This window comes from Leptinotarsa decemlineata, unplaced genomic scaffold (assembly GCF_025532065.1).
Source record: "Leptinotarsa decemlineata unplaced genomic scaffold, Ldec_3_MD MMD2_P_RNA_scaffold_7, whole genome shotgun sequence".
Lineage (NCBI taxonomy): Eukaryota > Metazoa > Arthropoda > Insecta > Coleoptera > Chrysomelidae > Leptinotarsa > Leptinotarsa decemlineata.
The window spans coordinates 5660590-5862827 of NW_027412534.1; the positions used below are offsets into that span (position 1 = coordinate 5660590).

Genomic DNA, 202238 nt, shown 5'->3' on the forward strand with positions numbered 1-202238 from the left:
TTTTATGAACTTTTATTGCAGGATCGTATGAAGTATATGTATCAAAAGGGCTCCACAAAGTTTGAAATTTATAGGTCAATTATTTATACCTTCACCCCATTATTTAGGCCAATGGAGATTGGGAAAAAATTTGTTAGTTAACAATTGAATAACTTTTTGAAAAATGATGATAAAACTTTTTTTTTCTACGGAACTCGATTCATTCAAGTGGTAAGAATATACCAGATTTTTTTCAAATTCTTAAAATGACATTTTATGTTATAAAAAAATTATTTCTTTTAATAAACTGTCTTTAGCGGCAGCGCGCGCATGCCATAACAGCCGCGCGGAACCCTATTTTCAACGTCAAATTAAAATTATAAATAATGGAGATAGAGTTTCGGGAGTCGGAACTTTTTTATCGAAAATTTCCTCCTCTTTAACGAGCTCTTTTCAAAATTGCTTAAATATTAATATTTTTTGAGTTATTGAAGAAAAACTAAATACCATTATTTCTTAATCTTACTTTGTTAATAACAATTGCAATTTTTTATCAGCACCAAAATCCTTCAAAAACATTTTTCTAGAAGTGATTTCGAATCGAATTAGCTATCGCTCATATTTTCAGGACCTTCATCTCTATTTTTAATGTTTTCGATTAGACTATGTATGAATATGGAGAAGTAGAATGCCAGAAACTTTCTATCCCAAAAAAATATAAATCAACTACTAGTAATTCTCACATGTTTCCTCCAGTAGCAAGAGTCTTAAGGTGCGTATTCACCAAAAAAGCGAGCACGAGCGAGCATGAGCGAGTATTTGTGTATGTTTGCTCGTGTTCGCTCATGTTCGCTCGTGTTTGCTCGACATATTGATGTCTCGTCCACATCAGAGCGAATATCTTCAAGTTCGTAGTCGTAGTTGATCCATTTACTTTGTGCGAGCACCTTTTGATGTACCGCCTTCTTCTCGATCTTTTCTGAACGCAAACAAGCATACTTTGGCTCGCTCGCTAGTCCGTACTCACCAGACGATTATTGATACAGAATGCTCGTTCACTCTTGTTCGCTCGTGCTCGCTATTTTGGTGAATACGCACCTTTATCTTTCAACGTGCGATCCTTAGTCATGTTACGTAAGCGAAATCAGAATAAATAAATAGTTAGTGAGATAATTCAATCTCTAATAATATGTTTACTAAAATTAAATAAAACACTTTTAAGAAAGAGTAAAAAAATAACGGTTACCTACCGTTTTTCACATCATCCCCAGTATCTATATATATATATAAATAATTAGCTGAAACTTACCATTACCATGAACTTCTGATTGGAAATTGTAATAAAAGGGACTACTTACTCACTTATAAATGAAATCAAATGAGAAACAGAAATGGCTGGAGTTATCATTTCAAAAAATACGAGCATATACGTATCACGAGTATACCTGTAAATATTTCTGAGGCTATTTTCATTTTGGTAATAGAATGTATTTTCATTTTCAGTGACAAAACTACTATTTCATTACTGAAAATCAACCATAATGTTGAGTGTGATTCTAGAAATAGTAATAATTGCCAATAGAGGCTATTTTTGATTTATATTCAGTAATATGTACAACTCTCAATAAATGACATATATCATTTGTGATACAGTGTTTTGTTTACCTGATACCTTCTAGAGACCTAATAAAAAAACTCATTTCGTGAAAAACATTTATTCAAACATATAAAAATTGCATATATATTATTTGGTATGAGTCTTTGGGAATATATATTTCACATTACATTGTTTTCATGCATTAAATGGTTAATTGGCAGGGTCTATCAAGAATAACAAAGAGCGAAAATATAAAAGTGTTAATAGAAAAATATTATGCTAGCAATAACTTGAGTCGTATTCATCAATTGATATTCATTTTGAATGAATTTCATGAAACATATATTTCTGATCATAAAATTAGGAAATTTCAAATTTAGAAAGTTTGGTGGCAATATTTCTGGTGATAAAAAGTGAAACCGTAACCTTTGACGTATAATGAATCCAAAACAAGCACTTTTAATCGGAATCACATAAATGCCACATACTTTGATTGTTTCTTGAAAATTACGACTTTATAACTCGAAATTTCGACTTCAATTTCGAAATACGACTACAATCTCGGAATTTCGACTTCAATTTCGATATTTCAACTTCAATCTCAAAATTTCGACTTTAAACTCGAAATTTCCACATTCATCAGAAATTTCGACTTCAAAGTGGAAATTTTGACTTTAAACTTGAAATTACGACTCTGAGACTTCAGTTTTGAGGAGTCGTGATTTTCAAGAAACAAACAATGAAAATATGTGGCACTTCTGTAATTCCGTATTTTTTTCCAATCACCAGAAATGCAAAACTCTTCTCGACGAGCGTTTTACCAACGCAGTTGGCGTCGTTAGGAGATAAAGAAAACTGAAAAGTACCTATTGCATTTCTAGTGATTGAAAAAAGTGCTTGTTTTCGAAATTTCTGGTAATCGACAAAAAATTTCCATTACGTGTTGGGAGTTCTGAATTGACAATGCAATTATCAGAGTCAATAATGTTCATATCCTCTTCAAAATCCTGGCTAGAACTCCAAACTGCTTCAGGCCTATCATACAAATATCAAAATACCCTTTTCTGACTGGAAGAACAATACAAATCAAGCACTTTCCTCAATCACCAGAAATGTAACGGAGATGAAAAAAATTCCTGCATCGACAAGTGCTGGTTTTGGATTTACTCTACGCCAGAGGTTTCAGTTTCCTTTTTTGATAGAGTTATCTGTTATATATGTGCCACGTCAGCTTCCACAGTATAATCAGATTTTTGTAGATAGAGTATAAGACAATAATTTATCGAATCCGTTTCGAATGTAGATATATCTTTTTCGAAACAACTGTCATGAGAATTACCTTATGTATATTCCCAATTGGTCTAAAATTGGACAGTATGGTCCAAAACATTCAGATCTCATCTAATATGATCAAAACCTGATCATATTGAACCTTAACTTGGTCGTGCAACAAAAGTTACATTGATGAAACGTCAAGACAATTGTATAAAGAATATTCTTACTAAATACATCAATAACAAAAAAGTAACAGAATCACAATTTTAGTTCAACTTACGATCTTAAAATTAACTATACTCAAACGAAATGAATTATCAAAAATAATATACGTAAAAAATGAGATATTAGAAATCATTACACATATTCTTTCATCAAGAGACAAGTCAACTAACTCGGTGTAAATGAATAAAACCTTGTTGCAATCAATGAAACGAGAAGTTTAAAAGTGAATGGAATGCTCAGGCAACATTCTTCATTGCAATATATTGGACTATCAAATTTATTATTACATTCACTACTCAACTAGAAAGTACCAACAATGAATCTGAAATATGTTCAATTGTATCAAAAATTGTCAACGTTACCAAAAAATATAGTAATTCTGAATATTATGTATCGAACTTGACATTTCCCTAAGAACAAAACGTATATTATGTTTATTTTAGTGTTCAAACAGTGTGATCATACACTGTGATTACTTTTATCGTGTTTTAGAGGGTTGTATTTCTGGATATTGAGCTATGCACAACTTTTCACCAGATTCCAGACAATCTGGAAAGAAGAAACAAATGAATGAAATGAATGTTTTCAAATGAACGAGAGTAATAATTTCATTGGAATGATAAACCACTGCAATGAAAGAAGAAATAGTAATATAATGTATGTTTAAATGTGGTCGACAATGTTTCTTAGTGACTGTTACATGTTTGGACGACCCATTGTCTGAAAAAGTATCAACAGATTTGAAAGCAATGGAATGATAACCAAAATTAAAATGAATGAAATATCAAAATTAATAAAAATACTAAAAATATCCAGACTGATATATTTGCATGAGTTAGTAAAAACAGAAATAATGTCAAACCCAGGAAAAAATCCTGAAAGTAAAAATAGAAAAGGAGAAAGTCAAGTACACTCACTTGTGAATGAAACAAATTATTGTGACCTAAAATGAAAATGGATCAATGAATGCTTCGAACAATAAGTGAAATGACAGTTATAGGAACACAATAAAACAAAAAGAAATGAAAAATCAAAATAAAATAATGATAGTAAATGGTGAAGAAAACGAACAAAAATATGGAAATATGAGATAAATATTTCAAACCAAACCACTTCACAACGTTTCGATTGCTTCTAGAATATTTCCGGTGATCTTTTTGATGACCAAACGCGTACCGTTGTATAATTGAGAAAAACATGCTATTATAACACATTGGAATGAGTGCAAAATAATTTTTAAAAGAGGTTAGATAAAAATAATGAAAAAAAAATTGTACAATTATTGAAAAAGTTTGGGGAGCTTTGTACCATTTTCTTATAGATATAATAGTTAACTTTCACGTCTAAGTAGCACGTGGCCGGCTATGCTAACAGCAAAAATTTAAAAAGCAAAAAAAATTAATTTCACGGTATCTCGTTTACTACAAAATGAATTTAACTTATACTTTAGCCTCAACAACACGTGGTGGTTTTGCTATTGAATTGTAGCTTGTATGATACGTTTGTAGGTTTAACATAGCAGCGACATCTAGTGAATACTTACTTAATCCAGTCAACATATATCGCTATCTGTTAAAATCGTTTGGAATTAACATATAATTATGAATGTCAAATGATAAACGAATAATTCGCAATAAAATGATAATGCGACTATAAATCAAGATGTGAGCTATCATATCTTTCAAGTTGGTATATATATATATATATATATATATATATATATATATATATATATATATATATATATTAGATATAATATAGTTCTGTACTTCCACCTCCAAATTCAACCACATGAGATGTAGCTGATTAGATAGCAATGATATACGCCTGTCGAGTATTTTGCAGCTTGAAGAAAACGCCTCTTCAAACCCTAAAAATGATGCAAAATGAAGTACTCCTATCATTACGGATTGCGATCGATACACTCGAATAAATAATCTCCTGGAGCGAGTCGGAAATGAGAGAGTGGTGTATCACATCCGAACATTCTCTTACAAATTCTATAAATTCTTCTCACGAAGGAGCCCTCTTACGGCAGATATCACCAATATCGGGGCAGACCATAACACCATAATCAGCCCCGCAAACACGGGTGGCTATTATATGAAGCCCTGTACATCTTTGACGAACGCAACGATTAGAAAATACAACATCAACAACGATCAGCCGCGATCGGTTAAGTAACAACAAGCCCTTAATCTAAACTTCGATCTTTTTTCTATGTTTCCGAAGAATCTACCTGTGATAATACTAAAGAACAAGGAAAGTAGTAAATGAGACCATCCATTAATCGAAGTCGATCACGAGACCACCACTCACGTATAAGCCTATCGGAAGGAGGCGTTGCATAGACGAATCAATGAATAAAAAATTGAGTCTGGGAGCCAAATAGAGCAACCGCAAAACATCAGCAAAGTTGCTCATCTTCGAACCTATCGAGAGTGGCAATTAGACATATAAAAATCGAACCGCTCCCGCGCCAATGCTGTGATACTAGCATTGAGGATGAAATACCCAAAAATGTAACCCAATAGAAAATGAACGTTTTATGAATTTGAACGTGAATGGTTCTTCCTGAATCCGAAATTTTTGAGCTTTTGTGGATCACGTTGGAAACATTCGAATAAAAATAATAAAAAAATGCAATTGCTGGATTCAAAGCATGTGGAATTTATCCGTTGGATGAACAACAAATCCTGAAAATGTTTCAAAACAGAAAAATCAAAAATAGTTGCTGAACTTAATAGATATTGGAGTGCAGTTATCGTCGATCACTAGAGATTTTATAAATACAGGGTTTAACTAAATAAGTGTAAAACATTTAAATATATGATTCCTCATCGAAAAAAAGATAGGATCTTTCATATAAAGAAATTTCATTGGAGCATCCCTTGTTAAGATACAGCCTCTTAAAGGGAGTAAATAAAATTTGTATAATAATTTTTTTCACAAGCACTAAAAAAGTTACAATATTAAAATTAACCTGACGTTTTGTACTACCAAAAAGAAACTTAACCAGAAATGTATTTGGTTTACCCCATGTTGTGAGGTTAAAACATGTGATATACTATATGGAACCTTTGGTGTAGTAATGAATATTACTGGAGTTTTTTTTTTGAGGTGTACAAATAACGATTTGGTGTTGGGAAAAACTCCAGTAATATTCAGATTAAAACATGGTTAAAAATTTATTTCCGATAGCCTGTTTCATTCTAAACAGAAAATGTCTCTTGGGTTTTTTGCCCAAAATAAACCAGTTCGCAGCAAAAAATTATTTTACGAACAACTACAGAGATACATCGTCATAAATGCGAAAATACGAAACTAATCTATCTAGTAGGTCGCTATTAGCGATAGTGACAATTAAATTGGTATGACGCTGTCAGTTTGTGAATTTTCGAAATTGAATTAATACTAATTGTGTGTTGTTCTGTTCTTAATTTGTTACTTCAATAATTTACTTGTTATTAAAATGGCATACACAAATGAGGAAATGCCTGATATGCATTACGTTTACGGTCTGTCGCAGAGGAATGGGTTAGAAGCTCCTAGAAGATATGGTGAAATGTATCCTCAACGGCAGCATCCTTCACATAGAATATTTGCTCGCTTCATCAACGATTACGAGAATATCGTTCATTCGACAAAAGAACGCAGGATTGTGATCGCCATCGAGAAGTACGAACACCACAGCTTGAAGAACAACCTACTACCAGTCTTGAATTTCGCAAGATTATTAATTTTCATAATTACCACATATGGGCTGATGAAAACCCTCACGCTATTGTCGAAACTAACCATCAAGAACAGTTTTCTCTCAACATGTGGCTCGAAGTTATTGGGGATTATTTAATTAGGCCTCATTTTCTACCTTCTCGATTAAATGGTGAGGCATACGTTCAATTTTTAAGAGGAGTGCATCCTGTACTGCTGGAGGAAGTTCCTTTGGGCGTCAGAAGGGATATGTTTTTCATGCATGATGTGGCTCCCGCCCATTTTAGTCAAGCATTTAACTGAAACATATGCAAATGGGTGGATAGGTCAATGAGGACCACAGAACTGGCCCGCTCGATCCCCGGATCTCAATCCACTCGATTTCTCTATTTGGGGCCATTTACAGCATTTGAAGAAGAAACCGCATCATCGATGCATGCAGGATAATCAGAGAGACTCCAGGAATATTTGAGCGGATACGTGGCTCAATGCGCCGACGTCTAGACGTATGCGTAATGTCTGAAGGTAGACATATTGAACATTTACTATGATTTCTACATGTTGTGTGTTTTGTTATTAATGAATTAGTTTTGTTTATTACCCTTCAATCGTTTAACGCAGGTACTAACTATAAAATAACAATAAATCCAGTTCGCACTTATTACGATGTATCTCTGTAGTTGTTCGTAAAATAATTTTTTTCTGCGAACTGGTTTATTTTGGGCAAAACACCCAAGAGATATTTTTTGTTTAGAATGAAACAGGCTATCGGAAATGAATTTTTGAATGGTAAACAAATAATAAGACAAAAAGTTACATTGGAAATAAATTTTAGGGGTTGCGTTTTCCACCCCTTACAACCATGGGGTAAACCAAATAAATTACTGGCTAAGTTTCTTTTTGGTAGTACAAAACGTCAGGTTAATTTCAATATTGTAATTTTTTTAGTGCTTGTGAAAAAAATTGTTATACAAATTTTATGTACCCCCTTTAAGGGACTGTATCTTAAGAAGGGATGCTCAAATGAAATTTCTTTATATGAAAGATCATATCTTTTTTTCGATAAGGAATCACCTCCTCAAATGTTTTACACTTATTCAGTTACACCCAGTATAACTCAATCTCGTCCTAGAAGAGATAAACGTCTAGCCAAACCTGCTGGTAGAAGACGCCATGTGAAGACCATATAACATCAAATAATGCAGAAAGGGTGGACGATGAAGAAGCGGATGTGTATAGCGAAGCTCCTGCTGAGTTTAAAAAAAATTATGAAGAACAAGAGACTCCGAACTCAGCAATTCTAATTTTGTAATTGTCATAAAAAAGAAATCGTGTTTATACTGAGCAAAGTTAGTGACGACATATTTGTTAATAACTTTTTGAAAGAAAACGCAAAGGGTTGAAAGTATCTCATTTTAAATAATTTTATTTTAATTTGGAAAACGAAGACTCTATTCTACAGGAAGATGTAGTTGAAAACTGTAGTCTCCTAACCTTGTACGTGATAAATATATGTTTGCTCTTGAAATGTTATAAATGGGACAAAATATCGAATAAACCACTGACTTTGATCGAAAATGTCCCGTTTTACGGTATCTAAAATATTCAATATCAAAATATGGATGGATTTTTTCCAGTCTATGAGATCCCAAACATACGTATCTAATCATAATTACATCATTATAAACAATGGTTAAAAATGTATAAAAAGTATCAAACACTGAATTCCACTAATCAGAACAATAGTCTAAAATTTCAACAGAAATATACATATCTAACATGAATTACATTAACGGGAGTACATTTCTTGATTTGAACACATAATATCACAAAAGAGATGAAGAGAATGGCGAAAAATATAAGCCCAATCCAAAAAAGAGATTTGTTGATAATGCTAAACTTCGCCATTCTCTCGGTTTTATCGTGGCATCGATAAATGACGAATCCCATGAGCAGCCCGGTTGCTCCCCCAACGAAATGTGCCTCCCATGATATGACAGGTTCTTTCTTGGCACAAACGTGTACTATGTTGTATATAACGTCAAAAATAACCAAAACGGCGATGGAAGTTCCTCTATAGACTTTATATTTGACACTCGTGAAGTTCTATAAACAAAACAAAAATGAAAATTTTCTGATTAGACTTTACACTAAAATAAATGATCTATTATAGTCACAAATCGATAATGTCATATGAGAAAACCAATATTTCGAAATAAAATCTCAAAATATTCATTTCTTTCAACTACCCACACCGTAGGTTCTAGTAAATACCACGCTGGGTATTGAATTATATCCGACAGAAGTTTATGCAAGATACCTCACAGAAGTTATTCTCGCTGATGTTTCATGTTCATCCAGCAGCAGGACCATGCATAAATCATTCGAGTAGATCACCTACACTTACATCTACAGATCAGTGCAGGAAAGATCCGACCCAAACAGCAAAATGCTGTTAACTACAGTGCATTTCTTTAATGTTCCCCCCTTTATTTTTTGAACGGGTCGACCCAAAACATTGAAATTTGAGATAATGAAATTAAGGCATGAATACTTTATTTTGATAGTCCAGTCATTATAGTAAGTTCACCTCGGAATTCGAGATACCCAGCTGTAAGTCTGTAAATACTTGTATATTAACACCCTAAAATTTGTCTCAAAACCTACATATGGTAGGGTGTAAGCAACTATTAAATTTCAAGGTCAAAGGTCACAAAAATCGGTTTTTTGCGCTTTTTTTGGAAATATCTCATTTCCTATGGGTTTTTTGCTATTTGTATTTATTATCAATATTGTAGAATACAAAATTCTCTACAAATTTTGTTTGAAAAAAATTTTTATACGGTGAACCGTTTTCGAGATAGAGGGCGGAGAGCACGCGGTCACAGCATCACTTCAGGTCAACCGGTGCCTCCGGTCGAAAACGCGCCATATATAGTTGATGAACTATCGATAAATCAATGATTATAAATATTTGTCAATTTTTATTAACTATTATATTATATTTTATCATTTTTTTCCTAACTTATCCACTTTTTATTCAGTATTGATTTATTTAACAACACTTACCTGCCCATGTAATTGCAGAATTGTTAATGAAAATATAGGAATTATATTTGAATTTTAACCTAATTGATATTTATAACTTCTTACATGATGAAAAAAAAACAAATAAATTATGAATTAATCTTTTTATTAAAAAATATCACTGAATACATTTATTTTTATTGAGAGTAAAGAAATGGAATAAAGGGTACAAAAACTACAATTTATAATTTTAATCATCTTCTTCCTCTTCATCGTCGTCTTCTGGCTGCTGGTAAATTTCAAACTGGTCTTCATTATCGTCTTCAACGACATTTGTCTCAAGTTCTTCCATGATTTCGGGGTCAAAGGTTCCATCTTCGTTAATGTCGCTCTGATATGGTAGAGCATTGAGACAAGCTTGCCCATTACATTGACCACAAGCTAAAGAGCATTGCAAGCCCGCTTTCCTGCATCCGCATCGCGAACCACAACCACTCTTGCAGTTGCAGAAAATTATATTTAGCAAATCTTCTGGAGCAGGTGGTAAAATTGTCATGATAGGCTCCAGAAAATCGTTTCGCATTGCCCAACCCCATACCTGGGGTTCCAAATCATGTCCTAACCAAGTTTGAACTTGATAATATACACGGTTGAAATGTTGATGAGCAGCTGCACTTGTTGGTGGAATATTTGAAAGCTGCACAGGTTTATTAAGTTTTGTAGACTTGACGTAATGCATATAACGAAGATGATCGAGACTTTTCACAGATTTCGGAGCATTATAGACTGCCAATAAGGTTTGAGTTCCACTCTCTAATAATCTCTGGGCCAAACAATTTTCTACCTCAAATGCTGCAGCTAGTTCATCCAAATTTGGCAGTTTCTCAAAAACTTTTAAAAATGATTTTTTCCTTTTTTAAAAAGCGCAGAAGTTGTGTCACAGCCACTTAATGCGTGCAGAAATAAAATATGTTTTTTAGAATGAGGATAATTATCAAAACTTTTAGTCGAGTATATCTCCGTTTTTACATTACCTTTCCCAACTTTTTTAAAGAAAATTTCTTGTTCGTAAGACAGTGTACGCCCAATTAAAATGACAAGTAAATCAATATCTTGTCCTATTATAACTGCAGTTTTTTTAGACTTTGATTCTTCAATTGCAGTTTCAACAATAAGAACATCCGCATCATCTCTGGCTTGTTTAGTAGTAATATTTGTAGCTTGTAATTTTTCAATTAACATATTAATGAACTCATCTTTGTTATTTCGATTTGATAAGAATTTTTCTTGAGTAACTGGTACAACCATTGTTTCATCGAAACAAACTTTATACGTTTTTGAAAGTGCAGCAGGTCTTCTCTGCTACTCCATAGCTTTTACGTTCTTACTGTAGTCTGTAGTCTAAATTATTTTCTATTTAAAATGTCATTAGTGTAAATGGGAATGTAATTATATTATGATTTAAGTTTTTCTCTTAATTATTTTTTAATTTTAGTAAACGGTTATCAGTATTATTGAATAAATATAGATTTAATGCATGAAGAAAATGATAAAATATAATATAATAGTTAATAAAAATTGACAAATATTTATAGTCATTGATTTATCGATAGTTCATCAACTATATATGGCGCGTTTTCGACCGGAGGCACCGGTTGACCTGAAGTGATGCTGTGACCGCGTGCTCTCCGCCCTCTATCTCGAAAACGGTTCACCGTATAAAAAAAATTTTCTAAACAAAATTTATAGAGAATTTTGTATTCTACAATATTGATAATAAATACAAATAGCAAAAAACCCATAGGAAATGAGATATTCCCAAAAAAAGCGCAAAAAAACCGATTTTTGTGACCTTTGACCTTGAAATTTAATAGTTGCTCACACCCTACCATATGTAGGTTTTGAGACAACTTTTAGGGTGTCAATATACAAGTATTTACAGACTTACAGCTGGGTATCTCGAATTCCGAGATTCTTACCTAATTTAAGCTTAAATGACTGGATTATGAAGTGAAATTGACAGATGAAACTTTCAAGATGGCGACTGTGCGCCATTTGAGAAAAAAATTTAATAGAAAAGGGGGTCTTGCGACACATCATTTTGAAGCTCCTGACGAATACTTCACAGCCCTAGAATGTGAAGTCAATATCTTCACCTACTACAAAATAGCGGAACATTTAATAATTTCTTGAAGACAAACACATTAATATCGATATTTCTAGAAATATTTCTTTTTATCTGCCATATGGCAATCCTAACAACCCGATAAGGTTTGTCAAGTTTTTTTTTTGTTTATAGAAAAGACAAAAAATGTCAGTACGATAATGAACGTCATCGTTCAGTTAGAACATTCTCATTTAGTTTTCGGTATTACTAGTAGAAAGGTACAACGTCAACAATCTCTAAAATGGTCAATTCTCGTCCACTGAAGGAAAAAATTGAAGCGATTTTTATTTACGGTGCAACGCTTAACTTTCACGTGACCGAAAGGATTTTCAATGAACGTTTTCTGAATCGTCCTATTTGTAGAAAATATTTGAGGGAACTTGTATCAAATTCACAACTACCAGTAGTGTACATAACAAAAAGCCCCCAGGTCATCCGTCCATTCCGGAAGAACAGCAAGTGCAAATAATTGGTGAGATGGTAGTAAATCCTGAACAGTCTACTTATTCCGTCGCGAATGTTTGTAAGGTCTACTGTGTGGAGACTTTTGAAGAGGAATTTGTATCATCCATACAACATTAAAATGGTACGCCAATTAACTGAAGATTACCCTGATCGAAGAACAGAATTCTGCGAAATCATGACGGAAACCATTGCAAGGCATCATACCTATCTCCACAATATTTGTTTTAGTGACAAATGTAAAATTTTGTAAACGGCAATGATCACAGACAAAACTGCCATTATTGGAGTGACGCCAACCCTCACATTTTCCGGGAAACACATACCCAATATCCAGAAAAAAATAACGTTTGGCCAGGAATTTCGGGAAACCATATTGTAGGACCTCATTCATCAAAATTTAACAGGGGGAACTGCACCTATTTGAATATGCTGGAAACTACTGTTGATCCTCTCATCACTAAAATCGTCGAAGCGAATCCTAATGAATTCGATATGGATATTGTATTCCAACAACATGGAGAACCACCACATTACTCCAGACAAGCAGGAAACTATTTGGATACTACTTTTCCCGGTCGTTGGATTGGCCGTCGAGGTCCTACAGAATGGCCAGCCCGCTCGCCAGATTTTACACCTTTGGACTTTTTTATGGAGCTATTTGAAACAAAAGATTTACGAAACTGAGCCTGCTTCAATATTGGATATATGGCAGAGAATAATAAGTATTTGTAGAGATATTGACGTTACTGTGTTCGAAAATGTTCGGCGTGAAATATCGGATAGGCTGTTCATATGCCAAGAAGTTTGAGGCAACCATTTTGAGCATCTGTAATGACCTCATGCTTATTACCTCATTTTATGTAATTGAATGTCAATGTATTGAGGCAATTATTAAAAGTTCCGCCATTTTGTAGTAGTTGAAGATATTGACATTATATTCCAGGGTTGTGAAGCATTTGTCAGGAGCTTCAAAAAATTATGTCCCAAGACCCCCTTTTTATTTGATATTTTTTCCCAGATGGCGCCCAGTCGCGATCTTGAAAGTTTCAAAAAATAAAAGGGGGAGGAGGCATTAAAGAAATGCACTCTGTATAACTGGTCCATCTCGTGAACAAGCGGGGAAAAACATCCCAAGTAAATACTGTGAAATAGTAACAGTTCTAAATCATGAACAAAGCTTCGAAGTACCTTATATCAAAACTAACAGATATCAAAATAATTTTGATGACTGTTTAAAGTTGAGATACCTGAGTATTTTGAAATTAAATACTTCAAAATGGAAATCAAAATATTCGACAATGTTCATACATAGAATCTGATGAATGTCCATCGGAAAACAATGAATAATAAAACGATGCACATCGAATAATATCAAAAAACATTCGTACAAGTTTTTTTGAGATGCTAAAATTGACTAAATAATACTCTGTAGGAACGTTAGGAAAAGTGAATATTAACAATTTGATTTCAAAATATAAATTTTTGTAATACGTATGTATAATTTCTCGGTCTTTTGATTTTTTGATATCTTCTGATTTCTGTTAACTTGGATAATTTCTGTCTGTCGAACTTAACCGTTTATTCTTCTACATCTAGATCTTTGAGGTTAATTATTCATTGGATATCACTGTTATTAGTTCTTATCATAAAGTGCTGATGACCTTGATGAAAACAGAAATATTCGATGACTGATCATTGATCATATATAATAATGACATCAACATGTTTGAAAATCTAAATAAATGAACTTTAAATGTTCCAGCCCGTCTCGGATATACCTACACAGTAGGTTGCATGGACTGACGCCTATCAGAAAACAACTACTCCGCTGGCTAATACCACGAACGGCGTTGGGTTATATCCGACAGGCGTCAGTGCAGGAATCTGAAAATCTCCTGCATATGCCCACTGACTAATAAAAAGTTTTTCTTCCTCATTCAGAGGAATCGGGTAACTTTCGGATATGCAGTTGGTTAGTACCTCGTCCACTAGATGGAGTGACATTTTGTTTTTCGCTCCAGCTTAGGAAGAGGAATAAAATACTCTGAAAGAATTTCGATTTTCAATTATGGAATATCATTGACTTTAGGTCGATGATGGTCACTATCTTGTACTGACGAGTGGCTAAGGAGCGCGAAACCGGTCTGCAAGTGTGACCGTTCCAAAATTGAAGGTCGACTCTTTCAGTTGTGTTGCCAATTGCATATGCATAGCCCACTGACTAATAAGAAAAAATTAACGTGTATGACAATATGAATTGCGACGAAGTATTGAACATGAGATGATTATTTTCTTGCTGATCTGATACTCACCAGTACAATGTCCGCAATATTTGATATCAAAAGAGCGTAAACTCCAGCGGAAGCACCAATCACGAGGTCCGGATGAATACAAGATGCCCCCAAAACACCAGTTATTCCGCCTAATATATAAAGAATGACAACTCTTAGATGTCCTTGTCTTTTTTCCAGTAGGATAGCAAATATGCACTGAATGACAACATTCAGCATTAAATGGTACCAATCATCATGGACTAGCATGTATGTAACGAACCGCCAAATTTCGATGCGTTTTTTGGGTTCGAATCTGAGACATTTTTGGACATGGCTGGAGGCGAATATATGAAATAATATCTGAAACAAATAAAAAATTGTAATATAATAGAATAAATATTTTTTGGAGAAAAAATAGGATTTCCGTTATCCTTTCAAATAGAAATTTACGCCATTCGTGACAACTTTTTCTGTCGAATGTGAGAGCTGAAATATTATGTTGATTATGACTAAAAGATAAATTCAAGTGATATTTCTGGATTCTAGTGCTAATAGATCGCCAGTATAGAATCTAAAATCAGGTTTTCTGCTGTCTGTGTCAATTTGGTAGCCATGACAGAAGATGATTAGGTTGGTCCATCTAATTAATCATAATATACTCCATCATAACATCAAAAGAGAGAAAATGCAATGCATCATAACGCTACAAGATCATAATCGTAATATACAGAATACGAAGAAGAAGAAGAATATATTTATTGAAATAGGTAATCCTGATACACAATATTATATAAAACATATTACTAACATAGAAATTGAAAATAAATATTTTTAGTTTGAAAAATAACGACATATGCTATTAAAAATACATTGCAATAAAGGTGCAGCTCCAATACAATGATAGATTTCAATAATTGTTTTTTAAAAATACTTAATGATGGACTAGATTTAATCTCATTTGGCAATTTATTGTATGAAACAAACCCTTTGAAAAATAAAGAATTCAAACTGAATTGAACCAAATCATATTTTAGAATTCAACTCAACTAAATTACCCACTAATATACATGCCGCTTTCTACAGCTTAAGAGTTCCTCTGTATTTCCCAGCACCAATGAGATGCTTCAACCGCCAACGATTTGGACACATATCCTCACGGTGCGAAACAGAGAAAACCTGCATTTGTATAAAAAAAGATCACGGAGGAGAATGTGAAGAACCTATTATGTGCGTGAACTGCAAAGGAAATCATTTATCAAATTCGAAGAACTGCCCTGAACTAACACGGGAAAAATAAATTCAAAAAATTAAGACAATAGAGCGAATCCCTTATTTTGAAGCAAAAAAAACAAGACTCCAAGAACACCAAAAAATAATGTATCTTATGCTTAGGCAATACAAACCGTTGACGTGAATATTAGTCAAGTAATTGATAAATTAACTACTCATCTCAACCACATCATAAGAGATGTTATGAGGACACATATGAGACCAAATGAAATATTTCCCTCCAACCCCCCTTCCTCATCATCCTCATCCCAACCATCCAAAATAACTCCATTCATACCACCCACCCCTGTACCACCGCCTTCTGAATCCAAAAGAAAGCGGTCGGATGTTTTGTTCCCTCCGAGCTCGGAAGAAGAATCTGAAGCTAGTGGAACATCGACTTCCACTCAATCAAGGAATGGAACGAACATAAAGAGAGGTCGACCAACAGGGCGCCGCAGAACTTGAAATATTTTTTATTACATAACCGCTCAGGGCATAAGTCATGCTATTCAATCAATAAAGCAATATCACTCATGGCCTTTTGTGAAAACCTAATTTCCTGGAACTATAATGGATGTAATCTTCATTATCCTGGGCTGAAGAAAATAATTGTAGAGAGAAATCCATATTGTATATGCTTGCAGGAAACCCACCTCAAATCTCAAGAGGATTTTCAAATGACAGGATACGTTAGCTATAGAAAAGATGGTATACCAAATCTCAAGCAAGAGGAGGAGTAGCTATATTAATCCGAAACAATATTCCCGGTAACACAATCCAAGTACAGTCAGATCTTGAGGTAGTTGCCGCTCACATAGACTTTCCATTTAGCTTGACAATCTGTAGTATCTACCTACCCAACAACAACTGGAACTTAAATGATCTTAAAACAATAGCCAACCAACTCCCAGAACCCTACTTGATTGTGGGGGACTTTAATGCCCATAACCCACTCTGGGGATCTGAAAAACTTGACATTCGTGGAAGGAAAGTTGAAGAGTTTATTGATGATCTGAACCTCACACTTCTGAATAGTGGCGAAGGAACTTTTCTGAATCTGAGATCTCGCTCCTTATCAGCCATGGACCTTGCCCTATGCTTATCAACTCTTGCTCCTTTGTTCAGATGGTACTGCCTTGGTGATAATATGACGGATCATTTTCCTATAAGTATAGAGTGTCCCAATAAAACCATCTCATCAGCTACCTCAAAACTGAACAAACTGAATGGCAAACTGAATGGGAGGAAAGAGAATCAAAATTGAAAGAGGTGAAGCCAAAAATCACACCCTGGAGGCAACAATTCTATTCCAAATACACGAAGAGAACAAACTGTGATTACACGCTTGAGAATAGGTCATACCAACTTAACCAACATATTCATGCTCTCAGGCATGAACAATATGCCAACAATGTAGACAGAGGCTAACAGTGAAACATATCTTGCTAAATTGTGTCCAATATGATGAAGCTAGACAACGATTTGAAATACCAAATTCTATGAAGGAATGTTTGAAAGATCATAATGAAAGTCTGGAGAGAATTATCAAATTTATGAAAGCTATTGGGCTATACTCAAAAATTTGAAGAAGAAATTAAATGTTGAACAAACTAATAGTAGAAGGCCAATGACCTCGTAGTCGACGCCTTTAAACAAACAAAAGAAAAAAATTAAAATAAAGAATTCATGGCACTTCTCCTATTTGTTCTGCATAAATGCAAATTAGTATGATTTCTTGTGGCATATTTGGGCACTTCTGAATTCAAACTAACAAATTCAGAAAAATATGAAGGTGATAAGTTATTCAGAATTTTATATATAAATGTCATAGTTAAGTAATACAACCGTAAAGAAACTGGTAGCCACCGCAAAGTTTGTAACATAATTACGATTTCAGTGAATCTATTCACTTTTAAAACAATTCGCATACCACGATTTGTAAGTTTTTGTAATTGAGATGTTTGATTTAGATTGAACAAGAAAATAATAGAAGCACAGTAATCAAAATGTGGTTGAATGATCGCATTGTACACAGTAATTTTAGACTGAGTGGATAAATTGCCAGAAATTCTTGCAAGGAAATATAGTTTTTCAGATATTTTTTCACATATATAATCGAGATGATTGCCAAAAAGTAATAAATTTTCTAACTGGAATCCAAGATATTTGATACATGATACAATTTCAATATTTTCATTATCGATTTGTAGATTTATTTTATTTAAATCAAGGCTGTTCCATTTATATTTTGTTGTAATAATCATTTCTTTAGTTTTCATTTTATTCAGTTTTAATTTATTTGCCAGTAGGTACTCATTTACATCCTTTATTGCGGCATTCATTTTATCAATAGCTTCATCTAAGCTTGTATCATAGCATGCCAATAGCGTATCATCTGCAAATAAATTTATAAAATCAACATTTATAAACAAGTTTATGTCATTTAAGTGTAAGATGAAAAGCAGAGGTCCTGAAACGCTATCCTGAGGCACACCTATATGTATATTCAATTCCTGTGAGATATTATCTTGAACTCTGACTTTTTGCTTTCTATGGGATAAATAGTCAGATAACCATTGGTAAACATCACCATCAATGACATAACCTCCTAATTTCATTAGAAGAATATTACGTTCAATTGTTTCAAAAGCCCTCTTCAGATCAAGGAAAACAGCTACTACAAATTTATTGTTATCAACTCCTTTCATGAATTTAGATAAAGGTAGTTGTAATGCAGATTCAAATGAATATTTTTTACGAAATCCAGGATGATAATTTATTAAAATTTCATTTTTTTCAACATGATCAAGTACCTGCTTATAAACAACTAGTTCAAAATATTATTCTATTAGTGGTAATGTATTTATAGGTCTATATTCACTGGCCTTGATTGTATTGTTTACCTTTTGAATGGGAACTATAGTACTAACTTTCAAAAAATTTGGAATTTCAGAAAATTGAAGAGACGTATTTACAAGGTTTAAAATTGTATGTCCACATGTTTCAAAAATGACTTTGAGCATTTTGGAATTTAAGATCTCATGAACATCGTTTTTGTTGTCTAAGGAGTTAACAATTAGACGTAATTCATTCATTCTTAATATATGAAACTTGGAAAAATTAGGATATAGATTATAATTATTGAATTTCCAATCTTGAACGTTATCTATACTATCAACAATTTGCTGAATAGTAGTAATGAAGTAGTAGTTAAATCCGTTTACTATTTCAGTTGTATTATTAACAATATACATCTGGTTTGTTAAGATAAATTCTATACTGCTCGGAAAGTTTTGGCAATTCATGTTTATAAGTTTTTTTAATGTTTTCAACATCAGTTGAGAGTTATTTTTATACATATCTACTCCATCCAAGAAGTATTGTTCTTTTTTAATAAATTTACTACTTCATTTCTCTGTTTCTTAAATTATTTCTATTTGACATTTCTATTCACCCCAATAGTTTTAATAAAATCCTCATATATCTGATCACGTTGTTTTATTTTATAATAAATTTCGTTGTCAAACCATGGAATGTTACTTTTATAGTGACAGACTTTTTGGTGCAACTTTATCGATAACTGATTGACAGTTATTAAGTAAATTGAAATATATGACACTATCATCTGTTGAATTCAAATCCCAATCACATTAAATTGAATCTAGTTTCATTTTATCCAAATTTCGCTCACCAAGGTTTCTATAATTTTTGATAGAAGTGCTTTTATTTCGTTTGTTATTTTTGAGACAAATAGATATCAATGAATGGTCACTTATTTTAGTAGTAGGATGGACAAAACAGTTTGCACAATTATTATTAGTTAGTACATAATCAATTAGAGTCTCACTGTTATTAGTAATTCTGGTAGGATCCAGTACTAGTTGATCATTTCCATATTGCATAAACATAGATTTGATTTTTTTCGCATAAAAACTTTTATTTAAGAAATTTAAATTAAAATCTCCTACAAGAATGCAACGCTTATCATTGACAAAGATATTATCAAAAATATTTTTCGGGTTTTCTAAGAATGCAGAATCCGAGTTAGATGGAGAATGATAAAGACAACCCACTAACCATTGACACACATTAAAATTTACTCTTATGACCTTACACCAGTTATTTCTTTTAAAATGTAAGTCTTCTTTGTTGAACACTGTATACCATCCTTCACATAAATCACAACACCCCTGGTTTGCCGATTTGTAGAATCACATCAAATGTGACTATAACCATTCAGTTTGATCTCTGAATCTTCAATTTCACTAGTTATTCTAGCCTCACTAACTAAAATTATTTTTGGAGAGTAATATAAAATTCTTATTTGTATTTGGTCAATTTTATGCAGCAAACTTTGGGCGTTCATGTATATGATATAAGTAAAGAGGTGGATATAAGGGTCCTTCATCGGTTTTTTTGTTGTGAAGTAATATTTTTGTTTACTGTGGTCGGTTTATTGTTGATAAATTTTATTATTTTTAAATCATCACCATTTCTTATGAACTCTTCAAATTTGGCTTTAATACGTTTAAAACATTCTTGTTGAGCTTTGGTTTGGTCTCCGGATATTTTTATTCCGTATTCAATGTTTATATGAAAGTAGATGTTTCGAGAGGGCTTTTCCTTCCAGTTTGTGTCTGAAAGTTATTTCTTAGCATGAAACCCATATGTTTGTATGAAATTATGAAATTCTTAAGATCTGGAATGTTTCATCATGACCTTAATTCGAAAATAGATGAACGAAAGATAGTTTATTATGTTATAGGATATACACAATTTATAACCGACGTTTCTATGTTCACTACAGATTTATTTTTATAATGTAATAGGTGAGTTAATCATGTTCAAACTAATGTTGAACCAGTTGCAATCGAATGCAGATATCCTGAATATTAGCTCATACGAGTATAAACAAAATTTACTACCGATTAAGCAAAAAAGATTATAATTAGCAAATGGATTTTGAGATGCTTTCATAGTTACGGCCGATAATTGTTGTTGACAATAAACCAGTTGCAGTCGAAAGCAGATATCCTGAATATTAGCTCATATAAACACAAACACAATTCAGAGCCAAATAAGTAAAGAAGATTATAATTAGCATACCTATGGATTTCGAGATGCATTTATAGTTCCATAATTTTCATAGTATTACTTTCTCTTCTTGTAACTACTCTTTTTAAATTTAAAAAAATCCTTTTATTACTCTCTTGTTGTAAGAAACATTTTTGGAGATAGGAATGTATTGAACAATTACGTCTAATTCAATTCATGTACATGTTGAACACATTAATGAATACATTGAAACAAGGAGAGGTGCAAACTAAGGTCTCGGAATGTATAGAAGATACAATTCTTATAAATTCAAATGAAAAAAAATTCGAAAAAGAACTTCGATGAACTATTAGTGTACATTGAACCAGTGAAAGAAAAAATTGATATTATAATTATCTCTGAAACATGGCACGTGGATAAGATGAGTGACTTTAAAATACCAGATTTTTAAATTCATTACAATAATTCAAAACTCAATCAAAATGATAGTGTCTTAGTCTATTCAAAAAGTTGTCTGGCATCTGAGATGACTATTATTCCCATAACTGAAATCAACTTTCTCAGTCTCTCTATAAATAGTGATAAATATACTATGAATATTACAGCTTCATATCGATAAACGGCCGAACTGTGACACGAGCCTAACTAAATACGACAAACACAGTACCAATAGCCAGATCATCAAAAACGAACTCAACCAAATTATTTGTAACCACCCTAATCACATGGAAATCTACACGGATGCCTCAAAAACCAACGAAGGAGTAGGAGCTGCCATAGTTACAAAATCTGAATCGTTCTCATATAAATTTCCCTCAACTACCAGCATATTCAGTGCAGAACTATATGCCATTTACCGTGCGCTGGTCTATGTCAATGCGACAGCTGGAGATAATTATATCATTTTAACGGATTCACTTAGCTCCATATACGAACTTAAGCGCTTATATCCTAAAAATCCAATTGCACAAAAAATAAACAGAGAACTACATCTGATCCAGCAACTTGGAAAAAATATCAGTTTCATTTGGATCCCATCACATATTGGAATTCAGGGCAATGAAAAAGCCGACGAATGTGCTCGTGGCGCAATTACCTCTACCGAATCGGAAGTAGTGTCCAAAGTAGTATCTACAGACATTAAAACAATGGTGAAAACAGCGATAATCCAGAAATGGCAAAATGAGTGGCAAGTGTCCGGGGCAAAACTACGTACAATCAAATATGATGTGAAACCGTGGCCTGATGAAACAAACAACCGAAAACATCAAGTGCTCATCAATCGGCTACGCTTGGGTCATACCAAACTCACGCACAGTTATCTGTCAAATCACACCGAAGAGCCAATGTGTGACATATGTGAAACAAAACTGAGTGTTGAGCACATTTTCACCGATTGTCCAAAATACTGGGTGCAGCGAAACAACTTTAACTTTCCCCTAGATATCTACAACAGTATTGGCAGAAACTGTAATATTCCAAATATTATCAAATTTCTTAAATGTATCGATATTATTACAAAATTATAAACATGTACTACTCGCTAATAACCACTAGGTTGATGCGAATTTGCTTAAATAAAAAAAAAAAAGCTTCATATCGACCTCCATCAACGAATATAATCAGCTACATAAATGATATTGAACATTATTTGGGAATCTGAACAAAAATTATATAGACGATTTTGTGAGTGACATAAATATCAATTTACAAAATGATGAATCTGTTGCTGTGAATAATTACATAAATGTTCTTAACTACATGTCTATCAATACAACAACAAGAAAGACCTGAAACTGTAAATCAACTATTGATCATATATTCGTCAGAAAATATAAGAAAACAACTAATATCAACGCATATGTTATTGAAACGAATATATCTGATCACTACTCGACATTTTTATTTGTTGCATAAAATGAAAAACAAAAAAGGGAACAAAATAAATGTTTGGATCACACCAGGCTAAACCATCTCTTAAGAATGTCAAGATGATGTCTTCAACACCTTAATCTACTGCAGTCGCTTGTAGATATAGAGGTTCCTGACACAAGGTGAAGGGTCTGTCGCGAGGCGCCTGAGACCCTAATGCACTTGCTGTTAACACATATGTCTAACACATATGCTCTCAGCCTACATCCTTCGACTCAACGCGACCCTGATTATACTTTATAACCATCTATAGCACTTTTACGGTATTGACGAGACACTGGTATTGCCCTTCGCTCCAGGGAGTATTGAACTATTCATTTTTCTCCCCCAGGCTCACATAATCTAATAATCCTGATGTAGTTCTTCTCCACCCTCAGAGAAAGAAGATGTTAGACCGGGAGTTCTCAGCTCCCGGTCTAACATCCCAGAGAAGAAAAAACGGACGAATTATCGATATTTTCTCTTCGAATTCCGCAGACTCAATCCAGACCAGTACTCTGTTAAGATGGCTGTTCTGATTACGAGTCCTTGGTGGGGAAATGCCTTTTCTACCCTCGAATTTCAAGATGGCGACGACTAGCAATCAGTCAGATGAATTTCACTAGTTCGGACTTACATTGTCTACTATATAAAATGATTTGAAATCCCTGATACAACTAAAAAAGAAGAATTGAAAATGAATAGCTGAAAAATAACAATTATATTAACCAAAATAAACCTGAAATGAAATAATGGTGAAATAAAATACAAGTAAAAATAGAACAATTGAATAAATAAAAATGAAGAAATGGAAAAAGAAAATATAAATAAAAAGTGGAGAGATTCCAAGTCACGTTTCGATTGTTAGTATCTACAATCGTCTTCGGGTGATGACTGGACTGATTCCTCCGAGAGATGACTATTTATAGGTCGTTCGAGTACTTTCACTTATCCCCGCTTTCCATTTTCCGCTTCACTGGTTCCGTGAGAGATGAATGACCGTTTTGGCGGGAGTTACCCATTTTTCGCTTGATGATGGGTTTCCATATGTTGCGTATTTCTACGCTGGCTTGGCTGAATACGTTGTTGGACAAAATATATGCGGCTTCCTTGAATTTTCTCCTAAACCAATGTTCCTCTCTGTGCAAGATCTCAGCTTGGGACCACTCGATGTTGTGTTGATGGGTCCAAACATGGTCTGCTATTCTTGATTTGCTGGTTTTCCCTCGCTGTGTGTGTTTCTTGTGCTCGGCAACGCGAACATTCAATGGCCTCTTAGTTTCACCAATATAGGATTTTCCGCACTCACAGGGTATCCGGTAAATGCGGACTGCGATTCCAAGAATTGCATTTACCGGAACATTGGTTTAGGAGAAAATTCAACGAAGCCGCATACATGTTGTCCAACAACGTATTCAGCCAAGCCAGCGTAGAAATACGCAACATATGGAAAAATGGCCAACTCCCGCCAAAACGGTCATCTCTCACGGAACCAGTGAAGCGGAAAATGGAAAGCGGGGATAAGTGAAAGTACTCGAACGACCTATAAATAGTCATCCCTCGGAGGAATCAGTCCAGTCATCACCCGAAAACGATTGTAGATACTAACAATCGAAACGTCGTGAACTAACGTGACATGGAATCTCTCCACTTTTTATTTTCATTTTTCATTTCTTTATTTTTATTCATTCAATTGTTCTATTGTCACTTGTATTTTATTTCACTATCATTGTTATTTTTCAGCTATTCATTTTCAATTCTTCTTTTTTAGTTGTTTCTGGGATCACCTTCAAACAATCAGTCAGATATATCGCTCTCTTCAAAAGTATGCAAAAAATGTAAAGTTCAGGCACAAAGTGGTATGAAATATTTAAAATGTGAAACCGTAATACACTGCGGCTGTATTGAGTACCTAAAAACGATTGTGCTCATTGATAGTGAAAAAATAGTGTGTTGTGGTGTTCCAGGTGTCAATAATCCAGCAAATGAATGCGACATACCATTTTTTGACGCAGTCACCGATTTAGTCGGCCAGGATAAAAAGCTAGACTTAAATATTTTTAACTACATATTGAAGCAGAAAGATATAATCATCCAAGAACTCAAAGAGAAAGTAAACATTTTATATGATCATATTGAACTAATGAACCGGGGTATACAACAGAAATTGCCAGAACTTAAACTGTCGGAACAAAACCGTATGAACAAAAACTGCCGGAGATTAAAGAAAACAAAAATTCAACAACACAGAACATACATTCCAATATAACGGAGATTCCTAGAAAAAATAATCCTACTCATCCAAACAATAGTAAACAGAAAAAATTCTTACCGGAAAAGGGTTATCTACCTGTGAAAGAAGATGAATTATCTAACATTGTTTTACAGGAACAAACAAAAATTAAACTGAATGAGATTATACACTTGAATGATGATGCTTAACCTAAAGCAACAAGCTCACAGGCATTAGATCAAAATAATTGGGTTGAAGTCAACAGCAGAAAAAAGAATCGCCAACAACGATTGGTTATTGTTGGTAACAACTCAAATGTTGATATCAAGGGAGACCCGAAATATGTAACACTACACGTGTACAGATTGGACACGAGCACAAGTCTAGCTCTCTCTCAACATTGCTTAAGAAACACTTTCCGGAAGTAACTTGTGAAAGCCTGACACCCAAGTATCCGGACTTGTACTCCTCATAATTTCAAACAACCCTACTAAGGCAGCATGGAGTGTAGTGAATGAATTACCTAATAAATCGCCCAAGCAATCAATCTCCTTCATAAAATATGAAAATGAAATATCTGAGTCTCCTGAGGAAATCTCTGAGATATTCAGCAATTTTTTCAAAGCAGCTCACGCTTTAGCCGGAAGTATTCAATTTCTTCCTTACAATTTCAATTGTAGATATATCATTGCTTTTGTAACAGTCGTATATTTTTTTTTTCAATGATTTTATTAGATGACAATTTGAAGGTTTTGGTAATCTTGTATCACATTGCGTCTTGCGTTCATAAGGTTTGTTTTTGACTATTTTACGTACAGTTGAGAAAGGATTTTCGATCAAATCTGATGTAGCTTGCTTGTGATAGTTTGTTTCCCTCAGAACCAAACTTAAGATGTAGATTCTTATATACATTGAAATATATTCTCTGTGTTTCAATATTCAAATGCATCTGAATCTTATTCACTGGTATATATTTGTCGCATTGTTCACCATCGCTATTGAAATCACTACACTGGAAAAAGTGTGCGTTGTTATCACACTCGTTATTACTGTGAGTACTTGTCCAAGGACATCACATTTTAAACAGATAGCAAAAATTTTGAGTAATTATAATTGCACCAATATCGAATTTCAACAATCAAATCGCGATACGTTCCCAACTAAACATTGATGACATGACGGCGATAACCATCTCCGCATTCCCCGATTTCTATTCATAACCGTGAAATGACTCCAAATTTAATTTTCTGACTCTTCAGCCAATCTCGGTTAGTAAAAATTATTTAATACGAACCGCCAATTCTACAGTCCACGTGGACTACTTCGCAACCGGTTCATTTTTTTTCGTTGAAAGTGTCGCCAACTTTAAGTGTGCACAATATCGGTTACTTCGACTATATCTAATGGTGTGTTGCATCACATATTCCATCGTTCGATATAATACCCTATCGCTACCCTTTATCGTGTCATTTTCAACCTTAAAACTACAGTCTACGTCTCTGGAGAATTAAAGATCGCTCAGAAACAGATAACCCACAAAGAAAGGGAACGAAGAAGAAATATCCATTGTCTACTATATAAAATGATTTGAAATCCCTGAAACAACTAAAAAAGAAGAATTACAAATGAAGACGTAACCAAGTAGGTTACTTTGATTTTATTGGGTTATCATATCGATATTTTTACTAAACCAATCCATTTGCTGTTCTGAAATAAGAGTTGCCAGTGTAATATCCAGGAAAATAACGATTTCAGCCAATTGAAAGCTATAATTGTTGGAAAAATTCGAAACTGACTTCATCTTTTTCTCCACTCGATTGTTGAGGAAATCTTGACACGTTCCCCACGTATTAGTCAAACTCATCTAAAATATTATTGGGTGGTGGGTTTTATTATTAGTTTTCAAAGGAGATTTCCCAATATTGGTGAATCTAACTCACTAAAGAAAGTAAATAATAATTTGATATGAGATGAGAACCACTCTTCCCAACATTAAAGGTGCGAACCGGTGATCTCACCAAGTGTTGAAATTTGCTTCATTTTCACTCCGGTAATACTCTACAAATATATAAATCACTCACCTGAGTCACACTAATACACAGTACGGCAAAGGGTATATTTTCCAGGCGACATAGCTTCTTTTTCACCTTAGGTCTCAGCTGATATGACACAAGACACTTCTCTTCATCTACAGATGCATTAGGTGTATTGAGTGGACTAATATGTTTAGAGTTTCTACCTTCTTGATCGACCATTTGCTTCTGAACTGATTCAATTTTGTGAGAGGGAATCTGAAATGAATTCAAATAATTGAAATGAATAAGTCAGCTATTGAGTAAGTTGAACCTAAATGTACTCATAATTAAAACAATATGGCAGCTTTATAAAGAGTATAGCTCGGCACAGCGTGGCATAGCTCGGCGGAAGAACTTCCACTGCTTACTAGAAAACTCGGTAAAAAAGGCTAAATGTATTTCTTCTTCTGCAGAACATCAGTACTAATTTTTTCTAAGCTTAATATATTGTTAGACTACTTGATCACAAAATACTGTTAAGTAAACTCGTATTAGTAGGTTTTTTAACCCCAGGACCCGGAAGGAGGCGGAAACATAATAAACTCAAATAATTCTCTGAGTGATTGTGTCAGCATAGAGGTAGGTATCTTTCACTTGAACATACAATGTTTATCTAATAAAATCGATTCTGTTTCTCACTTTGTATATGAAAACGAATTCAATATTCTTTGTTTGAGCGAACATTGGCTCACTAAATACGATCTTTCAGCGATACGGTTCACCAATTTCTCCCTTGCAGCTGATTACTGCAGAGAGCAAAATAAACATGATGGTGTGGCAATTTTTGTGAAACATTAAGCAACTGAATCTCAAAAATTACTGTATTGCATATCATGCCGAATTTTGTGCTATTGAATTAACACAAAATAAAACTGTCTTAGCCACTGTGTATAGATCGTGCCTCCATGGAGATAATGACATACTTATGGAAAAGCTTGAGGAACTTCTAATATTTCTATCAGATAATTTTACCCAAATGATTGTTTTGGGTGATTTCAATATCAATTTTGAGTTATATAACAGTATATGTAGAGAGTTTGGGAGTATTATAACATCTTTTGGGCTTGAAATAGTTATAAATGATCTAACTAGAATTGACCCTAGAACTGGGACTAAATCGTGCATCGATAATATATTGACCAATCTGGACAAGGGAGAATATGAAGCCGGAATTTTAGAAACAGGTTTGTCAGATCATCGAGGTCAGTTCATCAAACTAGGTTCGTCCTTTAACCATAGAACCGGCAAGACTTGTATTCGAAAAATAACGAAGTATAAGGTGGCGAAATTTAAAAAACAGATTGAAGAATTGGACTGGAGTGTTTTCCATCATTCAGTTGATATTGAAAATCTTGCATTTTTTATTACAAACTCAATAAAAAAACTTGTTGAAATTAATTTTCCATTGGGAATCGTCTCAAATAATCAAAGAAAACAACCAGTAAATTTTTTTAATGATGAAATCAAAGAAATTAGAAATACCTTATTAACATTAAAAACAATCAGTGATGTCTCAAATTTGAACAAAGATAACAAAAACTTTAAAATATTCAAACGTTTCTATAATTTCAAACTTGAAGAAGACAAAAAATCCTCATATAATACCATCTTATAAATTCGGAAAATAAGTCCAAGGATACTTGGAGGCTGATTAATCTCGAGAGAGGTAGGATTAATAATGTCTCAATACCCTGCAATTTATCAGCAGATGATTTTGTTTCATATTTTTCAACTATCGCCGGTATACTGATAGAGCAACTATCCGCAACCACAGCTTCAGCAACTGACTTTTTAAAATCACGGCCATCATATTCTAATTCATTTTTTCTCTTCCCCACTACACCTAATGAAGTTCTTGAGGCCATATCCGACATGAAAAGATCTCATAGTTATGACGTATATGGAATGAACAGTACCTTATTGGAGGAAATCAAATTTAGTATTGCAGAACCTATTTCAACACTCTGCAATCTATGTTTCATTATCGGAATTTTTCCTGACATCTTTAAAAAATCCAAAATTATCCCAATTCACAAGAACGGGAATGTGAACTCACCTGGGAACTATCGTCCTATATCAATTATTCCTATAATTGGAAAAATTATAGAGATTATCGTCAAGAAGAGACTGGCGAAATATTTTGAGAAAAATAAATTTCTGAATGAAAATCAGAATGGTTTTAGGCAGAACCGATCTACCACCCATGCCGTAACGAAACTGGTGAGCAATGTGGTCGATGCTTTTGAGAGAGGTGAACACACTATATGCACTCTATGTGACCTAAGTAAAGCTTTTGACTGCATCTCGCATCAGGTATTATTACAGAAATTGGAATATTATGGTGCCAGAGGAATTGCTTACAAATTTTTCGAATCATATTCAACTCAACGAGTTCACGTGGTTTTTCATGATTCAACATTATCCTCTAGTCAGGAAATTACTCATGGTGTACCTCAAGGTTCAGTTCTGGGGTCACTTCTTTTCATTATTCACATTGATGATATATTTGAACATCTTCATTACAATAATAATATTTCATTCGCAGACGATGCTACATTTTATCATTCTGATTCAAATTTAATAAATTTGAAAGAAAAAAACTTGTCAATTTTGCCAAATATAAATAAGTGACTGATACCAAATAAACTAACACAAAAACTCAGGACATTACCTTCACTATGAGCAGTAAATTGAATCACCATGACTCCGTAAAACTTTTGGGTATAACCTTAGACCAGTCCCTCAAGTGGACAGAACATATTGACTGCCTAACAAAAAAACTATCTAGTCAACTATTTTTGCTAAGTGAACGAATATTTTCAGATACCGACTATATGTTGACACAATAATTCTTTATTATACTTTTTTATTTTTATCTTATTTGTGTAATTATTTATGGCTGCAGAAAAATAACGCTTCGGTAGATTTTGTCATATCTCAATAATAGCACTTTAATGAAATAAATGAAAACACTTTTGTCTAATTACCACTAGTTGATTTTATTCATACGACCGGTTTCGGGTTTGACCCCATTATCAAGTATGAAACTGAGATGTGAAGTTTGTAAACTCATCAGAAGTAAGGACAGGTATTTGATAGACAGGTAGTTGCGCGAAGCAGGATGCCAAATTTAAAATTCACCACTGAAAATTCTAGGGGTTGTTGAACTTATAAATTCAAGAGAGAAAGCCTGAATAAATCGAGTTGCTGGTTTTCAATTGATTTGTTAATTTCCATGGCTTCCAACAAATTCATTTTCTTTCCTTTATTACATATGTGTACAGAATAAAGTGTGGAAAATGCCTAATATTTATGCCTTTATTTATCTTGTGTTTTGATTCTTGAAGATGTTCATACAGTGTAGATTTTTTGTCTAAACAGACGTGTTCACGCAGCCTTGTGTCAAAAAATTTCTACCGGTTTGGTCTGTATATATTACAGAGCATTCACCACACTCGATTCTATATATCTGATTTTTTCATTCTATACCGTTTGGGTTTTGCATTAAACAGGGTTCTATCTAAATTATTATTACTTATGAAAGCTGTTGATATTTTGTATTTAGAGAAATAATTTTGAATCTTCACTGAAAGTTTACCTGCGTAGTTGATGCTACTATACTTGACTATATTGTGTTCTCGGCAGTTTGGGTATAATTTATGTATAAGTATTTTGTGACTTTTTCCTGATATTATCTTTTCTATTAGAGAAATTGTTCACTGCAATTTGCTCAATTATTTTTATTTCGTCTTGGAAATTCTTTCAGGTAAAGGGATTGCGAAAGCTCTGTGTACCATCGACTTAAACGCGGATAACGTATGTGAGAGTGGACTGAAAGAATCGAAAGAAATTATAGTCTGTGAACGTGTTTTTCCGGTAAATATTAAATTGAAAACCATTATTGATTCTTGAAATATTTAAATCTTAGAAGTTAAGCTCCTTGTTATGTTCGATTTCCACTGTGAACTTAATTTTATTATGCAGACTATTGATAATGTTCAAAACCAACCAGTACGTCATCAACATATCTGAACCAAAACACAATATGTTTCAGGGAAAGAGGGTTATTAAGGATGCGGGTATTTTCTAGTGAGTCCATGAAAATGTCTGTCAGAATAGAACGTAGTGGTGAGCCCATAGGGAGACCTGAATTTTGCAGATAAAAATTAATATTATGTTTGAGGAAATTTTGTTTCAGACATGTATCAAGAATTTTGCAAAATTCGATAGTTATATATATGAATTTGTATTTATCTAATATGTATTTCACGAGTAGGATTCATACAAATCCATATATAACTACCGAATTTTGCAAACTCCTTGATACATGTCTGAAATAAAATTTATTTAAATATAATGAAAATTTTCATCTGCAAAACTCAGGTATCCGTATGGGCTCACCACTAAGTGTCATTCTGGCAGACATTTCAATGCTCTCTCTTGAAAATACCCGCATCTTCAATAACCCCCTTTTCCAGAAACATAATGTGTTTTGGTTCAGATATGTTGATGACGTACTGGACGTATTGGTTTTGATGGATCAAACATACAAATTAATCAATTTTTGAACTTACTCAATGGTCTGCATAATAAAATTAAGCAACTAGTGGTAATTAGACAAAAATGTTTTCATTCATTTCATTGAAATGAATATGAATCACCACAAAATAAACAAGTCATCAATCACACATATCAATAATAGCAGCTGGGTTGTAAAAACAACAGAAATCTCCAAAAGTATCAAAACAAATTCTAAGTGCCAGAAACATACGATTTTGGTTCATTTCTATACTTTTTGTATATTATTGACTTATGGATATATTGAATAAAGACAATAGCATGTGATGTATAAAAATTAAGTATTGATTTGATGCAAATCTACTTTCTTCATATTTCCAAAATGAAGGTTATCTCTTTCAAACATACATTCGATAATTTTTGTATAGGCAAAGATATTATAGCAAACATAAATTGTACTAAATTTCTAGTTTTATATATAGAGAGAGTAGACTGAAATTTGATACCCGCTGGAAGTTGAAAACCAAATGCCCACCGTTTGTTAAGCAGTATGCTGCGAAAACACTATACAGAATCTTAATTATATGTGAACGGTCTTTACTTTACGCAAAATCACACTTCCGAACAGAAAACACTGAAGTTGATAAATCAGAAAATCCATAACAACATCATATTCACAAAAGCAGATAGAGGTAACACAGCAATGACCAATCCCAATGACATTTACATAAATGAAACACTTGCCTTCACACTAACCAGTTTTTCTGTAATTCCACCAAAAAAGCCAACCAACAAATTCCAAACTATACTGAAAACTTCTATCCAACAAGTTACATCCCTTTTCAGACCTGAACACAGATGCATAATGTTGAATCCACAAACTCCACAACTGTACTCATTTATCTAACTTTATGAATAACATAATTCCACCGTATGAAATTTACAAATTCTTAATAATTATCATCAAAAAGTAAACCAAATTTTCATCTTCGTTCCATATTAAAAGCATCTTCAATATTCTTATTTCACTCCATTCCAAATTCGTTTCATTCGATGTCACAAATTTATTCCAGAACTCTCCTCCAGAAGATTCTCACAAACTCATAGATGAACCATACAAAAGCATCAATCAATTCTGATATCATTTCGCTATTGTCAATATGTCTAGACTAAAATTATTTTGAATCCAATAACATAATATATATCAACAAAGCAGGCATCAAAATGGTGAATCCTCTAAGCCCCTCTTCGCTGACTTTCTCATGGAAAACTTGGAAAAAACTCAACATCCAATTTTCCAAAAATTCATTTATCGGTATAGGTTACAGTCATTTTTTCAACAATACCGCTTTCTGCTTCGATAAGTTTTTTGGGGGTTGAACTAGACACCAATATGTCTTGGCACAATCATGTCACTGGAATGGGGAATATTCGTCCTGACGAAAATGAAGTAGTTTCCATAAAAGAGCTTTAAAATAACGCATTTTAAACTTATTATTTCAACCTATTTCTTTAAAAATTATTTAAATACTGAATGAAATATTGCATTCAACATTTAAAGGGATTCGTTTATATTTCACCATTTGGCAACATCGGTTATAGCTGATAGAGGACAATGAACCTGTTACCTGTATGAGACAAACAAAGATGACATATTTCAGAGGCGTGCTGTTCTGTTTACTCATGTTCCGAGTTCCGAGACATTCTGTGACATATGACATTTTGTGCACCAAACCTATCTTCCTCTATATAAATAAATAACAAAACAACTGTTGTTCATGTGGCTTGTGGAGGTGGTATTGAACTATAATTTATATTTTGCCTTAATTGTTAATTTATAAAGATAATTTACCTTTTTTAAAGTAGAATATCTAGGTACGTATAAATTATTTCAACTTGGTATAGGCGCTGTTGCCAATGTGTGAATTAGAAACGAATCCCTTTAAAAATTTAAACCCAATATTTGAAACATCAATTTGAATACTTTTCGAAGTGAATTTGAAAAACTCATGAATTGAGTTCAACTTTATTTTGTTCAAACTTGCATTTGCTGTAATAACCCAAATTGAGGAACATTCCCCATTTTAAATGCTGTTTCTCAAAAGCTTGAAACACTGTTCCGAACCAGAAAACTGTACATACGAGTACCTCAGCAACTTTTGAGGCTTTATAAAGCTCAGATCAGACCTTCTTTGGGGTATTGTTCTCATGGAGCTCCGCCCCCAAACATACCCTGAAGCTGCTGGATTCCATCCAGAAAAGAGCCATCTGTCTGATTGGAGACGGGAACATCACTTGCATCTTCAAGTGACTTGGCACATTTGCATTTCATTGTCTAATATGATATAAATTGATTTGAAATACCTGAAAGAATCTGTAGAAGAAATAAAACAGAGATTAGCTGAAAAAATAACAATTTTATTAAGCAAAAAAAAACGAAATAACTATGAAATGAAATGCAAGCAACAACCAAAAAAAAAAACAAAAAGAAAATAAAATTGTTAATACGAGATTGTGGATAGTAACAATCGAAACGTCGTGAATTAACTTTGTTTGGAATATTTTTGATTTTTAATTTTCATTCCTTGATAATAATTTTTCTGTGTGCATACTTACAATCGAAACGTCGTGAATTAACTTGGTTTGAAATCTTTATAATTTTCATTTCTTGTTATTTTCATCACGTGTTAACAGTTTAATTTCCTTTTTTTTCGGTCGTCGCTTGTATTTTATTTCATTGTAATTTCAGTTATTTTTGCTTAATATAATTGTTATTTTTTTCAGGTTATCTCTTTTTTAATTTTTTTACCGATTCTTTCAGGTATTTCAAATCAGTTTATATCATATCAGATAAGAGAAGTCCGAACTGATGAAATGCACCAAGAAACATTGTCAACCACCTTTGGTACATTTGATTCCGCCAAGAACGTTACAAATCAGAAACACGCGACGGACTGTGGCTACTCATCGTTTTGAAGTTCAACTCAATACACCTCGAACATCACTGTTTAAGAACTCTTTCATTTGGAGAACTGCGTTTATGTGGAATTAACTTAATGAAAACGTTTTTCCAAATGGATTTGATCTTCAGTGATTCAAATTCAATGTGAGCCCCTACTTTCGCACAGACACCGCTCTTAGAGCGCTTTGAGGGTTTTCTTGAAGTGCTTGTGTTTCGTCGTTGAAAAAAAACACATATCAAATTTACAATAGAACTAGAAACCAATTATTCGGTGAACTTTCTAGACTTCAAAATTACAAAAATCAACAACGAACATGATTTTGAAATTCACCACAAACCAACCCATTCGAGCACAACTATCAATAACCATTATAATTACCCTCATCAACATAAATTAGCAGCCTACCATAGCATGATCCACAGACTCATCAGTATCTCGATGTCCACAAAGGTGATTTATTAATAGTCTTATCAGGAATGAGCAAATTATCACCCATAGACGATTGCGGATACCAACAATCGGAACATTCTAAAAAAATATGTTCCAACGTTTCCTCTTGCCCGCATTCACAGTCCATACTGTGAATGTGGGCAAGAAGAAACGTTGGAACATATTTTTTTCGAATGTCCAATCAACATTATACCAAATGTCGATATGTATCAGACGTTTATTGAAAACGGAGTGGTTCCTAACAATTTTGAGAAATATAACACCAAAAATAGTTAAATTGATTAATAATTCTTCAGCATATAATAAAATAGAACTATAGTGGAAAAAAAAGAAAAGAAAAAAATATAGATACAAAAAGGAAAGAAAATAGGTTGTAAAAAAACAGTATACGAAGAATAATGAAAATTAAAAAAATATATATATTTATATATATATATATATATATATATATATATATATATATATATATATATATAGAGAGAGAGAGAGAGAGAGAGAGAGGTAGTCTTTGCCGACTAGTTACGAACAAATCCTTGGAGTTATGTGGGATAGCAGCGAAGCGCAAGTGAATACTTACAATGTTAGTGAGATTGGTCGCAATTGAGTTGAGTTAAAATTACAATATGAATGTTGTAATCATGATAAAAACAAGTAACAACTGTACAAATACAAGACATATGAAATAAATGAAAGCTACAATATATATATATATATATATATATATATATATATATATATATATATATATATATATATATATATATATATATATATATATATATGAAATCTGAAGTTTTCACGGATAGGAATATGCTGAACTGGTTTTTCCGGGTATTTGATCCGTGTATGTGATATTATCTCTAATTTCACCGTGTATGTGATATATTCTCTAATATCACATACACGGATCAAATACCCGGAACAACCAGTTCAGCATATACATATATACATATATATATATATATATATATATATATATATATATATATATATATATATATATATATATATAAAATATATATAAAATTTTCAAGAAGAAGTAGGCTTGGCATTTGCCGCTGGTGCAATTAATCAAAGAGTTACAGTTGCTTTCAGAAGAAAGAGTTTTGTTATATAATTTTTGTTGATGAGTTGATAAATGAATTCAAGTAATGTCAAATGAGTTGTCTTTGAAGGAATTCCAATTTTTGTCAATAAATATATTTCACTTAAATGTTGTAAGTCAGATTTTTATTTATACAATTTCGTGATTGCGAAATGTAAGTCATTTCAAGGAATAATCTTTTAGGAACATTCCTCTCTTTAGTCAAGATTTTTACTGAGTTAAAATCCATTACATGTCCATTATTATAAACATGTTCACTAAGGGCACACCTTTCTGGATGAAGTGTACAATCACTTTTGTGTGCAGATATTCTGTCTTTTGATAATCTGGCAGTCTGACCAATGTATTCAGCACTGCAACTTATACAAGGGATACTATAAACAACTTGAGATTGAATTTTTTTGGGATTGTATCTTTTAAGTTTGAAAAAAGGGAATCAATTGTTAAAATAGTTTTGTGTGCAATTTTTATATTATCAATATTCTATACTATACTATACTATTAATAACGGTCTAGAACACAGAAGAAAACAAACATAAGGAGATGGAAAAATAGAGACAATACATACACAAGGAAAAAACATAGAGTACAATATTGTGCAATACAAGACTTTTGTACTCCCCGGACAAAGTTTATATTACAGTCAACACTGTAATAAAAAGAGTACTGGTCATAATAGCGCCAAACCTGGAGGCTGGGACCAAAATTAAAAGAAGAAGAAGAAAAGTCGTGAAGTAACATTTTCATTTTTCCATTTTTCTTTTTTTTTTGTATTCACCTTGATTGTTCAATTTTTTCCAGTTTCGTTGTTTATATATATTAGACATTTGACTTATTGTTAACCCATTTATTGATACATTTTCATTTCAGGTCACAATAATTTGTGTTTTAAATTTTCAATTTCTATTCTTATTGCTGAGGCGGGTTGGCTGTCCTTGTTCATCTTCCACTGCCTGAACTACTGTGCATGCTGTTTTCGGTGACTTGACTTGGAATGTGGGGGTTGAGCAAACCGGTCATCGGATGCCTGCTTCCACGTAGGATACGGATACGGGAATGACATAATCACTTGTGGTTTGGTCATACCCTAACTGAATGGCATCCCAACGATGGCTTAATCCTAAGGTGTGTATCAGTGCCGAGAGGATTAATGACACTGAGCCAATCAGCTGTCTCTACGGAACCTTCGAGATACCGGGCGCCCTCTCGTCTTGAAAGCGGGGCTCCGCCGTGATTGCTAGCTACTCGTGTGACTTTTATGTACGAAGTGAACTTTAAAATTCTTTCTAACGCTGACTCTATAAAGGTTTACGACTCCAACTGACCTCCCTGTAAATTTAGTTCAGGAGCGAGTCTACAAAGTAGATGGATGTCGAGTTCACGACTCTAACTGACATCCCTGTATATTTAATTCAGGAGCGAGTCTACAGAGGAGATGAATGTCGAGTTTACGACTCCAACTGACCTCCCTGTGAATTTAGTCCAGGATCGAGTCTACAGAGGAGATGGATCTCGAATTTACGACTCCAACGGACTTCCCTGTAAATTTATTTCGGGAGCGAGTCTACAGAGGAGATGGATGTCGAGTTAACGACTCCAACTGATCTCCCTGTAAATTTAGTTCAAGAGCGAGTCTACAGAGGAGATGGATGTCGAGTTAACGACTCCAACAGACTTTCCTGTAAATTTAGTTCAGGAGCGAGTCTACAGAGGAGATGGATGTCGAGCTTACGACTCCAACTGACCTTCCTGTAAATTTAGTACAGAAGCGAGAGCTTCTCAACTCCCCAACTCCTGATCCAACAACTGAACCTTAAAAAAAGGTTTGGTGGTGCAGCCAGGAAACGACTGAGCCATCTTTTCGAAAGTGGGGTACCTTATAAAACCGCCTTGCACCAAATTCTTGAGCGGCGTACGCAGAATCTATCCCAGGTGGGTTAACAAACCCCCCAGAAGCAGGTTAGCAAACGTTTGCGCTCAAGTGATGATTCACCAAAACCAGAGGCGACAAAGCCCTGCACGGCTGAATCTAAGGCATTGTCAAGTGTAGCTGACGTGCAAAAACGTCAAAGGTTTTCGTGGGTATCAAGGTGAGAATCTTGCAACTTGACTAACGTTAACCTCATTAACAGGGCATATACTTTGTGCCTGCCTCGCTGGGGACCATATCAGGTCTTTAGAGTTCGGCAGAGCCGCACTCTCACCATCTGACCTGAAAGACCACTTACCATACAAACTAATCGGCTTCGTTAAGAAGCTGAGTTTATTTGGCCGATTGTGAATAGGTGTGAGCCACAATAAACCCTTGGGGGTGCGGTGGAGGGTCAAATAGACCCACTCACTTTGAACCTAACCTAACCTAACCTCATTCCCTGTTTATTTATACTCATTTTTTTCTGTTTTAATAAACTCGTCCGAATATTTCGGTCTATTAGATAGATATAGACCCATTATTATCCCTTTGGAGTCTGATTTATTTTTCTTATACTTGTGATATATCTGAGGTCAAATTTTATGTAAATGTTGATACTATATCAAGAAATGTTAGTTTTATGAATGCAGGTTACGCCCTTTTTTCGCTAAGGGCCGGGACATATGTGTCCCATTAGACATTTTAGGTGAGACATATTAAACCCAGTAGTCTCGAAAAAATATTTATTTCCATTCAAATTATATTGGACAACATATAGAACATTATTGCAGATGGTAAGGAGTGAAGCAATTTTTGCAACAGAGGTTTATTGCACATTTGACACAATGTTTTTGTTCTTACTTCTTTTTGCATCTGTGCGCATCTGCAACAGCGACGTCTTGTGGGGCCCTCAATAGGTAAATGATCGCCCACATTTTGATGTTTTCGTTTTTTCGAACTAGTCGAACTAGGTCGCCCTAAAGATGTTGCTGATTTTCTCTTCACACTTGCCCCACTTCGTCCCAACGCAATCAAATCTTCTGCTATTGTAATTAGGAATGGCAGGAATGAAGTTTTTGTGCGTCTTACATCATCGTAGAGAATATGAGCATTTCTTGCAGCTATCATAAGGAGTTTGAAAAAAACTTTTCCACCACTTATTTGATCTTCAGTCAAAGTCGTATAAGCCCGCATATTGATCGGTTAGATCTATTCAGCAATCTGTATGAGTAGGCTTCTAGGAAAAATCTTCAAGAAAATTTCAACGTCCTTCATTTGCCTCGGCAGGCAAGAAGTAGTTGCTGCTTCGTCAGGTATACAGAATTTGGGAGAATTGTTGAATGCTGCTACTCCAAAATACTACTCCATCTGGTGCCACTACGTTTTCACTTCCAATTGTCTCATTACCTTCTCGACTAATTTCATCATCATTATTTATATCATCAGCGATAATTTCATCTTCGTTATTGTCGCTTTCTGAGGAACAATAATTTTCATCATCTTCGCTATTATCGCTCTCTGAGGGTCAATAATTTTCATCTGATGAGTCTTCACAATGAAATGGGTCATAATCGTCATCACTCAAGCCATCTTCTATAATTCTATTAGCTTCTTCTTCAAGTTCTCTTTGTGTTAATATTCTTTTACTCATTGTTGTACAGAACCACCGGGACAAATGTGTCCCGTTCAAAATGCCTGGTGGGACCCAGGTGTCCCACAGTCTACCTCAGTTACTTTAGCAATATTTCGTATTTTCTATTCTCTTTCCCGAAACAGTGAAAAATGTATTTTGAAGGCATCATGAATATTTGAAATGACGGAAACTATAGAAAATAGTGAAAACTGAACGAAAAATCCGAGTAGGGGGCGGTATACTTCTGTCAACATTTTAATCAGACACCCTGCCACCTTCATATTTTGTTATAGTGTTAACAAAAGGAAACGAAGAAATATAGCAGTGACGAAATCAAAAAACCGGCCGTCGGAGGCGGTACAAATTTACCAATATTTTTAATAGAGTCTCTGCCACTTTCATATTTCGTTATAGTGGTGACAACTGGGAATAAAAAAATATGTCAGCAGTGAAATCAAAAAACCGACTGTCGGGGGCGGTACAGATCCAGCAATATCTTTATTAGAGATTCTGCCTCCTTCATATTTTGGTATAGTGTTAAGAAATGGAAATGAAGAAATATGTCAGGTGTGAAATCAAAAAACCGGCCGTCAGGGGCGGTACAGATCCAGCAATATTTTTTTAGAGACTCTGCCTTCTTCATATTTTGGTATAGTGTTAAGAAATGGAAATAAAGAAATATGTCAGAGGTGAAATCAAAAAACCGGCCGTCGGGGGCGGTACAGATCCAGCAATATTTTTATCAGAGACTCTGCCACCTTCATATTTTGGTATAGTGTTAAGAAATAGAAATGAAGAAATATGTCCGGTGTGAAATCAAAAAACCGGCCGTCAGGGGCGGTACAGAATCAGCAATATTTTTTTAGAGACTCTGCCTTCTTCATATTTTGGTATAGTGTTAAGAAATGGAAATGAAGAAATATGTCAGGTGTGAAATCAAGAAACCGGCCGTCAGGGGCGGTACAGATCCAGTAATATTTTTATTAGAGACCCTGCCACCTTCATATTTTGGTATAGTGTTAAGGAATGGAAATGAAGAAATATGTCAGGTGTGAAATCAAAAAACCGGCCGTCAGGGGCGGTACAGATCCAGCAATATTTTTTTAGAGACTCTGCCTTCTTCATATTTTGGTATAGTGTTAAGAAATGGAAATAAAGAAATATGTCAGAGGTGAAATCAAAAAACCGGCCGTCGGGGGCGGTACAGATCCAGCAATATTTTTATCAGAGACTCTGCCACCTTCATATTTTGGTATAGTGTTAAGAAATAGAAATGAAGAAATATGTCCGGTGTGAAATCAAAAAACCGGCCGTCAGGGGCGGTACAGAATCAGCAATATTTTTTTAGAGACTCTGCCTTCTTCATATTTTGGTATAGTGTTAAGAAATGGAAATGAAGAAATATCTCAGGTGTGAAATCAAGAAACCGGCCGTCAGGGGCGGTACAGATCCAGCAATATTTTTATTAGAGACCCTGCCACCTTCATATTTTGGTATAGTGTTAAGGAATGGAAATGAAGAAATATGTCAGGTGTGAAATTAAGAAACCGGCCATCGGGGGCGGTACAGATCCAGCAATATTTTTATCAGAGACTCTGCCACCTTCATATTTTGGTATAGTGCTAAGGAATGGAAATGAAGAAATATGTCAGGTGTGAAATTAAGAAACCGGCCGTCAGGGGCGGTACAGATCCAGCAATATTTTTATTAGAGACCCTGCCACCTTCATATTTTGGTATAGTGTTAAGAAATGGAAATGAAGAAATATGTCAGGTGTGAAATCAAGAAACCGGCCGTCAGGGGCGGTACAGATCCAGCAATATTTTTATTAGAGACCCTGCCACCTTCATATTTTGGTATAGTGTTAAGGAATGGAAATGAAGAAATATGTCAGATGTGAAATCAATAAACCGGCCGTCGGGGGCGGTACAGACTCAGCAATATTTTTATTAGAGACTCTGCCACCTTCATATTTTGGTATAGTGCTAAGAAATGGAAATGAAGAAATATGTCAGATGTGAAATCAAAAAACCGGCTGTCGGGAGCGGTACAGATCCAGCAATATTTTTATTAGAGACTCTGCCACCTTCATATTTTGTTATAGTGGTAAGAAATGGAAATGAAGAAATATGTCAGGTGTGAAATCAAAAAACCGGCCGTCAGGGGCGGTACAGATCCAGCAATATTTTTATTAGAGACTCTGCCACATTCATATTTTGGTATAGTGTTGAGAAATGGAAATGAAGAAATATGTCAGGTGTGAAATCAAAAAACCGGCCGTCAGGGGCGGTACAGATCCAGCAATATTTTTATTAGAGACTGTGCCTTCTTCATATTTTGGTATAGTGCTAAGAAATGGAAATGAAGAAATATGTCAGATGTGAAATCAAAAAACCGGCCGTCGGGGGCGGTACAGACCCAGCAATATTTTTATTAGAGACTCTGCCACATTCATATTTTGGTATAGTGTTACGGAATGGAAATGAAGAAATATGTCAGGTGTGAAATTGAAAAACCGGCCATCGGGGGCGGTACAGATCCAGCAATATTTTTATTAGAGACTCTGCCACCTTCATATTTTGGTATAGTGCTAAGAAATGGAAATGAAGAAATATGTCAGGTGTGAAATCAAAAAACCGGCCGTCGGGGGCGGTACAGATCCAGCAATATTTTTATTAGAGACTCTGCCACCTTCATATTTTGGTATAGTGCTAAGAAATGGAAATAAAGAAATATGTCAGAGGTGAAATCAAAAAACCGGCCGTCGGGGGCGGTACAGATCCAGCAATATTTTTATCAGAGACTCTGCCACCTTCATATTTTGGTATAGTGTTAAGAAATGGAAATGAAGAGATATGTCAGGTTTGAAATCAAAAAACCGGCCGTCGGGGGCGGTACAGATCCAGCAATATTTTTATTAGAGACTCTGCCACCTTCATATTTTGGTATAGTGCTAAGAAATGGAAATGAAGAAATATGTCAGATGTGAAATCAAAAAACCGGCCGTCGGGACCGGTACAGGTCCAGCAATATTTTTATTAGAGACTCTGCCACCTTCATATTTAGGTATAGTGCTAAGAAATGGAAATGAAGAAATATGTCAGATGTGAAATAAAAAAACCGGCCGTCGGGACCGGTACAGATCCAGCAATATTTTTATCAGAGACTCTGCCACCTTCATATTTTGGTATAGTGTTAAGAAATGGAAATGAAGAGATATGTCAGGTTTGAAATCAAAAAACCGGCCGTCGGGGGCGGTACAGATCCAGCAATATTTTTATTAGAGACTCTGCCACCTTCATATTTTGGTATAGTGCTAAGAAATGGAAATGAAGAAATATGTCAGGTGTGAAATCAAAAAACCTGCCGTCGGGGGCGGTACAGATCCAGCAATATTTTTATTAGAGACTCTGCCACCTTCATATTTTGGTATAGTGCTAAGAAATGGAAATAAAGAAATATGTCAGAGGTGAAATCAAAAAACCGGCCGTCGGGGGCGGTACAGATCCAGCAATATTTTTATCAGAGACTCTGCCACCTTCATATTTTGGTATAGTGTTAAGAAATGGAAATGAAGAGATATGTCAGGTTTGAAATCAAAAAACCGGCCGTCGGGGGCGGTACAGATCCAGCAATATTTTTATTAGAGACTCTGCCACCTTCATATTTTGGTATAGTGCTAAGAAATGGAAATGAAGAAATATGTCAGATGTGAAATCAAAAAACCGGCCGTCGGGACCGGTACAGGTCCAGCAATATTTTTATTAGAGACTCTGCCACCTTCATATTTAGGTATAGTGCTAAGAAATGGAAATGAAGAAATATGTCAGGTGTGAAATCAAAAAACCGGCCATCGGTGGCGGCACAGATAAAGCATTTTTTTCATTAGACACTCTGCTATCTCCATATTTCGTTATAGTGGTCACAACTGGAAATATAGAAATTCGTCAGAGGTGAAATAAAAAACCGGTCTTCGGGGGCGGTACAGATCGATCCAGATATATTTTTTTCAGACACACGGCTATTACCTTAGAGAATATTTTGGTTTCTAATGACGACCTGTCACTTATTTCATTTGGAGAATATTGATCCTATGCTGCCATTTCGAATATATAAAGATGTCCACACGTGTTAATTGTTGAAAAATGAATTTTATATTCAATCAAATGGATCTGTACCGCCCCCGACGGCTGGTTTTTTTATTTCACCTTGGCCATATATCTTTATTTCCATTTTTTACAACAATCCAAAATATGAAGGTGGAAGGCTCTCTAATAAAAATATTGCTGGATCTGTACCGCCCCCGACGGCCGATTTTTTGATTTCACCTCTGACATATTTCTTCATTTCCATTTCTTAATACTATACCAAAATAAGAAGGTGGCAGAGTCTCTAATAAAAATATTGCTGGATCTGTACCGCCCCCGACGGCCGGTTTTTTGATTTCAAACCTGACATATTCCTTCATTTCCATTTCTTAACTCTATACCAAAATATGACGGTGGCAGAGTCTCTAATAAAAATATTGCAGGGTCTGTACCGCCCTCGACGGCCGGTTTTTTGATTTCACATCTGACATATTTCTTCATTTCCATTTCTTAGCACTATACCAAAATATGAAGGTGGCAGGGTCTCTAATAAAAATATTGCTGGATATGTACCGCCCCCGACGGCCGGTTTTTTGATTTCACACCTGGCATATTTCTTCATTTCCATTTCTCAACTCTATACCAAAATATGAAGGTGGCAGAGTCTCTAATAAAATTATTGCTGGGTCTGTACCGCCCCCGACAACCGGTTTTTTTATTTCACCTCGGCCATATATCTTTATTTCCATTTCTTAATACCATTCCAAAATATGAAAGTGGAAGGCTCTCTAATAAAAATATTGCTGGATCTGTACCGCCCCCGACGGCCGATTTTTTGATTTCACCTCTGACATATTTCTTCATTTCCATTTCTTAATACTATACCAAAATATGAAGGTGGCAGAGTCTCTAATAAAAATATTGCTGGATCTGTACCGCCCCCGACGGCCGGTTTTTTTATTTCACACCTGACATATTTCTTCATTTCCATTTCTCAACTCTATACCAAAATATGAAGGTGGCAGAGCCTCTAATAAAAATATTGCTGGGTCAGTACCGCCCCCGACGGCCGGTTTTTTTATTTCACCTCGGCCATATATCTTTATTTCCATTTCTTAACACCATACCAAAATATGAAGGTGGCAGGTTCTCTAATAAAAATATTGCTGGATCTGTACCGCCCCCGACGGCCGGTTTTTTATTTCATCTCGGCCATATATCTTTATTTCCATTTCTTAACACCATTCCAAAATATGAAGGTGGCAGGTTCTCTAATAAAAATATTGCTGGATCTGTACCGCCCCCGACGACCGGTTTTTTGATTTCACACCTGACATATTTCTTCATTTCCATTTCTTAACTCTATACCAAAATATGAAGGTGGCAGAGTCTCTAATAAAAATATTGCTGGATCTGTACCGTCCCCGACGGCCGGTTTTTTTATTTCACACCTGACATATTTCTTCATTTCCATTTCTTAACTCTATACCAAAATATGAAGGTGGCAGAACCTCTAATAAAAATATTGCTGGGTCTGTACCGCCCCCGACGGCAGGTTTTTTTATTTCACCTCGGCCATATATCTTTATTTCCATTTCTTAACACCATACCAAAATATGAAGGTGGCAGGTTCTCTAATAAAAATATTGCTGGATCTGTACCGCCCCCGACGGCCAGTTTTTTGATTTCACACCTGACATATTTCTTCATTTGCATTTCTTAACACTATACCAAAATATGAAGGTGACAGAGTCTCTAATAAAAATATTGCTGGATCTGTACCGCCCCCGACGGCCGGTTTTTTCATTTCACACCTGACATATTTCTTCATTTCCATTTCTTAACTCTATACCAAAATATGAAGGTGGCAGAGCCTCTAATAAAAATATTGCTGGGTCTGTACCGCCCCCGACGGCCGGTTTTTTTATTTCACTTCGGCCATATATCTTTATTTCCATTTCTTAACACCATTCCAAAATATGAAAGTGGAAGGCTCTCTAATAAAAATATTACTGGATCTGTACCGCTCCCGACGGCCGGTTTTTTGATTTCACCTCTAACATAGACCTTTATTTCTATTTCTTAACACTATACCAAAATATGAAGGTGGCAGAGTCTCTAATAAAAATATTGCTGGATCTGTACCGACCCCGACGGCCGGTTTTTTTATTTCATTTCTGACATATTTTTTTATTTCCAGTTGTCACCACTATAACAAAATATGAAGGTGGCAGATTGTCTGAATAAAATCAGACAGACAGACAGACAGACAGTATACCGCCCCCTGCTCGGATTTTTCGTTTAGTTTTCACTATTTTCTATAGTTTCCGTCATTTCAAATATTCATGATGCCTTCAAAATACATTTTTCACTGTTTCGGGAAAGAGAATAGAAAATACGAAATATTGCTGAACTTTATTGCCAAAGTAACCGAGGTCCACAGTCTAAAGTAATGAAATACAACAGGTTTTATTAGTACACGATCATTATTACTAACCTTGGAGAGCAGACACAATACAGTTAGGGCAATAATACACTGCAAATTTTTCAGAATATAGTAGAACGCAAAGCACGTGTTGGCTGGACGGACTTCACCGGCAAACTGTGAGGTTATGTGACCAATTGTAAACAAATTCTTGTATAGTGTGTGTTTAGAGACTGATATATTTATGTATAATGGAAAAACGGGATCTATTTGTACCACTAGTCGCACGAAAGACATGGATGGGACACGTATGTCCCGATAGACTCCAAAGAGTTATATTTATCATATGTTATTATATTTTTAAGACAATAAAAGTCCAAATCTGTACCATTCATTATTGACACCTGATTACACGCTATTTCACCTATATTTATTGCAGTTACTGGTCAGGAAAAATGAGGAGAATACCTCATGTGGCATCGAGTGTTACAATAATTCACCATTATCCTTGGAGTTTTGATTCAGAGGTATTTTGTTACCCGTAGCGACAGATGAATAGTAACTGTATGAATCTGTATGAATAGTACCATCGAAAACTATGGGATATCTGACCCACCTGAATACTTAGTTAGCCTTGCATGCATTCAAGGCTATCTAGCTGTCTTTCAGGTGGAAAACCATATCCTCCATTCTCCCAGGCACTTGATGAACCATAATTATGAACAGAAGAAGGATAACTCTTGGGGCGGGACATAACCTTCGTCCACGCAGTTGAAGCATATTATACCACCGATGAAGTCTGCCGCGGAAGTAGACGAGAGTTTGGTAATACAAATCCCATTGCATTGCCAGCGCGAATTTCATTTTTTTTCAATCTTGGTGGTCTTTACGACGGTTATGGGACAGTTGGTTATTGCTCTCATACAAAAACCCTGGGTTTATACAGGGAAAAGATCATGAAATATGGAGAGACCTGAGAGAAAAACATCGTTGGCCGCAAGAGTACATATGATATTATCCGTTAAATATGGAGTAATTTTCGTAACAGGAGCAGTAGTCACATAAAAATAACTAATGAGGAAAGATCTGGGGCAATGGGGAATGTTCCTCATTTTGGATTATTACGGCAAATGCAAGTTTGAATAAAATAAAGTTGAGTTTAATTCATGAGTTTTTCAAATTGACTTCAAAAAGTATTCAAATTGATGTTTCGAATGATGAGTTTTAATTTTTAAAGGGATTCATTTCTAATTCACATATTGGCAACAGCACCTATACCAAGTTGAAATAATTTATACGTACCTATATATTCTACTTTATAAAAGGAAAATTATGTTTATAAATCAACAATTTAGGCAAAGTATAGTTCAATACTCCACAAGCCACATAAACAACAGTTGTTTTGTTATTTATTCATATAGAGGAAGATGGGTTAGGTGCACAAAATGTCATATGTCACAGAATGTCTCGGAACTTGGAACATAAGTAAACAGAACAGCACGCCTCTGAAATATGTAATCTTTGTTTGTCTCATACAGCTATAACCGATGTTGCCAAATGGTGAAATAGAAACGAATCCCTTTAAATGTTGAATGCATTGTTTCATTCTTCTTTTTTAAGTATTTAAATAATCTTTGAAAGAAAAAGGTTGAAATGATATCCCTTTAAATGTTGAATGCATTGTTTCATTCCTCTTTTTTAAGTATTTAAATAATTTTTGAAAGAAAAAGGTTGAAATGATAAGTTTAAAATGCGTTGTTCTAGAGCTCTTTTATGAAAACTACTTGATTTTCGTCAGGAGGAACATTCCCCATTATTATTGTATAAACTTGGCACCCTCAAAATATTATGGTACCATCACTGAGATATGTGAAAGAGGCTTCTGAAGGCTTTTCGAGCAGATATATCACAGCTCAAATTTGATTTCGATGCCAATGCACACCACAATTCCCTAGGGGAGCACAGACACCAATGAAAGAAGAGAATATTTATAACTGTTCATCATGGCAAACAATTTTGGCAAGAACGTACTCCATAAATCTAACTTCGTAAACACGGAAGTGACTATGTTCAGAAATGGAATGTGTCAGATGAGAAAAGTTGTTCGAACCATCGACATATGAACTGTGAAATCACATGATCTCATACCTCGATTGAATCTTATCAAAAATTCCGGAAAACAAAATGTGAAGCCTGTAAGGCAGATCTGGAAACATGCTTGGATCGAATTTGTATTTTGTATTTGTATTTGTAATAAGGGATTCACCAAACTTTAAATTGACAAGGTCAGGATATGGGCCAATGATTAGCTTTAGCAATAACGTTTAGCATTCAGATACTTGCTCGAATACTAATATGACTAGTGCATAGCAAAGCAAAAAATCATCTCAATATTTTACAAATCTGGGAGCAAGTCAATACCAAATTCACGTGAAACATTAATTCCAATAATTTTATTCGAAAATGAATTCTGCTCAATCATCATAATGTTATCTAAAAATATAAGTTATAAGAACAACGAATCTAGCTTGATTTTTTGTCATTGAATACAGATTAAATGTAAATCAAATGATCACATACCATTTACTGGCATCTCTGAAAACTATTCATAAATTTCACTCATCACAATATCAGAAACCATTGGTGCGATATTCTTATTCATCAATTCAACTAACATTCAATTTTCCGACTTTTCTCACATGTCACACCAACTAAGACTGAACCTGTAGCATTCTCTCTGGAATACTGCATTCGTGAATTCGAAGGTACTATTAATAGTTGTTGAACTCAAGACACAAAATTATAAAAGTAAAACGAGCTAGTGTGAAACGTTCAGCAAAACTGTCTCGTTAGACCAGGCAACAGTTATTCATAATTTTCGATGTGTATGATCAAACTATGATTCAATTGAAAATCGTGTAAGAAGTTGGGGCTGGACTCAAAATGTGGTGAACAACATACGAGTAATAAAACAAAAAAATTATGAAATTCTCAGATTATCGATTTTAGAAAACGTTACTACCGCGATTATCCTCAAAAAAAAATTACAGGTTTGAACTTCCTTGTTATGTTTCCCTTCAATGAAGAGAACAACGATATTAGGGCATAACTGAAAGCAACAGATATTTTACAACAGATATTTTACAAATATTGTAGATACGTCAATTGAGAAACGTAAATTTAGGGAGAATCTTCGTTACGACTCAAAAATTCAGAGTTTATTGTCCTTCCGTATGAACCAAGATACACTACGAAAATTAGATTGTATTTTCGAAACTTCCTGAACACTTCAACAAATTTTCTTATTAGTCAGTGAGCTATGCTTGAAGACTGGCAGTAAAAAAATCTAAAGAAATGAACTTTTAACGTTCCCAGCGAGTCTCGGATATACCTACACAGTAGGTTGAATGAACTGACGCCTATCAGAAAACAACTACTCCCCTGGCTAATACCACGAAGGGCGTTGGATTATATCCGACAGGCGTCAGTGCAGTAATCTTTTCAGTTTCCTGCATATGCAATTGGCAATACAACTGAAAGAGTCGACCTTCAATTTTGCAAGGGGCACACTTGCAGACCGGTTTCGGGCTAATTAGCCACTCGTCAGTGCAAGATAGTGGCCATCATCGACCTAAAGTCATTCATATTCCATAATTGAAAATCGGAATTTTTTCATAGTATTTCATTCCTCTACCTAAGTTGGAGTGAACAAAAAAATGTCACTCCATCTAGTGGACGAGGTACTAACCGACTGCATATCCGTAATTTGCCTGATTCCTCTGAATAAGGAAGAAAAACTTTCTTATTAGTCAGTGACCTATGCTTGAAGACTGGCACTGAATAAATCTAAAGAAATGAACTTTAAACGTTCAAGCCAGTCTCGGATATACACAGTTGGTTGAATGAACTGATGCCTATCAGAAAACAACTACTCCACTGGCTAATACCACGAATGGCGTTGGAGTATATCCGACAGGCGTCAGTGCAGAAATTTTCACAAAAAAATGTCTGCATATGCAATTGGCAATAAAACTGAAAGAGTCGACCTTCAATTTTGGAACGTAAACACTTGCAGACCGGTTTCTGACTCATTAGCCACTCGTCAGATAGTGGCCATCATCGACCTAAAGTCAATGATATTCCATAATTGAAAATCGGAATTCGTTAAGAGTATTTCATTCCTCTTCCTGAGTTGGAGCGAACAAGAAAATGTCACTCCATCTAATTGACGAGGTTCATTTCTTTAGATTCACTTCAACAATTGTTAGTTAAATCTCAGGACAAGATGTTGAAAAGTGAAAAGTCGGAAATATATGACATGAACTGCGAAGACAATATAAAAATATAATTGTGTAAGGAAGAAATACTAATGTGAGAATTGAATAAAATCATTACTTACTAACAGAAAAAAAATTATTTGAAATTAAATTAATTAACTGTGACAAAAACAATAAATTTTTATTTCAATGAAATTTTCCACCCTGATTGAAATAACTATTATTGTTTTTGTCGGGCAGATAAATTTGCATGAGTCGTGCTTGATATGAAAGATAGTTTTGAAAACAAGCTTTTCCTTTTTTTATATGCTCTGAAAAAGTGAAGCCACTTCTGATCGAAGGAATATGAATTGAATATATGAATGAATAAATATTAAAAAGATAGTTTCGAAAACAAGCTTTTCACTTTTTTATATGCTCTGAAAAAATTAAAATAAACTTTAAATCAAACCAAGCCCGTCATTTCATTACATAATTCAAACCATAAAAAACCTTATACACAACATAATATACGAAGGAGTAAATGGAAATTTCCTTTACAAGGAGAACTATCAATATCCAGGTGTACTTCTAGAAGTGTCAACGGTGGCACGGTAGTTGGTATTTAATGAATTAAAAAACTTTTTTCAATTTCACAAACGTTTTGGTTTTCACTGCTTCACTTTCAAATTTAATATATTTATATTTCAAAGCTCACCTTACCAAATTTTATTTTTACCTACTCAGCCGAACCCTTTGTCGTATTTCGTCTTCCGCTTTCATGTAGTAACAACAATAAAAATGGAGATACTCATGAGAAATCATAAATTTAAAAATGAAATGAAAGATTCATAATCGATATACTTCATGATGTTTGTATTCATGTTTTTAGGACAAGTATGTGAGTGAATCATTTTATTTTTATCAGATATTCATTTTTATATTTTTCTCCAATCAGTTTATTGCTTTAACTGCATCCAATTACTCGAATAACGTGAACTCTTTTTTCAAGAAAAAACTAATATGATCTATTATAAGACCCCACTGTTCAAAATTCAAATCTGATTTCACTAAACTGTTTTCAGGAGTCAAACAAAACAAAAATTTTGCCTTTCGAATCTGCTTTCTCTGGTGACTCATACGCCAATATTTTGCTTGGCATTGTTTTAAGGAAAAATGATCCATAAAATGTGTTCACTTCTAGTTTTTCACAACTCTTGACATACACTTCATTACTTGAAATCATTCCTGAATGCTTGTTGTCAGTATAAAAATCTTTCAATATATCTACCCGATAATCACAACAATTATGTTCCAAGTAATACATTTTGCGAGGATCTGAAATACCCAAGTAACTGCTTCTCCTCAAACAAGATTATTTTTTAATTCCTAATAAATTGGGTGTAGGTGGACAATAATTAGCCATCTAGTCACCTCGTCCAATGTTTTTCCACGTCTGCATCAAGAGACGCAAGCTGAAATTAGACCAGTCAACGGGATCACATATGAAACAAAGTGTTGAAGTTTCTCGCTACGACTACTTTAACTTTTTTAGACTTATTTGTATTTCATAGAATTTCAATAACACAATACAAATAGCAGTGTGCAAAAGGTATTTTCTAATGGTGTTCCAGTTCTAATGAAGTAAGTTGTAAGATTGTTTTCTTATTAATTAGTATCAACTAGGGATTCACGACTTGACTCGATTTTCAAACTGCTTTACTTGAAATCATGTCACGCTCAAGTCAATTACTAGTAACCTAACGCCAAGTCGAGTCAAGCAGTTACTTCATCAAATTATTAAAAAATCAAATAGTCTCCATATTACTCGACATAAATTTATTTCAGGTTTTCTTAACGGACTAATATAATCAATCAACAAATCTACAAACTGATCCTGCACTAAAGATCTAATCTACCAGATGTAAAAAAGAAAATAACTTCGCTAAATAAAATCCTTTTTCAGCGTATATATCGAACAATGAATGGAAGTAGGTTAGGTTAGGTCTGAAGTGAGTGGTCTATACGACCCTCCTCCGCAACCCGCAAGGGTTTATCGTGGCTCACACCTATTCACACTCGGCCAAATAAACCCATCGAGGCCAATTAGTTTGTATGGTGAGTGGTCTTTCAGATCAGATAGTGAGAGTACGGCTCTGCACCAGAATCGGAAGGTGTTTTTGATCCATCCGTGAACCAACAACTATCTGCTCTTAATATTTCCTTCTCCCGCAGGATCCAGTCCTCTCTACTCGGGAATAGTACTTTATAAGGCAGTTCGTAGTTGACAGTTGGAGGCATGAAGGCAGATGTCCTTTCCAGAATGCTGTGACTTCCAATGTCAACCAACAGTCTATTGCACTCTGCATTAAATTGATTTGTGCAATTGGCAATGTGCACAAGTCTGTATGCAGTCCATCTAGCTTCTCTCTTCAGAAAGATGTAGAGAGGAGGTAGATCTAGAAGGATCTCTATAGCCACTGACGGTGTGGGGTACTGATGGTACCACTGATAGCCAGACAAGCCTGTCTCTGTAAGCCAGAGAGCTTCGCTTGGCATGGAAGTTAACGATAGAACAATAAATTATATGAAACAAAAGGTACACGTTACAACAAAACGCAACTTTTTTGGCCATCAGCCTCAGCTGAGGTCAGTATGAAAAATTCCTCATTAGCCAACCATGAGTGAAGACACATGAGGGTTCTAATGGATTTATCGTCCAATCTGTTGCGGGGTTTTGTAAGTAATAGTCAGTGCAGTCCTGAAAAATTATGTTTCAGTTGACGCTGATGTTACAAATGTTGACAAAAAATCTGGAAGGACGAAAAACTTGCAGTTTCAAATTGTCCGATGTAGATTTAGATGTGCTTGGATTATAGATGACGTCGCGTCGCAATGATGGTATTCCGCAATCTTTCATTTTTGAAATGACTGTTCTTATCATGCACAATGTGCACTTTTCTTGTTTGTCAGTCGCCTCATTACTCAGGATCTTGCTCAGCGATGAAATAATCAGTACTTTTTTTGCGTTTACTATATTGTGTCGTGTCTTGAATTACTGATGAATATTCGGAAATGGTTCATATTCTATTGTCGATGTATCGCCCATTATCACTCAATTATTTTATCTATTTGAATCAAAATCGTCTTTATTGGATGTTTGCTGGCAACTGAACAAGAAAAACAGCATTTGGCTTTCATGTAGTTGAGGACATTTCTGGCTATATTATCTGGCTCTTCTGAATATGCTAAATGACATTACAAGATATAGAGAAGAAAGGTATTGGCTCTCTTCTTCTCCATTCTCATACAAAAAAATGTGGAGAAACTTGCTTCCAAAGAAAGGAAGATATTGATTGATTTCCAAATACACTCTTTAAGATTTGTAGATCATTGTTTGTAGATGTCAGTACACACTGTAATCGATGGCATGAGTAGATTTGGCGCATTCATGACATAATTTCGTAATATATTGGGTGAATTTAGTGATTCATCTTGTCCTGCTATCCAGATTAGTGCTATCCAACATCGATGTTCGCCATTGAGGATGACAGTTACATATGAATGAAATTTCACCTCTTTTATATACTAACACATGGGCTGAAAAGTCCCGGGCCTGAGAAAGGAAACGCATTTTTTTTGCTCAAAATTGACTTTATCTATGTAATAGATCTCGTTATCCCAGGATCCGGTCAACTTCTTGGCGACAAGAACTGAATGGAATTGAGATCTGTCAAAGTTCTTCTGTCAGTAAGCAGGATGAATTCTCTGCCTAAAAGAAAGATACGCCAGCGTTGTATGGCCCATGAAGCTGCTAATACCTCTTTTTCATTAGAGTGGTATCTTATCTCACTCTGTCCAATAAAAGTCTGTTGCCCCATGCAACGACATGTTTTTCTCCTTTCACTAGCTGGTACAGCTCACCAGCAATACCTTAATCATTCGCATCTGTGGCTAATACCGTGGATGATATCGCAGAGTGGTTTCCTGTAGCTCTCTATTAAGGGACTGAAAAGCATCTTCCTGGCCCCGCGCCTAGCGCTTCCTGAGAAGCAATGTAAGAGGCTCGGAGAGCTCGGCAAATCTAGGAGAGAATGAACGGTCGTAATTGCTTAACTCGAGAAACGCTGTACCTCCTTGGCATTTTTTGGCTGACCATAGTCTGCATTTGCTTGGACACGTTCAGGGTCTGGACGCACACCTATCGAGCTCACTACATAATATAAAAAACTCATTTCAGTTTGGAGAAAAGCACATTTCGAAATTTTAACTGTCAGTGCTGCAACTTGCAACCGGCCTAGTACCCTGACAAGATGGTCTAGGTGCTGAGGAAATGAGTCAGACATAATCAATAGGTCATCGATATAGGTTACCCGAAATTGGCTCAAATCATCTCCAAAAATCTTTTCCATTGCTCTCGTGAATGCACTCACTGCTGTAGGAATTCCAAATGAAATTGACTTGAATTGATAAGTTTTGGTTCCCCCCATAAATCAAGTATGCCTTTTGGCAGAGTTGCTCAGGGGCATTTGCCAATAGTAATGTGACAAATCAATTTCTCACCATTTATCCTTGATATGATATCATCTATACTCAAGGGTAATTCCCTATCGGGAACTATAATGGAGTTGAGGTGCCTGGTATCCAGGCACACCCTCACACTTCCATTTCGTTTAACTTTTGTCATTAAGGGTGAACTGTAGGGCGTATTACCTCTTTCAATAGCTGCCCATTCTTCAGATTGTTCTTCAGATTGTTTTCATAACTGCTTCTCTATGAGCCACCGGAATGGCATAAGGGCGTACAAAAAATTCATTTTCACTTTCACTTTCATTTTCACTCAATATTGTGTTCATATGAATTTGTCCGACCAGGAACATTTGAATGAACTTTTGTATACTCTACTAATCATTTTTTAAAGTCCATTTTTTCTCTCTCCAATAAACTTTCCTCGTTACACTTATCTGTAGTCGTAGGACTAATAGGAGCGTACCCCTTATTGACCAGTGCGGAATTGCTAGGAGGAACGGTACAACTAAACTCATGTAAGTACATTTTTTCAGGAACCACGATTAGTTTTTCTTCAAAATGTAGGGTTGGGCTTTTCTTTTCAAGATTTATGCTACCCTCATATTTATGAAGAAAATCAACCCCTTTAATGACTGGGTATGTAAGATCCGCTTTTTTACCCAAATCAACGTGATCATGACTTGTAACCTCACTTTTTGGTGTTTAATTTTAAAATCACCGACTACACTTACTGCTTTGCATGTAAAGTTCTACATTTTCTCGTGAAATTCTGTCAATTGGGACCAATTGTCGTCTGAAATGACCGAGACGTTGCTACCACTATCAACTAAAATTGGGAACTGAATTCCATAAAAAGTACCTATGACTACCGGGGATCGATCACTTGGTGGATTGTGATAAAAATCAAACTCCTCCAATAAATCGTCCCTAGGGTTATTCAATATAGCTCTGTGTGAAATGGCTCTCATCTCAGAGCCTATTGATGAGGGTCTGTGGAGTTTTCCCGAACACCCTGTATGGTCCAAGTCCATTGCAGAAATGTTCTTTCTTGGAAAATCACCACCTCTAGAATAAAATCTATTATTCTTGTTTTGGTAAGAATGATTTGTATCATTAGCCTCATTTTGAGTTCTACGCTCTGTATAAAAATTAAATTCCGCCTGGCGCAAACGCTCAATTACTGAAAGAAGTGTGTCACTGTCTACTATAACTGCCGAGATGTTTGGTGGAAAATGCCTGGCAATAGTAGCTACCAATAATTGTTGACTATAAGGGGGCCATTGATATATATTTATTAAAGTAGTTGATAAATTGATGGTTGTAGCCGTTACAACATGGTAGGAAATCATAATGAAGAAAAGAGAAATGTAATTTTCTATGTTTTTATTGTCTATCCATTCCCAATTGGAACGGTAATAAAAAAAATAGTACAATCATAAACATTTCTTGCCTGTGGCCCCTATTCGCACAGATAATTAGTAAATGTGCTATCAAATGTAGTTGAGGAGTAAAGGCTCGGCTAGCTGGACTGGCTGGATACTAATTTTTTGTCGTTTCACAATCTTTCTTCATCAATGCCGTGTGTTCGTGGGGTTAGGTGAGGTAGTGAGTGGTTTTGCAAACCGATTTTTGAATACTTTTTCTAGAGATGAATCACCCTAACACCAAACTGATATTTTTGCACTCGACGCGCGTTTCACTAACAAGGTTAGCATCTTCAGGAAAAGCAAATTGATACTGAATCTAAAGACAAGGGTTAGCTGTTTATATACCTAAATATACAAATTAATTTGTCAACAATAGATACGGCTTTCTGGAGACCTTTTGAAACAAATGATAACATTACGTGTGAAAAATCTGTGTCAATCGACAGGGATCTGGATTTTGTAAATAAAGACTTATATGCTCAAGTTTGGCGAGTAATTTTAAATATTCATGAATGCTTGAAGAAGGAAAACTGTCACACTTCACAGAATGCTATTGTGAATAGAATATGCGAGTTAACGAAACTATCTCGTTCGACAGTTCTTCGAGTCATTAAAATAGGGGATGTCATTGACCATGCAATGAAACGAAAACGAAAGAATAAAAAATTCGCAAACGTTAACGGTGCTACAAAAGATGTGATTAGGCGAACAATTTATGGTATATACCAAAAAATGAAGTACCAACCTTGGAAATGATTTGGTATAAACTACTTGACTATTTCGATTACAATTACAAATCTTTAGAAACTCTACGAGGTGTCTTATTGTCTTGTGCTTTCAAATATGAAAAATTGAACAAACGGATGGTCATAATGGAATCGACACACATTGTTCAACTCCGACAAGAATATTTGAGGCTAATGAAAAGCTACCGAGAATCCATCAGACATATAATCTACCTCGACGAAACTTGGTTTGACACCCATGATTTTGTCAAATATGGCTGGGTAGACGAAACCAAGTATTGTGCTTTGAACACACCTTGTTCAAGGGGAAAACGTGTTATAACTTTGCATGCCAGGAATGAAAGTGGTTTCGTACCTAACGCTTTGCTTCTGTTGACCAAAAATATGAAAGATTCGTCTGCTGATTACCACGAAGATATGACTACGGCTTTATTCGAAACCTGGTTCAGTGAGCAGCGTCTCCCAAATATTCCTCCAAACTCGGTTATTGTTATGGATAACGCTTCGTATCATTCTCGGTCTTCGACTACAATACCAAACAATAACACAAAGAAAGCAGATATTGTTGATTTCATGCGAAATCATGACATGGAAATACCCGAAAAGATTCCAACGAAAAAGATATTACTGGCGACCATAAAACAACGTAATTTCAAAAAAGAGTATATTATTGATTCGATGTGTGAAACACGTGGTCATATTCTCTTACGTTTGCCTCCATACTATTGTGTGTTCAATCCAATTGAAATGGTTTGGGCCACAATGAAAGAAAGCTTGCGGAAATGTAATCAGTCACCCACTTTGAATGCTGTAGTGCTTGACAATATAAGGCGAGTGGTGAATGAAGTAGGTATTAGTGATGTGTGGAAGAACTGTGTGGCCCACGTTATAAAAGAAGAGAACAAATATATATTATGTGCAAAGTTCCATAAATCTGATCGTTATTCAACCCGATGATAATTCCACGTCATCCGAATATAGCGAAGAAGAATTTTTATTTTTCTAGCAATTTTGTTGGCTTCTATTATTTTGTAAATATATGTTTGACCAGAATTCTGTGTGATTATTTGTGTTTTCATTGTATTTTAGGGTTTTCGACTCGGAAATCAACTACCTTAAATTTCGAAGTTTTTCATAATCACCCATGGTGGAATTCAGTTGAGATAACTTTTTCATGAAGTGATCAATTGCTATGATTGTAAGAATAAGTAACTGAAAAACTACCATTGAAAAATAATATGCCGACGCCCATGTCGGCATATTATTTTTGCTGTTCCAATTGGTATTGGAAATAATATACCACTTTTATTTGTAACTAACGTTACTGCATTTTCGTCCTATACGGACATTTTCAAACTTATACAATATATTGTATAATATATCTTAATTGTTATCTGTAGTTGTTTGATGGTGCCCCAAAATTGTTCAAGGAAGGCTTTTTTGAATTCGGAATAGGTTGAAAAAGTATTGCTGAATGCTTCAAATCAAAATTTGGCACTATTTTCAAATAAGTGGCTTGCCAATCTTGCCATCAACGAAAATTCCATTATTGGTGTGTTATTAATATATATATATATATATATATATATATATATATATATATATATATATATATATATATATATATATATAATTGATAGTGTAACGACCGTATGTATGTATAGAATAGTAGTTTTTCGGGGATTCGGTCTGATTAGAATAAATATTTACTCTTTTTAGCTGCCCGAGCTTTCGCTAATGTTTATTAGCTTTATCGAGGGCTGTAATATAAAAAGGACATGAAAAATATATATATATATATATATATATATATATATATACATATATATACAAATAGCACAGGTATTCTGTTTTATCCGTTATTATGTTTTATATATATATATATATTTTTCATGTCCTTTTTATATTACAGCCCTCGATAAAGCTAATAAACATTAGCGAAAGCTCGGGCAGCTAAAAAGAGTAAATATTTATTCTAATCAGACCGAATCCCCGAAAAACTACTATTCTATATATATATATATATATATATATATATATATATATATATATATATATATATATATATATATATATATATATATATTTAATATTAAATTTTACAAAAAGGATTTGAAGCTTTATATCTTCTATTAATTATTTGCGAGCGCTTTCGACAGCTGGTCGTACTGTCATCTTCTAGGCATTCCTCAAACCGAACTTGTCATCCTGTCGTCTGTCTCTTTATACGGTCAGAACGTCTCAATTCAGGTATTTCAGGTACTTTAGGTAAATTTGTCTGTATTTGTACTGCAGCAGGTACTCTTCTTTGTGTTAGATCTTCTCTAGGAATGTGTATGGTTTTGTTTAATATATTGAACGTGAGGTCTTGTTGTGTTTTGATTTGTACTTGTTCCCCGATTAGTGATTTATGACTGTTGAGTTTTTTAAAATAGAACGCCCTGTATATCATTACATATTCAGATGCTACGTTAAATTCATGTTTGGTTTTTGAAATTCGGTTAAGGCGTTGTTGAGTTATTGCACTTTTCCTTAAATATAAAGTTTCAAAAAAACTTATTTACTCGTACACGAATCCAGTCTATATGTTTTATTAAATTGAACTAGACTACTACTGAATATAAACCATTATTCTCACCTCTACGATATCGATATCAGTTGAATATAATATTGAAATTCTTGAGAATGTGACTAACTTGAGGGTGAATTGCTTTATATTGCACAATTTCATCAAGTAGCTTATGCTTGTTGATGCCATAGTAACAAATGTTGTTGAATTGTATCTACTTTTCAGTTCGATTCAGTGATTCTTTGCAAAACAGTAACTTTGTGCGAAAACTCCAGTATGCCTTTCGCGTTTAGTCCAAGTGATTGCATTGATATGTTATTAATTTTTGAGGAATGTCAGAAAAACTGCCGTCAAGCACAACGTCTATACCAAGAACGTTTTCCAGACAGACCCATTCCGTCACGAATGACTTTTTCGAGAGTTGTAGAAAAATTGCGAACTGGGTCATTTCCTTCTACTATAAAGCATCGTCATCATACGAGATCTGTTAGAAATGAAGATTTAGAGATCAATGTGTTGGCTTATATTATTATTCATCCACATGTTTCTATCCGTACTCTTGCAGAAGAAGTCGGTGTGAGTAAATCTAATGTACAGAGAATTCTGAAAGAAAATAAATACCACCCGTTCAAAATTCAGTTGGTACAAGGTTTGAAACCCACGGACTTTGAACGACGACTTGAATTCATTGCTTGTATTCAGGTCCTAACATATTCAGTCAAATTTTGTGGAGCGATGAATCGCGATTCCACAATAATGGAGTTGTGAATCGACATAACAGTCACTATTGGTCTCAAGAAAATCCCCACTGGGTCCGCGAAAGTAATTTTTAAACTACTTGGGGTATTGATGTATGGTGTGGATTGTTCAATGGCCGCATCATAGGACCTTACTTTTTCAATGAAAATCTCAATGGATTGCGATATTTACATTTTCTAGAAAATGATTTAATCCAGTTGATGGAAGATATTCCCATAGCAGAACGACAAGGAATTTGGTGGAAACAAGATGGTGCTCCTCCTCACAATTCACAGGTTGTTACTGAATATCTGGATAGAACGTACCCAAATAGATGGATTGGTAATAAGGGTCCAATTCGGTGGCCGGCTCATTCCCCAGATTCATCACCGCTTGATTTTTTCCTATGGGGTTATTTAAAAGATATTGTTTTCACTACTCCCCCTTTGAATGTGGATGATCTGAAAATGAAAATTCGACTAGCGTGCAGTGATATTACACCTGATATTATAAGAGCGACTTGTACGAGAGAAGTGATTCGACGTTTCGAAGCCTGTATAATATCTAATGGGCATCACTTTGGACAATTTTTATGACTTATTTCTAGGTACCTACCATTCTTATGAAATGATTTATCAAGTTATATTATTTGCATTGTAATTAATTAAAGATTTTTCAGTAGTTGTTTACAGCTGATTCTCGGCCTCCCCCCACCACTATGACGTATTAATTGCTTTTTTATTGATTGTTGTTTAGTGAAGTCAAGGCGATGTGACCTTGAAGTGTCTGGTGTATGGATCGTTCAGAATTTTTTTTTTCGGTTCTGGGCCTCCCCCCACCACTATGACGTATTAATTGCTTTTTTGTTGTTGTTTAGTAACATCAAGGCGATGTGACCTTGAAGTGTCTGGTGCAGGGATCGTTCAGAATTTTTTTTTCATATGAAATTTTGTGTGTGTATGTGTGTGTGACATAGTGACGTAATTACATTTGGTTGGTATGTGGGAATGCACGGTACGGGGTTAACATCCTTCATTTATGTTCATGACCTTGAACATGGAATTCAACTTTGAGATTGGGAAACTAGATTGCATACATTGTAAAGTCAGGGTTTGATATTGTCCTTCATGTGTACTCTGTACCTGTTTGTACTGAATAAACATACGTCTGAATACCACGAAGATCCATCGACTGATGAGCGGTCCTTCTTCACCAGTTTGGACGGTATCCATCGTGACAGAGAGCGTACACGTCTGCACTCCGTAAAGTTTCAACGACCACTGTTTGCTTGTATCGCCTTCTGTCAACACATCGAGTTGGAATTGGTTGTGGTGGTGGTGGTGGGGAGGGGGGGGGGCAGCGCCTGTGTTCGACGCATCGAGTTGGCTTCGACCTTGATACGTCACACCCTTAACGTACGTCACAAGGTAATAAGGATAAGGCGACTTTGGGGTAGTGTTTTAGATTTGACTTTGAATGACTTTCATTCACAATTCATATTTTCACAGCTATTTCGAACAATGTTCAAAGTCGCATAACCTTGGGGTTGACCTTGAGATTTTAGTCTGTCTCGGATCACATTAACATTGAAATGACCTCTACATACGTCACATGATCATGTGCTTGTCTATGTACAAACATACGTCTGCATACTTCGAAGATCCTCCATGTAATGAATGTTCCATCGGCGTGAGCTCGCCAAGTTAGTAGTGGTGTGACGTCACGCAGCATCAACCGTTCAACGGTAAGAGAGCGAGATGTTCACTCCACGACGTGCGGCTGAGTAATGCGTATTCATCGGTGTGCCCTTACCTCTGTCGATGCAGTAAAGACTGACGTAACGCATCGCTCTAGCCTCGCTATCGATGGTGACACGCAGACGGCCGAGGACTGTGCTAACGTCTGCCCTCTCCGAGAGCGCAACGATCACAGCCTGTTGGTATCGACATCCAGTTGGGAGGTGGGCTTGGCTGTGACGTCAGGCATCTCTAGTGGGTAGCGAAGTAGGGTGAACTGGAGAGAGTTAAATAACGTGCATTTGTATAGATAATATTGAAGAATCTCGTGAAGTATTAATCTGAAAATTATCAACTTGAGCTGTACCAAGGTATGGTTAGGCGTGACGTCAGGCATCTCTAGTGGGTAGCGAAGTAAGGTGAACTGAAGAGAGTTAAATAACGTGCATTTTTATAGATAATATTGAAGAATCTCGTGAAGTATTAATCTGAAAATTATCAACTTGAGCTGTGCCAAGATATGGTTAGGGCGAATTGGATAAATATAACAATTGACAGAAATTCTCCCTATTATAGCAAAATTTGATCTCACATTTTCGCTTTGAAACCTCATTGAACTATTGAGGCCCGCGTCGAACTGCAAAGTTAAAGGTTATAAAATAATTAGAGATAAGTAATGAGAAGAGTTCATTGCATGTATTCAAATGATTCAACATGAAACAAACCAATAAAGCACAAGTGATAAGAAATGAGAGTTCAGAGAGTGAATTCTTGTTGCTTGTAACTATCCAATGGAATTCAAGATCTGAATCTTGTGCAATGTTATATTCATGATGACGAATAAAAGAACGGTTATTATTTAGGTCTATTTTATGTACGGAAAACACTGAAGAGAGTGAAATTGAATTACAGAATACATATTCGGAAAAGAAATAAATATAGTAGGATTTGGAAAAAATCTTGAGGTTTGGTTAGAATTTAAAAATTGTCGAAAGAGACAACTGCTCTGATGAGCCGATTTTCTATAGTTTGTGCCTGTATTTCTTGGTCCCGTATGACAAAAACTTGTCGATTTTGATATTGCACGTAGCTTTTGCATTCCGTTTCGACCTTCACAGCATATGACATCAGCGTAAATATAACTGTAAAGTAGGATGTGCCATCACTTTGATCGAAAATAAATTCATTCACCTGTCATTGCCAGATTTACCCGGCAAGTTTGGTTTGACTTTGAAATAAATGCAAGGTTATTATCTGCCCCAAAACAGATGCGTAGACTCAACACATAACATTTTACAGGAGAACAGACTGACATTTCTCACGCATATACATGTCTAACATGAACTAGGTACCGCATACTTAATGATGATTCAAAATGCTACACTATATTTTTCCTTGAAATATGATTACATTACAATTTGAACCAAAATAGTGGATGATATTGACGTAACTTCATCTGAAACGTGGGTATCGCCTCACTTTGGTCTCTTTTTTTCCACACATTGGCAAATCTGATGGTGAAGTTTGGTTTAACCTTGAAACTAAATACTAGGATTTTTTCGAGGGTCGAGTTTTCATGTATGCCGATGACACAACATTGTGACGTCCCCAGATCTGAATGAAATTGAAAATGAAACGAAACTAGTAATCAATGAATTCGAATGTTGGTGTAGAAACAATCATTTAATAAATAATGGAAATAAAACAACATTTATCCAGTTCTCAAGTGAGTATCGACGCCCTTTCCAAATAAATCTAGGTTTCGAAACTGAATTGTCTTTCAATAATCACATCGAATACTTGTGCACTTCTCTGAAAAACGTATTTTGCCTTCCTAACAATGAAATTAAATTTTTTGAGACATAATCTCTTGGATATATACTATGGTCTAGTGTATTCTAAGCTTAATATAAATATTACCATTTGGGGACACTCATCAGAAATAAATAGAATCTTTATAAGGCAAAAACGCTTCATTAGACTAATTTTTGATCTCAAATACAGAGAATCTTGTAAGAAAACATTCCAAGACACAAATTTTTTCACATTACCATGCATTTATTTTTACAAAATATTAAGCTACGTTCATGTACATTCCCATTTGCTAACAAGAAATGAGGAAATTTACTGTCATTAAACGAGACGGAGAAACGATTTCCATCAGGAAAAAATGAACCATAATGAAAGAAATTTTCTCATATTCAAGAAAAAAGTCAAAGACTTTTTTGTAACAAGTTGTTTTTACTTCCTGATAGAGAATGAAAATAATATTTTTGTGTAACATGTGCTGTTATTGATATAAGTGCTATAAGATAAAATATCTTTTGTAAAATGTGACGTGTCATATATACATCCATGTATCAAAAATGATGACTAAAATTTGACATTGACTTCTCCGTCAATGTCATGCTAGACGAAGATTTGTAGACATGTAGTGTCAACACTTGACATTTTACAGGAGAACAGACTGATATTTCTCACACATATGCATGCCCTACATGAACTTCCGCATGCTTAAAAATGATGTAATAATTCAAAATGTCACACTACGTTTTTCTTTTCGAAACATTATTGATTACAAATCTGAAGCCATACAGTAGATGATTTTGATATGATTTCCACTGAAAAGCAGGTTTGTTCTCACTTTGGTCTGTTTCTCCCCCACCATGTCAAGATCTGACAGAGCAGTTTGGTTTGAGCTTGAAACTGAACGCCCAGGTTGTGCTAGACGGAGATTTGCGGAGTTTCCAAAAGAGATGCGTAGGGTCATGCCATTTTGCAGTAGAATAGATTGATATTTCTCACACATGCATTTGCTCGCCTAACAAGAACTTTCACGTATTGCAGTACAATCTAATCATTTGAAATTCAACACTATATTGCAGTGTCTGACGGTGGAGTGTGGTTTGACTGTGAAAATGAATACAAAGTTCATTCTTAGCGAAAATCATGCTAAACGGGGTTTGGAAGTTCTCCAAAACAATGTATACAGTCACAACACACCATTTTGCAGCGAAAAAGACATATTTTTCACACCTAAATATATTCTCGACATGAACTTTTACATGTCGCAATACACATGTTTCAATTTGAAATGTATCACTATCTTCTTCTTAAAACCCAATATTATCCAAGATTCAAGCCAATATACCATATGACGTAAGGGTGTATTCAACTGAAAAGGAGATATTTCCACACTTCAACCCGAAAACTGATTCCTCCCTTCCACCATTTCATGATCTGACTTTGAAGTTGAGTTTGATCTTCAACTTGACTACGTGGTCATTTTCTGTCGATGTCCTGCTATACTGGTTTGTTAGTCCCCAAATATTACATAATGCACACATTTTTCGTACATACACACGCATGCTTCACACCATGCATGCTCATGTTTATGTTGTAGTATTTTTCTCGAGAGAATTTTAATGGTTGAAGCTGCGATGATTCTGCAACCGTGTTAGGAATAACACGTTAAAAGGTAAGACCTCGTTAGTCCTTAGCTCGCAACATCTCAACTTCTGAGAGTTGTCGTTCGTAAGGGGGCGACAGCTGATTAACGGAAAAACAGATTTCAAACAGAAACAGAACATTTACTTGCTGCATGATAAAGATACAGTAATGCAACTTGTCACTATCGAATTGGGTACTGTAATAGCGTGATCAACATTTTTGTCAACATTTTTAGTGTTGTTCCTGTGAATATAGTGTTTCAGACTAATATATCATCATAGAAATTCAGTTTTCTGATATACTATGATTCCATAAGACATGTGTCCCAATAGCAGATTTTATTCATATTCATATTTGGTCACATTATTTCTAACGCAAAGTTTTCCCCGCTAGGTAGTGCTGTTTCTAATTTACTGTTCGAGGAATATTTTTCTGGCTCTCCATTTCGGTCAATCAGTTATTGTTGAACCTGCTTCTGCAATTTTGAAAAATGTTTGCTGATTTGATGAAATATATCGCATCTATCTTGAGCCTCATAATAGATGAATACAAGGAGAAAACAGTGAAGGATAGACTTGAACAGTGTTATAAGGCTTCTAAACGAATAAAAAAAGATCTGAAAAATACTACTACTATGGGTGGGAAATAAAATCTACTAGCATTCTTAAACAGATGAAATTTGAGATGAAGAAAGGAGCAGGCCTGATTAGCCGGAAAGAGGCATCCTCTAATCGAGTACATTGGGATGATTCAGAATCGGCTTTTAATTCGCGTATCCGGACTGAAGTGATTACTAATCTCAAGCATAAGAACCTTACCCCATTTTTGATCGACTATAAGACCCTTTTTGTGACACTAATTCAAAATGCTTTGAAAAAAGATGCATTTTTAAAGGTTAATATGACATTCGGTGGAGAATTTGAGGTTGTCAAAGGCGATCGAATCTTTAACGAATATAAGTATTTCTCAATATCTAACGCATCCATCCATAGTAACACTGATATGAATATGTGGTTTGAGGATCGTGTTATGGAGCCAATCATGATAAAGTTGGAAGAGTTTCAGGAACCTGACAGAGGTTAGACGTTGAAAGCAGTAGTGAATTTGGGGGTTACCGTAAACAAATTTGTGCCGCAGAGAGGTTCATCATACACTGAACTGCCTTCTCAGATCAAACGAAAAATCATGATAATGCCTGCTTCGCGTGTGCCATTGTTTCGGCGTTGTATCCAGTTCCCCATGGACAACATTCAGATCACATCCTATCTTATCCTGACTATTCAAAAGTTCTGAAGTTGTGAGGTATTCACTTTCCGATGAAAATTATTCAGATAAATAGTTTCGAAGAGCAGAATGATCTCTCAGTCGATGTTTAACGTTGAAACTTTTTAAATCCAAGTATACTGTAATACCGCTAAGATTAAGCATAGCAAAAAATAAAAGCAAACATCTGAATCTACTCATGATTCAAGACATGTATTACGATGAAAAATGTAAGGATTCAATAAATGTCTATGATGTTACGTCACCAACCAGAAAACACTTTGTTTGAATAAAAGAGCTATCTAGTTTGGTGAGTAATCAACTCGACAACCAGAATAGAAAAAAATATTTTTGCCATAGGTGTTTTCACTGTTTTTCCACGCAAGCAATGTTAGATAAACACCTTGAAGACTGCTCGCAGACAAAAGAATGCCTACCAAAATCACCTATGGAGGGAAAATATATTTTTAGGTTCAAAAATTTCAAAAATAAAATTACATCGCCTTTCGTCATATATGCCGAGTGTATTGGTATCTGCACAAGATGGCAATAAATATCAACGACACATTCCGGCATCTATTGGATATTATGTGAAACGCTCTTATGATGATACACTACTATCATTTTATCGATCATTTCGTGATGAAAATTGTATGAACTGGTTTGCAGACGAGATAGGTCAGTTTGCTGAAGATGTTGCAACTGTGTTCCAGTGTCGATGTAAATATATCAGCCAGCCAGGAACCATTTCTTCAGGCAGCAACTCATTGTCATATATGTGACAAACCATTCAATATATCAGACAAAATAGTATGCGAGCATAATCGTCAAATACCTAAAAATAATTAATCGCCAACCATCACACCCAATGAGTGCATTTAAAACTATCAAGATGATCCAACAATTCCCATCGTGTTTCATAACTTATCAGGGTATGATGCACATTTTGTTATAGAAAATATTGCATTGGATCTCAATGGAAGTGTCGCCGTTAGGCCGATAACAAAGGAAAAGTATATCTCCTTTATTAAAAATATTTCTGGTAGCAAGATCCACTTCAGGTTTTTTAACTCATTCAGATTCATGAGTTTTTCGCTGGATACGTTAGTATCATATCTATCAGATTTTCCAAATCTCATATCACAGTTCTCCAACCGCTCGAATGATGAAGAGTAGATTTTGACAAAAAAGGGTGTAATGCCCTTTGCCAAAAGATTGTTTACCCCCTATCGAAACCTTTTGCAACATATTGAAGGAAAAACCGTGTCCTAGGAGATCTTACTTACGTGCCAAGCTGATATGGGCTACATTTAATATAAACACATCGGGAAAATATACGAATCTGTATTTGAAGACGGATGTTATGCTTCTGGCTATGTCTTCGAGCAGTTCCGCTCAAGTTGTCAAAAAACTTACGGTTTGGATCCTGCCCATTATATCACTCTGCCTGGCAATACATGGGATGCTATGTTATTCAAAACGAAACAGCAACTTGAACTTCTCACCGATGTAGATCAGTTGATGTTTTTCGAAAAGGGAACAAGAGGTGGACTGAGTCAAGTTTGATCCAAGCGAAGAGCCACAGCTAATAACAAATACATGGGTGATATCTTATGATAAAGCCAAAGCTGACTCATACCTAATGTATTTCGATGTTAATAATCAATATGGTTGGGCAATGTCTCAATATCTACCATACGGCTGGTTTGAATGGATGGACACCAACATTGATATCACAACTGTGCCTGATGATGCCTCGGAAGGTTATATACTAGAAGTTGATATGGAGTATCCAAACAACCTTCACGATATGCATAAGGATTTACCGTTTTGCCCCGATCATGTGGATCCTAAGACAAAAAAATCTCGAACCGAAAGTACATCGGATGTGAAACAATTTAAATTGATGGCTACTCTACAGTCGAAGAAATAGTATGTGAATCATTATAGAAATCTCAAGCAGGCCTTAGAAAATGGTCTCATTTTGAACAAGATTCATCGTGTTCTGAAGTTCAAGCAGTCTACATGGTTGAAGCCCTACAAAGGCTTGAACACACGTTTGCGAACTGCTGCCTCGAATGATATTGAAAAGAACCTATTCAAACTAATGCCGTATTTGATATGTACTGCTATCTTCAAAACTCAATTTTTGTCCCATATATATAAATATTTATTTCAGGGAAAACTATGGAAAATCTGAGAAAGCACTCTGATGTTCGCCTTGTAACGAGTTGGGATGGGCGATAAGGTGCCGAAGCCAGAATCTCCAATCCTCGGTTCAAGAGTTTGACTGTCTTCGATGAAAACTTGACTGCCATTGACTTGGGAAAATCCAAAATATTCTTCCACAAACCTATATATATGTTGGAATGGTAGTACTGGATTTGGCAAAGTTGACCACATATAATTTCCATTATGAATACATGGCTCCTAGGTATAGAGAAAATTTTTGCGCAGTTTATACTGACACGGACAGTTTGATTTATGGAATTATAAATTATGATCCATATGAGATGATAAAAAATGATTGTCATCAGTATTTCGATACTAGCGATTATCAATCAGATATCATTTACAATATTCCCCGAGCGAATAAGAAAGTGATTGGATTGATGAAGGATGAGAACAACAGAAAGCTTATGCTCGACCTTATTGGACTCAGATCTAAATTATACTCAACTAAAACTGCAACGTCAGAAGATCAAATCACTGATCTGAAAAAAAGATTGAAGCAGGAGAATTATGAAAATGATGAAATCAAACAAATTGTGGCCAATTTTGGAGTATCCAAGAAAGCGAAGGGCGTTAAAACGACTACGGCCCATTGTTTACTCTCTTACATAATAATTATAAGTAGAAACCAGGTGAATATTAGGTGGTTCCTCAACAGATAGTTTCGGGTCTATAATGAACGTAAAGTCGAGTGGCCAAACTGCCCGAAACCGGTCTGCAAACTCCACCCCCGCCGTGGGCAGAGATGTAAACCCGCTTCTTAACTATAGCTTGTTCTTCAATTACAGTTGATCTTAGCAATGAATTTGTGGTTCAGCGTAACACCACTGATGAGAGCTGAGGCGGGTCGAAACAGGGCTGCCGGTATTGAATCATAAATGTGTTATGTTTGGGCTTTATTTCCAGGTAAGAATGGTCGAAAAAAAAAAACTTGATCTAGTCTCCCTATAAAACTGAAGCCATTCTACTGATACGCAGAAAAATTACACACCAGTAAATCTCAAAATCAAGTAAACTCTCATAACACCAAGTGCGTATTTGAAATATATTGGTACAAATTTGAGAAAATGTTTTCAATGTATAGCCAAAAAGATATCGATGTTATGTATTTAGATCAAAACTACAGACGAATAGCAAAACAATTGATTCGCTACAATTGTAATGTGATTGTTCCATTTCAACAGTATGATCGCAATCTCCATCATACCAATTTTCGATTATGTAGCTCCATATTTGACTTTTGATGAAATTGAAGATATTTGAGTAGAATAGTGGAAGGATAGATGTGGTTGATTGGTAATTATAGAAGATTTTAATCTCAATAAGGACTAATATTGAAAAGGGTATATGCTGATAATAACATGTTTGTTCGACTTGGCATTTTCTAGAATATCGAGATTCATAATTATTGGAGTGCTTTGCTATGAAATATACTGCAATTTGGTCAAAACTGAATTTTTATGCCAATAGCCCTATATAAAACCTCTCTCGAAAGAAAATAGGTGTGTGGTTCAATTCGAAATAAATGACAGTAGGGTTCATTTATCCAATAGTTCTGATTTGACTCACAAAAATACACCTGTATATCAGCAACAAGATAATATATTAACAAAAACTTTCAATGTGATATGTGATTTTCACTCGTACGTAGAACCGTTCATGTGAGACGAGAATAATAATTTGTAGTTGATATTGTTATTAATCGATATTCATAGATTTTGAATTGAGTAATGTTCCCATGGAAGAGTATGGTAGGTTTCAGGAATTAGATAGCGTTTATCATCGTATTCATCGTGTATTCAACAGAACAATCTCCGTTTGTTCTGTTGAATACACCCTATGCTTATAGGAATTTATTAATTTTTTTGTGTGATTGCTTTTTCGGTATAATTTTCCAAACAGGCCACGTAATCTTCGAAAGCGATTTTTGTTTTGACAACATTATGTTTAACGCCCTTCGCTTTCTTGGATACTCCAAAATTGGCCACAATTTGTTTGATTTCATCATTTTCATAATTCTCCTGCTTCAATCTTTTTTTCAGATCAGTGATTTGATCTTCTGACGTTGCAGTTTTAGTTGAGTATAATTTAGATCTGAGTCCAATAAGGTCGAGCATAAGCTTTCTGTTGTTCTCATCCTTCATCAATCCAATCACTTTCTTATTCGCTCGGGGAATATTGTAAATGATATCTGATTGATAATCGCTAGTATCGAAATACTGATGACAATCATTTTTTATCATCTCATATGGATCATAATTTATAATTCCATAAATCAAACTGTCCGTGTCAGTATAAACTGCGCAAAAATTTTCTCTATACCTAGGAGCCATGTATTCATAATGGAAATTATATGTGGTCAACTTTGCCAAATCCAGTACTACCATTCCAACATATATATAGGTTTGTGGAAGAATATTTTGGATTTTCCCAAGTCAATGGCAGTCAAGTTTTCATCGAAGACAGTCAAACTCTTGAACCGAGGATTGGAGATTCTGGCTTCGGCACCTTATCGCCCATCCCAACTCGTTACAAGGCGAACATCAGAGTGCTTTCTCAGATTTTCCATAGTTTTCCCTGAAATAAATATTTATATATATGGGACAAAAATTGAGTTTTGAAGATAGCAGTACATATCAAATACGGCATTAGTTTGAATAGGTTCTTTTCAATATCATTCGAGGCAGCAGTTCGCAAACGTGTGTTCAAGCCTTTGTAGGGCTTCAACCATGTAGACTGCTTGAACTTCAGAACACGATGAATCTTGTTCAAAATGAGACCATTTTCTAAGGCCTGCTTGAGATTTCTATAATGATTCACATACTATTTCTTCGACTGTAGAGTAGCCATCAATTTAAATTGTTTCACATCCGATGTACTTTCGGTTCGAGATTTTTTTGTCTTAGGATCCACATGATCGGGGCAAAACGGTAAATCCTTATGCATATCGTGAAGGTTGTTTGGATACTCCATATCAACTTCTAGTATATAACCTTCCGAGGCATCATCAGGCACAGTTGTGATATCAATGTTGGTGTCCATCCATTCAAACCAGCCGTATGGTAGATATTGAGACATTGCCCAACCATATTGATTATTAACATCGAAATACATTAGGTATGAGTCAGCTTTGGCTTTATCATAAGATATCACCCATGTATTTGTTATTAGCTGTGGCTCTTCGCTTGGATCAAACTTGACTCAGTCCACCTCTTGTTCCCTTTTCGAAAAACATCAACTGATCTACATCGGTGAGAAGTTCAAGTTGCTGTTTCGTTTTGAATAACATAGCATCCCATGTATTGCCAGGCAGAGTGATATAATGGGCAGGATCCAAACCGTAAGTTTTTTGACAACTTGAGCGGAACTGCTCGAAGACATAGCCAGAAGCATAACATCCGTCTTCAAATACAGATTCGTATATTTTCCCGATGTGTTTATATTAAATGTAGCCCATATCAGCTTGGCACGTAAGTAAGATCTCCTAGGACACGGTTTTTCCTTCAATATGTTGCAAAAGGTTTCGATAGGGGGTAAACAATCTTTTGGCAAAGGGCATTACACCCTTTTTTGTCAAAATCTACTCTTCATCATTCGAGCGGTTGGAGAACTGTGATATGAGATTTGGAAAATCTGATAGATATGATACTAACGTATCCAGCGAAAAACTCATGAATCTGAATGAGTTAAAAAACCTGAAGTGGATCTTGCTACCAGAAATATTTTTAATAAAGGAGATATACTTTTCCTTTGTTATCGGCCTAACGGCGACACTTCCATTGAGATCCAATGCAATATTTTCTATAACAAAATGTGCATCATACCCTGATAAGTTATGAAACACGATGGGAATTGTTGGATCATCTTGATAGTTTTAAATGCACTCATTGGGTGTGATGGTTGGCGATTAATTATTTTTAGGTATTTGACGATTATGCTCGCATACTATTTTGTCTGATATATTGAATGGTTTGTCACATATATGACAATGAGTTGCTGCCTGAAGAAATGGTTCCTGGCTGGCTGATATATTTACATCGACACTGGAACACAGTTGCAACATCTTCAGCAAACTGACCTATCTCGTCTGCAAACCAGTTCATACAATTTTCATCACGAAATGATCGATAAAATGATAGTAGTGTATCATCATAAGAGCGTTTCACATAATATCCAATAGATGCCGGAATGTGTCGTTGATATTTATTGCCATCTTGTGCAGATACCAATACACTCGGCATATATGACGAAAGGCGATGTAATTTTATTTTTGAAATTTTTGAACCTAAAAATATATTTTCCCTCCATAGGTGATTTTGGTAGGCATTCTTTTGTCTGCGAGCAGTCTTCAAGGTGTTTATCTAACATTGCTTGCGTGGAAAAACAGTGAAAACACCTATGGCAAAAATATTTTTTTCTATTCTGGTTGTCGAGTTGATTACTCACCAAACTAGATAGCTCTTTTATTCAAACAAAGTGTTTTCTGGTTGGTGACGTAACATCATAGACATTTATTGAATCCTTACATTTTTCATCGTAATACATGTCTTGAATCATGAGTAGATTCAGATGTTTGCTTTTATTTTTTGCTATGCTTAATCTTAGCGGTATTACAGTATACTTGGATTTAAAAAGTTTCAACGTTAAACATCGACTGAGAGATCATTCTGCTCTTCGAAACTATTTATCTGAATAATTTTCATCGGAAAGTGAATACCTCACAACTTCAGAACTTTTGAATAGTCAGGATAAGATAGGATGTGATCTGAATGTTGTCCATGGGGAACTGGATACAACGCCGAAACAATGGCACACGCGAAGCAGGCATTATCATGATTTTTCGTTTGATCTGAGAAGGCAGTTCAGTGTATGATGAACCTCTCTGCGGCACAAATTTGTTTACGGTAACCCCCAAATTCACTACTGCTTTCAACGTCTAACCTCTGTCAGGTTCCTGAAACTCTTCCAACTTTATCATGATTGGCTCCATAACACGATCCTCAAACCACATATTCATATCAGTGTTACTATGGATGGATGCGTTAGATATTGAGAAATACTTATATTCGTTAAAGATTCGATCGCCTTTGACAACCTCAAATTCTCCACCGAATGTCATATTAACCTTTAAAAATGCATCTTTTTTCAAAGCATTTTGAATTAGTGTCACAAAAAGGGTCTTATAGTCGATCAAAAATGGGGTAAGGTTCTTATGCTTGAGATTAGTAATCACTTCAGTCCGGATACGCGAATTAAAAGCCGATTCTGAATCATCCCAATGTACTCGATTAGAGGATGCCTCTTTCCGGCTAATCAGGCCTGCTCCTTTCTTCATCTCAAATTTCATCTGTTTAAGAATGCTAGTAGATTTTATTTCCCACCCATAGTAGTAGTATTTTTCAGATCTTTTTTTATTCGTTTAGAAGCCTTATAACACTGTTCAAGTCTATCCTTCACTGTTTTCTCCTTGTATTCATCTATTATGAGGCTCAAGATAGATGCGATATATTTCATCAAATCAGCAAACATTTTTCAAAATTGCAGAAGCAGGTTCAACAATAACTGATTGACCGAAATGGAGAGCCAGAAAAATATTCCTCGAACAGTAAATTAGAAACAGCACTACCTAGCGGGGAAAACTTTGCGTTAGAAATAATGTGACCAAATATGAATATGAATAAAATCTGCTATTGGGACACATGTCTTATGGAATCATAGTATATCAGAAAACTGAATTTCTATGATGATATATTAGTCTGAAACACTATATTCACAGGAACAACACTAAAAATGTTGACAAAAATGTTGATCACGCTATTACAGTACCCAATTCGATAGTGACAAGTTGCATTACTGTATCTTTATCATGCAGCAAGTAAATGTTCTGTTTCTGTTTGAAATCTGTTTTTCCGTTAATCAGCTGTCGCCCCCTTACGAACGACAACTCTCAGAAGTTGAGATGTTGCGAGCTAAGGACTAACGAGGTCTTACCTTTTAACGTGTTATTCCTAACACGGTTGCAGAATCATCGCAGCTTCAACCATTAAAATTCTCTCGAGAAAAATACTACAACATAAACATGAGCATGCATGGTGTGAAGCATGCGTGTGTATGTACGAAAAATGTGTGCATTATGTAATATTTGGGGACTAACAAACCAGTATAGCAGGACATCGACAGAAAATGACCACGTAGTCAAGTTGAAGATCAAACTCAACTTCAAAGTCAGATCATGAAATGGTGGAAGGGAGGAATCAGTTTTCGGGTTGAAGTGTGGAAATATCTCCTTTTCAGTTGAATACACCCTTACGTCATATGGTATATTGGCTTGAATCTTGGATAATATTGGGTTTTAAGAAGAAGATAGTGATACATTTCAAATTGAAACATGTGTATTGCGACATGTAAAAGTTCATGTCGAGAATATATTTAGGTGTGAAAAATATGTCTTTTTCGCTGCAAAATGGTGTGTTGTGACTGTATACATTGTTTTGGAGAACTTCCAAACCCCGTTTAGCATGATTTTCGCTAAGAATGAACTTTGTATTCATTTTCACAGTCAAACCACACTCCACCGTCAGACACTGCAATATAGTGTTGAATTTCAAATGATTAGATTGTACTGCAATACGTGAAAGTTCTTGTTAGGCGAGCAAATGCATGTGTGAGAAATATCAATCTATTCTACTGCAAAATGGCATGACCCTACGCATCTCTTTTGGAAACTCCGCAAATCTCCGTCTAGCACAACCTGGGCGTTCAGTTTCAAGCTCAAACCAAACTGCTCTGTCAGATCTTGACATGGTGGGGGAGAAACAGACCAAAGTGAGAACAAACCTGCTTTTCAGTGGAAATCATATCAAAATCATCTACTGTATGGCTTCAGATTTGTAATCAATAATGTTTCGAAAAGAAAAACGTAGTGTGACATTTTGAATTATTACATCATTTTTAAGCATGCGGAAGTTCATGTAGGGCATGCATATGTGTGAGAAATATCAGTCTGTTCTCCTGTAAAATGTCAAGTGTTGACACTACATGTCTACAAATCTTCGTCTAGCATGACATTGACGGAGAAGTCAATGTCAAATTTTAGTCATCATTTTTGATACATGGATGTATATATGACACGTCACATTTTACAAAAGATATTTTATCTTATAGCACTTATATCAATAACAGCACATGTTACACAAAAATATTATTTTCATTCTCTATCAGGAAGTAAAAACAACTTGTTACAAAAAAGTCTTTGACTTTTTTCTTGAATATGAGAAAATTTCTTTCATTATGGTTCATTTTTTCCTGATGGAAATCGTTTCTCCGTCTCGTTTAATGACAGTAAATTTCCTCATTTCTTGTTAGCAAATGGGAATGTACATGAACGTAGCTTAATATTTTGTAAAAATAAATGCATGGTAATGTGAAAAAATTTGTGTCTTGGAATGTTTTCTTACAAGATTCTCTGTATTTGAGATCAAAAATTAGTCTAATGAAGCGTTTTTGCCTTATAAAGATTCTATTTATTTCTGATGAGTGTCCCCAAATGGTAATATTTATATTAAGCTTAGAATACACTAGACCATAGTATATATCCAAGAGATTATGTCTCAAAAAATTTAATTTCATTGTTAGGAAGGCAAAATACGTTTTTCAGAGAAGTGCACAAGTATTCGATGTGATTATTGAAAGACAATTCAGTTTCGAAACCTAGATTTATTTGGAAAGGGCGTCGATACTCACTTGAGAACTGGATAAATGTTGTTTTATTTCCATTATTTATTAAATGATTGTTTCTACACCAACATTCGAATTCATTGATTACTAGTTTCGTTTCATTTTCAATTTCATTCAGATCTGGGGACGTCACAATGTTGTGTCATCGGCATACATGAAAACTCGACCCTCGAAAAAATCCTAGTATTTAGTTTCAAGGTTAAACCAAACTTCACCATCAGATTTGCCAATGTGTGGAAAAAAAGAGACCAAAGTGAGGCGATACCCACGTTTCAGATGAAGTTACGTCAATATCATCCACTATTTTGGTTCAAATTGTAATGTAATCATATTTCAAGGAAAAATATAGTGTAGCATTTTGAATCATCATTAAGTATGCGGTACCTAGTTCATGTTAGACATGTATATGCGTGAGAAATGTCAGTCTGTTCTCCTGTAAAATGTTATGTGTTGAGTCTACGCATCTGTTTTGGGGCAGATAATAACCTTGCATTTATTTCAAAGTCAAACCAAACTTGCCGGGTAAATCTGGCAATGACAGGTGAATGAATTTATTTTCGATCAAAGTGATGGCACATCCTACTTTACAGTTATATTTACGCTGATGTCATATGCTGTGAAGGTCGAAACGGAATGCAAAAGCTACGTGCAATATCAAAATCGACAAGTTTTTGTCATACGGGACCAAGAAATACAGGCACAAACTATAGAAAATCGGCTCATCAGAGCAGTTGTCTCTTTCGACAATTTTTAAATTCTAACCAAACCTCAAGATTTTTTCCAAATCCTACTATATTTATTTCTTTTCCGAATATGTATTCTGTAATTCAATTTCACTCTCTTCAGTGTTTTCCGTACATAAAATAGACCTAAATAATAACCGTTCTTTTATTCGTCATCATGAATATAACATTGCACAAGATTCAGATCTTGAATTCCATTGGATAGTTACAAGCAACAAGAATTCACTCTCTGAACTCTCATTTCTTATCACTTGTGCTTTATTGGTTTGTTTCATGTTGAATCATTTGAATACATGCAATGAACTCTTCTCATTACTTATCTCTAATTATTTTATAACCTTTAACTTTGCAGTTCGACGCGGGCCTCAATAGTTCAATGAGGTTTCAAAGCGAAAATGTGAGATCAAATTTTGCTATAATAGGGAGAATTTCTGTCAATTGTTATATTTATCCAATTCGCCCTAACCATATCTTGGCACAGCTCAAGTTGATAATTTTCAGATTAATACTTCACGAGATTCTTCAATATTATCTATAAAAATGCACGTTATTTAACTCTCTTCAGTTCACCTTACTTCGCTACCCACTAGAGATGCCTGACGTCACGCCTAACCATACCTTGGTACAGCTCAAGTTGATAATTTTCAGATTAATACTTCACGAGATTCTTCAATATTATCTATACAAATGCACGTTATTTAACTCTCTCCAGTTCACCCTACTTCGCTACCCACTAGAGATGCCTGACGTCACAGCCAAGCCCACCTCCCAACTGGATGTCGATACCAACAGGCTGTGATCGTTGCGCTCTCGGAGAGGGCAGACGTTAGCACAGTCCTCGGCCGTCTGCGTGTCACCATCGATAGCGAGGCTAGAGCGATGCGTTACGTCAGTCTTTACTGCATCGACAGAGGTAAGGGCACACCGATGAATACGCATTACTCAGCCGCACGTCGTGGAGTGAACATCTCGCTCTCTTACCGTTGAACGGTTGATGCTGCGTGACGTCACACCACTACTAACTTGGCGAGCTCACGCCGATGGAACATTCATTACATGGAGGATCTTCGAAGTATGCAGACGTATGTTTGTACATAGACAAGCACATGATCATGTGACGTATGTAGAGGTCATTTCAATGTTAATGTGATCCGAGACAGACTAAAATCTCAAGGTCAACCCCAAGGTTATGCGACTTTGAACATTGTTCGAAATAGCTGTGAAAATATGAAGTGTGAATGAAAGTCATTCAAAGTCAAATCTAAAACACTACTCCAAAGTCGCCTTATCCTTATTACCTTGTGACGTACGTTAAGGGTGTGACGTAGATCAAGGTCGAAGCCAACTCGATGCGTCGAACACAGGCGCTGCCCCCCCCCCCCTCCCCACCACCACCACCACAACCAATTCCAACTCGATGTGTTGACAGAAGGCGATACAAGCAAACAGTGGTCGTTGAAACTTTACGGAGTGCAGACGTGTACGCTCTCTGTCACGATGGATACCGTCCAAACTGGTGAAGAAGGACCGCTCATCAGTCGATGGATCTTCGTGGTATTCAGACGTATGTTTATTCAGTACAAACAGGTACAGAGTACACATGAAGGACAATATCAAACCCTGACTTCACAATGTATGCAATCTAGTTTCCCAATCTCAAAGTTGAATTCCATGTTCAAGGTCATGAACATAAATGAAGGATGTTAACCCCGTACCGTGCATTCCCACACACCAACCAAATGTAATTACGTCACTATGTCACACACACATACACACACAAAATTTCATATGAAAAAAAAATTCTGAACGATCCCTGCACCAGACACTTCGAAGTCACATCGCCTTGATGTTACTAAACAACAACAAAAAAGCAATTAATACGTCATAGTGGTGGGGGGAGGCCCAGAACCGAAAAAAAAAATTCTGAACGATCCATACACCAGACACTTCAAGGTCACATCGCCTTGACTTCACTAAACAACAACCAATAAAAAAGCAATTAATACGTCGTAGTGGTGGGGGGAGGCCGAGAATCAGCTGTAAACAACTACTGTTTTCGAATACACCTCTTTCAATTTCGCAATTGTTTCATATTCAAAATGATTCCTGACTGAATTCCACAATTCAAAATTGAAACCATTACTTCGAACACCCAAAATTTTGACTAATTTTCATGTGATCTGATGCAGAGAGAATAATTGTATGAGATATTTTTAAAAATAATAGTCGTTCTCAAGACTTTACATTTTAAGCAATAACTCAACAACGCCGTAACCGAATTTCAAAAACCAAACATGAAATGATATCAGAATTTAACGTAGCATCTGAATATGTAATGATATACAGGGCGTTCTATTTTAAAAAATGGAATTTTGGTCTATATATATATATATATATATATATATATATATATATATATATATATATATATATATATATATATATATGCTGACTTGCTGACTAGTTAAAAACAAAATTTGGAAAATATCTTTGGATGATCAGCAGAACGGAAGTGTACTCTTATAACACAAGGTATTCCAATATTTCGATAAAAGTCATTATCATCTTTAAGGAAGAGCTACAAAATTTGTATGACGGTGATACAACATAAAAATTATTATGAAAAGTCTCAAACTTACTGTTAGTGGGGTTGGTCGTGTCGAAAAGAATGTTACGTGCAAACAATTGAAACATGTCATTACAATAAACAAGTCACAACATTAAAAGAGGTTGACGCCTCACTGGATACAAAAAAGATTATTGAATTAAAATTTACTGAAAATCGTTATTTGTTTTGAAACCATGGATTTCCGGTAAAAGCCATGTGGTTGAAGATCAAAGAGAGAGACAAAAAGCAATTGACAATGACAGCAGTCATGTGATTCAGTTTGAAAAAGTGTGTTAGTTTGTCGATGATAAAACTATGGAACAAAAGAGAACTATTATGGTGCAAGTGTGATCAGAGACATCTGCTGTTCTATAAGTAACCCAATGAGAAAATCCAAAAATCAAATATGTTAATTAATTGACAACACCCTCATTTGTCTTGAGGAAAACAGGTGAAGACGTGTTGTTTAATGAAAGTGAAACCCTTCCCTAGGGAGGTTGGAAATTTGTTTAAAAAGAAAATATTTAAATGTTATGAATAATATTACTGAGAAACCAGAATTATTATTGGTTTGGAAATCATGTAAATTTTTGTCAATGTCTAATAAGAAGGCATAGATTTCACTGTGGTGTTCCATTTCTGATCTTCTACTTCTATTAAGGCAATTATTTGATTGTAATATAAATGACATTTCGGAAAACAATCTTTTAGATGTATTTCTTTCAAATGATGAAATTTTGATTGAAATATAGTCCATTTTATGACCTTCCTTGGAGACATGATTGCTGAGTGCATATCTCTCAGTATATAATCTACCATCACTTTTATGTGAACTGATTCTGTCTTTGAGTAATCTCAACGTTTGACCAATATATTCCTCACCACAATTCAAACATGGAATGGAATAGATTAATTGAGATTGAAAGTTAATAGGAGTTTCATTTTTAAGTTTCGATAATAATTTATTAATGGTTACTATAGTTCTGTGAGCTATTTTTACATTTGAATCTTTTAAAAGTTTATTGTATTGACATGTTTCAATTGTTTAAATGTAACATTCTTTTCGACACAGCCTGTATATATTTACAACGAGTTGCCTTGCAGTTGAAGCTGCTGAAGGAATACTTACATCTACATTTTACTTACCTAAATTTCACAAACCCATATTTACACTGATATTTAATTTCCTCTCGATTCACAAAACCTGCGACGGAGCAAATTCCACTACAAAACAAATCCAAGATACCTACTCGTACTACAAGTGTGTTCTACCCTGTAGACACTATGAGTGCGTCGGCTTTCGACAAAATGTGCGTGTACAAAAACTAATAGTATATGACAGATCGTAGACGGTTGTGGAAAGCGAAAAACGATCTCTACAGACTCAAGCTCTTGTGTATGAATTCCCGCGCTTTGTAGCCTACACATCGTCATTTTCTTCTGCCGAAAATATACCACGGTTGCCATGACAATAGCGTCTCGCCTAACACCGAATCCATCTGAAAAGCCAATGAAAGGATGTTACTCTCTGGATATTCGCCTCCGGTTTATGAACTGTGAATATATCATACATATATAAAATAATTCGCAAGTGTTTGAAATTAAAAAAATATTTCTAGAGCTTACAATAATTTCGGAATATAATTTGCTAGTTATATTTTTAGAAGTTATTTTACTGAATTTGATTTTTCGCTCTGACAGTTATTTTATAATTCAATTATGCGAGTTGGTCATTTGAAGGAAACATCATGCATTTCATTGCAAACTTCCTGAAATTCCGCGAATTCCGTGTCAGAGCCAATGGAGCGTTGTCTTTCTTCAAAATTCAGGGATTCCACAGGATTCCTCACTAAGTGTCACTTTATTTCTTATAGCCATCAACAATATTACTGACAAATGTTCAAAAACTCTCAAAGCAAGACTCTATGCAGATGACCTCGTTGTTTTTGGCAAGGGAAAGAATCCGATCTCAATACATAACAATCTACAGAGATTCATGACCAATCTAGAGCAGGGGTCTCCAAACTTTGAAGCCTTCGGGCCATAATGATTTTTTCAGTTTGTTCCAAGGGCCAATTTCTGCCCTTAACCATTCACCGATGGAGATATTATAAAAGAATGCTTGATTGTAGTAGCTGAAAAAATATGCCCCGAAAAGGTCAGTTTGTCAGCCAACACCGTGGCTCGGAGGGTGCAAGACATCGCAGAAAATATATCATCTCAACTGTCTGACAAAAATGGACATCATGAGTGGTTTTCTCTAGCATTGGATGAGTCAACGGATGTGTCAGATACTGCTCAGGTGTTGATTTTTATTCGCGGAGTAGATAAAAGCTATAAGTGTATGAAGAACTTCTTGATATTGATAGTATTCACGGCACGACAACTGGGGCAGATATTTTTAAGGAAGTTGAAAATGCCATTAATAAAAAGAACCTTCGATGGAGAAATTTGAAATCTATAACAACTGATGGAGGCAAAAATATGTATGGTTAAAATAAAGGAGTGGTTGCACTCGTGTCAAAGAGTGTAGAAAATGATGGAGGTTCAAAACCATTAGTCTAACATTGTATCATTCATCAACAGTCCTTATGCGGAAAATGTTTGGATATGTCTGAAGTTCTAAAACCAGTCATATCAGTTGTTAACTTCATCAGATCCACTGTGCTGAATCACCGACAATTCCGCGAGTTTATTCAACAGATTGGAGAAAATGATTTACTATATCACACTGCCGTACGCTGGCTTAGTTGCGGAAAAGTCCTTGAGTGCTTTTTTGAACTTCGAGCAGAGATCGAAATTTTTTTAAATGAGAAGCAGCGCCCTTTTGCCAATTTAGAAAATAGTGAATGGATGTGGAAATTAGCCTTCTATGTCGATTTGACAAATCATATGAAAGAACTGAATTTGAGATTGCAAGGAGAAAATCAGCTTCTCTCTGATTTATACACCAATATCAAATCCTTCAGGCAGAAAATAATACTATTTCAATCGCAATTATGTAAAAAATGTTTCACACATTTTGAAACATGTGAAATATTCAGCCATACTACAGAGACTGAATCTCCCGTCAATTTTGCAATCGAAACTTTGAGTGCTTTGAAGATAAATTTTAATACTCGTTTTTCTGATTTTGATGTCATTGCGAATGAAATTAAGCTTTTTCAATATCCTTTTGATTCTGACATTGAAACCCTGGCTCCGGAAGTCCAAATGGAAATTATTGATTCACGGTGCAGTGATATTCTTAAGAACAAATATCAAAATTCATCTGTGCTGGAATTTTATAAGAGTCTTCCATCGGAACAATTTGATAATTTGCATAAATTTGCTCGTGGGTTGTTTTCTGTTTTTGGTACTACTTACTTGTGTGAGAAAACGTTTTCCAAGATGAAGTACACAAAGAATGTTTACAGATCTCAATTAACCGATGAGCATCTTACATCTCTTTTGATAAAATCGGTACAAGTAAAATTGATTCACAACTACAAAGTATTGTCGGTGGAAAATCACAATTACATGAATCTCATTAGTGTTTTTGTTTTACTGTGATTCATTTCAATTATTTGTTAGTTATTAATATGCTTAAACTTAGATACTTCAGTTAAGTTTTCTTTGTCATCATTTCTGTCGTTAAGTTTTACCTTGCAAGTAAATAAAACCGAGTAATTATCATTCTGTGTTTTCTTCTTCAACTGATCACAGCAATGGTAACAACAATTAGGTAATAATCATTGGCTGTCGCGGGCTAGATTGATGACAGTAAATCATTGGCTGTCGCGGGCTAGATTGATGACAGTAAATCATTGGCTGTCGCGGGCCGGATTGATGACACTGACGGGCCGGATTTGGCCCGCGGGCCGTAGTTTGGAGACCCCTGATCTATAGGAATGGTCGTCATCTTCAGGCCTTCGAATATCACTTGAAAAGACAAAATGTGTACACTTCTCGAAAAGACCTAAAGAACACCCACCTAAACTGATGATGTTTGGAGAATATATTGAGTACGTTGAAAGAATTTAATTTTTGGGACTGATATTCGACCAAAGACTCGACTGGAAATCTCACATCCAACATTAAAAAAAAATTTAAAAAAATCCTGTCAGAACGGTCTGAACCTTATGAAAACAATCGCCTCAAGAAACTGGGGATCGGGCTCCGCTACACTCATGCTCATCTATAAATCTTCAATACGTTCAAAATTGAATTATGGATCTATAGTGTATAACTCTACCAAGAAATTGGTTCTGAAAGATGTCGATGTAATCAGCAACAACGCCATTAGAATTGCACTCGGAGTTTACTGCACAAGTCCAACTACCAGCATCCATTGCGAAGCAAGTGAGCCAACATTATCCTCAAGGAGGCAATTGTTAACTCTAACATACGCCTCTTCTATATTATCATTTCCGCAAAAACCTGTTCACCATAACGTAATTGCGAATAGATTTCGAATTGTCTTTGAAAAGAAGAAGAAGGCCACCTTCCCTTTTATGAGAGACTGAACCGGTATTTATCTAGTTTACACCTCCAGAGACCAAAAACCTTCATCTCCTCAAATATTCCAACCCTTCCACCCTGGAGAATCCCCAAAATCATAATTGACCATACTCTCTTACAATATGATAAAAGTCAGATGAACCACGGAATAATCAATGCAGAATTTCATTCTCTTCTAGATCAACATGCAGACTTCAACTTCCTCTACACAGATGCATCCAAAACTATGGACGGAGTCGGATCAGCTTCCACTATCGCAGATTTTCAAGCTTCGTACAAACTACCAAGAGAGAGCACGGTATTCACTGGAGAAACATACTTACGATATATAGAAAGCCTTCAAGTACATAAATATTAAAAAAAATGGAAAATGCCTCATTATAACAGATTCCATGAACGCTCTTCTGGCAATAAGTCAATCAAACACCCAAAATCCCATTATACTTTTCATAAAACAGGAGCTTCATGTACTCAAACAAAGGCAAGCAGTAATCAGATTCATGTGGGTCCCATCGCATGTGAGCATCCCAGGAAATAAAAGAGCAGATCAACTGGCGAAAGCAGCCATCTCAAATCCATTGACTTATACTGAATTCAAAATAAATCACATTGACCTGAAATCTTTCTACAAACAAGAAATCTTTAACAATTGGCAACATCAGTGGTACAATTCCACCTCCAAGCTAGCAGAAGTAAAAACATCAGTACACCCATGGAAAAATAATCCCAAAAACAGAAGACACCAAGTTATCCTGACTCGTTTGCGACTGGGACATACTCGCTTAACACATGAATACCTCATAACAGGTGGTGACAAACCAAGATGTGAAGTGTATGGAACAGACCTGAGTGTTAAACACATTCTAACAGAATGCGTGCTATATCACTTCGACAGACTTAATCATCGCATCCCACAAACAATGAAAGACATACTTGATGAAAATTGTGACACTGAACAATTGATAGCTTTCCTCAAAGATATACACATTTTTCAAGATATATAATAATAATAATAATAATACATTTATTGTGCATAAAAATACATTTTAGACACAAAGGGGATCGGGTTAGCCGGAGGCTGTCTTCCACCCTTCCCATAACTGGCATGTGTAATACAATATGAGATATTATAAACTAAAATAAAATTCAAATACAACACAGATATCCCTCATATAGAGGGATATAACTATAAATGATCATATATATACCACATCATATACATACACATTTCAAAGTGGAGATTTTTTTTTATTACAATGAAGATTATGATGTAACAGAGTATTAATACATAAACAGACAATATACATATCATATTCAGATGGAGAAGATGTTTCACAATATAATAGGAAATATAATAATATAATATAATAGGAATAATAAATACATAAATAAATAAATATATCAAATCTAAGTATTCATCAATTTTAATTTTAATTCTCTTTTGAAGAGGTTAAACGAATTATTAAGTAATGACAGAATATTGTTCAGGTTATAAGGAGCAAAACATGAGAAACAACCTTCAAATTTTGTAGTTAGGTGCTGAGGAACACAGAAGGAATCGGTTCTTACATTTACTGTATGAATGTCAGACCGTCTGTTTAATGGTCATCGAAAGTCAAAGTGTTATCTACAATGACACCTAAGTTTCTTGCAGAATCCACCCAATTTATTTCAGAGTTATCTAAGGCAAGCGTATGGTTTCTTTGTACATAAGTGATTTGTGCTTGAGATCCTAAGCATAGGGCGACTGTTTTAGTGGGATTAATTTTCAACCCATGATTATTTGAGTAGATTGAAGTATTTTGAAGATTCTCATTTATGAATCTAATGCCATTTTCTATATCGTCGGGTTTAAAAGATAAATATAACTGAAAGTCATCTGCATATAGATGAACATGACAATTAGTTATAAAAGAAGGATAATCGAAAATAAAAATCGAGAACATAAGAGGGCCAAGAATACTCCCCTGAGGAACACCCGAACAGGTTTCCCTAAAAGACGAGCATAACATATTTTGATCAAGTTTCACTCTCTGAGCTCGACCAGTGAGGTAACTAGACATCCAAGTCAGTGTTGAATTGTCAAAGCCGATATACTTGAGTTTGGTAAGTAATAAGTTGTCATTAACCAAATCGAAGGCTTTGCTTTGATCAAGTAAAACCAAGAGATTTATCCCTGGCTTTCCCAATGTCATCAATCACCTTCAAGAGAGCGGTTTGACTTCCATGTTTCCGTCGAAACCCTGATTGTACATCGGGAAGAATTCTATGACTTTCCAAAAAATATTTTATTTGATTGGAGATAATTTTTTCAAATATTTTGGAAAAAGCAGGCAAAATATTTATTGGACGTAATTCATTGAGAGAGGAAGGAGAACTTTTTTTTGGAATGGGTATGACATTTGCCATTTTCCATATGTCGGGAAACACACCCTGATTAAGAGATTCGTTGAAGATATGTTTGATTTCATTGACACAAAAAGGAATAACAAGAGAAATCATCCTAATATTTATGTTATCTATTCCTAAGGCATTGGATTTGACATTTCTAACAGCATTAAGGATATCTTCGCATGTTATTTCAGCAAAAGAGAACTTGAATTCGTGATTCAATTTATTACTGTTATAGAAAGCGAAAGTATCATTGTTTATTGAAGTGTTACCTGAGACATTCAGGAAATAATCGTTGATTTCTTCTGGATTTTGTAGCTCCTCAGGTAAATAAGTATTTTGCTGGCCAGACTTTGTAGTAATACCCCAATTAGAAAATGTTTTCCATATCATTCTACTGTTATTTTTGTTTTTATTTAGAACGTACTGTATGTACGCTTTTTTCTCTCTTTTCAACGCATCATTGATGTAATTACGTAAATCGACATAATATTTCCTATTAGCAGGTGTTCTATTTTTCAAATATTTGGCATGGGCCCTATCTCTAATGCGCATCATTAGTTTGAGGTTGTATGTTATATAAGGAAGATTTCTATATTTTTTATTACTTGAGCAAACGGGGGCATGCTTATCGAATAAAAATAGGATACAGTCTGTTTGAAGGTGATTGACAATGTTTCGTGATGAATTTCACTAGTTCGGACTTCCATTGTCTATTAGATAAAATGATTTGAAATCCCTGAAACAATAGTATTGGTGAAACTAAGAGGCCATTGAATATTCGCATTGCCGAGCACAAGAAGCACACACAGCGAGGAGAAACCAGCAAATCAGGAATAGCAGACCATGTTTGGACCCATCAACACAACATCGAGTGGTCCCAAGCTGAGATCTTGCACAGAGAGGAACATTGGTTCAGGAGAAAATTTAAGGAAGCCGCATACATGTTGTCCAACAACGTATTCAGCCAGGCCAGCGTAGATATACGAAACATATGGAAACCCATCATCAAACGAGAAATGACCAACTCCCGCCAAATCGGTCATCTCTCACGGAATCAGTGAAGCGGAAAATGGAAAGTAGAGAAAGTGAAAGTATTTCAACGACCTATAAAATAGTCATCTCTCGGAGGAATCAGTCCAGTCATCACCCGAAGACGATTGTAGATACCAACAATCGAAACGTCGTGAACTAACGTGACTTGGAATCTCTACACTTTTTTATTTTTATTATTTTCTTTTTGCATTCCTTTAATTTTTATTTATTCAATTATTATATTTTTACTTGTAGGTTATTTTACTATCATTTCATTTCAGGTTTATTGTTGCTTAATATAATTGTTATTTTCAACTATTCTCTTTTTTTTTTAATTATTCTTTTTTACTTGTTTCAGGGATTTCAAAATCATTTTATCTAATAGACAATGGAAGTCCGAACTAGTGAAATTCAGGATACAGTCATTGAGAAAATTCACTTTGACATTCATTTCATCCAAGTTGATGATATGACCCCAAGGTAGGCTATTGGCATCACGTGAAAATTTGTCATAATCTAAGTATTTGAAATTTCTATAAAGAATCAATTTATCACATTTTTCGGCCACATCTAGATCTATGTCACAACATACCAACATATGATCAGACATACCATTCACGTCCAGAGTATTCGAATTCCGCACCACAACATCCGAGCTTACACAGATTATATCGATGAGGGATTCAGAAGTAGAAGTGATTCGAGTTGGATTTTCCACAACTTGACATAAATCGAAATTGGAAATGAGCGAGCAAAATAGTTCAGCATATCTGGAATAGGGGGCTAACAAGTTGATGTTAATGTCACTCACTAACACCACCACTGAAGTTTCTAAATAAACACGTTCCAGAATTTCCCCTAAATCTTGCACGACGTTTTCAACATTTGTTCCTGGCGGACGATAAACAACACCGACGGCAATTTTTTGTTTGTTCATATCCAAAATCAACCAGAGCTGCTCCAGTCCACTAGGAGAAGTAGAGAAGAGTAATATATTTTGTATTTGTAGAGGTGTTTCAAGAAAAAACACACTTCACCTCCTCTTCCGTCTCGGTCCAATCGTACTAGACTATAATTAGGAATTGTAAAGAAGTTGTCAGAGGTACCAGGCGTAATCCAAGTTTCTGTAACCCCAATCAGAAAAATATTATTTTCTATAACACAATCTTTGAATGTGTCGAAACAATTGTTTAAGGAGCGAATGTTTAAGTGACCTATTTTGCATTCTACTTTTTTGACACAGCGATAGTAGGAATGCCATGGACATATTTTATATAAAGATTATCCTCTCCCTTTTGTTTGCGTTCATTCATTTCTGAAATTACTTTTTTCAAGTGTTCACGTTGCATTATTGTTTTATCGGTGCTGATTTGGACATTAATATTCAAAACTTTTAGTTTGTACTTGTTTTTCAGGATGCAGTTGACGTCTTCTCTATTGTTCATAACTTTAAGTGGAGAGATATTACTACCTTCCTTTCGTCCTATTCTGAATATTTTTATTCTATCAGTATTAATCGAAGGTGCAATAGCCTTCATAATATCAATAGTACTTTTCTTATCTGTCTCTGGATCAACTTGCTGCAATTTATAAATGATAATATTACTCTCTTTATGTTGTCTTTCGGAGATTTCATTGATAATAGTTTCAGTGCACATTGAGTTTTTTCCATTTTTCAGACTTTTTATTTCTTCCTGTAATCCTTTGACCAAGGCATTGAGGTCTTTTATTGCTTGAGTCAGTTCCTGACAGTTTGCACACTCTGTACGTACAGATATATTTGGATCTCCACCAATGAATTGTCTACAGTCCTCACATTTGTAAAATGTTCCTTGCGTATCGGTAAACAAAGCGAGTTGTTCTTTGGGCCCAAACATCTGCAACGAAAAACGTTACTGCAAAAACTGCACTGTAGACCTGGCGCCTTATCATTTGTTGTTTTTGTACACTTGGCACATTTTGCTGACATTTCGATTGAGTATTTGATCAAAAATGTATTCACTGAGATTTGTAATTGAATTGAGGAGCGAAATCACACACGTCTGTACATCACGACTACTCGTCTACACGTCTACACGTCTGTACGACACGACTACTATGAATTAATTTTGAATAGGTATCTAATATTTTGAATATCTAAATTTGAATATATAATCTATACTAATTGAATCATTTGTATTATATTTATATTATGCCGTTGCTAATAACTCCAGTTGATGCAACTTTCTTTAAATAAAAAAAATATGCGAGTTACATGATACCGCCCATCAGGAAACGTGCCTTATCTGCAGGTTTCCGAGACTTTTTAGGAAATGCAAACTCATTACATTTCGAATGTCATAATAATTGCCTTGAAAAAAATTAGTTCTTTGTACTGCTTTCGAAGACAATAAACGCTTTCTTGGGTCTTATGTGAAATGGGTCCATCTAATTCATCATCATATACTCCATCATAACATCAAAGGAGAGAAATTGCAATGCATCATTACGCTACAAAATCATAATCGTAATGTAGAGAAACGTAAGCCGTCATAATCGCAATTCATCATAACGTAAAACAGCAGAACGTACTGTGTCATAACGTACAAATTCATAACGTACACATAGAAACGTTAACCGATCATATTCGTAACGCATCGTATATTCAATGTACCATACCGCTAAAGCGTATAAACCGTATCGTACAGAATACGTACTCCATCATATTCGTTATGTGTAAAATACGTAATAGGCCATCATCACATCACAACATGCGTCAAATCCGCTAGTTCTGTTTTTTTGCGGACTTATTTATGATGTTGGCCTAATGAATAATCGAAGTTTGTGACCTCGAGTGCCAAACGCAACTTTGTCAAAAATCGAAAAAACCGCGAAAAAATCGGGTTACTTCAAAGTTTGGCTATTAAAATCCTGAAGAACTAGTTTTTGAAAAGACTTGCTTTGCAAGTTTTTGAAGTAAAGTAAATTTGCTACAATATGATACTAGATGTTCAAATCAAATCAAAAATATACTTTATTGTCCGAAGATTTGCATCTTACTGACAAAGTCCAACAAATACAAAATTAATAGGTATAGAAAAAATACTAAAAAAGTATAGTGATAGTACAAAGAATAAATTGCTAATATATTGCTAATATATTGTTAAAAGGATTCGCTAAAATACTCTTCCAAACTATAATAGGGTCTATCAACAAGTAGGTTCTTCACCGCCTTTTTGAAATGAATGTTGCTTAAATTTGCAGATCGTATGTCTAATGGTAAATGATTGAACAATTTACCACCATTATAGTATATGGAATCCTTGATTAAACTCGAAGTTGGGATGGGATGCTTCTACTCCTTGTGCCAGTAGCTGAACTTCGATATATGTTTATAAATAAAGCAAACCGTCTCTAAGATTAAAAGTAGGATGACATTTCATTGGCAGTGAAAAAATTCCTGCACGAATCTCTGGGTTTGACTTTACAGAGACATCTTAGTGCCCTTTTCTGTAATATCAATACAGAAGAGAGAAGGTTTGAGTTGCATGCTCCCCAAAAGGTATTCCATAACGTAGTCGAGATTCAATAAGTGCATGGTAAACGGTCTTTGCGACATGGAAACCCAACTCATTTGAAACCACTCTAACTGCATAACATCCGGAGGAGATCTAACTCTTCAGTTGTTCAAGGTGTTCATCAAATTTCAGCCTATTATCAATGAATAGGTACTTCGAAATAGTCTGAGTTTTCCCAGTATTGTTTAAAAATCTGTTTGGAATATGTTTTTCCGTTAATCAGCTGTCGCAAACATACGGACGACAACTGTCAGAAGTTGAGAAACTTGTGCGAGCTAAGGACTAACGGGATCTTACCTTTCAACGTGTGATTCCTAACACGGGTGCAGAATCATTCCAGCTTCAACCAGATAAATTCTCTCGAGAAAAATATAGTATTGTTAACAGAACTTTGGTGTAATAGTAATGAGTAATGAGCCTATATATATATATATATATATATATATATATATATATATATATATATATGTATGTATATATATATATATATATATATATATATATATATATATATATGTATATATATATATATATATATAATATATATATATATATATATATATATATATATATATATATATATATATATAATATATATATACCTTGCTACTCTATGGTATGCAGACACTCCAGAGCAGACTCAAACCACGGGGGAACAGTTATTCTGGTAGCTGACACTGCAGTAATTGATTACTCCTTCTCTGAAATCGAAAAGTTCAATGACCTTTTGGATGATAAAACATTTGAATTTACAATCTTCTTTATAATTTATATGTTGTATGTCTTTACCGATCTCCCTTTACGGATGTTAATATATTTTTGAGAAAACTAGAGCTACTTTTGTCTGACCTGCCAATAAATAGTTCTGTAATCGTAACAGGTGAATTCAATATCAATTACAATGACTGTGATTCACTGGTTGATGAATCACTGAAAAACTTACTTTTATCATATGACTTAAGTCTGCACGTTGATTCGAAAACACGCATTTCTCGATTTTCTGTATACTGTATTAATTATGTCTGTAGCAATATTGACAAGCAAAATGTTTCATGCACAGTTATTCCATTCGGATTATCTGATCATGAAGCAGTGATATGTTCTATTCTTTTAAAATCAACAAAAAAACAAACCATACATAAATATGGTAGATTGTTCAGTCGTTCAAAGTACGATAGGTTCTATCAAAACTGCCTCGAAATAGACTGGGCGAGCATATTGTCTGAATATGACCCATTTTTATCATTCCACAGTGCATTGTCCGATGTGTTTGATGAGTCCTTTCCAGAACAAGTAATTAAATAAATGTAAAAAGCCATGGGTGACAAAAGAACTGAAAACAGCCTCTAGAAACTAATGCACTTACTGCATTATGTCAGAAAATTCACAAACGAAACATTTTTCTGGAACTATTTTAATGATTACAAAAAAGTCGATCGATCTACTATCATTCTAGCTAAGAGGATATATTACGTCAACAGAATAGGGGAATCGAAGAACAAAATTAAAGAAACTTGGTCAATTATTAGTGATATAGGTAAGAGGTAAAGAAAAACTCCGAACTCTCACTTTATCATAATATAATAAATGAGTTCTACTGTACTATTACTAAACAGTTGAGTAACATAATTCATGATCCATATGATCCATTGATCAACTTAGGAAATATAAAAAATCATGACAGTCTTATTTCACGGTGTATTCATTGATAAGAGGACTGCTCAAGAGTAAGAGCTCCTCCGGATGTTATGCAGTTAGAGTGGTTTCAAATGAGTTGGGTTTCCATGTAGCAAAGACCATTTACCATGCTTTTATTGAATCTCGACTACGTTATGGAATACCTTTTTAGGGAGCATGCAACTTATCCCTTCTCTCTTCTGTATTGATATTACAGAAGAGGGCACTAAGATGTCTCTGTAAAGTCAAACCCAGAGAATCGTACAGGAACTTGTTCACTGCCAATTAAATTTCAACAGTCATCGCACTTTTTATCTCAGAGGCGGTTTGCCTTATTTATAAACATAAACCGAAGTTCAACTTTGCTTCTACTCCTTATGCTACTCGTAACAGCAATTATACCTTTAGACTTCCCATCCCAACTTCGAATTTATTCAAGGGTTCCATATAATATAATGGTGGTAAGTTGTTCAATCATTCACCACTAGAAATGAGATCTGCAAATCTAAGCAACATTCATTTCAAAAAGGCGGTGGAGAACCTACTTGTTGATAGACCCTATTAAAGTATTTTAGTGAATCCTTTTAACAATATATTAGCAATTTATTCTTTGCACTATCACTTTATACGTGGTGGTATTTTATCTATATCTATACATTTTTAGACCTTTTTATATATTTACACTCATACATTTTTGTAACTTTTTTATATATACATTTATACTTTTTTAGTACTTTTTCTAAATAAACATTGTATTTCTTGGACTTTGTCAATAAGATGCAAATCTTCGGACAATAAAGTATATTTTGATTTGATTTGAATTTCAACTTTCCAATGGTCATTCAGAATATAACGTCAAGACTCTTACCTTGTTGTAGTTTATCGTTGTTTGTACTTATTTTTTGTTTAATAACAGTAATGTTTGAATAACGGTAATAAATGTAACGTTATTACTCGTCAACAACAACGATGTGTTATTCAGATTTACAGAAGTTGTGTTGAATTACTTCTGTACACTAAGCTTCTCGCTACTAGATGGCACTCCAGCGTCGATTGTGAATTCTTAATAAATTTATCGACTCGTGATGTAAGCGAATTATTGGATGACCTTGCAATGTTTGTAAATAACACAGACACGTTGGACTGTTTTTGTGCAAGTGTTGAGCTTAACAATTTCCATAGTTTTTCATTTAATGAAGTAATTGAAAATGGAATTTCAGGAAATGGCCGTGATCGATGAACATACTGTATGCGTAAGTTTTTCATGACAATCTTTTTATTAGGTGTAAATCATAAAATAGTAAGCCTAATCTAGACAGTCTATAGTGAACTTGCGAGGAAATATTGTTTATGTGAATGTTTGAATATTGATATACTAAAAGGTTTGATTGAGGTGGTTATTTGTTATTGCTATTTGTTTTCTTGTAAAGTTTGCAAATAGGGAACAATTATTTTATTTTGTGGGGCACTGTTTTGGGTTATCTTGGAATATATGACGCTTGCGCAAATAGGTGTGAGCTAGGTGGATGGTTCTATGAAAATTCCAACTACCTACCATGGAAAACATAATATTCAATCAACTACTGGGTTTATTAAGTCTCAAAAATAGGTATTCTGATAGTGGGTCATCATAGTAGGTCATTTGAAACTAGGTATTTTCATGTTGGAGATTTGTTCATGACTGCATAAAAATAATGTTCAAGTATTTCGAGATGAACCAATTAATTATGAAATACTCACAGGACATTGGTGAATTTGAAGTGTTATTGTATTAAATTACTTTCCTGATTTAGTTTTTTTTGTTGAGAGAGACAATAGTGTTGCATCACTCGTCACCGAGAGGGCACTACCAACAATTTCTTCAAATGGAAAGAGGGGTCTTGTGGTATTTGGTAGGTATTTCAGTTCTCTATCCAACACTTTTAATTTTTGTAAATTTACTTACTGAGTTCATTCAAATAAATGTTCAAAATGCTTACCATCCACTCCCTAACAATAATGAAATCTGTTCACAAATTAATTTCCTATGTTATGAAATATTCCTGAACTAATTTTGTTGCACACACACAAGTTCGGTTGTGTATCGTACAGTTAATTATAACATATCTCCTCAAAAACATCTAGAGGCGTCAAATCAGGAGATTCAGTGGGCTCTTCTAAGGCACCACATCTGCTTGTCTACCGAATTGTATAATTGAAGAACTTTAGTAAGTCGTCAAGTGACGTTACGTATTAATAAGATAAGACACCTCTGTATTAAGAAGAATCGGTTCGAAAGTGGTGAGATGACAATCATCCAAATCCGTGAATAGGCAAACATTTCCTGAAATGACGCATTGGGATTCGTAAAAGCTGAAGTTAGAATAAAAGATGCTCTTAGAAACATTCTATAATGTAAGAAATGAATTATTGGAGTTGAATGGTGCACATTTTCAACATTCATTCTTAAAATTACGATATTTATCGTTTGTTTGCATTTTCTTAAAACGATTAGAAAACTATTGATTACTCAGGAATAGCTGATCCGATTTCCAAAAAAAAAGGTGTTGATTTGAGAATTGAATTAAAGTATTAAAAACAAGTTGGTAGCTCCCTCTCGGCAACGAGTGATGCATCACAATTAGTCATGGATCATGGAGGTCTGACCACCTCCCCAAAACATACGCGGAAAAATTGACAAAACATCTAAAAATTGATATTTTATCAGATTTCAAAAAAAGTATAACTTCCTAGCTAATTCTTCTAAACACAGTACTTTACATCGGCATTGATTGGTGCAGAAAGATTGATTGATCGTGTCTATTACCGTTACATCAGTTAAATATAAGTAATAGTGTGTTTTTTTGGAAAACACACCATCAGATTCAGACATAGCTCCAAATAATCTAAACGAGAAAATGCTGAAAAAAATTTTTACAAATTTATCAAAGCCTGAGACCTAACTGAAAACTAAATACAATCATTAACAGTCTAACTGTCACATGCGAATGTTTCGCATCAATTAACAAAGAAAAGTCGACTAATATATTCAGATCCATTTCTAGAGAGAATAACGACTAATCTAGAAAAGCGACTCCTGCGTATATAATTAACTTTCCGATCTAAATCGGAAACACATATCTAAATATGTGTTTGCCGAAATATAAATGTTTGAAAGTTTGAATGAAAGCGAACATAGAAGGGATGCTGGCAAGTTTAAGACACAAGACGTTCAGGAGTTATTCAGGATGTAAATAAAATCAAGTCTTGACGAAACATTGACAGAGAAAAAGCACGTTAGTCCTGTTCGATTTATTTGATAATGTATCCACATACTGTGGATACTTATTGGTATAATCTTCGATTCCTTCTGGAATCTCTCTGTCCCCATATCACAATATAATAACAAACAGTATATTAGAATGCTTGAATTATTTTGTAAAAGAAAAACTCTGGTTTGAGAAGAAAAATCGACGTTATCGAAGTGCTCAAATAAAATCTTTTTTTTTTGAGTGTTACCAACATCAACTCCCCTGTGGAAGGTTTAGACGTGAATCACAGGGAAAACCACTTAAAGTGTGTATTATACAGCATACTGTAGACACCAATATAGCGATCAATATATTGCACGAATACAACGTGTCTCACCAATTTCAGCAAAATCTTTACCAAGTGGAGACATTTATGTTGTATTTTATAAAGAGAAGGGTTAACAATGAGCAGGGTACTAATACGCACCATCGAGTATACACAAAATGGGAAATAAAACATTTGGCTTTCTACTCCTACATCTTTAGGTATACCAAAAATGCGAAAAACTCTCAAAGGAATGAAGGGAGCAATCAATTTCAAAATAAACTTCCAACAAAGATGTGTAGATCATACATAGAAGTCACTTTCAGACACAAACTGGAAGAAAAAGCCATCTCGAAACAAGATTTTTTCATACACGAAAGACAAAGTAGGTACTTCAACGAAATGAATATAAAACACTTTTGTCTAATTTCCACTACTTAGATATTTCATTTTTACGACCGGTTTCGGGTTTTATCCCATTATCAAGTATAAACTAACTAATAAATTTGAAATCTAAAAATGTGGTTGTAAAGAGAGTTTTTGGTAAGCTGGAACAGGAGTGGCAACTATAAAAATTCTACACTGGAAATTACAGAAGTTACCGAGGTTGTAAAACTTATAAATTCAAGATTGGAGACCCACATAAAGCGAGTTGCTCATTTGGAATTAAATATTTCATATTTCATGATGATCTTCTACCACCGAGTAACAACTACATTCATCAATTTATGTAAAATTTAACTTATAGCAGAGGAGCCCACGATGCAAAATGGGGATTTACTCGAGTGCATTGAGACATATTAGGTTGCAAAGCTTAGATGATAAGAAGATGAAAATGTTATAAAATATATACCTTTTCATCGGTGGGGGAAGCGGCTATAGATTTTTAAATATGTAAAAATATACTGTTGCATGGACATAAGCGAGCGCGTCACATATTGATAGCATCAATGTCCTACGTATTTTTAATAATGTTGATATGTTAATCTGATCGGTTGCATGATGTGGGTGGTTGTAGGTAAGGGTTAAAAGTGAAAAGAAAAAAAAATTAATCGAGCGCGTCAGATTTTCTAAAGGGCAACAAAAAAAAGCTCTCATTCAGTAATCTGACGATTTCGATCTGACGCAAACTCGCGGCCATTATTATAATGTGCAAAAAAATTCATCATTTTGAAATACTCAAGCGCATCAGATAAAGATATATATGGTTCATATTTATGTTTTAAACGTGATGTCTCATAATCTGACGATTATATAGAAGAATTCGCTCAATCTGACAAAAACATTTTTTCTTAATTTTTTTTGTTCATTGAACTTAATTAATTGAAAAGCTCAGAAAATAAATGAATGTATGTTTTTTAAGTAAAATACTTGTATTTATAAGAAAATAATTTTACAAAAATGCTCAAAAGAATTTGATTTTTTATAATTAATTGAATCTTTAACGAAGAAAAGAGAAATGAAACGTTCTATGTTTTGTACCACTTTTATTTGTAACTAACATTACTGCAGTGTCGTCCTATAAGAACATTTTCATACTTATATATCGTATAAGGACATTTTCAAACTTATATATTGTTGAGTCGACCTTCAATTTTGGAACGGGCACACTTTTCAGTTGTATTGCCAATTGCGTATGCAGGAAATTTTCTGTGAAGATTCCTGTACTGACCCCTGTTGGATATAATCCAACGCTCTTCGTGGTATTAGCCAGGGGAGTAGTTGTTTTCTGATAGACGTCAGTGCATTCAACCTACTGTGTAGGTATATCGAGACTGGCTTGAACGTTTAAAGTTCATTTCTTAAGATTTGTTTACTGCCAGTATTCAAGCATAGCCCACTGACTAATATAAGAAAACAATAATTGTTGAGTTGATCAGTGATCAGAAGCTGATTCATTTCACTAGTTCGAACTTCCATTGTCTACTATATAAAATGATTTGAAATCCCTGAAACAAGTAAAAAAGAATAATTAAAAAAGAATAGTTGAAAATAACAATTATATTAAGCAACAATAAACCTGAAATGAAATGATAGTGAAGTAACCTACAAGTAAAAATATAATAATTGAATAAATAAAAATTAAAGGAATGCAAAAAAGAAAATAATAAAAATTAAAAAAGTGTAGAGATTCCAAGTCACGTTAGTTCACGACGTTTCGATTGTTGGTATCTACAATCGTCTTCGGGTGATGACGATTGTAGATACCAACAATCGAAACGTCGTGAACTAACGTGACTTGGAATCTCTACACTTTTTTAATTTTTATTATTTTCTTTTTTGCATTCCTTTAATTTTTATTTATTCAATTATTATATTTTTACTTGTAGGTTACTTCACTATCATTTCATTTCAGGTTTATTGTTGCTTAATATAATTGTTATTTTCAACTATTCTTTTTTAATTATTCTTTTTACTTGTTTCAGGGATTTCAAATCATTTTATATAGTAGACAATGGAAGTCCGAACTAGTGAAATTCATCACGAAACATTGTCAATCACCTTCAAACAAAAGAAGCTGATTCATTGAAGGTCGCTAATTACTGATTTATAATTTCACAAGCATTATCCACTAGTGGGGAAGGAAAACTGTAATAGATTTGGGTGTCATCTGCATAAACGTGAATCTTACATAACTTCAGAGATATGATCAAATTGAAAGTGTATATAGAAAAAAAAGCAACGGGCCCAGGATAGAGTATCAAATATTCAGATTGGACCATTTCAATTTCTATACACTGCTCTCTCTTGTCATTTCAGAAAAACCTATATATTCCAAAATGTTAAGTAGCATGTCTGTATTTATAGTGTCAAATGCTTTACTGAAGTCTAAAAAAACCAAAATTGTGCATTGACCTTTATCGATAGAAGTAATACAATGTTAAGTAAGGTAGTACTGCAGCTATGACTTTTTCGGAATCCAGATCGAACAGTGGGCAGTAATGAGAATTTAGTCAAATGATCTCTTATCTTATCAGAAAGATTAGTTAAAATGCATATCCCCTTAAAATTTTTGGATTCTGCAGGTTGTTGATTTTTGGGTAGAACCTTTACTACAGACTTCTTCCAAACTAACGGGTCGACACCGTGCATCAGGCAAACATTTATAATATGACTGATATACCTTGCATTTGATTTGATTTTACATATACTGTCATATATGAATGTGTCACCTCTTTCTTTGAACTCAAAAATAGATGGTATAATATTGTTAAGCCTGTAATCATCTAGAAGATGAACAGGAGGAGCAACATTTGGAATAGAATTCATTAGGAAATTATTAATCTCACTAGGATTCTTTAAGTCTGATTTCTTAAGTCTAAATAACATTACAAAATGAATCACTCCATTCATTCCTAACATTACGACTTTATATCACGGATGACCTTAATCTGCTCATGTCACGAAAACAATACAGCTTGTCAAATCTAGGAAGAGACTAGACGCTAATACGGTTCTAGGCAAAGAAAGAGAGAGAGCAGAAATTCCCAAGTCTCTTCCTATATTTGACAAGCTGTACGTAATGACCTTCATTCACTCATTTGATGTAATCCCAGCCATAGGAATCTTGTTTAAATTGACAGGAATATATTTTTAAAGGCTCATTTCGAAATTGATTGTTTCCTTCATTCCTTTGAAAGTTTTCTACATTTTTTGTATGAAGATGGAGAAGTAGGAAGCCGAAAGTTTTCTTAAAAAATATACTTATCTCTCCTAAAAATATACCCCTTTCAATTTCAACAAGATTCCTATGGCTGGGATTAAATTAAATACGCTAACGAATGTCATTAAGTACAGCTTGTCAAGTGTAGGAAGAGCTTCATGAATTCCGTTATGGTCCGGTCTACTAGAAGTGCGTTCGTTAGAAGACTATGAAAGCGAGAGAGAGAGATAATTCTCAAGCCTCTTCCTATATTTTGACAAGCAATATTGTCGTCAATTGAAAAAAAAATTCTTTTATCGACCTTCCACAATCGATAAAAGAACTAATTTTTCCTCCACAAAAAATGACTTTCGTTGAATATGAAAAAAAAATGTATTGACAATTTTTAGATATTTCATTTTGCAATAATGAATATATATATATATATATATATATATATATATATATATATATATATATATATATATATATATATATATGATATCTGAAGTTTTCACGGATAGGAATATGATGAACTGGTTTTCCGTGTTCAGAAGTTTTGTTGACCTTGCTCAACTCACTTCTTACTATACTGGTAAAACGGTATTCGTTACGTGTTTAGATATAGAGGGTCCATAAACTCTCTACTACCTACTACTTAAATGTTGTTGAGTTTTATATGAGTTCTTCTTCTTCTTAGTTGACCTCATCTCCCAACAAAACTTCTGAACACGTATTAGCAGGATATATATATATATATATATATATATATATATATATATATATATATATATATATATATATATATATACAAATATGAAAGTTATTGAGTGTCTTGATATATAAACAGAAGTTAATATCGGACATAGCACTCATGAAAGTGGCAAACCATAGACACGTGTTTCGGGCTTTTGGCCCATCATCAGTATGGTGCAGCCAAGTGTAAGGATGGGCAACACTTGGTTACCAAAAGATAGAAATACAAATGCACGGAGCCACCAACAGGAGCCAACCGCACATTTGTGGTTTCAGTTGATAGATCTCGTGTTCACAAGAAAACTATCAAAATCACCACGGAGGCAGCTATAGCTACCTGCGTGACATCCGGGTCCAGGAAATTATACAAATATGAAAGTTATTGAGTGTCTTGATATATAAACAGAAGTTAATATCGGACATAGCACTCATGAAAGTGGCAAACCATAGACACGTGTTTCGGGCTTTTGGCCCATCATCAGTATGGTGCAGCCAAGTGTAAGGATGGGCAACACTTGGTTACCAAAAGATGGAAATACAAATGCACGGAGCCACCAGCAGGAGCCAACCGCACATTTGTGGTTTCAGTTGATAGATCTCGTGTTTACAAGAAAACTATCAAAATCACCACGGAGGCAGCTATAGCTACCTGCGTGACATCCGGGTCCAGGAAATTATACAAATATGAAAGTTATTGAGTGTCTTGATATATAAACAGAAGTTAATATCGGACATAGCACTCATGAAAGTGGCAAACCATAGACACGTGTTTCGGGCTTTTGGCCCATCATCAGTATGGTGCAGCCAAGTGTAAGGATGGGCAACACTTGGTTACCAAAAGATGGAAATACAAATGCACGGAGCCACCAGCAGGAGCCAACCGCACATTTGTGGTTTCAGTTGATAGATCTCGTGTTTACAAGAAAACTATCAAAATCACCACGGAGGCAGCTATAGCTACCTGCGTGACATCCGGGTCCAGGAAATTATACGAATATGAAAGTTATTGAGTGTCTTGATATAGAAACAGAAGTTAATATCGGACATAGCACTCAAGAAAGTGGCAAACCATAGACACGTGTTTCGGGCTTTTGGCCCATCATCAGTATGGTGCAGCCAAGTGTAAGGATGGGCAACACTTGGTTACCAAAAGATGGAAATACAAATGCACGGAGCCACCAGCAGGAGCCAACCGCACATTTGTGGTTTCAGTTGATAGATCTTGTGTTTACAAGAAAACTATCAAAATCACCACGGAGGCAGCTATAGCTACCTGCGTGACATCCGGGTCCAGGAAATTATACAAATATGAAAGTTATTGAGTGTCTTGATATATAAACAGAAGTTAATATCGGACATAGCACTCAAGAAAGTGGCAAACCATAGACACGTGTTTCGGGCTTTTGGCCCATCATCAGTATGGTGCAGCCAAGTGTAAGGATGGGCAACACTTGGTTACCAAAAGATGGAAATACAAATGCACGGAGCCACCAGCAGGAGCCAACCGCACATTTGTGGTTTCAGTTGATAGATCTTGTGTTTACAAGAAAACTATCAAAATCACCACGGAGGCAGCTATAGCTACCTGCGTGACATCCGGGTCCAGGAAATTATACGAATATGAAAGTTATTGAGTGTCTTGATATAGAAACAGAAGTTAATATCGGACATAGCACTCAAGAAAGTGGCAAACCATAGACACGTGTTTCGGGCTTTTGGCCCATCATCAGTATGGTGCAGCCAAGTGTAAGGATGGGCAACACTTGGTTACCAAAAGATGGAAATACAAATGCACGTGGGGAAAGGCACGATTGAATTTTTGTTGGGATCTCACATTGGACCCATTTTATGCAGTTTTATGCTCCAGAAGTTCCTCGATGTTGCCTACAGAGGGTGTGGCAGTAACATACCCGGTATCAGCTCAATATGCATTTTACGATAAGCCTGAGATCCGGTAAATTTGGCGTTATTGTGGATCTCGTATCACCTTGCATTCCTCAAGACACATGTTAACATTACATCTTAATCTTTTGTGTTCATTATAATTTGTTTCTCAAGTGTGCATTTGCTAAATGGTGAAATATGTCATTAAACGTTGTTGAACGAGAATGCTGAAAAAGACATGACTCTTGATACATGCAATTCTGTAGGTCGTCAGATTTTCAAAATTTTCAGATATAGGTATTATTCTAGTGATCGAGAAAAGCAATTTTAGTTCGTAGAAGTTTTTTGTAACTGGACAGGGCGAGCCACAAAAAGCATTAAATGTCTAATATGTATCAAGAAATTTGTCTACACATGCGTATTTTCTGTTGATTTCTGGATTTTATTTTCTTCAGACAAATCTGATCGAAATTTTTAGAAGAATTATTTCGTTCGTGTGTCTACAGGGTTGGCCAAAAAAGTTGTTGAATGTCGGTCACCTCTTATGGGAAATTCTGTCCATGTTCCCTTGGATTGTTTATTGAATTATCGATATGATTTTCTGTGCAATTGACAGAATTTTTGTTTAGTGTATCGGAATGTATTCCTCGTTGGTAAAATTTGTATGCCCATATACAGGGTGTCCCACAATAAAGGGGACAAACTCTGATGTTAGAATATTCACTTCATTTCAGTGCTAAAAGTTCCAATAAACATATGCCCTAAGATGAATAATAACCGAGTTACTGAGTGTTGAAAGTGACAAAAAATATATGTTTTCCAGATTAATTCCAACGGCTCAACTTCTCTTAATGAAATTTGGTATGTCACATGACAGCATTCAATTCCAAATTTCAATGCAAATCATGTGTTCGTAACTTCAAACATAAGCGTACGGCAGTTGGGTGCCCCTAATCGCTCCTCCCCAAATTTCACGCCACTGGATTAATATCGATTTCGTCTTCTTTTTATTAATCCCGAATATTTCCTACACAAAAAAGGGATGAGTTTCTTTTCACAAATATCAACGCTTTTCAAGATATTTTAAGTTGAATAAGTGCGTGCGTATCAAAATCTCCTGATTTTTGAAAGCAATGTGAAGGTAACTATTTACAACATTATAACCAACAGATTTCGTACCTTGCAATGAGTATGACTTTAAGTATTTAGAACATTGTTGGCATTTCTGAGGGATTTTGTTTACAAAAATGTCCCGATATAGAAAAACTTACATAGAAACTAATGAGTATCCATATGACATACGCATACACTTATTCAACTTCAAATATCTTATATTCTTATATTTTCATTGGTCTTTGATATGTGTGCCAAATTTTAGATTATTCGGAGGATTGGATGTGGCTAAAAATTAAATTTCAAAATTCTCAACATTATTATTATTATTACATTAATAATAATAAATTTTTGTACTATCGTCGGTCCTTGATGTGTAAGCCGAATTTTAGATTATTCGGAAGATTGGAAGCAGGTGGAATTTATAATTAATAAATTCACATCATTATTATTATTTTTTCATAAAAGGATGTCCCAGTCAGGCCCTAGCTCCGGAACCCCTATACTTCAGGAGGCCGCACTGGATCATTCACTCAGATAACCACTCCTCACGTCCGTGGGGTGAGTGATTACTGGGTCCGAGAATCATGTGCCCTGAGTAGCCGTAGTGAACCAAGGATGACGGCCTTCTGCATTCTTCCGGCTAAGATTTCTGCCGCATCACGGCAAACCAGTATGATTTTTAGATTGGAGAGCAGCGTGTCCATCATTCCACCAAGAACTCCTATGATCAGAACCACCATTTTTACAAAATGGTTTGGGTAGAGCCTGCGGAGTTCAAAGAGCAAGTCTCCATATTTTCTCCGTTTTTCCTCCTTTTTTCGGACGATGCGATGTTCGTTTCGCCAGGAGACGAAAACTCTATGACGAACATCGTCTTACCTTGATGGTCGAGGACAACATTATTATTATTATTATTATTATTTTTTTCACCGTAGTGTGCGCTGGTCAGGCCCTATCCCCCGAAGCCCCGATATATTCGGGAGGGCGCGCCAGTATAATCAACCAATGACCACTCCCCACACCGTGGGGTAAGTGATCATTGGGTCCGAGAATCATGTGCCCTGAGCAAACGCAGTGAGCCTTCTGCATCTGTGCGGCTAAGATTTCTGCCTTAGTGCGGCAAGCCGGTATGATTTTGAGATTCGAGAGTAGAGAAGACCTCATTTCACCAAGGACTCCAATAATCATAACAACCATCTTGACAGAGTGATCTGGATAGAGTCTGCGGAGTTCGAAGAGAAAATCTCGATATTTTATCCGTTTTTCCTCATCTTTTCTGACGATATTCGTCTCCACGACAAATATCGTTTTGCTCTGGTGGTCGAGAGGGACTACATCGGGCTTATTAGCTTGTATGAGCCTGAGGGTGGGGAACGAATAGTTCCAATAAATTCGGCACTTCTCTTTCCCCACAACGGATTCAATATCCCCTGGAGCGTAGGGCAACACCGGTGTCTCGTCAATACCGTAAGAGTGCCGTAGATGGTAATAAAGCACTCTTAGGGCCGCGTTATGTCGATGGATATAGGCCGAGACCGCCTATGCTGGACATGCTGATAGCAAGTGCATTAGGGTCTCGGGCGCCTCGCGGCAGGCCCTGCACCTTGTATCAGGAACCTCTATACCCATCACGCGACTGCGGTAGACTAAGGTGTTGAAGACACCATCCTGGCAAGCCATGATGAACCCCTCAGTTTCCGACTTCAGCCCACTCGACCTGAGAAAAGCGAACGTCAGGCGCTTTGATAAGCCAAGGTCTTCAATATTATTGAAGAAGAGCCCATGCATTGGCTTATCCCTGTGTCTCCGCAGAAGTAAGGTGATCTCTGCGGCTTTTATCTGAGCTTTTTGCTGAACGGGTTCCAACTCGGTGACAGAGTTGTAGAGTTCATCAGCTGCTCGAGCAGCTGCCCTAAGGAGAAATGCTCCAATTCCTACTCTCTCATGGTCACGGACCATGCAGAGAAGGGGATCCGAACTCCTGACGACTTTACAGGCTGTATCCAGTACCATTCTGTCATGTAAACACTCCAAACTCAAAAGTCCACGACCTCCCTGTTGTCGGGGAAGTACAACCGTGGAACGGACGATTTGGGATGCAAACTCCTATAGAGATGCATCATTTTTCGGGTCCTTACGTCGAGTTGATACAGCTCCTCCCGAGTCCACTTCACTACACCAAACAAGTAGAGTAAGATTGGAACGGCAAGCATATTTGTTGCAGCAACTTTGTTCTTCCCCGACAGCTCCGATGACCAGATCTGTCGAAGTTTGTGCTGATACTTGCCGGGGAGAGAGTTTTTCACTGCAGTTACCTCTTGTGAGTGGCGTTGTTCCACCCCGAGGTAAGTATACGTCTCTCCGGCATCCAGATGGTGTAGGATGCTTCCATCTACGAGCTGCACATCCTCTCCGTAGTCCCCGCATCATCGTCCTCTTTTGAGATGAACCATTGCACATTTGTCTATCCCGAATTTCATACCGATAGCATGCGTGTACTCTTCCAACACCCTCAAGGACTGATGGAGATCCTTCTCTCCAAAGGCATAAAGATCATCCATATAAAACAGATGGGTGACCTTGTGCCTCCGGTTTCCGGGGGTGCCACAGTTATACTCTCGAGTGTTTCTGAGCGCAACGGATAATGGCAATAGTGAGATGCAGAATAGAAGAGGACTGAGGGAATCACCCTGAAATACACCCCTTCTGAAAGTGACCCACCCTGTTTGGAATCTTGCTTGACCAGATGTTATGGTGAAGCGAGTTCGCCAAAGTGGTATCAGTTGTTCAATGCATCTCACTATGTTGTCGGGTACCGCAAGGCATCTGAGCAAATGCAAGATGAGCTCATGCGAAATTGTATCAAATGCCTTACGGTAATCGATCCAGGCCATAGAGAGGTTACGCTTATATTGTATCGAGTCCTGCGTTACACATCTATCGATGAGCAGGTTCTCTTTACATCCAGCGACTCCTCTCTTCGACCCTCTCGACAAATTTCCGCTTTTGGGGATGAGAACGGTCCGCCCCTCGACAAACCAATCCGGAATCGGCTGCTCTCCATCCAGCCATATTATTATTATTATAATTATTATTATTATTATTTTTTTTTTTTTTTTTTTTTTTTTTTTCCACCGTAGTGTGCGCTGGTCAGGCCCTATCCCCCGAAGCCCCGATACATTCGGGAGGGCGCGCCAGCATAATCAACCAATGACCACTCCCCACACCGTGGGGTAAGTGATCATTGGGTCCGAGAATCATGTGCCCTGAGCAAACGCAGTGAGCCAAGAATGACAGCCTTCTGCATCTGTGCGGCTAAGATTTCTGCCTTAGTGCGGCAAGCCGGTATGATTTTGAGATTCGAGAGTAGAGAAGACATCATTCCACCAAGGACTCCAATAATCAGAACGACCATCTTGACAGAGTGATCTGGATAGAGTCTGCGGAGTTCGAAGAGAAAATCTCGATATTTTATCCGTTTTTTCCTCCTCTTTTCTGACGATATTCGTCTCGCCAGGAGCTGAAAACTCCACGACAAATATCGTTTTGGTCTGGTGGTCGAGAAGGACTACATCAGGCTTATTAGCTTGTATGAGCCTGAGAGTGGGGAACGAATAGTTCCAATAAATTCGGCACTTCTCGTTCCCCACAACGGATTCAATATCCCCCGGAGCGTAGGGCAACACCGGTGTCTCGTCAATACCGTAAGAGTGCCGTAGATGGTAATATAGCACTCTTAGGGCCGCGTTATGTCGATGGATATAGGCCGAGACCGCATATGCTGGACATGCTGATAGCAAGTGCATTAGGGTCTCGGGCGCCTCGCGGCAGGCCCTGCACCTTGTGTCAGGAACCTCTATACCCATCACGCGACTGCGGTAGACTAAGGTGTTGAAGACACCATCCTGGCAAGCCATGATGAACCCCTCAGTTTCCGACTTCAGCCCACTCGACCTGAGAAAAGCGAACGTCAGGCGCTTTGATAAGCCAAGGTCTTCAATGTTATTGAAGAAGACCCCATGCATCGGCTTATCCCTGTGTCTCCGCAGAAGTAAGGTGATCTCTGCGGCTTTTATCTGAGCTTTTTGCTGAACGGGTTCCAACTCGGTGACAGAGTTGTAGTCACCTCGTTCAGAGTCGAAAACTATACCGAGTTCATCAGCTGCTCGAGCAGCTGCCCTAAGGAGAAATGCTCCAATTCCTGCTCTCTCATGGTCACGGACCATGCAGAGAAGGGGATCCGAACTCCTGACGACTTTACTGGCTGTATCCAGTACCATTCTGTCATGTAGACACTCCAAACTCAAAAGTCCACGACCTCCCTGTTGTCGGGGGAAGTACAACCGTGGAACGGACGATTTGGGATGCAAACTCCTATAGAGATGCATCATTTTTCGGGTCTTTACGTCGAGTTGATACAGCTCCTCCCGAGTCCACTTCACTACTCCAAAGGAGTAGAGTAAGATTGGAACGGCAAGCATATTTGTTGCAGCTACTTTGTTCTTCCCCGACAGTTCCGATGACCAGATCTGTCGAAGTTTGTGCTGATACTTGCCGCGGAGAGAGTTTTTCACTGCAGTTACCTCTTGTGAGTGGCGTTGTTCCACCCCGAGGTAAGTATACGTCTCTCCGGCATCCAGATGGTGTAGGATGCTTCCATCTACGAGCTGCACATCCTCTCCGTAGTCCCCGCATCGTCCTCTTTTGAGATGAACCATTGCACATTTGTCTATCCCGAATTTCATACCGATAGCATGCGTGTACTCTTCCACCACCCTCAAGGACTGATAGAGATCCTTCTCTCCAGAGGCATAAAGTTTAAGATCATCCATATAAAACAGATGGGTGACCTTGTGCCTCCGGTTTCCGGGGGTGCCACAGTTATATCCTCGAGTCTTTCTGAGCGCAACGGATAATGGCAATAGTGAGATGCAGAATAGAAGGGGGCTGAGGGAATCACCCTGATTTTTTATTATCATTATAATTATTATTATTATTATTATAATTATTATTATTACATTCTCATCACGAAATTCTTGTATTGTCATTGGTTCTTGACATGTGTGCCAAATTTTATATTCTTCAGACGATTGGAGTGGGTGAAAATTAACTTCCAAGATTTTATTACCTACAATATTTGTTAGTTACAGGTGAACCAAATGTAAGCGTGTTAAAAATGAAATGATTTTTTGCCACCTAGCATGGGTTGATAATGAGTAGCGTATCGTCGACTAGAAGAGTGTTGTTCAACAGGAAAATAATAGCGTAAACTTTTATGAAATCAACAAAATGTGATTATATTACTGCAGTCATAATTAAACTTTTTCTTGAATGTTAGAAATTCTTATTTAGACACGTTTCATATTATTGCTCGCGTTCTCTTGTAAAAGTAGAGTAAAAAGGTTAAGTCTTTTAGTCGATGATGAAATGGTAATAATTCTCTAGACTGTAACGAAGTAATAATATCCTTGGTGATAATGAATAAAACAATTATAGAAACTATCTATTTCCTTATTTGTTTCCACTTGTAATTCCATCAACTTCACTATAAAATGCCAAATTCTCAATGGCTGCGCACTACCGACGGATCTCACGTTAGTGTGAGTTTACAGAACATACGAATCTAATACAACACGTGGACAACTCTTTCTATGGATCTCGTTTCGAAACTTTTTTAACAAAAATTCAAAACTCAAAATTGTTTCCTCTCTCAAGGGGTAGAGGTTCGATGAGTCATTATAATGCTACTAATTATAAATATACTTCAGAATTTACACTCTTTCAGATAGATCTCGGGTTGTCTCAATTTTAATAAGATCTCATCTTGTAAGGAATATATATATATATATATATATATATATATATATATATATATATATATATATATATATATATATATATATATATATATATATATATATATATATATATATTCCTTACGGAACCCTATTTTCAACGTCAAATTAACATTATAAATAATGGAAATAGAGTTTCGGAAGACTTTTTTATCGGAAATTTCCTCCTCTTTAACGAGCTTTTTTCAAAATTGCTTAAATATTAATCAAGTTATTAACGAAAAACTAAATACCATTTTTTTTTATTTTATTTTGTTGATAACAATTGCAATTTTCTACCTGCACCTCAATCCTTCAAAAACATTTTTCTACAGGTAAATCCGACTCAACTTCGCAATCACTCTTGATAACCAGTTAGCAGTGTAAAAAAAATTAGGATTATGACTCAATTATAATTTTAGATTCGCTAAACACGTTGACCATTTGTGCCAAACTGCACTGCTTTAAACTGACGCAACGAGTTTGCCGATGATCCAGAACTCATGCCTGAGGTTTTCTTAATCCGCCAATGCGACCAAATCAGCTCAGAAATGGAGGAATCAGTCTGACTGACATTGGGAAATATGCAACTCTCCCGTATATTCACCATGGCTCATATGTACTATTCAATGAAATACTTAGCCACGTCTTCAATGAAACTGTGGGTTTCTCATACTTATTAAATTCGAGAACAGGTAATATAAAAAAGGCTTGGAGTGCCTAAGCATAAAACACTTTATTTACTCATATTTCATTGTAAAATATCGCGAAAGAATATAACAAATTACATCGGGAATTCAAATCTTATCTGCTCAAAAACTTCAACAGGCGTCCAAGTTCAGTTCAAGGTCGATGCAAATACTGAAAATGAAAATACACATCAATCCGATCAACTAAAATTAATCAAGAAATTGTGTCACTTCATTCAAACAAATTGTATATTTTCGAAAAATGTTTATTTCAAAAATTGAAGCGTTGTTGTTTTTCCATCGCATTATCGAGATTAACACATTCCCTTATGAATACATACATATTCAGTGGGCGTTGACCTCGGTAGTTGTGGAGAAGGAGACGTTAATCCAAAAAACGTATTATTACTTCAAACGTATTACTTTCAAAAGATTTACTTTACATTCATTATCATATCTACATTATCATACAACAATATTTAATGAAATCCGCGATGATAAACAATTTTATTGTAAACAAAATGCAACTGCGGAGAAACTATAAATATATTTATGGTAAGAAATCGGAGGATTATTCACTTACCAGCAATTGACAAAAATAGATAATACTATCGCACTGGCAACGGTACTATATATGAAACGGAATGTCAATAAAATACCCAGATATTATAAGTACCTATTTCTCGTTATTTTCAAGCAAAGAAATAAATTTTGTCAAGTCTATTGTACAGATTTAGTTAACCAATTGCAGCAAAATATGTTCCAAACGAATCAATGAGAGGATTAATCGATGAATCGAAAATATTTATCATTTCTAAATTTATTATGAACCTGAGTTCACAAAACAATTTTCAATTTTTTTCTTTGGTTAAAAAATGTTCTTCAAAATCCATCATTAAAAATATTTTTAACACTATATAACTTTTCAGATAGTCGAGCACTTTTAACACCCTGTATTAGATCTCAAATTTTGCAACACTATATATTCATTATTTTCAATCTGATATGATATTTTTATATTGGCTATAAGAAGGTATAATTTATTAAATTCTTGAATACTCTGCATACACATTTTTTTTAAGTATTCATCACGTTCAAAATCATATATTAGACCATTAATTTTCCAACATTCCGTATTAATTTCCTAAATTAACAAATGCTCTGTATCCACTACTCTGAATAGGAGCCGCCCATTAATGACGTGTGGCTTGAAAGGGGGGGGAGTTATTTACAAAACTCACAAAATATCACAAGAGGGGGGGGTGTAGTGAGATCACCTGTATTAATTTTTTCGTGAAACACGCGATTTCTAAACCGAAAAGGGGCGTGTAATGTTACTTTGACTCGCGGTTGCCAGGCAACGAACGAAATCGCCGCGCACCACGACGACCGTCCTTCTCAGCTTGCCAATTATTATCTCTTATTTCGACTACATGCATACAGCATTACCTCGTATGCTTTTCATTGAAACAATATCTAAACTAGGTGATCTGTATAGAAGACCTATTTTCAGAGTATATGAAAGGAAAAATTTTAAGATTCTTTGTAGGTACTAAAAAGTACACGTGATTTTGGGTGTGGAAGGGGGTTAGTCTTACACCTTACCACGTATCACCAAGGGGGAGGGGGGGTTAATACATGCTAAAAAACATCACGTGATTAATGGACGCTCTAGATTCGGAGCACTGTGAATAAATAAACATCTGGTAACTTTTTTCTTGCTTACAAAAATAAGTTTAACACCTTGTATTAGTTACCAAACTGTCTAACACCCTATATCCATTATTATATAGGTTTTGCATATTCAATATAACTGTGTATATTTCCTGAATTCAGAAATGCTCGGTATGCACAATATTTTTCCTGACCTCAGTATTCATCACTCTGTATAACGATCTGGATTCGGGGCACTATGAGTAAATTCACATCTTTTAATTTTTGCCTGTTTGAAAAACACCTTGTATTAGATACCAAACTGTTCAACATACTATATTCATTTTTCTTGTAACCTGTAACAAACTTTTCAAAATTCACAATTTTATTTATATAGTCAATATTTTCCAAATACTTCCCATAATTTTCTGAATTTCCATGCTTTCTTGAGTTCACGAACGTTTTACAATGTTTTCCGCATTTTCTGTTTTTCCACGAATCTTCATCCATTCTTATATTTTTCAGTATGGTCTCTCGATAATTTTTCTCAATAATTATCTCCAAATTTTTGAAAATCCAATATTACATAAATTTCATCGTATCACATTCCATACATTCAAAATATGAATCATCACATTCAAAATCAGAATTTTAAATTATATGAAAGACCTCTTTAAACTATATGGAATATGTGGTAGAGGTATTAGATTTTTTTACCGTTTATATAACCTTGAAAATATCTGCGCATCCCTTCTATGGTATTGGTAGGGTAGACCGAGGCGAATCGGATCACTTTTTCTTTGAGGTTAAGCAAATCATACTAAAGTGTTATGTAATGTTATTTTTATTGATGAAAACGTAAGAAGTAATAATCAGCTATAAAATAAACATTTAAAAACTTAAATCATCCATATATTCTCTTAATTAGCTATTAAAAACTAAAAAAAGAAAACTATCCGAATCGCCCCAATTTTAGGGGTGAATCGGATCGTGTACAACAAGTAACTAGATATTGAGTTTCTTAACACTTGCTGTGGTAAAAATGAGTAATGAGATCAATTTTAATCATCAGGACATAAATCACATATATCACATAAGTTCGAATTCTCTTAGAAGTAATTGGTGACTTCAAAGGTGATGGAAGGATTTTTTAAATTATTTCTGAACAGGTGAAAGGCTGGGCTTTGTCAAACTGTTACGAACTTGTGGATGCCAATATATCAAGTGGTTTTGTATTTGTGACTTGGACTTGTACCTTTATTTTTGACTGTACTTGTTCTGCACTTGAGGATTGGTCTTGTGGATACACTTGTAGGTAACTTTGGATTGAACTTGGGACACTTCACAGTGTCTCTGTTCTGCTGATGAACTTTATTTTTCATCTTCTTTCCTTCATCTGCACACGTGAAAGACTGGCTTTGTCAGACTATCGTGAAATTGCAGGTGACACTGCATCAGCTACTGGTTGTGTATTTGTGGCTTGCACTTGTGGCAGAATTTGTTGGGAATTTGGGGACTGGACTTGAGACTCCACAATGTCTGACTCTTAATCACCGATGAACTTGAGGTCAGGTATTGCATTGGCGTTTAGTGGCAATATTCCAGTCTTTTTGAAGCCTTTCGTAGCATTGCCAACAGTGGCAGCCTGATTCCAAGCCCGTTGGGAAAGTGCTCCAAAAGCAACTTCTGTGATTCCTTGATTCGGCTGTAAGTGTTGCCATGCTGCAGCTTATTATAGATGATGGGTTTTGAGCGATTTGAAAAACGATAGCGATGAGTATGTTGCAGCCATAACTCAAAAGATTCTTTGGTGACCCAGTCCTTTTCTGACACGACAACTTCAGTAGCAGGTGGCATACCCACCTAGGAGAATATCGGCTTCCGAATAGTTGATTTTTTTATTTCTTCGCATGAAGCGATGAAACCAGTCCTGGTCAGCCATTCCAGAACCTCTGTTAAATTTGTATTTTATGTTTTGCGTTTGCTGCATATTCGAACACATTTTTACGTACCGCTTTGGATGTAATTCCGAAGCGTTCTCATCTAAAGGTGCGTATTCACCAAAAAAGCGAGCACGAGCGAACAAGAACGAAAAAGAGTCAACGAGCATTCTGCATCAATAATCGTTTGGTGAGTACGGGCTAGCGAGCGAACGAACGTATGCTTGTTCGCGTTCAGAAAAGATCGAGAAGGAGGCGGTACTACGAACTTGAAGATATTCGCTCTGGTGTGGACGAGACATCAATATGTCGAGCAAACATACACGAATGCTCGCTCATGCTCGCTTTTTTGGTGACTACGCGCCTTGATGCTGGCTGTTCACCTCAGCGCTTAATAATACCCCTGGATAAAGTGACTCTTCTCTGTAAGCTCGTGAACGGTACTGCAAAAATATCAGCAGCCTGGCATAAGGTCAACTGTTTGTTCTGGACTTTATTTATAGCCTCTCGCATTTTTACTCCAGATCATTCTCCAGCACCAGTCTTTCTTGTATATGTGCGGACCATCTACAATAAAATAAATGTGAACCAATAACCTCAAACATGGGATAAATCAATTCAAAAGTGTGATCCAATTCGCCCCTGACGATATGATCCGATTAGCCTCACAATCAATACTTTTGAAATAAATATTTTAGACGTTAACCTCTAAGATCAGACTTGAAAGCGAATTGGTTCTCAACAATATAAATCAATATAGTTGAGTTTCAACACAAATCCATGATATCACACAAAGAAATCGCAAGTACGTACCTTAGATGAGCGCCAAAATTGCGATACACATAAACGACTAAGTCATTGATAGTCTAGTTCACTACTTTTTTTGTAACATTTTTCAGCCGTCCAAAAATGAAGACCAAGGTGTCATTCGATTCGTATTTTTGCCTAGAAAGTTTAAGGAAAGGTCCGAAAACGCGCCGATAAAAATTACAAAAGTTATAAACAATTAAGTGAAAAAAATATGGGGCTTTAGTTTTTTCTTAATATCTCGAAAATTTTTTAAAATTTTGGAAATTTGAAAAAAGATTTGAAAAGATCAATGAATTTTCGTAAAAAAGGTACCGACTCCCGAAACTGTATCTCGATTATTTATAATTTTTACAGAGTCCTGAAAATAGAGCCAAAAGCGGGTAGTCTGGCTTCCGCGCTCCTTTCGTCACTCTGACATAAAAACAAAAAAAATTATTTAAACATATTAAATGTAAATATTAAGGAATGAAAAAATTCATGTAATGTTGGGATACATCAATAAACAATAATCCGCAGTCAAAAAAATTTTATCCCAATTTAACGTTAATTATAAATTTGTTAATTAATAACTTTTTCTGAATTGAAAGTTAATATAAAAATCCCTATAATTATCAAACTAAAACCCTGGCATTTTTTTCCTTTGATGAAGTTATCCTTAATAGGCAAAAAAATAGATTACCGTTGCCAAAATAAAAAAATTGTTATTTTCTATTTCTTTATTGACAATTGAAAATTATAATTTTATAAAAAATACATTAAAATTTTTTTTTCCAATTTTTTGTTGTTTCAATGTCTCATGGCTAAAAACTAATTAATATATTTTTTTAATTTTTTACAGCTATTGTTAATAAATTTATTATGAACAAATACATTGTTTATAAGCATATCGAATTTTTTTCTGCATTATGTTAATTGAAAAAATCATGATTTTTAGAAAAAAAATGCGTTTGTTAATTAACAATCGTTTTTTGCAACTAAATATTAAAATTAAGGAACCGTTTTCTTTTTCAAATCATAAACTCTGTTGTTCTTTAAGGTTTTGAAAAATTTTTTTTTTATTCTTTTTTTGTTTATTTAAAAAAAATTGTTATAAACATTTTTTTTTCAATACTTTGTTCTATAATAAAAGTAACTATGTTTTTTTTATTCTATTTTTTATGCAACTTTTAATGTTGTTATACCTTGATACTTGTCTTTTTCATTCGCTCCGTCGCTTTTATAACTATAATAACTTTCAAACTATTGCAGTTATGATAAATATGCTTCAAGTCTTTTTTATTCATTATGAATGTATTAACAATTTAAGCCTTTTACTGAAGTTGTAGTCCTATTATTTATATAATTATTTAAGTCTTTTCAACATAAACTTCGTATCATGTAACAATAAATCATAAGGATTTTATTACTTGCACTTTTAGTAGTTGTAGGATCATTAACATTCACTTATTGTCATATTTGTATGGAGTTTAAGAAAATTAAATGAAGCTATCAGTCATTCTGTTAATTTAATTTTAATGAGTTTACTCATTAGCCTTCTATAAATTTCCGATGCTCACAAATTTTTAAATTACTTTAAAATTCCGGTTTATACCTGTATGCCAAATTCTTTTGTTACGTGGAAGAAACATGTGTTTACGGTTTAGTGAACAATTGAAAAAGGAATTGAAAAAAAGTTTTTTCAAAACCTTAAAGAACAATAGAATTTATGATTTGAAAAAAAACAGTTCGTTAATTTTAATATTTAGTTGCAAAAAAACGATTGTTAATTAACAAACGCATTTTTTAGCAACAAAGAAATTTTTTTAAGAAATCATTTTTTTCTAAAAATCATGATTTTTTTCAATTAACATAATGCAAAAAAAATTCGAATTGCTTGTAAACAACGTATTTGTTTATAATGAATTTATTAACAATAGATGTAAAAAATTAAAAAAATATATCAATAATTAGTTTTTAGTCATGAGACATTGAAACAATGAAAAATAAAAAAAAAATTGGTTATGTATTTTTTATAAAATTATAATTTTCAATTGTCAATAAAAAAATAGAAAATAACAATTTTTTTTATTTTGGCAACGATAATCTATTTTTTGCCTATTAAGGATAAATTCACCAAAGGAAAAAAAAGTCTGGGGTTTAGTTTAATAATTATAGGGATTTTTATATTAACTTTCAATTCAGAAAAAGTTATTAATTAACAAATTTATAATCAACGTTAAAACTGGTATAAAAATTTTTTGACTGCGGATTATTGTTTATTGATGTATCCCAACATTACATGAATTTTTTCATTCCTTAATATTTACATTTAATATGTTTAAATAATTTTTTTTTGTTTTTATGTCAGTGACGAAAGGCGCGCGGAAGCCAGACTACCCGCTTTTGGCTCTATTTTCAGGGCTCTGTAAAAATTATAAATAATTGAGATACAGTTTCGGGAGGCGGTACTTTTTTTACGCAAATTCATTGATCTTTTCAAATCTTTTTTCAAATTTCCAAAATTTTGAAAATTTTCCGAGATATTAAGAAAAAACTAAAGCCCCATTTTTTTTCACTTCATTGTTCACAACTTTTGCAATTTTTATCGGCGCGTTTTCGGACCTTTCCAATCAAAAACTATCCAAAATCTACCAATAATACAGGAATTAGAAAGATAATACATGTAATCAGAAATCATAATGTCTTGATAAGGGTAATAATAGAATTGTAAAGTTTAGAAACTTACAATTCGAAATCGCGCGCGCAATGTTACGTACGTTTCAAGCGAAAGGGAAAGTTAGCGTGCGAGGGCGTGTAGAGGGCAAGCTTACGATAACTCCGCCACGATCGCTGGATAAAACAACAGCTGATAAAAGATTTCAACCCCTGTGCCGAGTTTATTCCTTGTTCTAAACATTCCGTAAACCTAGTTTGCCTACAAGCAGCTGCAGTTGAAGTAAATTTCGTCACTTTCTTTGGCACGCTAGAATGCTGTTTCACTTTTTTTTCTACGTCATCGCACCGGTGGGAGGTTCTTCTTGCAGCCACTTGAAAGAGTTTGAAAAGAGTTCAGGACACACGCTGAGGTGATGATGTAAACTCCGTTAGACATAATTACAAAGAAACATTGACAGCATTGGAAAAAATAATTGAACCAGATGAAAGTTTGAAAACACGTACGGGTGTAGGAAGTCTATTAGTCGCTATGCAGTCATTTTTGAGTTACTTGGGATTCTGGTATCCGGTACTGCGTGAGGTTTATGATATTCAAAAGTAAGTATATGCAAACCGAGGGTCTGAATATACACAAGTGTGCTCAGAAACTAAATGTTTTACAGACCTTATTACAAGAAAATTGAGAGGAATCTGTAAACGGAACTCTCCAATATTCTAAAAGTTCATGCGAACAAGTTGGAGTTTATTTCTAACCCCCAAGACCAATCAGGAGAAAGCATATTTTTGGTGACGCAGATGTAGATGCTGGGTTATCGAACGAGAATGAACTGAGAGGAACAATGTTCACTTCAGTAGACAGAGTGATATTGAAATTCGTGATCGATTGGAACGGCTGCAAAATATATCTCAAAAATAACATGCTCTTTTAATGCCTTCAGTAATGCTGGGCTCGGAAGAACTTGACCTAAATTAAAATAGAGACCCAGATTGCAAAAATGAACTCAAGTCTGGCTCCCTGAGCTCATTAAAATATATTATTCAGTGTAAACTAGAGGAAGGTTTACCCAACATAGCCAAAATGGTGAGAATGTTTTTAACATTTGCCATACGCAATGCTAATTATGACAGAAGTTTACTCAAAACTTAAATTATTTAAAAATTACCAAAGATCAACAATAACCACGTTAAGAATAACAAATTAAGCCATTCTCTTAATTTAAAATTCTCTCAATTCAAAATGAAAAGTTAATTTACTAGTCAAGTTTTTTCTGTTATCTGTTTTTTTTATTTTTCACTGAGACTCATCAGCGGATATATTAACTCAGAATGTATAAACCTCTGAGGAAGCTAGCCACTCGCGCCTGCGAAACGTCAGGAAGAAATTCCAAAAATCCACGGCCTTCAAACCCGGAAAATAGTGACACTGAAAACTCGGCCGCGAAAGCCTTAACTATTTTGTCATATTCCGGCCCTGTTTTTATTATCGAGTTTAATGCACTGAAAATAGTGAAACTGAAAACTCGGCCGCGAAAGCCTTAACTATTTTGTCATATTCCGGCCCTGTTTTTATTATCGAGTTTAATGCAAGTTGCACGCCACACCAACAATGTTGCCAGATCGCCACTACTGATTTGAATTTGCATGTGTATGTTATATCGGGAATAGGGAGTTCAGTAACATCTACACTTCGAATGATACACGACGTCGCTTGTTTTACGACTGTCATGTTAGCATAACAGATATTAACTTCGAATTGCGTTTTTACGACGAGAACGCTTTGGTAGTACGAAATAAGAGAATACTATGAAACTGAAGTAAAATTAAAATAATTTTGTATGGGTGTGTAGGTCAGAAATATTTTTAACAGGTCAGAAAGGATCCCTACAATTACCAAAATGGTTAATATCTGTCAAACTCGAAGCAAACTAAAAATTGACGTAATTCATTCGAGAGAAAGTATAAAAAATTTTGCATTATCAACCTTTCTGGAGGGGGAAAGAAAACATCAAACTCATACAACAAGTCAATAAAGGAAACCGTATGGAAATATGGGAAAACCTAAACATCCATAAATTCAAAAGTCATAATTCACTTATCGAGGAACAAATACAAATACAAAAAATATTACTTGATGTAACCCAAATACAGGCAAATCTGAAGAGACATCCAGAAGACAGGAGAGAAAAAATACCTGCACTAAGGCGTTCTAACCGTATGAAAGAACACACAAGAAGATAAAACGTTCAGTTCGAATAGAGCCATGAAGATGATAGTACAGCTTGCTATCGAAAGCGCTCGCATATAATAAGTAACAGTTATTAAAGCTTCAAATCCTTTTTGTAAACAAATGTTAATATAAAATACTGAAAATAAATGCTGTAGTTTCTCACATTTCTGGACAGACTATAGTTCTTACATTTTAACGGACGATTCTTAGCACGGGCCGTTCGCTTAGTTTGCTAATTCTTGGATGATTCAATGAAGGGTTGATCGTGATATGACGAAATTGTATAGTGTATTTTGCGTTCATATACTCGTACCAACATGATGAAACACCGGACAGCGCTGTTTTCATCCGCCATAGGTCTCGTCAAAGGTGCTAGGCTGAAACCACGAATGCATTTCTGGTCTCAACTGTCCTTAAAACAATCCTGAGTAAAGAAATGTGAGGTGATCGCCCCTCACAAAGACGCTATCTGACATCCACTAACAAACGAAAAGTGTACTTTGTCATCCAAGGCAATGGAAACCAGAAAGCAAGAAAAAAACATTCGTGATTCAACACCAGACAGCACTGTTTCGACCCTACATAGGTCTTTTCAGTGGCACTAGCTGAATATTGAATATTTTTTCAACGAAACAACTGTACTTGAAAGGCAAATCCAAGCTGAGCCATCTTCATTGAGCTTTTGAAACTTGTAATGTATAGGGGTCTAGGTCTAGGATATATCGTGATGACAAGCAACAATCTCTTCTAGGAAACGCCAATCAAAAAAAATTCAGACCACTTTGGCACTGGTCTGTTTTGACTTCATATATCATTATTAATTTCAATTACTGATGAAATTATGTTTGAATGTGGTTGATTCGACTGAGGTTTGAAGCTCTATTGTTTGAAAAAATGTTAACGGGTTTTAAATTTAAGAGAACACAAATTAATGAAATACTAAAAATACAATTGTCGAAATATTGGATTCAGTTAGGCAAGAAACTTGAAATATATAACCAGAAATTTTAGAATAAATAAACAATGAGTATGAAATAATTGGTAGAAACATTATTTTGACCTGAAATGAAGGTGCATTAGAAAGTTATCAGCAGAAAAAAAAACGGTAATAATATTCAAACAATTATCATTAACATTAATATATTTTTTATTGATGTATTATCTAGACGCTATCCTACTAATTCTTGTATTTCATGGTAAGATAATTTTCGGTTTTAGAACAGAGGTTACCTGTTTGTTGTGTTTTCAATAACAAAAAAAAGTTTAATAACTTTCGATCAACTTACTTCCAAGTACTCTCCTAGGAGTAGTAGAGAAATGATATTTGAGAGTATGACGCTTCAATACAGTTATAGCCAATACTTTATCGAGTTTTAGTGCTTTTTATTTTATTTTAGACATAACCCTACAGTAAATATTCAAAATATCATACCAACTAGCAACTTAGAACCTTTATTTCAAGTGCGGAGAAGAAACGCTTGCAAAGAGAAAGAATGTAGTAAGTAGTTTGTTTGAAGGTGATTGACAATGTTTCATGATGAATTTCACTAGTTCGGACTTTCATTGTCTGCTATTTAACATGATTTTAAATCCCTGAAACAACTAAAAAAGAAGAATTAAAAAAATGAATAGCTGAAAATAACAATTTTATTGAGCAAAATAAACCTGAAATGAAATATTAGTGAAATAAAATACAAGTAAAATAGAACAATTGAACAATAACAAATAAAAATAAACAAATGAAAAAAGAAAATGAAAAGTTGAGAGATTCCAAGTCACGTTAGTTCACGACGTTTCGGTTGTTAATATCTACAATCGTCTTCGGGTGATGACTGGACTGATTCCTCCGAGAGATGAGTATTGATAGGTCATTCGAGTACTTTCACTTATCCCCGCTTTCCATTTTCCGCTTCACTGGTTCCGTGGGAGATGACCGTTTGGCGGAAGTTGGCCATTTTTCGCTTGATGATAGGTTTCCATATGTTACGTATTTCTACGCTGGCCTGGCCTACGGATAGTGTTACCGGATCTGAATCAGGTGCTGATGTTGTAATTGGAACCAATTCTTCTTATCCTCTCCGATAATCCTCTGATGTAGGGAAGTGTAAGCACTGGTTGTGACGGCTTCTCTTCCTTGCGAGGCTCCTGCTGTCTTTTAGCCAAAGTCTTTTCTACCATCGCTTTGGAGTAGCCATTCCGTTGAAGATCATTTTTGATGATGTCTAGTTCCTTTTCGAGACCTTCCTTTGTATTACAGAGCCCAAAAGCACGGTCTAATAGAGTCTTGATGATTCCTCTTTTAGTCGATTGATGGTGGTTGGATTCGTGGTTCAGATACTGTCCCGTATGAGTGGGTTTTCAGTATACAGATGTTTCTCACTTAGTGTCGGTCCTCTTCACCAAAACGTCTAAGAATGGCAATTTGTTGTGGATTTCTTTCTCCATTGTGAAAGTGATGGAAGGTCTCACGCTGTTGGTGTGATTTAGGAAGGCGTCCAGTTCAGTATTCCCGCATGGTTCCATATTATGAAGGTGTCGTCAACATATCTCAACCAGACTCGAGGTTCCTTGTGGGCTTCTTCAGTGGCCAGAGTTTCAAACCACTCCATATATATGTTAGCTTTGAAACTCTGGCCATTGAAGAAGCCCACAAGAAACCTCGAGTCTAGTTGAGATATGTTGACAACACTTTCATAATATGGAACCATGGAAATACTGAACTAGACGCCTTCCTGAAACACATCAACAGCGTGAGACCTTCCATCACTTTCACAATGGAGAAGGAAATCCACAACAAATTGCCATTCTTATATAATTATAGTTTATATTATATTAGAAAAGCTTGAAAAATTCCAGGTTTCCAACTTCAAAACTGACTAAATTCAATACAATTTTTGGGCCCCTGTTTTTCTCCCCTGGAGGTGGAAATTCACGATTCCCTTTCTTAATGCTTATTTACGCTATACAAATACCCTACCTGCATATTTCAAGATTCTAGGTTCAGTAGCTTCGGATGTTCGTTAATATAAGAGACCGCTACAGCTAGTAATTTATATTTTCACTTAGAAAATACAGTAACTAAAAAAATATGTCAATTTCACTAAGTAATGAATAGCTTCGAGAATCGAATTATGTTACCTATAAATAAATTCGCAAAACTAACAGAACCGTCAACGTCGACTGTCCTCACTCGGCTGCCCGCTTTCGGGTCGCTTTCTCAGCGCTTCTCACACCGCCCCTCTACCCCGGCGTATCGTCTTACGGTAGACGCGACGCGTAATGGCACACTGCGTTGCGTCAAGATAATCTTATCGTGATAACTTTTAAACAATTCGTCCAAATTACTTAGTGTGAAAGACAAAGTTTATTCATATTGAATACTTGAAACGACATGAATTTCACTAGTTCGGACTTCCATTGTCTACTATATAAAATGATTTGAAATCCCTGAAACAACTAAAAAAGAAGAATTAAAAATGAATAGTTGAAAATAACAATTATAATTAAGCAAAATAAACCTGAAATGAAATAATAGTGAAATAAAGTACAAGTAAAATAGAACAATTGAACAAAAACAAATAAAAATAAAGAAATGAAAAAAAAAAATAAAAATAACAAGTTGAGAGATTCCAAGTCACGTTAGTTCACGACGTTTCGATTGTTAGTATCTACAATCGTCTTCGGGTGATGACTTAACTGATTCCTCCGTGAGATGACTATTTGTAGGTCGTTCGAGTACTTTCACTTATCCCCGCTTTTCATTTTCCGCTTCACTGGTTCCGTGGGAGATGACCGTTTGGTGGGAGTTGGCCATTTTTCGCTTGATGATGGGTTTCCATATGTTACGTATTTCTACGCTGGCCTGGCTGAATACGTTGTTGGACAACATGTATGTGGCTTCCTTGAATTTTCTCCTAAACCAATGTTCCTCTCTGTGCAAGATATCAATTTGGGACCACTCGATGTTGTGTTGATGGGTCCAAACATGGTCTGCTATTCCTGATTTGCTGGTTTCCCTTCGCTGTGTGTGTTTCGTGTGCTCGGCAATGCGAACATTCAATGGCCTCTTAGTTTCACCAATATAGGATTTTCCGCACTCACAGGGTATCCGGTAAATGCAATTTTTGGAATCGCAGTTCGCGTTTGGTGGCCTGTTTTTCGTGAGGCTGCTACGGATAGTGTTACCGGATCTGAAGCAGGTTCTGATGTTGTACTTGGAACCAATTCTTCTTATCCTCTCCAGTTGTTCTATTTTACTCATATTTTATTTCACTAATATAAGTCAAAGTATAAAGTAAAAGGATTTGGAAAAGCTGAATACACTTATTTGAATTAATGAATCGAAGAGGTTTTGTATTAAAGTGTATAATATATTAAAATTCTTGCAAAGCGCTTTCGACTTATGTCATCATCAGTGCTCACCTGAAAGTAAGTGATCTGGTTGAAAAGGGAATTTAGTGAAATTGGAGTTGTAAAATTTCTTAACCTTAAATTTTACAACTCCAATTTCACTAAATTCCCTTTTCAACCAGATCACTTACTTTCAGGTGAGCACTGATGATGACATAAGTCGAAAGCGCTTTGCAAGAATTTTAATATATTATACACTTTAATACAAAACCTCTTCGATTCATTAAAGTATAAAGTAACTCTGAAGTGGCAATATTGGCAAAACTTATAGCGGTTATCGTCAATAACTTACCCTCAAATTCTATAAACTTCTGTGAGGAGAAAGCATATCAAAAAGTAGTATTCTTTGCTGTAAGAATGCCTTGATAGTTTTAGGGAACAAGAACAAGATCTGAATTCAGTTATATTGCATATTATTGACTAGGAAAAGGTTTTTCGAAACCTAATTATTCATGTTATGTTATTTCAAGGTGAATATTTAATATGTATAAAACTTCAAGGTCAGATAATTTAAAGGATGTTGAAAAAGCATTATACACGCAATTATTAACTCATTTGCACCCCAATAGAATTTGATTTTTTTACATATTACATACCTTCTGACATACCATGAATATTTTTGGTTTATCTGACAAAATGTCTACAAGGAAATCTGAATAACCCAAAGGAAAATCAATGAGAGTTATTTATTCCTAATAAGAATTTAACGACTTTTTTGAAGAGTTGGCCAGAAAGTAACCTACAAAAAATCCATTAAATATTGAACCACAGGTGTCTTGAAATTTTGTCGATTTATTTCTGGTAGTAAAATTGATAATAAAATGTCAAATAATGGTGAAGGGATGATAAAAAAGCTTACAGGGACACGGCCAATTATTACAGATGTATGTATAAAACGGGTAGAAATAAAGCATATCCTTCTGAAACTGTATTACAAATACGCCCTTTCTTTTCACTTACTCAACAATTTTGAAATGGTTAGCTATTTCATAACAACACACATAACACACGAAAATCAAATCACCGTATTCTGTAACTATCTATATCAAAAGTGGCAAAATCTGAATCATCAAAATCCTGAATAATAAATCATGGACAGATGACAGATAGATTAGATTCCGTTACCTATTATTGGTTTTACATTTGAAAGACTACCCTCTTTGCCCTCTTTCTCCTTGGGCTTTCGAGAGAGAAATCGATAATATCGGTGCTCGGTGTTTATGAGGAATTATAGGTCAGAAAAACTTTTTCTACAGACGCTATACAATGTGCCACTTCTCTCATCGCTTTCATACGTTCAAAACGAAAGATTTCTCACGCAGTGAGAAATATCCGCCATTACATTGAGAAATAATTTCTCACTGTTATCACGATAACCCAAGTGAGTCATGAATTGTTACATGTCAGATTGATATGACACGTTCTCCATGTTAACAGCGCTACGCCGACGATTCGCGTGCAATATCCAAGTAGCCCATTGTCGGCGTTTCCATAACAACAAAACCGAAGCACTGCATAATTATTGCTGTCAACTTATTCAACAAAAATAGTTTCATTGTTGATTGTTATAGTATGAACAGTTCAGATTTATTAAATAATAATAATAATAATAATAAATCGGCTTTATTGATAATACAAAAAAAAACAATACAAAGATATATTTGAAAATGAAAATAGTTTACAGGAGATTCTGGTACTCCTTGGCGAAGTCTAGCTCAAAGCTACTCTAACTCAACCAACAAGCACCACTCCATAATGCACGCATACACACAAAAATAAAAGCAATTAACAGTGATGGTACCATGAAATGAGAACCGTAAATAAAATAATAATTTGTGATTACCTTCTAAAGAGAGTTGATAAATAATTTAATTGAATTGATCTGTTGTCTAAAAAGTAAAAGTTGACATTACTGACTATCATAGATATAATTTTTATATTTGTATGTGAATTTCCTGATATTGAATCTCTTCAATTGCTCAGGCAATGAATTATAGAGTTTTACAGCACCAAAAAAAAATGATCTCTGAAACTGTGCAGTGCGATGTTGTGGCATAGTTTATTTGTTTTTATGTCTGATGTTTCTTGAGTGAATATTTTCACACAGAATTAGTTTTTGTATTAAAAGAGGAGAATGGGGAAGGGTGATCAATTTATGGACAAAACAACCCAAATGATGAATCATACGGTTTTTCATATTGAGCCAGCGGGAGTTTTTAAAGGCTTCAGAAATTGAATCATACTTACGAAGTCCATAAATTAGGCGGCAACAAGAATTTTGCACTTTTTGCATTCTTTTTTTATCTGAATCATATAAGTATGGCCCATATATGAAGTCACGGTAGTTGAAATGGCTTAGCACCAAACTATCACAGAGCATTATTTTTAGAGGTTGGCTCTAAATAAAACGATTACAGTATAACAGTTTCAATGACATATAAGCTTTTTTCATTAAATTTTTAACATGACTAGTAAATCTAAGATCAGTGTCAAGCATGACCCCTAAGTTTTTAGCTGTATTGACAGGAGTCAAGATAGTATAACCTAGTTCTAAACGGAAATTGTTTTCTGCAAATTTACGATTCTTCTGCGATCCAAAGTGCATCATCATTGTTTTATTAGGATTAATTTTCAAATCATGTTCACTTGATAGCCCATTGATCAAATCAAGATCAGTGTTGAAGAGATTTTGTGCCTCAGTACATTCATCGATTTTAAAGTGCATGTATAATTGTATGTCATCAGCATACGCCTGTATTTTACATTCCTTGATGGACGAGATAATGTCAGTAGTATAAATGATGAACAATAAAGGTCCCAAAATGGAACCCTGTGGTACTCCTGATAGAATATCAAGAGGTAAGGAGTGATGACCATCAACAACAACTTTTTGAGATCGACCAAGTAAATAAGACCAGATGAGAAATAAGGCAGCACCATAATATTTGAGTTTCATGCAAATCAGCTCATGATTGATGGTATCGAATGCTTTCGAAAAATCTAGTAGTACCAGAGTGCTAATCATTCCCTTATCAAATCCCTCAACAATGTCTTGTGTAACAGTAGCAAGAGCTGTAGCCGTGCTAAAACCCTGCCTAAAACCACATTGCGATGGTGATAATAGATTATTGTTATTGAAATATTCATTTATTTGTAAATAAATAACTCTTTCAAAAATTTTACTAATGGTTGGAAGTATACTGATAATTCTGAGATCAGAATAACTAGCTGGATCATTATTCTTGGGAATGGGTTTCCCAATGGTAATTTTCCACAAGTCTGGAAAATATGAACGTTCAAAACAACAATTGATGATATGCGTAATATATTTATCTATAAACGGGCTGCAAAGTTTCAACATTCTGATTGAAATATTATCAACCCCTGAAGCTTGACTTTTAATATCATTCAGGATTTCATGAATAGCTTCTTCAGTAGCGAATCGAAATGAGAAGTTATAATAATAATAATAATAATAAATGCTTTTATTGAAAGGTTACTCAGTACAAGGGATACTAATCTAACCTAACAAATGGCAGAATTCAACGTCTGCGCATGACGAATCAAGGCAGAAATTGCTCTTCCATCCAACCATCCATCCATCCATCTTGCCTGATTAAATAATTATTGCTATAAAATTCAATATTTTCATCACAATTATTAAAAACGTTTTGTACGAATTGGGCAAAATAGTTGTTTATTTCATCGGGATTCGAGAGGTGATTGGGTAATGAATATTGTTTTTTTGAACGAACATTGAGGTTAGAAAGAGCATTCCAGGTTTTGCGTGGTATTTTTTCAGAACAGACAGACTTGAGATATGTCCTTCTTTCAGTTCTAACTATTGACAAGGTATAATTTCTCAATTCTTTATACCTCACACGATCATTAACAGATTTAGTTTTTTTGAATTATTGAAAGGCTTTATCACGTTCTTTCATAAGAAGTCTGAGATTTTGAGTGAGCCAAGGAGCGGGTGGTTTGGTAATTCTAACTTTTTTAAGAGGGGCATGTCTGTCAAAAGTAGATCTCAAAAATGAATTGAAATTGTACAATTTATTATCAATATCATTTTCACTTATAATTTCGAACCACGGCAACTGGTATAAATCTGATAAAAAAGTATGCAAAGTGAAATTGTCGAAACAGCGGTATGTTACAAGTTTGGGTTCTATTTTGAATTTCTTTGTTAAATATTCAACGTAAACTAGCCTGTGATCTGAAATGCCTTGGGATGATAAAGTACCAGATCTTACAACATGATTATTATTACTAACGAAAATCGGGTCAATGAGCGTGCTAGAAACGTTGGTGATTCTAGTAGGCTCATTAGGAATTTGTTCCAAATTATAACATTCAAAGCAGTTGAGTAGGGGATTGGGTAGTTTGAAAAGGTCAACGTTGAAGTCTCCCATGCATATCACATCATCAGAAACAGGACAAACAGCGGATAAAATATTATCAAGATCACCAATCATGCTCAAAAAATTAGTATTTGGAGGCCTATAAAATACGCCTAAGGCCAGACTCCTACATCCAAGTTTCACTTCAATAAAGATGAATTCAAGAGATTCTTCAACCACAAAATCAAAAGTTATTTTGTTGTACTTCAAATCATTTCTAAGATAAATTCCGACACCCCACCTCTCCCTTTTCTATCCTCACGTATGAACTTGTAACCATAAATTTGAATCATGTTAGAATCAAACTGATCGGTCAGCCACGTTTCAGAGACCATTACAATGTCAAATTTGTTGTCATGTATAAGTACAACGAGGTTATTAAAGCCTGTAAAAATTGACCTGAGATTCAGATGAGCAATTTTCATAATGGAAACGTTAAATTTCAAATACAGGAAAAGCAGATTGTTTACTCATTAATTATATCCATAATATAAGTATTGAAAATATAGAAATACGGCAAATATTTTTTTTTAATATAACTGTTTGAGAGGAAAAACGGATGAAATACATCGGTAATGTACAAAGATTCTTGAAATGTAAGAGATATTATAATTTATTATTAGTAACAGATCAAACAAAGAATCAATTATCTATCAAAAGTAAATAACAGAAAGAGGAAGAATACCGAAAACACTTTTAAGTTATTTTTCCTTAACCTACAAAAAAAACCAATGCGCTCCGAAAAATAAAGTAGATAAGAATAAATCAATGCCATAGAATGTCAGCAGACTCAAAAAAAAAGTATGAAAAATTTGAATTGCAGAGGGCTAACAAAAAATTAACAAAGTTAACAATAAAAGATTTCATGATTCTATAAGGAGTTTATCAAGATCGGATTCACATTTCAAAAGTTTTTTCTGACCTCTGAAGTTCACATAAACAAGTCCATTAAAAGTCCAGGTTGATTTATTAAAATGAGCACGAACTTTCTTGAACAAATTGAAGTTCTCAACGGTAAGCAGCTCTGTAATCATAATAGATGTTCCTTTAAGATTCTTCTTGTTACTAGTGGCCTTGGTTTCTTGGCTTGAGCAGTTTTTTTCCCTAGTCTATATATCTGACTGATATCGTGTTTAGTGATATCGGTTCCCATTTTAGCAGACAAAAAATTCGAGATAATATCAAATTGATTTGAATCTCCCTCATCAAGGCCATGAAAGACAAGATAATTGAAGTTTCTTTGAATTTCAAATCTATTTACTTTTGAAGTCACTTCTATTACGTCTTTACGTAAAGACTCCAGGTCATTTTTTAAATCCATGAGGGAACTATTCATATTTTTTTCAAAGGAATTTAGCCTTTCAAGAAAAACTTCGATATCAAAATTAGTTGTACTTGCTGTTTGTTTTGTTGGGATATTATTGAATATAATGGATATGGATATATGGATATAATTGAATATAATGGAATACGAAGATTTAGAGTTGGAAAATAAACCTACAGAAATTGTTCAGAAAGCAATAGATGTTTGTAATAATTTGCTACCAAGCACATCTAGAGATAAATATGAAATCGCTAACAGAAACTTTATGGACTGGAAAATGAAAGCCAAGGTAAATTCTTGTTCCGAAAATACCTTGTTAGTTTATTTTGAAGAGTTGTCAAGACGATTGAAATCACCTATATTATGGTCTCAGTACTCGATGCTGAGGAGTACCTTAATTACTAAAAACTGTGTTGAAATATCAAAATACGTAAAACTACGTGCATTTTTAAAACGCAAATCTGAAAAATATGCTCCAAAATAGTCAAAAACAGTAACTTATGAAGAAATTCAACAATTTTTAAAAGGTGCACCTGATGAAAATATTTGCTGATAAAGGTATGAATTGAAAATTTTTAAATTGTTATCAAAAAATGAATGTTTGATTTTGATTTCAGGCTGTGATTTCATCACAACGGCTGCCTTACAGGGGCATGCCGTTGTGATGACCTTCGAAAATTAAAAATTGATGATATGGAAGATCTTAATTCGGCCCTTTTAATAAAATTACCCGAAACTAAAACCAAGGCTCCTAGAAATTTCACAGTCACAGAAGAATTCTACCAAATTTACAAGAAAATATGTGAAGCTTCGACCATGCACAAATGAAACACTTTTTTTTAATTACAAAAAATAGCAAATATACGAAACATCCTGTGAGGATAAATAAATTTGACAACATGGCGAGAGAAATAGCGACATTTTTACAATTACCGAACACTGAATTATATACTGGCCACTGTTTCCGAAGGTCATCTGCGAATATTTTAGTTAGTGCAGAAGAATATCTTTTAACTTTGAAACGCCATGGGGGTTGAAAAGCCAGCAATCTTGCTGAATTTTATATCGACAACTCCATAGCTAACAAAACGAAAATTTCAAAAAGTATAGTAGAATCCATTCAGCCTCCAGCGTCAATAGAACCTGAGCACAACAATGCTGTGAAAGCTCAGTACGTTTCCCCATAAACTTTAACTTTAACCGCAGCTAATATTTCAATTACCAAAAACATGTTGAAATATGTATTTTAATTTTCAATACTTGAAAACAACGCAACCGTAGAAAAAGTACAGTGTACATGACAATGACATATTTCTCACTCGCTTGATTTGCGGCACTCGCCTTCGTCTCGTGCCAACAAACTTTTGCACTCGTGAGAAATATGTCGTTTTCCTCACTTTTTGTAGAATATACTATTCATGGCGATAACATTAAGTTTTGACTTTGAGCCAAGCCCCTGAAACTTTCAGGTTTCAAATTTTGAGATTGCCGACTTATACGTCTACTTTGAAAATAACACCGAATTTGTATGGAATGAATTGAATTAGAAAAAGATTTTATGATATCTTCAATTCGGCGATAGCCTCATGAATGATCATTGAAAAATGAGTGAATGTGAATATGCCATGCGAGACCTCTGAAATAATTTGTACCTCTAACATTTTTATAGTCTATTTCAAAAGAGTGTAGAGTAATAAAATCTCATTAAGTATTCAAAAGCGCTACAGGGTGATCCGTCAATAAATTCTGTCACTTCCCTAGTCCGCATTGCAAAATTATGTCGTTTCATAAAGAGCAGGTAGGTATCACCCTGTTTTAAGGGATTTGTCCATTGTTATCGACGGATAAATACTGAGCCAGAGGCGCGCTAGTGGGATAATTGCCAAAAGAATATGCATTCATAAAAATTATATTAAAGGAAATAAAAATTTAATACAGCAGAACAGTGTTATTAAAAAAATATAAAATGTAACAATAAAATATATACGAACCGAAATCGGGAAATACTCACAAACACACACGAACGAACTTTACGTATTGAAACACTTGTGGGGACTTTAAATCAATTTATTCACAAAAACGACAAGAACTTTACTGGATACGTTATTACAATTTGACACTTGAACAATACTAAAACTGTGAACTTCCCTTAACGTTTAACAATACTCTATTTATACCCTAATTGAATGTTCTAGAGATTACTAGGTACAATTTTCGAGAACCTTCCGAGAAAATAATTATTCAGACTACCCTTAATTCTAAACCCTAACCTAAGCAAAAGTGTCACTGTCACTGATACACTGGTCTCTGTCCAGATTGCTTATCCCGCTACAGTATATTTACAATTCAATTAAATTATTCTACATCAGTATAGTCTTCATCCGAAGAACTGTCATCATCCCCTGGTGTTATAATTATAGGGTCAACCACCTGATCGACCAAGTTGTCCAGTTCCCACATTTTATCTTCCTCTTTTAAAACATGCTGGATTGCTTTTTGCCAGTTTTCTGATGTGATTTCCATAATGGCTTGATCAAACAATACCTTGACATCTTTCATTTTAAATGTGGTATTGTGCCTTGCAACATATCCTTTAACTTGTGCCCATATAAGTTCTATAGGATTTAATTCGCAATGATATGGCGGTAGGCGCAGCACAGTTACTTTATACTTTTCTGCTACATCTTCTACGGCATATTTCATGAAGCGAGATTTATGTTGTTTTACTATGGCTAGTAGTTCCTTCTTTACTGAATTCGTCTCAAACTGAATACCTTTATTTGACAGCCAGTTAATAATTTCTTGCTTTCTCCAAGCTGAAGTTGGTACCTTCTCTAAGCGCCTTGAATGGTAGCTTGCATTATCCATAACCACGACCGAATCAGCTGAAAGAAATTTTAACATTTCCCCGAAGTAGTCTTCGAAGACATCCGAATTCATGTCCTCATGATAATCTCCCGTCCGGCACGACTCAAAGCTTAACAAACCTTCTTTTAAAAATCCGTCTTCGCTTCCAATGTGAGCAATTATAAGCCTCTTCCCTTTTCCCGAAGGCACTTTAATACCCGTCGAAAGGCCTTCTATGAAAGCTTGGCGAGAACTTGTTATATTTTTATCTTGCCACATTTTTTTGACTATATAACCTTCATTTATCCACGTCTCATCAAGATAAAAAATTTTCTTTTGCTCTCTGCGGTACTGCTTTATAGTTGTCAAATATTTTCGTCTCCAGCAAACAATTTCATCACTTTCCAGTAATAGTGCCTTTCGATTGTGCTTTTCCCAGGCAAAATTCATACTTTTTAAAGTTTTCCATAAAAGTTTTCTGGATATCAAAGGAATATCGTTATCTTGGCTTATCTCGATAAATATTTTTTCAAGAGTGAGTATTTCCTTTTTAAAATAAAACGAATGAACTTTTCTTCGAATGTCACATTTGGTGTCTTCATCTAAGATTTTTATTGGTCTTCCTGATTTTCTCTTGCATGGACTTACCTGGCCTGATATCTTTCTTTCTCGCAATAATTTAAAAATCGTGGACTGTCCAATTCCAGTCATTCGGGCACATCGCTCAACACTTTCTTGCACAGACAAACTAGGGTGATCGTGTTTTATGCAATCATATACATTTAAAATTATAACTTTTTCGCAAACAGATAGCGGAGAATTTTTTACACTTCTTTTCTTTGGAGTAAATGTCCCCATTTTATAACTTTTTCACTATTTCTATATCACAATATCACTGTACGTTTAATTGGTGTAGTAACAATTACTATTATAACTCGAATGTTTAAGACACCATTACAATATATTTAAACCCTTTTTCTTAATTACCTGGGTTTAATAGGTATTGCATGATTGGTGGGCAGGGTCAAAAAGGGATTATTATAATGACATGGCACCTCGGAACTAAGTGTTAACCCTTTTTTGAGAAATCATGCTCAAGTATATGAACCCAAATTGCATATTAAATAAGTTTACAAGAACCACTAAAATTAATCTTAATCTTTTTTTAAGAAATTTTACTTACCTAAATACATGTAGGTACTTAGTTTTAGACCAAATTACTTCCCAAAAATGGCCTTTTATTATTATCTATGTCTGTAATTTTTAATTTACTTTAATTATTAAGTTTAATAATCCTAAGATTTGCCTACGCCCATGGACGACAACGAAATTCAGGCAAATTTTATGACACTTCATGATTTATTACTCTACACTCTTTTGAAATAGACTATAAAATCATGTGCAATTTTTTTTTGATTAGATAGTAAAGAATATTACTGGAGTTTTTCCCAACACCAAATCGTTATTTTTAGCTCCTCGACACGAGTTTCGATCACCAAGTGATCATTTTCAAAGAGGAAGATTAAATCTGTAATCAAAACACGTGTTGAGGTGTTAAAAATAACGATTTGGTGTTGGGAAAAAATTCCAGTAATATTCATTACTACACGAAAGGCTCCAAACAGTGCATCATAAGTAATTAGATAGTAGATAATAAAAGCCAACAGTTTTAATGGACGAAGAAACACACAGAAAATTTTGCATGACAGGGATTATTTTGTTGGGCAGAGGGTATATTAGGCAATCCTTTCCATGTCATTATTTTATACCTAATGGCAACTATTATTATCGCCCTATGGTATCACTTTGTTCATGTTGAAGAAATCATAAGAGTCTAACTGAGGATACACTACAAAAACACACTTTTGCCTGAATCTATAATCAAGTTCCCAAAACCTACTTTATATCAAATGCTTTGTTTTGTTACGTCCATGGATATTACAAGTATACGAAATGTAGCTACCAAATTATTTATGATAGGAGAGGCAACTAAGGTATAAATTACTCAGATTTAAATGTAATCAGTTAGTTCTGAAAATGGTGTAATAGCCGAAACTAGTCAACAATAAAGAAATTTCGTGGAAAACAGACAAACGTGTGTTTTTGTAGTGTATCCTCAGTGAACATGAATTTCCACAAAATAATAGCAGGGGGGCCCACGATGCAAAATGGGGATTTACTCGAGCGTCATTGAGACATATTAGGTTGCAAAGCTTAGATGATAAGAAGAAAAAAAATGTTATATAATATATACCTTTTCATCGGTGGGGGAAGCGGCTATAGATTTTTAAATATGTAAAAAAATACTGTTGCATGGACATACTCGAGCGCGTCAGATATTGATAGCATCAATGTCCTACGTATTTTTAATAATGTTGGTATGTTAATCCGATAGTTTGCATGATGTGGGTGGTTGTACGTAAGGGTTAAAAGTGAAAAGAAAAAAATGTAATCGAGCGCGTCAGATTTTCTTAAGGGGTGTTAAGTGCAACAAAAAAAAGGTCTCATTCAATAATCTGACGATTTCGATCTGACGCAAACTCGCGGTGATTATTATAATGTGCAAAAAAAATTCGCCTTTCTAAAATACTCAAGCGCGTCAGATTAAGATATATATGGTTCATCGTTATGTTTTAGACGTGCCGTCTCATAATCAGACGATTATCTAGAATCTAGAGGGATTCGCTTAATCTGACAAGAACATTTTTTTTTAATTCATTGAACTTTATTGATTGAAAAGCTCAGGAAATAGCATGCAAATGAATAAGTGTATGTTTTTTAAGTAGAATACTTGTATTTATAAGAAAATAATTTTTTAAAAAATGCAAAAAAAATTGAATTTTTTATAATCAAGAGAAATGAAACTTTCTATGTTTTTTACCACTTTTATTTGTAACTAACGTTACTGCAGTTTCGTCCTAGAAGAATTTTCAAATGTCCTTATATATTGTATATATAAGGACATAACGAGCTATGTTGCCAGCGGATGTTCCTGCAATTCTGGAACCCTCAGGTACCAGTCGAGATGATGGTAAACGACCAGATGGTATGTCTCTCATACCATGGAAATACGGTAAACCTGTGGTATGGGACTTTACTTGCGTTGACACGGTCGCAGCTTCCCATCTAGCCGAAAGTTCCAAGTCTGCTGGAACTGCAGCATTGTCTGGCGAGAAATTGAAAAGGAAAAAATACCAAAATCTTGGAAACAACTATCTGTTTCATCCAGTAGCGGTTGAAACTTTTGGTGTTTATGGCCCGGAGTCTCTATTATTCGTTCATGAACTCGGAAGGAGAATAGGCCAAGCAACGAATGATCACCGTTCTACCTCTTTTTTGATAGAAAGAATAGTATTGCTATTCAATGTGTCAATGCTGCTTCAGTACTTGGAACTATTCCTCCTTCACATAATTTTGATGAGATCATGCATTGCCCTAATTTCAGTACGGAACTGAAACCTCTTCGAAACAAGCCGAGATATGTGGACATTCATCAGTCTCCTATCAAGGTTAATTCACAAGTGATTGATCCACCTTCTTCTATTTCAGTGCGGTCAGTGGACTCAGGTCATCCTTGCCCCCAAAAAATGAGTTGCAGTCCTCGTAGAACTGGTACCCTTTCATTGAAAGAGCTTCTTGAAGCAAGAGCCGAATAGATCCCTCTACGAAACCCTTCTTCACTTGGAAGGATCGATCGCAGCTTGAGAAATGGTTCTTATGGAGATTCTGTGAAACATGTTCTTCCTTACGAATCAGTAGATAGTTGTCCTGAAAATCTAGAGAAGAAAATTGGATTGGATAATTTAGGAAACACTTGCTACAACTGTTGTTCATGACGAAGAATTTCAAGAACGAAGTTTTAATGATGAACGAGAACGGGAATGTTTCCTACTAATTTATCAAATTTATCAAATTCTTGGAGTTCTTGTTGAATACTCTTGTTGAGCAGAACAATAGCAAAATCAATAGTCCTGACCGCTCTGGATGGAATGATTCCGTATAGTCCATCTCGTCTTGTGTTTGTGAATCTTTTGCTCGAAAAATCCTCACTTGTTTACATTGTACTAAATGTTCAAGAGGTAGCGAAAACTTATGTAAATTTCTGGAACTTCATTTAGCGTTTTCTAATATGACTAATAACCAGTTCGTGCAAATGTTATTGTTAAATCATCTGAAAATGGAATATTTAACAGGAGGTGATCGACTGTATTGCCAAACATGCGCCAAACTAACTGACTGTTATAAGGAAACAAGTATAGCTGAGGCTCCAGTCAATCTAATAATAACACTGATGATTTTCAAACAAGACTCAACCTCTAACGGAAGCAAGAAACTCTTTGGAAACTGCAGTAACGTTAATCACAAATAAAAGTGGTAAAAAACATAGAAAGTTGAATTTCTCTTTTCTTCATTATGATTTCCTACCACGTAGTAACGGCGATATCCATCAATTAATTGATTAATTATTCATCATCTTCATCACGAACGAGTCTCTGTGATCAGCTGTGATGGCGCCATGGCAACATAATTCAGAGTGGGAATGGAGTGAGAGAGTAATAGATAGAGAAAAAGTGAAAGAGGGATAGAAACTCGGAGAGGGAAATATAGGTATCACACAGCTGCACGCATTGAACTTTATCGACGAATTTTTGTTAGCTTGCGGAAATCGTCAGATTATATATTTTTCGTTATCCTTGAATTATTTCCTTCAAAATAAAAAAAATTTGCTACGCTGGAGAATGTCAAAATGACGTTATTTTTTTACAACTTTGCTGCCCTCCCCTTTCTTTACGTCACTCTCAAATTGTCAGATTACTGGTATATACACTTTTTAGCAGGTAATTAACTCACCCTACCTTAATCTGACGCGATCGTTAATTTCTGATGATCAATTTTTTTCTACTAATCTTATCCTTTATCCCTCATAGGCGGCCTTATATATGGGGCTCATATTTGGTGAAGGTACTTAACCGGGTACAAGGTATCCCCCTGTATATTAATCTGCCGCGCTTTAATAAATCCCGAAATCCCCGCTTGGGCTCTCCTATTATGAACAAGTCGTCAATCAGAGAAGTGAAATCATAAGAGATTGAGGTTGGTACATAGTATTCATACCAGGAAACTTGTTTGTTCATCTTTCTTGCGAGTAAATAATTACTTGATTTTTGCTCATTTCAGACCATTAGCCAGATAAAAATCCTTATTTATACCCTAAAACTAGTGGTTGAAATGTTCTGATATTTCAATTTTCGACATCTATTTACTTCGAATTTTCTCACCACATAAATAAGAGATGATAAATAACATGTCTCCTTCCGTAAAGGTAGCCGACCTAATCGAAGGTCAAAGTAACGGCAGGCATTTACCAGAACCCACTGGGTAGGTATGTTGGGGGAGATGAATGTTTGGAAATTCTTTTGGAAATAATTATTTTTTTGTATCTACGTACCTATGTATCTCTCCTCGATACAGTTTTCATTATTTTGATTTGTCAAGAGTATTGGTACAGGGGATGTTTCTTTCTCTTAGATGAAGATTCGATTTCAGCGTGGTTCTGCTGCTGAAATAACAAGAAACGAAGTATCTTGCATAAATGTCTGTCGGATATAATTCAATATACAACTTAGTATTAGCCGGGGAAGTGGTTGTTTTTTGGCAGGCATTTACCAGAACCTACTGTGTTGGTATGTTGGAAGAAATGAATGTTTCGAAATTTCATTTCGAAAAATTTATTTTCTTCTAACTGAAAATGTTATTTGGAATATTTCAACTTCAATGTACCCATTCAAAAGATTTATGAAGGTACATGGTATCTACTTGCTTGACAAAGAAATGATTTTCGTTTCGAATACTTTTGAATGCCACAGTTATTTATGCAGTTGAACAATTGCAGGTGTTATTAGGTGCAAAAAAAAAGAAATTACTGAAACTCAATAAAGCTCATTTTATTTGCATAAAATGCAAATAAAATGATATGCATAACATATCACCTGATAAATTGCTAGCTCTCTGAGTTAATATACAATATTTTAGTTATTAGCAAATCATAGGCACTGATGCCAATTACCGAAAAATTTTTCTACAATTGCAGAAATTGTAGAAATCAGGAATTTTCAGAAATCCTACAGAATATTGGAATTTTATTGAAATTACTGCGGGAAGGATTACACAAAAGAGAAAACTCAACTGCATATAGCCAAGTAAGAAACCAAAATACTATTAATTTCACTTTGATTCAATAAACTGCCCATCTCACTTTTTTTTGGTAATTCATCTTTGGTGGTTCAACATGAGTATTTCCCTTTTAACAGTAATTTGCCTCCTAAATGGAGGAATTTGAGAGCTTTCAAGTGGCATCACTGAAATTGTAAATTGCATCCTTGAAAAAGGCTCCTTAGAAACTGTATGGATGTAACATTTATAACCGTTTTCATATGAACTCTGTATCTCTCTGTTGGATTCAAAATGTATGTTTTTATCATTCCCTCTGTATATAGATTTTTTATTTATTTTATGTGATGTCTGATAATATTTTAGTTAAATCAAGTTTGTTAGTAGAAAGAAGATGTTGATGACAGTTGTCAAATAAATAGAATTTAAATACGTCAGTAAGACTTTATTTGATAATAAAATTATATCCATCCCATATTTAAAACAGTGGCGACCGTGACAGGACTAAATTATTGACGATGGATATTATGCAGAAAGAAAGAGAGCAGCTGCGAAGACATTTTCGCAATACTAGCAGCGACCTAGATGTAGCCTTGAGTACGAAGCAAACTAGTAAGGCACAAATACTATCACTCTTGAGACAATTGGAAGACAAGAGTGATAGAATATTCACTATTGATGAGAACTTCAAGGAGCAGTTATTTTCCGGAAAGTTTAACGATGCCGAAGTTCAACAAGAGTTCGACGAAATGGAGTTTTATAGAGCTGAAGTAATCAAATATAAATCTGAATGCGAAATCCGATTGGCAGATAACCAAATGCGAGCAGATTGTGGAACCAGTTCACAAATTTCTTACGGTGAAAAAATCAATCGAAAATTCAGATTGCCAAAGTTAGAACTGATCAAATTCGACGGAAATGTGAAAAGCTGGATCGGGTTCTGGGGACAGTTTAAAAAGATAGACCAGGATGAAGACATCGATTTAGAAGACAAGTTTCAGTATTTGGTGCAGGCAATGGAACAAGGATCACCAGCACGGGAACTTGTGGAAAGTTTTCCTCCATCCGGCGCAAACTACAAAAAAGCACTTGACCAGTTGAAAGTACGGTTCGCTAGAGACGAATTTCTGATTGAGGTTTATGTGAGAGAGTTGCTGAACCTAGTTCTTCACCAGGTAAACAAAAATAAGTCAGGTATGTCATTATCATCTTTATACGATAGATTGGAGACTCAATTACGAGCGTTGGTGTCATTAGGTGTGACAACTGAAAAGTATGCTGCAATGCTTTTCCCATTGGTTGAATCCGCACTTCCGAGTGAGTTACTCAAGATTTGGGAAAGACATCGTAGTTCGAAGGTGGAAATACATACTAAAAATGAAAAAGATAATTTTGCTTCTGATAACTATCTCACAATGTTGTTAGATTTCTTGAGAACCGAGGTGGAATCAGAAGAAAGAATAAATTTGGCAAAAACAAGTTTTGGAATTGAAAAGGAGCAGCCGAAACATAATAGTAAGGGAAAACGTTTACTGCAAGGTGAGCCTGAACTCTATTCTGCTGCAGCATTGTATACAGTTAATACAAAAGATTCCTTCAAAGGTAAGAAACCTAACTGTATATTTTGTAATAATAGTACCCATGCAAGTCAAGATTGTTTTGCTGCACAAAAACTTTCTTTGGAAGAGAGAAAAGCAAAAGTTGTGGAAAAGAAAGGTTGCTTTTCTTGTTTGAGAACCAATCATATCAGCAAAAATTGCAAAGCGTTTATAAGATGTTTAATGTGCGCACGGAAACATTTTCCAATAATGTGTTGTGATTTAGATTCGAAGAAGGTGCAACCAGATGAAAATTCCAAACAAAAATTGGAAAATGTTTTGACAAGTAATTTTTCAACTGACACACTCTTACAAACTGTCATTGTCAAAGTGACAAATAATCATAAACATAAACTTGTCAGGGCTTTGCTGGATTCCGGTTCTCAAAGATCATATGTTTCATCGAAATGTGCAAAAGATTTGAATTTTAAGCCATCAGGAAAGGAAAATATTATACAAGGTGTTTTTGGTGGTTTTCAGTCATCTCCTAATCGCCATAATATATACGATATCGCAATAAGTAACATTAAAGATGAGTTCTCTTGCAAATTATCAGTATTGGAACAGAAAAAGATATGTAATTATATACCTAGATTGCGAGATTTAGCTGTTATAGGCTATTTGAAGAATAAAAACATTATTTTAAGTGATATTGGTATAAATAATCCTCCACAAGAAATTGAATTGTTGCTAGGGGCAGATATTTTTGGAAATTTAATAACAGGGCATATTGAAACTTTGAATAATGGACTTGTTGCCATAGAAACGTATCTTGGATGGACTATAATGGGACAACAAGTCCATAACACAAGTAACAATCCTATTTTTTCCGGTTTCACTGATTTTTCTATTGCTGACTTGTGGGAATTAGATGTTTTGGGTATAAAAGAGCCCGCAAATACCACACCAAAAGAAATTATTGATTTTGAAACGGAAAAGTATTTTAAAGAAACGGTTTTGCAGACAGATGATGGTAGATATCAAGTAAATCTTCCTTGGAAAGAAGGTCATCCAAAACTTTCTAACAATAAAGAAATAGCTGAAGCAAGATTATTGTCTTCAACAAAAAAGTTAATCAGTTTAGGAAAATTTGAAGACTATAGTAAGGTTTTTGCAGAATGGGAATCATTAGGTATTATAGAAGAAGTTAGGGGAGATTCAATTAATATGCCAAGTCACTATTTACCTCATCGTGCCGTTATTAAAGAAAATAGTATTACTACTAAAATTAGGCCAGTATTCGACGCATCAACAAAGGATAATAACGGAAATTCACTAAATACGTGTTTAGAAAAAGGTCCTAATCTGTTAGAATTGATCCCTTCATTGTTGATAAAATTCAGAATAGGACTAATAGGAGTTACATCTGATATAGAAAAAGCATTTTTGCAAATTGGTGTGAATCCCAATGAAAGGGACAATTTGAGGTTTCTTTGGTGGGTAGATGAATCAAAAACCGAAAAGAAAATCTTAAGGCACTGTCGAGTGGTTTTTGGTTTGCGGCCTAGCCCTTTCTTGTTAGGTGCAACTATCAGTCATCATTTAGATAGGGCACCAATTCATTTGAAAAACACTGCTGATAAATTGAAAACATCGTTTTACGTTGACAACTGTGTCACCAGTGTCAATAATATTGAAGAATTGGACACTTTTATTAGTCAATCAGAAGAGTTATTGTCGATTGGAAAATTCAACCTCACACAATGGGTATATAATTCATCGGATAATTTTGCTGGTGATTTTTCCAATGAAAGAAACGTGTCTGTTTTAGGTATTTCATGGGATTCCAAAAGAGATATTCTACATTGTGATTTATCCAGTCTCATTAATTTGAATATTACACCTAAAACGAAACGAGGTTTATTGTCAATAGCTCAAAAGAACTTTGATCCCATTGGTTTCACATGTCCAGTAACGTTGATTCCGAAACTGTTATTACAGTTAACATGGACACTAAAAATTGGTTGGGATGAAGAATTACCTAGTGACATAATCGATAAATTTGAAGAGTGGATGAAACAATTACATTTCCTTAATGTATGTAAAATCCCTAGATCGCTTAATAATTTAAATCATTTCATTCAGGAAAATGTTTCTATTCATGTATTTTGCGATGCCAGCAAAGCGGCATATGCATCTTGTGTATTTTTAAGAACAGAAACAGATAAGGAAGTCGTTCTACAACTCATTCTGGCTAAATCTAGAATATCACCAAAAAACACCACAATACCAAGACTTGAGTTATTAAGTACAGTCATTGGAGTAAGATTATGTCAATCCATTAAGAGAGTGGAAGAGATGAAACACTTGAAAACATTTTATTGGAGTGATTCCATGGTAGCCCTAACATGGATAAAAACCAAAGGGTCCTGGAATACATTTGTGGGGAATCGCGTGAAAGAAATAAATTCGTGCAGTAGTATTGATGATTGGTATCATGTACCAGGGGACCTAAATCCGGCAGATATTGCATCACGAGGATGCACTGCGAATATACTGATTAAATTAAAGTGGTGGGAAGGTCCTCAGTGGTTAAAACAGAGTCCAGAAAATTGGCCCCATACAGAAATAATTTGTTCAACGGAGGATATAAATATTGAACAGAGAAAAACGACTTCTGTTAACTTCGCACAAAATGAAGATTTTTCCAGACATTTCGGATACTTCTCCAAATATACGAAAATTGTGAGAATGATGGGTTATATTTTGAGATTTTATAATAACTGTTCAAAGAAAAATCAAATAAGAACCGGTGAATTAACTTTCGATGAAAAGGAAATAGCAGAACTTCGTATTTTAAAACTTATACAGAGAGAAAGTTTTGGTTTGGATAAAAAGTCGATTGGCAATCTTCATTTGATGATAGACAAAAACAATATTATACGTGTACAAACTAAACTTATACTGGGTGATGATAGTAATGATTTCAAGTATCCTGTTGTTTTACCATATAAACATGATATTGTTAGAAAATTGATCGAGGAACAACATAAAATACATCTTCACGCAGGGACTCAAACACTTCTTGGAATACTTCGTGAAAGATTTTGGATACTGAAAGGAAGAAAATTTGTTAAAGAAGTGATAGAAAAATGTGTTCAGTGCAAACGATTCAGAAGTAAATGCATAAATACGCCTTTTGCTCCACTACCGAAAGATAGGATAAACAATGTGTCCGCTTTTGAGATAACGGGAGTAGATTTAGCTGGACCATTGTACTTGAAAGGGGGAGACAAGTCCTGGATCGTACTGTTTACCTGTGCAGTATATCGAGCAGTGCATCTGGAACTGGTGAAATCTCTATCAACAGACGCATTTTTATCATCACTGAGGCGATTTATAGCGAGAAGAGGAAGAGTTTCAGTTATATATTCTGACAACGGAACAAATTTTATTGGAGCAAAAAACTACTTGAAGAAGATAGACTGGAATGAAGTTATGGACTACTCTACAGTTAGAAAAATCAAATGGCATCAGAATCCTCCAACAGCCGCTTGGTGGGGCGGTTGGTGGGAACGCATGGTCAGAGTAATTAAGGAATTACTTCGTAGAAACTTAGGGAAAGCAACTTTAACTTATGAAGAATTGATGATGAATTTATGCGATTGTGAAGCCATAATTAATGCAAGGCCTTTAACTTATATTTCGGAAGAAGATAATTTAAAACCACTCAGCCCTTCTATGTTTATTTCGGATATATCTACCAGTGAAACTCCAGATTTCGATATCATAGACAGACATCATTTAGTGAAACGACATAGATACCTGCAAAAGATAAGAGATGGACTCCGAAGCCGATTCAGAAAGGAATATCTAGCGGAACTCGTACATACTGGTAAAAGGAAAATAGGTAGTTTAAAAATTGGAGATGTTGTTCTTGTCAGCAGCGACAATGTAAAGCGAATAAACTGGCCTATAGGAAAAGTATTGGAAATTTATCCTGGAAAAGATGACGTACCCAGGGTAGCGAAAATAAAAGTGAACAGTGGGGAACTTATTCGACCGTTTCAGCGTTTACATCCTTTAGAAGTGACGACGGAAGAGGACAGTAACAATTTTCTTCAAATTGAAAAGAAAATGAATGCAGTCAAAGGTGAAACTGATGAGGACTACATAACGGAAGAGCAAGACATCAAAAAGAAAACTAAAGAGATAGTCACAAGAAGGGGGCGAAAAGTCAGAGCTCCGCATCGTTATGGTTTCGAGTGAAATTTATAATGTAATTTTGAAATTTCTCTTTTGTTTTTTATTTCAATTTCAAAATGGGGGAGAATGTTGGATTCAAAATGTATGTTTTTATCATTCCCTCTGTATATAGATTTTTTATTTATTTTATGTGATGTCTGATAATATTTTAGTTAAATCAAGTTTGTTAGTAGAAAGAAGATGTTGATGACAGTTGTCAAATAAATAGAATTTAAATACGTCAGTAAGACTTTATTTGATAATAAAATTATATCCATCCCATATTTAAAACTCTCATTGTTATTTCACTCTTATTAAAATATTAATTGAATGTCCTTATTCCATTTCTTGTTTTGTGATAGGGTTTCTTATTATTACAACAACAGAAATATGTTTGTCGAATATCAGAAGAAACGATAAAATTAGCCCTAAAAATGTCTAAATTGTGATTGATTCTACGTGGCAGGAAACCCACTTCTCAACCACACCCCTTCTAACAATCAAGTGTTGCAAAAATTTTCAAATCAATCAACTATGGTGGGATTCTGTGGAAAAAAACTTAAGTATCGCACCGAAATCTTTTATAATGAAACATTTTGTTGTTTTTTTATTATTATTATTCTGGCATCGACTACTGAGGTCATTAGCCATTTTATAGTATACGATAACTGTTTATATTTTGTTGAGGAGGTCTGTTCTTTTCAGAAAGTTCAAAACATTTCTTATAGCTTTGGTACTGAGGCAAGTTCTGATATTATCCGGTAAGTTATATCTTTGTCGATCGGCTTCATATTGGTGGCATTCTAAGAGAAGGTGTTTGACCGTCATCAAAGTTTGGCAATTTTCACAGGATGGTTCTCTTTGTCTTCTCAGTAGATAAGAGGATGTTAGGTTCGTATGTCCTATCCTAAGTCATGTTATTATGACTTGTTCTCTTCTCGTTAGCCCTTGTGGAAGTCTTATGGCTGCAATATCGGGTTTGCTATCTTTCAATTTTGAATCGTCGTTTGTCCATGTGTTGAGTTTGAGTTTTTTATGAATTTTTTTGTGTCATTTGGACTCACAGGTATATTCAGATCGACATTATTCTCAGTTGCCGTTCTTGCTGCAGTGTCAGCTTTCTCATTACCGTCAATTCCTATATAACTCCGCGAGTCTGTGCAAAGGATGTATGAATGAAAATTACATGAATCCATGTATAGTTATGGCTGCCAGATTGCATATAGTTCTGCTGTGAAAACACTCGCTTGATTCGGTAACGTTCAGAAGTGGGTTGATCCTAAACATGCGAAAGCACTTTCAGTATCTTGCTCAGTCATTGATCCATCCGCCCAACTAGCAATTTCGTATTTTATAATAGTTGCGGAAACGTTTCGGAGAAACAAATTATAAAACTGCATTTCTCCCAGAAATGTTTTCAATATGTTTATAAAACCGCTATAAATAGGAAATTGGCACCGTCTTATAAAACATTATAGTTATTATCAATATTTTGTAAGGCCTTTTACAAACACTACAAAACAGTTTTATAAACATTTTGGCAGTTACTATAAAATTTGTCTATCACTCTTAAAAAGTAGTTTTGTAAAGACTTTCCTTACTGCACTTTTGCAACATATTCAAGCGATACTTATAAAATAATCAGAAAACAATTTTATGAGAGATTTTTAGTAGTTCCAAGTAGGCGTTATAAAATATAATACAGCCGAAAACGATAACAATAAAATAAAAAAGTGTTAAAAATGTTCTCTTGAAGACGCAAGAAGTAATTTTCTATTGGACACTAGGGAAATATAATAGGTATGTCACCAACTGAAAACTAACAAATAGAAAGGTTGAAGCCATTTTAAAATTTCACTTCTGCACTCATAGAACTGTTAAAGACATTGTTTATGTTTCGAAGATTGATATTTTTACTGCAAATTAAATTATATTGACAAATATATAGCCTATTTTTAGCAAAATTTAAGCGCGCCACTCATTTATAAATCTTTTTGGTAAAATTATTAATTATACAAAAATTCACTCTGTCGACATATTAATTTTCTAGTCACAAACTTAATTCACTTCATTCTAAATAATATAATGTTATAATATTTATGTACTTTTCAGCTGTAAATATCACTATATGTGCGGTATTTCATATTTTCAACTCATCTAATTTCAGTATCCCGGATCGCTATCATTACAAATGGCGTCATTCTATAAAATGAATTGGTATCAGTAGCAAGCATTTCAACGTATTTTAGCTACTATGTTACCCCTATAAAACTGTTAAGAAAAACACTGTTCTGGGAGTGATGGTATTGCGGCAGAGTCGGACTACTTTTAAAGCTTTAGGTTTTTACAAAAGTACTAGTATGAATAAAATATTTCTCACATATAGTCTGGATATATATTATCTGTCTTTGATTTTTTGACTAAAAAGTATCTTTCATCGATTATAAAGGCTAAACGACAGGTTTTAACCATTATCATAACCTTTTCCTGATTTTCGCAAGAAAAAATTGAAGCACTAGGTTAGGTGGGATAAATGAAAGTGTTTTATTAGTATTTCCAATATACAGGGCGACTCAAAAAGCGTCCAGAAAGTTTTTTTATGGAACACCAAGTCATTTCTTCGTCTATTTGAAGCACCTTGAACTGAATCTAAAACTATTATATAGGTACCCTCCAATAAATGTTCAAAATGGCCGCCATTGAGTTATTATTTATTTTTATTTATATATTCGGGATACAAACAGAAAAATTCACTACAGTACCCACACAATGGAATTATTATCAAATTGAAAGTATAAATTAATACACTAATATATGCATATCATAGTGTCTAAAATTAAGGATGAATTAGAATTGAGTACAGTAACAATAGAAACTGATTATTAGTTATTGACAAAATGTATCAATTGATTATAATTTATAAAAATGAGTTTTTAATATTTTTTTGGCCGTAAGCTACAATGTATTAAAAATATGGAAGTATTTTGCAAGAGTGTTACCTCATATTACTGGAGTTTTCTACCAACACCAAACCGTTCTAGACCCACTATTAAGATTTCCGACCGTATATTTTTCAATAGATGAATTTTCTGAAATAACTGAAACAAAACCAAACTAACCCAAACCAACCATTATCCCTTCTTTCACTAAACAAAAAATTATAAAAAAATATTTGTTACAAATAGAGTATTCGAACCCACCACAAAAATTAATCATACGTCAATTAGTCAACATCCCAACATCAAAGCCATTTACACTAACTAATACTTATGGATACGAACACTGTCACGAATTAATTATAGAAAGCGGATAGCGAACCTATACAATTGAATTTGAACGCGAACGCATACGCTGAAATCGCAAAATTATCGGAAACCTAGATACTCCCAAATGAATTAAATGCCGTAAATCACCTTGTATGGTTTAGCTGCTAAAACTGAACTCCCATCCAACCCTAACAACTCATTTCTATATGAAATATTTTTTCTAAACACAACTAAGCATCCCGTTATTTTGATGGTTTTTTTACACAGAATACTAAGAATACGGCCCTATTAATATTTGTTTGCCTTTCTGCTACGCTGTGGCTCTGCTGTCGGTACACAACTATTGTGATTGTTTATAAGTTAGTTGGCAACATTTTTGCTAATAAATGACACTTTGGTGACTCTTATAATATAAATTACTTATATTCATCACATATTACCTTTTTTATGATAAATATTCGTTGTCTAATGCTAAATACATGTTATATTAGACATAACCTATATGAACGCGGAATAAATATTGTTGATATTTAATTTGTCGTGCGTTTAGTGGAAATGACGGGTAAGTTTTTGATGTCAGAATATATCTTTAAATTAGCTTCAATAATTGACCAGATATTTGATAATTCAGGCCTATATTTTCAGTTGATAGTTTTGTGTTTTTGAAACTGGATTTGACTCATTTTATCTACGTTTGAGGTATATATGTTCACCATAGTTCCGTCGTCATGGGTAAATAATAACCAACTCTCATGGCCAAAAATTGATGCTGATAAGCTAATACGAAACCACAATTCTATGCCCGAAGCCAGTTGGTTTACAATGATGTATAAACTAAAACAAAGTCATTTGATGACCTACCAAATTGCTGAAGAAGAACTATTAGAACGAATGCTGAAGAATGACGATACAGGACAAGAAAAAATTATCAATTCTATGCAACCCAAAAAGCAAGCAGGGTTATTTTCATTCAAACAAGTTGTCACAAAAAGTGTGAAAGAGCCAGAGTTATGTATCTTTTATGGGACACCGTCTATATGACAGTAGTTATTAGTTATTCGAGGAGTTACTTCTGAATACTATCTGTGAAGCATACCTTGCTGTACCAGAATTTGTCATCATTTAAAGAGTTGTAACACGAAACTGCTTCACTCAGAACAAAATATCCAGGTTTCCTGAATAGATAACTAAAAACTGAAACTGCAAACCCTTTGTATTTTACAGTCTTCCCAATTGTGAATAATAAGGTTGAGTTACTAAACCCAATGCCTTGAAAATATCGAATTTACTTATGGGGTACCTATATTCAATAAAAATCAAATATTTAGAAGTTGCTGAAGAACTAATTTCCACCACGACATCGATGGTGCCCCACTTGAATAACTTAATAAAAATATTCTTACTAAATACAACTAAAATTTTGAAGAATTTTCCAAAGCTGTGATTAGGAATCGATGTCAGCTGGTTGTTCTTAAATGCTGCATTTAATTGTTGGTGGCAGCAAATATATATTAGCAAAGCAATTTGATTTCATGACAGTTATGTTAGTGTTTTGGAATTGTAGTAAATATACCATACTATAAAATAGTTGGGACATTATCATTGAAGTGACAATATGGTAATGAAGATAAAATTGTGTCTGAAAGCATTTTAATAAAATAATTTTATTAAAGCTACAGGAAACACTTATAAAATGAGCTTGAAATAGTTTTATAACTATCATAAAATCTCGCAGAAGAGTGTTATAAAACTGCTACAAAACAATTCACTTTTATAGGAAAATAAGTTTCATGAGTTAGTTGTAAAAACGTTTCTGTGATAATTTCCCGACTATTTTATAATGGTTTTTTTAATTTTATTTCATAAACATTTCTATGACAAATTTATAAAACACTTTTATTGCCTACAACTGTATTGTGTTCACCGAACATCTAATACAATCAATTAGCATTTTGGAAGTAATTATAAAATACTAATAAAATAAAACTGTTGCAACACCATGAAATTATAAAACAACTTTGCTGGTTGGGCGTGTACGCTATATGACTATTCGGGTATGTTTCAATTATTCTTTTGAATTCAGTCCTGATCACCGCTGGGTTGATTTCCTCTTTATTGAATGCAGAACAATCTGAGCTGCTTTCAATCGGTTTCATTCCCCACGGAAGAGACTCGCAGAATCCTAGCTTATATGTATCTGGAAAGCTGGTATCCATTGAAGGCATCAGCTCTTTCAGTCGTACACCGGTTGGGCGGGAAATAGTAGGACGTAGGACATAAATGGAAAATTAGGGTGTTATGGCTGGATACAAATTCTAATCCCGTATGCTGCTTAAAGTTGGTTTCTTCTGTATTCAAGTGGCGGTATCCCTGCTTCACAACACAATGATTTAAGCGGACTAGTCCGGTAGGCCCCAAGGCCAGTCGCAATCCAGTACAGTAGATTGAATCTAACACTCTTAGAGTAGAAGAACTAGCTCACTGTATATGGTACAACCGTAGTCCATCTTAGACATTACTAGAGTTTTATATAGTTGCACTGCAATGTCTCTATCACTTCCCCACTAAATCTTAGATACTGCTCGCACAGGGTTTAAAGCTTTTTGCATCTTACGGCTAAGTTATTGATGTGAGAATTCCAATGCAATTTTTTGTCTAGAATCAAACCAAGAAATTTGATTGTTTCAACACATTCAATGTACTGGTTTTGTAATTTCAGTTTTGGGTCATTGTGAATATTACGTAGATGACAGAAGTGGATACACTTAGTCTTAGTGGTAGAGAATTTGAAACCAAGACGGTTTGCCTTATTTTCTAATTTATCGATAGTGTCTTGAAGTGTTTCTTCTATTGTTTGTATCGATGGGGAAGAAAAAAAATTGGCCATATCATCAACATACAAGCTTTTTCCTAGCGTTGGGTTGATGTTTTCAATGATATTGTTGATTGCTATCGAGAAGAGGGTGACGCTAAGTCTTGATTCTTGAGGGACTCCGTTTTCAAGCTCTCGTTAGGTGGAGGTAGTATTTCCATTTCTGATAAGAGAATTTCCGATTATTCAGAAATATTTCGATGAATATTGGTAAGTTCCCTCTGATTCCCCAATCGTTTAAGGTTTTGAGAATATTATAACACTAAGTTGTGTCATACGCTTTCTCTATATCAAAAAAAACGTCGCGAAGCTATCTTGCACTGAGTGTTCTAAAAGTGTGAGCTGGTCGACTGTGGACCTATAGCATCGAAAACCCGCTTGATATGGTGAGATGAGGTTTTGTGTTTCTAAAATCCACATCAGGCGTTTGCTCACCATCTTCTCTAAGTGTTTACTCATACAACAGGTGAGTGATATTGGCCTGTAGCTTGATGGAAATTCCATATCTTCAAATTGTTTGGGAACAGGAATGATGATAGCTTCCCTCCATTTATTGGGATATGTTCTTTCAAGCCATATCCTGTTATATAGTTCCAGAATGACTGTTTTTGCTTTTAATGGGAGTTTCTTTATAAAATTTATAATGAATATTGTCGTTACCCGGAGCAGAATTTTTTTTTTCATTCAATGTAATCCCAAATTCCTTCAGCGTTAAGGGTTTATTATATTGTGATGTTGCCAATTCATTGAAGTTGAGTGGAATTTCAAATTCTTGTTTTTGTTGTGCGAACTCCGGATTGTAATTTTTTGAACTACTGGTTTCCTGGAATTGATTGGCAAGTGCTTTTGCAATGTCATTGTCGTTTGTTATTAACTGCCCATCCACGATGAGGGCTTATGAAGTGGTTGAAAAGTGTTTTCCTTTTATTGCTCTTATTTTATTCCAGATTTCAGATAGCGATGTATCGGTCTTTAATGATGATACGAAATTTCTCCATGTTTCCGAGATTTTGCTCTTGCTTTTTTAAAGGAAATAAGATTATCTTGAGTAGGAAATCTTCTGAATATATTGAATTTATGTTTTTTATCAGTAATTGCTTGGGCTATTTCAGAGTTCCATTTTGTTGTTAATTATAATTTCGATTTGGCAACAATGCACATCGACTTATCTCTTCTACACAAAACCTCATTCTTTCCAATGCGAATAGCCCCACCGAACATCCTACAGCTTTCTACGTTCTACCTATTAGTCGTTGTCTCACAGTTTTTACTGCGCAATACTTGAAGGCAACGTTGGCAGATGCTATTCATTGTTTATTACTGTCAAATGCAAACATTAAATGAAACGGGAAATATTCATTGATGATGATTTTTAAAAATTCGATTCAGTATTCCCAGGCAATATTTTTTAATTATTTTAAAAAAATTAATCAATATTCCCGTGATTGGAATATCGATAAATATTACTCAAACCTAATTTCACACTAGATAGCTTTTTAGGTAGTGATACTCGTATGTATCACGAGGAGTTCAAGAAGAATGGGTATGAAAGAGTTTATATTTTCTCCATTTCAAATAAACTTCAGTTAACGAGAGCTGAATTATAGGAAAGTGAATCTCATAAAAGAAAATTAGATGTAGCCTAACTAATTGGTTTGGATATAAGCCAACTGAGAAACCTGAATGAAATTATTCCCACAGGTGTTTCGAAATGACAACAATTTATGATTAAGTAACTACTTAATGAAATAATGATGAATTTTTTCAATCCTTAAGGTACAAAACTGTTTTCAAAATCACGATTTTTTTCTTATGATATCTCAACTAGCAATTTCGTATTTTATAATAGTTGCGGAAACGTTTCGAAGAAACAAATTATGAAACTACATTTCTCCCAGAAATGTTTTCAATGTGTTTATAAAACTGCTATAAATAGGTAATTGGCACCGTTTTATAAAACATTATACTCATTATCATTATTTCAATATTTTGTAAGGCCTTTTACAAACACTACAAAACAGTTTTATAAACATTTTGGCAGGTACTATAAAATCTGTCTAACATTCCTAAAAAGTAGTTTTGTAAAGACTTCCCTTACTGCACTTTTGCAACACATTTAAGCGATACCTATAAAATAATCAGAAGACAGTTTTATAAGAGTTTTTTAGTAGTTCCAAGTAGGCGTTACAAAATATAATACAGCCGAAAACTATAACAATAAAATAAAAAAGTGTTAAAAATGTTTTCTTGAAGACGCAAGAAGTAATTTTGTATTGGACACTAGGAAAATATAATTGATATGTCACCAACTGAAAACTGAGAAATGGAAAGGTTGAAGCCATTTTAAAATTTCACTTTTGCACTCATAAAACTGTTAAAGACATTGTTTGTGTTTCGAAGATTGATATTTTTACTGCAAATGAAATTTTATTGACAAATATATAGCCTATTATTAGCAAAATTTAAGCGCGCCACTCATTTATAAATGTTTTCGGTAAAATTATTAATAATACAAAAATTCACTCTGTCGACGTATTAATTTTCTAGTCACAAACTTTATTCTAAATAATATAATGTTATAATATTTATGTACTGTTCAGCTGTAAATATCACTATATATACGGTATTTCATATTTTCAACTCATCTAATTTCAGTATCCTGGATCGCTATCATTTAAAATGGAGTCGTTCTATAAAACAAATTGGTATCAGTAGCAAGCATTTGAACGTATTTTAGCTACTATGTTACCCCTATAAAATTGTTAAGAAACACTTAGTTCTGGGAGTGATGGTATTGCGGCAGAGTCGGACTACTTTTAAAGCTGTAGGTTTCTACAAAAGTGCTTGTATGAGTAAAGGATTTCTCACATACAGTTTGGATAAATATTATCTGTCGGGATGTTTTGGCTAAAAAGTTTCTTTCATCGATTATAAAGGCTAAACGAGGGGTTTTAACCATTATAATAACCTTTTCCTGTTTTTCGCAAAAAAAATTGAAGCACTAGGTTAGGTGGGATAGTTTCAAGTGTTTTTTTAGTATTTCCAATGTTCAGGGTGACTTAAAGCTTCCAGAAAGTTTTTTTATGGAACGCCAAGTCATTTCTTCGTCTATTTGAAGCTCCTCGAACTGAATCTAAAACTATTATATACCCCCCTATAAATGTTCAATATGGCCGCCATTGAGTTATTATTTATTTTTATTTATATATTCGAGATACAAATAGAAAAATCCACTACAGTATCCACACAATGGAATTATTATCAATTTGAAAGTAGAATATATATACACATATATATGCATATCATAGTGTCTAAAATTAAGGATGAATTAATAATATTGAATTTACTTATGGGGTACCTATACTCAATAAAAATCAAATATTTAGAAGTTGCTGAAGAACTAATTTCCACCACGATATCGATGGTTTTCCACTTGAATAACTAAACAAAAGTATTCTTACTGAACATAACTGAAATTTTGAAGAATTTTTGAAAGCTGTGATTAGGAATCGATGTCAGCTGGTTGTTCTCAAATGCTGCATTTCATTCTTGGTGGCAGCAAATATATATTAGCGAAAGCAATTTGATTTTGTAACAGTTATATTAGTGTATTTGAATTGTAGTGTAGTGTAAAATGTAGTGTAGTATAAAATAGTTTGAAACTTATCATTGAAGTGACAATATAGTAATGAAAATAAAATAGTATCTGAAAGCATTCCAATTAAATAATTTCATTGAAGCTACAGGAAACAGTTATAAAATAAATTTGAAATAGTTTCATAACTATCATAAAAATTTCGCAGAAAAGTGTTATAAAACTGCTACATAACAATTTACCTTTATAGAAAAAAAATGTATAAATTAGTTGCAAAAACGTTTCTGTGATGATTTCCTGACTATTTTTTAATTTCATTTCCTAAACGTTTCTATGACAAATTTATAAAACACTTTTATTGCCTACAACTGTATTGTGTTCACCAATCATCTAATATAATCAATTAGCATTTTGGAAGTAATTATAAAATACTAATAAAATAAAACTGTTGCAACACCATGGAATTATAAAACAACTTTGCTGGTTGGGATAGTTTGTCAAGTGTGAAATGGTGTTTGGGTTTAATTCACTACTACCTATGTAATCTTTACTGACTAATGAAACTCTGAAGATGACCACCTAGAGTAGATGAATAAAAAGAAACAGCCATCAAAGAAACAGAAAAAAAAAACTTAACCCGACTCAACTTCACCTTTTTCTTCCATATCGAATTATCAGCATTGAATTATCAGCTTTCCATAATTTTCTAGATCTTTTTTATGCTTACCATCCATGGTATGCAAACAGATCCCATAGATGGTAAGCACCACATACATATCAACACGAGTTGATATGTATGTGGTGGTCCTCTTCTGTTCTGTGTTTGCAGGTCTCTTGCCATTGTTCCATGTCATCTTGACTTTATTTTTTTATATATTTTTGACAGTTGAGTCTCCTTTCTCACCCAATTCAGGTCGGATCTCTTTCATTAGAATTCGTTTCAATATATATATATATATATATATATATATATATATATATATATATATATATATCTTTATTTAGTTGAAAAACTAATTCATTTACAATAGTAAATACATTGTTACATTATAAATAAAATAATATCAATATGAAAAAACACAAACATTCTGATTGAAAATACATATGTATAAATAAAAAGTTACATGAGAAAGTCATACATAGGAATATACTATATTTTCATTAAGAAATCCTTCAATCGTCTTATGGATATATTTATCGAACTGCTATCTACAATTTCTTGTGGGAGGTCATTAAAACAATCTACTCCTTTATAAAATAAAGAATTATGTGTACTTTTTTTATGTTTTTCAACTTTTATATTGCTTCTGTTTCTAGTAGTATGCCCATGTATTTCAGCCACATAAGTTAATTTATACTGTAGATATACAGGTGAATATCCAATTTTGATTTTAACAATAAGAATTAGTGTTTGGTACTCGAAGAGTTTCTTCACTGGTAGCCACATATTTGCTATGGGTGTTATCCTCGAACATTGTGAGATTATTCGCATAACACGATTCTGCATCTTTTATAGTCAATTTATTTCATTTTGATTGAGAAAAAACAGAATGGTAGAACAATAATTCAAATGTGGAAGGATTATGGAGTTGTACTAATAATTTAGACCACTGGCTCATATATGGGGAACATATTCTCAAATAGTTGATTTTGTGAGCTATTGTTTTGATAACTTGATTAGCATGTTCCTTGAATTTCAAGTTGCTGTCAATAGTTACACCCAAGTACACGAATTTGTTTACCTTCTCTATATTACTCTCATTCAATCGTAGAAGTAGGTTTTCATTATTATGATCTCTATGTTTCCTAATAACATCCATTTTGTTTTATTCACGTTCACTTTCAGCAGATTTGCAGAGCAATATCTATACACCCTTTCAAGACTAGCGTTTATAGTATCAACACACTCATGTACATCTTCACTACTAAAGTACAGTAGGGGATCGTCGGCAAATAAGTGAATTCCACATTCTTCTGCTATGGTTACAATATCATTTAAATGTATGAGGAATAACAATAGTCCCAAAATAGGTCCTTGGGGTACACCTATATTATTTTGCATTTTATCCGAATAAACTTCCCCTATTTTCAACCTTTGCTGTCTATTACTCGGATAATTCATAATCCAGTTTAGTGCTATTCCATCAATACCTAAACTTTCAATCTTTCTAATCAGTCTGCATCTATCTACAGTTTCAAATGCCCTTTGAAGGTCAAGAAATACTGCAATAGTACACTCATCCATTTCCGCACCTTTCGTCCAATCTGTTAAAACGCATTGTAACGCAGTTTCACAACTATGTTTGCTCTGAAAACCCGATTGATACTCACAAAGGACTCTATTACTCTCCAAATAATCCACCTTTCCAATACTTTAGCTGTAGCATTAACCATGTTTATTGGTCTCAATTGAATAGCTTGGTTTGTATTTGGTTCTTTTGGTATAGGTATAATAGTAGATAATTTTAGTTGAGTTAGTACTTCACCTTTCTTAAAAGAACTGTTGATCACAAATAGATCACAATGGATTACAAATGGCACTGAAACACTTCTTCAAAAGTTTTACACAAATTTCATCGGGACTACTTTTATTTTTCAAAGAACCAACAATTCTTTCTAGATCTACCATATTGATAAGACTAAAGTTGGATAATTTTCATTTCAGTTATTTTTTGAGTTATAGGAAAACTATGAGAAAATTTTTTGTCAATTGCATCAGTTATATTTATTATACTTTTGATATAAAATGTGTTCAGGCCATTTGGTATCAAAGTCCTATTAGAAATTATTTCACGATTGCCCAAATCAATAGTTGTAAGATTGTATTCTTTGTTATTATTCGGTATTAATGTCTTCAGTGTATTCCACATTTCAGTGGAATTGTTTTTATTTGATTCAATCTTTGTCTCTAAATAGTTCTTTTTTTCCTGTCTAATTGTTTTCACTGCTAAATTTCTTTTTTGTTTATACTGCTCCCAGTTATACGTTGTTTTATTGATCGTATACTGTTTGTAACTCATATCCCTTTCTTTTGTAGCTTGCCTCACCTTCTCATGCCAGAGTTCCTTATAATGTCGAAAGATCTTGACCGTCATTGTGAGCATTTATACATTGGTAACATGTGATAATTTTCTTTCTTTCATTACAAAAAATTTTCTTCTCCATGTAAGTTTTTTATACTTCATTGTATTAACTATTGTTATGTGGTTCTTATTTTATTGTAGAATTTTGAATAATTAGCTGATGATGAACCTATATAGGTTCGAAACATGTACTGATTGATGGTTTTACCGTTTTATCGTCTAAACCAGGGGTCTCCAAACTTTGAAGCCTTCGGGCCATAATGATTTTTTCAGTTTGTTCCAAGGGCCAATTTCTGCCCTTAACTATATTTCTAGACTAGGATAGTCGCAAAGTGCGTGACCTAAGCAAACCTACGCTTTTTTGCATGTCAATTATTATTGTGTATTGTGACACCTAACGACATCTAGTGGCGAGTAGTGGTACTATGTACTATCTTTTTCAGCTACCCGCTAGGTGGCATTAGGCGTAATTGAATATTTGGAATTACCGCGTTGGTTCGAGAAAGTTCTGGTTCTAGCTAGTGTATTCCGATCACCTCAAGATGGCAGTAATAATTGCATATAAAAAGGCTAGCGGCGCAACTGCGAGTTAGTCTGCGTAGGAAAGGCGAAGGAAGCGAAACTGTCTATTGTGAAATAAAGTAACACCCGTCGAAAATTCGACAGTGAATGCAGAACGTTTCAAGAAAAATGGAACTTTCAGTATTTTGTGATTGAGTCCAGTAATAAGGCGCTATGTTTAATTTGTAATGAAACCATAGCTGTTCTCAAAGACTATAACATTAAACGACACTATGAATCGAAACATCTTCAAAGTTACTCCAGGTATACAGGAAGTTTGCGAAAGGAAAAATTTGAAGCTCTGAAACGCGGACTCAAATCACAGCAATCTTTGTTTACCAAAGCGAATACTGAACAAGAGTCTGCAACTCGCGCCAGCTTTCGTGTGGCTCTTGAAATCGGAAAACGTGGCAAACCATTCACCGATGGAGAAATGATTAAAGAATGCTTGATTGCAGTAGCCGAAGAAATATGCCCCGAAAAGGTAAATTTATTTAAAAGTGTCAGTTTGTCAGCAAACACCGTGGCTCGGAGGGTGCAAGACATCGCAAAAAATATATCATCCCAACTTTCTGACAAAAATGGACATCATGAGTGGTTTTCTCTAGCATTGGATGAGTCAGATACTGCTCAGGTATTGATTTTTATTCGCGGAGTAGATAAAAGCTATGAAGTGTATGAAGAACTTCTTAATATTGATAGTATTCACGGCACGACAACTGGGGCAGATATTTTTAAGGGCGTTGAAAATGCCATTAATAAAAAGAACCTTCGATGGAGAAATTTGAAATCTATAACAACTGATGGAGGCAAAAATATGTATGGTAAAAATAAAGGAGTGGTTGCACTTGTGTCAAAGGCTGTAGAAAATGATGGTGGTTCAAAACCATTAGTCTTACATTGTATCATTCATCAACAGTCCTTGTGCGGAAAATGTTTGGATATGTCTGAAGTTCTAAAACCAGTCATATCAGTTGTTAACCTCATCAGATCCACTGGGCTGAATCATCGACAATTCCGCGAGTTTATTCAACAGATTGGAGAAAATGATTTACCATATCATACTGGTCGTACGCTGGCTTAGTTGCGGAAAAGTCTTTAAGCGCTTTTTTGAACTTCGAGCAGAGATCGAATTTTTTTTAAATGAGAAGCAGCGCCCTTTTGCCGATTTAGAAAATAGTGAATGGATGTGGAAGTTAGCCTTCTATGTCGATTTGACAAATCATATGAACGTACTGAATTTGAGATTGCAAGGAGAAAATCAGCTTCTTCCTGATTTATACACCAATATCAAATCCTTCAGGCAGAAAATAATACTATTTCAATCGCAATTACGTAAAAAATTTTACACACATTTTGAAACATGTGAAATATTCAGCCACACTACAGAGACTGAATTTCCCGTCAATTTTGCAATCGAAACTTTGAGCGCTTTGAAGATAAATTTTGATACTCGTTTTTCTGATTTTGATGCCATTGCGAATGAAATTAAGCTTTTTTAAAATCCTTTTGATTCTGACATTGAAACCCTGGCTCCGGAAGTCCAAATGGAAATTATTGATTTACGGTGCAGTGATATGCTTAAGAACAAATATCAAAATTCATCTCTGTTGGAATTTTATAAGAGTCTTCCACTGAAACAATTTGATAATTTGCATAAATTTGCTCGTGGGTTGTTTTCTGTTTTTGGTACTACTTACTTGTGCGAGAAAACGTTTTCCAAGATGAAGTACACAAAGAATGTTTACAGATCCCAATTAACCGATGAGCATCTTTAATCTCTTTTGATAATTGGTACAAGTAAAATTGATCCACAACTACAAAGTATTGTCGGTGGAAAATCACAATTACATAAGTCTCATTAGTGTTTTTGTTTTACTGTGCTTCATTTCAATTATTTGTTAGTTATTAATATGCTTAAACTTAGATACTTAAGTTAAGTTTTCTTTGTCATCATTTCTGTCGTTAAGTTTTACCTTGCAAGTAAATAAAACCTAGTAATTATCATTCTGTGTTTTCTTCTTCAACTTATCACAGCAATAGTAACAACAATTAGGTAATCATTGGCTGTCGCGGGCCAGATTGATGACAGTAATTCATTGGCTGTCGCGGGCCGGATTGATAACACTGGCGTGCCGGATTTGGCCCGCGGGCCGTAGTTTGGAGACCCCTGGTTTAAACCATCTTGTACTTGCAAGTACTTTCTGAAAATTAGCCTCTAGTATCAGAAGAAAATGCTCTGCAAAATAACATGTTCTCTGTAAACTTTTCATTTCTTTCAAAGCGCACAAATACTACAAAATACACACAAATCGAAAAAAATATCAGTAGATTCATAACATTGTAAAGCAAACGGTTCAAGTAAAACTTTATTGTGAGATTGTGATTCGCTGTTCCTCGCACTTTAACTTTTCTATTGTGCTGTTCACTCACACCCATGTTGACTATTCTCGCTCAGCTGGTAGGTAAAATATTTCACCAAAATGACCTGTCTTTTTGAAAATTTTTATTTTCATTTACAAATATTATGCAAACACCTAGTAAAGTTATAAACCTGACGCAGTGTTCTGGCTCAAATATTATTCAATTTCTTGAATACTAAATTTGATGGTTCTGATAAATGCCTGCTTGAAAACAACTACTTCTTCGGTTAATACCACGGTGGATATTTGATTATATCCGTCAGACATTTATGCAATATACCTCACAGGAGTTTTTCTCACATATATTTCTTGTACATCCAGCAGCAGCATGCTGAAATTTTTCGAGTAGGTCATCTACAGATCGGTTTCGAAGAAATACCTCTCATCAGTGTAGGAAAGATCCGATCCATACCGCAAAGTAGTCTGGTTCACATGTACTTTTTTTTTGTTGAATTTTACAGACGGGTCCAAAAATTACGACCAAGGTGTCATTGGATTCGTATTTTCACCTAGAATTCAGCTGAAAGGGTAAGGGAGCTAGACTCCAACCTGATTGAACTGAAGATGACTTTCCACTTTACCTAGAAAGTTCGAGGAAAGGTCCGAAAAGGCGCTGAAAAAAATTACAAAAGTTATAAACAATTAAGTGAAAAAAAAAATTCAAAATTTTGGAAATTTGAAAAAAGATCTGAAAAGATCAATAAACTTGCGTGAAAAAAGTCCCTACTCCCGAAACTGTATCTCAATTATTTATCGGCATTATGAGAAATATAAAACGAAAAATGTGTTAGCAAATGAAGATGAAAAAAGACCAACTTCTTTTTCTAGACACTTCTCAAACAAAATAGAAAAATTAGAGACAAAAAAAGTGAAAATAGATATAACAAAAACACTCAATATAATGCATTTTAATGTACAGGGTATTTTTGACAAATCTGGGGATCTGGAAATTATGTTTGACTTATATAGTGTAGATATTTGCTGCATCTCAGAACATTGGCTCAAATCGGAGGAGATGATGTCGTTCAAATTATATGATTTTTCCATGGTAAGTAGCTTCTGCCGTGAACAATTTCAACATGGTGGAGTTTGTATATTTGTGAGAGCAAATTATGTTCCAAACTGTAAATCAATAGCCCATAATCACAATATTGAGAAACACTTTGAAGCTACAGTGATCTCTATAAATCTCCCAGTCAGCAGTAACAAATTATATGTCAGCACAGTTTACTATAGGACACCAAATAGTGACGGTGGGATTTTTATTGAAAAAATGCTCAAATCAGTACTTAGTATGTGGTGATTTCAATATAAATATATTTACTGACAATATTATCTCTAGAGAATTGACCAATCTGTTCAATGAATTTGGCGTGGAAAACCATATAGCACAAGCCACACGAATCACCGACAAAATCTCTACCTGTATTGATCTTATGTTTTCAAATATTTCATTGTGTTCAAAATTGGTAAAAGATAACCACATATCGGATCATACATTCCAAATATGCCAATTTAGTCTGGATGTGAGAAAAAATGAAAGAACAGAAATACAATATAAACGGGATTACTCTGAAAATAATATGATGAACTTTAAAAATCTGATCGAAAAAGAACAATGGGCAGATGCTTATTCTTCTTCCACAGTGGATGATAAATTGAGTAACTTTTTCAACAGTACAAATCCTACTACGATATCTCATTTCCATTTAAAAGAACGCAAATAAAGAAACGCTGTAAAGTCTGGTATACCAAAGAACTGAAAGAACTTCATAATATGCTCTGTAATATGACAAACATTATTGAAAGTTCATCAAATATGACCATTAAAAATAAATTTGAATTAAAAAGTATAATTACAATGATGAAAGAATGAAAAATGCCTTAAAACAGGATGAAAGAAAGTTGGAAAATTATTAACGAATCCAAAAATCATAGTCAAAATCAATCAGTATCAAAGCTCAATTATAATGGAGAATGTGTGACAGATTTGAGGGAAATTTATAATATATTCAGTAATCACTTCAATAATTTGCAATGTCCCCCAGTTAATAATGATAAAATCAAACTAATATCTCATTTTCATCATACATTCTTTCTCTCTCCTACTAATGCATATGAAATTGATAATTATATTATGAAAACCACCAAGAAAACAGCTGAAGGTATTGATGACATTTCTGGAAAACCGTTGAGCTATGTCGGAGAACTTATAAAAGAGCCACTAGCACACTTAATCAATGAAACGTTCGTTACAGGTCAATACCCAACAAATTTGAAAACCTTCAAATCAGTACCTATATATAAAAATAAAGGATCCAAATATGACGTTAATAATTACAGAAACATCTGCTTATAAAGTCAATTATCAAAAATTCTCGACTTTGCTTTCAATTGCCGACTCAACAAATGTTTAGAACACCATAATTTAGTGTTGAACTATCAACACGGATTCAGGCAAGATAAATCAACATCAACAGCAGTAGCAGAACTCTGTGAAATCATTTAATACTATTTAAACAACAAACAAAACACAGTAGCTCTATACTTCGACTCAAGCAGAGCATTTGATACTGCGAGTCATGATACTTTGATAGAAAAATTATATCGAATAGGAGTTCGAGGAGTTGCGAATGACTGGATTACAGCATATTTGAAAGATAGAAAATAGATTGCAGTATTGAATAATAATAAATCAAAAAAAACAACAATTAATATGGGTGTTCCACAGGGTTCTGTAATGGCCCCAGTACTCTTCATCATTTTTATCAATGATATGATTAACTCATTTCCAAGTGCGCAAAATATAATTATGTATGCCGACGATACCAATTTTCTCATATCAGAAAAATCAATATGTGATATGGTACTCAGATCCAATACTGTAGCGAATGAATTCTATAACTGGTGTACTTACAATGGTCTAGTGGTGAATTTGGAAAAAACATGCTTCATGCAGTTCCTAACGAAAAATCTTGAATAGGAATTCTAGTTTATCAATAAGAGTAAATCATAGTAGCATTGAGCAGATTGATGTTGCTCGCTTTCTGGGAGCTATATTGGATAATAAAATGACATGGAAAAATCATATAAACGAAACAACCACCAAGCTGAGTAAAATTTGTTTTGTAATAAGACAACTGAAAAATACTGTATCAACTGAAACTCTGAAATTGGCATACTATGGATTGGTTCAATAAACACTCAGTTATGGCCTAATGTTTTGGGGTAGCTCAAGCTACCTAAATTAGATATTTATAATCAAAAAAAAAATCATCAGAAGTGTGATTGCAGTCAAGCCTAACACATCTTGTAAATCAATTTTTCCAAAGATAGGTTTTCTCACAGTGTATTCACTATATATATTTCAAATTACTCTGAATATTAAAACACAAGAGAATTCCATTCTTATAAAAATAGCAGTTTACACAAGTTCGATAGAAGAAAATGTGGTAATCTACATCAACCATACTCAAGATTAACCATTGGGCAAAAGTCGCACATATATAAAGGTATTCTCTGCTATAATAGATTTATAGATTTGTTTAATAGCAAAATTGATCTTGCCGATCTGTTAATTTTGAAAAACTCCCTGTATAAGTATTTAGAATCCAGGGCATTCTACTCTTTAGAGGAATTTCTGGAGACATGAACTGATATGTTGTAGTTAGGTATATTTTTATATATGTCTGTATTTTGTTTTTTATACTTCTTCACGTGCTGATTTTTATATGTAGACTAAATTGTTAGGAATCACACGTTAAAAGGTAAGACCTCGTTAATCCTTGGCTCACACAAGTTTCGACTTCTGAGGGTTGTCGTTCGTAGGGGTGCGACAGCTGGTTAACGGAAAAACAGATTTTAAACAGATTTTTAAACAGAAATACTAAATTTATATCATATTTTGTGACGAGTCCAATGAGTTATACATTCTGTACTCCATTTTGTAATAACTTCAGTGACGAATAAAGTTCTATTCTATTCTATTCTATAATTTTTACATAGCCCTGAAAATAGAGCCAAAAACGGGTAGTCTGACTTCCGCGCGCACAAAAAAAATATTTAAACATATTAAATGCGAATATTATTATGGAATGAAAAAATTAATCTAATGTTGAGATACATCAATAAACAATAATCCGCAGTCTAAAAATCTTTATCTCAATTTTAACATTAATTATGCATTCGTTAATTAATAACTTTTTTTATTGAAATTCACTATAAAAACCCCAATAATTATTAAACTAAAACCCTGGCATTTTTTTCCTTTGGTGAAGTTATTCTTAATAGGCTAAAAATAGATTACCGTTGCCAAAATGAAAAAATTGTTATTTTCTACTTTTTTACTAACAATTGAAAATTATAAATTAAAAAAAACATATTTTTTTATTGTTTCAATGTCTCATGGTTAAAAACTACTTAATATTTTTTTTATTTTTCAATGCTATTGTTAATAAATTTATTATAAACAAATACATTGTTTTTTAAGCAATTCGAAAAATTTTTTGCATTATGTTAATTGAAAGAAATCATGATTTTCAGGGGGGGAAATGGTTTCTTAAAAAATTCTTTGTTACCAAATAATACGTTTGTTAGTTAACAATCGTTTTTTTGTGACTAAATATTAAGATTAACGAACCGTTTTTTTTAATCATAAATTCTATTGTTCCTCAAGGTTTAAAAAAAATGGTCTTCAATTCTTTGGGCAAAAGTTCTTCCTGTTTGGCCAATACCTACAAGAGCCACAAGTCAACATATATACTCCTGATATATCCGACACTGAAGTTTTGTCTTTTTTTTTAATGCTTTTATTTTTTAATATATTGTTTTCAATATAAAAATAAGGGTTGCTTGGATGTAGCTTACAGAACTAATAATAATTCAACCATAGCCGCTCTAACATTTCAATACCAGTTTTGTAAAACGATTTATCTTTTGCCTCAAAATAGGCCTCAGTTTCAGCAATAACCCCTTGATTCGAGCGAAATTTCTCACTGTTGAGCATTTTTTGATGTCTGCGAACAGCCAATAGTCGCTAGGAGCCAAATCTGGCGAATACACTGGATGTGGGAACAATTCGATGTTCAATTTATGTAGTTTTGTCATTGTTCTGATTGACTTGTGACCTGGTGCGTTGTCTTGATGAAACAAAATGTTTTTCTTTGCCTTATGCCGTCATTTCTTTGCAATATCGGTCTTCAAACACTCCAATTACGCTATATAATATTCACTGTTGATGGTTTTTTCCTTCTTAAGATAGTCCCAAAATACCGAGGCCTTTCCAGCCGATTGCTGTGCTTTCTCACGCTTTGGACGAGGTTCACGAGTTGCTCTCAACTCAAAAGTGAAGTTATGGATCCATGCTTTATCCATTGTCACATATCGACGCAAAAATTCCGATTTGTTATGTTTAAACATGGCCAAACACTGCTCAGAATCATCAATACTTTTTTGGTGAGCCTTTTCATAGTTAAATGATCATGCAATATGAAGCCAATACGTTCTTTTGATATCTTCACAATGTCGGCTAATTTATGTAACTTCACTTTTTGGTAATTCGAAATGATTTTGAGGATTTTTTATGTTTTCTGGTGTTACTGCCTCATTTGGACGTCTACTGTGTTCTGTATCATCGGTGTCTTCACGACCACGTTTGAAGTCAGTAAACCAACGTTTAATTGTTGTTTCTGATGCAATGGAGTCCTTATAATACTTTTCAAGTCGTTGCTTCGCTTGAACGGTACTTTTCCCATCAAGAAGGAGTGTACTTAAACGAAATTGTTTTTGATCCATTGTTTCGAAAATAACAAAAGTAATGTCACTCTTAGCACAAAACTCACAAACTTATGAGTAGAATACCATGAAATGTTAACAGCTTTCAGGTTAGTTCAGGTTAGTACTAAATGAAAACGCAGTGAATGCAAAAGACTCGCCATCTATGTGTTAGGCCCGAGACTTTTCAACCAAATATTGTAACTAATTCTTTTAAATGTTCTGTCGCGAAACTTATTGTATCAAACCAAATTCTATGCGGGCGAAGCGCCGCGGGCAACAGCTAGTAATTTATATTTTCACTTTAAAAGTACAATACCTAGAAAAATATGCCAACTGCACTGAGTAACGAATAGCACCAAGAATCAAATTATGTTACCTATAAAGAAATTTCGCAAAACTAACACAAACGCAGGTAGACGCTCTCGTGCGTCTGCCTGCGTTCTCGGCAATGGCACTTCATTGCTTGGACTGCCCCTCTACCTCCGCGCATCTTCCCCCGTCGTCTTAAGGTGCGTATTCACCAAAAAAGCGAGCACAAGCGAGCATGAGCGAGCAGTCGTGTATGTTTGCTCGTGTTCGCTCGTGTTTGCTCGACATATTGATGTCTCGTCCACACCGTCTAGTTTGTGCGAGCACCTTTTGATGTACCGCCTTCTTCTCGATCTTTTCTGAACGCGAACAAGCATACGTTCGCTCGCTCGCTAGCCCGTATTCACCAGACGATTATTGATGCACCTTTAAGGTGCGTATTCACCAAAATAGCGAGCACGAGCGAACAAGAGTGAACGAGCATTCTGCATCAATAATCAATAATGAGCGAACACGAGCAAACATACACGAATGCTCGCTCATGCTCGCTCGTGCTCGCTTTTTTGGTGAATACTCATCTTTACAGTAGACGCTACGCGTAATGGCTTACTGCGTTGCATAAAATTATTCTTATCGTCATAACTTTTAAATGAGTCGTCCAAATTACTCAGTGTAAAAGACTAAGTTTAAGTTCCTATATTAAATTCTTAAAACGACAATTGTATAATTTTTTATAAGAATTTGACAGATATTCTAAAATGTGCATTGTAAAACAAGTATCCAATTCCATTGTATTTATGGCTCAGTATTTTGCATACACAGGGTGTTAATCAATCAATCATGTTAATCAAGTATGTACCATAAATTTAACAGACGATTCTTTAGGTAATTTAAGACGAAATGTTCATATAAACATGGGTCCGCAAATCCTTCGTTCTCAAGATATAGGGTGTTTAAATAAAAATAAAAAAAAGTTATTCGTAAATATTTTAAATATTCTTTACCTAATTTCATTGTAATTTGGCAATGGTATTCATAACATTAAGGAGCTAATTCAGCCCGAACGTGATTCAATTTATTAAGTCCAGTGGCGTCTCGAGTGGGATTTGAACGAATATTTTTGACTTAAAAATGTACGCCACTGACTTTTGTGCAATTTTTATTATTCCTTTGGATTTAGTAATTAGAAATACAACTTTTTTGTCTTTTAAATTTTTTTCGTATCTTGCTTAGTTTTTAAGAAAAAAAGTCGACCTAATTGCATATCCCTGGACCTCACAAGGAATAATATGGGGAACTAAATGTTTCTTTTGGAAATTATTATTGTTACATTTTTTCATTACTAATTATGTAACGATAACAACAAATATTAAATAACATTAACATCTAGACTAACGAATTGCACTAAATTAAGTGTTGTATGTAAATGGCCTCCTTCGGCTTCAATACAACCGTCTAGCCGCCGCATCATTGAATTTCGCACTCTTCTGAAAATACCATAAAATAATAATCAAGGGTTGCCTTGGAAAACGATTGCAGCATTTAATAAACAACTTGACAGTTGTTGTCATCTTTGTAAGCTTTTAATTTATAATTGTTATAAAAAGTGTGTTTAGTGGATATTTTTCGAACCATTTTTGTAAAACATGGTTCAGTTTATCGACAGTGAAATAGCAGATATGCATTTCTGTTATGGAATGGCTCACGGAAACGAGAATGCTGCAAGACGCATTTACCATGAAAGATTTCCTCAGCGTGTAGTGCCTAATAGAAGAACTTTTGTACGTCTCCATGCACGACTTTCTGAAACGCAGCTTCAAAAGATCGACGGTTGTCATTAGGAGGCCTGCAACAGTACGAACAATTCAAATTGAAGAAGCTGTTTTAAATGAGATTGAAGTAAATCCTCAGACCAGTACTCGGAAAATAGCTGAAGAACTGAATATTACCCATGTCACAGTGTGGCATATTTTCAGAGCCCAGCAGCTATATCCCTATCACATGCAACGTGTGCAAGCTCTATTGCCCAGAGATTTGCCTGTAAGACTAGCTTTTTCTAAGTGGTTACGCGGTGAAATAAGAAGAAATCCAGGTTTCCCAAGTCGAATATTGTTTACAGATGAAGCTTGTTTTTCTCGCAATTCAATTATTAACTTCCACAACAATCACATTTGGGCCAAAAACAATCCACACGCCTTGATGAAAAATAATTTTCAAGAACAGATTTCTTTTAATATTTGGGTTGGAATTGTCGGTGACCATCATCTCATTGAGCCTCACTTCCTTCCACCTAGACTTAATGGAGAAGAATACCGAAGGTTTTGAGAATTTGTTTTACCTGGACTTTTAGAAGAAATTCCAGTCATGGAAAGATTCCGTATGTGGTACATGCACGATAGTGCTCCACCACATTTTAGTGTAGTGGCACGGCAATTTTTGGATGAAAATTACCATAATCGCTGGATTGGGAGAGCAGGCCCACACCCATGGCCACGTCGCTCGCCCGAAATGAATCCCTCAGATTATTTTCTCTGAGAACACCTTAAAGCGTTGGTATACAAAATTGTTATTCAAAGTGAAGAGGATTTACGGAATAAAATCATTAATTCATGTGACATAATAAAAAATAAAAGAGAAGAGTACGAAATTCTATGATGCAGCGGCTAGACGGTTGTATTGAAGTAGAAAGAGGTCATTTCTAACACTTAATTTAGTGCAATTCGTTAGTCTAGATGTTAATGTTATTTAATATTTGGTGTTATTGTTACATAATTAGTAATGAAAAATTGTAAAAATAATAATTTCCAAAAGAAACATTCAATTCCCCCTATTATTCCTTGTGAGGTCCAGGGATATGCAATTAGGTCGACTTTTTTTTTCTTAAAAACTAAGCAAGATACGAAAAAAATTCAAGAGACAAAAAAGTTGTATTTCTAATTGCTTAATCCAAAAAAATGATATAAATTGCACAAAAGTCAGTGCCGTACATTTTTAAGTCGAAAATATTCGTTCAAATCCAGCTTGAGACGCTACTGGACTTCATAAATTGAATCACGTTCTGGTTAAATTAGCTCCTTTATGTTATAAATACCATTGCCAAATTACAACAAACTTAGGTAAAGGATATTTAGGATATTTACGAATAACTTTTTTTTCATTTTTATTTCAACACCCTGTATCTTGAGAACGAAGGATTTGCGGACCCATGTTTATAACATACATTTCATAACATAACATAACATAACATTTCGTCTTAAAATTACCTAAAGAATCGTCTGTTAAATTTATGGTACATACTTAATCAACACCCTGTATATGCTATCGCGAATTTTTATTTACAACTATTTAAGATACACAATCTCATGGTACATTATCCCCATATAACTCCAACAGTATAGGCAGATAGCTCTCAGGGAGCAAACATTTTTCCGACTTACTTAATACTCATCGTTATATTGACCAACATTACACAAAACCTTTGTAAATTGTAGCCTATATGATATTCTGATGGATAAGCTGTATTTATGTAAAGTTTCATCTTCGATTGTCACTTGCTATCGTCCAACCCGTGTTAGGAATCACATGTTAAAAGGTAACATCTCGTTAAGTTTCGACTTCTGAGGGTTGTCATTCGTAGGGGTGCGACAGCTGGTTAACGGAAAAACAGATTTTGAACAGAATACGTTCAATCGTTTAGGCTTGAAATAGTCACAAACATACATACCTACATACATATATTTATCCATCCTCACAACTTTCACATTTATAATATTAAGTAAGTATAGAATAGATGGACGACTGTGTCATCAGTTTGAAAATTGATTCAACTGAGCAGTGAGTAAGCAGCTAAATAATTTGAATTTAAACAAGTTTAGTAGGTGCCTACCTAATTACAAAATTTCAATTACAAATTGAAATTATCGCGACAAGCTTTTATCATAATTTCAATTCTGTAAAGTCATAAATGAATGTGGTTAATGTGATTTAAAATTTTATGTTGATATTTTAGGGCACTTAAATAAAAGCTTATTTCAAAAGTTTTTTTATCATTATTTTATTTTATATTTTTTAGTTTCAATCGATAGTTTTCGATCAATACGAAAGTCCATCTATGAAACGGAGAGTCCTTTAACAGAAAAACTTAAGGAACGGGGAAAACTATTATTAGGATGAACTATATTCTATAGAAGTAGGTAGGTACCTACTTCTCCGGCATACCTTTTAGAAGAATTAGCTTGTCATATTTCTTAGTCTATTCATTTCATTGATGGCGTCATTATTACATGGCCTAGTCTAATTCTTCTATCAGTCAAGTTAGCGCTTTCATTGGCAAGTTTTTCATTTCGTTTCAATTTCTCTTTATCCTACTTTTCCTTTGTGTTGATGTTTCTTTATTTCTCATAGTGTTCCCACGAGTACCGAAGAAATATTTGTCAATCCTCCCAGACCTTCGTTTAGCAGGGTAAGAGCTGTTTGAAGGGGGTTGACAATATTTCGTGGTGTATTTCATAAGTTCGGACTTCCATTGTCTAATATAATATAAATTGATTTGAAATCCCTGAAAAAAATAAAAAGATTCACCGAAAATAACAATTTTACTGAAACAAAAAACTGAAATTACAAGAAAATAACATACAAGCTACAACCAGAAAATAAAAAATTTAAATATTAATAAAAGCTGAAAATTAAAAAATATTATTAACAAAAATGAAAAATTAAAATTAAAAAAATTAAAAAATTCCAAACCAAGTTAAGTCACGACGTTTCGATTGTTAGTATCCACAATCGTCTTCGGGTGATAACTGAACTTATTCCTCCAAGATCTGACTATTTATAGGACTTTCGGTTTGGAGTGGTTTGAAACTCTGGCCATTGAAGAAGCCCACAAGAAGCCCCGAGTCTGGTTGAGATACGTAGACGACAGCTTCATAATATGGAACCATGGGAATGCAGAACTAGACATTTTCCTGAAGCACATCACTTTCACAATGGAGAAGGAATTCCACAACGAATTGTCTTTCTTAGACGTATTGATTAAGAGGACCGACACTAAATGGGAAACATCTGTATATCGAAAACACACTCACACAGGACAGTATCTGAACCAGAAATTCAACCACCATCAATCGACTAAGAGAGGAATCATCAAGACTCTACTAGACCGTGCTTTCGAGCTCTGTGATTCAAAGGAAAGTCTCGAAAAAGAAATAGGCTTTAGCTAGAAGACAGCAAGAGCTCCACAAGGAAGAGAAGCCGCCACAACCAGAACTTGTACTTCCCTACATCAGAGGACTCTCGGAAAGGATAAGTAGGATTGGGTCCTAGTATAACATCAGGACCTGCTTCAGATCTGGGAACACTATCCGTAGCAGCCTTACAAAAACCAGCCCACCAAACGAGGACTGTGATTCCAAGAATTGCATTTACCGGACACCCTAGTGCGGAGAATCATACATCGGTGAGTCTAAGAGGCCATCGAAAGTTCGCATTGCTGAGCACAAGAAACACACACAGCGAGGAGAAACCAGCAAATCCGGAATAGCAGAGCATGTTTAGACTCATCAACATAATATCAAATGGGGTCAAGCTGAAATCATCCACAAAAAGGAACACTAAATTTCAGGTCAATCGGATACCGGGAAGTGGGTCAAATTAAACTTGCAAGATTTGTTAACATACATACAAGTTAATTTAAATAAAAGCTTTTAATAATAAAACTCAAAATGTCATGTTGAAATCTGAACCCTAATTTAAAAAGAATTTCAAGGACTCTCAAATGATATTATACTTGCTTAGGGGTGCAAGTCTATTGATAAATTATGTTACATTCCATTTTTGTATATCATCTCTATAACATATGAGAAATTCCGAATGAACAGATATTTTCCATTTATAAATTGGAAGATAGAAGCCATATGAAATAATTACTCTCTCCATTTACAAAGAAACCACTTTTACCTTCGTAATTTGTACGCCAAACATTTCAATGAATATTGAAAGAGATTTCGTTCACGATTACGCTACAGCTTAAAAATTGAAAAATAGGAGATTCTACACACAAGAGTCGCTTCCAAACTTAAGGAAAGGCAAATTTTTTGGTAAAAACATATGTTTTCAACTCCTCATTGTCAGTTATTTGAAGTTTGATCTATTGAATTATTGCCTATTATCGAGTATTTCACATTGTCTAGAACATATATTTCCAGTCAGTGATAATCCCAAAATATTTGAAATTTGCATTACTTTGATTGAGTTACATTTTTCTGTATATCACTTATAAAATATAAAGAAAGGGTCAACCGACATGTTCGAATAGCTTGTGTTTGTGAAATAAAAGTCAAGTAAATGAATATAAATTTTATATTTGTATGAAGGTAGTTGACAATGTTTCGTGATACATTTCATTAGTTGGGACTTCCATTGCCTCGAAAACGAACTAGGCATCATCAAAAATGACCTTCAACGAAATGGTTACTCCATAGTGATGGTGAAACGAGCTTTAGCTAGTAAAGCTAGAAGACAGCAAGAGCTCCACAAGGAAGAGAAGCTGCCACAACCAGTACTTGTACTGGTTGGGTCCAAGTATAACATCAGAACCTGCTTCAGATCTGGGAACACTATCCGTAGCATCCTCGCAAAAACGAGGCCACCAAACGCGGACTGCGATTCCAAGAATTGCATTTACCGGATACCCTGCGAGTGCGGAGAATCATACATCGGTGAAACTAAGGGGCCATTGAAAGTTCGCATTGCCGAGCATGAGAATCATACGCAACTAGGAGAAACCACCAAATCAGGAAAAGTAGAGCACGTTGAAACTTATCAACATAACATCAAGTGGGCTCAAGCTGAAACCATCCACAAAGAAGAACACTGGTTTAGGAGAGAGTTCAAAGAAACCGTATATATGTTGTCCAACAACGCATTTAGCCAAGCTAGCGTAGAAATACGCAACATATGGAAACCTCTAATCAAGCGGAACACGAGCACCTCCCTAAGCCACCAAAACAGAATTTCACAGCGATAAAACGCTTCTTTCCAACAGCCATAAAACTAACATCAAGGTGTCATTAATCATACCTGACTCTCAGGGCTTAGTTATGCATCATGCTGGAAGTGAAAACAATGGAATCGAATATTCAAATACGATTGTGACTAAATATTGAAACTTTTACAGAAATTCACAGGCTCAATTTGATATTATTATTATGACACTGGCTAGACTCTAACTCAAATGAATATGTAAATCAAATGAAACTAGCCAATACAATGAACAGATGCAAGACACTGATTCACCTAATCTCACGAAAATAAGACAACAATCCATCGATTCAAACTGCACTTAAATACCATATATAATATTCAGGAATCTCAATGCCTCAATCGAAACTTATTGTTATGAGACATTTTTTAATTCGAATCGAATCGTTATTCTGAATAGTAGCAATTTCACTGAAATCGTAAAGAAAACGCGACAAACAGTAAGTAAATGCATCTAGCCCCGTCAAGTAGATGAGTCGGTTGACTCCTATTGTTGACAAATACGAGGTTAATCGTTTACGTACTCTGTTTATATATTCGAACATTGTGTCTTCAATAAGTGTCCTTCTAACCAAATGTCCTTGCTGGAATTTCTTGTTATTCAGGTAATAAAATGTATTAAATATAATATTATGTTCTTATATCGATGCATTTAGCTGAGTTTTCTTGGATGAATCACAATTATATCAAACTCAAACGATATTATTTTTGGACAATACCAATCAAGCAATCAGTAATCACCAATAGATTACATGCTGTTTGGTATCGTTGTTTTGCTAAATAAAATTTTTCGTTAATAATGGATATTTATCGATACAATTTTAAAATCTGGTGGTATGACTATCGATAATTAATTATGATTGTACCTAGTCAGGTTTTTGAATATTCATAAGATAACCACTAATAACGCTAGCGTGTGGGATAAATTATTCAAATATTTGTGATTATTTTCAAGAAAAGAGAGTTCAGATAAATTTCTCTGACTATTTGAGATTTCAATAACTAATAATTCCCTATCCTACTGCACGGCTACGTCTTTCATTTCAATCAACTGATATCGTTAATTTCCTGATATTAATTAACGCCTGTCTCACGATTTCTCGCGCAATACGGCAACGCCGCTATGCAGGCTTTTCCTGACGACCGAGTCTTGCCGTCTCGACTCGTATCTAGCCTGGCTGGTTGCTTTCTATTGCGTGTTGCGCCGGCAGAACTACGCATTTCGGTAGTATCGAAGGGTAAGCGTAGTTTTTATATTTATTTTTTAAAGGAAATTATATTATTCTGATGTTATTTTCGTGTTTGTGTGTTTAAGTCTCGATGGTTTATTTCACGTGTCCGGAGACCGGCTTCGGTTAATACGTATTGAATTCTTTAGCACAGTTGATTGTGGATGCATTTTCGAAAACCGATGGGTAGGTAGTTGATTTGTAATGCAGTTCCGCTGATTGTTTTCATTATTTATGTTTAACCCTGAACACTCGCAGCGGCGAATAATTACGCATTTTGCTTTATTTCTGGGTTTCTATGAGTTTGTGAAGTGTTAAATAATTATCGGAAAAGCTTTTTGTATGATGTGTAAAAAAAGTGGAAGAATTTGTTTCGCAGTCCTCGCGAAAATATGACACAGGTAACGTCTTCATAAGTATATAATCCTTCCTGGTCTAACTTACAGAGATTAGGAAAATTACTGAGACAGGTGCGTCGATTCGCAATTCAGGTATGAATAGGAATGTATCTTTTTATCAATGAGAGAAAACCCTTTTGATTTAATTTCAATATTATAATTATCTATCTGACTAGTTAGCACGAGTTTTTTATCAATGAAATTGTTGGTTCTTGCCTATTACCTACAGAATGTAGTTCGAATTCAAAATTATTTTACTCTCCAGGAAAATTAACGTGGTGAACACAATGGTTGTGTAATTTGTTAATTGCAGGCTTTTCAAATAAACCATCTTATACAGGATGTAGTCTATTCATCGTTTCAGCAATTTTTTTCGTAAACCCATTATAAAACTTTACTTAAGTGGCCATGAATTCAAATCTCAATGTATTTTTTAATGCTGAGCACCTTTCAATTGACATTTCCCGAGATTTTTCAAAATAAGGGTACTTTACTAATGTCTCAAAATCAATTTTTTGAAGGCTGCTCGCTAGTCATTTTCCTCAATAATTATCCAATTTTTTTTTCAAAATTCAATGTTTCATGAATTTCAACATACTGCATTTCCTCATTCAAAATATGAACCCCCACATTCAAAATCTGCTTTTGAAATGGTATGAAACACCTCTTTTAACAAATTGATAGATGTAGTCGTTACTACGTGGTAGGAAATCATAATGAAGAAAAGAGAAATGAAACTTTCTATATTTTTACCACTTTTATTTGTAACTAACGTTACTGCAGTTTCGTCCTATACGGACATTTTCAAACTTATACAATAAACTAACAATTATTAATTACATTAGCCATTATATACCACCTCTGTAGGTACGTACTAATAGAGGTACTTGGCTTGATTGAGTACCTGAATTTACAGTTTACAATGAGGATGTGCTAATTTAAAAACCGGCGAGTAAATTAAATCGATTTGGTCATTTAACAGGTTGCACCCGCAATTTTTATGCTTGTGAATTTCCAAGGATTCTGAATAATTGAGTTTGTAACCCTTCCTTGCATAGTGCAAAATTTCCGTATCTTTTAGATTCGGAAACTTGTGGTTGCTTGCCAAGGAATGGTTTGAAAACGTCGAATCATTTTTTCCTAGTCTGAAGGACCTTTCATGTTCAGCAAACCGTTTGTGGAAATTTCGGCCACATTGACCACATAAACACTATTACACTCGGGATACTTAAGCTTATAAACTCCAGATTTCTCCAACTTGTCCACCTTATCTTTGGCATTGAAAAGGAAATGAGATAACCAGGCATGTGATCTGAATGCCACTTCCACATTGTTTTTTCTGAAGAAACCCGCAATTATCCCTGTTTTTTTTTCAAAATATGTTAGCGTTACCCATTTCTTTGATTTCTGGTTGTTTGATCTGAGGGTATATCAATCTGTAAGTGAATTTCCGGCTTTGTTTCCTGACTAACTTCTGGATAGTATCTGCGTTGAAACCATTATTATGAACTATCTGTGTTATTATATCAATTTCCCTAGTTAGATTGTTAACTATATGGAATATGTGGTATCTTGTTTTGTTACCTGTAATACCAAAAACAACACATAATACAGAACTTCGTTATACCAATTTTCAAAATTACCATTTCATCTTGTGTGATGGAAACCATACATAAAAATTCATAAATTCATATGTCAAATCTGTTTTTCCATTAACCAGTTATTGTCCCTGTACGAACGACAGCCCTCAAAAGTCGAAACGTGTCCGAGCTAAGAATTAACGTGGTCTTACTTTTCAACGTGCAATTCCTAGCAAATATATTTAACATCGATTAAAGTTATCTCCAATCTAACTGCATTTCTAACAGATTTGACTTGGAATCTCATTTCGAACACTTCCATCTATTGTAAGATAATAAGTATCGTTTCAGTATAATTATAAAAATTCCTCTTGTGTATGAATGATTTCAGTTCAACTTACTGAAGTTGTAAAAAAGTTTCGTAACAAACTTGCTTATCTAAAAACACACCTATCGGTCTCAATATGGTGCAGCATAATGAGGGGCGTGTTGTTTAACAGAATTGCCGATCACCCTGGAAAACCATACTCGTTACGGAAAAAATATTTCATTTATTTGACATTCCAAAATTTTATATGTGACACTGCGAAATATTATCAGAATTCTGATAATACTTCGTTCACAATTCATTATATTCGACAAGAATTCTCACTGATATTCATATTCTCTATGAAACTACAAACTTGAGAAATAAAATCTCTTCGCCATAACATTGAAGACATATTATATTCCACATCACTCAAGAATGACAATCGCAAGCAAATATTCACACTTCATGTGAGAAATATAAATAAAAATGCCCTTGTTTGGGATACATCAACCTCTTTGAGCAGTTTATCTTATCCGGATTATGTTTTTCAATATTTTTTGGTTAACGTACCCTTTAAGTTCATCATGAACAAAAAAAAATATTTTTTTTATTTTACATTTTGCTATTTACAGAAGACCCTTGCGTGATATCAAATCAAATATGACTCAATTACTCAGTCACGTCTGATTGTAATGCAATTTCTATATCGATTCTATTGAAGCCACGCTTTTATACTTATGAGCATAACATATTCACCTTCAAAGAACGAGAACTGACCTTTCCAATAAAACTTACCTTGGTATTAATTGCAGGTTACGAGTACAACTTTTGTTGTCGTTAGCAGTTCTCTTCTCTGACAACGTTTCAGACGTCAGTGTTACTCATGCAAACAAAAACACTCGTCCAAAATGCTGAATATTTTCTCCGTTTTATTCAAAAACAAAAAGTATTTGTAAACTGGAGCAGATTAAGAAAATTAATTATAATGAAAAATAAACTAATAGCTATTGCAATTAAATAAATGTACCTTACTTTATTAGGTGTTCAAAATGTTCACCATTGGTAGCTAACCAAAAATACAATCTATTCTCGAATTCCTGTCGGACTTTTGTAAATGTTTCGTTATTAATATGTGTGCATGTGTCAGTAATCCTGTGTCTTAGATACTGAATGTCCTACGGGAAAGTTTTGTATACCATTGTCTTCAAATAACCCCAGAGAAAGAAATCCAATGGCGTTAAATATGGAGATCTCGCCGGCCATTCCAGAGCTCCTCTTCTGCCAACCCATTTGTCATGGTACCGTTGATCGAGCCACTGTCGGACATGTAATGCGTAGTGTGGCGGTGCGCCGTCCTGCTGAAAATGTAAATTTTGTTCATCCAAGATCGGGTTGTCTTCATCAACTTAGCGTTCTAAGGACTTTGTTATGAGTGGATCGATTACATTTTCCAATAAGTTTAAATACAATTTTCATTATCCCAGTATCTACAGTTATGCTTATTTACAAATCCATTAAGAAAAAAAGTTGATTCATCACTGAGGCAAATATTTTTATTAAATTCGGGTCATTTTGAATTCTCGCAGTCATTATTTCGCAAAATTCAATTCTCCTATCATAGTCACCCTCACTGAGAGTTGCTGAAGAATACTCATTTTGTAAGGAAAGAACTTGTTTAGTTTTAAAACTTTGTGTATAGAACCAACTAAAATATTTACTAACTTAGCGACTTTCGAAATGAAAGTAGTAGGCTCAACGGCGAATTGGCCCAAAATCTCAATCGGTGCGGCTTCCGTAAGAACTCTCGGCTGCTTTACTGCTTTGTTGCACACAGAACCGGTCTCTTCAAATTTTTGAACAAGGTCTAGAACATATCGGTGACTCACGTTTTGGCCTGCATGCCTTCCATTAAAAACCCGGGCTGTCCTACGAGCACACCTATCTTCAGCACCATAAATGAAAATAATTTCAGTTTTTTCTTGTAAAGTGTACACCATTACGATTTTTATTACTGTCAGTGCAACTGAAAGGAATAAATAATTCTGGTAAAAGTTTTCACCATTTAATTGTAACTGACGCCAAGAAGTAACTGTGTGCCCTTATCTCACTTTCAGCTAAAACATTTTTTTGCCCAATTTTATGAGAACGGATCAACCAATTTCAGTTTTCTAAACGGGGTTGAGTGAGTATTTTTAAGATCTTTAAAATGATGTGTTACAAGATAGGGGATGCCATTTAATATTATTAAGTGTGGGTAGATAGGGGTAAGGGGGTTAAACCTAAAATACCACTGGCAGTGGTTTTAAACTTCCCCCTCGATATCTAAATGGACGTGTTTTTTGCCCACGAAAAATTCTCCCTGCTAAACGAAGTACTAGGGGTGGGAACTTTTGAAATGAAGGCACTGTATACGTTTTTACAGATTGTCGGAGATCGGAATTAAACGCTATACCTCCGAAAATCTATGGTGAAAAGAGCCGTTAGTAATTCAATAATTCGAATTATCCATGGACTTGCAAAAGTAAATGGACTCAGCAAATCAATATCTACGACATAGTTTGTGTTGAAGACGCTAGATTCAAGGGCGTGCGTGTTTCGGGGAAAAAGGAGACCTGTGACTCTCCCTTCACCGACAGTGGCGCACGCAATTCAATTAATTGGCAGCTGAGAAAAACAAAAAAATGTGAAATTCCATATAAACTTTCGAGATAGATGTGATATTTTTATTAAAATGTTTGATTAATAATAAGTTTATTTGAAATTCAAGTATTCATATTCATTTTATAACAAGAAAATACAGACTGTACACAGCACGTTTCTAAAGAAATATTATTTTTATTATAATACATGAGATATGAACACTTGGCATTGTGGAATAGAAACAGTACCAAAGAGTAATGAAATGGGTAGGTACGTACATTATAAGGTTCACGTTCAGATGCTTGTTTCAGAAAGAGATGCTTTTTTATTGCTTTTTGAAAGCATTAAATTCTCGAGTCGATTCTCAAAAAAATATTTGTTTGCAACATTTTGAAACACTGTAAGTTGCCAAAATATGCACTGCACTTTTGGTACAAGAAGAGTTTTGATAAACAAACAACTGACAAGTATAAGAGGAACAACAAGACAACTTTTCGATTCGAATATTTTGATGGAATTCTAGTTTTTTCATTTTGAAATGCAAAATTACAAATATTCACGATATAGCACTTTTTATACTGACATAGTGACCACTGCACAACAGTGAATCTACTTGCTAAAAAGCATACTGACTTTACTGATCTTGATGAAATTCATATTGAAAAAAAATTAATGGAACATGCATCATTCTATATGAATGACGACGTATTTCTTTTACTAGCGACCCCAGTATATATCACTATTTTCTGCTTCAGTTCGTACTAATTTACTAAAATTGAATTTATAGCATTTTTTGTGAATAATTACACCATAATCTTCATTTCAGTCAAGCAATAGAGAAAGAATATTATTCGGCTCCCGTGAAATGGCCACATCTCTCATCCGTTGATTTATATACAATTATTATGAAATAAATGCTTCTGACTCGTTTTGTTGAAGTTATCTGATTTACTGTATGCCTCATGAATGATATAACAATGAATCTTTGAGTAAACGTTTCGTGTCAAAACTGCCATCATCAATTATATTTTCGAATATGAACCTGTCTGTTTTGATACAAATATTGATACAGCGTTTCATTTAAAATAAGTGACAACTATCAAACAGAAAAACAATTTATTTCATAATAAATTTTTGGGGAAAATAAAGCCAATTTATAAAATGAAATCTACATAACAAACTACATCAAATACTCGAATTGACGACCTCTTTGTTTAATGCATATACCTTGTATGTCCATACAATTTTTATGGCAATTTTCTGACATGATGGGTGTAATGTTATTACATGCATCTCTCATTTTGTGGTCAATAGTCGATATCTGTTTTAGATATTGTATCTCCAGAGAAAAAATTCGAAGTAGTAAGGTCTGGGGATCGAGCTGGTCAGGCAAATGTTTCATTGTTTCCAATCCATTTTGTTGGAAATGTTGCATCTAAATGTTCCTTTTCTATCACTGTATTGTGTATCTTTGCCCACAATATTATCAGCTAACTGAATGTTACACTGTATATTAATATTTCAGGAAATGAAAACACCTTCAGATAATTGTTATTGATTGCAAAAATCTAAATTATATAACAGTAATTTTTCTTACAACTAAAACAAAAAACCAACTAATGAATCGAAGAGGTTTCGGCAATTAAAGTCTCGGTGTTCATTTTTCGCGGCGAAAACAACTAAACTCGTTTGATCACTGCACTATTCGCCGCGACTACCGCTCGACTCCGTGGCTCGCGCCTTACAGATTCATGCATTCGTTTTGCTCGCCGGCCGCGCCCCACAACTCGCCCACGCGATTAGCTCGGTACATTTCGCCGGTCGTCGTTGCGCGTGGCTTCATAAGTACATTCCTATGCGTTTGTTTCGGTCGCTAGACGCTTCGCTGTTCGCACCGCGCGAATATTCGCATCGCAAGTGTCCTGTGGCCAGGCTGTAAACTCGTTTGATCACTGCACTATTCGCCGCGACTACCGCTCGACTCCGTGGCTCGCGCCGTACAGATTCATGCATTCGTTTTGCTCGCCGGCCGCGCCCCACAAGTCGCCCACGCGATTAGCTCGGTACATTTCGCCGGTCGCCGTTGCGCGTGGCTTCATAAGTACATTCCTATGCGTTTGTTTCGGTCGCTAGACGCTTCGCTGTTCGCACCGCGCGAATATTCGCATCGCAAGTGTCCTGTGGCCAGGCTGTAAACTCGTTTGATCACTGCACTATTCGCCGCGACTGCCGCTCGACTCCGTGGCTCGCGCCGTACAGATTCATGCATTCGTTTTGCTCGCCGGCCGCGCCCCACAAGTCGCCCACGCGATTAACTCGGTACATTTCGCCGGTCGCCGTTGCGCGTGGCTTCATAAGTACATTCCTATGCGTTTGTTTCGGTCGCTAGACGCTTCGCTGTTCGCACCGCGCGAATATTCGCATCGCAAGTGTCCTGTGGCCAGGCTGTAAACTCGTTTGATCACTGCACTATTCGCCGCGACTACCGCTCGACTCCGTGGCTCGCGCCGTACAGATTCATGCATTCGTTTTGCTCGCCGGCCGCGCCCCACAAGTCGCCCACGCGATTAGCTCGGTACATTTCGCCGGTCGCCGTTGCGCGTGGCTACATAAGTACATTCCTATGCGTTTGTTTCGGTCGCTAGACGCTTCGCTGTTCGCACCGCGCGAATATTCGCATCGCAAGTGTCCTGTGGCCAGGCTGTAAACTCGTTTGATCACTGCACTATTCGCCGCGACTGCCGCTCGACTCCGTGGCTCGCGCCGTACAGATTCATGCATTCGTTTTGTTCGCCGGCCGCGCCGCAAGTCGCCCACGCGATTAGCTCGGTACATTTCGCCGGTCGCCGTTGCTTCATGCGTTTGTTTCAGTCCCAAGACGCTTTGCCGTTCGCACCGTTCGAATATTCGCATCGGCGAGTGTCCCGGTGCCAAGCTGTTAGATATACCATATTTTCTAGTTTTATTTCTGTCAAATACACCACAATCTCTCAAATTTCTTTTTAAGCAGCTACGCATTTGAATGTTAGAAATACGACGATTCGGGTATAGCTCACCCTACGTATTTCTTGCTAAAGGAGGATTTCTTTTTGATTTTCCATAAGTGAATAACATATCAGTCCTTTCCTCATTTGAATACATCTTTAGTATCCGAGTGCATAAACGTCTGACAGTTCTCAACAGAAATAAACAGTTCTTCCCTTTTGATAGATACCAAGCAAAGCCTACGCGTTCAAAAATGGCAAATCAACTGAGGTGCTATTTAATTGTACCAGATTACACAACAATCGTTTTTCAACCAAAAATTAATATTTTCGATTCTTCCAGAATTGAGAATTATTCCATATAAAAATGGATTCAGGGAAATCAGCCTTAAAACAAGGATTACTGTAATACAAAAAAAATCCAAAAAGGAAAAATACAAATATTGGTTATCAAAATTATTGGATAATATCTGAGGTATGTCAAGAGTTGAATGCGTTTTGTAGAAATCAAAACAATTTACAGAAGAACTAACGATAGGTCCGTATTTCAAAATTGCTGTTACCTACTGATTATGGTAGTCATTTCAAATGAAACTATTAAAATATCAAGTGTGATATACAAATGGATTATTTCATCGCTTTTATCAATATTTGCCATGAAGGAGACAGGTCCGTATTTGAAAAAAATGATGATGGCCGTGTTGACGTTTATTTAAACATTTATTCAAAGATTTATTGTTACATCCTTATAGTACATTTCAAATGAATGAAACTTTCCCTTTCCATTTTTTAAATTTTCTGAAATAATATTTCTATTCGTTAAAAACCAGAAACAGCATTTTTAGTTTTCTCTGTAAAATTCGAGGACGAAATTTCGTGTAAATTTTCTCAGGCCATTGTACTGTTCTTCACGGTAGTCACCTTTTTTTCCATTTAATCGTCTTCATATCTATTACGAATATTACTGGAGTTTTTTCCCGACACCAAATCGTTATTTTTAACACCTCGACAAGTGTTTCGATCACTAAGTGATCATCTTCAAGAGGAAGATTAAACCCAACGAACAGACCGAGGTTAACGTCAGACTAGAGTCGTATGTAGTACCAAAATGAGGTATCTTGTTTTAATATATTAAAGTAGTTATTTAGATACATGGATGTATGATTAATACCAAGAATATAACATGGCAGTTTAATCTTCCTTTTGAAGATGATCACTTGGTGATCGAAACACGCGTCGAGGTGTTGAAAATAACGATTTGGTGTTGAGAGAAAAACTCCAGTAATATTTTAGTACTACACCAAAGGTTCTAAACAGTGCATCATAAATATCTGTTACGGTTTAGAATATAGCAATGTTACCACATAATAAAAAAAATGGACTGTATAATGAAAAATAAAATGTTTTATAGAGTTGCTGATATATTCAACACAAACCGTAAACACGTGTTTCTAGCTTAAATGACTTCGTACTTAGTAGGCACGGTGAAGCCAAGAAAAAGGATATAAACGACCATTGGTTACAGCATAAATAAACAGGAACACTCAAGAACCAACCACACATTTTTTAATTTTTATATTTTCATTGAAAAACTTTTGAATATAGTTGCTAGAGTAACAGTAATTTATGATATTATTTCCAGGAAGGTCCTTCTCGCAAGGAATCAGGGAAGCGGGGACGGAAGCCAGGCAGGAAATCAGCTGAAAAAATTGACATGAAAGCCAAATTGGGTAAGTTACTTCTCCGTATGTACATGTTCCTTGACGGTACATCAATTAATTGAAGTACGATATCTATTTTGTTGTGGTATCACAATGAGTAATAATCGTAACAAAAGAACATGAAAAACATGCATGAAATAATTCACTTTTTGAATTCGTGCAGTTACAGTCATCACAACAATATTGGAGCATCGATTTTGAAAAATATTTTCAATTGAACATTTCGAAACAAAACACCATGCAAAAGAATAGTCTCCTCAAGACATTTATTCCAATGTTTCTACACTTTTCATTGTCATCATCAGGGAAACTACACTGTGTAAACAGAACATTTTTATTTTTCTGATTGATTCGGCCGTTACTTGATGAAGATCCATAGTAATTTCACAAACTACACCTAAACGATTTGATCTCCACAAACTTTATTGAAAAAATATATCACAACATGTTTCGCTAAACATTAGCTTTTTCAAGTGATTAATGCTTGAAAAAGCTAATGTTTAGCGAAACATGTTGTGATATATTTTTTCAATAAAGTTTGTGGAGATCAAATCGATTTTTGTAGTTTCTCTGATATGTGTAATATGTATATATATATATATATATATATATATATATATATATATATATATATATATATATATATATATAAAGGTTAATGCAGTCAAGCTGCTGGAAAATGACAATCAAAAGATAAATAAATAAGTACCATTCTGATCATTCCCATATTGATTTCAATTTAAGAGCCACCGGTAGACAGCCGTTTCAGCCTATGGGCATCGTCAGTACCGGACAGGCGGTCCTCAACTGAAGACAAAATGTGAAAAACCATGTAAAGTATTTAACAGAAATAACTGTGTAAACGAAAGCGAGACATAAGTGGAATCACCTATTGGTATGTCAGTGTTGATGGTTTAACCAATCAACCAACAACTGTGGTGGGAGAAATTTGGGAAGCTAACCTGGAATGTCAATGTCATCGAAAAACGAATCCACATTTTTCTAGAAATGATATGAAATCGAGAAAGGTTAATGCAGTCAAGCTGCTGGAAAATAATTCCCTGAAAATCTAAAGATAAATGAATAAGTACCATTCTGATCATTTCCATATTGATTTCAATTTAAGAGCCACCGGTAGACAGCTGTTTCAGCCTATGGGCATCGTCAGTACCGGACAAGCGGTCCTCAACTGAAGAAAAAATGTGAAAAACCATGAAAAGTATTTATCACAAATAACTGTGTAAACGCAAGCGAGACATAAGTGGAACCACCTATTGGTATGTCAGTGTTGGTGGTTTGACCAATCAACCAACAACTGCGGTGGCAGATATGAAATCGAGAAAGGTTAATGCAGTCAAGCTGCTGAAAAATATTTCCATGAAAATCAAAAGATAAATAAATAAGTGCCATTCTGATCATTTCCATATTGATTTCAATTTAAGACCCCGGTACTGATGATGCTCTATAGGCTGAAACAGCTGTGTACCGAACCTACCGATGGAGGGTAGTCTTTAAAACACATTAATTAAAATTGTGATTAAAAAGTATAAAAATGAAATGATGGTGAATGAAAATATATTGTTAATCACAGTTCAAAAAGGTATTTGAATTTATTTTATGTATGAACCATGTGAAACTCAACTAGGTTAGAAACAAAACGGAAGTGTCATTTGAATTACATGAGAGAAGAGATCACTTGGTCTAAGCTGCTGGAGCAAACTCAGTCAAACTACAGTTGTAGATGTCTTGAAGGAGTGATTTATGGAGTTTTAATGCAAGAGGGAGGATTGTATTGATTAAGTAATATCAAATGAGTTATCTTCTAGAATATCCCAATTTCTATCTATTAGCAGTAAATATGAATAAATTTCACTTAAATGATTAAGTTTGTTTTTATTAAAGCAATTTTGTGACTGTGAAATGAATGCCATTTCCAAGAATAGCCTCTTCGAAACATTCTTTTCTTTAACTGAAATTTTGACTGAATCAAAGTCAAAGTAATAAAATTTTCAAATTTATATCAATTTATAATACAAAGTTAAAACTAACTGTTGTTGAGGTTGGCCGTGTCAAAAAAAGTTGTGAACTACGTGTAAGTACAATAAGACAAGTCGCTAAGTTAAAACGGCTCATGCCTGTGCCTTCTTTATACAGGGTGTTCCGTAAACACATGCTAATATTCAAGGAGGTAATTCTTAGACCCATTTTAAGAAAAAACTTCCTATGGACGTATGTCCTAAACGCCTTAACTTTTGAGATACATGGTGGCAAAGTTTTCAAAAATAGTCAGTTTTTTAATAATAACTGAGATAATTTTGTAGACATTTTTGGCATATTTGGTACATATGTTCCATGTCTCAAGGCGCATTTTCTGATGTACACAAATTTGTATTTTTTCAAACAGTGGCATCCCTACGGGTTTCGCATTGAATATTTTTGGGGAAAAAGTACTACGCCAATGCTTTCTTTTCAAAATAAAATCATTTTTAAAATCCTCATTTATTTTTGAGAAAATTTGATCTCCTGGTATTTCTTTGTCCGACGCATGATTTTCACTCAAAAAAATAAAAATCGACAGAAAGCAAATTAAGAAATTAGATCAATTCTAAAATGAATGAGAATCTGAAAATTGCTTCATAACGCATTACCAATTCCCTAATAATATTTGAAAACATAATCTGCAAAAAAATAAATTTTTCACAAAAACGAGTTTTATTTTATCTTGTGACAGTAAGTCTAAACGAATAGCACAAATTTGTTAATTAGTAATAATACCAAAACTGATTATAAAAATTGTTGGAAGTGGCCACCTGCACTTAGTATGCATGCTTCCGCCCTTCTACGCATGGAATTACGCACCCGTTCAAATATTCCCGGCGTATTTCGTATAGTTTCGCACAAGGCAATTATTCGCTCTCTTAAATCTTCTAAAGTATTAACGGGAGTTTTATACACAAGAGTTTTAAGGTGACCCCATAAAAAAAATCTAAACTGTTGAGATCGGGGGATCTTGCTGGCCATTGCTGAGGTCCTCCGCGACCTATCCAACGATTAGGATAAACTGTATTTAAATGGTTTCGGACAGTTACACTGAAATGAGCAGGGGCGCCATCGTGCATGTACCATATTCGATTCCTTAACGCAAGTGGCACATCTTCCAATAACCCAAGGCGTCCTGATAGAAAAAATGGGCCTATTAGATGATCACCTATAATTCCTGCCCATACATTAACCGAAAATTGGTGTTGGAAATGGGTTTCGGTTATTGCATGGGGATTTTCTTCAGCCCACACATGATTGTTATGGAAATTTTGAATGGCATTCTGAGAAAAATTTGCTTCGTCTGTGAACAAAATTTGTGTCTCAAACTGCGGATTTAGTGCAATACTTTGTAGATACCACTGACTGAAGTTCACACGCTGTGGAAAATCTCTGGGGAGTAATGCCTGCACTCTTGAAATATGGTATGGATATAACAAAAAATCAACCAAAATACGCCAAACAATTTGATGACAAATATCCAGAGTTCTAGCGGTCTTCCTCGTACTCGTCTCAGGATGTTCCTCAATTTCTTGCAGCATCGCTTCCTCAATTTCAGGAGTTCTTACTACACGAGGTCTACCTTCCGGAGTCCCTTTCTTAAAACTACCAGTTTCCCCAAGTCGACGATGAATATTTGAAAAGGTTCGGCTATCTGGTAAGGCACGATTAGGATATCTTTCCTGATAAATGCGCCTGGCTTCTGTTGCATTACCATCGGCAAGGCCATATACGTAATGCATTTGCACCATTTCCGCATTCGTATAATTTACCATATTTACTGATATTCAGAAAAACAGGGACTACCAAAATAACTTCAATAACACTTCAAAATCAATCAAAACGCGCTGTGACAGTTTTTAACACCAACACCTTACTTTAAACCAACATCAATATTAGCTACTGACGTTTGTACATACAGAGAATTCGTTTTTTATTGCTATGGTGGGTACGCTGTTTTTTCTGCTTTTAATCTTTAAAAGAAATCACATATCGACAAACTCCATATTTCCAAGAGGTGCAGTAAATAAATTCTGCTACACGTCATTTATTCCAGGATAACTAAATTTATGTTTTCAAAAATTATTAAGCGGTGCTGCGTTATGACGTAATTTTAATTGAGAACAGTGCATCTGACAACAAACAAATACCTTTTAGATCCTCAATTATTTTGCAACAAATCTGATCTCTTAGTTTGCTTTCAGTCGATGCACGATACCGCATCAGATTTTTAAAGAATATATCCTTAAGTAAAGCGATTTTTAATTTTCTGAGCGAAAACCATGCGTCGGACAAAGAAAACCCAGCAAATCAAATGTGCTCAAAAATGTATGGAGATTTTAAAAATAATTTTTAATTCACGATAAAGCAGTGGCGTAGTATTTTTTTCGCCAAAAATATACATTTCAAAACTCGTACGTACGCCACTGGCAGAGAAAATTAAGAAAATTGTACATCAGAAAATGCGCCTTGAGGCATGGAACATATGTACCAAATATGCCAAAGATGTCTACAAAATTATCTCAGTTATTATTAAAAAACTGAATATTTTTAAAAACTTTTCTCCATCTATATACAAAAAATGTTGGAAACTTCCATAGGAAAGAAGAAAGCAATTAATTTCAAAATAAACTCTTTTCAAATATAATCCTTTCAGACAATTTGTCTCAAAGGATTATTTTAAAAGAGTCTCTGAAATCTGGATTCATAGTTGCAATATAATAATTTTTTCTTCTTTATTTTTCAGAACGCAGTCGTCAAAGTGCCAGAGAATGTAGAGCTCGTAAGAAACTTCGATACCAATATTTGGAAGAACTTGTTGCTGACAGAGAAAAGGCAGTATTTGCGTTAAGAAAAGAACTTGAACAGGTACTCACCTAAATCATCTCTTTTATTGTGGAATAGTGAAAACTCTTTCATTTCCTACAAAAATTCAGAATGTCTGATAATTGTATACCTCTCATGTGTTATAGGAAAACCCTTTTTTATAGCATAGATTTTTTCATCATAAAGGCAAATTGTTTATAAAACTTTTATCAGTAATATATCAATTCAGGTTAACATTCATCGAAATTGTTTAGATCCAGCTGTTTGATTAGAGAAATAATCAGATCATCATAATGGGAGATTTCATTCTTCATCTCTGAAATGTATTCAAGTTTTCGAATGAGACAGGTGATGCAGGTTATCAAACACAAAGATTTGTAGTTAATTATGGTTAGAATGGTGAACGAGCACACTAGAAGTGAACGCCTTAGTTTCAACACCTTCCTTCAAGAAAAAAGAAATACTTCACCCTGCTTGTACACAATGGAAATTTGTGTGTATGTTTTCAAAAATTAAAGTCGGGTTTCCTCTAATGGTGAAATAGGGCATGAGTAAGGTTACTCCTAAAATGATAGGCTTATCTTAGATGTAGACATCTCACTGTCGTCTTTCTCTCCACTGGTGGCTCTACTCATACAAATAACAACAGGCAAAAAATTATATTGAGTTCTGCGAGCTCCAGCTTGGATTGCTTTCAAAGGACCTAATGTTATAGGTTATAAAAGAAACCAAAACATTAGAAGGGTTTGAAACAAAAAAAATTAATCCAAACTTTCAAAAAGAACTCGTCCATGGCGTATTCCCTTACCGAATATAAATACTCTGCTACTATCCATGAGTAAAGCAACCACAAATCCCCAGCTGATCCAAGCTGATTACCAAACTGTAATGTCTCAATACCCACTTCACCAGAAAATTTTCACTGACGCCTCAAAAACAACTCGTGGTGTAGGATGTGTATTCGTAACGAACAAGACCGCCTGTAAATTTTCTTTACATGAATCTGCCACTATTCTCACTGGAGAACTTTATGCCATATAAAGCTCTTTCCTTCATTAAAATGGCACCTGGTAAAGAGTTTTTGGTAATTATGGACTCTCTCAACTCCCTTATTTTTTTGTCGAGAATATATACCAATTACGTACTGCTAAATATGATAGAAGAGATGAATCAACTAGATAACAGGAAAGTAACCCTCCTGTGGGTTCCTTCACATACTGGGATTTCTGGAAACGATATAGCCGATAAACTTGCCAGAGAAGCTGTAGAATATCCAGCATGTAATCTCAGTATGAAAGCATTGCCGATGGATCTCAAATCCTATTTCCATTGCAAAATTGTAGAAATGTGAAATCACCACTGGTCTCAAAAACCTTCCAAACTCAAGGAAATCAAGGCTACATTATATCCTTGGAACAACTAAGCAACAAACCGCTTCCATCAAATCATAATTACCAGATTACGACTGGGCCACACTCGCCTTACGCATGAACATCTATTGAGGAAAGAACCGCCGCCAAAATGTTTCGCGTGTGAAGTTTTGACTGTTAAGCATGTTCTGGTAGAGTGCCCACTGTTCACAGTTGAGAGACTGAACAATAAAATTCCCTCCAAACTAAGTGAAATTTTCCAAAATAGCAATACCAACAATATTGTTGAGTTTCTTAAAGAATGTAACCTTTTATTTAAACTGTAATGTAAACAACTGCAATGTTTCAGATATATTTTATATGTTTGCCGCTAATAGCTACGGCTGATGCGGTTAAAAAAAAAGTTTTGAATGCGTTTTATTTATAGCGTTTTTGATTATTCAACTTGAACGGATGTATGGTGTGTGCATGTTGTGTGTGTCTAGTTTATGTGTACTAGTCTGTAATTTATTTTGTAATTTAGCTTCAAGTTTCACTGATCATTCCTAATACAATAACTCGTAAAACTGTCAAACTAGAAAATAAAAGGATTTGATTTGTCTGAATTACTTATCATTTATTATCAAATTACTCTTTGAACTGAAGGAACACAATAAAATCATGCGATATTGGACACTAAAATTCTACCGAATCGAATTGTCTTCTCTTCAATACTGTAATATTATTGAGTACTGAACTTGGTGATGTACAAGTAACAATATGTAATAAATAGGAGGGCTAGCACGGAAAATTGAGAATTCCTGAGAGATACAAAGCGTATAAACACTCCATAGAGCAGAGCTTTTTTTATAAATTTAGGTCATTTTCACGAAAGGATGCTGAAAATAGGCTCCAAGGTATTAGATAAATATGTATTAAAAAATTCTGGGTCACTATACTAACCACCAAACGATTTGTGTGATGGCAATGTCACTAAGTTGATCAACAGAATAACCATATTCATTTTATTCATTGATTTACTTTACAAATGTAAAATATATTATAGGTAACTCAAGATGACTATAAGTTTGATTTGTGGTTCAAAACATGAAACACCCAATGCTACATCATATTTTTTGCAAATGAGTGCGGATCTGACAATTTTATTTTTTGTACTACAGTTCCCGTACCATGGTATGTTCCCCCTTATTGGTAAATGCTTACCCTGCGACCAATTTCCGTGTAGCATCTGTTGTACTACAGTTCCCGTACCATGGTATGTTCCCCCTTATTGGTAAATGCTTACCCTGCGACCAATTTCCGTGTAGTATTTGTTGTACTACAGTTCCCATACCATGGTATATTCCCCCTTATTGGTAAATGCTTACCCTGTGAATAATTTCCTTGTAGTGTTGTGTTTACAGATCTTCCATTTTGTTTTGGAAACAATAACTTTTGGATCCGGTCTTTTTCTGGTACAGAAAGCTGTAAGCTTATCAGATGAACAGTTAGAATGCATGTTTCTTTCATAAAATCGTACGAAATGCTACATGGTATAATATTCTAAATTTTTTTAGATAGATTTGAATTTAATTCGATGGAGTCAAGCAATAATGTGCCTCTTGGGAGTTGTTTTTCCAAGATGTAGGGGGGTCATCAATTGAATTGTTACTATCATAAAGTTCACTATCAGATTCCAATTATCAAAGGTCAACACATAAACATGATAATCTGGAAAAACATCCAGAAGTGCTTGGACCACCACAAGGTGTTGAACCACCAATGCTTCCATATGTAACGGAGCAAGAAATTACTTTAGTGTCGTCTGTAATTCCATTGAGCAATTCATAAAGTTCATCAAAGTTCGCAGTAATTCGGTCGATTGAATTTGGTAATACAATTTTCTGCAAGTAAAATAATACAATCAGTCATTCAAACAGAAAAACACAGTTATTTTTGCCACTAACTGATTTTTATAATATTTTGTGCATGTTACTTATTTTTGTGGTGCAGTGTACGTGAACCATATTTACATTACGCCTGCTATTTTCTCAAGCGTAACAACATATGTAAAACAGTGGCCCAGAACACTTTCTGAATACTATGATACAAATATTGAATATCATATAGTCGATAATAATTGACATAATACTTGAAGAGATAAGAAGAGAGACATTGGAAGATGATCATGGACCAATCTTTGCCAAGATTGAAAGCACGTGCTTGAAGATCCGCCAAGATATGGAGAATACCCACAATAGAAAGTGGGGGAAGTTAGTGAGGAAACAATGCCTAAATGCAGACCGAAAACAGGACAACTATGAAGCCGCCAACGTCATCAACATGAGTTCCCGCCCGCTCACGGGAATAGAGGAATCAATGTTGAGAAAAGGCCTAAATTTCGCCATTACGCCAACATCTGTGCCCACTTTGGAGATAATTACTGCAGTGGAATCCACCAGTTCCCTTATTGACCAGACCGAGGCAGAAGAGTTCAGATGGAAAATTAGAGAACAGCTGGATCGAGAACCAGTTCCAACATCTAACATCAACAATGAAGAACGTAGAGCTCTGAACAGCCTACGTAGAGACAACACCATCAAGATCCTACCTGCAGATAAAGGAAACGCTACTGTGGTAATGGATACCGTTCTCTACGAACAGAAGATCGAAGAGGTTCTTCAGAAGGAACGATACACAAAGATCGTACGGGACCCTACTGCATCAATCGAAAGAAAGTTGTACAAGATTTTGAAAAAACACCAAGTCTATTTTTCGGACAAGGAAAGATCATCGCTAACACCGCGCCACAGTAAGCCCCCTTGTATGGACTACCCAAAATTCCGCTTAGACCGATCATCAGCTCCAGAGATTCGGCTACTCAAAACTTGTCTAGATTTTTACTTCCCTTAATACAACCATTACAGGAAAAAACATCATCTTTTGTGAAGAATTCAAGGCATTTTGTCGAACTACTAGGGTCAATTGAGGTCACACAGGAAGATCAACTAATTAGTTTCGACGTGGAAAGCCTTTACACCAACGTTCCGGTCGAAAAAGCACTCCAAATCATACAGAGAAAGCTATCCGAAGACGGGAACCTGAAAGAGAGAACGAATCTTCCTATAGAAGTAATCATGGAATTTCTAGGATGCTGTGTACGAAACTGTTATTTCCAACTGAAGGACGAATTCTTTACACAACATGAGGGACTGCCAATGGGATCGCCACTTTCACCAGTCATAGCCAACATATATATGGAGTGGTTTGAAACTCTGGCCATTGAAGAAGCCCACAAGAAACCTCGAGTCTGGTTGAGATATGTTGACGATACCTTCATAATATGGAACCATGGGAATACTGAACTAGACGCCTTCCTGAAACACATCAACAGCGTGAGACCTTCCATCAATTTCACAATGGAGAAGGAAATCCACAACGAATTGCCATTCTTAGACGTTTTGGTGAAGAGGACCGACACTAAGTGGGAAACATCTGTATACCGAAAATCTACTCGTACGGAACAGTATCTGAAACACGAATCCAACCACCATCAATCGACTAAAAGAGGAATCATCAAGACTCTATTAGACCGTGCTTTTGGGCTCTGTAATACGAAGGAAGGTCTCGAGAAGGAACTAGACATCATCAAAAATGATCTTAACGGAATGGCTACTCCAAAGCGATGGTAGAAAAGACTTTGGCTAGAAGACAGCAGGAGCCTCGCAAGGAAGAGAAGCCGTCACAACCAGTGCTTGCACTTCCCTACATCAGAGGGTTGTCGGAGAGGATAAGAAGAATTGGTTCCAAGTACAACATCAGAACCTGCTTCAGATCCGGTAACACTATCCGTAGCATCCTCACGAAAACCAGGCCACCAAACGCGGACTGCGATTCCAAGAATTGCGTTTACCGGATACCCTGTGAGTGTGGAGAATCCTATATTGGTGAAACTAAGAGGCCATTGAATGTTCGCATTGCCGAGCACAAGAAACACACACAGCGAGGGGAAACCAGCAAATCAGGAATAGCAGACCATGTTTGGACCCATCAACACAACATCGAGTGGTCCCAAGCTGAGATCTTGCACAGAGAGGAACATTGGTTCAGGAGAAAATTCAAGGAAGCCGCATACATGTTGTCCAACAACGTATTCAGCCAAGCCAGCGTAGAAATACGCAACATATGGAAACCCATCATCAAGCGAAAAATGGCCAACTCCTGCCAAAACGGTCATCTCCCACGGAACCAGTGAAGCGGAAAATGGAAAGCGGGGATAAGTGAAAGTAGGTACTCGAACGACCTATAAATAGTATCTCTCGGAGGAATCAGTCCAGTCATCACCCAAAGACGATAGTAGATACTAACAATCGAAACGTCGTGAACTAACGTGACTTGGAATCTCTCCACTTTTTATTTTTAATTTCTTTTTTCATTTCTTTATTTTAATTTATTCAATTGTTCTATTTTTACTTGTATTTTATTTCACTATTATTTTATTTCAGGTTTATTTTGGTTAATATAATTGTTATTTTCAGCCATTCATTTTCAATTCTTCGTTTTTATTTGTTTCAGGGATTTCAAATCATTTTATATAATAGACAATGGAAGTCCAAACTAGTGAAATTCATCACGAAACATTGTCAATCACCTTCAAACAAATATTGGATGGATCCTAAAATTCCTAAATTCGAAAAGGGCGAGCTGCATAGATCTAGTTGGTCGTTGAGCGTTATGAACTTTGGGTCCTTGTACAACTCATTTATTTCCAACGCTTCCAATAAATTCATCTCCCTTCCTTTGTTACATGTATGAAGAATTTTCAAGTTTCCTTTATTTATTGTATGGTTTGTTTCTTTTAGATGTCCATATATGGCTGATTTTTTATCTGATAATACATGTTCTCATTGGAGATCAGTTTTTCAATTAAGTTGGCGGGAATATGGTTGTTATATGCTATTTGCTTCATGATCTTAATTTCTTCTTGAAAAGCCTCCTCTGATGACGGTATCATAAATGCTCTATGTATCATAGATCTGAAGGCCGATAATTTGTGTGCCTTATAAGCCGAAACCGTTCGTCACGAATAAAATAAACACAGTAGAAACTAGACAAAAGTATTTTCTTTATTCTATATTCAACATGAATTTCTACAAAATAAATAAGTCATTAATTGAACGAGAATACTCAAAAACTTAATCTCACTTCATGCCAATTTGATGTTATTCTTACCTCCACTCTAGGATCAACATAGAATAACAAACACTACTTTTTGGGAAAAAAAGTTTTGGCTTTCTACTTCTCCATCTTTATAAAAAAAAGATGGGAATCTTTCAAAGATTTTTTGCAAAGATATGCAAAGAAGTAAATTTTAGACACAAAAGCCCTCTCGAAAGAAAAAGTACCTTTTAAACAACTACTTTTATATAAACATTGGGTTAAAACTTACAAAAACACTTTTTCCTGTTCAGTTTGTACTCCAAACATTCCTTATGGTATTGAAACACTCATCCTCAATGGCGGACATCCGATGTCTCGGAATGACACTCCAGGCTTATTGCCATTTAACACCAGACGAATAAGCAAAAAGACAAAACCTTTCCCAAAAATTAATCTCTCCTAAAAATATTCCCTTTTCAATTGAAACACTATTTGTTTCAACAATATTTGCATTAATAGAAATGGCATAACTCAAATATAACACAATTGAAAACTGCTAAATTTTTATGCATTGCATGTGCCTGGTGATCACTTGAACGATCACTTATTGATAACAGTAAGCACAAATGAAAAAGTGTTCAGCCTGATGGGCATCAACCATTCAAGTAAAGCATTACTTCACTTATGAACATTCTCCCATTTAGAACGTTTGTTAATTTTCACTATGATCCTTACGGAGGAGTACAATAATAACCAACCAAATGGTTGATGTAGAAAAAGTTGCCTATTTCAGAGCTTATTTAAAAACTTATTTAAATTCTGGAAGTTTTGATTAGTTTCGGAGATTTTCGAAAGGAACCGAAATTTGCTAATTCTGATTTAATTATTTATGGAGTTATTCAAGATGACCTTTACGGATTTTTTATCCTACGTTTTTTCTCCAAAAATCATAATCTCTCAATTTTTTGTGGGAACTGGAAAAAATAATTACACAATATGAGTTGGTCTTTTTGACGACAACTCCTCAGATGTATTAAGCATAATCGCCTTTTTTTTAAATGTGAAAACCCCACTCAAATAATCTCTGAAATTACCAACTTTTTCTTAATTCCATCGACTGTTTCTGATTCTCCCATGCTTACCCTCCTTATCTTGGACCTCCTCCTCCTTATCTTGGACCTCCTCCTCCTTATCTTGGATCCAAGTTTGCTGAGTTTGCTTCAGCATCATATATTATTACTCTTTATTAGCAAATAATGCTCTTCATAGTACAGTCAGTCACTTATAAAATACAAAACAATGAAAAATATGAAAAATATATATAAAATTAGAGACAAGTCACATTTTAAAAACAAGAAACTAGAAAACAAGACGTATTATTGATGACAATTACTTGAAATATATTCACTACATTTTCTTTTGAATGAATTTAATGGAGTAAGTCAAATGGAGTATGTAATGGAGTAAGTCAAACTTAAGTTTTGTTGACGAAAGAAATGTTAATTTTCTTATGTTCTGCATATTGAAAAATTTAAATTGCCTGATATCAATATATGGACAGATATCAAGATAAACATTGCCGAAAAAAAAACCTAAACTTTCATAGTAACATATTGTTAATAGTCTCAAATAATATTCAAGGCAATGTTCTTCATCATTTTAGTACAGTTTTGTGAGAAAGAAAGAAATGAAATAGACCAATTATTATTTATAATTCGAGTGAATGTAAAGTAGGCTAGAATTGTGATTTATCTGATGATAGTACATGTCAAATTCACTACCATTGGTAGCAACTCTAAACAGAGGATAGTGTTTTCCATAGTTGCAATGATGAAGGTCTACAGCAAAAGTTTCTGTATGCGTTGTACTCGTAAAAGGAACACGTAAACCAATTCAGATTAATAGTAGGATGACAGTTCATTGAAGAGCGAAATATTTGAAATAAGAAATTCAAGTTGGTTTCCAATTTGCAATTACATAACTTGTGTATATTTGCAGTTCTACGAATATCATTTAATGAATAGTCTTTCGAAGGCATTGTTAACTTGAACACTTGAATAAATCTGTTTTGCACCTTTGTGATGTGCACATGACTTCCATAAGATTTACTAAGAAAAAATACACTACCTTTGGACATTCAGTAACCGAAAAGTCCTTAGAAGTACGACAAAGAAAGCCTAGCATTTTCATTGCCCTATTCATAATATGATTTTACTGTAAATAAAAATCCATTTTCCAGTTGAGTTCTCAGTTGAAAAACGGTATATAAAATTTGTTTTTACCTAATGATTAACAAACTATAAAATTAACCCAAAATCGTTACATGGAATCTTTCACTATCAGTGAATTTCAAAATTAAAAGCATTGTTCGATTAAAGGTTTGTTTGGAGCAGTAGCCATATCATTTCGTTTAAATTTTTTTGTGTCAGTTTGTGAACTTATATTGGATGCACAAATTGATGACATATGCGCATTATCTCATTTTCCTAACTATGTATCGATTGATAATGAAATATCTATTAATGTACATATATCAAGATATACATTGCTGAAAAATATAACTAAACACAATTTGCATATTGTTGAAAGTCTGTAGTGGCCGTAGGGTATCAGGAGTTCTTGCCATATGGTCAATAAGGAGTATTATCTTGGAAGTTATGCGTCGCTTGCGAGAAGAGATATGAACAAAAGTCTCAAAAAATATTTAAGGCAATATTTTTTGTCATATTAGTGAGAATGTATGGTGAAAAATTGAATGTAGTATTCTATAAGTGAGCCTATCGAGGCTAACAGTTTAGATTGTTTTGGTTATGTTTGAAATATTAAGATGATTTGTAACGGATAATTTCTCGTTCCTTATTAAAAGAGATTAGTAGAAGTAATCTGTTATCTTGATAATTCTTAACTTTTGTCAAAGAAAATTACAAGAGTTGTAAAATATTTGTTTTTATATATGTATTATCATCAACTGTCGCAAAAATCAGATGCATGAATTTTTGAATTAGTGTTTTTTGTTTCAGTATCATTTGTGGGCAAAAGAAATTGATGCTGGTAGAATTCCAGAGGGTCTCCATGAAGCTTTGGATGACCTGACTCTAAAACAGGAACATAGAAATTAAGTGATATTCTACTTGTTTTATAATATAAATTTTTCAAATTGTTAATAATAATTCAATATTATGATATATATCTAAAAAAACATATTAATTACATATGAAAAAAATATATTTTCTCCTGCACTTTGACTAACATTTCATCATTTTTAACATGCCATGTGGTTTTGTAAAATTCACCACAAGAGAGGTGAAATAAATATATGAAAACGTCCGCAAAACACCTATAGAAAGTTCAAAGTGAGTAACACTTTTGCTAGGCAAGACATAAATGAATACTAGGTAACAATGAAGTGACTTAATAAGTATATTGATATTATGGAGTCGATGTAATAGGAAAGTGATATGCGGTCAACATGCACAAAGCAATTGTCACTCCAATCTGAAGATAAGAGAATAATTCTTGTGATACAACAAAACCCGGCCAGTTAGTGTTGTTCCCTCGATATCTGGGGTTATTGGTGTTCTGTATTTTTCAAAGGGTAACATCCAATTACATAAGTGCTGTGGTAAGCAGAGATTTTGAAAATAAATTATATATTACTATGTCTATAGTTTATACTAAACAAATGTTTCTCAAGTAGACGTAATTTGTTTGTGCTCTAGTGCTAGTGCATATCACTCCATACCTCTAAAATGCCTTCTTTGATTTGTGTGCAGGCAATCATGCCTGCATCAGGTTAACGTCCTCTGAAACAAAATCTATTAATTTCATAAAGTGTTGCAGATGGAATTGTAATAATTATGATTTGCGGCCATTGTTAAGCCCGTATGACACGGTTCAGTTTTTCACTCATAAAATGAATCAATTTTGTAGTCAGGAAATCATCAATAATAAAATGGATGATTTTATGTGCGAAAATATATGCTGTGTGACATTATACAAGATATTCTCACCAGAGGCATGTCCAATGGATCCCATCAAATGTCAAATCATAGTCATATATGTCATGGTAAAATCAAATTAAGGTTGGGAATAATATTTATATGGTATACTTTAAAATAACGGTCTCCTTTCAACAATATCTAATGATCTGTAGTTTGGCAGTAGTTATTACTACTCTCAGCTTATTTATTTTGAAAAAAAAATGGGAAAAGGAGAAGAAAACTTTGGTCTCGAGACTGGCTGCAAAGGAGAAATTAGAGACGAGGAGTTCTCAACATGCTGAAAAATGAACTCCTTATTGAAGATCCTGTATCATATACTAATTTTATGAGAATGAATGAAGAACAGTTTACTTTTCTATTGAACAAAATTAAAGATACAATTTCTAAAAAGGATACAAACATGAGAGAATGTATTTCAGCAGAAAAGAGGTTTGTTTCATAAATTCTATTATGTTTAGATTTAAATTTTCAGACTGACTATAACTCTTCGATACTTAGCAACTGGGGAGACTTATCGTAATTCCAGAAGTATGTCAAGCTATCTACTCAAGGTTGAGAGAAGAGTATTTGAAATGTCCTTTTACATCAGATGAATGGAAAAAGGTGGCTGACGAGATCCATATAAAGTGGAATTTTCCAATGTGCTTAGGTGCATTGGATGGAAAACATATAAACTTCAGACCACCAAAAAGTGCTGGTTCTTTTCATTATAATTATAAAGGAAATCATAGCATCGTTTTGCTAGCACTCGTTGATGCGAACTATTCAATTACCTATGTTGATGTAAATGGTCGCATTAGTGATGGTGGAGTATTTAGGGATAGTTCTTTATGCAGATTGATGAAAACTAATAAATTAAACTTTCCTCCAGACCAAACACTACCAGGGCGAAATATTCCTGTCGCCTATAACATATTTATTTATTTACGGGTAAACCCCAATATTTGTTTACAATAAATTGTGTAACAATAAAAGCTTATACTATACTATACTAATTATTATAAATACCTTTATGTGTGTAACAAAAGACAATAAAAACAGACAGTATTACCTAATAAAATACATTTATATGACTAATGAGCGAGAGACTTGTTTTTTAAAAGTATTTTGATTATCACAGAAAAAATTGACTTTATCACAGTAGTTATTTCCCAGTCTCAACATTTCAGATGAAGGAGAATGATAACCATAGTTGGTTGAGTAATAGTGTAAAAAATATCTTTTTTTGTCTAGTGGACCTCTGTGGAACGTTGAAGTTGATAAGAGATAGAATTTCCGGACAATCAATGAGACCAGATATAATTCTGAATAGATAAACCAATGTCGCAGTTGTTCTTCTATCCTCAAGACTCGACAGAGATAATATACACATCACTTCACTGTAACTGTATTCACCTATAACCAACCCTAGTTTGTATGCCATGGTCCTTAGAAATTTATTTTGCACATTTTCTAATTGTTGTTTATACTTATGGTAGTAGGGACTCCAGATGATGGTGTTATACTCTATGATAGGGCGTACTAAAGAGCAATATAATACTTTGGTTGTGAATGGAGAAAGATTGGTTGATGATCTCACAATAAAGCCGAGCATTTTTAGAGCTCTCATAGAAACAGAATTCACATGGTTGTTGAAACAAAGCTTGGCATCTAACAATATACCCAAATCATTACACTCTTCTTTACATTCCAACATGTCATCATTCCAAAAATATTTAAATTTGATTGGTGATCGAGACCTACTGAACATCATTGAGTAGCATTTCTTTGTGTTGAGATAAAAACAGTTTGCTTCACACCAATCAGAAATGGAGTTTA

At 34.8% G+C, this 202238-nt stretch overlaps 3 protein-coding genes and 1 long non-coding RNA gene across 5 annotated transcripts; 3 read left to right on the forward strand and 1 right to left on the reverse strand.

Annotated features, from left to right (window-relative positions):
* Window positions 1-8189: 8189 nt before the first annotated feature.
* LOC111516193 (protein rhomboid) lies at window positions 8190-81777 on the reverse strand. 2 transcript variants are annotated; one of them, XM_074170265.1, is made up of 4 exons: window positions 81544-81777; window positions 27275-27484; window positions 14762-15082; window positions 8190-8896 (listed from the first exon to the last, which is right to left on the reverse strand). In XM_074170265.1, the coding sequence occupies exons 2-4, from the start codon at window positions 27446-27448 to the stop codon at window positions 8546-8548; spliced, it is 846 nt and encodes a 281-aa protein (XP_074026366.1). In that variant the 5' UTR covers window positions 27449-27484; window positions 81544-81777; the 3' UTR covers window positions 8190-8545. The 2 variants fall into 2 exon arrangements, with proteins under 2 accessions (XP_074026366.1, XP_074026365.1); XM_074170264.1 differs by lacking the exon at window positions 81544-81777 and adding an exon at window positions 48943-49134.
* A 12873-nt stretch (window positions 81778-94650) lies between these two features.
* Window positions 94651-199664, forward strand: REPTOR-BP (REPTOR-binding partner). The gene is made up of 4 exons (XM_074170267.1): window positions 94651-94810; window positions 184966-185053; window positions 189831-189952; window positions 199440-199664. The coding sequence occupies exons 1-4, from the start codon at window positions 94766-94768 to the stop codon at window positions 199536-199538; spliced, it is 354 nt and encodes a 117-aa protein (XP_074026368.1). The 5' UTR covers window positions 94651-94765; the 3' UTR covers window positions 199539-199664.
* LOC141480344 (uncharacterized) lies at window positions 139756-142498 on the forward strand. The gene is made up of 2 exons (XM_074170266.1): window positions 139756-140832; window positions 140900-142498. The coding sequence occupies exons 1-2, from the start codon at window positions 139993-139995 to the stop codon at window positions 140906-140908; spliced, it is 849 nt and encodes a 282-aa protein (XP_074026367.1). The 5' UTR covers window positions 139756-139992; the 3' UTR covers window positions 140909-142498.
* Window positions 148218-149457, forward strand: LOC141480345 (uncharacterized). The gene is made up of 2 exons (XR_012464277.1): window positions 148218-149085; window positions 149223-149457. It is a non-coding gene; the product is annotated as an uncharacterized lncRNA (long non-coding RNA).
* Window positions 199665-202238: the final 2574 nt, after the last annotated feature.

What these genes read in the sequence shown, in the direction of transcription:
- LOC111516193 (XM_074170264.1), bottom strand. An exon ending in TGTGTATTAGTGTGACTCAG is followed by an intron (nt 15,083 to 27,274) that starts GTGAGTGATTTA and finishes TATTTGTTTCAG; the next exon opens with ATATTATTTCATATATTCGC. An exon ending in ATATTGCGGACATTGTACTG is followed by an intron (nt 8,897 to 14,761) that starts GTGAGTATCAGA and finishes TTTTGTTTATAG; the next exon opens with AACTTCACGAGTGTCAAATA.
- REPTOR-BP (XM_074170267.1), top strand. Translation starts at nt 94,766, where the DNA reads ATGGAATTTCAGGAAATGGCCGTGATCGATGAACATACTGTATGC. An exon ending in TGACATGAAAGCCAAATTGG is followed by an intron (nt 185,054 to 189,830) that starts GTAAGTTACTTC and finishes TTTATTTTTCAG; the next exon opens with AACGCAGTCGTCAAAGTGCC. An exon ending in TAAGAAAAGAACTTGAACAG is followed by an intron (nt 189,953 to 199,439) that starts GTACTCACCTAA and finishes TTTTTGTTTCAG; the next exon opens with TATCATTTGTGGGCAAAAGA.
- LOC141480344 (XM_074170266.1), top strand. Translation starts at nt 139,993, where the DNA reads ATGGATATTATGCAGAAAGAAAGAGAGCAGCTGCGAAGACATTTTCGC.